Genomic DNA, 259,043 nt, shown 5'->3' with positions numbered 1-259,043 from the left:
GTGAAAGAGGGGAGCGAGACTAGGGGGAGGGGGATTGGCAGATTGGCGGGGCATAGAGGGGAGTGCTAGAGACAGCGATCGGCGGAGTGCAAATGCCCTCTTGATAGCGCTTTTCATTGGGTAGGTATCTCCCCCACACTCTTGGTTTTTGTCGTCTCCCCCCTCCCCTCTCTCCCCATGTAGGGGACGTCTCCAGGCGAAGTCACGATTCCTTCTCAGTTCGGAGTGAACTGTGACTAGAGCCGTGACGCAGCTGAAAGACATTACTCACTTTTTGCAGTCACGACTTGGGAATCCGTGCTGGTTCTAAGCAAAATTACCCCGCCACCATTGAATTATTTAATAGGGCCCAGTTCGGGGCGGGTTGTTGGGGGGTGGTAGGGATTCGTGCCAAGAGGTTGGGGACGGGGATATAGGATTTTTTTTTCCGACGGCTGTTTTGCCCCCTTCCTAGTGACAGATTAGGATGTTACAGTAATGTGTTCCACGTGTTATGAGTACTTTTAAACCGCCCCCCCCAAACACATACACGTCCATATCCTTTTCCTCTCCCTTTTTTCCCCCCAAAAGTGGCTGGATTTGCAAACAGGACCACACAAGCTGAGGTGTTTGAGGAAATGGAACGACATGGGGAGGAGTGACCCCAGGAGAATGACATAGAAGGGAGTTTGAGGATTGTACTAGGAGTCTTGGAAATAGCTTTAGTTTGGGATAAAGCTTCAAGACTAAATGTACTTTGAAGTATTATTCTTATTCTTATGAAGGAGTAGGAGGATGCTAATATAATGGGGGGAGGTCTGGGCATAGGGGAAAGGCTGCTTCAGAGCTAAAAATAAACAATAATTTGGCCCCTCCTAACTACTGCACACCCTTTGCCCTCCGCTCCCCTGGGAACGGGGCCCAGCCCCTTGAATACAGTGGTTATTGCTAGGTGGGAACAGCGAATGATAGGCAGCTCTTCCCATTTAACCTTGTGCTCCAGCTCCTCTGGATATTTCATCTTTCCTGCTTGCATTTGTGTGTTGTGTGCTTAAATTTTAAATTATAAATGATTCTCCACCACCGCCTCTCAACACACATTCATTGCAGGTCTACGAGACAGACCTCTCTCTTTTCCCAGCGTCTGCACACCCTTTTTCAGGACAGCTTAAGAATATTTTTTTTCTTACCATCCCTCTTCCCTCTCCCTGTGAGTTAATCAGAATGAATGTCTTTGTGTGTGATGCTCAGTCTCTCCTCTATTTCTTTCACTCTGCCTTCCTCCCACTTCACCTATCTATAGATGTTCACCAAATGTGTCTGTGGCTATTTGTAATGTAGCCGGTTCGCATTGATTCCCCTAACATTGGAGAGTGCATGGTGTGCCTAATAACATCTGGGAACTTATAGACTAGTTCTCTCGCATCCCTTCTCAAAGGCATAGCACAGCTCCGAGGTTACTGCCAAGCACTGGCCTCTATGACTTAGCTTCTAATTCAGTCATTCCACCAACTCATCTGAAGAGGCGATGACTAGGACGCAAAAGGAAGGGAAATAATAATAATATAAACCACACCCGAAGGCGCACCCAAGAACCGCTGAATATGGGAACACTTTGAAATGTGTGTGTTGGGGAGGGGGGAGACGAGGTGGGAGGAAAAGAGGCTCTGGATAAAGCAAACTACAGCCTCTTATTTTGCAAGTCACTACAGTCAGGTACAAATCTTTCAAATACAGGGGCGGGAAGAAGCAAGGGACTCCGAATGGAGACCCAGGCTGTCATCATAGCTTTACGCATTGAACTGAGACTCAGGCTCAGGCTTTGGTTCCTGGAGAGCAAGGTCCCTGTTCATCCTTGAATATAACACCTCTTCCTCCAAACCCCTCTTTTTTTTTCCCTTCCCACTTTCCCTCCCATCTCCCTTTCCCTAAGGCTCTTACCAGAGTCACGACTAACCCCTTTTGAATACCATTAACCCCCTCCCCTCTTTATCCCTCTCTCTCTTTCAGGAAGGGCTTAACTAGAACGCGAGTCAACTCCGCCTCTAGGAGCCCTATGCTGATCTGGCCGGAGTTTTCAGCACTGATCCCCCAGTGGACAGCTCCCACTCTTGGAGTCTACTGTAAGCTCCGAGTTGTAGAAGATGGGGTTTGCTAGAGGAGCGGGGAAGTTTTTCAGAGTGTATGTGTATTTACCCTTTTCTTGTATATGCCCTCCCTCCTTTCATGCAACCTGAATCTACAGTGGGCTTTTGTACTAGAGATGTGGGACATCAGATTGAGTCTGACCAATCTTGAAAGGGAGAAAGAGAGAGAGAGAGAGAGAGAGAGAGAGAGACAGAGAGACAGAGAGAGAGAGAGAGAGAGAGACAGAGAGAGAGACAGAGACAGAGACAGACAGACAGACAGACAGACAGACAGAGAGAGAGAGAGAGAGAGAGAGGAGAGAGAGAGAGAGAGACTCAACAGCGCCGACACAGAGAGTTGCAGGAGCTATTGCAAAGATTTATCATCAGGGTGATCCCCAGTTCTTCAAGAATTCCCTATTTCTTTCGGTCCCTTGTATGCACCAAATTTATTATGCACACAAGTATATCCCTTACTCCCATCCCACCCCCCTTTAAAAAGAAAAAAAAGGCAGCCAAAAATAAGGCTGAAACATGCATAAAGTAAATAAATATCAGCTCTTACTCACTGTCTGCAGCATGCATATGACATAACACTACTTACCCAAACGGGAACTCCTTGAGAGAAAGAAACATAGGGGAAAGGAAGGGGAAAATGGAGAGAGACAAGGAGAAAGGGGGAAAGAGAGAGGAAAAATCCAACAATTAATTTCCAGACAGAGTTTTTTTTTAAAGAATGTTGTGATGTCCAGGTTTTCTTCCACCCGCGCTGGCTTTTTATGCCAGTACAGCCCTCGGTCTATTTCTGGAACACGATCAAACCCTGATGCTATTTTTAGCAAGCACTGAAAAAAAATCTACACACAAAGGCATTTCGCTGGAACGTTAAGTCCAAAACATTAAATGTGTATTAAGTCTCCCCCCGACACACTTATTTCTGCAGCACTATCTACAGTTGCATCATTGCAGAGAAATTTCTTATAAAGAAAATCACCCAGTGTTTTCTATATTATCAGCCTGCATTAATCCCCATTCACACTTCCATCCCCGTCTCTGCCTGTTGCCATTCTTCCCCTAGTCTCCCTAGCTGTCCGTCTTGGGGAGGCTGCTCTCTGTCTTGAACAACATGCCTCCATTGACCAGATTAACTGTGTGCCTGGGGGGGGGTGTCCCCAGAGCTTCTTCTTCAGAGGGGCTTCCGAGATCTGTGCTGAGAGAGAGAGAGAGAGAGAGAGAGAGAGAGAGAGAGAGAGAGAGAGAGAGAGAGAGAAAATCCTGCCCACCCTACACACTCATGCTTTGTAAAAATCGCTTTGTGTTTGGAGCACAGCGGCTCTCGAAAATGTATGTTTTTAAGAGTGTATGTATGTGTGTTTTGCGTTCTAGTAATTCACTACTGGGGTACTGGAGAAAATAGACTCATTAAGGCGCTGCATAGAAGCCGCCTTGAGTCTCCTTTGCAAAGGCTGCGTCAGTTATCAGCTATTGACGTCACGTGCAGATTCTCCTCTTTAGAGGGTCCAATTCAGCAGAGAGGATGCATCTGCCCAGAAAGCTTTGTGCTCTGCAGAATACATTAAGCGAGGCGGGAGAGAGCGGCAGCAAACCCCAGGATTAGGGCTGGACAACTGCCTAGAAACAGGCAGCCCTTTTTGCAATATATGGTCTGCAGTGCGGGGAGGGGCGTCTAATTGAGCAGCCCCCTCCCCAAAAGCACTCAAGCACTCAATGCAAAACTGCTTGGCAAAGACATTAGTAGAGTTTCTTTCTTCCACCTTGTATTTAGCAACTGTAGCAAAGACAGATATTGATAAAACTCGAATTAATTCTGTATATTTGTCAGGCAAATAGCCCCGTCTCCTAGAGTGACGCAAATAACAGATTCTATGGCTCTCTCGCTCTCCCTCTCTCCCCCTCCCTCACCTCCCTCTCTTTCTATTTCCTTCGCCCACGCACCCTGCTTGGTCTCCCACGGAATCAAGCCTGCTACAGCTTCCCAGAGAGCAACAATCCGGGTTCTAGACAGACAGACAGACAGACAGACCCCCTAGAGCCATATAACAAATAAACCTGCAATCAAACACAACACAACACAACACACACAAGTGGATGGGCAGGATTGCACCAAAGCTTTCCATCTCTAAGCCAAATCAGTCATCCCAAAGGACAATGTCCATTCTGGAACTCTAAGTCTCTAATTTCACTGGACACAAATACCAGTGGGGAACTGAAGAGATTTGTGTGTGCAGGGGTGTGTGTGTGTGTGTGTGTGTGTGTGTGTGTGTGTGTGTGTGTGTGAAGAATCTGATCCAAAGACCCATCTTTTACTTTGGAGGGCCCAGGAGGATGGAAGGGTGAGGTGTGGTGTGCTTTTTTCTCACATTATTGTCTTACAGTAAAATACACTTCTATAAATATTGGAGGGGGAAGTTATTATTGAGCAAACAACTTTTGTTGATAGGTATAGGGAGGGGAGAAAGCCAATAAAGATATAATCTATAGTTTCTGGTGCAATTATCAGCACTTTTCAAGGCAAGTGAACTGTTCTCCCTCTCCCTTTTTCTTTCTCAAAGGCCAGGGAATATTTCTTTTCCTCCTTAAAATAGCCCCCCTGAAAGGCAAGCTCATTGGATTACTGCTATTTTTAAATCAATCTGAATGGAGGTTCTTGTATGTTGATGGTGATAAAGCTTGGGTCTAATTTTTTTAAATTTAATAATAAAAGAATCATGGGGTTTCCATCGTGAAACATAGCACACACCTCAAGACAAAAAATTTATTGATTAATGGAGGTGGAAATAGTCTTTCCAGACAGGAAGATTAAGATGAAATCACATATACAAACACTATGCAAGGGAAGTGCAAGCTAACATATGCTCACACCCACCCACCCAACACCCCCCCCCCAAACTTCCATCTGGTCTCAGAAGGTACACAATTCTGGAACAAACAGAAGCCAATATTATTTTCAATTGGTTCTGTTTCTTTACCTTTATCAGTTCAGTTTTGTTACAGACTTATTTCTCAAGCAATGATTTTCCTTGATGCCAATAAACTGCATTCAGTGCAGTCATGATAGAGTTTGGGGAGCCCAGCAGATTCCAGATCCCCAAAACTCTATGCTCCTTGGAACTCTCTGACCCACTCTGTTCCCTAGTCTTCCCCACCCCACCCCAATCTAGTTCCTCCTTGGCTTTGAGAAAGATAGATACTTGTTTTTTAAAGTTCTCTTCTCTGCTCCCAATTTGGCCAGTATTTTCACCATGTTTTTGAGGTCAGAAAGTGGGACATTCACACTGATGTTATGATAAAGTGGCCTGTCCGCAGTTCTCTTTCTTTTTAGTCCCATCTGTGTGTGTGTGTGTGTGTGTGTGTGTGTGTGTGTGTGTGTGTGTGTGTGTGCTACAGTGGAAAGTCTTTCAATTGGGAGAAATATCAATGATAGCAAGGTGGACACTAGTACTTCCATTGAGGATGGATTTCACATGGAGTCAGCAGATGTGCTGGACAGACTGAAAAACATATCACATTCACAGAGTTTCAATGAAGTCTTCTTGGATTAATGAAAATATCAGGCAAAGCATGAACTTAAAGGCACAGTGTATGTATGTGAATTGTTTGTAATAGATGGGGGTTCATGTATATGCATGTAAATATAATCTATACCCAGGCATCCTCATACAGGAAACAGAATAATGAATATGAATAATTATTTTTCTAGACAATGAAATACCCTATATGATCAAGTCAACCAACTAGATTGTACCATATTCAAATAGCAAGGCAAATTTACTCAGGGTCCTGTTGGGGTCTGAGGTCCCCTAATCTGTAAATATTCTTGGGCAGCTAGGTAATGCAATAGATAGAGCGCTGGGCCTGGAGTCAGGAAGACTCAACTTCCTGAGTTCAAATCTGGCCTCAGACACTTATTAACCATGTGACCCTGGGCAAGTCCCTTAACCCTGTTTGCCTCAGTTTCCTCTTCTGTCAAATGAGCTGGAGAAGGAAATGGCAAACCCCTCCAGTATCTTTGCTAAGAAAACCCCAAATGGCGTCACAGAGTTGGACACGGCTGAACAACAATCTGTAACACTGAGCAAGTCCAAAGTCATTCTTTGATCGTAACTGAAAATTCTGGTCCACGGGAGAGCTTTGAGAGAAATGTGCTGAGATTCACTATCTAGGGTTTCAGCAGAATCCAAAGTAGATGACAAATGAACCTTGAGGCCTAGTTTTTCTTATCTCCAGGAGCCCCTTCCTCTCTTTTTTCCTGTCTGGCTTAAACTAATGGATGAGACCAAATAGAAGGGACACAGACCTCAGGTTTCAGGAACCAATTTGTAGTTTTCTTCTTGGCAGAATGGGAATTCTCTTTATGACTGTCATTCCAACTTCAGCACTTCACCCTCTACCCAGATTTCAATCCAGTGAGCCAGATAATCTTGGTCCTTTCCAAGCCATTCCACCACCTCCTGCTTAAGGCTGACATACCCAGCCCAGCCTTTATTGCCCCAGGGCTGAGCCAAGAGAATTAATAGCCCTGGAAGGTATCCAGGATGGAAACCATTTTGTGAGCTACCAGCCCTTCCTTAGGCCTGGTAGAGACTTCCCTTGAACCTGAAGAGGATTTGTTTCCCCTAATGTTCCCCAGGGGGCTTGATGGGATAGGTTATTGTCCCTCATTGTTTGGAAAGACCTGAACCTCCCTTCCATGTAGGAGACTGTGAAGTCAAGAGATGTTTTGTCTGGCTCTCCTCCCTCTCCCCTAAATGAAAGGGAAGCTCTTTTGCCTGCAGGTAAGGTACTATACCTGAAGGAGAAGGGAGACCACCCCTGAGTTTTGTTTGTTTGTTTAACTGGTGGAAGTGTCCCTGGGACGCCTAGGTTCAGGGAGTATGGCAGTCAGTTCACTTCTGGCTTTGCTTCAGGCTACTTGGGGTCACTTCCTTTTTGGCTATGACCTAGCCTGATTCTGCTTCAGGTTATTTGCCATTGGCAACAAGGCTTAACCTAATTCTATAAAATCCCTTGTCCCTAAGACCACCAGACGAACTCTACGTTCCACATCAGGTCACTGGGTTCAGGAGTGTGGCTTCATCAGGGACATTATTGTCCTTCCAAACTGACCCAAGCTGCAAGGCTGACCTAAGTCCTCATGTCTCTTTCCATCTAATGGTAATAAAGGACCAGGCTAGACCTCCCAGAGCCACTGAGTATGAGAAAATATCTTTCTCCTTTCTTTTCTGGTGGGATCTTGGATAGACCAGGCTGAACCTAGACTCTGGAGATTTGGATGGAACAAGACCAGCTTTGGAATGTGGTGAGTTGAGTGTTACTTCTACTTTGTTGCATCACTTGTGTTTTTCACTGGTTAATGAATAAGCAATATTGAGTCAACATCAGGGCAACTGAGCTAAACCTCTGGTGCAGCTATCTATGGTGCTAAAAATGCTCTTTCATGTTGACCATCTTCTAGAATTTCCAATGGGTATCTCTAGGACCACTAAGATTTTAGACACAGTGCCATTTACACATTGGTAAGATGTGGCCTACATTGCAACCCAAAGTTTAAGAAGCACTGAAGGGGCTGAGAGTGGAAAAAGTTTAAGAATTTCTGGCCTAGAGTACCTCAAACAGAAACAGGACAAAGATCTCCTTTCCCCTACTGAATACAACTTTTCCCCCCCTCACTAATATTAAAGTATAGTCAGTTTTAGGAGAGCTGGATGAGATACTTGTTAGAACAAGGTCCAGGACCTTTGGAAATGTGGATGTGATATTTTTTCAGATCATTCAGGTGCAAAATAGAAGTACTTGAAACTCTTCTTCTCTATTTTATTTCTAACCTTTGTCCACCTTCAGGCAACTGCAAATCAACTGATGATCTCTGAAAGGGAATACGGAGGTGCACCTATTCCCAAGAATAATCACTGAGGTGCTATCTCAAAATGCCTCCAGAGCTAAGGACCAAGCTATTGTCCGTATCCTGTTCCCCTTTCAAGGTCTCAGTGAATAACTGGGAGTTGTCTCCTGAAAAATCAGATAACTTGAAGCTTCCTGCTCTGTCTGATGCCCTACCAAGGAATTTTGGATTAAAGAGTCATGAAAAAACCATCATGGTGCTTGTAGGCTAGTAATTATCCAATAGGAATAGTGTTTAATTTAGGTTAGAAGACAGGAGTTAAAATCTTGCCTCTGCCACATACCATGTCATCTTAGGCAAGTCATCTAACTTTTCTGGACCTCAGTTTCCTTGTCTGCAAAATGAGGCTAGACCAGATGATCTTTAAAGGTACCTTCCACCCTTACTCTATCATCTATGATTCTATGAAATGGTTTCAAGCCAAGCTAGGGAAGCTAGAGCAAGCCATGAGATTGGGACATGGGGTGGGAAGAAGGGGTGGGGTTAGAATCCCTGTTGATTTTATCAAGTATTGAGTTTATCAAGGGAATGATCGTGAAGACAAGCACAATGCATGAAGGATTCACAACTTGAATAGAAAGGAGTAAACAGGTGTCCTTACCATTTGAGGGCTTCTCAGAAGTCAGCTGGAGAAGAAAAGCAATGATGGGGTGGTTAACATGACATGTACAACTCTCACTTGCTGACTGAAACTTTCAGTGAAAAATTTGAGCACTGGGTTGCAAAGTTTGAGGGGCTCTTGTGAGGCTGATCTTATCCTTAGCAGTGAGTTTCTAGTTCAGAATGAAAGCTGCTTTTGGGCAAGAAGCCACAGACCCATGAAGGGAGGATCAGCAACTGTTTGATGGGCCAGACAGGGAAAGCATTTATTTTATTCCTCGTCTGATAATACAGGTTAAGTATCATGGAGAGACAGCAGAATGAATATGTATATTCTGGGCTGGTCAATAGTTTTTACATTTATCTGTAAGTCCTATGCACAAGACTCTCAGCTGGCAGTTATTTGCATGACTAAGTTAAAGTTTTAAACTGGATATAATTATGAGAATAATGTTTAAGCTCACATGACTAAAAATTTGGCACATTTAAGCAATTCTAACTTCACTTTGGAAATTAAAAAAAAGGATTAATGAAGAAAGGAAGAATAACAGAGGACAGAAAATATCTGGGTAAGATAGAAATTCAAAGTCAAACTCACTGTAGTGGCTGACTTTGGGAATGGGGCAAAGAACAAGATGACATCAGTAGCATCTTACTGGACTAGACCTAAAGGTCTGATCTAGTTAAATGGAGCTCCAGGAATCTTAGATCATGCTCTCTGGCCTAATGAATTCTCTCGGTCTTAGCCCAGTGCCTGGCATATAGTAGGTGCTATGTAAATGCTTATTTTCTTCCCCCTTCCTGGAGTCATTCTTTATGTTGACATAGGGCCAGACCAGACCAGACCAGACTAGACCTTCCCAAGTTGCTGAGCAGGAGAAAGATGCTACTGGGAACTTTGAGATAATAGCTTCCAATCAGCCTGGAGTTCCCAGGTCTCAGCAATACTCTCTCTGTTCCCACCCCTACCCCAGGAATTTTGGGGCAAAGAGGCACTTGCTTGGGTAAACCCTCCTCATTTCTGGGCTTCAAGAAAGAAAGAGTTTTGTGCAGCAAATGTTTCAAAAGTCTAGAGCAAAGCTATCATAATTTGGCATAAATGAAAATTGTACATTTAACTGAAAGAAGAGATGTTTTGAAAAATCTAGATCACAAATTGTATTGTGATCCCACCCTCACAATATGAGAGTGTCCCAACTTCTGATGATTTTTCTATTTTCCTTTTCCCCAGCCCTAATCAGTAGCAAGTGAGCTCACTCACTCTCTCTGACTGGTATTAAGTGATTTTTGGGTTTCCCATCTGGTTGGGGGGGGTACATCACAAACCAGAAGCCTTAGGTCACTAAGTGAGAGAGATCTCTTTGTCTAACAAGCTGTCATCTCTCTCTTGGACAAAGGAGGGGTATTGGCAATTTTGCCTAGGTCTCCCAGCCCAATGTACAGCTGTCTAATAAGCTTTAAGGATGGGCTGAGTTCCAGATGGCAGGTAAGACAGTTTATTCATTTGGGTTTAACTCAAGCTAGTACTTCCCACACAGATACCAAGACTCAATCTGAAAGCTGGATAGCCTACGGAAGCCACTAACTGGTGCCAATGGAGGTGGAATGTGGGACAGGCATGAGAGGAAGGGAAAAGATTGAAATGAGGGTGAGCTGCGGCATTACAGAGAGTGCGAGTCAAAGGATAAACTTTTCCTGGGGGTGGGAGGGCTGGTTTGAAAACTCATCTGGTCTCCTCTTGGTCCTTGGTGTTCCTATAACAGGCAAGAATGAAAGGGACAAGGGGTCAGCAATCCACACAACTGGGGTACACACATTTTGTCATTCATAGCTCCTTGGAAACTGTGGCTTTAATTACTCCCCTCCAGAAATCAGGGAGTTGATCACAGGTCTTTCTAGTATCACTCCACAAACATTTGGGCTGGGTAAGAAATAGGTTTAATGGTAGGCAGTCCTTCCTGGTGGGTGGCCAAGTACCAAGTCACACCAAAATGATAGGTCTGAGATGGCTGCCTATTCAGAAGTCAGACTTTTGGAAAAGCAGGTTCCTCAGAACTAATATTTAGGTTTTTGCCTGGACCTGTAACTTCATGAGTGTTAGGAACTACCAGGGAGGAGAACCCCTTCAACAATGAAAAGCAACACATGCTTTGCAATTTATAGTCTTAAGAGAGTTGCTTAGAGTATTGAAAAGATAAATGAATTGTGCCGTCACATAGCCAGTGTGGGCCAAGGCAGAGTTTGAACCCAAACCTTCCTGACTTTGAGGCTGCCTCTCATCCATCAGTATACTCTCTGGAGCTAACCTGTTAATCTAGAAATAACAGCTTCACTTAGGAGCAGCTAAGAAAAGGGACTCAGCTCATGGACAATTGTTCTACTGGAGCCATTCTTTGGAGAGGCATTTAATGGGACAGCATGTTGTATCAGATACACAGCTGGTCTCAGAGTCAAGAAGACCTTGGACTCAAGACTCAGCTCTATCACATACTGGATTTGGGACTTGGGATTTAACCTCTCAATGCCTCAAGTAACTATCTAAGACTATAGAAGGTACAGGTGACCCTCAGTATTAGTAGAGTTTCCTTACCATTAGTGCCAATGAAATCACAGGTCCAACAAAAGATGTCTACCCAACAAAGGGAAAAAGGAAAATAAGCAGTGGTTAAAAGTAGGAAGTGGAGGCTAAGCTAGCTGAGTTTTACTCTAGCTTCTAAAACTCCTCCACTGGACACCTTTAGGCAAACAGGCAAGGTTGGTATGATAATGAACCAAAGAAGGAATGTACCATATTACTTACCCGTGTCTTGTAGCTGTCCATTGGGCTAATTAACAAGGGCTTTGACATTCTCCCTTGCTTAAATAGTTACCCTGTGGAGTAGAATAAACTAATGTCTTGGAAGGATCGTCTGGCTTGATTCACCACTAGAATATCCACTGGGGTGAGTCCATCATGCGCAAAGGAAATACTTGCATATTCTCTGATTCGTACTAGTTATGGGCAAATTGAACCAAACACCCTCTTCTCCTTATCTATAGGGTAACCCTAAAAACAAGGAAGCTCCCAGTTTTGGAGGCTCTGTATAGGAGGTAACAGGAAATACCCTCAACTAGCCTACGCCTCATTTCAAACCACCAAAGCAGAGCATGAAGCATGGATAATTTTTCTCTCTCTAGAATTCAAGCTGGGAGTTGTATTAATCAGCTCTGTCACTAAACTCCAATGAAGACTCCTAGCTAGTCACTCAACCATTCTGATTTGCTACCTGTAAAATGGGTTCTGACCTCCTTCACAGGGTAAAATAAGAAAACACTTGTGAAAGACAGTAAAGGTAAGCTCTGTGAGAGCAGGGGCTGTTTTTACTTTTGCCTACGTATCCCCACCACCTAGTGGGTGCTTAATAAGTGTTTTCTAAATCACTGAAAGTTGAAGAAAAAGAGAGAAGCTCTATGCCCATATAATGTGGCAATTTTTCTCTTATTTATTACTTCTCGTGGACATCACATCTGTCCCAAACTGGCATATGGATGGTTCTTTGCCCTTTGGTCAATCATTGCTGAATTCCAAAGAGAAAATAAGACCCCAAGTCCTCTGCTATACTAGGTAGGAAAATCCCCTGGGCTTCAATGAAGCCAGCCCCACTCCATGGCCAATCCTTCTTTCCCCCCCAGGTTGTCCTGGAGGTCTTCACAGGGGATTGCGGGAGGTTTCTTCTCTCTGAAGATGCTAGCCATAAGGGGAAGTGATGGCAACTGTGCCTGAGCTGAAGAGAAGCTGGGGCATTAAGAGCTTGCCCACATCTCACTAGCTCCATTTACACTGGCCCCTGAAGAGAAACCAACATTAACAACAAAAAGGGTCAGAATTCTGATAAGCAATAGGATGAGGCCATGTCACTCAGTGCGTAGAGGTCTGTCCTATGTATCAGAAGGATCCAAGCTCTAGATATGTCTTTGACACCTATTTATTGGCTGTAATCATGGAAAGACACTTCAACGAAGTCACTTCACTTCTCAATATCATGGGCATCTTTTGAATTTTGAGTTATATGGGTAGGAGCTTCATCAACCAGATTTCTCTACTTTGATAAAACTACAGGTCTGGACTTGACACTAAATGAAATTATCCTTGAGGTCTACTCAATTCCATTAATAAGTCTTCTTTGCAACTGTTGTAAGAGAAACAATATGCAAAAAGGATCTTCCAACCAAAGTCCTGAGCAAAGGGGTGAAACTCACAGCAAAACTCCAGAGTACATGCAGCCTGAACCAGATTAAAATGTAATTGGGGAATGTTTAACAAAATAAGTAAAAATACAATACAACAAAGATAATGTTAATTTGTGGTTTTCAAAATCAATGTTTGACCTGCAGGGATCATTTCTATTTGAGTCTGACACTGCTAGTCCCAAGGGTGGAGGGCAGAAGACCAGATTGATGGGAAATGTAGGGACCATCTTCTGCAGGAAAAACTAATTTGGAATTTCTATCAAAAGCCAGTAGAGGGAGCCCCAGAGCAAAATTGCTTTTCCTTAGCCCTCGCTCACTGCCTTTTCCTCCCCAATGGCTATATCTATATAGAAGTCATAGCCACGAAAGACTTTTGTATGATGGTTTAAGCCAAGCATGCCTTTAGCTCCTGCTTTCCAGGGAACATGGGCTGGATCCTTCCTGGGCAGAACTGGGGTCCCTTGAGGATGTCCAACCCTGAGGGTCTTCACTTTCCAATTTGATTTTTTTTTTATTAAAGGGACCATCCCTTGACTCACTTCTTAAAGAGGCCCATTCACCGAATGAGTGTTGCCTCACTCAAAGTGAGAAACTGGAAAGACTCTAACTTAAAAGGGCCAAGGTCTCCCTCTGCATCCTGGATGGTGCCCAGTTGTCATGATCAATATCTGGCAACTGGATCCAGATGGCTCTGGAGGAGAAAGTAAGGCTGGTGACTTTGAACAGCCCTCCATCACTCAAATCAAGGTCAAATACAAGTCATGTCATCATCTCCCTGATGTCACGGTCTTCTTCAAGAATGAAGGACAAACCACCTACCCATAACTTGTAGGAATGATCTGCAAGAGACCAAGGTGGGAGTGTCTGGCTCTTTCTCCTCTATAGTGGGCAGGGTCTATCTTACTGCGGACCTGGCCTTTAGATTTTACACTTAGAAAGCCACAAAGGCTGAAATTCAGCTCTAAGGTGGGCCAGTCTTAGGCCCCATCCAAAGAGGCTAACATTTCTCACCTAAAGGACTTTGGTCCAAGGCCATTTCAGACTCCCAAGGATAATGTCTGGAGGATACCACTGGGGAGCATGCCTCTAAGCAGCAGGGTAAAAGAAACCAGTCATCCCTGCTTTCAGGAGCCTTTAAAAACACATTTCTGGAAAAACAAGATGACAGACGAGGAATTCCTCTCAGAGACAGAGCTAAAATGGCCACCTGTGAGATTCTGGGAAGATGGCAGAGTAGATCAGAAAACTTTTGGCTCTCCAACTTTCCTCCACCAAAAAAGACAGCACATCGCCTCAGGAGGAAGGTAGAACAGCAGACATAAACAAAAGTCAGGGTAAAGCAATTCTCCTAAGAATCCAGATTTAGTCAAAGGGCCACACTTGAGGACCTAGGGGGCCACATATGGCCTCGAGGCTGCAGGTCCTAAGACAACTTGAGAAGACCTGAAGGAAAGACCCAACCTCTGAATGACGTGCAAACACCTCTAGGCTGATTCTGATGAATCAACAGCCTTGGGGGCAGCTGGGGTTGGGAAGTGGCCTTAGTCTTATAAACTTTCATCTCACAGATAGTGTTGGGGTCTGACCGCTAAGCAGGAGAGGACTGACGGACTTTCCACTGTTGAGGGACCAACCAGGTGTCCTGGGCTGGGCTACTGCTGTGGGGGAGAAGAAGCTAGCACACACCTGGTGAGTGCAGTAAACAGATGGGTGGGGACCTTGCTGGTTGTGGGCACTTGCAGGGGAGCAGAGCCCCTGGTTTCAGTTCCAAGGCATAGAGGACAGCTGTAGTTTGCAGCCACTTGAGTGAGCACAGGGAGCAAGATCATTTGCCAGACAGCATGGCTTAGGAATGGAAAGGAGAGTCCAAGGTTGAGCCCTGGGACAGACCTCAGAAAATAACAGTAAGAAGGACCTGAGGCTTCTGGCATCATTCCCCGTACCCCCGGACTAGAACTTGATTACACTAATAGTTGCTAAAAACAAAATAAAACAAAAATAAATAAATAAATAAAACAAATGAGCAAAGGAGAAAGAACGCAAGCATAGACAGCTACCATGAGGATAGAGAAGATCTGGGTTCATATTCAGAAGAAGATAATAGAGCTGAAAAAGCCACTTCTTTTTCAATGAGAAACAGCAAATAGTCCCAAGCACAAAAAGAATTCTTGGAAAAACTTAAAAAGGACTTTAAAAATCAAATAAGAGAGATCTAGAAAGCATTAGAAAAAAAATAAGAGAAAATCAAGAAAATTATGAGAAGAAAGTCAACCAACTTGAAATAGAGAATTAAAAACTTAAGAAGGAAAATAATTCCTTGAAAACTAGAATTGGGCAAAGGGAAGCTAAAGATGTTTTAAAATGCCAAGAACTAATAAGACAAAATCAAAAGGATGAAAAAAAGGAGAAAATGTGAAATATCTCATCAGAAAAAATAATGGAGCTGGAGAACAAATTGAGGAGAAATAATATAAAAATAGTTAGATTACCTGAAAATTATGATAAAAAAAAGAATATTGATATAATATTACAAGAAATGATCAAGGAAAATTGCCCTGAAGTTCTAGAACAAGAAGGCAAAGCAGAAATGGAAAAAAAAAATCCACTGATCACCACCAGAAAGAGATCCCAAGAAGAAAACTTACAGGAATATCATAGCCAAGTTTCAAAGCTACCTGGTTAAGGAAAAAATATTGGAAGCAACAAGAAAAAACAATTTAAATATCATGGAACTACAATAAGGATTACACAAGACCTAGCAACTACTAGGTTGAAGGACCATAGGTCCTTCTATACTATATTTCAGAGTGCAAAAGAGCTGGGGGTTACAACCAAGGTTAACTCACCAGCAAAGTTAAGTATAATCCTAAATGGAAAAAAGTGGACATTTAACTAATTGAAAGACTTTCAGATATTTGTGACAAAAACAGGTAGGTTAAGAAATAGGAGAGCAATAGGAGTGAGGAGCAATAGGGTAAATAGGGTGAGAAGGATAGTGAGGAAAAATGGGAAAGAGGAAAACACACAACAATTAATTATAGCTTAGAATGTGAATGGGATGAATTTACCCATAAAACAGAGGTAGATAGCAGCCTAAAAATTTGAATTCAACAACATGTTGCTTTCAGGAAACACGATAAAAATGAGAGATACACATAAAAATAAAATAAAGGGCAGGAGCAGAATTTGTTATATGAAAAAAAAAGCAGAGGTAGTAAGCATGATCTCAGACAAAGTTAAAGCTAAAATAGATTTAATCAAAAGAGAAAAATAGGGAAACTACATTGTGTCAGCAATATTATTCAATATTGTTTTAGACCATTTAAAATAGCTAAACAAAGGTAAAAAATACCTGAGAGTTGCCTGCCAAAACAGACACAGGAATTCTATAAACATAAAAATAAAACACTTTTTATACAAATAAAGTCAGACCTAAATAATTGAAGTAATATTTATTGTTCATGGGCAGGTAAAGCTAATATACTAGAAAATGACAATTTTACCTAACAAATCCATTTATTTAATGCCACCTCAATTAAATTACTAAAAAATTATGTTACTGACTAGGCATAGACCCAAATCTCACACTATACACCAAAATAAAGTCAAAATGGGTTCATGACTTAGATACAAAGGCTGATACCTTAAGTAAACTGGGAGAACAAGGAATAGTTTACCTATCAGATCTATGGAGAACAGAAGAATTCATGACCAAACAGGAGATAGAAAACATTATGAAAAGCAAAATGGATAATTTTGATTACATTAAATTGAAAAGTTTTTGTACACACAAAGCCAATGCAACTAAGATTAGAAGGAAGGTAGAAAATTGGGAAAGAATTTTTACAACCAGTCTCTCTGATAAAGGCCTCATTTCTAAAATATATAGAGAATTAAGACAAATTTATAAGAACACAAGCCATTCCCCAATTGATAAATGGTCAAAGGATATGAACAGACAGTTCTCAGATGAAGACATTAAAGCCATCTATAGTCACGTGAAAAAATGCTCTAAATCACTATTGATTAGAGAAATGCAAATCAAAACAACTCTGAGGTACCACATCACACCTATCAGATTAGCCAACATGACAAAACAGGAAAATAATATATGTTGGAGAAGATGTGGAAAAATTGGAACATTAATACATTGTTGAAATGATCCGACCATTTTGGAGAACAATTTGGAACTATGCCCAAAGGGCTACAAAAATGTGCATACCCTTTGATCCAGCAATAGCACTTCTAGGGCTATATCCCAAAGAGATCAAACAAATGGGGAAAGGACCCACATGTATAAAAATATTCATAGCAGCTCTTTTTGTGGTGGAAAGAATTGGAAATTGAGAGGATGCTCATCAATTGGGGAATGGTTGAGCAAGTCGTGGTATATGAATGTAATGGAATACTATTGTGCTATAAGAAATGATGAACAGGCTGACTTCAGAAAAACCTGGAAAGACTTATGTGGTCTGATGCTGAGTGAAGTGAGCAGAACCAAGAGGACTTTGTACACAATAACAGCCACATTATGCAATGACTAATATTGTTAAACTGAACCCTTCTCAGCATTACAAGGATCTAAGACATCTCCAGAGGCCTCGGGATGGAAAAAGCTGTCCACATCCAAAGAAAGAACTATGAAAATTGAATCACTATCACCTATTTTTACCTTCTGTTGAGTTTTGTTTCATCTTTTTGATGGTTCCTCCTATTGGTTTTAATTTTTACTTACAACTTCACTAATGTGAAAATATGTTTAATAGGAATGTAAATGTAAAGCTTATATCAGACTGTGCGCCATCTTGGGGAGGGTGGGGGTGAGGAAGGGGGAGAAAAATTTTCAACTCAAAAGCATATGGAAGTGATTGTTGATAAATCAAAATAAATTAATAAAATTTAAAAAAAGAAAAAAAATTATGTTACTGAGTTAGAAAAAATAATAACAAAATTCATTTGGAAGAACAAAAGGTCAGGAACTTCAAAGAAAACAGGGTAAAAAAAAATATAAAGGAAGCAGATTCAGCAGTATCAGACCATAAACTATATTATAAGTTGAGAGTATTATTAAAGTGTAAAATCGATAATTTTGATTACTTTAAATTAAAATTTTCTTGTATAAATAAAACCTATGCAACCATGAACAGAAGGGATGCAGAAAATTGAGGGAAAACTTCTATAGACAATCTCTCAGACAGGATGTGATTGGGTTGGAGTATTACTGTGGTGCAGGAAATAACAAGCTGGCTGATTTAGAAAAACATGGAAAGACTTGGACTTATGAAGGAAAATGCTATCCACCAAGACGTATATGAACTGTTGCTGAGTGAAGTGAGCAGAATCAGGAGAGCACTGTACACATCGCACAACACTGCAATGATCAGCTATGACAGACCTAGCTCTTCTCAGCAATACAATGATCCAAGACAATTCCAAAAGACTTGTGATGGAAAATGCTAACCACCTCCAGAGAAAGAACTCTGGAGTCTGAATGCAGATGGAAACATACTATTTTCACTTTTTTTGTTTTTTTCCCTTTCTTGTGGTTTCCCCCTTTTGCTATGATTCTTCTTTCTCAACATGACTAATTAGGAAATATGTTTAACATGATTTTATACTTATAACCTATATCAGATTGCTTACTGTCTTGGGGGCGGGAGGGGGGGGAAGGAAGAAAAGAGAAAAGTTTGGAATTCAAAATCTCATGAAAATGAATGTTTAAAGTTATCTTTACATGTAATTGGAAAAAAGTAAAATACTATTGAGTGGGGGAAAAAAGAAAATGCTATCCACCTTCAGAGCAACAGATGACAGGTGGAAATAAACATAGTATGTTCTTACATATATGTGTATGTTTATAAATATCTGTGTATATGTATGTATATCTGAGCTTAACTGTAGCCTTTTTTAGGGTGGGGTAGGAGGAGGGAGGGAAAGAAGCAAAAAGTGCACAGCAGAGAACAAAAGAAAAGCTCCAAGGAAGCAAAGAAAATCTGGGCAGCTTTAAAAACAATGTGTAGTATTAAATACATAGGGTAGGCTTTCTTGAAATGGAAATTTATTATTTTATATTGAATCTTTTCTTATGTTCTGCTGTGTACATGGCAATTTTTTTCTTCTCTCATTTTATATTTAAGTTTCAAATTAAAAAAAAATTTACCAAAAAAATGGCCCCTTTTAGGCAGACAAATCAAGAACCAATGGGATCAGGGTCACATTGTCCTCCTGGGGCACCCCTCCATGCCTTTTCTTTTTGATCTAATAGCTCAGTGTGAGGGCCACTCTTAACCAATCAATCAAGGTGCAGCTCCTCCTCCATTAAAAAAAAAAACTAACCTCCATCCTTTCCCCAACCCGGTTCACATCTGATATTGTAACAATGATATGTCATACCCTGGGAGCCTTAGGAGCCAGGATCAGAGAAACACCTTTTCAATTGTTTTCACATTTTGTATCTGTGCTCACAATCTGATTGTCATCATCATCATCATCATCATCATCATCCCTGGCCGTCTCCATGCTACCTACCATGCTCCTGTGCTCTAGCACATTACTCTGACCCTGGACTTGTGACTGGTGAACATTGACCATAAGTAGTTTGGACAAAGAGCCACCATGCTACTCCCTGGTCATCTTTGTGCCATGTACCCAACATGTACCCTCCCTGCTCATGACTTTCCTCTTTCCTACGTTAGCTCTGAGGACCATAATCAAATCAACACTACCAAAATAATCCTTCCTGGCCATCACTCCCCTCTGTGTTTTCTTCCTTTATTAGAATATAAGATCCTTGAGAGCAAAAGTGTCTTTCTTGCCTGTATTTGTGTTTCCAGCTCTTAATATAGTGCCTGGTACACAGTAAAGACTTAATACTTTCTCATTCTCTTTCATCTATGCCATTTTCTAGATAATGAATAATTATCATCTATGTTTAAAGTACAGGCTGGTCTCCTGCCTGGAAGAGATGGCAAAGAGCTATCTCTTCATTCTCCAAATTATCAGGGATGATAAAGTCTTCCCTTAAAGATGGAAGGGCTTCAGCAAGAAAACCAAGAAGAAATAAGATCTGAATTGGAAGAGTAAGGTCCTTACATGTATCAGGAATTTGGAGAGTAGAAAAAAAAGTGACCTAGAGGAGAAGGAAAGGAAGATCAGCAACAGTTGTAAAACTCAGAATAGGTAGCTGGGAACCTCTGAGGATGGACCAGAAGCTTAAACTCCAAGGCACTCTGATGATATCGATCCACAGGTGCTCTTAAGGTAGAGCTCATCTAGTATGGGTCAGGGGGAGGAAAGACAAGTTGGTGACTCCTTGCTGAGGGGGTAGATATTTGTCAACCTGATAACAACAGAAAGATTTACTGTCTTCCTGGGGCAAGTAATCAAAACCTTCCTAAAACCTGTCAAACCAGGTGATTATTGACAACTTCTGATCTTGGTCACTCATGTGGGTAAAAATGATACTATAAAAAGAATATGGAAAGTACCACTAAAGATTATGAAATATTGGGCAAGAATTTGAAGGCTGGTAGTGGTGGTTGTAGTTGGCTGTTAATGTTGATGGTGGTGGTGGCGGTGGTGGTGGTGTGTGTGGGGGTGGGTGTGATTACTTCTACGCACTGAAGGCAAGGATCTCTTGCTTGAGGATGGGCTTTGGTGTTCTGGACAATGGCTGAAAAGATTGGAAGGACAAGCTCCTGATTGGGAATGGAGTGCGTTTTAAAAGGGCCAGATTTGCCTATATGGGGGAAAGGGGAGATTGGATTTTGATGGGAGTGGATTTGCCTGATCAATACGATGAGCGTGTAGAAAGTGAGCTTTATTTGGAACCATAGATGGTCTATACTCTTCTACATTAGAGAATGTGGAAGTGCTGGTTTGCTTTGGTTGGAACCCTCCCCCCTTACACACACACACACATACACACAAGATATCTCCTAGGGGGCAGGGTTTTAGTAACTGAGGCTACCTTCAAGATGACTTGATTGAACCAAACTCTTAAGAGGACAGATATTTGCTTAAGATCCAACTTCTTCATCAAGATTTTGGGGTTTCTTTTCCCTTCTGCACAGAGGGTGAGAAAGGGGATTTCTCTTCCTCCACACCTCAGTAACAGTTAATGACTTCCTTGCTGTAGGAGGGCAGATACACTCACCTGGAGTTCATAGACAAGATCGTTCCTGAACCTCTGCTTTATAGTTTGAAGAAGGGTATTTTCTAAGCGACGTGAACCCAGAATCTAGCCTTCTAACCAGAAAAGGTTGATTTCTCAGGCAGCACCGGCCTTGAAAGTTGTCTTGGAAGTAACCCCCAGTCTTGCGAATTGAGAAATCTGGTTTTCTAGTCGGAGGAATCTCCTGAGCAGTGTGCCTCTTAGAGAGAGGGGAGGAAAGTTCACAGGGGCCTGGAGGCTGCAGAAGCGGCCAAGCTTCCCTTATTCCCTAAAATCAGGACAGCAGGAAGCAAAGTACTCCGCCTTTTTGTTGTGGTTCTTGGCGGTGTTGAGCCGCATCCGACTCTTTGTGACCCCATTTGGGGTTTTCTTGGCAAAGATGCTGGAGTGGTTGATCATTTCCTTCTCCAGAGGACTAGGGTTCAAAGACTCTTGTCCTCACTACCTCTGGGACCTTAGGTCTGCCTCAGTTTTCTCATTTGTAAAGACAAGAGGGTTAGAGTAGCTGACTTCTGACATCTCTTCTAATTCTAAAGCCAGGGAGTTTAAGGAGCAACTCATCCAATCACTTAATTTTACAAAGGGGCAGACTGAGGTCCAGCGAGGTTTAGCGACACAGCCAGAGGTCACACAGTTAAGTAATAGGTAGCATGGCCAAGACTCACCCCTAGGTCTTTTGACTCCCAACCTTTTTCTTGCAGTGTGGAGATCTCTGATAGCTGGCAGAGGGCATTCTGCCGTGTGACTGTGTTTGCTTCTCTAGGAAGTGCACTTTTGGTGGGAGTGTTTTTTCAGAGGCCACGCAAATTTGGGCAGTGGGACTCCCGCCGCTCCCTTGTTAAAGAGTAGCCAGTTACCCTGCATCCAGAACAGCTGGTGTTTCTTTTGGGTCCATTTTAATCACAGCTCCACTAGGGAAAAGTAATCTGTCTTTCAGGCAAACAAAATAGGCATTAAGGAGTGAGCAGGCCCCCTTCTACCTCTCACTGTTGGCATCTAAAGGGTAACTGACTGGCACACACACTCACACAATGAATTTTTATACCACTGGGAGAATAGCTTTTGATACATATGAAAGAGCTGGGCTAGATGGCTGGAATTTGGGTTTGTAGCTCAAGGCCAGATTTCTCTGTGCCCTGGGAGGACAGGGTGCACTATGGGGACCTTCTTCATGTGAGATCCATTCACAGTTACCTTTCATCCCTGGATGTGAGGAGAGAGAATGGACTTTCTCAGTGACTTCCCCTTCATCCCTCGTTTCTACTAACTTGGCTAAGCTCTATTCATCGTGTAACAGTCAATAAGTTGATGTCATCACCTTTAACAAAAGGATGTAGTGGTGGAAAGGCTGATGGATCTGAAATCAGAGGAACTCAGTTTGAATTCCAGGTGTACCTTGGTGTACCTGGATGACACTGGCCAATCACTTTCTGGGACTCACTTTCATAGGATCATAAATTCAGGGCTGGAAGAAACCTTAGGAGTTGTCATGTTTGATGCCCTCATTTTACAGATAAGGAGACTAAAGCACAGAAAGTTTAAGTAATTTGCCTAGGGTCACATAATGAGTAAGTACCTGAGGCAGGATTTGAACCCAAGATTTCCTGACTCCAAGTTCAGTGCCCTATTTACTATGTCACGCTGCCCTATTTACTATGTCATGCTGCCTCTCATCTATAAGACAAAGTGATTGGAATATATGACATCTATAATCCCTTTTAACTCTCAATAGATGACCCCACATATGGCAGAAAGGGCTGAATCCAAAGTCATGAGGACATCTCTGGGTAAGCATGTGCACAATCCTTATTCTTTGGTACCTCCTTTCTGGATGCAAAAGTGGATGTAAGTACCTATGAAGAGAGGGAAGAATATATAAAGAAAACCCAAAGTCTGGGGAGAAGGTTTTCCCCCCAAAGTTCTAAAGACCCCTTGTGTGGCCCGGGTCCACTTTAGCTACTCCTGGCCCCTGTTGTGCCTTTCTAGAAGGAAGCAATAAGGTAAGTTTAGGAAGGCAAATTTAAAGAGAGAAAATGAGGAGGTTTTCGCCTGATTTATAGATATGTTGTGCAACAGAACAGGATTTTAGAGACCCTAGATGCCAATAGCATGTCAGAAAGGCAAGAGAATCATTTTCAAGCCTCAGGACCTCTCTTCCTACTTCAGGGTATACTGGAAAGAACATTGATTCTAGAAATAGAAGACCTGACTCTGACCGTGGATTACTATCTGGGTGACCTTGGGCAAGTCACTTGAACATCTGTGGCCTCCTTGGCCATATATAAAGTGAGGAGTTGGAGTATTGGGCCTCTGACGTACCTTCCAGCTCTCTCTCTATGATGTTATCATCCTAAATGGCCTTTCTTTAGATACAGGCACTGAAATAAATGATCTAATTCAGAGAATATTCTGATATTATTGTCTGGTATTTCAACAATTTAAGAAAATACATAGGTTGAGCTTGGTTCAAAATGCTTCACTCTTTTAAAAAGAAATAAAATGGTTCTTCTGATTTTTAATTTTTCCAAAATTAATAAAGATAGAGATTGGATTTATGATTTCATTAGTACAGGGAATTCCCTAGATCAGGTGTTCCTAACTTGGGGTCCATTAATTTGGTTTTTAAAAAAAAAAATTTGAGAACTGTATTTCAACATATTTGCTTCTTTGTAATCCTGTGTGTTTTATTTAATGTGTTTAAAAACATGCCTCTGATTTATAGGGATTTATACCACAAAGTAGGTGAAGTACCCCTGCTCTAGATAAAGAAACTCAACCTACCAATACAGGTTGTCATTGGTAGATGCAGCTTTCAGTTATACCTTATAGGTGGCACCATAGTGCATACAGCACTGGGCCTGAAGTCATGAAGACTCAACTTCCTAAGTTCAAATCTGGCTTCACACATTTACTAGCTGTGGGATCCCAGCCAAGTCCCTTAACCCCATTTGCCTCAATTTCCTCATCTGTAAAATGAGCTGGAGAAGGAAATGGCAAACCACTCTAATATCTTTGCCAAGAAAACTCCAAGTGGGGTCATGGAGAGTTGGACGTGACTAAAGAACAATAATAGTCTTAAAGTCTCTTTGACTCATAGTTTCAGAAGTTGCCTGAGGGTAAGTGACTTGTATAGGGTCACATAGTCAGTATGTGTCAGAGAAAGGACTTGAACTCAGGTCATCTCAGTTCTGAGAACAGCAATGTATCCACTACACTTTGATGTCTACTTTCTAAAATGACTATTTGGGTAAAATCTGGAGCTCAGGAAGTCAGTAGTACTCTCTGCCCTGATTTTGGATTGATGGTTCAATTAAGTCCCTGGGAGGAATGGACTTATCCCTTGGCCAATGCTTAATCCTCTCCATCTGTTCATATGGTCTTCCTGTCTGGATTCTCCCAGAGGTAAAAACTGCAAGGAAATGATTCTTGTTGACCTCAAACTTCTTCTGAGGAGGAATAAGCTCTTGAGTGGCATCCAAAGAAGTGGAATATGGGGGATGGAGATTCTGCTCAAAAACAAGAGCTGACAAATCTCCCCATGGTTAAGATCTCCATCAATGGTGAGGTTCCTGAACTATTTGGGTCTCCCAAGAAGGTGAGAAATCATATTGTCATGGGTCTGAACTGAAACACAAACAGGATGATAGCTGCCAGAGGATCCTAAAAGCCGGCTGCTCAAAGACTTTGGCAAGCCCTATCAGTATTGCAGCACTAGAGAGTGATGCCATGTCACTTACATAGGGTCTTTCATCCAAAGATCCCGGGACTACGTCCATCACAGGAGTTGGGTCTATCAATCTTGCTCTAGTATCTCTAGAATTGCATCAAGTGCTCATGGGCAATGATAGCACTTATTGAATTATCCCTTCCCTTCTAAGCATTAGACCAATAATCAGGCCAGTCTGTAGACTGGTAAAACCAAGACCTAGAATAAGATAAAAGAGGGCAGCTAGGTGGCGCCATAGTGCTTAGAGTCCTGGGCTTGGAGTCAGGAAGACTTATCTTTCTGAATTCAAATCTGGCCTCAACCACTTACTGACCCTGAGCCAGTCACTTAACCCTGTTTGCCTCAGTTTCCTTATATGTAAAATGAGCTGAAGAAGGAAATGACAAACGACTCTAATATCTCTGCCAAGAAAACCCCAAATGGGGTCACCAAGAGTCAGATATGACTGAATAACAACAGAAGGTAGAAGAGACTAATGATAAACAACTCATTTCCCAATTTTAATGAGGGCCACACATATAAAAATATTTTCAGTGGCTCTTTTTGTGGTGGTAAAATAACTGGAAGCCAAGGGGTGCCCATTAATTGGGGAATAATTGAACAGAATATGGCATATGAATGGGATGGAATACTATTGCACCCTAAAAATGATGAAAAAGATGTTGCAGGGAAACATTTGCTGCGGGGAAGATTTGTATGTCATGACGCAGAGGGAAGTGAGAAGAACCAGGAAAATTATTTACAAGATGCCGACATTATAAAAATAAATAACTCCAAAAGGATTAATAATTCTGATCAATGAACCAGGATTTCAGGGGACCAATGATAAAACACACTCCCTACCTCTTGACTAAGAGGTGATAGACTCAAGGTGTACATTGAGACACATATTTTTTGGATATGGCCAATGTGGGAATCTGTTTTGTTTGACTATGTATATTTGTCACAACGGTTGTGGTTTTTTTTCTTTCTTCTTCATTTGAGAGAAGAGGTAGAAAACAGTTTTTTGTTAATTAAAAAAAAATCAATCTAAAAACATTCAACTAGGATCATCAGGGGTCATGGGGCCAGTGTCCAAAATTCTCTGTTCCCTGTATCCCAAGTGTCATTTGGAGGAGATAGCTTGATTTATTTGTCCATAACGAACCACATGAAGTTGCTTGTCATGCTCTGGAGATTCACAAGCGCACCTGAGCATAACCATACTACTGGATGCGGAAGTCCCTAACACCTCTTGGACAGCAGCCATCATGGCCTGCTGTCTTGAAGCCTTTGGACCACAGTACCCGAAGACTCAGTTGGGCTGTGAGCAGTTGAGTTTCCCAGATATGCCCACTATAGGGGTCGCTCCCCAAGCCTCAGCTGGCTATTTCAGAAGCAAGGTTAAAGACCGGGTCCTCCAGCCTCCTCTCTTCCTGGCCTAGAAGGCATTTATTCCGGTCAAGGGCAAACCCAGGCAGTCAATTCCTTAGAAGATACGACACAGTGAAAAGAGAGCAGGATTTTAAGATGGAGGGACCTAGGTTTACATCTTGGTTCTGCTACTTTTTACCTGTGTAATGTGTAAGTCACTTTCCTTCATTCGTCATCTGTGAAATGAGGGGTGTGGACTTGAAGGTCCCCTCTAGTCCTGAATCCTCTGATCTTTGTGGCTGAGCAAAGCAAAGTACTCAGCCTCTTTCCTGATGGGAGGAGAATCAAATCAATTCAAGAAGCATTTATTAAGTGCCTACTATGTACAAGGGGCTATACCACTGTCCTTAGAATAGCAACCCTTCTGGGCCCAGAGAAGAGGGAACTAAGACATGCAACTAAGAAGGGACTGGAAAAACAGTATAACTACCCTTCAATGTGGCTCTTCCTCTCTTGGCAAGATTCTGAAATCCAATAAATCCAGTGGCATTGGGAAAAACGTTCTCATGTTAGACAGTGAATGGGGTGTTTTCAGCATAGTGCGAAGGGACTACACACGGACCGCCAAAGTTCAGTCTCACTCAGCCAGAAACTGTGTCTCCCCTTTTGGTTAAGAAAGATCCTTGGGAAGCAGTGACAGGGGAGAGAGCAGGGATTCATACATCTGGATGTGTCCTGAGCATGGCAGGTGCTCAATAAATATTGATTGACTGGTCTTTCAGAATAATTACAGAGCTACCATTATTGCGGACCATCACAGCCCATGTGTCTATTTTGTAAAAATGGAGGGCCAGTGAGCTTTCCTCTGTTTCCTGGGTGCCAAGCCATTTCTCAAATGAGTATTCCCAATGGGTTCCAAAGTGGACTGGGATGGATCAGCCCAAATCCATCCTTACTACTGATGAAAAAAATCCTTAAACTATACATACTACCAACGGTAGGACGATGCCTCTTCTACATGGGACAGAAACTTAGAACCGGAAAAGACCTCAGAGGTCATTCTAGTCCAACTCTTTAATTGTAGAGATGAGAAAACTATCCATACATATCCTAAAAGAGTGCTAGGGTTTCCCCCACCATTTTGATTCAATTCTATTTCCTCTCACATCTCTCTTGTGGCCCCTCATCTTTCCTCAAAGACACCAGAAAGAAACAAAAGGGAAAAAACAAGGTTCATCCTGAAAAATAAATTCACTAAGAGAAAAAAGGAGCAGAGAAAGGTGAGGGAAAAGAGATGAAGGGAATGAAAGGTTTTCCCCATCTTTTTTCTTGGGGCAAGCTAAGGATTTAAAGCCATTTTAATCCATGACTTTTGCCATCCATATCATCAACTAAATTCAATGCTCATAGTGCCACCTCCAGGACACTCTCATTCTGGATCTCGAGGGCTACTGGGCAGCTTTAAGTGTGGTAGAAAGGAGAATTTTTGTCTGGTTCTTTATATGATCCTAATGTTGGTACCAAGATGGTAACCCCCATTTGCCCACTGTTTGAAAGACGGCAAAAGTGAAACTGAGAGAATGTAATGGTGTTGGAGCACATAGCTAAGCACGTTGCTGGTCAGGTACACACCGTACCTTGGACTCTATATCTTTCAGGTCTGGGCTCCGTCCTTTGGATTTAATCGGTCCTGAAGAATGGGGCAAAGGTACCCCTTTCCTCTCTTTCTACTCTCTTCCTCTTGCCCTCATCACATCTGTGACATCATCACCAAGGAACAGGTTGGACCATTATTCATCTAGTAGGACTTGAAAGAGAAGAGAGAATGCAAAGGAACAAGATTTGGGGGAGTTGGGAGGAAGGAAGCATTTATTAAGCCCCTACTATGTGACAGGCACTGTGCTAAGTGTTTCACAGATATCTCATCGGGTCCTCACAACAATCTTGGAAGGTATCAGCTTTTATTAATTACCCCCATTTTACAGTTGAGGAAACTGAGGTAAGCAGAGGCCTAAGTGACTTGGCCAGGGTCATGCTACTGCTAAGTGTTTGAGGTTGGATTTGAACTCAGGTCTTTCTGACTCCAGGCCCATCGTTGTATTCCCTGCGCCACCTAGTTGTCTTGGAGTTTGGAGGGTCAGCCCTCTTCCCTGCTTCCATATAAAGATAAATATAGCTGCTTGAGGGAAAAAAACAGCTGTTGACTCCTCAGGCCAGGGTTTTCACTCTGTAAATGTTGGGAGAGCCAGGACCAAGCCCTGGCGATATCCTGCTGTTGGTGGATTCCGTGAGCCAACTGCCTCGTATCCTGGCAGCTAGGGAACGCCACAGTGCACAGAGAGCTGGGCCTAGAGTCAGGAAGACCTGAGTTCAAATCCAGCTTCAGACACTCACTAGCTGTGTCTCCCTGGGCAAGTCACTTACACCTCTGCTTGCCTTAGTATCCTCAACTATAACATTGGGATAATAACAGTACCTAACTCTCAGGATTGTTGTGAGAATCAAATGAGATACCATTTGTAAAGTGCTCAGTGCCTGGCACACGGCAGGTACTAAATAAAGATTTATTTTCCCTAATGCCCCACCCCAACCTCCTATGAAATAAAAAGGGATTCTAGGCTGCCCTACCACAAAGAGACTGAAGAGTATGGCTCTACCACAGGTAATAAGAGTTTGTAAGACTGTAGACTGAGAACTGGCAGAGACCTTGGCAGGCACCTCATCTAAGTCTTCAGTTAAGCTGGCCAAGATGACACAGTACATGTCAAAGCCGTGATTCAAACCCAGATCCTCTGACTCTACTCCTCGAGTTCTACTGTACCACAGATGCATGCTGGGAGCCCAGCTGAACCTTCCATCACTTTCCTCATGAGTGGGACGATTAGCGATCCCTTGTTTTTGTCATGGGACAATCAAAGGGGAAGGAGGCTCGAAGCCCTGAATTGTGTGAGTAAAACCAAGGCAAAGTTAGGCTTGTTGCATGACTAAGGTACCTTCGTTCTGCCCCTAAATTACATGTTATTAGTGCCTGCCATCTATAGCCTTGAAGGAAGACTTGTGTGTGTGTGTGTGTGTCTGTCAGCCCATGTACAGAATCACAGAATGTTAAGAGCTCGATTAAATCTCAGAGATCACCTGGCCCAGCCCCCTCATTTTAGCAGTGAGACTGAGGCATTTTAGTATGTTGAGATTGAGGAATACTGCACAAAGAGCCCATGTCCTCCACAGGCAGCCCAGAAAGCCAGGAAGGTTTCCCACCTCTTCCACTGCACCTCCCACGGTGAACTTATGGCAAGACACGGGCAAGAATCATGTAGGATGCACAGGGGTGGATGGGTTGAGCCACCAGAAGGAACATATGTATGGATGAGGTCAGATCTCTTGGAGTATGAGGATGTGTATGTACACATGTGTGGGATGTGCGTATGTGTGGGTGCTTGCACACATGCCTGTACCCACAGTACCTATTTCTGTGTTTGCATGTCAAATGACAATGAATAAAGGACAGCCCCTGCCATGAGCCTGTAGCAAGGTTTGAGTCCAGTATATGAGGATTCCCAACTTTACTGATGACACCTTCAAAACCAGGTTGAAAAGGATAACAGAGTATACATCTAATTCTCAGCCCTCCCCAAAGTCACAGGAACCTAGTGAGTTTGTTTCTTGGGGGGGGGCAGAGCAGAAGAGGGGAGATAGCTAATGGTAGGTGAGGGTTTGGGTTTTTTTTTTGCTACACCTTTTTGGCTAGAGGGGTTTGCAGGAAACATCAGAATCCAGAAAAATGCAAAGGAGAGAAGGGTCTAGGTAATCATATGGCTCAGATAATCCCCTTATTCTCCTGGTGCCCCTAGTGGAGAACAGAAGCAATTTCCCCTTGGGAGGGGCTGCAGGAATGATGTCATTGCTTTCCAAAGACCCTCAGACTGGTCAAGAGCCTGGAAAAATAGACAGCAAACATGGCAAGAGGCCTGAACAGTCTGAGTCTCTCTTCCCCTTGAGTGAGCCCCCTCATAGAGAGATGATGTCAGACTAGCTCCCTGATTTAACCCCCTGCTGAATAGAGAGATATTGGGAGTCCTCTGCACCAAACCAGGCTTCACACCAGGGAGGCTCACTTCTCAAACTGAGGCCTACCAGTGGAGTGCTCTCCTGGTGGGCCTGAGATAAATGAACTTGGCTTATCAAAGGCAAAGTTCTGGGCCTGCTAGTCTAATCTTCTTGTCCAGCCTTGTGGCCTCCGCCAGTCCTCGGGCCCTCACCCAGGGCCTTCACTTACCTCTCTCATCCTCTGGCTGCTACCTGCTCCTTAGCACTGCTCCATCCCCAAGCTATGCTGAAACTGACCCTGATGTGGCCATAAAAGAGGGTAAAAGAGGCTCCGTGGTTCAGCATCCCCACTGCTTTCCCCCCTTCATCTCATACCCCAACAATCCGGTCTGAAGTCCCCAAAACCTAGAAACCAGTAGGGATCTTGGCTACCAACATCTATCTCCATCCAAAAGAAGCTTCCCTGCTCCCTACTCACCCCCCTGCCCCATTGCAAGCAGACACTCAAATTGTGCCCTCAAATGACTGTTATGCTGTTGGATTACTTCATTTCTCAAGCAGAAACCATGCTTTCCCCCCACCCCCAGATGTAGTTGCTCCTTGGAGTGGTAGTGATTCAGCTTTCCTAGAAGACATTGCAGGGGAGAACCCTGCAGCAAAGCCCGCTGCCCTGTTTCCCTAGATCAAAAAAAAAAAAATCCTCCTCTCAGACACATGGAATTCCCACTGACTTTAGGTCTAAGATAACATTGGGAGCTGGATCCTTCCCACGCATGTTAAAGCTCCCGATGAAAGATTCAAACACTTTAGTTCCTCCCACTCCCTTGTGAGTCTGCTGGATAATTTGAACTCAAGTCTCTGGGGTTAAATGAATGGAAGTTCAAGCTTCCCCTCTTCCCCCCCACCCCTAAATCCCTTTGTGACAAAGTACAACTCCCTTCCCTCCCAACAATAACCTCCCTGGCAGATTTACCAAGCTTGGAAAAACTGTTGAAAGTCTGTTACAACTAATCTTCTCAGGAGAAACACTTGTTGATAACTACCTCTCAATGTGAAGCTGCAGTCAAGATTAGCAGAAGAGACAGGAGATATTTATTCCTAGATCGGTTCTGCTTCCAAGCCCACCCTCACTTTATATTCAACTCTTAGTCTCTGTCTTCTCCCCACTGCCCGCTCCCCCACCCCAGCTTCCCTTCCTTTATCCATATGTCTATTTTAGCTCCAACCTAAAGATGCCAGTGATCAAACTCTAGAGATGCCCAAATTAGAAAGGACTTTGGCACCGAGCCAGCACTCCCTCCCCTTTCCCCTGCCGTCCTTGCAATTTAACCCCCACACCCTTCAGAGAGAGCATCTCTTGTCTTAATGCTGCAAAGTTCGCCAGTCACAAATGCAAGCTGTTTTCCTGTTTAAAAACAGCCATAAGAAATCATGCATAAAGATTTCCCTCTACAGGTGGTTGTAGACTGTAGCAGTTTCTCATTCTGGTGATGGCAGTGGGCTCAATTTTATTTTATCGTTAATTGGTGGGCATTATTTTGGTTACACCCACTAAGGCCCCAGTATTTCCCCCAAATGGTGGGGAAATTATCTGCAAGAAATGCCATGTTTAGGCTCTCTCCCCCAACTAGCCCCTTTACTCTCTTCTCCCCCTCCCAACTTTCCCCACTTTGCTCAGATGCTGCTGACTTTAAGCCTTTTTGGAATTAAATTTTAATGTGCAAGATAATTACAAGTCTGCTGTTATTTGCTGAGTGAGAGCTAATCCAAAATATGGGCAAAGTAAAAAGTGGCCACACTAAAGATTCCCTCTCCTAAGGAGGTAAACTAGTAGGGAGAAAAGGGAACAGGAGCATCTCCTTCCCAGTTTAAGCCACGAGTATGTCTTGTAATTGACATCCCCACTGCAAAAATCAAATACACAGGACACCCAGAACAACCTGTTCCAACAATTTGTAAAATGCACTTGTTTGATGAGAAACACAGTGATCATGGCTAGCCACATAAGTCTACCCCTCCAAACATTTATCAACTGACACCATAAACTTTGCAAAAGCCAAACACAACAGACAGTTCACACTGGAACCTACCTTTGGCAAAAGGCTCCTCACTTTTTTTTTTTGCAAATGTTTTCCCATCCGCAATCCTTACACAGATTTCTAGGGAAATTTGGAAAGACTGGTGAGGGGATGGGAGAGGTGAGTGAAGCGTTTTAAATGCACCACGCAAAACGCTCTGGATTTCACGTAATGTGTCTGCACTCTTCCCGGGAGCAAGGCAAAACAGTTCGTTGTTCAGTGCCAGACTTGGAGGGAGAGAGAGAGAGAGAGAGAGAGAGAGAGAGAGAGAGAGAGAGAGAGAGAAGGAGGGGGAGGGGAAGAGGGAGGGGAAGACAGAGGGAGAGGAGGGGGAGAAGAGATGGAGAAAGAAAGAAAAAGAGGGGAGGGGAGAGGGAGTGAGAGAGAGAGAGAAAGGGAGAGTATGTGTGTGTGAGAGAGGAGGCAGCCCCCTCCCACGCACCCACCCCCACACATCCAGCACCTCCTGAGTAACTGATCAGAACCCAAGAACTCATCACCCACGTTTGAAAACCCCGTTTGGGGACCAAATTGCAATGCACGCATCTCTGGGTCTATTTATAGACAGACCCTAATGATATGCATTGCATTCAGAACGTAAACGTGTGCCTATGTGCGTGTGTGCATAGATTACATACGGTTGCTTTGACAGGTATGATTTTTTTTTTGAACTGCAGTGCGTCTATTATATCTGTTTGGATTCCTCTTGCCCACTTTTTTTTGCCTTTGCATGACATGCATCAATATTCTTGGGGTTCAGGTGGGGAAGGCAGTGGGGGGTCTCTGCCTGCAACACACTCGATTCCCCCCTCCCCTGCAAAGCTGGGATATTTGCAGAGTTGGGGCTGTTTGAAAAGCCTCCAAGCTCTGGCTCTGTGTAGCACACTCGGTTCCAGCAGTTTGTGCTATTGACCTGCATTGACGTCAGTGCGTCATTAGGTCTCCCTTAGAAACACTGACTTTCAAAAATAGTATCAAATTAATTCAGTTGGAGCCTGGTGAAGAAAGGCTACTAGCTAGAATCAGCCATAACCTCCAGAATTTTCAGCCCTAGATCTGTTCTTTTTCTAGGAGCCAAATAGAAATCAGATTGTATGGAAAATACCATTGATGGGATAAAAAAAAAAAAAGACAAAATTAGATCGCAAAACCCAGAACTGCTTCTCTCCCCCCACTCTCCTTCCCCCTTTTCTGATCTAAAAATAACCCCCTGCTTGAGCTGACTGCGGAATCTTTTGTATTCTAGCTTTCTGTTTTTAGCTGTGTGGTCCATGGAATGGTGGTGAACAAGGGACCACATAGAAGAAACTGATCTATCGATAAAAGGCAAAGGATTCATATTAATGAAATAGGAGCACCCTGTTGCTATGGGGGAAGGGAGGTGAAAGAAGAGAAGGGGGCAGGTGAGGTTTATTTTTGCATCCACCATTCATACTCTCCCATTAATTTTTTTCTCAATTCAGTTTTTTAAAGTCATAATTCTCCAACCCACGTGTCTCACGTGTCTTCTGGCCAGCCCGTGCAGCCCCCATTCATACAAACACAATGCACCAGGGCGTTCATAATTTACAGAGACAGTGCATTCATAAACACAAGGGCTGGAATGCTCCTTTCTGCATGTTTATTTGGCAGAAAGGTCACAGCAGCCCACCAAAATGCGATTAAATTTAGTGGGCAGGGGGGCAAGGGGGGGCGAATTAAATCTATAATCTGCTTATTTGTTCCTTGCTGGGCTGGTGTTCCAGTGAGAATCCTCCACTTTCTTCACATACACAGTGTAGTATATACCATTCTGTTTGGCTTTCATTCATTCATTCATGAACACATGCATTCATTCATCAAACATTTCTACATTTCTTAAGCACCTACTATGTGCAACAAACTGGGTTTAGTTGTAAGAGAGTTTGCATTTGGACTAGCTCAAACTACAATCACTGCCCTACACCCACATATACACACAGAATATGAAGGAAATACATATATGTACATTTGATATCTCCCCTATGAATTCATGATACATCAGTATTAGGACTGACCTACAGGAAATTGTTCTGGATGGGTCAAATTTAAGGATCTCAGAGAAACCTTCCAACTCTGACATGCTGTAATTCTGTGAACTGGGAGGGGAGAGGGAAGAAGGGAGAGACTGGGAGAATGGGGTGGGGAGGATTCAGGGTAAAGATCTTATCTCCAAAGGAGACAGGTTAATTTTTGGAGAGCCGTCCCTCTCCTGTGACTAGCCTCTTCTTCCCCCCCAACACTGTCCACTCACCCCAAGTGTGCAGCAGCCTCGCCCCTGGAGGAGTTTCTGAGATGAGAGAAGAGATTAGTGTCTGTAACCCTTTCAGCCTTTGGCCTGGGCTGGGACTGAAAATGAGAAGGCTCATTTGGGTTGTTTTGTGCTAGGATAGGGCTTTGAGGCCATCTTCCCTGGACAAGGGAGGTGGGGAAAGCCGGAGAAAGGGAACAGAGGGCCAGGCATTGATGCATTTTAAGTGGTAGCATCTGATTTTAGATCAAATGAACATTCCCCTCCCCCTCCCTCCTGAAGCAAGGATTTCCACTCCCACATGCCCAATGGGCTCTGAATCTCAGCACTTTCTAACAGAAAAAACCCCTTTACCTTTCATCTCTGGAAATCTAGCTAGAAGAGAGATGGGGGACCTGAAAAGATTTTTCCTAACATGAAAGTTGGGAGTCATGAACAGAATATATTTGTTTCTACATCCCCTGGGGTGGAGGAGGCCGAGGTTGGGGAAATCTCCAGTCGGACCCATTAGGATATTATCATCCATAGCCTCAAGGGGTGGGGGCGGGGGCTGAGGAACAAACAGATGGGCTGGGCACGAGGGCAGGACACTAATGCTGGAGTTTACTTGGGGCTAGTCCCCGATAACTGGAGGAGAGCCCAGGCAGACGACCACATGTTTTCCCACTCTCTCCACCCTCCTCTTCCCTTTTTGAGTGTCCAGGCAAGAGGTGACAGTTGCCAAAATCTTATGCCACCACAGAGGCAGCAAGAAGGCAGATGTTTTGGGGAGATGACCATGCTACCCGAGTCTGTTCACCCCCCATTTAGAACAGATGCTTCCTCAACCCCAGCCCCCAGAAACCTACAGCCAATCATCTAGCCAGCCACCTGCCCATGACTACAAATACATCCACCTTTCATCACAAATGCATTCATTCACAGAAACCTACAAGCCATTCAAACACCTGCAGACAGCTACACCCATTCATGTTTCAGCCTACAACCGTAGGCAGACATACATTCCCCTGCAAAAGTCTGCCGAGTGTACCAAATGGGAACATCTCTTGGAAAGACTGTACTTTACACACACATATACATACACACATGCACACACACTCCCACTCGAAAAGACGCTCCCCCTGTCTGTCCTACCGGTTTCCCTTGGGGCTTTATCTCAGAGCTGTGACGGAACCCCTGAGAGGAAGAGAGGTACCTGGGCCATCTTTGGCTGTCCTATCCCTCCTCAGGCAGTATTTTGCCAGGTGTCCTGCTTGGGATCAAATCAGGAAAGAGCCTCCCAGCCCTGTCATCATTCCAGATGCCTAGGTGGGGTTTTTTGGGGGATGTTGTTTTAATGGCCTGGTTCTCCCGGACCTGGCAGCATCGGGAAGAAGAAAGGGCCATAAAAAGAGGCTACAGCCCCCGCCCAAGACATCACAGATGTTTTTCTTGGCCCTGGCAGATCCTGTCCATTTGGGGAGAGCTTAGGGGAGGTCAGAATGCAAAATGGAGTGAGCTGCTGGGGGCTGAGCTGGAAATAATTCTTACCTCCAGCAATGGTAAGGACACCCAAGCTAATTGAACTTAACAGAATGTCAAAGATCCCAGAGAAAAAAGCCTCAGAGAGATGAATTAGAGGTTTCTCGTCCAGCAAAGGCTAACTTCAGGGATTCCTGTCCCACCCCTCAGCGAAAGGAAGAACAAGAGATTTTATAAACTAACTCACAAGTCAGTTGCCTTTTTTCATTGGACTGGAGTTCCCTTTACCCCACTGGGGACGCTTTCTAGAAGAGATCAGGTTTTTTCTGGCTAGCTCAAATGGGCCAAGATAGGATCAATCCATAGGTGAAAGTGGCAAAGAAGCCAGCTGAGGTTTGATGCCAGAAAGAATTCCTTAACATGAAAGCATCTCAAGGTAGAACGGGATACTTAGGGAGGTGAGGGGCTCTCCCTCATTGGAAGTCTTTAAGGAAAGGCCACATCACTATTTGATGGACTGTCATAGTAGGAACTTTCTTTCAGATGTGGGTTGGACCAAATGACCGCTAAGGTCCCTTCCAAAACTGACATATTTTGATATTTTGATACAATCCAAAATAGACACAACAGAAAAAAAAAAACGGTCAGGAACTGCTTTCTCTCCTCTCCCTCTATCTCTCACCTCATAAAGTGACAACAGACTGAAGAGCAGGATTTGAGACGACCGGACACTTCCACACACACAGCTAACTCTAGATTCTTAAACTTTCTCCATCTGTAGATTGCATTAGCAGGGCAGAAGACCTCACAGACTACTTGTTCCTAATTGCCTCCACAAAAAAAAAAGGCTTCAACAGAAACTAAGACACTAATGAGGTGGTCTCATTTTTTAAAAATGCCGAGTAAATTATAAACTCCGGCCAATGAACAGATTTATTAAGCCCCTGGGGCAGCTAGGTGGCTCAGTGGATAGAGCACTGGACCTGGAGTCAGGAAGCTCTGAGTTCAAATCTGGCCTCAGACACTTACTAGCAGTGTGACCCTGAGCAAGTCATTTAACCCTATTTGCCTCAGCTTCCTCATCTGTAAAATGAGCTGAAGACAGAAATGGTAAACCAATTTAGTACCTTTGCCAAGAAAACTCCAAATGGGATTACAAAGGGTTAGACATGAGTGAACAACTGAATGGAAGATTAAGCATCTACTATGTGCTGGGCACTGTGCTCAGTCTTGGAGAACCAAAGCCAGATGTCACACAGTCCCTGCCTTCAAGGAGCCTACATTCTATGGGAGAGCTGACATTCTATGTAAGAAAATAAAGACACAGTTAGGTTGCAGATATAAATTCCACACGTGACTGGCCTGTGAAACATCCAGAGGCTGCTACAATGCACTTTGAGCATTCCTAATCTGCTGGGAAAAGGGGGTTTATCAAGCCTTGGTCAGGAGGAGTAGACAAGAACACAGGCCAAGATGACGTCTCCATCTCTTTCAGACAGGAAGAGGGAAAAACAGCATCAGAGACCCAACTGCACAGCCTGCCATGGCTTCCTCCAAAGAAGATCCAAGGAACAATATTTCTAGAATGAACAAAGAATTAGGCTTTCTTTCCCTTGTAAGGATTAAGCAGCCTTGCTCACCCACTAATCAAAGACATTCAAAAACCCTTGATGGAGACATCTCCTATCGGAGTTAGGGCCCAAAGCCCCTCTTCCTGCCACAGGGATTATAAACATCCAGTACGAGTCTTTTCTCCCCCAGCAGCATGAATCAGCACCAGTCCACAGGCCCAGACTCCTCAATCCTGCTCCTTCCAGACAAAGATAAGAGCCCTATAAAAATGCACCAGACTTCACTGGTTGGGAGAAAGGGCGCCCACGATGTCAAATTCCACTGCAGGCCCAGTGGGCCTATTTCAATCATTCTGCCTGACTGCCTGTCCTTATCTGTCTCCCCTCCAAAATGCTGGCTTGCTTTACTGTCTCCTTGTGGCCTTCCTGTTTCCTTGTACTGGGCTTTGATATTTCCCAAATCTCTTGGAGACTTCTTGACTGCATCAGGAAAGGCCTCTTCTAGGCTTGGTTCTGGCCTGGCTGTCGTGCTGTTTCTGTATTTGAGCCTCTCCTTTTGGGGAATAAAGTGAGGCACCCTTGCTACCCATATGTGGGGCTCCTGCTGACCATAAGGTCTCAGTAATGGCTCTTCAAACAATCCGGAAGGTCTTGGAGGGCATCCCTGGTGACAACCTGAGATCCTATCCTTATTCCTAAACATACTCAGCAGTCACCCGGCCTTTTCCAGACATCATGCAGTTGCTCTGGAAAGCAACAGACACAAGGCCTGTCTCCAAGCTGGCCAGGATAACACCAAGAAAAGTCATTGAAAACCATCCAAAGTCAAAGGCAAAGTCACCTGGTAGCCAGTCCAGGCTCTTTCCAACAATTGCACGGACTCTGATGACTGGAGGAGACAGTGAGGCCCATGCCTTTGCATAGCCCTGCCTCAGTTAAATCCAGGTCACCACCCTCCTGATGTCATTGGTTCTCTTCGAGATGGAAGGACGAATGACAAGGCTTCCTCTCCATCAGCTTTGTGCTTATTTGTCGTTTGTCTGTTGCATTGGCGGCTTTTTGCTTAATGAGGTAAGAAAGGCCATGAGGTTGTGTAACCTGTCAGCTAGCAGCTAGCTCCTATGCAACAGAGCTTGGCTCAGAGGAGATGTGAGAAGAGGAGAGACAGTGGATAGATTGGAGGGCCTTTCCTCATGAGTGACCTAGAGGCTTTGGAGACTAGCAGGGGCTGTTTGGGGTTCTGAGGCTCCTTCAGCAAGCAAGCACCTTGGCCTCCTTCAATGCAAGAAAATGGCAGTTCCTTAAGCAAGGACTTTTCATTTTTGATGTTGCTGTTCCCAACGTGTAACCCAGCACCTAGCAGGTAAGGAAATACTTGCTATCCTCTAGTTCTGGGGTAGGGAACCTTCTTGAGTCCAAGTTTTGCAGAACAAATCCTAAATGTGGATTCAGTCAAAGGGCCATACTTGAGGACCTAGAGGGCCACGTGTATCCTGGAGGCCCAAGGTTCCCCACCCCTGCTCTAGTTAGCAGACCTGAGTTCTACTCCCAGTCATAAGCTGCAAGTTTTTGGGTAAGTCACTTCACCTAAGCCTCAGTTTCCTCTCTTGTAAAATCAGAGTGTTGGGCTAGAAAGGCAGAGGCTAAAGTCTCTTCCAGCTTGAAATCCTATAATCCTCACATCTTGGTGGCTGTGGCTGGGTGCTTCTCCCCAAGGTCGATGACACACCAATGACCTTTTCTGGAGTTACCTCACTTCCAAGGTGCTTTGGCTGTCCCACTTGCCCCAAATCAGGACGGTCCATCTTCCCAATCACTGCAAACAAAGCTGTGGCACTGTCAATCCCAATTCTCCCGTCAGCAACAAAGATGACACGAAACGCTCATAGCACCTGGCATCTTGGGGAAAAAAGAGAATGGGTCATTTAGGGACAAACCAACCTGGCTTATGAGATGCAAATTTTCCTCCCGTTTCTAGGGACATTCAATTTGGTTCACTCTTTACTCTTCTTTCTTGGCTGTTCACTGGCTCTTCCCAAGCCTCTGTCGGGTTTCTCCAGGGGGTCCTGGATCTGTCACGGAGACATTAGGAGCTCAGGGAAGAGAGATTCTCGTTAAAGGTAGGGTGAAGAAGTAAAGGACTCGTGCATTCCAACAGCTGGGCACTAAATCTTCCATACAGTTTAGCACTGGAAGGGACTTGAGAGTCCAGCCTAGTCCCTCCCCCAGCCCTTTATTACTGATGAGGAAACTGAGGCCTAAAGTATGTGACTTCCCACATACCAGACTTAACCAATGTTCAGTATTTGAACCCAGGTCTCTGACTTGGAATTCCAGGTGCCAGGTGGGATCTGGGATTAGGGTTAGGAGAGTCCTTCAGTGTCCTAGGTAGAATTGGCATTAAAGTTTCTAGACTTTTCAAAGTTGGAAAAGGACAGAAGAGACCATCTCATTAAATTTCATCCTTTTATAAGGTAAGGACACAATGCACAGAGGTTGTGACTGGCTGAAAGTCCTACAAAGTAGCAGGGCCAAGGCTTGCACCCAGAAGCCCTTTCACCAAATTCAGCATTCTCTGGACATTGTATCGCCCCCTCCTTCCTCATAAAGGGCCTTGATAGAAAGGTGGAAAAATGTGTGAGTAGTGAGGGAGTCAATCCTAGGCAGTTCTCTCATGGGGCCTCTTGGCCCTCTGCTCACATCTTCTGACCAGAGGGTCCCTCTGTGGGGAAACCACACAATCCCTGCCTGGGATGTCAATTTAAATCCTCACTTGACATGGTTTCAGAGGAGTGCAGAGTGGGAAGAGGCCTCAGAGACCATCTAGCCCAATCCCACTCCCATTTTGCAGATGGGGAAACTGAGACTCAGACTAGAAGGGATTTGCCCAGGGATATCCCAGGTATTAAGATGCCAAATCCACCCTTCGGGGCATTCCCCCCCTCCCCCCAGCTTTCTTCTTCCTTCTCTTGGGAAGGGCCCTTTGTGCTCACCTTTCCCTGCCCTGGAAAGCAAGAGTCTCAGTGCTGGATTTGAACACACCTGACACTTCCTGTTACAGAAGCTGCAGTCTTTGGGTTCCTGACCCGGGGGCCCCATTCTTCCAATTCACATCCTCAGAACCCCCACCTAATGGGTGAAGCCTGCCCCTCTAAGGGCCTCAGTTTCCTCATCTGTAAAACAACTAGATGGCCTTTGGTCCCTTCCAATTCTACATTTATCATCCTAATTCTCGCCCCATGGGGAAACTTTGCCATTCATCCCAGTCTTCTAACTACTATGGGGCCACCTCCCTCTTCTTCCATGCTACCCTGTAACTCCTCTGCCCCCATCCTTGGGCAGCTGAGAATTCAGGAGCTTTCTTTAGGTCCAGAGTTGGATGGGGCCTCACTGCACTGCATCCTAGCTGTAAATACTGAGGGGCGCCGGCTACAGCCCGGGGTGGGGTGTGTGTGTGTGGGGGGGACTGGGCTAGGAATGGGAGTGGGGGAGGGGGAGAGATTACAGACAGAAAGTGGGAGGGCTGCATCAGAAAAGTGGGGCAATTGCTGAGTGGAGGGCTTCAGGGAGGAGGAGGGGGCTGCAAGGAGGAGAGGAGGCTGCAGGGAGGAGGGGGGATCAGAAAGGGGATGGAAGAGGATATAGAAGAGAAGAGGTGGAGGAGGCTGCCGAAGGGAGGGGGCTGTAGATAAGAGGGAAAGGGGTTAGTAAGAAGTAAGGGAGGTGGGTTTTAGAAAGGAAGGAGGATGCGGGCAAGAGAGATCGGGATGAAGAGAGAAGGGAGGGGGATGTAAGAGTGAAGGGAAAGGAAAAGAAAGGTTTCAGAGAAGAGGGAGGGGAGATCAAAAAGGAGGGAGGGAATGGGAGAGAGAGGGCTGGGGCTGCAGAGGGGAGGGAGAAGATTTCAGGGGGGTGCTGAGGGGAGCGAGAGGTTTGCAGGGGGGAGGGGGAAGCTTCCTAGGACAAGGAAAGAGTTGCAGAGAGGAGGGGGAAGGTTGCAGAGGAGCGGGGTGCAGAGGGGAGGGAGGGGTTTGCAGATCGGAGGTTTGCTCAGCTCTGTGCGCCCCCCCCCGCCCTGGCCCCCCCGTGTGGAGCCTCAGTCGTGCACAATCCTCTCCTCCCCTCCCTCTCTGCTCCCTCGCTGGGCTCTCTCCGTGCCCTTCCCTTTCTCTGCCTCCCACGCGTGGAAGCCAGGCTGCCTGGCCCTAGCGTCCCCAGCCGAGCTCAGCAGTCACGCGGCCGGCATGCGGCCCAGCACCAGGGGCACGTGAGGGGGCGGGCCCCCCGCCCAGGATCCCCCTCTCGCGGCTGCTTGCGTAGGAGCCTGTTCCCCCCACCCCCTCTCTGAGCTGCTGCATCGGCTCCCTTCTCCCCCCCCCCGCCCCAACTCTCCAGCCCGGGGGACTGCGTGGGGGCTGTTGGACTGAGCTGAGCGGGCGGGGTTCAGGGGCTGGAGGCTTGCACTGCGGTGGGGGGGAGATACACTCCTTGGGGCACCCACACCCCAAATCCTTACCCTAGCCTTGGTTCCCCCCCCCAAAACTCACCCGCATTCTTCTGAATACATGCAGGTATCTGAATCCCGCCCTACCTCCTGGGATGCAGACAAGGCAGGGAGGTGCCTGAAGCTGGTGCTCCCCAACTCCTACCCCCAACGGGGTCGTGTTTTGCCAGGGGCGCCTCTTCTCCCCCCCCCATTAATTTCTGTTGTCTGGGGTAGGGCAAGATCCTCACCCAGGCTTCCTAATTAAGGTTGCCCCCCCCATCCATCTCTCTAGATTAGTGCCTGGCTCTCCCATACCTTCTCCTGTTGGAAATTAGGATTTCCCTCAGTCTCCAGCTCCTTCCTTCCCCCTCTAGATTAGTCCTCACTTCTTTTTCCTCTCTATACACTCCTTCTCCCCCCAACCTTGACCTCTGCCAGTCCATGCCCTAGGGACCAACTCGCTGTAAATCGCTGAGATTAAGGACCCCCGCCCAGCCCTTTTCTTTGCACCAGTTTTTGCAATGAGCAGAAAAGTCTAGTTACTGGAGCAGGGAAAGAAAGATTGTAGACATCTCCCCCAGCTCATCCACACCATCTTGGAACCGACCTGTGGAAAAACAAACAGGAAACACCTCACGAGAGAGGAGAGAGAATCCAAGCCTCATCTCAACCCCATCCCCCAGGCAGTCACCCGGCCAGTGGCCACACCCAGCAGTAAATATTGTGATTCCCCCAGTTCTATTAGCCGGGGGGGGGGGGGAAGGGGCGGGAATCGAAGTTGCTGTCCTTGGTAACTGGACTGAAAAGAGCCTGGTCTGGGGCTTGGCTCCCCTGAGGATGCTGTTCCAGTGACACATGGTTTGAGATAAGGTGGTGTGTGTGTGTGTGTGTGTGTGTGTGCTGGACAGGAAAGGGGACAGGAGAAGAATAATATTTTGAAAAGCCAAAGGACCCAGAAATCAGCATTTGCCTGGAAATTATTCGCTGGGCTGCAGTGGGCAGGTGCCCTTCTTAGTATCAAACTAAGGTGGGGGGAGTCATTTAGGAATGGGCCCTCCTAGGATCAGGCTGAAGGGTGGCCCGGTATTTGTGGTTGTTTTTCAGTCTCGTCTGACTCTTCGTGACCCCGTTTGGGGTTTTCTTGAAATGAGCAACTGAGGTAAATAGGGTTGAGTGACTTGCCCAGTATCACACAGCTGGTAAGTGTCTAAGGCCAGATTTGAACTCAGGGGCATGGAACTCTGTCCACTGTGCCGCCTAGCTGTCCTGTAAGCCAGCTGTTTATCCTGTACACATGTACACCCCTCTAATTCCAACTCAGCTCAATTCAAGAAGTAAGCTTTGTGTTAGGTGCTGAGCATATAAAGGCACGAAGAAAATGACTTGCCTGTAACTGATGAGTGAGTGGGTGGTCAGGACACCATGGACAAAATTTCCAAGAGAGGGTCATTCAGTATAGAAGGAGAAGACAGAGATGGGGAAGATCTCAGCTACTGTCTCTCCTGAAACCATAGCCTGGAGATCAGAACATTTGCCAGTGGTCTCGTTGGTGATGTGAAGGTAGGTTGAAGGAACTAGGGAATGAGGAAGGAACTGGAGAGGATTTAGACAGACCTAGTAGCTGTTGTTAGGTTTTTGAAACGGCTGCTACTTGGAAGAAGGATTGGTGTGTGCTTCTTGGCCCTCACTAGGAAGAGCTTAGGGCAACAGGTGAACTTTGGAGAGGCAAATCTAGGCTTGATATAAAGAACAATTTTCTCCATCGTTAAAGCTGTCTAAAAATGGAATACGTTTCCTCAGGAGGTGGTAAGATCAAGAAAAGCCTAGATTAATGAATAAAGCATTTATTAAACTTAGGATGAGCAAAGCACTGTGTGCTGAGTGCTGGGGATACAAATAGAGATGATGGCCCCAACTCTCTCGAAGCTCACATTCTAATGCGGGAGACAACACATGTAGGAGGTTTGGGCTGCACATCAGTTGGAGAGGCCCCATGGTCCTAGGGTGCAGCAGCAAAGTAGCTAGTCATGCCTGTCCTTCAATGCCCTTTCCACTAATAAAATGATGTCAGTTTTTGCTGTTGACTCATTTGACAGGGCCAAGGATGTTGGTGACAGGACTTTCTTTGCTGGGTCTTCAGTAGCTGTGGCTGCGACCGTTGCAGGAGCAATGGCCAACGGTATCTATTGTTACAAAGATGATGGCTGTGGACTCTGGGGTGGAAGCATGGCTATTTACATGACTCTGGGATGGAAAGTCCTAGGCCAGGGGTGGAGAACCTGTGTCCTCCAGGCTGCATGTGGCCTTCTCGTTCCTCAGGTGCAGCCTTTTAACTGAGTCCAAGTTTGACAGAACAAATCTTTTTGTTAAGAGGATTTGTTCTGTGAAGTTTGGATTCAGTCAAAGGGCTGCACTTGAGGACCTAGAGGGCCACATGTGGCCTGGAGGCCGCAGGTTCCCCACATCTGTCCTAGGCTGTCCCGTCAGGGTTTGAAGGGGGATGGTGGTTGAGGTGGTAGCGGTGGTCCAGAATGCCTCCTGTCTCTCCCTCAAAGTGACTTGCTTTACGTGAGTCAGTTTGCCTACCCTGAGGAGCTATTGGTTGGAAGGTAGTGGAGATGGCTGGCCCTTTCTCTACCAGAGCAACTTCACCTGGATGACGACCACTTGTTAGGTATGTCCACACTCAGTGTCTCTACATCCTGTCCTCTTACTTCCTAATCCTTTGCAATTTGGCTTCTGACCTCATCACTCAACTGAAGCTATTCCCCCAAGGTTACTTTTTTCACTCATGTAAGTCATATGTGACTCTCCACGATCCCATTTGGGATTTTCTTGGCAAAGACACTGGAGTGTTTGCCATTTTACAGATGAGGAAACTGAGGCAAACAGTTAAGTGACTTGTCCAGGGTCACATAGCTAATAAGTGTCTGAAGCTAAATTTGAACTCATGAAGATGAGTCTTCCTGACTCCAGGCCCAGCAGTCTATGCACTATAGTGCCACCTGGCTGCTTCCTAATTTACTAGTGATCTCTTAATTGCTAAATCCAATGGCTTTTCCCCAGTCCTAATGTTTCTTGACCACTCCGCTTCATTTGATACTGTTGACAAGTCTATCCTTTTTGGGTTTTCATGACAATGTTTTCTTCTTGAATTCCTATGACTGCTCCTTCTCAATCTCCTTTGCTGGATCATCCTTCATGTCATATCCACTAATTGTGGGTATTCCCCATGGTTCCATCTTGGGCCTTCTCTTCTTTCTCTACCTCATCAGCTCCCATGAGTGCAATTATCATCTATGCAAATGACTCCAAGATGTATACAGGGTGTCTCTCTCCTAAGCTTCAGCCCCACATCATCACTGCCTACTGCCCAATGGATGTCTTAAGCATCTCAAACTCAGCATGTCTGAAACAGAGCTTGTTTTCTTTTCCCCAAACCCACCCCTCATCGTAAGTTCCCTATTTCTGTTGAGGGTACCACCATCATTCCAGTCATCCAAGTTTACAACCTCAAAGTCATCCTTAACCCTTCCCTCTTTCTTTCCTCCCATATCCAAACAATTGTCTAGTCTTGTCCATTTACTTTCCCTTTATCTCTTGTGTCCATCTTCCCCTCTCTAGTCTACAACTATTTGAATTCAGATCCTCATCATCTCTCATCTAGATTAATGCAGTAAACTCCTAATTGGCTGAGGTCTCCAGGTCTCCAGGTCATTTTCAGGATAACAGTCAAAGTGATACTCCTAAAGCACAGACCTGACTATTTCACCCTCTGCTCAAGGCACTTCGATGACTTCCTATTGCCTTCAGGATCAAGTTTGGCACACAGAGCCCTTCACAACCTGGCTTCATCGTATCTCTTTGATCCAGTGACTCTGGCCTCCCTGGCAGTTCCATGAACAAGACCCTCCCTCCCATTCTTTCTATGCCTGGAATGCTCTCCCTCCTGTCCTCTGAATACTGACCCCCCCCCCCCCCCGCTTCCTTTAAGTCCCAACTACAGGAAGCCTTCCCAATCCCTCTATTAATTATTTCCTGTTTATTCTGTATATAGCTTGCTTGGTATATATATGTGTTTGCATGTTGTCTTGCCCATTAGATTGTAAGCTCCTTGAGGGCAGGGACTGTCTTTTACCTTTTTTTGGTATTCCCAGAATTTAGCACTTAGTAGGCACTCAATAAACATTGATCATTCCTTGTTTTAATTAAGTACTGCTTTATAGTATAGTTCTAGATCTAGTAATGTTTGGTCTCCTTTCATTATTTCTTAATGAATTCTTTATCTTTTGTTCTTCAGTTGAATTTTATTTTTTTCTAGGCCTATGAAATATTGTTTGATTGGAATGACACTGAATAAGTAAACAGTGGGCACTTGGTAAATGCTTGCTGATTAATTGGTGTTGTAGAGTGGATTTTCCTTCAGGTACAGGTTGGATTAGGGGACCTCTGAGGTGCCTTTCAGCTCTGAGGTTCTGTGAAGAGAGAGGAGCAGCAGGCATGAGCTCAGAGCTGGGAGTCACTACTCTTACCTTCAGTTACAGCTGTGCCAATGATAAAGTGTGACTCTGGGGAGGGCCGTTAAGTCAGCCTTGCAAAGAGGCTTGAGAGAATGTGGTAGCCCATGTATGTTTCACAGGCCTGCTAGGGTTTTTTCCCCCAAACTCTCCACATGCTTACCAGTCTTTTAAAATGGATGAATCAGGAACAGCTAGGTGGCGCAATGGATGGAGCACCGGGCCCTGGATTTGGGAGGACCTGAGTTCAAATCCTGCCTCAGACACATAACACTTACTAGCTGTGTGACCCTGGGAGAGTCATTTAACCCCATTACCTAACCAAAAAATAAAATAAAATAAAACAAAATGGATGCATCTGTTGGCTTCAGAAGTCCAGTCCAAGTCCTATTAACTCCATGAGGTTTTTAGGAGAATGGAAAGGCACTAGATCAGAGGTGCAGATAGGTGGTACAGTGGTTAGGGCGCAGGGCCTGGAGTCAGGATGACCTGAGTTTAAATCTGACCTTAGACACTTATTAAGCTGTGTGACCCTGGGCAAGTCCCTTAACCCCATTTGTCTCGGTTTCCTCACCTGTAAAATGAGGTAGAGAAGGAAATGGCAAACCACTCCAGTATCTCTGCCAAGAAAACCCCAGATGGGGTCAGGAAGAGCTGGACATAACTGAAACAATGGATCGACAACAAAAGTAGGTGCTTAATCAAACCTTGTTGACTGTCTGAATGACTCTTCTGTGGACAGGTGTGTTAGGAACACAGAACTGGGAAGGACCTTCAGTCTCATCTAGCTGAACCCCTTCATTTTGTAGAAAGGGAACTAAGTCCTAGAAAAGGAAAACTGCTGGCCCTTGAGGGGAGAGCCAGGATAAGAACCTAGCTTCCCAAGAGTCCCAGGCCTTTGTACTTTTTTAAATGATAATACATTGGAGTGCAGGGGCCAACTTCATACTTCTTTGGCACCCATCCCTACTAAAGGCCTCAATTCTTTTTCATGGTGACTGTGGGTTCTCAAAGGCTACATTAGTGGAGGGCAAACACATCAGATCCTACTGAGATGGAGGGTCTTTGACTACAAGTCTGGTGATGGACCAACATTTGAGGACCAAGTGATGAAGTTTTTGGCCCCACTGATTCTCAAAGACTGTCTATTGAGTCATAGAATAGCAAGAATTTGATAAGCATTTATAAAACACCTATTAAGTGTCAAGCATTATGCTATGTGCTGGTATTAAAAAAGAACCAGGAAACAACCCTCGTGCTCAAAGGGTCATTTTATCAGTGACTGAATAAAGGCAGGGAATGGTTGAATATTACCCACATTTGGAGATAATACAAAGCTGATACAGGTAGTTAGTACAGTCAAGTCCTGATTAGTACAAAAAGAAATCCCTTGTGTGTGGTTGTATGTATTTGAATTCAGACTATTTGAAGTTATCATTAGGTAAAATATGGTGGTCAATCTCAGCCCAATGGGAGTATGCAATATGAATTCAAACAATGCCACCACTTCAGGGGGATTCATTAATTGCACTAATGAGAAGCTTTTTTGGGGAAAGGGACTACAAAAACCTAATGAATAAATAAGTTAAAAGGAAGCATGGCATAGTAGTTAGAGAGCTGTCTTTGAATCCATGAAGACTTGGATTCAAATCCTGCCTCTCGTACACAGTGGCTGTATGACCACGGCCAAGTCACTTAATCTTTTCATGCTCTAGATGACTCTCTAAGGCTCTTTAGTTGCAGAGAACATGCTGATCTGCATTGATAGAGGGACTTTCCTCGTTTAGGAATTCCTTATACTAATGTAATCCCTAGTCAGTTCCCCATTCTTGTTCCTTAATAAAAAGCTTAAGGTGAAATCTCCATCCCTGGAGACTTTTAAGAATAGATTTGGTGGTTGGCTATCTTGGAGGATTTGGGTTGTTGTGGGGGTAAGCCTGGCCTGCATGACCTCTGGGTACCCTGAGATAGAATTGGAGCCTGCTTTCATGGCTCAGAAGCCATTTTAGTGGGATGTCTCCCAGCAGTCATAAGGAGGTATGTGACTAAGCCCTCGAAGGATGTCAATGGGACGGTGAATAGGGGAATTTGTCACTCCTTCCAGATCACCTGCTTGTCCTGTTGTGGATAGATTGGCCTAGGATTAGAGCTGGAAAGGGACTTAGAGGTCATCTAGTCCAAAGCCCTTATTTTACAGGTGAGGAAACTGAGGCCCAGTGAGAGGAATTGATTTGGCCAAGGTCACATGAAGGCCAGAGCCAAGATTTAAAACCAGGCTCTCTACCTCAAAAGCAAGAGCTCTTTACATCAAAGCAGAAAATGTGGGGCAATTCACAACATAACCAATGGCTGAGGTGGAGGCTGGGTTCAAGAATTCAATGAAAATATCTGTTTTTGAACATAAACTTCAACTATTTTCTTGAGAGGCATTATGGCGTGGTGGTTAGAGAGCAAGTCTCAGTTAAGAAGACCCAGAGTGAACCCTTCCCCCTGAAGTCTGCCCATTAGGCAGCTTCACAGGACTCTGAATTGTGGAGGAAGTAGTAAAGGGGGATCCCAGGCCTGGGCCAAAACAATAACAAATTGTTGTCTTATTTAAGTAATTTATTCTTATTCGCATTTTCGTGTGTATGGGTGTGTCTCCCCTCTTAGATTCCAAACTCTTTGAGGACAGGTCTCTTTTCCTCCATCTCTGTAGCTTCCATACTACATTTTGAATGAGCTGAAAAGTCATTGGTTGATTGATTGGTAAACTTAAGGGGGCTGTGATCACACAACTGATATACAACAGGCCCTACTGCCTAGAGTCATATTACATCCCCATCTCTGGCTTACCTAGTCCCCTGGGGTCTGCAATGCAAGAGACAATAGTGGAAGAAGTCTTGCTAAGGTGTGTGATCTTAAGAAAGTCACTTGACTTCCAAAGCCTTCACGCTCCTCATTTGTCAAATCAGGAAGCTGGACCAGAAAGACTAACATTACATGATTTTAAGTATTTTGCCAGTGATTTACCTCCCTCTTTAGTCTTCTACTGTCCTCCAGCTGCACTTGACTTGATCTGTGCCAGTCTAAAGTTTCTCTGCAAAGTCTTGTAGAATGCAACTGTGGATTTTAAGTCAGAAGATTTGGGTTTGAATTCTAGGTCTGTTACCCCCTGTGTGAACTTAAAGAAGTTATTTATCTCTCTGAGACTCATTTGTCTTATTTATATCTAATTTGTGACCCAGAACCCTGGCAGTGGGTTTACAAGTATAACATTCCTTTTGGGTCATTCACCTCAATCTGAGCTGGCACAGGCAGGTTTGTTCTCTCAAGGAGAGTTGCTACTACTGGTTTGGCTGTTCTTCTACCTTGTAACTCATGAGCCCCTACTAGTATACTTCCTCTTAACAATCAGCCAGTAGACTCAGTTCTTTAACAAGAATAACAATTACAAAGCATCCCCCCCCCAAACTGGGGTGTTCTCCCCACAAATATGCACAGAATCTATAGGTGAGAATCCGTTAAGTTTGAGTGAACTGAAACTTAAATTTCAATGGTAATAATTAGGGAGTGGACCTTGCTAAAGTAGCTCACCATGCTGGAATCACAGAACCTCAATGTCCTTTCCTTCTCCAGAGGGTCCTCACCAAAGATATGGTATTGGTGATGGACAAGTCATCCTTTCTGCTGCTCAGCTAACTGGCTCCTCACAGGGCTTGAGCCTGACGGGTCACTCTGCTGTTAGGTTGGACCGAGCAGATCTCTTGGCTACTGCACTAGATCCTCACTGGGCTCCCAGAGCAGCTTAGCTGCTGCTAGACTAGGTTCCCCAAGTTGCTTAAATGCTGAGCTCTTTTAGGATATAAAATCTCTGCTGAACAGATCAATCTGCTGGATTCTTTGAGCTGACTTTCCACAGGGCAGCTGCAATCTTTCATTACCTTTAGCCCCTGACTTGGCTGGGTGGGATCACTCTGTCTTTATGTTCCAGTCATCACTTCAGCTACTGTAGTCTTTCAGCCTGGACAATGTCCTCTTAATTGGGGATTGGCATGAAAGGCTTCCCATAAGAAGTAGCCAAACCTTGAAGCAAGCTAAGGATTCTAAGAGATGGAGGTGTGTATGCATTCAGGTAAATTCATGCAAATTTAAGGCCAGTTAAATTGCAATAGAATGTAGATTTCATGAAAGGAAATAATATACAAAAATTCTGGAAAGGCAGGCTGGAGCCAGATTTCCTCGATGATGAGGCTTACCTCCACCAAGGAAAATCTACAGGCCTTTAGGTGTTTAATGCTGACTGCTCACCCTCTGGTGAGTCCTGTCTCTTCTAGGGACCTATATGGTAACCTAGATTTATCATGCCACCCCTCTTCTTAGCCACAAAGGAGAAAGAACTAGAGGCTTGCCTCTCTAGCTTCTAGTTGACAGGTGTAGTGGAGGACAAATTCTAGGTTTGCTCTTTTATGCCATGACTCTTCTTTGCTTTTTCTCAGACCCAGCCATTTGGTTCTAAAAGTCAGGGTTGTCCCAGGAATCATCCTCCTTTTTTCTGAAGGCTTGGTCCAGAATCACCTTTGCTGCTTCTCCAATATCTTTACCTTTAGGGGTATGATCAGCAGGCTTCTGCCTTTGCCCACAGGGACCTGCGTTTGCTATTTGTAGCCACTTCTCCTATTAACAACTCTCAACGTTCATTTTTATCTCTTGCCCAGATCTGTGTCTGCTCCCTGAGAAGGTCAAGTCTAATGGTCTGGCTCTGATCTATAGTCAAGCAATCTTCCTCAATGTGGTGTGAGGCCTTTGTGAAAGATGTCTTCCTATGCAGGGTGCTCACGGCTCCTATGACACCATATTTGAAATTTGAACATATCTTCTTGACAAGGATGAACAAGCACTCTTGCCACTGGGCCCACCAGGCCTGTGGGATACCCAGCATCATCATTAAGGAGGATAAATGCTTTCTTTTGGATAGCATCCATCCATCCACCCATCCATCCATCCACCCATCCATCCATCCACCCATCCACCCATCCACCCATCCATCCATCCATCCATCCATCCATCCATCCATCCATCCGTCCACACATCCATCCATCCACTCATCTATCCATCCACCCATCCATCCATCCATCCATCCACCCACCCATCCATCTATCCATCCATCCATCTATCCATCCATCCACCCATCCATCCATCCATCCATCCATCCATCCATCCACCCACCCATCCATCCATCCATCCGTCCATTCAGTATTTATTAATGACCTGTTGGCCCAATGCAATGGTTAAGAGTATGTCTGGCAGTCAGGAATAACTGGATTCAAGCCATATATCATCAGACACACACCAGTTATGTGGCCCTGAGCAAGTTGCTTAACCCCTTAGGACCTTGGACATCTCCCCAAGACTCTCAAGTTGTAAAACAGGTGCAAATCTTCATTGACAGACAAATTCCTTACACTGATGAATTCACAGGTCAAGTGGTGGGGGGGAGGGAAGTGTGCTAGATGCAATAAGCTGGCACCTCTGTCTCCCCACTGCCCATGCCATGCCACGCCCTCAGCTGAATTTGACCCTGCCACTGAATTCCTAGTCTGTGCTCTGCAGGGAGGCCCTGAATGGCTGGCTCCCTCCTAGGGCTTTCTGCATGAAGCCCAGCCCAGCCCAGCATTGATGCATGATTGCAGGAGCCCCTGCACCACCACATCCTCATGAAGAAGTTGGGAAACCTCATCATTGCAAAGCACAAAATGAAAAGCAAAACAAAAATACCAAAAAACAAAACACACAACAATTCCATGGTGTGGTGAAAATTCTAGGTTCTGAGAATGCCAGTATAGACTTGGGCTGAACACCAGAACGTGAGGCTCCAAAAGCATTTTTTTTTCTCTCTGTTCCCTTCTCCTGATCTAATTTACTTCTGAGGCTCTTAGAGAACATGAGAGGGTGTGATCAAACCATTAAGGGCCCCTCACCCATTGCTTTATCCCTCTAGAATGGTAAACATTGTCAGGTTATTGCCAATGCATGGAGGGAGTGGGTTTTTTTTTTGAGGGAAACCCCATCTTCTGCTCCCCTTTAGTGGAAAGGCAAAGAGCTGGTGAGAAGTGTACAAGTAGACTCAATTCTTGCACCCCAGCTCCCCACATTTGTCTCAAACTGCTTGGTTTGTGGTTAAGTTTCATCAGGGAAATTCCTTTGACTCCGGTGGAGGAAGGAAGATCTCAGACAAAAGAGTTGGGAGGGGGTGGGGATATACTTGTGAGGATCTGGCAAAAATAGGGAACTAAATTCATCTATCTATAGCCTTCCTGGAGACAAACAACTCCCCCCTCCCACCTCAGCCCCTCCACCTTGCCTCCCCCACGCCCTGGAAATAGAGAGGGAGAAGGAGACTGAGGGAAGAGGGAAAGAGAGATGAGGAAAGAGGGAGAGAGAGGGACTCAGCTCAGTTCAGGCAGCAGAGGGTTAATCCCTCTGGGGAGCCCAAGGACGTCAGAGCAGGTTCTCATCTGTGGCAGGAGAGCTCAACTTGGTTGAGAGCTTTTATCCCTTGTTATTTTTCCTGATGTCTTTGTTTTTTTTTCTTGTGTTTGGATTTCAGAATCTGGCTTTTCTTTTTAATGTTTAAAATATTTAGAGGAGGGAAAGGCAATTCATTCCCATGGAAAGGACATGGTGGGGTATTGAGGGAAATCTTACAACCCTGATTCAGCTTAGGTCTGGGAAGCAGGGACACCTGGGTTCAAATCCTGGGTCTAGTATATAACTCCTGGGAGACCTTGAGTTGGTCACTCTCCTCCTCTGGACCTCAGTTTCCTCATCTATAAAATGATGGGATTGGACCAAGTGATCTCCAAGGTCCTAGAGGTCCTCCTTCATCTGATATTGACTGGTCCCGAAAGGGTTTTCATCCAGGAGAAACCAAAGTCAGTCTGCTGCTAATGGAGCCAATCACCTCAAGGTGGGCCCTTCCGTGGTGTGCTGTCCCATGAAAGCTCTTGGTTAGAGCCAATCTCAGATTCCACTCCCCCTTTCTGCTGGATGACTCACCCAGGTCACTCCCAGCAAACAATGGCTGCAGAAGAGAAAGATTGGGGGAGATGTGGGTTGCAGGGAAAGGGGAAGATCTGAATGTGAAGGGGAAGAGGACCAAACTGGCCAGGGTTGTTGGGTGAGAGGTGGGGGCCAGCTGGTCAGACTGCCTCCTGTCTTTTTCCCAGGCCATCCAATTTCCACGCTGCTGCCAGATTGCTGTTCCTAAAGCACAGGTCTACCCATGCCCCTCTCCTGCCTAGGAAGCTTCCATCGTCTCTAGGACAAATGACAAAATTCTCTGGTATTTCAATACCTTTATATTTTGTTTCTCGTCAGTCCCTCCAAATTGATTCACACACTCTATAGTGGCCATGTTGGTGCTGGAAAGAATAGCAGAGAACTGTGTGCCCTGAGGCAACACCCAGACAGCACTTCAGGGGCACCTTGAGCCACGTGGACTATATAGGAAGGGTAGGGTCCAACAGAGGCCACAGTTGCTACAAAATGGCTACTTCTGGATGGTCACTGCGCTTGCATGTCAAGTCAATAAGCACTAGTTAAGCACTTCCCGTGTGCCAGGCATCATGCTAATTAAAAAAAAAGGCAAAATGAAGTCACTCTCCTCAAATGAGGGAAGCAACATAAGAAAGCTATGTACACAGAAGGTATATGCAGGATGAACTGGATGTAATCTCAGAGGGAAGGCATTAGCACCTGGGCTCTGAGGCTGGGAAAGGCTTCTTATAGAAGGTAACATGGCAACTGAGTCAGGAGGGAAGTTGAGGCTTTCTGTGTCTTAAAATTTGGGTTAAATCAAAGCCTTCCTTATCTGATGCAGCGTCTTCTCCTGGCCCATAGCTCGAAGGTTGTCTTAGCCCTGAATACCAGTAGATGTATGTAAGAAGCGTGAGGCCCATGGCTGCTGAATTCAAGGGAGAAAGTTGGCCGCTCACGCGGTGTACCTGGAGCAAGCCTTCAGAGCTGCTGGGCAGAGATTTCCTGTGTCCACGCAGGGCCAGAAGAACACGAGCCTAGTGGGTGATGGACTACTTCATACAGTCTGCAGGCTGATTCAAGTGGCAGCCAAGGGCTTCATTAACAAGCATTTATTAAGCACTTACTGAGGCTGAGCACTAGCGATATGGAGAAGGGCAAAGACACATTTCCTGCTCTCAGGAAGCTCACAGTCTGAAAGGGGAGATAGTCTGAAATTACTAGGTACATACAAGATAGATACAGTGTAAATAGGAGGTCATCTCAGAGGGAATAGACTAGGAGTGGATGGAACCTGGAAAGGCCTCTTGCAAAAGGTGGGATGTAAGCTGAGTCCTGAAAGAAGCCAAGGAGGCCAGGAGGACCAGGTGAGGAGGGCAAACATTCCAGGCATGAAGAGTGGTCTGTGCATAAGCACTGAATCAAGGGATGGAGTGAGGTGGTGTCAGGAACAGCAAGAATGCCAATGTCACTGGCCAAAGTATTGTAAACAGTATAGCTTGGTGCATGGTTTCCTAGACAAGGTTACTTCCAATCAGGATTGAGACTTTGAGAGCAGGCTGCTCAAGGAGGTGTTCAACTTGGTCTAGGATTAGGCCATGGCATACTCGAGGAGACCCACAGCCAGGGCATTATAATTACGTGCTGCTGAACATGCTGGGGACATTGAGGCTCGAGCAGAAGGCTCGGTGGAGTCGGTGCATAACCCAGCATTTTAACACATCCGTAATGACGCCAGGAATGACATGAAGGCTTTACTCTTACGTATGTGTTGACCTCCAAGCAAGAGTTTGGTTGGCTCTTTCGCCTGTGCTTCACAGTCTAGGAGGACAGAGAAGATCCAGAGACTTAGAAGTGATGCACCATTCACCTGAAAGACCCAACTGAAAGGTCTATCACCTTAGCTACGGCCCCAGCTCAGAAGAACAGAGTGGGGCAAAGAATAGCACAGTGTTGGAGTCGACTCTCAGGAACGTCAGGCGGGAAAGAACAGCTAGCTTCAACATGTTGGGATCCCAGGAGAACTCGTAGTGAGCTACCCTTGTGGCGGTGGAGTGGAGTGGAAAGAAAGTCGGATTTTGAGACAGAGGACCTACGTTCAAATCCCAACACTTTTTTTTAACCACCTGTGTGACCTTACAAAGGGCACCTCTCCTCAACTTCCTCATCTGTAAAATGAAGGCTTTTGACTAAATGATCTTGAAGTTCTTTTCAGGATCTAGTTTCTAGATTTTAAGTTTCTAGATCTGTGGTTCTATGATCCCATGAAGTCCCTCCACCTCTCTAGGCTTCCGTTTCCTCATCTGCCAAATGAAGTTGATAGAACAGATGACTTACAAGGTCCTTTCCAGCTCTAAATTTTAAGTCTATGATCTTCAGTGGTCAAGAGAGAGAGAAGTCTACCAGCGCACAAACCAGCTCCCTTCCTAGCAAAATGGCGCATAGCAACCACTTGATGCTTCCTTGTCTAATGGCCTGAACCCTTCCTCTGTAGACATTGAATTTCTCAATGAAATGAAGGGTGCCCTCCTCCTAAGCAGGGACATACTTTTATCACAGGCTACCCTTCCTCTAAGAGAGGAATTGCTTAGGAAGTTCTCACCAGAAATAGAGGGTTTGGCAACTGGCCTGCAAGTATCTTCTTTTCCAGGTACCTCACTGGGCACCTGGGCAGTTTAAGGCAGCTCATATCAAATCATCATCATCATCATCATCCTCACCATCAACATTGTCATTATCGTCTTCATCATCATAGTAATAGTAGTAATTTTAATAGCTAACATTTTTATAGTGCTTTCAGATTCACAGAGCATCTTATATAGTTTATTATATATACATATATGTGTGTGTGTGTGTGTATATATGTATATGTATATGTATGTATATATATATAAGCTCAGAATTAGGATTGAGGTAATATGTAATAACTGTTCCCAAAATGTCTGCTACAATGAAAAAGGTCAGTCTTTGCCCTCAAGAAGCTCACATTCTAATGGGGGAGATAACATGTAAATGATAAGGTAACACAAGATAATTCAGAACATATGAAGGCCTTCTGAGAGGGGGAAACATTAGTATCTGGAGAGGCCTGGGAAGGCCTCCTACACAAGATTGGCTTTGAGATCAGTCTTTTTTTTCTTTTTAGGCAATTGGGGTTAAGTGACTTGCCCAGGGTCACACAGCTACTAAGGAGATCAATCTTGAAGTAAACCAAGGTATCTAAAAGGTGACAGCAAGGGAGCAGAGCATTCCAGGTATGGGAGGCTGCTAGAGCAACAGCATGGAAAGGAAAGAGGGAGTGTCCCAGTAACTGCAGATAGACAAGTGTAGGAGGGGCAGTAAGGTATAAGAAGACTGAATTAGGTAGGTGGGAAAGCTTTAAATGCCAAATAGAGGGGCTAATATTTGATCTTGGGCATAATAGGGAGTCTCTGGAGTGACGTGGTTGGACTTAGCTGTGGTATAGAAAAATCACCTTGGCAGTGAAGTGGCGGGGAGATTGGAGCTGGGAGAGACTCTAGACAGGGACACCACTTAGGAGGCTGTAGCAATTGTCCACAGAAGTGATGGGATGGAAAGATAGTTCTAACTGGGGTGAGTACTCCAGAGGAGGTGCTTCAAACAGAAGAAACTGGAATTCAATTTAATCTAATTCAACAAGTATTTCTAAAGCACTTGCTATGTGCCACATGCTACTTGGTGTTGGGGATAGAAAGGCCAAAATGAAGGCAATCTCCTCCTTTAAGGCTTTGTTATTCTACCAGGAAAGAAAAGGAAACTTCAATCAGTCAAATACTTTATTATGTCTTTCACTCACTATTCAAAAAAGATTTTTAAAAAAGAGGTATTTGTGCAAAAGCTTTAGGAAGGAAGATGCTATCCACCTCCAGAGAAAAAACTGATAAATAAAAGTATGTATAGTATGGTATGCACACACATATGTACACACACATATACATAAAATATATGTATATATACACACATACATATATACACATATATACATATGTACACATATACATAGACATATTTGTGTCTAGTGGTAACCTTCTCTAGGATAAGGTGGGGAGGGAGAGAGAAAAAAAACTGTAAAGCAGAGAAGAAAAGAAAACTTAGAAGGAAGCACAGAAAAGCAGTATAGCTTTGAAACAATGTGTAATACTTGTTACATAGTTTTTTAAAAAAAGTGAACACTGTAAAATGGAAATTCAGGGCTTCACATTGGATCCTCTTTTTATATTGTGCCATGTACATGGAAATGTTCTTTTTTCTTTGTCTTTATGTATTTAAGTTGAAAATAAATTTAAAAATTTTTAAAAGAGTTGTTTGTATATCTAGTGAAGTGAAGGTCTTGGGCAGGAAACTGGAAAATTTGGGGGCATAGATGATATTCCACATTTCCTTTTTAAATTAATTATTATTTTCTAACATATTGACACACTTATTTTTGATGCAGCAGACATTCCCAGATAAACAACCAAATACCTCTTAACATATGAAATACTTTCACTGAAAACAGTTGATTGATTGTTAACAGAAAGAAGGGATGCTTCCTTCCTTCACTTTGAGAGAACCAGTGGAAATGCTTGGGCTTTGGAACCAAAGGATTCGGCTTCAAGTCCCTACTTTTCCATCTATATGACTTGAGGTGACTCATTTAGCTTCTCTGGCCTCAGTTCCCTCTGCTGTAAAATAAGGAAGTTGGACTAGATGACCTTCAAGACTCTACCTTTCCAGTTCAGTTAATAGGAAAATATTGACCATTGTGTTTGGCCTATTTTACTATTTCTTGATGTTGACTCTCCTTGTACTGTTGTAGTAGTGGTGAATGTCATTGTTTCAGCTCCGTTTTCCTTGTCTCTACATCACTTTATACAAGTCTCCCCACATTTCTCTGAATTCTTATTTGTCACTCCTTATGGCACCATCAATGCCATTCCATTAAATGTGCTATGATTTGTTCAGCCATTCTCTAGTTGTTGGACACATCTTTGTGGTTCTTTGTTGACACAAATAATGATGTGGTGAGCATTTTTGTACACGTGCATCTTTTCTTGCTGTTAATAGCCTCCTTGGGACAGATTGCATTTGTTAAGAGCTTAGGATGTCCTAGGCACTGTACTTAGCATTGAAGTTACAAATATAAAGACAGTGCAAGTTCCTGACCTTAGGAAGCTTAATTCTAATAGAGAAATACAATCGACACAGAGGAATAGTGGCTAGGGAATTTGGTCTCAGAAGCCAAAGGGATAATGAATTGATATACAGCCCCGTCAACTGACGTAACCTTTCTAGAAGCAATGTTACTATTGATGTGATGACTGTGGCCAGAGGAAGAAGTAGAAAGTAAGGGGGAGAAGAGAAAAGGAATGAGAAAACGGACCAGGCGGACAACTGAATGGAATGTAAAGGTGAAACATGCATGGTATGGGGTCTGGCTTCAGCTAGGTAGAGCAGACTAATGGAGCTAGTTTGCGCTCACTCATTCACTAATCAAGACAGCTGGCTCTTAGGGGAGGAGTCCCAAAGACAAATGGATTAACTTTTTCAGGCACTGGGGGCATGGATTCTGGAGTTTTGGGGTGCAGAGTTCCAGACATGGCATGGAGAGTGCTGATCTAGATGGGGAGAAGTAGAGCAGTCATGGCAGAAAGATGGTAAGATGGCCTGGGTGGATGACTAGATTGGGACGTGGTAATTATAGTTAATACTTATGTAGTACTTTAAACTCTGCAAAGCACAAGGCATTAGAGATACCCAGTGTGAAATCATGGAAATGAAAGATGGGGTATCATGTTTGAGGTACTGCATGAAGGCCAGTGTAGCTGGATTGTAGAGGTGGGAGGGATAAAGCATTAAGAAGACCAGAAGGGTTGGAAGGGGTGAGCTTATAAAGAATTTTAGACGCCAAATAGAGGAGCTTGTGTTTAATTCTGGAAATAACAGGTAGCTGATGTTGAGTCATGTCTGACTCTTTGTGACCCCATTTGGAGTTTTCTTTGCAAAGATACTGGTATAGTTTACCAATTCCTTCTCCAGCTAATTTTACAGATGAGGAAACTGAGACAAACAGGGTTGAGTGATTTGCCCAGGGTCACACAGCTAGTGTTTGAGGCAGGATTTGAACTCAGGAAGATGAGTCTTCCTGGCTCCAGGCCCAGAGCTCTATGCGCTATGGCACCACCTAGCATCCCAGGGAGCTAGTAGAGCTCCATATTGAGCCAGGGTTGGCAGGGTCAAACATCGGCTTTAGAAAAATCACTTTGGTAGCTGAGTCGATGGTGGATTTTGAGTGAGAAGAGACTGGAAGCAGTAAAGGCCATTGCAACAGTCTAAGAGAGAAGTGATAAGAGCCTAAGCCTGAGCTTGTGCTATGTCCAAATGAATGGAGAGATGCTGCGAAGGAAGAAACAGCCAGATTTGGCAATAGATTGGAATGGGGGAGGTGAGTGAATAAGAAGATGAGGACGACAATGAGGTCACGAGCCCCCAGTGGGAACTTTGGAAGACGATTGAGTTGGAGGGACAGAGAAGGGAGCACAAGTTCTATTTGGGACATGCTGAGTTTGAGTAATTAAGAATGAGAACCTGAAATATTAAGCTAGGAAGGGAAATCCCATTGTTAGGTACCATGGAGACTTGGTGTAATGAGACTGGGGTGAAAAGGTCATCAGAAGAGCCCATATTTCTAACAGCAGTTGACTGTAAAAAGATTTCTTCACTACAACATTATTAAGTGGTTTGGTGAATCAGGTGGCCCTGTCCATTTTACTGTTGAGAGAGCTGAGGCTCAGTGATGGACAAGAAGGGGCACAATGATTCACCGAAGGTCACAGTTTCCCTAAGTGTAAAATGGGGATCATAATAGCAACTACTTTACAAGGTTGTGGTGAGGATACTATGAAATGAAATACTCTTTGTAAAGTGTTTAACATAGTGCCTGGCACATAGTAGGTGTTTAATACATGCTTATTCCCTCCCTCCCCCGTAAGCTATGGCGAGTGTATGTCCTGCCTAGGCAAGCCTGTGCCTGAGATGTGACTACCTTTCTTCCGCGTCTTCTTTCCTTTGGTACAGTGCCCTGTAAGAACTCTTACCGTGTGGAGGTCTTTGGTCACAGTGTCAAGTCAAATGAACAAGCGATTAGCATGGGGCAGACATAATACTAAATGCTGGGATACAAATAAAAGTAAAAATAAAGACAGTTTCTGCTCTCAAGGGAAATGATATTCCAATGGGGAAGTCAATGCATAAAAGGGATGTGAAAAGTGAGGCATGGCAGCTGGGGGGGGAGGGGGGAAGGGTGAAGAAGGTAATGGTGTTGAGGTGGAAGCAATGCCATAAGGGCTGTGGACTTCTCCAAGGAGATCAGTGATTGATGGGTGGGGGGAAAGACCTTAATCATGAAGTTCAACCATAGAGAGGAGAGAGGATTGGCATCAGAAGAGGAGCTGGTGAATTGGAGAGAGGCCACTGGAAAGATTCAGCTAGGCTGATTGATGAGATGGTGCCAATGGAGGTGAAATGTAACATGGCTAATTGGCAGTTTTCAACAGTTTATGTCCCGACAAGCTCTGAATATTGGTCTCCTTGCTGGTGGTGTTAATAGTCACGAGTGAGTTACCAAATTCTGTTCTGGTCATTCTGCAATGTGTGCTGTGGCTCCCTTGCTAGATGGTGCAGTGGAAAGAGCACTGTTTGGGAAGAACTGAGTTCAATCTGGCCTTGAGTAATTACTAGCTGTGTGACTCAGGAAAGTTACTTAACCTCTACCTGCCTCAGTGTTTTCCTCTGTAAAATGGGGATTTACTAGGGTGGCTGTCAAGACAAAATGAGATAACACTTGTAAAGTGCTTTGCAGACCTTAAACTATCACATAAATGCTAGCTATTGTTGTTATGTTATTATATAGTTATAAGCTATATATATTATTATATGGCTTAATTTGAGTAGGAATAAATCATAGGTCCTATGCCCAATTTCCTTTTTTTGGTATTGAGTATCTTTTTATTTCCCCATTTTTGGGGAAACCCTAGACTACAGCCCCAAATGGAAATGTTCCCAGAATGAGTTTAAGAGCCAACGAATATGAGAATGGGAAGCCCAGTCCATTGAAGAGAGATCTCACTCTCCTAGCAATGAATTTGGTGATTCACAACCACACAGCCAGGTTACGAAGCAGGAAGGGGTGGGTATCCTGAGACCCTGTGAGCCCCAATAGCAGTTGCTTCTAGCCCATATGTTAAACCAGTCTTTCTATGTTACTCTGAATCTGCCAGATTCTCCCTATCTTATGACACAATGATATTCTGTTACATTCATAAACCACAGCTTGTTCAGCCATTCCCCTGCTGATGAGTCTCTTTTGTTTCCAGTTCTTTGCTACCACAAAATGAGCTGCTATAAATATTTTTAGACATATGGTCCCCTTTTCTCTGTCCTTGACCTCCTTGGGGTATATGCCTAATATATATGGGTCGAAGTATATTTACGGCTTAGTGAATTTTTGTGTATGGAGCCAATTCTTTTCCAGAATGGTTGAACCAATTCCACACTTCCACTAATGTTTGGATGGTCTCCTAACAGCAGAAGATTGGATAAATTTTTGACTTGCCTTATATCTAGATAATTTCATTTTTCAGAAAGTTGAGAAAGCTATAAGGAGAGCAACTGTTCTAGTCTTAATTTTGATTAACAAGGAAAAGCTGAGTCTGAACCATAGGGCTGCTAAAGGAGCCAAATGAGGAAGGGGTATAGCTTGTCAGGGACCCCCGTAAAGAATAGCCATTCACTGGTGGCTGGAGTTATTTCCTTTAATGCTGTTACCAACTGCCTTTGGTTTTTATAGAATCATAGATTAAGAGGCAGAGAGAGGTTAAGTGATTTTTGCATCAGAGGCTAGATTTGAACCCTAGTCTTTCTGAATGGTCTAGTGTTCTGTGCTGCTTCATCTGTGCTGATGGCTTCCCTCTCTCCCTGTCCTAAGTTTGACTGATGCCCTAACCTCTGTTTTACATTTTTTGAGTCGCTTCCTGGATTTGGTGATGCCAATTTAATTCAACAAATAGCACCCACTGTATGCAAAGTCCTGTGATAAGTACTGGGTGTACAAAGTTGAAAAATAATACAGTTTCTACCCTCAGGGAGCTTAAAATCTAAACTAGGGGTAGTGGTGGTGATGATAAGGACATGCACAAATGTGGTACATGGTAAACTGTGATTGGGGCAAATGAGAGATGGAGAGAGAGAGAGAGAGAGAGAGAGAGAGAGAGAGAGAGAGAGAGAGAGAGAGAGAGAGAGAGAGAAAGAGACAGAGAAAGACAGAGACAGAGAGACAGAGACAGAGACAGAGACAAAGACAGAGAGACAGAGAGAGAGAGAGAGGGAGACAGAGAGAGAGAGAGAGAGAGAGAGAGAGAGAGAGGGAGACAGAGAGAGAGAGAGAGGGAGACAGAGAGAGAGAGAGAGAGGGAGACAGAGAGAGAGAGAGAGAGAGAGAGAGAGAGAGAGAGAGAGAGAGAGAGAGACAGAGACAGAGAGAGAGAGAAGGAGAGGAGAGAGACAGAGACAGACAGAGAGAAAGACAGAGAGAGAGATAGAGAGAGAGAAGGGGAGAGAGAGAGAGAGAAAGAGAGAGAGAGAGAGAGAGAGAGACACCCAGAAAGGGAAAGTGATTTGTCTAAGGTCACACAACTAACAAGTAGCAAATTTGGATTAGCATCAAAATTTTATGGCCAGTCCAATATTCTTTCTACTGCACCACTCTTCCTTGGTTTGGTCCTCCTAGATTTCCATTATGTGGCTAAAGGTTTAGGGTGGTAGCTGGTATGTGCGTGTAGACCTGGGCACAGGTGAGCTTCTCTTCTGGAACCAGAGACCCATCTGTAGACTGTTCTGGGTTAGCAACAGGCTAATTCACTGAGCTTTTCTTATAGGACAATTAAAGAGAGTAAATGAGTTCTTAAAGTGAAAGCAGAGAAGGAAAAATTCTTGAGGAAAGGAGATGTGTGAGAAGGCCTGAAGTAGAGGGGGAGCAGGTCTGTGATCTTAGTAGAGAAGTGCACCTGGTCTCTCCACCTCAAGCCTCTGTTGGTTCTACGTGTCCTCCACTCAGCTCCCAGTATGACTTTTCTAAAGTATAGGTATGACCATGGCACCCTACCTACTCAAGGATCTCCAGTAGCTCCCTATCATCTCCAGGGCCTGACATAAATTCCTCTGTTTGCCATATAAAGCCCTTCACAACTTGGTGCCTTCCTACCTTTCTAGCCTTCTTCTCCCTTCCTCCCTTCCTCTCATGCTATGATCTAATTGGGGTCTATGGGGTGTTCCAGGAGGGTTAGCACCTCAGGGGTGAGGGCTTGCTAAGTCCTTTTTAGGCCTACTTATCCACCTTTGGTGTCCATCTTTACCAGACTATCACCAGTGGCTCCAAGAAGCTGTAGCATGAGCAGCAGCCACACCTAGTAAAACCATCTTAGCCGATGGGCTAAACCAGGTTGAAGGGAACCAATGGGTGAGTTCAAAGATGTGAAGACTTCCCCAGTGGAATGGGCAGATGAGAACAATTTGTTCCAACAGCCCCAAAGGTGGCTGAAGCAGGTACTGTGGAGTGCTTAGAGCTTAGTCAGACGGAAGATGCCAAGGTCATCCACTGCATCCCAGGCCATCACTGGTCATCTCGACTTCTGTCTTGCCATTGGACTTTGATGACTTGGGAAAAGAGCGTGAGGTTGGTGACTTTGTGCAACTCTGCCTCACTTAAATCCAAGTCATGCACCAGCCAAGACATCACTCCATGATGTCATCGGTCCCCTTCGAGAATGAAGGACTAACAACATGATCTAATTACACCAGCCTAATTAGAGTTCCTTGGATAACCCATTTTCCTTCTCTAGGCCTTCAAACAGGTTGTCCCGCCTGCCTGGAATGTTCTGCACTCTCCCACCTCCCTCTCAGTTTCCCTGGCCCCCCGACAAGACTGAGCTCAAATTCTACCTTCTGCAGGAGGGCCTTCCTGGTCCCCAGGCTCAAATACTATCTCCTTCCAGATGACCTTCATCACTTATGTCTATATCTTGCATGTACCTAGATATTTGCACATGGTATCTCTTTTTAGAATGTGAGTTCCTTGAAGGTAGAGGCTGTTTTGGCCTTCCTTTGTACTGGTGCCTAGCCCAATGCCTGGTACACAGAAGGTACTTAATAAATGCTTGTCTGCAGTGCCAGGGAGCCAAAAAAAGTGGGTGGGTCTACAACAGGGGGAAGTTTCCAGACTTTACTGACTGGTCCATAGTCCCTAGGCAGCTTGGTGGGGTGGAAGGAATGCTAGACTGGAGTCATGAAGACATAGGTTCAAATACTACCTGAGATACTCAATAGCAGTGTGCTCACAGTTTAGCCCACCTGAGCCTCAGTTTCCTTTTTGGTAAATTGCAGATAATAAGATATCTGCTCAGCAAACTTTAAAGGACTCTGTGTGTCAGATACGATTATTATTTCTCGTATTCATCCCCTGACCATCACCAGGATTTGGGAATTCCAAGGCCCTGGGTAACATATTGTTAGTGTGGTAAACAGAAGGGTTTTTTTCCCCTTTGGTCCTACTCAAACCCAAGGGGTGGTCATTAAGGGAAGGTAGATTTGCTTCTGCCTGCTCTACCCTGGGAGAGGAAGATTTGCAGATGAGAGGGCTAGGGAGCTGCAGGTTCCAGGGTGAGAAGCCCGTTGAAATCATGGTGCTGTTACCATAGCAACCACAAGCGGAGGCTTCTCCTTGGCCTCCAGGCTTTAGAATGAATTCTGAAATACAAGTCCTGAGGAGAAGGGCTTGGGAGGGTGGGCTCGGCAAGGGATCACCCGCAGATGAGTCTGCCCTTCAGGAAGGAGTCCCAGGCTGGCATATTGCAAGAGAGAGCGTGAAATTCACTCTGAGTCTTCCTCATTTCTGACTCAAAAAAAAATTGCCTTTTGTTTTCATAGAGAAGTGATTTCTGAATATATCCCTTTCACTCTTTCCCTAGTGACAAAGAAAAGCAGTTAAGTCAAACCAACCAAATGAGCCTGCCAGTGTATGCAGCCTTCATAGCACCAGAGATTTAGGGATGGAAAAAGTCTCAGAGCTTATCTAACAACTGCCTCGTTTTCTCCTTTGCTGTTCAGTTATTTCTACCATATCTTACTCTCTGTAATCCCACTTGGTGTTTTCTTGGCAGAGATACTGGAGTGGTTTGCCATTTCTTTCCCCAGCTCATTTTACAGATGAGAAAACTGAGGCAAACATGATGAAGTAACTTGTCCAGGGTCACACAGTTAGGTGTCTGAGGCTGGATTCAAACTCAGGGAGATGAGTCTTCTTGACTCCAGACCCAGGGCCCTATGCACTATGGTGCCATCTAGCTGCCTGACTTATTTTACAGGTGAGGAAACTGAGGCCCAGGGAATAAATAGGATAGCTAGGATTTGAACTCAGATCCTCTTAGTCCTAAACCAATGTTCTTCCCACTTTTCTATCTCCCTCCAAAAAAAAATGGGAGATATGTTTTTTCCACTTCTCATTCAGTGTCAGCACTATTCGTAATAATGTCCCAGTGAGGCTTGTTTTTCTAATTCTTTCCATTGAAGTGGTCTTAGTCACTGGTTCTGCCTTCTTTGCTCAGCATCAGTCCAAACAGGTCTTCCCATGTTTCTCTGAGTTCTTAATCCACTTCATTTCTTAGGGAGTAATGCTCTTCCATTCCATTCCTATGCCACAGCTGGTTTGGTCATTCCCTAATTAAATAGGTGCCAACTTTGTTTTTCAATTTGTTTTCTTCTAGCCCACAGCCAGCCCCAGTGCCTGCTGACTCACTTTCCAGTCTTTGACTGATGAAGGGGAGTCAGCCAACAGTGGGAGAGTGGAAGTAGGAGACAGATGGGAGGGAGTCCTTGAAGATGGGACTGTTTCTTTTTTTTATTTTAATTTTTAAAATTTGTATCCTCAGGCCTCAGCATAATGCCCAGCCCAGAGTGAAGCAGAGCCAAGCAGAGCCTAGATGCATCCTTACTGAAGGAAGTTCAGAAGGTGACCCAGACAAGCAGATGTGGGCAGGGTTGGAACAGCTATGCAAATGAGAAATTCACTTAGAAAACAAGCCATGTAGAATGGAGATTCCCAGTCTCATGTGTGGTCTTCTTTTTCTGTTCAGGTTTATACAGGGAAATGTTCACATTTGTTAAAGATTGCCAAGTTCATAGCAGTCGGTCGGCCAACATTTCTGAAGTGCCTACTATGTGCCAGGTTCTGTGCTAAGCACTTTTGACATTATCTCATTTGATCCTCATAACAGCCCTGTGAAGCGGGTGCTATTATCGTGCCCATTTTATAGTTGAGGAAACTGAGGCAAACAACAGAGATTAAGTGACTTGCCCAGAGTCAGATGGCTGGGAAGTGCTGGATCTGAAATTAGGTCTTCCTGACTCTGGACCCAGCAGTCTGTCTATTATACCAACTGCGAATGACAATGCTTGACCTCAAGGAGCTTGCAGTGAGAAGGGAGAGACAACATGCAAACAATTATGTACCAACGAGATACAGACAGGATAAGTTAGAAGCAGTCAGCAGAGGGAAGGCACTGAGATCAAAGATGACTGAGGGGGGGTTTCCGCCTTTGGCTGAGACCTGAGGGACGCTGTTGCTACTTTGTCCTTCATTCTCAAAAGAGGACCAATGACATCAGGAGGGTGACGTCTTGACTTGCGAGTGAATTGGATTGAAGTGAGGCAGAGCCGTGCAAGGTCATCAGCCTCTCTCTTTCCTAGGGAGTCATTGGGGTCCAGTGGCAAGACGTAAGTCAAGATGACTGGCAGTGACTCGGGATGCAGTGGGAGACCTTGGCCTTTTTAAGCGAAGGTCTTTTCCAGGTCCCAGTTTGTCTGAGGCAACGCCCATTCGGTGATTAAAGACTGGTAAGAATGGAGGCCAAAGATAGCCTGGTTTGCTTTCACAAAAGGATCAGTCTGGAAGGAGAAGACCCTCAGAGTTTCTGGCCCGAACAGAAACAATTGCTACTTATACTCACCCTGAGCCATCAAAGCCCAAACTATGAGCAAGTGAGGCTTGGGCTGGGACCCATTATTGGCCAACCAGTGAAAGCCAAAGTGATTTGGGTTTAAAGGCATAGCCTAGTAGCTCCGTGTGAGTCACAATGGGCTTTCTCAAAGCCTGGTTTTGCAGAGCAATATTTTAATAAGTCATAAATGAAAACTACATGAGACAAAAGAATTGTCTCAGATTTTGGAAAAAAAAAATGATAGCATAAATAAGTAGGGAAGAAAAAAATCCAGGCCCCAAATCCCCATATCCCTGTGAAGTACAAGCATTCAAAAGTTATATTCCTTTGGAGAGAGCACCCACATGTAAGGGGGTAGGATTCCTCATGTGGGCAGAGGGAGAAGAGGAGGAGAAAAAAGAAAAAGGAGGAAGAGGAGGAAGAGAAAAAGAAAATAATAGCGCCATTGCTCAACGTGAACTGACCAGTTGGAGGAGATACAAATACAAGAAAAAGAAAGTCAATTCCTGCCCTCGAGGGGCTTATATTCTAATGGGGGAAGATGTCATGTTAAAAGGGAACTGAGAAGCGGACAGGTGAGGGGGATAGGTGGGTGGCTGAATGAAGGTTTTATAGTTCCCCAAAATGGAGGCTCTGGGAAAAACTCACCAATGGGAGAGAGGCCCCCCTTCCCTGGCTCCACCCTCTCTTTGAGGTTTGTTACGTATTACTACCTTTCACACACTCTTTAGCCCAGTTAAACTGATCAACTTGCTATTCCCCAACCAGGACATTGCGTGCGTCCCCTCCACACCTAGAACGCCCTCCTTCTTTGTTTCTTAGACACCTCCCCTCCATTCAAGATTCAGCTTAAATGAAGCCTCCTTAGAAGCAGCCTTTCCTGCTTCCCCCGTTATCTGGGATCCCTCCCCAAAGACTTCTGGTATATGTTGACTTCTCTGTGTCTGTGTTGTTTCTCCCCAGGATTTGTAAGCAGCTAGTTAGGTTGCGTAGTGAAGATTTGGAGTAAAAAAGACCTAGAGTTAAATCCTGCCTCAGACACTTTCTAGCTGTGTGACCTTAGACAAGTCACTCAGCCTCCTCATCTGTGAAATGGGGATAATAAAGCACCTACTTCCCAGGGTTGATAGGAGGATCAAATGAAATTACACATGGAAAGTGCTCTGCAAACCTTAACTTACTCTGGAAATGTTAACTTTTATTAAGCTCCTAGAGGGCAGGGACTGTGTGATTTTTTTTGTTTTAGTTTTTGTCTCCTTAGCACCCAGCACAATCTAGACGGTAAAGGTTATGCTGGAGGCCTACAGCCAAAGCCTGGTGAATTGCATTGGATTCCCCGTGGTTACACAAACAATTGGTATTGAAGCCAGGACTAGAACCCAGGATTTTTGACCCTAACTCCCCATCCCATGCTCTTTCCATTGGACCACACTGCCTCCCCTGTCCTAGTAGAAAGAGAATAGGATTTTGAATCAGAGGACTTCATTTGCAGTCCTAATTTCAATATTAATTATCTGTGTGGTCTTGGGCAGATTCCTTCACCTTTCTGGGTCTCAGTTTCCTTGTCTATAAAGTGTGGGAGGTTGGTCTAGAATATGATCTCCACGGTCCCTTCCAGATTTGAATCTTCTAACTGAAAGAAAATGGGTGAGGCTGTGATCCTGCTTCTCTGTTTGTGCTTACCTGCTGCCCCCTACCTGGCCTAGCCACTGAGGCAGATGAATGTCCTAGGTGATGTCATCTTAGGATAACAGACCAAGGGAAGAAGATGGAATTGCCCAACTCTTACATTTCTTCTCTTTTACCAGTGAGACTGTCTGGGCTTCAATTTCCCCATCTTTAAAGATCTCCAAAGGCTCTACTATGGCTAAATCCTATGAAGCCATGACAAATGAAGCTGCGTTTTGGGGGTCCTTTGGGCTCCCAGACCTCCAGCTTAGCAGCCTCTCCCCTCTCACTCTGACACATCCACGTTGCAAGACATTCTGGGAGCACTGGCGCCACTTGGGCCCCCCACCTGCTTCCCAGGTTGGTGTCTGCTTCGGTGCTGGTGGACTCGAGTCCTCGCCCATCCTGGAGCTGGCCTTCTGTTCCCAGATTTCCTTATAGACAGTCGTCTTAGCTCCCCCTTGTGGCTGTGAGGCCACATGGCTCCTTTTTTTTTTTTTTATAACCTTCCCCTCCTCGTGATGACTGCATCCACCGTGGTGGGTGTGGGCCCTGGGAAGATGCTGGGTCCCTAAAACAGCTTCAGAGCTGGGCTTTTAAGTGGGAGGTGGGAAGGCTGCCCTTGGTTCACTTCTTTCAGAGAAATCACTCTGCCATCATGCTTCCCCACCTCAACTCATTGACAAAGCTGATCAAAGGATTCAATTCAGTGCACGTTTATTAAGTGCCTGTTATATGTCAAGCACTATTTTAGGTACAGGGGATACAAAGATACACAAGCCTCTATTCCACAGCCCATAAAATACCAAGTTTTCTGGCAAGAGGGCACATACAGCAACTAATATATTATGCAGCATTGGCAGTTGGGGTTAGGGAAACCACACGTTAACATTTCCTTCTTATCCAAAGGGGCCCCAGAGAACCAGAGATTGTTATTTTTTTAAATTTTTTTATCAGAGATTATTATTCAATGAACTATCAACAAATCTTATTTACTGAATGCCTACTATGTGCTAACAGAGTCCTAAGTTCTGGATAGGGAGGACCTAGAGATGTAGAAATCAGAATCACAGAATCTCTGAAACACAAAGGACCACAGAGGCCACTTAATTGAAATAATACCCAGTTGGTACTCTCTACAATGTCTCTGAGTTCAGATCTTTGTGTGTAGACCTTTAGGAGTGGGGCTAAGGCTGGAGGCAAGGCTTTCTCTCTGGAGGCAGCATATCCAGTGTTGGACAGCTCCAATCATTAGGAAGTCATGAAGCCCAAGCTTGCCCCTTTGTGCTTTGCACTCGTATTTCTTTTTAGTTATTCCCCCTGGGGCCAAAGAGAACAAAGCTAATACCTTTGCCACTTCAAATACTGGACGACATTTCTGGAGGTCCCCGTAGTTCTTTAAGATCTTTAGGCTAAACAAGGTCCCTGCCTTAGTAGGGCTTAGAGTCTAGGTAAGGAGACAGACTGAATTTGTAAATAAACTCAAACCTTTTGAGTGAGATTTCCCTTTCAAGTCCTCAACTTGAAAGGCCAGATGTTTATTGTGGCAATGGCACCATTTCTTCAGCTGGTCTTAAAATTGGGAGGACTTGGGCTCAGTCACCCCTGATATATACTGGCTACGGATTTTGTTGTTTTTCAGTCATTTTCATTCATGTCTGACTCTTCATGACCCCATTTGGGGTTTTCTTGGCTAAGATACTGGAGTAGTTTGCCATTTCCTTCTCCAGCTCATTTTTATAGATGAGGAAACTGAGGCAAACAGGGTTAAGTGACTTGCCCAGGGTCACACAGCTAGTAAATGTCAAATCATTGACATGATTTGAGATGAAATGAGATCAAATTTGAACTCAGAAAGATGAGTCTTCCTAACTCTAGAGCTGCATGCTATCCACTGTGCCATCTTAGTTGCCTATGTATCCTAGGAAACTAAGACTTTAAATTGCAATCTGAATTAAAGTACCTAGGTGACATAGGGGACAGAGTGCTAGATTTGGAGTTAGGAAGATCTGAGTTCAAATCCTGTCTAAGCCACTGAGACCAGTCTTTATAAGCATGAGCAGAAAGCCACTGATAGAATTTCTTAGGTATAAGAGATTAGGGAGCCTGGTGGTGATGTATAACCTTGGAGAAACTTGAGCACAAGTGTAGACAGATGTTCTGGAACTGGTTGCAGTTCATTTACCACATGGTGAAGAACACTGTCTTTAATGGACTGTAGTTGTGGAGTCAGAAGCACGGGCACATGTTTGTCTTCGTTTTTGGGTCTGGATCCTTCCTGTGACCTCTGCCAAGCCAACAGTGCTGTAAGGAGAAAGGTCTTGTGCTTCCTCCTCCTGAAGCCAATACGTGGCCCCATGAATATAGGGCTTGTTTCTTTTCTTTTGTATTTGTTTTCATTTTAGGTGGAGGAAATTGTGTTTTGAAAGGACAGGAGAGAGGTCCACAGTCCAATAGTTGAGACTTCACCATGTTTTGCATTCAGCCCAATAAGCTTGGGCTCCTGGCCCAGTGATAGCTAAGTCAAGGTCTAATATGGCTGAGGTGGAGCATTTGAACCTGAACCAACATTATGCAGAAACTGTGTTAAGTCTGAGCTTATTCTCCCCACAGATCTAGATGGTGTAGGAGAGAGTGTGTCCCCCAGATGGTGGGGAAGGGAGTATTTGTATTTCTATTTTTGCTGTATCTTTAAAGTAAATATCTCTTTGTAAAAGTTAGTTGGCCAGTGGTGAACAGTGTGTGTGTGTGTGTGTGTGTGTGTGTGTGTGTGTGTGTGTGTGTGTGTGTGGAGGGGTGGAAAGGCTGAAGTGGGGCTCGAGCCAGGGGCATTAGGGAAGAAACAACCCAGTTCCTCAAGAGTATCCCATGACCCCTTCCTTGGCTAGCCTTCCTTGGAGAGAATGAGGATAGAGTACTCACTACTCACTCCCTCTGTGATCCTAGGCCAACTACTTAACTTCTCTGGGATTCATCACCCTCATTTGCAAAATGAGGCATGGAGGTGGACTTTATGGCTTCTTAAGTCCCTCCTAGCTCTAAATCTGTGATCTTGGGGTTACTAGGTTGGGTTTTCAAGGATGAGAAGATTGTTCTCCCTTCTTCCAAATTCCATAAAGTGCAGGTTTGCACATATGCTACAGGGAGAATGCTCAGCTGCCCTCAGGGGAGACAGAGTTCTGCACGTGCTCTACCTCCAGGAACATGCCCTCCTTGGTCTGACATATACTCTGGGTGACCCTGGGCAATTCACTTACGTTCTTAGCAGGCAGGGTCATACAGTGGAGAGAACACTGGAGTCAGAGGATGTGGGCTCAAATCTGGCCTGTTTACTATCTTTGTGACCTGAAGCAAGTCACAGAAACTCCCTGGGCCTCAGTTTCCTCACCTGTAAAAATGAGTGTGTGTGGAGTAGATGGTCTTTGAGGCTCCCTCAGACTCTTGATCTATGATTGTATAATTTTGAGCCTTAAATGCCAAGTCTTTTTCAGTTGCAGGGAGAAAGGCCTCTTTCTCAAGAGGATGGGTGATGTAGGGAACCCAAGGAGCAAGAGGGATTTGTGAGGCAGGGTGAGGGCAAGGGATGGGGGGGTAGGTTGGGAAGTCCAGGGGCAACCTTCCCTTTGACCTGTCAGTTTCCCTATTTGTCATTTGCCAGCTTCCTTCCCCCAATGCACCTTGTTTCTTCATCTTTGCTCCTCAAGGACACTGGTGGTTCTTGTCAGAACAGAGGCATCAACACCTGGGCTGCCCGGGCTCAGCCCACGAATGCTCATCCTTAGGTCCAGATGCCACCTGCAGGATTTGAAAAGCAATGGGCCTCTCCCTGCAAAATGTGCCAGGGCCTGTTCTACCCGGCGCCACCCACACCATTCTGATGATGTCTGCTGTCTCAAACCATCCCCTCTCTATGTACAGGGGCTCAAGTATCAGGGATACAAAAGAGGCCCACCCACAAAACCCCAGGCCCTTCACAATAGGGTAGAGCTCAGCAATCTTGCCGATGCCTTGGTTTGGATTTTTTTTGAGGGGGGCCTCTACTACCAGAACTGGGTCTCAGCCTTCTTTCAGAGTCCAGGGACATCTTCCTGGGTACTTTCAGGTTGTATAAGGAAGGGTGTTTGGCATCAATGTTTTTTGAGTAGTTGACAATTAAAGGCCTTGGTCTTCTGAAAACCAATACCACTATAAAAGTTCTCGTTTATGACTTAAGGCAGGAAAAAAAAAACCCAGCTCATATTGAAATTGTGCTTAGCATAGCCCTTTCCTCCCTGCAAAGCCATGATGTAGGTGGTGCATGTGTAATTACCGCCATTTTGCAGAGGACACCAAGGCTCAGAGAGGAGGGGTCTTGCCCAGACACTTGGTATCAGAGCAGAGATGCGAATCGCCCTCTCTCTTTGCACTACACCACACTGTCTCTGGCCAAACTCAGAGAGAGGACTATTAGGGCTGTCTATTCAAAACACAGGGTTCCCCAGGAAGAGTCAGCATTTGGAATTCAGGGTCTAAGGTCACAGAATTACTAAGTAGCTGAGAGAAGATTTGTACTCAGGTTTTCCCGACTGCAGATCCAGTGTTCTCTCCACTGACTTTAGCAGCTAGCTGCGGAAGAGGGGGTTCCACTTGTTCTCTTTGGGATGACAGAGAGGATTTAGGAGCAATGGGTTTGGAAGTCACAGAGGCACATTTAAGCTTGTCAGGGAAAAATTCCTAACAGAGCGCTCCCCTTAAAAATCTGACTCCAGCCACTTTCTACACTCATTGCCCATTATTCTCCTTCCCTCATCAGTCAGTCAATCAACAAACATTTCTTAAGCACCTATTATGTGCCAGGTACTGCACTATCCACGGGTACACCTGCTATATTCTGGCCAGGGTAGAGGGAGAATAATCTGAGGGAAGGTGTTAAAAGAGGTAGAAGGACTGAGAGAGGGCTATTGCTGAAGGCAGGATTTGAGCTGAGTCGAGGTAAACTGAGAAGTGGAGGGAAAGTCTCCTCACCAGGGGCAGCCAGCACAAACTCGTGACAACAGGAGATGGAGCATCGCGTCAGAAGGACTGCAAGAAGCCCTGTGTAGCTGGGCCAGTGTCTGAAGGGGAGGAAATCTGAGAAGAGCACCAGAGTTCAAGACGGGAGGGTAGATGTTGTGTACAATTTTACATCCAGGCTGAGGTTATATTTGGTCCTGGAGGCAAGAGTTCCCTCAGAAGGGGGGCTGACTTTGATAGTGGAGTAAGGATGGATGGAATGGGGGGGAGACTTGAGACAGGGAAAGCAGTTAGAAGGCTCTGTTGCATGACCAACCATGATTCCAGATGAAATATGCCACCCACCTTCTCACAGAGAGGTAATGGGCTCAAGAGAGCAGATGGAGACATTTCTTTCAGATGTGGCCAGTGAAGGAATATGTACATATTTGTAACATACTTTAAAAAGTTTCTTTCTTTTCTCAATGTGGGAAGGGGAGGAAGGTAGGAGGGAAAGAAGGCAGATTTTCATTGACTGAAAAAATACAATTTAATTTTTAAAAAGGCTAAAGCAGTAGTCTAGGTGAGAGGTGGAGAACCTTAACTCGGGCCATGTAGAGGAGGGAGTGTATACTCAGCTCCTCAAAATCTACACTCACTCTGACACTCCCCAATAATCTACAAAGACCTCATGTGTGAGCCTACTGCAGGGAATGCCCCTTGACCAAGGACAGGCCAAGTGGAATCCAGACTCAACACGAGACAGGCTGCAGGAACTCCAGAAAGAAGGTTGCCTGCTAAGTAGTGGGATTGTTGCCTAGGAGAGGGAGAACCCAAGGACATGACCTCATGCATACCTTAAGTAAGAGGGAGCTCTAGACTTCCAGCTGACTGGGGTCTGGTAGAAGTCTTCCCAGAACCTCAGGGTTTATTGGGATCTTCATCCTCAAGGGAGAATCCAACGAGTGCTAACCTTTCCTGAGGTGTCACCAAAGGCCCTGCTGGTCAGTGCCCAATACACAATGGCATATGGGGAACAGTGAAGAGAGAGAACTGAGACAGGAAGGGCTTTCTTTTGTGACTTAATATGACCCTTTGGTGTGAATGTTAACTACGTGTAAAAACCCTCCATACCTGCTGATTGGGAGCTGAGGAAAGGAAAGGGGAATCTTTACCAGCTAACTATGTCATGACGATGAGTCTGTCGACTATGGAACTGCATCACTGTCTGATCTGGCCCTCACTTTCTGGTTGTGGACAAGAAGGAAAGAGACGTTTTAGGTCTTGTGGGTCCAGTTCAGAGTTAAAGCAGGGGCTGGTACATACCCAATTAATCTGGGGTTAAGGAAAAGAAACAAAACAAAACACCACCACCAAGGGACACGGCCTGTATTTTGCTCATAAACAGCTTTTATTTTTGTTCTCAGTATGTGCCCTTGTAGATTTCACATGGTCCGGAGGCTCTGGTCCTCTCCGGACCAAAGGGAAAAGCTTGATTTAGATTTGAACAGGTCTAGGCAGCTCACCTGGAGTAGCATTAAGTCAGAAGGCCTCAGAGAGAGGGAGTGTACACTTGTACCCTTTTCCAAGATGGGTAATACAGTGAACAAAAAAATCAGTAAAACAGAGACTCAGGTCTGCAAATATACACATATGCATACATATATACATAGTTGTAGATATACATCTCTATGTATATATGTACATACATATGTGTATATTTACACACATACGTATAAACACCTCCTATGTAAGATTTCAACTTATTGGCTTCCCTGTGTTTTGTGATCAAAATACAAATGGTTTAGATGTTGTACATCGCTGATTTTCCTTGTCTCAGTCCCTCCCTCCCACCCCACCCCCCAACATAAATAACATTACAAAAGGCTGGATGTTCCTAAGGTTTTTTTTTTCTTTTCAAGATTTTGTTTTTTAAATCACTTCCGCCCCCCTGGCCCCCCCCCGCAAACTACCTCTGGGCTTGTAACACAGCAGCATGAATTGGACAAGACTGGGTAAAAGCATGAATTTCCAATGGATGGACAGCTGGACATGGCTTCTTATTATCTGGTATAGGGATGGGTTTTTGCATTTCCACCAACAGATGCTACATTGGGAAGCAGATAATTGTCAGGACTGTCCTACCGCCCTCCATAAGGGGGAAGCTGGTTGGACCACTGAGAAAACCCAAAAGGTGTTTAGGGATGTGACATCTCCGGAAGTTTCTCAGCTCGGTTATTTACAGAGTTTTCTTTAGCTACATTTTCTGTTTGGAACAACCGTTTCCAAAGATTCTTCTTTCTGAGAGGAAGGCAGGGAGGCGAGGGGGTGGGAGTGGGGAAAGGAATCAAAAGACCAAACCAAACCCCCTGTCTTGATCCCCCAGCTTATCATCACACACCTCAGTAAGAGTAGATGCTGGACAATGATTGGTTTCTTTCTTTAAAAAAAGAAGAGCATGAAGAAGAGAGAGAGAGAGAGAGAGAGAGAGAGAGAGAGAGAGAGAGAGAGAGAGAGAGAGAGAGAGAGAGAGAGAGAGAGAGAGAGAGAGAGAGAGAGGAGGAGGAGAGGAAAGAGGAAGATTAAGGAGAACGTCGCTCTTTTTTCATAAGTAAATGACACTGGATGGTCCGGATTCGATTCTTGGCGGGTGCAAATTCAGGCTGCAGTTTTAGTGTTGACTCATACCACATCATGGCCTTTTCAAACTCCTCCTGTGGGGGACAGATGACCAAATGTGAGAAATAAAAACATCCCACCCCCTGCCACGTCTCAAAGGTCCACGTGGCTAGTGGCAGCAATCCCCCTTCAGTGTCCTGTCAGGGTAATTGAAATGTACTCAACCTCTGAGGTTTGGGAGGAAAGAGGCAGTTTCTACTGCCAGGATATCACATCACCTCAGAAATGATGGCCCCTGCTCCCACACCAGACAGGAAAAGTGTGGCAGATGCCATCATTGGAGGAAGTGAAGCTGGAGACACTACTTTTCAATTACAGAACCTCCAAGGAATGGTGGGGTCACAGTCCTAGGCATTGGCCTTGTGTGGCCTGGAATCCTAGCCATCAAGTGTTAGCGCCCACTGTGCCTTGCATTCTCAGCTGCAAAGCAAATTGGAAGCCTGTGGGTTCTTAGATGAGCTGTTTCATTGGGAATCTTAATTATGCTTGTGAATTTAGAAAATGCTGGTTTTTCTTCTAAGCTATGTTTGAAATTTTAAGCGCTCCTCTGCCCATCCACCTTCTACAACCCAGCAACACGCTTTTTGCTCCCTGCTTCAATCCTGGCAGCTTAGAGGAAGGGCAAGGACCGTGACCTCTCACTAGTCCTGGGAATGATACATTGGAGCTGGAAGGGACCTCTCAGGTGACCTAGCTGCACCCCTTCACTTGACCAAGAGGGACAGAAGGAAGCGAAGCAATCTTTGGATCCAAAGAGATGGGCTGCTGGAGATGGGTTAGGCAAGTTCCCTACTCACCATGGCCACGTAGACGTTGGCGAGGGTAAAATGGTTCACTACAAAGTGAGGCGCAATCTCCACGGCCATGGTGGCAACCACGATGGCATCCTGCCAAAGCCTGGCATTATGCAAGATGTTGGCCAAGCTGATCAGGGGCACATCCTGGGCAGAGAGAGGAAAGAAGTGAGGAATGGGAGGATGACAGGGTTACCACTTTCAACCTGAGCTAGTCCTTGACGATGTCGGTGTTGGAGGTGTCTCCAGGTACCACAAGCTGCACATATCTCCAAGTCCAATGTGCTACTCTGAAGGACACGTAGAGAAAAAGGCAGAAGAGGGCTACTGATCACAGACAGTGAATTGGCTTATTTCCTTCATCATGGTAGGCATTGTTTGTCTGGCTACGGTGATATCATCGAGTGAAGAATAAAGAGAACCTTGCTCTCATCCACTTTATCTTAACCAATGGAAGCGGGTCCACTTCAGGACCAGCTCTGGGGTATGTACGTTGGGTGATGATAGGTCTTTATGGGCTGGGGAAAGGAGGAAAACCAGAGTGGCTTCCTAGAGTGGAGGGGCGAAAGGCCACCCACCACTGAGTATTCACCAGCTGTCTGGCTACTCGGAATGTATCAAAAGTTAATAGCTCATTTTTCACGGAGGAGCTCTTGTCAATTTCCTGAGGTGCAGGGAAGGCAGAAGAGAGGCTAAAGGTCTAAAGGAGGTCTAAATGCTAAGTTCATAGGGGTCAGAGGCCATCTAGTCCAGTCCCCTGAGGTACGAGGAAGGTAAATGACTTGCCCAAAGTAGTGTCAGGAAGAAAGGAAGAAAGGTGAGATTTGAACCTGGCTCTTCTGATTCCAAAGCCATTATTACTCTATTCCCCTGCATTGGCGGAGGGAATTTTACACATAGGGAGTTCCTCCTATAGGTGAAATCACAGGCCTGGAAAGTAGAAACACCATCTTCCCCTCTCCCCACCAAAACAAGAGAAATTCCAAACAAAGTGAAAAACCAACACACACACACACACACACACACACACACACACACACACACACACGCACATATATGCACACACTGGGTGACCTTAAGAACCGGGAGATGGAAAGTTGCCCAAATTGGCTTGGCCCTTTTCAGAATATTCTGTACTCACTTTCATATGGTGTGGGGCATAATGGAGAGCCTGCCTCAGACAATCGATGGCCTTCTTCCCCTGTCCTTTCACTCGCCAGTACAGGGCTGCCATGCTGGAGAGGACCCAGGAGGTCTGGTTCTGAAAGGGAATGGTTGGCAGAAGGTGACTCCTGGAAAACACACTTCATTGACAAAGTACACCCAAGCTCTCCATTTTATAGGGAGCACAATATGCGTGGGGTCTTATTAGGAGGATCCAGGACACAGATCCTTATCTTCCTGCAGTGATAAGCGTGCCGGGGTCCGGTGAGAACCTGGAACCTTCCAGTCTCTTCTCGATTGGTGAGATTAAAGATTTCAAAAAGAAAACAAGAGATTTTAAAGTGCGTCTTTCCTACCTGCCTAACACAAAATATCCATGCAGGATCCTTGGGTAAGGACGGTCTCCTAACCTCCTCAAAGTATGAACTATCCCTAGGCCAGGGGTTCTTCATCTTTTGTGTGTGTCATGGATGCTTTTGGTGAAGTCTATGGACCTCTCCTCAGAATAATGTTTTTAAATGCATAATATGAAATATGTACAATTACAAACAGCTAAGTAAGTTGAAACAGTTGTCAATATATATATATATATATTTATTTATTTATTTTAAAACCCCCCAACAAGTTCACAGATTCTGGGTTAAGAACCACAGCCCTCCCATAGCAAGTGCCCATTCAGGGAAAAAGAAAAAACTGCTCAGGGAGGAGTCACAATCCAAGGTCTCAGAGACGCAAGAGAGAATAAATTTTTAAATTCTGAGTTGAGTTAATTGGTGCCACCCTTTCGGCCCAGAGATCCTTTAGTGGCTGTTTTCCGGTGGGGGGGCGTCAGCAGCCATGGGATATGCTCCCAGCTTCCTGGCTGGGTAACCTACCTTTTCCAAAACTTTGGCAATCCGAGTGCCAATTTGTTCAAATGACTGTTGGGGGTACTTGTCTTTGCCAAGATTCTGTAGCACCTGGAATGGGCAGAGAGAGAGAGAGATGGTGGGTTAGAGGAATGAAAATGGGAAAGGGAAGCAAAAGCCCCGTGACTTTGGCAGGGAGAAACACTGTGGTACAGCTCAGAGGTTGGGGTCCAAGGGATTTGGATTCAAATCTTGGCTCTGCTACTTAGTAGCTGTGTGACCAATGAAATGGCCCAGTTGTGGGAGCCCCATTAGAATGTGAGCTCCTTGGGAGCCAGGACTTACTTTTTTATTTGTGCCCTCAGGACTTAGCACAGGGCTTGTCATACCATAAATACTTATATCATTCACTCATTCATTCATTCATTCATTCACTCAGACCAATTCTCCCATGGTCTTACTTGTTAAAGTGTCCTGGGTAAGACTAGATTACCATGGCTCCATTTGACCAAAAATGCCCAAAGAGAGCTCACCACCACCGCCATTTTTTCAAAACCTCCTTGGCCAATGGACAGGTTAGGTCTTACCCACCTTGGTCTCCCCGCCCTCTTGCCCAGCCATGTAAAGGAGTCTATGTTCACAGAGACAGGCTGGGCCTGAAATAGGGCAGGTATTAGACAAGAGGACATAATTTTATAAGCTGGCCCTCGCCCCCCTGCATTCTCAGGCGGGGAAGGCTGAAGGCTCTCTGGACCCTTCGTCCAAGCCCGTCATCCCCCCCAGTGCCAAGCTGCTCACCTCTTTTAGCTGGCTCTCGCCCGTGTAGTGCAGGCTAGCTCGGTTGGCCACTCCATGCAGGTGGTCCAAGGTGTGCATGCTGGCGGGGAGGTTGCTATTGCAGAGGGGCTCCATGGCTGGCTCCTGCAGCTGCGTAGCAAAGTCTATGTGCTCTGTGATGCTAAAATGTGGAAAACCAAAGCAGGTGAGCCTTACAGGGAAGGTGGCATGCACCATCAGTCAGTCAGTCAGTCAATCAATCAACAAGCGTTGATTAAACCCCCACTGTGTACCAGGTTCTGTGCTAAAACTGGGGACACCAAGTCCAAAAGGAGCTGACATTCTACTGGGGCTGGCCTGGCGGACAACACATACAAAGGAATGTGTGAGACACAAACAGAGTAGCTGAGAGGTCCTTAGGGGAAAAGCACCAGCAGCCCGGGAACTGGGAAAGGCTCCACGTGTTTCGAGGGAAGCGAGGGGTTCACCAAGAATAGGTCAGGAGGAAAACTGAAGCAGCTGGGGAGTTCTCAGCTTTGGTGATGACTCGCAATTTTATTTTCATGCTGTATGAGGTGCTGGAGTCTTCCATGAGTTCCGTTTCCTTCCACTCCTTCCCTCCATACAGGGGAGTTGGTGAATGGAAGATCATTACAAGGGGATGCCTTCTCCCTCAGTCACAACCCAGAGTCTGCCTCAAAGGACCTAGGCACCAAGAGGTAAGGAAGGAATCCTTTTGCCCTCAGGTCACATAACCAGAAGGGGTGGCCGGGTGCTGCCATAGTGTATAGAATGCAGAGCCTGAAGTCAGGAAGACTCATCTTCCCGAGTTCAAATCTGGACTCAGACACTTACTCTCTGTGTGACCCTGGGCAAGTCACTTAACATTGTTTGCCTCAGTTTCCTCATCTATAAATGAGCCAGAAAAGGAAATGGCAAACCACTTCAGTATCTCTGCCAAGAAAACTTCAAATGTATTTCCTCCTCACCTTCCCCTTCTAGATTCCCTTGTTTCCTTCAAGACTTCCTAGTTTCCCGACCTGCTGGTGCCCTCCCCCAAGACTCCCTTGTATCCATACTGTGTGTATCTTATACATGACTATTTATGTATATGTGTCCATTGTTGAATGCAAGCTGCTTGAGGGCAGGCAATGGTTTTTTGTTTTCCTTTGTAATCCCAGTACTTAGCACGGCAGCTGGCACACAGTAGGTGCTTAATGAATGCTTGTCTAGTGGTATTCCCCATGCGTAGCAGAGTGGTTGCACACAGTCAGATTAATGAAGAGACACATTCCTAGCTTTAGGAACAGTGTACTAAGCGCTAATACAATGAAGTCCATTTTGTAGATCAGTGAGCATGAGTTTTTGGAACAGTATTTGCTGTTCAAGTCAGCAAAAAATGCCTAGCTCTGTGCTTCCTACAAGGCAGGATCTGACCTTCAGTGAGATTCAAGGAAGTGTTTCTATTACTTCAGGTCAGTCTGGGAGGGATTACGAGAGAAAGGGCTTAGCATCACACGCTGGAGACCAAAGTAGATTTCTGGGGCAGCATCTTGGCTGGGTTCATCTGTGCCTGGGTATCCCTGGGCCAGTAATCGCAGAAGCAGCAGATCTTCTGGTGACCCCCAGTGAGGACAGCCATCCCTGAGGCCAACTGGATAGAAGAGCCGAATGTGACAGTGGTCACAGTGTGACACTTACTCAATGTTTTTGGCCGAGACAGCGAGCCAGGTGCTAGCCACAGTGGTGAGTTCCACCCGACGGAGCTTTACACATTCGTCAGGGCTTGGCCACCCCAGGCTTTCGTAATCATGCTTTTTCCCTGGGAGGAGACAGATGAGAAAAGTCAATACCTCTGTGGAGGAGCAAGACCACAGAGTGGGTTGGGCCTTGGGAATGGTTTCAGGCCCAGCTGGCAGGCTGTAGAGGAAAAGGCTCTTCTGAATCCCTACCATCTGGAACCTCTAACCAAATCTTGGGTAAAGAGCCAGGAGTAAAGGTTGTCCAATGACTCCAGCCTCTGACTCAAGCAGGTTAGATGAGAAATCCCTGCTCTCGATTTAAGGGTGATCTGAGTGAGGGAAAGGAGAAATCTGTTGATGTCATGCACCCTCACCAAAACCATCACTTATTCAATTATACGTACACATATATCTATATATGATTTCCTACGTACAATGCACAAAGTGCTGGGGGAGACAACAAAGATAAATAAGGTATGTTCCCTACTTTCCATGAGTTTATAATCTAGTGGGCAGGGGTGACATATCCAGAGAAAAACACGACATAAATTAGAATATAAGTGCACACCACAGGAAGAGTCTGCAGTGCTATGTAGCCTATAGCACTGGAAGGGTGAGCTTGTCCAATACTTTTGTTTTACAGATACAGAAACTGAGGCCCAGAGAGTTTTAGTGACTTGCCCAGGATCACAGGGGTATAATGAGGCAGAACAAGGATTTGAACCCAGGGCCCAGGGCTCTAAATCCAACCTTCCTTCTCCAACTAAGGGATATGGGTATGCGTGTTTGGGTGGGGAATGAATCATATTTAAAGCAACTCTAACTCTGCCTACAGGAAGGTATTTCTCTACAGGAATACAGCAGAGTGGGAGGTAACGAAGCTTTCAAATGAAGAGTATTAATACCTCTCACTGGTACCATTTTGGGAGGCCAGGGTATTTTTCCATGGGTCATGGTCTGAACAAATCAAAGAATCAGGCCTTTCCTGAAAGGAATTCCAATGCAAAACACAAGAATGTAAAGGAATTCAAATGAGATTGGTGGAAAGCAAGTCTTTGGCTTAGTGGGGTATTTGCTTACTACAAACACTTATGAATATCCCCATGTTGCTATAGTGGACATTGGGGAGTGGGGACTAATTGGGAGCGTGTGCGGGTCACATATAGATTGAGACTTCAATAATTTTCATAAAGCCCAAGTGTGACCAGCCTCTCATACCCCTCTCTTCCCTGCCATTCTCTCAGCTTAAGACCCTCTGGTGGCTCCCTTTTGCCTCAGCATAAAATTCAACCTCCACAGCTTGGCTCTTAAGGCCCTCCACAATCAGCCTCTAGCCCACCTTTCTAGGCTTCACATATGTTACTGTTCTGTTCACTACGCCGTGCTCATTGGCAGTGTGGAGAGAGGGAAGGGGAAAGGGGAAGAATTGATGACGTTTCAGGAGCTGTAGATCTATGTGCCTGGAAAGATGGTGGCATCCTGCACCAACAGAAGGGAATTCAGAAGAGGGGTGGGTCATGGGGAAAGACACTGAATCGTGTTTGGATGCGTTGAATCTGGGATGCTTGTGTGAATAGCCACAAGTTAGTGGGAAGGAAGACGGTGCCGGGTCCTAGAAATGGAGCAGGTGAGCCCAATTCCTACCTGTAATGCTTACTTCCCATGTGACCTTGGATAAACCTTAAACTGCTCTAGGTCTCAGTTTCCTTGTCTGTAAAATGAGAGGTTTGGATTCGACGGACTTTGGTCCCTTCCATCTCTGTGTCTATAATCCCATGATGCGTGACTGGTGTCCAGTGAGATAAGATCTGGATATGTAGATTGGGGAGCCATCTGCACAAAGATGAGAATCTCATCCATGGGAACTGAGGAGAGGGCCTTGGTCAGACCCATGGGGTATAGTCATGGATGGTGATTCAGCAAAGGCGTGTTCAGACAGGGAGGAGAACTAAGAGAGAATGAGATCCCAACAACCCAGACAGGAGAGACCATCCAGGATGAGTGAGGGGTCATTAGCATCAAACAACTCCGAGCAATCAAGGAGGAGGAAGGCTGAGGAAAGGCCATCGGGATTCAGCCAACATTGCTCAGAATGTTTTAAAGTAATTGAATGACCGTACTTTCGCAGGAAGCAAATAGCATCCATGTTGACATTCTCGCTGTAAATAAGCCCAGAAGATATAACAAAGGTACAGCTTTATTGAAAGGACTTCTTCTAGATGAAAGAGTTGGAGGAAATGGTTTCATCCTGTGCTAGAAGGTTACAAGAAATATCATTTCATGGGGCACTTGGTCTTTTCTCCTTGGAGGGCTCATAATATGAGCATATGAATGCAGACTCCTTGAGGGCAGACCTGTTTTTGCCTTTCTTTGAATCCCCAGACTTAACATAGTGTTCCCGACATAGTAAGCACTTAATAAATGCTTGCTGATTGGGTGATAAGCAAATGGATTGTCACAAAGAAAATGTCAGCTTATGTACCAACATTTGCCACAAAGGATGACAAAGTTGAGAAATTTTTATGAAGACTTCAAGAAAATTCTCCTAATGATCAAAATTTACTGATATTTGGTGACTTCTATGCTCAAGATGAATGTGGGGAAGACAGCAATAAATACACTGAAAAATCTGGTTCAGGATTTAGAAATTAAGGAGAAAGGATTCAAAAGCCTCATGCCTTCATGTTATGAGCATATTCTTTTTTATGTTAATGTGTGGCTTTTTAGAAATTTCAAAAATTACATATTTTATTTTTTCCCCCAATTACATGTGAAGACAATTTTAACATCATTTAAAACATTTTTTAAGTTACATATTTTCTTCCTCCTCCTCTTACTTCCTCCCTCCTTGAGACGGTAAGCAATTTGATACAGGTTATATAGAAGATATCCTTTAATAGGAGAATTTGAAGATAATGAACCTGACAGGCACTGGATGGTATCACAAAAAATGAAAACTGAGCATCAATAAACAGGAAACCACAAATTATTAATGGAGACGTCATTGAAAAATCCATTGTCTTTGTGCAATCAGAGCGTTAACTACATAGGACAATGGTTAGCATGCTGTGGGCTGAGAAGGGGGGTTGGGCCTGGGGAGTTTTTATAAGAGGGTTTGCAAATCAACATGCAAAAACATAAAGATACAAAGACATCATCTTCTACAAGACATACATCTTGTACACACACACGCACACACACATACACATACACATACACTTATATAACTATTTTTCAAATCAGAGGCAATATGATATAGTGGATAGAGAGCTGGGGGGGTGGGAAGGGGAAGGCAAAGATCTTGATCAAGCAACAAGGGGAACAGGAATAATCCAGAATATCTCTTGGAAATGGCCACAGACGATCCTGTAAAAGGATGGCTCTCAGTGCTGAGGTATCAAGTCTGATTTCATAGATTTTTAGGGAATCAGCGTTAGAAGGAACTCCCAAGTCATACCTGAGCAAGAATCCTCTTTACAACATACCAGAAAGGTGGTCATCTTGCTCTAGACTGAAGACCTCTGGAGCAGGGGATGAGATTGGAGATCCATTACCTTTGGAGGTGATATCTTCCATGACCACATAGCTCTAATTTTTAGGAAGTTTCTCTTTATATCAAGTTTAAACCTGTTTCTCTGAAACTCCTGCATATTATTCCTTATTCTGCTTTGTGAGGGCAAGCAGAACGAAGCTAATCCTTTTCTCCCATGAAAACTCACATTTAGCAGGGCCCCTTGAAGTCATCCCTTCTCCAAACTAAGCATTCACTTCCTTTGACTTATCTTCACGTGGTATGATATTGGGGACCTTCCACATTCTGGTCTTTGTCCTCTGCTCCATTTCCAGCTTATAGATGTGTTTCCTTCCAATGTGGTACCGCCCAGAATTTAACACCACACTCTAAATATGTTCTGACTAGGGCAAAATGCAGCATGCCTGTCACCTGGCTCATTCTGGACATTATGCCTAAGATGGCATCAGTTCTTCTAGCTCCTATGCAACATTAAGGAAAAGATATGGCATGGAATTTCAACAACTACAACCTGAACTAGTGAACTGTCCAAGGATGTTTCAATCGGTGACACCAAAATATGAGAAATAGATAGAGAAAGGGAAGCCAACAAGGATTATGACCATTTTTAATAGAAGTTTAATTGATGTAAATCAATTGCTTTAATGAGGAAACCTAGAGCTTAGAAATCACCTTGGCCAGCAAACATTTGATTTTCTTCCCAAGCAGAGAGAGATGGCAACCAAATGCAAAAATAGTTTAGAATATAACCTCCTTTACAAAGAGGATGACAGAAGATTGTGAACTGTACTGGCTTGCAAAACAGGGGAAAACAACAGAAGGAAAAATATACTTAAAGAAAGCTTGGGGAAAGGCACAACCAAGTAAAGCCAACCCCAAGGCATTTAAGGATGGAACTGAAAGGACAACAAAAAGAGAAAAAATAGAGAAGATCTGCAGAAATTGTTATATTAAACTCCTTTTGTCACCAGGGACAGTGGAGTCAGCATCTTTCAGATTCTATCATCACAGTCCTGAATATTTTGAGGAAGTAGAAATGAAAACATCATATGATTATATCAATAGATGCAGAAAAAAGCTTTTGATAAAATTCAACACTAATTTCTATTAAAATACTTGAAAGTATTGGTATAAACGGATTTTTCCTTAAATTGATGCCCATCAATTGGAAAAAGGTCTGAACAAGTTGTGGTATATGATTGCGATGGAATGCTACCGTACTATAAGAAATGAAGAGCTCAGTGATTTTAGAAAAACATAGAAAGACTTGCAGGAAATAATGAAAAGTGAAATGAGCAGAACCAAGAGAACATTGTATATAGTAATAGCAACATTGTTTTAAGAATGACTGGAAGTGAACAAGTTATTTTGTCTATTATAAATACCCAAATTAAATATAAAGGGCATATCTAACTTTGATAGACTTAGCCCTTCTCAGCAATGCATGGATCTAAGACATCGCCAAAAGTCTCATGATGCTATATACATCTAAAGAAAGAACTATGGAGTTTGAATGCAGACCGAAGCACACTATTTGCTCTTTTTTTTCCCTTCTGTTTTGTTTTGTTTCCTCTTTCTTGTGGTTCCTTCTATTGGTTCTAATTCTTCCTTACAACATGACTAAGGTGAAAATATGTTTAATAGGAATGTCTATGTATAGCCTACATCAGATTGTGCACCACCTTGGGGAGGGAGGGGGAGGAAAATTTAAAATGCAAAAACTTAAGGAAGTGATTGTTGATAAATCAAAATAAATTAATAAAAAAAAAAGAACTGACACAAGGGGAAAAAAAAGGAAGCTGTCTTTTTCACAATTGAGAAATCCAGCGGACAATAGTAATCTCACCAACCAATTTATAATTTTAAATTAAATTTGAAAATAGATATAGAGAAGATGGAAGTAAGGATGCACAACAGAAAATTAATGTGAAGCATGACATAACATTGAAAGAAAAATGATGAGGCTCAGTATCAATCAAATAATAAACATGTATTAAGTACCTAAAAAAAAAAAGGAAGAGCAAGTTGTGCACAGTGGATTTGCAGTTTCATGTACAATCATTTTTTTTTATCGTGGTATGTTTGGAAATGCTTATTTTATTCCATAAATTAAAATTTTTTAAAAAGTTGATCTTTTGAATACAAGTGTAAGACATTCATTCCTACTGAATTTTCTTATTAGATTCATTGTTGTTGCCTACTAACATCCTTTGGATGCTGATTCTGTTGCTCAGGGTGTCAGCTATTTCTACCTACGTCCTATCATTTGTAAATTTGATAAACACGTCATTTATACCTTTATCCAAGTCATTTCTAAAACTCTTACTTATTAATCAGCACAGGGCCAACGACAGAATCGCGCTACACTCTCCCTCCTTTAAGTTGACTTCAAGTCATTAATGACGACTGTGTGGGGTCTAACCGTTCTACCAATTTGGGATCCATTTAACTAGATAACCATCTCTCTCCTATCTCCCACATTTTCCACAAGGATAACAATGGACTTTTTTGCTAAATGCTTTACTACAATCTTGTTATGCTACAGATATAACATTCCCCTGATCTACCAGTTTAAAACCCTATTAAAAAAGGAAAACTAGGCTCATCTGGCATGACCTCTTCTTGGTAAAGCCCTGCTGATTTCCTTGGGATCACTGCTTCCTTTTTGAGATGTTAACCAACTACATCTTTAAAGCACAACCTAGAATTTTGCCAGGAATCAAAGGCAGGCTCACTAGCTTAGTTTCTAGATTCCGTTATCTTCCCTTTTTTTTTTAAATAAAAACTGAAACATTTGCTCCTGTCCAGTACTATGCCATTTCTCTCATTCTCTGTATTCTTCAAAAGATCACTGATGGTGGCTCAGAAATTCTGTCTGCCAGCTATTTTAGGACTCTGTGATGTAGTTCCTCTTGACCTTGTGATCTGAACTCAAGAGGTGCGTGCTTACTATCTTCTCTTCTCATCCTTGGGCAAGAACCCACTGTTTCTATATTTCATCCTTAGTTGGGAAATACACTTTCCATTTTCAGACTCCATATGTGTGACCAGTTAATCACTTCCCAGATTTTCACCTCTCTTCCCAAAGCCTTTGTCTTCCATGGGTGGCAATGATGAGGTCATTACCTATATCCCTTCAGGTCTTTAGTGTCTGACACAAGAATTCATCCTCTTTAATTATGCTTTCTAGATTCCTTCTAGAGGCATTGTCTGTTATGTACTGTAGAATAACAGGCCTTTCTATGGTTAATATCAGCCTGATTATCACTCAATTGCCTTAGTACTCCCCAGCACCGAGGTCACCAATACGACTATTTTTTTCCCCTAACCCTTAAGAATGATCTTCCTCCTGACTGGAAAAATATTCACTGGATTTTAGGGTGGGTGGCTATCTGTAAGCTATATGCTCTTTGCTGTTCTCTTCACTTTTTGGGCTGTTTTAACATTCCCACTTTTGCTGGAAAACAAAATTCTCATTGGTAACCTATTTACGTAAGGCTATTGAAATCTACAGTCAAAAATTTAAAATCCCGTGCACTGGGATGTTTAACAGGATGTTAGACATTCAGCGATGAAAATCGTCAGGTTTTGTACGTTGCTTTTGTAAGTTATAAGGGGAAGGAAAATAAATATAAAGTCTATTATGTTCATATTATTATTCTCAGCTTTGTGAATTCTGTACATTTGGAAAATGAGTTTTCCACGTTCTTCATCCAACTCCCTGATTAAAATGTTAAAGAAGATACAGAGCCTCGTGGCATACGACTGGACACCTCCCTCCTTGAGGACACTGATGGGTAAGCTTGCCCTGCCAACTGCGAATCCACCACTACCATTAATATCACATATTTTCAAGGGTGTCAGGAAATGCTTTGTAAAATGCCTTACTGAAATCAAGGCATACTGCTAATGGCATTGGTATGTATAGCATTTAAAAAGTCCTAAACTGAAAGATAAAAATGAAAATAGAGTTAGTTTGGCATGACATGTTAAAAAAGTTTTGATGCCTTTATTATTGTACACCATACACCTAACCCGATATTTTTCCAGTGAAGAAAACTCTGTCAGTAGAGACAGCAGTCCATAACCACAGTTCCCTACCTCTCTAGCCCCTCCCTACCTCTATATGAAAAGAAGGCGAATACATTTCATTGTTTGTCCACGATAAAGATTAGAAACGACTTGTTTTAGTGAACCCATTGTAGATGTTAATGGGCACCATTCCCCTCCTCCAAGTACTCAAAGCCATTTGTTCAGTAATCTTTTCTAAATCTAATCGCTTCTTTGAAGAGATCAATGCCAAGATTACCAATCTGTAGTTTCTAAAATCTACCTTTCTCTCTTTCCATTAATTATGATTTTTCAACCAATGGTGATTCCACAGTCATACTTACAAATATATTTTTGAATACACTAAGATATATTCATTTGAGCCAAGAGACTTGAACTCATTTAACCTAGCTTGATCTATTTCTTCATCTCTGCTTTCAAATTCATCTTAACAATAAGTCTTTTGTAGTCTGAATATCTTTTTCCTCAGTAGAGAAAGTGGAAGTAAATTTGGAGTTGATGTTAAACCATCTTCCCCAAAGGGTGGAGCTGCCTTTCTCTTGTCCTCTGTCTTAGTACAAACACAGCTCTATGGCATTCCCAAGTCACTCTGTCCCCTCCTTCCTTTTTTGTTGTCTTTGGCATTTTGGCAAATCCCAGCTCATTCTTGGGGCTTTAGCCTTCCTTTCCAATACTATTGGTACAAGTACACATCATCTTTTTTTATATTTGGTCTCAGATGTCACTCCTTTATACTTGGTATAGTGGAAAATGACTTATGCTGGCTATTAGGAGACCTGGGTTCTAGTCTCCTGTTACTAATTAGTTCCACGACCTTAAGCAGTTCACCTAATCTCTCTGGGCATCAATTTTCTTATTTGTAAAAAAGGAAAGGTTGAACTGCCCACACACACACACACACACACACACACACACACACACACACACACACACACACACACCCCTTCTAGGTATAAAATTCTTTGATCATATCACCATCTTTCCATTTTTGGACTTATTTTTTCTTAATCTAAGCTCATCACTTACCTATACATTCATATTGTCATTATCATATACCTAAAACAATATTTTTTTTTCTCCCCTGACAAACAGAATATTTCTAAGCAAAACTCAAACAAAATATAATGGAGCTATTTGATGGTGCTAAATCTAATTTAGTTAAGGTGCCTTTTGAAAGACAAAGATAATCTTTCTTAAGGCAACTCTGTTGTAGGACCACTGGCTTAAAGATGAGTGGGACCTCCCCCTCCCCATTGCCTTAATTCTAGTGCCTTCCCTCTTACCCTGTTTGTACATAGATGTTTGCATGTTGTCTCCGTCATTAGACTGTAAGCTCCCTGAGGACAGGGAGTCTGCCTTTCTTGATATTCCCAGCAATGATCACATTGCCTAGCACATAGTAGGTATTTAATAAATGTTTACTGACTAATTGAAATATTTGAAAAAGCAGAGAATACAAGAAAAGGCATTATTTCAGGTTGTAGGAACAATACAAACATAATCTGGAGGAATGGGAAAAAACTCAGCACTCAAAGGGAAAAGAAAGTCAACTTTCTTTGGTGGATGCTAAATGTGGTCAAACAATACAATAATAAAAATGCATGTAGATACAGAACTGAGTTTATTTTTTTAGAAACCTAGTTGTCTAGTCAGTTACAGAAAATGAAGTAAACTTTGTTCCGATAGCCTGAAATCTTTCAAGTCCTACCTTGTGCTGTGATGGCTGATTTGGACAATAAAGATGATGGAGGAGACCCAAGTCCTAGAGAATGTAGGTGTTTTTACCTTGTGGGCCAGGGGCAGGTATCTTGGGGCCACTAATTTCCAGAGTCTTTTGAAAATGATGCTCATTTTCTGCCTGAATCTGTTCCTCGTTGTTTTTCACAGGAGGCTCCTGGGTGTCTGAGCTTTCTACTTTGGGTTTCTTTAAACGTTTGACCTGGAATGTGATCTGAGAAGGAAAAGCATAAGCAAAAGTGAGATCGAGGGGTCAGGGTCCTATGGATGGTGGACACCTGACCTTAGAATAACTCCACTGAAAGCAGGATGCTCAGGCTGCAAAGCAAGGCCCGTGAAATCTGAATAACCATCTACTGTTTACTTTACTAAGAACACTAAATAGAAAATATTCAATCAAATGGGCAAAGGCTCTCAAAATCTCTCAAAATCAAAAAAATCCCTCAATAGGCTATCTCAGCAACAGCCCGAACAGAACAAAGATGAAGATGTCTAGGTATCTATAATCTTCATTAAAGTTAACCCAAGTCTGAATTTCATTTATTTATTTTAAATAGAAAAACTGTCCTCTGATCCCTCCTGATGGGATGGAGGTGCCCTTGGATTTCTTTCTTTCTTTCTTTTTTTTTTTTTTCAGGCAATTGGGTTTAAGTGACTTGCCCAGGGTCACACAGCTAGTGTCAAGTGTTTGGTCTGAGGGTGGATTTGAACTCAGGTCCTCCTGACTTCAGGGCGGGCGCTCTATCCACTGCGCCACCTAGCTGCCCCTGCCCTTGGATTTCTAAAGACAGTATCAGCAGAGTCCTGTGACCTCTAACAAGACTATGCCCAAGAGAATGGAGAAAGGCTCAGAAGGTGTTATCAAGAACCCAGCTGTCCCTGATCTTGGGACACAGAACCATCCCTGCCCTGCCTGGCCATTTGATGTACTCTGCTTAAGAACTCAGGCAGCTTTCAGCACAGTCACATGTGCTAGATCTTCCCAGGGACGCATGACCCTGTGAACCCAAGTAGCTACAAGGGGAAAGCCATCTAGGGAACCAGTCTCGGGAGGCATGCTGCTCCGATTTCTCTTTGCTCTTTTTTTTCTTTTTTCCAGTGCCTACAGACAGTCTCAAAGTGAGAGGTTAATTCCCTCCTTTAAGGCTACTGGGAATAGCTGTCTCCCTGCTCCTACAGCTCAGATGTTCTGCCTCCCTGATGGAGATAACACATTTTCCTGACCTCACGTGTTTCATTTTTACTTTTCATTGAAAGCTAAATGGATTGTATACGGTGTACTATGAGACACCAAGTGATTCCTGCAGAGAGAGCATGCCATCTTCTATTTTAAACACAAGAAGCTCCAAACTCTACATACCATCACCCCCAAATGAGCCCTGGTTTCAGGTGTTAGGCCCCCAACTTGGCTGCTTCTTACCCATTCTGTCTCATCGTCATCATCATCTGCACAGTCGCCAAAGCAGGAAGAGCTTGCTACTCCGTCTTGAAGGCCTTTCTTCAGTACCCGTATCCCCTGCAAGTCCATTCGTCGGCCTTTGACCTCTAGTGCCCCTTCAAAGGCTTCAAGAGGCCATGCATTTTCAAATTCATCCACCAAAGCCAACATCTCTTCTGACATCTGGGCATCACTCAGACTCTCCAACCCATCAGAGCCATTGCTTTCTGCAACCACTGTACCTGAAACCCAAGGACCAGCAGGTTGTTACCCAAAAGGCCATGATGCCGGTGACATATCTCTGTAACATACACCCCCTGGCTGGTGGCTGGAGAAGATGTGGGCCGCCCCAGAGCTTCTGATTCTGCTGGGGTCCCGATGGATTGCTCATGAACACTGGGTTACATTATTCTGGTGCAATGTGCTGCAGTCAGCAATTCTGATGAGTCCAGGCTAGGGGGTTAGAGTCCTATACAGACTAGTCCAAGGTCATGAGTTAGGCTGTTTGGCTTTGCTCTGTCCTACAGACACAGTCCAAAACACTAACCTTGGTCAGCCATTTTGCAAACACATGATGTTAGTTAGAAGGGAATATGGGGGGTGGGGAGAAGGGAGAGAAAGAGGGAGGAGGGGAAGATGAAAAAGGAGGGGAGAGAGAGAGAGAGAGAGAGAGAGAGAGAGAGAGAGAGAGAGAGAGAGAGGAGAGAGAGAGAGAGAGGAGAGAGAGAGAGAGAGAGGGAGAGAGAGAGAGAGAGAGAGAGAGAGAGGAGAGAGAGAGAGAGAGAGAGAGAGAGAGAGAGAGAGAGAGAGAGGAGAATGTATCACTTCATAGGCATCCTAACAAAATGGGGGAAAACAACTTTAAACCTTACTGATGGTAGATTAGAGGCATCCTACTCTGTTCCAAGTGTGAGCAGATCAATTAGTAGGTAAGCTGTGTGAACAATGTTATTTATGAAGCATGGCTTAGTTCCTCCTCCAGCTCCATCTTGCTTTTGGCAGGTGACAATGGCCAACCAGGTCTTTGTAAAGCCCTTCCAGGTTTAACTTTTCATATGTTGACAGGTTGTGTTCCACTAAATGGCGAGTTCCTGGAGGGCTGGGTCTGTTTAATAGTCCTTTGCACACCTGTGACACTTAGTATAGTGCCTTCCACAGAGCAGAGGCTCAAAACTTTGCTATTTTATTTATTTTAAATAGAAAAACTGTCTTCTGATCCCTGCTAGTAGGATGGAGGTGCCCCTGGGTTTCCAAAGGCAATGCCAGCAGAGGTCCAGCCCTGGCAAGCTCCCCTCATAACAACAGCTACAGCAATAGTCCATGGAGGTAGGGGAGGTGTCGTGGATGAAGGCCAGGCTCCGAGCCAGGAACACCTGGGTTCCAGCACTGCCTCTAACACTGCCTTTGCTGTCCGATGCAAGCTACTTAACCTCTTGGTGCTATCAGCAACTCTCTGTGGCTATGATCAGTAGAGAATGGGCCAACCTGCATTAATGAAGGGAGTCTCCTCATCTGGGAGTCCTGACCAGATTCCCTCTGTCTTTAATGATAACAGCTGGCATTCATATGGCACAGAAAGTCTTACAAAACGCCTTACACATGTTTTCCCATTTGATCCTCACGACCCTGTGAGGCAGGTGCTGTTATTATCCCTGTTTTACTGAGGAGGAAACCAAGGCTCAGGAGGCTTATATGAATTCCCCAAAGTCACAGATCATGGTGAGATTTAAACCCGGGTCCTCCTAACCCCAAACCTAGCCCTCTCCAGTATGCCATGAGACACAGGTTCTACCAAGCTGGAGGGGCTTCTGGTATAAACCTGGTGAGGGAAAGAATAAACATTTATTAAGTGCCTACCACGTGCCAGGCTTTCTAAGTGCTTTAGACACATCTCAGACTGGAGGCAGCTAGGCAGTGCAGTGGATAGAGCTCCAGCCTTGGAGTTAGGAGGACCTGAGTTCAAATCTAGTTTCAGACACTTGACACTTACTAGCTGTGTGACCCTGGGCAAGTCACTTAACCCCGACTGCCTCACCAAAAAAAAAAAAAGGCAAAAAAAAATCTTAAAAAAAAAAAGAAATATCTCAGACTAGTAACAAATTGTATATTTTCTTTAAGGAACAAAAGGCTAGCCATGGGGTGGTGAATATTTTTAAGCATGGCAGTTCATGAAGGAAGGATTGTGATGTATGTTTGTTGGAGGGGTACCACCGGAAAGAAAGCAAGCCCCACTACTGCACTGACTTGCTGCTGGCCTGGGTTTGTGTCAGGGAGTGATGGTGCCAGGGCTCTGGGAGTCAGGATAACTGAAACCTTGCTCGTGACTTCCAGCATTAAGGCTGACGAGCCGGAAGTCTTAAGAACACAAATACGTCATTTCCATTTAGTTTCCCAGAGAGGTGGGAGTGGGCCTAGGGCTCAGGCCCTGCAGCAACTACCATGTTCTGTGCCTGGAGATGTTCCTGCCTGGCCCTGGGCTCAATGCCAGAGCAGAGCTGGGGGGTCACTACCCTGGGAGGCTGGCACAGTGGCTTGCTTTTCCTCATAAAAATTACTACCTGGATAGCACTGATACAACTTTGCTGCAAAGTATCTCATTGAATTAGTTCTAGGAGGTTAAAGCTGTAGTGTGACCCTGCTGACACTGGGGGTTTCTCATAGTTAAGGAAGAGAATGATCTTTTAGGGGCTGAAAGTTATACAGCTAAAGCATGTGGTTGAAAACTGTGGTTCTGCCCATCTTTACTCAGCTTGAATAATCCCACCCCTGTCCCAGATTTGGGGAAGAGGGGGTCATTTGGGCTCCAAAATAGTAGGGGATTTCTGGAACAGATAGCTGCTAGGAAGGGGCCTTTTGCCTGTGCCTTCTCTCTCCCTCCCTTTGCCCAGATCTGGAGAGGCAGTGTGGGACACAGGGAAGAGCCCCAGCTTCAGCATCAAGAGACATGGGATGGATCCCAGCTCTGCTGTGGGACGGCAGCCCGTGCTCAATCTCTCTAAGCCTCAAAGGATTTTCATCTGATTTAAAAAGGGGATGACATTTGCACTACTGAGTAAAGGCTGATCTGACTGAGTGGTAGGGAGAGCATGGGCAAGGAATGAGTCTCCTGGGCATCTCAAAGCACCCAAGCAATACTGGGAGGGGGAGAGGAAACAGCAGGCTTACTTGCCTTGTTTTTACCGGGCTAGCTAATGGACGCCCGTGCCTTCTTTCCTTTTGACACTCTTTCCGTCCCTCCAGGCACCACACTCATCTGAACAGATGCTGTTGGCTACAGCTCTGCCCCAGTCTGTTCTGGCACAGGATGCTGAGACTGGGTCCTTCATTTGCCATAGGGGGTTTCTAGAAACCACTGCCAGCAACAGTTTCTAAATGAAGAAACTTTACAAATTATGTTTATTTTCAAAATGGGGTCAGAGGAGGATAAAATCCACCAGTAAGTATTTGAACCATGTGGTTTCTAGTGACACTGTGCTAATGTTTTTGAGAGGCAGAATATAGCATTGGACTTGGAGTCAGAAAGATGTGGGTTCAAATCCTGCCACAGACACTTACCAGCTGTGGGACCCTGGGCCTCAGAGACAAGATTTGAACCCAGGTCCTTTGACTCCAGAGACAGATGACTATTTTACAGATTAGAAGAGGAGTTGGCAAAGAAACAAGAGAAGGACTTGTCAGAGAAATGAAAGATGCACCAGAGTGTAGTTTCACAGAAACCAAATGAGGTTACTTTCCAGGAGGGGGGTTGTCAACATTATGTATTTTTTTTTTTTAGGCAATTGGGGTTAAGTGACTTGCCCAGGGTCACACAGCTAGTAAGTGTCAAGTGTTTGGTCTGAGGCCGGATTTGAACTCAGGTCCTACTGACTTCAGGGTCGGTGCTGTATCCACTGTGCCACCTAGCTGCCCCCAACATTATATTTTCCCAAAAGGTTGGGGAAGATGAGGAATGATAAAAGACCGATGGATTTGGCAAGGAGGTGATTCTGGGAGAATCCTTGCAATGTGGCTTCTACTGAAATCGTTCTCTCAAAGGTTACCAAGGACAACCTACTTGGCAGATGGCAAGGAGAAGCAGTGGATGAAGCCCACACATTGAGGGAGTTTGGCTGCAGAAAGGAGAGAGGGTGGATGATAGCTAAGGAGGAACTAGGAATCGAGTGAAAGGATTTTTTTTTTTTAAGACTGAGAACAAAACACGTTGGAAGTTAGAGGGAAGGGCTCAAGGGATCATAGGTCTGGAGCTGATGGCTTACAGAGGCCATCTTGTCCAACCACCTTATCTTATACACGAGGAAATCAAGGCCCAGGGAAGTTGAGTGATTTGTCCAAGGTCACTCAGGTAGTAAGTAGGAGAACCAGGAATGAGTGGAAGGTGCAGCAGGGTGGGGAGTGAGAATGCAGTCTCTGAGAGGATGGGAAAGAATGAAGGCCAGCATAGAGGTGGAGCAGGCAGCTTCAGAGAGAAACCCTTCCTTCCCCTACTGGAGGGAAGGATGAGAGGCGGATAACTAGGCTGAGGCACATGTAAAACCTCACATCAGATAATCAGAATCTTTTCCATAAAGGAGAATCCTATCACATATCGAGGGATGTCCAGGTTAAATTTGGAATATCCAATATAAGATTCTCATTGTAAGTCCCTCAGCTGCTGCATAACATGGATTCAAAAATCAATTCCTTCCTTTTCCTCCTGGTTTATTTAAGCGACTGATCATGACTGCTAAAAGGTAATTAACGCTGCCACGCATCCACCCCTAATCTTTGAGGATGACATCATGAAAAGAAAATAGCACAGTGTCTCAAACTGCATTTTGATGCCACTGTCAGGGCAAGAAATTCAGGCCTGGAACAAAGACTGATGGTTTTGACTCCTGGATGACAGAACCAGGACACAAGATGATCTCAACAGGCCCCAAACTAGGGATCAAATCTAATATGGGAAATTTAATCAATCGACAAACATTTGTTAAGTGCCTATGTGCCAGAGGCTGCAATAAGCACTGAAAAAAGGTAAAGCGCTGTTCCTGGGTTAAAAAAAATCAGCGTTTACTGACTGATCGGTTGACAGCTCTACCTCATTCTGCCACGGTCAGACCCCATCAGGTACCTTGGGGTCAGTTCTTGGCATCACGTTTTAGGAAAGACACAGATAAATTGGAATGGGCACAGAGGAGAGCCAATAGGAGAGCAAAGGGCCTTGAGCCTATATAATACAAGGGCTAGCTGAAGGAACTGAGGACATTTAGATTGGAGAAAAGGTAATTTAGTTAGAAGAGAGGGCATGGGGTAGCTAGATAGGATAGAGCACTGGCCCTGGAGTCAGGAGGACCTGAGTTCGAATTCAGCCTCAGACACTTACTAGCTGTGTGACCATGGGCAAGTCACTTAACCCAGACTGCTTCCTGCCCCCCAAAAAGAGAGGGGACAGATGTCTTCAATAACTGAAGGGCTGTTATATGAGGGAGGGACTAGGCTTACTCTGTCCCCAGAGGGTGGGTCTAGACCAATGGAAAGTTCCAGAGGGGTGGATTTGGGTTCAAAAATGGAGTGTTTCTGAGAAGGTCAATGAGCTTCCTGTTAGGGAAGGTCTTGTAAATGGAAGCCAAATGACCACTTGTCAGGGAGGCTCTAAGCAAAGGCCGTGTTCCAGGTAGGAGCTGAATGACATGACCATTCCAGAGCACTGAGGTTCTGATTCTGTGAAATCAATGGGAATTAAAAAGTATGGACAGCTTGCTTAGCACAATCCTAGACAGAAGATAAAAAGGAAGGAGGGAACAGGTATTCAATTAAACAAACCTTTCCTAGAGGCAGCTGGTGGTGCAGTAGATAGAGCTGCTGGGCTTGGGGTCTGGAAGAGGTGGGTTTAAATCCTGTCTCAGACATTTCTTAGCTGTGTGACTCTGGGCAAGTCACTTAACCTTTCTGCCTCAGTTTCCCTATCTGTAAAAGAAAGATAAAAATAGCACCTACCTTCCAGGATTGTTGTGAGGATGAAATGAGGTGTTCATAAAGCACCTTGCAAACTTTGGAAGCCTACAAAAATGCCAGCTAGTGTTACCATTACCTGCAACTCTTAGAGGCCAGCTTTAATATGATAAAGAAACAGGTACATGTCACAGGATATAAAGCATGGGTTGGCAAAATACTAGCCTTGGGTCTGTTTTTTTAAGGCCCTGAGCTGTTACAGTTTTTAGTATGATAAAACTTAATTTAAAAATGTAAAAACTATTCTTGGCTCTGGTTGGGCTATATAAAACCAGGTCAAAGCTGCTGTAGTTTGCTGACCCCTGGCATAGACAAAAATTCCATTTGAATTAAGAATGAACTCTAATGATAATGAAAATATTAATATTATTAATAATAATAATGGAGAGATGGAGAGTAAGGTTGGTCAGAGAAGGTTCTTCTGAGGGAGTAAGTGGTAGCCTGGCTTTTGAAAGAAGAGCAGAAGATGGAGAGGTAGAGGAGAGGAGGAGGGTATTTCACGTGGGCATCTGCTCCAGTGCCAGGGGCACAATAGAGGAAAAGTGAGAATTTTGTGGAGGTGGATTTGTCTGTGGGGTTCAGAAGGGATTGGCTGAGAAACCAGGTAGGGGGTGGATGTGTTAACTGTCTACATGCATATGTGCATGTGTGTGTATACATACCTGTACAAATATGCACTTATGTAACATACACACATGTTAAAAATCCAGATTCTAAGATCCTTGTGGGGAGGACGTGGGGGTCTTCTATTTTTTAATTCCCTCCCCTTCCCCACTGCCCCACCCCAAGTGCCTAGTACAAGATGCTGGCATATAATATGATAAGCGTTGACTCATAGGGAGGGGGAGAGATGGCAGGGCACTTTAGAAATATGAAATGACAATCTATCTGCACTTTACAATAATCATACTATGTGCTTATTAATCGCTTTTATGATTACAAAGTACTTTCTCCACACTCACACTGACTGAGGAAGCCAGCATAAGTATTATTATCTCTGACAGAGAAGGAACATGATATAGTAGACAGACAGATTGCCTGGAGGCACAGCCCGGAAGACCTGGGTTCAAGCCCTGCCTTTGAGACATCCTAGCTGCGGATCCTTGGGCAAATCTCTTAATTTCTCAGTGCTTTAGGCAACTGGAAAGCGCCAACCTGCATTGGCAGAGGGAGTTACTTCATCCAGACATTCACTGGGCTGATGCTTCTCAAAGTGTGGTCTGTGGACCCCTGCACATCCCTAAGATCCTTTAGGGGGTCCTCAAGGTCAAAACTATTTTAATAATGATACTGCTAGTATCTGCTTATGAAAATATTCTCATTTCCAACTGCATATCTGTGTGAGGCTGGATTTTCTTCATATACCTCAGCCAAAACAATATATTGTAATGGATTGAATGCAAAAGTAGATATGAGAATCCAGCTGTCTTCTATAAAGCCAGACATTAAAGAGATCTGAAAAACGATACCACTCTCACTAATTTTTTTTGGAAAATAGTTATTTTTTCATGAAAAAATATTATATATGTTAACACCCAGTGGTTTTATTATTTTTAAATGAATTAAAGCATATTTTAAAAATTTATCAGTTTTAATTTCTATTATGCTAAATGTAGGCAGATATAGCCTGCATAGACAAAGTTCTTTGTGGGGGGGAGGAACTTCAATAATTTTTAAGAGCATAAAGGGGTCCTGAGTCCAAAAAATGTGAGAGCCATTGATATAGCTCAATGAAATGCCAGATGCAATCCTAACCTCCATCCCTTGGTAGTTGAAGGAGGCTGTATCATATCACCACTAGGTGGTGTAAAGGACATCACTAATGGAGAAGTGGCTTGGAAAAGGAGGCTGTCTGGTGGGTATGGAAGTCGAAGGACAACAGTGGACATCCTTGTGTTGTAATGATAGCCATAGTAAAAAAACATTGGAAGGCCTTTGGCTCACTGGGGAGAACCTCTCTGTGAAGAGTTTACACAGACAAGAATCACACAGGATGAGAAAGAGTAGGCTTGTGTGTTGGCATGGAGGGATCCATGAGCCATGAATTACCAGTAGAGACACTGCCCATGTCCACCTCATAAATCCATCACAGTATCCAAATTTTAGAAATGAAGAGAAAGATAAAAAAAAATCAGAAAGATTAAAGGTCTTGCCTAAGGTCACACAGCAAACAAATACCAATGCTGAGAATCAAACCCAGGACTTTTGCCTCCAGGTTCAGTGTTCTTTCAATTAAACCACATTCTGTAAAATAAACATGCATTTATTAAGCACCTACCGTGTGCCAGATACAATGTTAAGCATTTTATAATCATTATGAGGTAGGTGCTATTATTATCTCCATTTTACAGTTGAGAAAGCTGAGGCAGAGAGAGGTTATAAGTGATTTGCCCAGAGTCACACAGCTAATACATGTCTGGGGCAAGATTTGAATTCAAGTAGTTCTGCTTCAGTGTTCTATCCACCTGAAAAGTCAGGCACAAACAAAATTTTCATTAGGCTGCATCATATTTTTAGAGTACCAAGGAAGTTTTGAATTCTTTTTTAAAGTGAAGAATTATTTCCCACAGGGAATAAATCATGCCCTAATTCATCTGGTTTGAGAAGTCAGGTTTTCATACAGGAAGTCTTCTTAAAGTGAGGCATACCTCTTGCAGTGAAATCAGCACAAGCCTCTGGTTTAAGTAGGTGCTTTATAAATGGAAGATTCTCTGGAAAGGGTCACAGACCCTCCAAAAGAAGGCTGCTGGAGCTAAAGGGCAGGCAGGAAGAGCTACAGATGTGGGCACTGATGAATGCTTAACGAGGAAATTTAAGCACCGTATGCAAATTTCAGACTATAGATCAAAAAGGGGTGTGTGTGTGTGTGTGTGTGTGTGTGTGTGTGTGTGTGTGTGTGTGAGAGAGAGAGAGAGAGAGAGAGAGAGAGAGAGAGAGAGAGAGAGAGAGAGAGAGAAAGAGAGAGAGAGCATGAGAGTGAGGGGGGGAGTGTGGGGAAAGCTGGAAACAAATTTGTCATATGGCCAAAAGCAAAATCGACTGGCAGCCTAGTTGTTTTTTTTTTTAAGAATTTCATCTTTGCCAATGGATGCACCTTCATTTTTGCACCTGTCTGTATCACTGACCCCTCGAGTTTTGTGCTCCCTTCAAACTGGTCCTGTTGTGCAGGCCTCTGCCCCATGCCTGGAAGGCTCCCCCTCTCACCTCGGCCGTTCAGAACCCTTAGCTCTCCTTTTGGCCAAGACTCAGCACAAGAGCTGCTTTCTTCAGGAGGCCTTCCCTGATTGCCACGGTTGTTGGGGATTGAAGTCTGCCCGCCTCCTCCTCCTCCCCCTGACATTACTTGGTCTTTTGTTTATGGGATCATATTTTAGATTTTGAGGTACAAGGAGACTTGGAGATCTTTGAGTCCATCCCCCCTCAATATAGAGACAGAGGAAACTGAAGCCCAGAAAGGTAGTGGTCTGCCCAAGATCATTATAGGAAGAGGTTTCAGGGGGGCAAAAAAAAGAAAGAACAAAAAAAGGGAAGAGGCTTCAGAGCTGGGGTTCAAACCTATCCGTGTCTGTGTTGTGTCCCCTGCAGAAGGATGGAAGCCTCTCCAAAGTTGAGATGGCTTTGATTTTGGTCTCTGTGTCTCCAATTCAAACACAATGTCAGGCCGGTACTGGAGGCTTAATAAAAGCTTGTTGAATTGAATTGCTGAGTTCACCTAACTTTTTATGTGACCTCAGGTAAGAGAAGAAGCAATCAAGAAGAGAACTGGTGACTTAGAAAGACAAACAGGCATTTTTTGTTCTCTTAGAAGCTGCAAGCAGACAGTTGGAATTCATGTACTTGGAGTTAAAGCTTATTGTATCAGAAAGCCTAGAAAGGCTTTTGATGCTAAGCAGCTCTTAAGCCCTCAAACACCAGAACCACAGCTCACGAACATGCTTCATAAAAGTTGGAAAGGCAGAGGGACAGGGGTTGGGGGGGAAGGTGTTTGTGAAGAGAGGAAGTAAGAGCTAGGATTAGCTTACCATTCATAACAATTAAAGATTAGTGAGAAAAGTGCCTAATGACACCTAGATACTTGTATTTAGGAAATTGCTTCATAATCTTCTTTAACTTATTATTCTGAAGCGCTTAAAGCATAGCTGCTTTTATTAAGTTTTATTTTTTACTAGCAAGAGCATAAGGGGCAGAAATGCATGTTATTCTATTTGCCTCTTTTAATCACACATAGGTAAAGTCTAGCTGTTAAGCCACTGGGCTGCAAACAAGGCACCACCATCCACTGGATGGCAACTTACCCTCATTGCCGGCCCACTACCTAGGAGGAAACAGACAGCTTTGTGAGTGCTCAAGTTGCAACTCAACTGATCAAGTGATGGCAAAGATCCCAGCTGAGCCTGGACACCTGGTCCTAGTGGGGGACCTTGGGAAGAGCCCCAGCCTGTTTGGGAACCACACCACTTGGTCTATTCAGGTCAAAGCCATTCGTTTCATGACTTCACTCTCCAGATGAGGCATCTTCAATGAGCCATGATAAAAAAAGATCTTTTAAAACCTGGTTCAGGAGGAATGTATTCTGAAGCATAGGGCAGTCCAACAAGAGAGACAGTGGGAAGCAAAGATTAGAAGTAGGAGGAAGAGTATTTTTATATGTAGCTTGCTTTCTGTCTTGTCTTCAGCGGCCCCCTCCTGATTCGCACTGCAAGGTGAGAGACTTCCATTGAGAAACCAGGACTCAGAGCTTGGGAACTGACTTTTTCCTACAAGCCCTGTTTGAAATGTGAAGTTCAACTTACTTTGAAGTCTAAGGGGATCTGAGTCTCTCCCTGAATTCTCAATGGAGATCCTGGGGTCTTCCTCTCTTCCTTTCCCGGAAGGGTCATCTTCAGTAGCTCCTAGGGCCTCGGGATTGTCAAAATATTTCTCTCTGCCATGGAGGCTTTCCTGGTTACTTTCATGACAATGACCTCGAGGACAAGAGACAGACACATTAGAAATGACCCTGTGGAGGTGGGCCAAAGAGAATGCTGCCAAACACCATGAGGCAGGACCATCGAAAGGACAATGTCCCATCTTTCATCTATGAGCAAACATAAACACGTTAAGCGGATGGAGATCCAGACCAGATTTTAGTATGGCCCAAGTTTCTGCAAAGTTGTTTTGAACAGTTGTCAGATGGTTGTGTGAAATCAAGGATTCGTGGAAAATCTTCTTCCACAAAATTTTGAGCCCCCAGATCTAATTTTTTCTTCTATTTATAGTGAAATTCTAGATTTTCTTAAAGCTGAAAGGTTTTAATAAATTATTTTCCCCCACTATATATCTTTCTCTATTACAGATGAAAACTCCAAAAATTAGCATTGAAGCTACAGAAAGTATGATGGATTACGACAGATAAAGAGACTATTCTGTCCTAGAATGAAGTATAAGCAATAGAACCCCAGGAAGCATGGAATGACGGATTTGGGGATGCGGTATGGGTTAAGTTACTGTAGAGAGGCTGAACAACTTCACATGTATAATCAATATCATATTGCTTGACTTCTCAAGGGGTGGGGAGGGAAAGAATTTGGAACTCAAATGTAAAAAAATGTTAAGAAATTTTACATGTAATTGGGAAATACTTAATGAAATAAATAAAAATATACATTTAAAAATCAATATTACTGTGAGAAATCCAGGTATGTGTACTTTTAGTAAGAAAACAGGACCTTTTAAGAATACATATGGAATAGTCAAGAGTCACATAATCTGGACAGTGAGCATTCTGCATAAAAAACAAATGTTTTAGGTATAACCCTAACACTCCACATTGACCTACTTTGCTGTTTTTTTTGTGACTCAATTTCCGTCCTCCCCCTTCCTCCCCCCCCCCCAGCCATATATTAGAAATGAAGGCTTCTTGAGGACAGGGGCTGTTTATGCCCTTCTTTGTGACACATTATTTGTGATACAGATTAAATACTTCCTTGGTAAATGCATGCTGCCTGACTTACTATTAAGGATGATGGAGAGTAAGTGTGATATGATGGATAAAGGTATATTTTGGGGTAAGGAAGATCTGGGTTCAAATCCAGACACATACTAGCCAAGGGTAGCTGGGCAAGTGTTTCACCTCTCCTTCTCCTAGACAAACTGCTGACTTTCTACATGACAGAAGAAGTGCTGATCTGCCTCAGTGGAGGGCATTTCCACATGGGGAGTTCCCTGTACTGAAAAAAGTCACAGGTTGGGACCAAAACCAAATATTGAGGCTGACTGCTAGTTCCCATGTTGGGAAGTTGGGATAGTGATGTCAAGGAGTCATATTTGAAATACTAGGGGCTGGGGCAGGTAGGTGGCATAGTGGATAGAGCACCGGCCCTGAAGTCAGGAGGACTTGAGTTCAAATCTGGCCTCACCCAAACACTTGACACTTACTAGCTGTGTGACCCTGGGCAAGTCACTAACCCTAAATGCCTAAAAAAAATATGAAATACTAGGGGCCATTTCTTTTTTTTTTAAATTTTTTTTTTTTTTGCTTTTAGGCAATTGGGGTTAAGTGACTTGTCCAGGGTCACACAGCTAGTAAGTGTCAAGTGTTTGGTCTGAGGCCGGATTTGAACTCAGGTCCTCCTGACTTCAGGGCTGGTGCTCTATCCACTGCGCCACCTAGCTGCCCCGGGGCCATTTCTTAAGATGACCAAATGGACATCATTCTGCCCTAGTCATGGTAGCCATTCACTGGTATAGCAATATGAGAAAAGGTTAAGAAAAAAATCAGAACAAATGATTCAGAGTGGCAAAGAACCGATCGGCTTCTTGTTGCCACTTTGGTATGTGTGGTTCAATGAATGAATGATCTTTCTGCCTAGTGTGAAAGGGTTCTAAAGTTGACCTGTTCAATTGCACAGGGGAGATGTGTATTTCCAACTCTGAAGTCATAGCCCAGTGAATGGGTTAGATGAGATACTCTTTGGGGTCCGTGATAGCTTCAGATCTATGATCCTTGGGATGAGAAGGACCTCAGATGCCATTTAATCCAGTCCCCATGTTTTACAAATGATGAAACTGAAGCCCAGAGAAGGGTTTTTCCTGTGGTCACAGAGGTCCTGAGTGACAGAGGTCTTGACTGAGTGACTGATTCTGCTCCAGATCTGGTGCTCTTTCCATCACACCATGCCTCCCTCTGAAGGATTTAACTGTCTTAGAAAGTTAACAGATCCAAGACCTAGGGGATTTGAATCTAATGTTATGAGAACAAGAGGTTACTGTCCAAGAAGCCTGGGGCATGCAGGGGGAAGGATATCTCCCTATAGCTTAATTCAATGGCCATGACCAAAGATGCAAAAAGAATATGGGGGGCAGCTAAATGGCGCAGTGGATAGAGCTATGGCCTTGGAGTTAGGAGGACTTGAATTCAAATCTGGCCTCAGACATTTGGCCTGTGTGACCCTGGGCAAGTCACTTAATCCTGACTGCCTCACCAAAAAGAAAAAAAAAAGAATATGGTATAAAGTCCATTCACTTTGATGGGGATTTTGTGTCAGTTGCTTAGGTTAAGTCTTCCCAGCCACATATACTGACATGACAAGATGACTAAGCAGGGTATGGGAAGATGAATCCAATAAAACCAGACCCACCAGAGACAGCATTGAGATAAGCTCCCCATTCATCTCCTCCCATTATTACACCTCAGCCACTGACCCAAGATTATACAGATGACAAAGTTCAATGGAAATAGGCTGGGAATGGGGGAGATAGGCTTCCCAGGACAGGTTTTTGTTTATTTCTTGTTGAAAATGCTTCATAGAATTCTTATAATGAAGTAGTGGCTCTGAGTGGTGATGGTGAACCTGGTTAGAACTTCCAGCAGAAACTGAGGAGCTATAGAAGAGACACTCTTTGATACTCTTCTTGTATTGTGGGTTTAGAATTTTCCCAGGTCCTTCAGCGCCTTGCTTCCTGGTGGGAGGATCTCTTGACAACATGAACCTGGGATCCGGGAATCCTTAATCTCCAGTCTCAGGCATTTAATTTTTCCAGCATTATTTAATATGTCACTACAGATCTGGGCTGGTGTTGTGTATGTGTATGTATGTATGTATGTATGTGTGTGTGTGTGTGTGTGTGTGTGTGTGTGTGTGTGTGTGTGTGTGTAGTTAACTAATGAACCCCTCTCCATCCCCCCCCCCATTTCCACATGTATCCTGGCTCACAACTAAAAAGACAAAAAGACTTTTAGGCCTTCTAGTACCAGGAACTAAGAATTACCCTTGCCGTATCTGCATCTCATGCCTTTGACTTACTCCTATTGTACTTGAAATTGGAGCCAACACTTTCTATGACTGATGTATAGAACACACTTTCCCATGTTTTGTGGGAGGTTTATAAACTAGGTTTATGGGGTGGTAGTAATGTTTTGAAACTGCTTTTCAGCTCTTGCTATGAGACCCCCATTTGGGGTCTCGACCCACAGTTTAAGAAGTGCTGAAGGGGTAGCGAGTGAAAAAAAAAGTTTAAGAAGCCCTGTCCTAGAGGAGGTATCACTGTCATCATCATTATTGCTGTCAACATCACCTTCCAAATACCTTTGAGCACCTACTACGCGCAAAGGCACAAGCTCCAGAGTTTTATGACAATCTTGGCCCTCAAAAGATTTTACAATCTGGTTGTTGAGTCAGGAGTGGTCAAGGACTGAGCGATACTGTATCTCCCGCTAGAACTAAAGCTCTTTGAAAGCAAAAACGACTTTTCATTTTTGGTTCTGTATCCCTGAACCTAGAACATAGTAGCTGAAGAGCAAGAAATGAATGGTCATTTTATGAAGTGTCTACTAGTACCAGGTACTGTGCTAATGAAGACAAAATTGAAACAGTTTTTGCTTTCAAGGAATTCACATTCTATGGGAGGGAGACAAATAAGCATATACTTACACATATACAAGAAAGTACTAAATAAATACAAAGTAATTTGAAAGACTGAATTAAGGATACAAGGTGGCATACAAGTGAGAGTCAGCACAGTGTAGTGGCTAGAGGTGGCTGCGTAGGCTAGAAGACCTGGCTCTAAGTCCTTCCTCCGACAAAGACTAGCTGTGAAACCAGGGGCAAAGCATTTCCTCTCCTAGTGCCCTAGACAGCTCTCTAATAATAGCTAGCAATTATCTACTGCTTTAAAGTTTGCAAGGCGCTTTATAAATATTAACTCATTTAATCCTTGCAACAATCCTGGGAGGTAGGTGCTATGATTATCCCTATTTTATAGATGATGAAACTGAGGCAGAGGTTAAGTGACTTGTCCAGGGTCATACAGCTAGTGTCTGATGGTAGATTTGACCTCAGCTCTACTGCTCTATCCACTGTACCAGCTAACTGCCTCTAAGAATTTACGTTTTGCAAATGTCGTTGATTTATGTCAGTGGAAGAGGTTTCCACAACTGGAGTTTACCCATGGTTCATGTCGGTATGAAGAATAAAATATATGATACGTGCTCATTTGCAAAGTGCTTAGCACGGTATTTGGCAAATAATAGGTGCTTAACAAATGCTTATTTCTCCCCCCCCCCCACACTCCTTTCCCTAATGGTTACAGTCTACCTCAAATGCTACAGAAGTTTACAAAACTATAGGTCCACAATAACTACTAAGTCTGGAAGAGGAAAAGGAGATTAGAAGGACTGTCTACCTCTAAATCTATGACCTGATGACATCACTCTAGGCTGTGGAAAGTTTCACATGAAGCTAGGTTTGGAGGGCTGAAGAGGAGGAGGAGGTAGATTAGTGAAAAAGAGGAAATTCTAGGCAGAATGGTGGGAACACTTAGGGTGTGTTCGACAGATGAGGTGATAAGCTTAAGACCAAGGATGTGTGCAGGGGAATGCTGCCTATTGATGGTAATATCTCGTGTGCAGATTCTCCTGGCCCAGTCATTGACATGCTCCCACTATGTCCCCCAATGTCTGGTGTGAGAGGGTGAGTACTTAAGAGCATGTGACCATAAGCAATTGACTTAACCTTTGAGCATCAGTTTTCTCATCTGTAAATTGAGGTATAAGAATATTTGTACCACCTGCCAATAGGGAAAGTAGTGAGAAAAGCAATTCATAGACAGCGAAGTACTATTTTACTATTATTAAACATCTGAGAGGCAGTGTGGATTAGTGGATAGAACTGGACTTAGAGCCACATCTGATATCTATTGGCTCTGCCACCTTGAGCAACTCTCAAAGACTAAGTTGTAGCCAGAAGGTATCAACCAGAATTGGTGGAGGGAGCTTTTTCATCTAGGAGTTCCATGGCCCAATGAAATCACAGGTTTAGTACCTCTCCATTATTAAGGGCATACTTTGTGCCAGGCACTGAGTTAAGCCCTAGGGATACCAAAAGAATATTAACAAGAGACAGTTCTTGTAAGCTAAAGGAGCTCACATTCTAATAACACATATAGAAAGATGGTGATCAGGGAAGTGGGTTCGGGGGGAGGTGGGTGAGTTAAAGCCTAGGTGGTTAGACTATGAAGCTAAAGTACACTCCAGTGTCTAGGGTCAGCCAGTAGATACCATGGGCTAAGTGAGTTAGTGTGTGTATGTATACGTCTATGTCCATACACACACACACATGTATATGCATATGCACGTGTGTGTGTGTGTGCGCATGGATACACACCAATAAACAGAATTGGGTTCTAGGGTAGCACATCCAAAGATGAGTGGATTAATGTCCCCTGGAATTTGGGGGTTTTATTCTAGAATACCTAGCTATGGAGGGCCAGGTTTCAAGTCTAGCCTGGAAGAGCTAGTCGGCATTCTATCTGACCTTTATGCACCTTCTGAAACTGTTAACCAGCCCCTGCTCCTGGCTGTTCTCTCCACCCTTGGGTTCCATGACAATGATCTCTCTTGGTTCTCCCATCTGTGGTTTCTCAGTTTCCTTTTTCTGACCAAGTAGTATCCTTCACAGCTATCCCTGGGCCCTACTTTCTTCTTTCTCTAGTGCTCTCACTTGGTGATCTTGACAAACTCCTTGGGGTTCAATCATCCCTTCTATGAAGATGTCTTCCAAATCTATACATTTAGTCCATATCTTTCTCCAGAACTTTCATTTTATGTTACCAAACAACTTGCTGGACATCTCCACTTGGGTGTCCAACAATCATCCTGAACTCACCATAGTATCCCCCCTCCCCAAACTCCTCCCTTCTCCAGACTTCCCTACTTCTGTCGAGGGTGCTGTCCTTCTTCTAGTCACCCATGCTTAGAACTTCAGAGCCATCCTTGATTCTCCTCGACCCTTCCTTCCTCTTCTGTGTTCCATTACTTGTCGCTTGTCAACTGGACCTCACCAAATCACTTGCATTCCTCTCCTTTCCAATCACATAAACGACCATCCTAGCTCAGGCCTTCGTCATCTTTAACCATGACTATCAAAATAGCCTCTTCATTGGTGTGCTGCTTCCACTCTCTTATCTCTCCAGCCATCCTCCTCATAGCTAACGAATGAATATGCCTAGAACACAGATGTGACCACATCACCCTCAACCTCAAAAATCTGCGTTGGCTCCCTATTGCCTCTGGAATAAAATTATACAAACTCCTCAACATGCTGTTGAAAGCCCTCCATGATTAAGCTTCCATTTGGCTTTCCAGATTTATTTCATACTACATCCCTGCACACTCTTATATTCCAGCCAATTGGTCTAGTAAGCTGCTCCCTATTCCCTGAATTCAACATTCCATCTCTGTGCCCTTCACACCTCCATGCCCTCTTCACCTTTGCCTCTAAGAATCTCTAGCTTCCTTTATGGCTCAGCTCAGGTTAAATCTCCTAGAAGAAGCCTATCCACTATCCTCAAATTATCTTGTGTGAATGTACATCTCTCTAACAGAGGGTAAGGTTCTTGAAGACAGGGTGTGTTTCACTTCTTTGTATTTCCAGCAGCTAGCACAGTGCTTTGTCTATACATCATATGTTGAATACCTGTGGTTTCCTGGGGGTGGGAACTCCCTGCTTATGCCACAGTCTTAGAGAATTCCTGAGGCTCTGAGTTGATTGCCCATGTCACATGCCTAATAAGCTTCAGAGCTGGTAAGTGAACCCAGGTCTTCCTTAATCCCCACCCAAAACTCTTATCCATTACAAACCCCTGACTGGCATGCATACAGCAGGTGATCAATGTTTGTGAAACTGAATTATAGGAGGAACTGATCAGATACGCATTTAAAAAATTACTTGCATTTCTGAATAGAGAATTGAATTAGGAGTAAATAGTCTCAGCTCTGCCACTGACATCTTTGCAAGACCTTCGGTAAGTTACTTAACACCTTTCTGGACAGCATGTTTGTCATCCATAAAATGGGGAGGTGGTGGTAGGCTAAAAGAGCCTTGAGCTTTCTTCCAGCCCTGAATCTAAGAGCCCACAAATTCCTCAGGAAGAATTTTATACTCCTCAAAGACAGCTCTTAATCAGGAGAAAATAAAATGAGGCTATTAAAAACGGAGAGAAAATAATAACAAGAATAATGATAATGAAAGGCATTGCGCCCTGAGGGAGTCTTAGCTATCTTCTAGCTCCAAGAATTTTCTCATGAAACTCTTACACTCTGACATGGGTTCAATGAGACCAAAGAGCCCCAGCCCCAGAGGCAAATCACCAACTTTCAGCATGAGCCCTTGGTGAAAGTCTTGCTGCTTCTAATGGTTGACTCTTTCTACCAGCCTTTGCTTCACATCTCTTCCTTGCCCTCCCCTTCTCTCCTCACAATGAAAATTTAATTGGTTTCATCTTTTAAAATCTCTGCAGTATGTGCAGCACTTCATGGGTAATTTATAAGCTATGATGCGCATAGGACCCCAAAGCTAAAATTAGCTGTCCTGCCTGACATCAGACCCAGGAGCTTTTTGATGCAGACCTGCTGCATTCTAAGAATGCTGCCCTTCAGTGGAGGTGGCCTTCCCCCTCCACCCCAACCCAGCCCTCCCTGCACCTGCCAGAAGGTGGGTAGAACAATTGGCTGGAATGGAATATGGAGGTAAAGGGTGGGGCACAAGCAGGCAAGGAGGCTGGCCACCCAATTCAACTTTAAAATAAATCATTGTAGAGAGCTAAGAAACAGGCAGTCCTATAATGGGAAAAAAAACCAACTCAATAACCTTTAAAGGGGAAAAATTTACATGCCCTTAAGATCAGAACAGTTAATATTAACTTTCTTGCACTGACAGCTAAAAAGAGCCTGGGAAAGAGGTCTGGTGTGCTTTGGATAAGCAGAGTGCTAAATATAGAAAGCCAAATTACCTAATTCTTTAATTACTCCTTCTCCTTCATTGTCTGGTGGAGAGATGAAGCAGTGAAGAGGGCACCCAAGTTCCAGGCACTTGTGGTCTCCAGTCAGCCCTGGCCTTGAGGTCAGAAATAAAGGTGCCACTCTGGGTGACCAGACAAGCTCCCCAGGGATAGGGATATGAGGCAAGGGAAGGGAGAAGAACTGGCCAGGACACTTGGAAAGCTAACCAGTCATCTTAGAGGCAGGTGACTTGTCATTCGCAAGCTCAACTGTGAGGGAAATCTCCAGTTTGGGCTCCCCTTCTGCCCAGGACTTCTGGAATAACTACATTGTCCTAATGAAATGCCTTAGGGAAAAAAAATCATACTCAAACAATTGATACTCTAACGCCGTTAGGCTGCAAATAGAAATGCTTGATTACGTATCTTGCACCCTATCTGGTAGTTTAGTTTTCCTTGGGAGTAAGATGATACATTGCAACATCAGTGCTTTGTCTCCAAATTATGCACTTTGAACTCTGGTTCTGCCATTATCTTGCTGTGTGTTCATGGGGACATCACTTAAGTGCCTCTTCCATAAATCAGGCATCCCACCAAACAGGCTTTGGGAAGTTAAAATAATATTTTGGATCCCAGATGTTGAGCTGGAAGATCAACCTCAAGGATCATACAGTCCAATTCTCTCATTTTTTTTTATAGACAGGGAAACTAAGGCCCAGAAGTTAGGTGACGTATCCAAGGTCAGGCAACTACCAAGTAGACTGGGCTTGAGCTCCAGTCCCTGGATTTGAATCCAGGGCTTTTTTCTAAATCACCATGCTGCCTCAAAGACACAACATATCCCGTGGCTGAAGAGGCAGTGTGGCTCAGTGGGAAGAAAACTAGCTCTCAGTCAGTAGAATGGGGCTCCAAGTCCTCCTATGTGTGACTTTGGGTAAGTGCGAGCTTCCCTGGGTTTGTTTCCTTATCTGTAAAATAAAGGGCTTGGACTTATGAGGACCCTTCCTTAAGCTCTGGATCTACGAAGCTCATCACTAAACAGGAATTTTTCACATTACTGTGCATCACTGTTTGTAAGATAACCTCAGAAAAGTTCATGCTGGTAGGACCGTTAGGGAAACATCCTCTCAAGCCAAGTCTGTGCATAGACGTGGGGAAGGATATCTTCCATAGCCCTGATCCAAGTGTGTTAAATTTGTGAAAGAGACTGGCTTTCTTCTGAAGCTTTTTGGTAGAGGAAAGGATTCCATCAGTTGGATCACAGAATACGGGAGTTGGAAGGTGGACCATCTAGTCCCATTTACCCATTTTGGAGAGGCAGACACCAAAAGCCACAGAGTGAATGTGACGTGGTCCACGGTTATGCAGCTCTTAAGTGCCAGAGCCAGGATTCAGGTCCAGGTCTTCGGAGACTTTTACTTCCAAGTCCTGTGTTCTTTCCAGCACATTATGCTTGGTGCTTTGGAATTCTTTGGGGCTGATGTAGTTAGGAAAAGGTCACGTTAAGACTGAGATGCCTTAAAAAGGTCACATTCAAACTGAGAGGCCTTAATTTTTCAATAAAAAAAGTCTGAGGACCCAATTATTAGTATGGTACAGTGGAAACATCACTGACTCCAGTATCAGGGGAGCTGGGGTTAAATCCTAACACTGACACATACTACCTGTGTTACTTTGGCCAAGTCACTTAGACCTCCATGGACCTGAGTTTCTTCATTTATAAGGGGCCAGACTAGATACTCTCTAATATGATTAATGAATCACATATCTATCCTCTTGCTGTGTCTTCTTGGTAAATTGAGAACCATTAAAAAATAGCCACTTTACCATACCATCTATAGCTCACTCAACACCACTAAGGTGGTCAGTGGGTTGAATGGGACACATGACCAACTTTTTTTTCCTCAACATAGGGACCACGTCCAGATAGCAACCCAGCAACACATTCTTCTCCCCCACACCCACCCAGCATAGTGGTCAGCTGATGTGCCAGAAGAAGGGAGATGGTTTTTCTAGTCTCCTATAGCATTTATTGGTGTATAGGTGGTAATAAGTTCGTCTCTATGCTTCTGTGGGGGGAGGGAGAAACAATTCATGGGATTATGAGGCAGGATCTTAGAGATCACTCAGCTCAACCTCTTCATCTTCAAGATGATGAAATGGGCCTTAAGGAGATTAAATGACTGGCCTGAGGTTACTCAGTAGGTAATAGTACTAAAAGCTGGGACTAAAGTTTTGATTCCAAATCTAGTGTTCTTCCCCTACACTAATTGGCATCAAATGGCACCAAAACAACTTGACATTTCAGAAAGTTGGTTATGCTGGAAATTAGCCTTGTGATATGCTTTCCGGCTACTCCTGGACTTCTCCAGGATTCCTTTTTGGGGGGCTGGGGAGAAGGAAAAGAGGATGACAATGACCAAATGGATCAAACTGGGCAGGGGACATCCACTGGTCTTCAAGAAGAACATATGCTTCTCAAGAGTCAGGACTCATTGGTTTGTTTGTTTGTTTTTTGGTCTTTGTGCCTGGCATGTAGCAGGTACTTAGATGCTTTTTCATTCATTCACTTACCAATGGCAACAAACAGAATACCTGGTGAGGTACTATATGTCTATACTATCTCTCTGCCACTCTGGATGGCAAATGTGATCCTTCCTGCAATTATAGATGGTTCATCTCATCCACCTTATCCCAGAGTAAGGTCCCAAGACAGAATGAGTTAAATTCTTTTGCCATGAAAATTGGGGCTTGAAGATAGGTTTGACAGTGTTGAAGGCAAGATGCCAAGAACTCTGGATTTATAGGGGGAAGGTCTGGGTATGAATCCTAGGTCTGTTACTTGCTACCTTTGAGACTTGTCTCTAGGCTTCAGTCTCACCTGCAAAATGGCAGGGTTGGACTATAAGATAATTAAGGCCCTTTCAAGCCCAAATCTAAAACCTAGTTTAAAGGTGGTCCCCCTGACAAGGTAAAATTATAAAGGGGTCAGCTTCTTATATCCCTGACTTTGGAGGCTCATATTCAGTCCTACAGCCTCCTTTCAATTACCTCTTAGAGAAGATGTCTTAGAGTAGGTGTTCTGGTACATTCAATTAAATACAAAGCTCGGTGGGGAAAAATACTGATAGTCTTCCTCCATACATAGTCATGTGTGCCTTTTTATAGTATTTCCCCCTCCCTCCTACCTCCCCTTAATTGCACTGTACTCAGATCATGCAGTTCTAAAATCAATCCTTTTTCTAAACAAGAAGGTAACCTAGTAACACTTGATGTTAACATTCTTTCTCTGTTTTTATTATCTGAAACTTTATAGCAGTGCTCCATTGCATACACCCTACCAGTAAAGGTGTCAAGTATCCACAAGCTTTTCAGCTTGGATTTTAGAATAAATCACAGACTCTCTCTGTCTGTCTCTCCCCTCCTCCCCTCCCCCCTCATATGTCTCCCTCTCCCCTTTCTTCTCCCTCCCACTCAATGCTCACAATTGTTCCAGGTTTCTTTAGAGAACTTACATTAAAAAGCTACTGGGGAACTTCGGCTATGATAAGCAAGTGTGGTTTTTTTTGATCCACCGGGTTAGCAAGTACCCAATTCCATGAAAGCTTCCTCTGGAGCAATTCAATACTACAAAAGGAGACTATTGCAGAAGGTGAGGAGGTAGAGTTCCCAAGGATGAAAGAAATCTAAGTGGGGATCAGCCACATGACAACATCGAGCTCTGTTCAGTAGCTTCCTATATTACTGCAGCACTGGAGCCCAGCGGCCTACAACTGGTTAAACAGTAAACACTACAAGTGCAATCCTGGATCAGCTGCCAGCTCACTGGGTGACTTTGGGCAGGCCAATCTCCCTCTCTGCGCTTGGTATCTTTATCTGTAGTATTAAACTACAGACCTAACACAGAGGATTCTTGGAGAACATACCACTCATGAGATCACGGGTGATAATAAGAACTGCTAATTTATATAGTGCTTAAAATCTGCCAAAGCCTCTGGGGAGGGATATCTTTAGAAATGAAGATGATATAAAAATGAGATCAATAAAAATTTCTTTTTAAGTTTGCAAGTTGCTTTACATATATGATCCCCACAAAACCCCTGAAAGGTAAGTACTCTGGGTTTTGTCTTCCATCCCCATTTCCCAATAACAGGCTGTGAGGTTAGGGTACTTGCCCAGGATCACACAGCCAGTATGTATCTGAGGTGGGGTTTGGACCCAGCTCTCCCGGCCTCTCAGCCCTAAACTCTAGCCACTAGCTTATCTTACCTCTCTACTACATGACAACAAACAGAACTACTGGCTTTTGGATGAAATCTCTACTGGTGAAGATCGCTAAGGTCCTCAAGTTCAGTGAAAAGGACAGCTTCTTTTGGTCTTGTGTTGGTCCAACAATTATTGCCATAGAACCTCTGTGGGAGGCTTTTAAGTAGTGGTTGTGTACTGGCTGACCTTAAAAGCATCATGTTGGGGAGAAAATAGACCATGATCAGGATTCAGCACTTGGCTCTCACACTCTTAGTGGTGTAAATGAGTCAAGAGAGAGGCTTAAACTTCCATGGTCTAAAATCTGCATTGGATTTTCTGCCTCTTGCTATATCTTCTGTGCAATATCATCCTTTTGCTCACATTTCTCTGGCGTGGTAATGCCTATGAAACACATACCCCATAACAACCAAGAAGCCTGTGGTACAAGTACCATTATTTGCATTTTACAGATGATGAAATTGAAGCTCAGAGATACTAAACAGGAGAACCAGAACTGGAACCCAGCCCGTCTGACTCAAAATACAGTTCTCTTTCCCTTTCCACACAAGATATGAAGGGCCCACTGTGCCTGGCCATCATCCACCCTCCTCCCCATAGTTGCACTGCCTTCTGAAAAGTAGCGAGAGGCAGCAGACAGAATGCAGTACTTAAATCCAGGAAGACCTGGGTTTGAATCCTGCCTCAGACTTACACATTAGCTGCTTGGCCATAGGCAAGCTTATTACCTTCAGTTTTCTCATCTGTAAAACAGGAGTAACAGCTGTTGTGCTCACCTCACAGAACTGTTTTGAGGACCAAATGACATAATGCATGTCATGTGCTTTGCAAACCCCAATGCACTACATAAATGCCAATTATCATTGTCTTTATATTCATTGCATCTTGTCTGGAGGACAGTAGGCACTTAACGCTAGCTCAATGATTATTATTCTGTGTTATTCTTTTGCTCAATTTCTGCAATAATGGATTGAAGGTGAAACAGATGCGTAGCTAGGTCCTGTGGCAATTTAATTGACCTCTTGCTGGTTACACTGCCCTGCCTGTGACTAAAACAGAGGGACAGAGAAACAGGCCCCAGGCTGCAATCCTGGCTCGAAGGCTAGTAACTTCCGTGACCTTGGACAAGGCAACCTCCCCAGGCCTCAGATTTTTTCACCTGAAATACGAGAAGGCTGGACTAGAAGCCTCTGAGGGCACTTCCAGTTCTAAATCTAAGATGCTCTGGATAGGTCCAACTGGGAGAGGCCATGGTGGTTAAGTAGGTGGTAGGGTTAAAACCTAATGGAGAGCAGGCCAAGGAATTGCTCTGGTGATGGGAACAAAACTGCTGCCTGCTGCTGAGTCTGCATGCAGATCAGGCTATGAAATAGGCAAATTTAAAAGTTAAACAGAAGCTGAGACTTTAAAGATCTTCTTTTCTCTACAGGAACAATATGTGCTGGTAAAAATAAAGGAAACAACTTGCTATTTGCAGATAGCTGTAGAGATTTCTGAAATCAGGCTGACTTCAGCACCTAGGACAGCTCACCCAGGACAAGAACTTCAGCAAACGGTACTGCTGTCATTACCCACCAAGGTCAGTTTTCTGTGGCATGGTCAAGGGAAAAGGGCAATGGTTTGGAATGCTCATCAGAATCACTGAGAACTATGCAGGCAAAAGGATGCAAATATTTGTCAAGAAAATCTCTAAGACTAATGCTGTGGGGGTTGACAGGAGGAGTGTAGCTGCAATCCTCAAACTGAATTCTACACATTTAAACACAAGGGGATTCTTTCTTCCCTTTCTTTAGGATCACAGAACTATAAGGGATTTGGGAAGATGACTTAGTCCAGAGGTTTTTAACCTTGAATCTGTGAATTTATTAAAAAATTTTTTTTTGATGATTGCATTTCAATATAATTACTTTCCTTTATATTGTAATTCTATGCATGTAAAATTTTTTTTTCTGAGAAGAGTTCATAGGCTTTACTGGGCCAAAATACATACAAAAGGTGAAGAACCTCTGACCAAATCCAAACTCCTCGTAGTATAGATGAAACCTCAAGTGGTAAAATGACTTGTCCAAAGTTACAAAGATGACAAATGTTAAAGGTAGGATTTGAACCCAGGAATAATGGATGATGTTGAGGTCAGAGGGTCTGGGTTTGAATAGTACCACCACCAAACAATCTTTTCTGATCTTGGAAAAGTCAGTGTTAAGCAGCCTCACTTAACCTAAACGTAGCAAGTGGCCTTGTTCTCTCTACCCTATACTTTTCTGCACTGGACTACACAGCTTGGAGTGGGGGGGGGGCGGTATCTAATATTGAGAAGTAACTAATAACCAGGTTTTTTTCCCCTTTTTTAAAAATTTTATTTTTTTTAGGCAAACAGGGTTAAATTATTTGCTCAGGGTCACATAGCTTGTAAGTGTCAAGTGGTTGGTCTGAGGCCGGATTTGAAGTCAGGTCCTCCTGACTTCAGGGCCGGTGCTCTACCCACTGCGCCACCTAGCTGCCCCTTTCCTTCCTGTTTTGCAAATGATAAATGTTTTCCATGGTAGCACAGTTTAACTAAGCAAGTTCTCCTAGTGCCTGGCATGCTAGCTGAATATTGCTTGGTCTTTATTTTGACATTTAATAGTCCTAGGCCTCAGTTTCCTCATCTGTAAAAGAAGGAGACTGGTTGGCTTTTGAGAGTCCTTTTATTTCTAAGCCTATGGTTCCAGCAATCCCATATTCACTTTTGTTCCTACTATACTACCTTCTCCACTCATACCCTTCCTGGGGTTAGCACGAGAACAGAAAAATGACAAAAGAAAGGATACTTTGGGATAAAACTCAGAGCACTCAGGGATGACTAAGTTAAATGTGAGTCATCCTACATCATGTAGTACTCTGAGCAGTATGATTTCAATATAACCCGCCAGTGGTTGGCTGCATGTTTTCCATTGACTTTGTAATGGGCAGATAATAGGTGTCCATCTGTAAGCATGCTTGAAGTCTACCTCGAGTCTATAAGGTTACCCGGAGGAGTGCAGACACATACGTGATTCACCCATTTCATCCTTCCAGTCAGAGTATTTTATGCTCTGTCATTATAAAGACCATCCAAAGAATGGCTCAGCACAATTACATAAACAGATTAAAAAAAAAAAAGGATTAGCTGCCCCCAGTTCCTATGGCTTACTTGTCCTTTTACCTTATTATGCAGAGATGGCGGCATGTTGACATTGAGGGAAGGATGTTGGAGGTGAGCATCTAGAGCTGAGGACTACCCGGTTAACTCTATGCTGACCTTCTAGGGATTACTAGGGGCACAGAGAGGGGGTCAGAGGCCATGGGCTTGTCACTCAGCTGCTGTTTTGTTCAGATACTGTGATCTCGCTAATGAGTATTTCCTCCATTGATGCAGATAAAAAGATCAACACATTTTATCCTATGTAACTTATCCTTGTCCTCTCATACTTCACCTACTATGCTTGGGGGGGGGAGGGAGCAGAAGGGAGGGTCTTTCTCTAGGTCTCTTCTTCCTGTAGTATGTGAATTTATGGATCGCTTGAGAAAGCTCATATTTAGAGCCCCAAGAATCAAATTAATGTTTATAGATGGCTTTTGTCTGGCAAGGATTTCATGTTTCATGCTCCAAGAGTGAAATTAACATTTATAGATGGTCTAAAAACTGTTGGCAGCTTCAGTCTCCTTTCCTATCACTCTGTCACCATCACTGTGGACGAGGGCACTATATTGAACTAAGGGTCTTTTTGTTTTTTTCCTTGTTTCGTGAGTTCCTGTTACTAAAGAACCCATCATCTAATGTCCAGTCAAATGTTAGAAAGCCAGAAGCATTTCTCCACACTTTGGTAGGCTGATGTTGGGACCACGTCAAAGCCTTTGCAGTACTGTAGTTTTGGGCCTACTGGAGCTTAGACTCCATTAGCATAATCTCTAAAAAGCCAGGCACCTTCACCCTACAATAAGGCATCAGAGTTGGACTTGTGGAAGTATCTGGGGAATGTGGGGTCTTTAGTCCTTTGACCTGGCTAGGCTGGTGATACAAATATTTTGGCAGGGACAATCAAGCCTGCATCAATTTGGCCCATCACCCTGGGTGTGTAAAGTGAATTCCAATAAGCTCCTATGGAGAGCTTTTCCAAATGAGGATGCAAGAATGTCTTAACTGAGTTCAAATTTAGTGACGCTCCACAGGACTTAAAGCTTGGTTCATTTTCATAGTGAACACACAAAACAAGTGCCTCTCAAAAGTCTTTTTTTCTTTTGTAGGAATGGGTAGTTTATAGCACTTAAAATCCCATGGCTCCGCCACTGATGTCCTTCCAATAAAGGATCTTTTAGAAAATAGGTGAACGGATCAATGCAAACTCCTTTTCTCCAATTAAAAAAGTGTTTTAAGGGTATGGAGCTAAGACAACCACTTTGATCACATCTATTAAGAACTACACCTAATTACCAAATCTGTGGGATTCTTTTAACAGGCAAAAAGTATGCCATAGTATGTGTGGTTTATCAACCTAGTTACATCCTCTTCTTGTGCATTTCCTCTCCTGACTTCCTTGAAGTCACCAAGATTGGGCTTCACTAAGAGTTCCCTGGAAGCATGTGGTTCAGGTACCATCTTTAATCATGCTCCTATGTTCTCCAACATCATCACACATACTCCAACTCTCGCCAATTGTGGTTTTTAGACAGAAGAGAGAAAGGGTGAAAGAGAATTGGTCAACCCCTGTATTCCCAATATACTCTCTTTCCTTGGCTCTTGGCAGAGACAGGGTTTCGGTGCTGCAAGAGAAGGCTTGCTCAGCACTGGCTGCCTGATCTGATGCCCTCCTCTCTGATTCTCTTTCCTTAAATGCGATTGGCTCATTATTTTTTCATGTTCGTGACTCTGGCTTTTCGTGACCTGCTGGTGCCAGATAAGCAGGGACTGGCAGTTAATGAAATTTAAACAGCTTTGAAGAAAACCATTAAAGGGACAATTTGGACGGCAAAATTCAGGATTGGTTCTAAAAAGCACTTAATGAGAAGATGAGACAAAGACTGTATGGAGTTAACATATTTGTAGCCCCTTTGAAAGGGATCTTGAGTTTTTCCTGTAGTGCCATGAGCACAAATGAACTGGCACAAGAGGCTAGAGAAAGGAATTAGGCTGAATTTTTTTGGTTCAAAGCTAAAAGCAGGATATGAAAGAAAATGATGGTAGCAACTATGAACAATGGGGAAAAACCCTTGGCAAAGTGTGTACATACATACCTACAACAAACACAGTCTCCTTCCAAATGTCATTAAGCCAGCTGGACAGAATTTTTGGATGAATATCTGTCTTTCAATTAGGCTCAACTGCTGCTGGTACATTAAGTAATGGAAATAAATATGGATGAATCAATGCTACGCATTTATCGAATGGACTTCAAAGCTAGTGTTTTGATGAACTTATTAAAAACCATTCATTTCAACTGGGTTCTCAAGGTACACAGTTGCTTTTTTGTATTAAAAAAAAATTAATTAAAAAAAATGCCAAACATTTCTACTTGTGTAGGATAAAGGTAGATTTTTAAGGTCCTAAAAGCACTGTGCCATCCCACTAAAAATGCTCTTTTCCTCATCTGGAAGAATGTCTATGGAACCTGTAAGAGTTACCAAGGCCAACTTCTTGCTCCCTTCAGGCAACATGCCATCTCTGTACAAACCTGCAACGCATCCTCCCCTTCACAGAACCCCTAGTGTTCTTCAAAACTTAGCTCCAGCATCACCTGCTACAGGAAACCTTTCCTGAACCCTACAGGTGATAGTACGTCCCTGGCCCCTCACTGGCTTGTAGTTATTGGCTGTCTCTGTGTTGTGCGTATGTGCACAAGCATGTACACATTCTACCCTGACATGAATATAAGCTGTTTGAGGGTAGGGACTTTTGGAAATTTTTGTATTTCCAGTACTTGTCACATAGCAGATGCTTAATAAATGCTGAGTGATTTGAAGCTTATCCTGATCCCCCCCAATTACTAGTACCCCTTCCCTCTCTCCCAGGAAATTACTTTGTGTGAATTTCCCTACGTTTTGTGTTGCCGTTTCTGTGTATATGCTGATAAGGTCCTTGTGGGCATTTTTGTCTTTGTATTCACAGCATCCAGTACAGTGCCTAGGTCATGACAGGCCCTTAATAAGTGCATGTTAAATGTCCTTATATTATGTAAAAGTAAGGCTCCCCCCACCCAAGCAATACTGTTCTTACAGAATGACCAATGAGAAACTGAAGATTAAAGAAAAGTGCTATACCTTTACTATGTTTTTCTTGCCTTAAAATAACAGAAGATGGACATAATATATATCATTCCTCCATCTCTGCTCCTACCTTGAGGATGAAGCATCCCTTCAGGGATCAAAATAACTGCTGCAATACCTAAAGGGGGTCTAGCAATAATAAACATCACCTTCAGCCCTCCTTCCCCCTCCCTTCTTCTCTCATCAATAGCTACAATGACAGTTTGTCCTTTATGATATGGATACAGAAACCACGGTGAGCTCCTGGTGCTGTCTGGGAATGGGGCCCAAAAACACAGAGAAAGACGGCTAAATTTAACTCTCCAGCCCTGTCAGCAGATAGAAGACTCTAAAATGCGACTGGAGATGCCTTTCACTGGGTGCCCTGGTGCTACATATACAGTGGGAAGGTAAGCAGTCCTGCAGCCTGAATTTCAATGAAGGCCTTGAAGTTAACTTGGGTTTCCTTTGCAGAATATGTGTCTATGCATTAGGAACTTCCCCCAAATTATGGATGGGCAAATGAACAAGTACAGATACCTTGAAAGGACTGCACCTTCCTAACTCCTTATCCTCCAGGTGATGGGTGGCCATTTTTAACGGGTGAGGGCTGGAGGGCTGAGTCACCTGATACTAACCTCAAGTTTCAAGGTTCTTTCTCTGTCTTTGACGGACGAGATGTTGATCCCAGTTCCCCCTGGAGTACTGACTCCAAAACAAGGCCAACGTGAGCCAGGTGACACAGGTCCAAGTTAAAGAGAACCAAGTTACTGAAGCTGTTTAGGTTAAATGTTGCTGCTCATGTCCTTCATTTCTGGTGGATCTGCAAAATCCTTCTGATGGGTGATTCTGGCTTAAAAGGCTTCCATGGGACTGGAGTCAGAAAGACCTGAATTCAAATTGCACCTCAGATACCGACGTGATACTGGGCAAGTCACTTAACTGTCCTCAGCCTCAGTTTCCTTACCTGTAAAGTGAGGCCTCTAAGATCACTTCCAGCTCTACCTCTATGATCTTGGGATCCTTTGGGGCCTACTTGCATTAACATGCTCTATTAACGGTGTTTGCTATAGGGCAGCAAAGTGAAGTTGATATTTGTTGAAACTACTGAATCAAAGTAACTTGGGTTACAGTAACAGAAAGATGGCACGTGAATTTTACTTTAGGAACTGGAGGGTCTATTTCTAAAGGCAAGTAGAGTTTTTAAAAAATCAGCACTGTGTTAAAAAATATTCAAGCAGTTTCAGAGATTACTGCCAGTTCTAATGAAACGTTAAACATAGGTCTGACTTTGTTTTAGGACTCAAAGTTATGAGTAAGGAAACCGTGTCTAAGATATCATGGTTGATACTTTTACTGACCTTGTTTATCACTACCTGTCAGCTCTAACCAACAATAAGAAATAACATCCACCTGAATCTTTAGTTTCTTTTCAAAATGTTAGTTTCAAACTGATATTTACCAAGAAGGCTAAGCAATAATCATTTTTTGCAAAACCCATAATTTTGCTTAGCTGCAGGCAGCCTTAGGTGAAAACAAAAGGCAATACTTAGCTGAAGGATCAACGTTAATAGGCATATGAAGAAATGGTACATAGTGTACTGAGTATTAGACAGTGAGAGGATGGAATGGCTGCTGAATTTAAGAGCGCTCTGTGCAACTGTATCACTCCACAGAAAGAGGTCAGCTTGAGGATTCAGAGCAGGAATTAGCACAGGACCATAGGATCAAAGGCCTAAGAGCTGGAGGCCACCTAGTCTAGGCTCTCGTTTTAGAGAAGAGGAAACTGAGTTAGCTTAACCTCTGCTGAGCAACTTGCCCAAGGTCACAGAGGAAAGGAGCAAGGCTGGAATCTGAAGCCAGAGTCGGGATGCTTTTCCTTTGCAGATCACCTGGTCAGATCTCCATTCTAAATGAAGAGAGGTCTGATGACCTGCCCGGGTTCACAAAGGAAGGCAGTGCGATGCGATCAGCCAGGTGGGGCTGGAATGCGGTTGCCCTCTGAATTTCTCATTCTCGTACCACAAACACATGCTGACAAGCAGAAAAGGGTACAAAGGTCAGCAGTGAAGGCTCTCCCTGCACCAACACTGGACCCTTGCTACTCCTCTTGATCATCAATACAGACTTGTTTTATGAACGTGTACAGAAGAATAGCAAGATGTGCTGTTTTTTTACAATGGAGACTGAGGAAGGACATCGTCTTGCGATTTCAAATTTTGTGGGGGTAGAGTGACAAGTAGGCAGAATTAGGATTAACCACTCCAGGAGCCCAGCCAGGGAATCCCTGCAGAAAATAAGTGTGATGATAAGCCCAGGGTGTGAAAGCAGGCTCTGGTGTGCAGCCAACAGCACTTTAAGTATTTCGAGATTTAACGAGGGGATTTTCCATTATTAAAACACTACCAAGGCCTCTGCTGTTAAAGATTCATTCTAGAGAAGTTGGGGGCTTTGTAATAAAATACAGCCAACTACTGATGCTAGCCTTGAAAATTCTAGAAAAACCTTCTCTGAAGTCAGGAGTACCCGAGTTCAAATCTGGCCTCAGACAAAACACTTGACATTTACTAGCTGTGTGATCCTGGGCAAGTCACTTAACCCCAATTGCCTAAAAAGAAAAAAAAAAAGAAAAACCTTATCTGCTTGAGATACAAGCATGCCAGAAACTCCAATGACGAACACACGGTCAAAGGTGAGATGACACTGGGCTTGGGTCATTGGACTGAAGTTGTTTTTCTAGAAGTGTGGACTGGTTTGCTCTGAATTGCAAAAGGCAGCAAGGACTTGAGGGGTGCCGCACAACACAGCCAGAAGCACGACCTCACATCCAAATAACACACGAGGTTCTTTGGCTGCTGGAAACCTGAACTAAGAGATGGGTCTTCTTTTTCCCTTGTAAGGCTTCAGGAGGATGGCAAGGAGCAGATGATGAAATGAAGGACACTTTTCATTAGAGAAAGGAAGTACTTACACATCATCCTTCATAAAGGACTCTAGTTTTGTTCTTTTAACCCTGGAACTATTGTAGTTAATCTAAGATGAGACATGACTGAATTAAAAGTAAAGCAGCAACACTTTCGGAAAACTGGACTTTGGAAAGATATTGCACTTATTCCTCCAACAGGACTGACTTACTGAGAAATGTGTTTAAACTACAGAGCAGGTCACCAAGTCATGGGGAAGGCTCCGTGAAGACAGGCATGGCAGTGGCTGTGCCTGTGATCCTCCACGGCCTTGAGAGGTTATTCCACTGGCAACCTGTGCATCTAAACTTAGCTATCCTTCAAGATGGTGCTTAAGAGAGCAATGTTATCTAATGGGGAGAGAGCTGCCTTGGAACCAGGAAGGTCTGCATTCAGCTCTCACTTCTGACATACTGGCTGTGTGACCTCAGGCAAGTCGTTTCACCTCAATGCTCTGGGCTGGAGGGGGGCCACAGCATGCCCAAGCTTGGCCTGAACCAGATGAAAATGTAGCTCCTGACTTTAATGTGCTGATGTATTAGTTTAAAAAAAAAGAGAGAAAAGAAACACACAAATTTGTGATTTTCTAAGTCAATATGTGGCCTACAGGGATCCTTAAGTGCAGTTAAGTGGCCCCATTTTGATTTGGGCAGGTTTTTTTTTTTTTTTTGCAGTGAGGCAATCTGGGTTAAGTGACTTGCTCAGGGTCACACAGCTAGTAAGTGTTACGTGTCTGAGGCTGGATTTGAACTCAGGTCCTTGACTCCAGTGCAGGTGCTCTATCTACTACACCATCTACCTGGGCCCTTCCCACCCCCTCATCTTGATTTGAATTTGACACCAGTGCTCTGGACCATAAGCTGCAGAGAAGGTACCAACTTGCATTTGTAGAGAGACTTTCCTTGTCTGGAAGTTTCTTATCCCAAGGAACCCACAGGTCAATCCTCTCTCTATGTCTCTCCTTAGCAGTTATGTAAAGGTTCTGGTATCTCTGGATGGATTTTAAAAATCTTAGACAGGTGCCAACAAAATCAATTTCTTAAAATAAAAGATCTCTGTTAAATAACCTTATGGAAAAGTAAACTTGCTCGAAAGGAAGAGGCAGGCTCGAAGCCAGTTTCTGAAATGCAAAACAGCATTTGTGGAAGTTCAGTGTCTTTTTTTTGGGGGGGGGACTAGCGGATGTGATTCCTCTGGTGTAGGGACTCCCAGGGAGAAAACTCCCTCTGTCCACACAGCTGGGTGTTAGCTGCTCTGTAACTGGAGGTCTTAAGAACTGCCTGCAGCACTAGATCATTACAAGCCTCATCCAGTCACCCAGTCAAGAAGGTGGAGGCAAGACCGGAACTGGGGTCTCCACCGTCCCCATTCTGGCTCTCTATCCATAACTCCACGCTGCCCCTTTAGAGTGGCAATGTCTTCAAGGAGAAGAAAAAGGAGAATCACCGAGAAGAAAGGAAATGTGTCTGCAGAGACCGTTCAATTCTTCTGAAAACCAGAGGTGGCTGAGTTAATATTTTGTTCCTAAGAAGCTAAAAGACAGGACAGCCCAGGAGGTAGACCTTATATTAAGCCAAGACATCACAAGGCCAGCTGCTAGGTCCTCAGCATAAAGCCCAATGGTGTGAAGAAAAGCTTGGAGGTGGTCAAGGTTACATTCCAAATTTTGGGGATTGAGTTTCTTAAACTATGCTTTTGATGGGGCCCCTTGAGTCACTTCAGTGTTTGCATGTACACTAGATGGCCACAGAGGTACTTTCCACCTCTCCTCTTGACCTATGAACCCTGTGGTTTCACTCTAACCCATCATGTGGAACGTACTGAGGGAAGACCTATGTTAAACAAATGTTTCTCTCCTCTTGCCACATCTTCACAATGAGGATGAACACCCTCTGAGTATTGCTTCATGACATTTTTATGACAATGATTTAGAAATACCTTGTCCAAGTTAGAAGAGGAATTCCTAATGAGAGCTCCACACTGGCTTGTGTGACTCTGCCTAAATGACCTCCCGGAATCTCAGTTTCTTCACCTACAAAATGGGGCTTTCTCTCACTCTGCTGTACTTGATATGAGTTGTTTGTGAAGGAAATAACTGAGAAAGCACTTTGAGCTCTTGGCCCAAAAAAGCTGCCACAGAAATCCAGGCTATGGTAGGTACTGGGTACAAGCACGTTCTAGGAGTTTGGTCCCTAATTAGACCGCCTGAGTTGTGTTTCAGCGACTGGCTGAAGGACCTTCATTGTGTCGTCTTGTTCTAGTGCACTGATGAAATGCTCTGGTGATTTTCTTGTAAAGTGATACTGGCTGGAGCAACAACATATAGGCCTCTGCCTTGCAGACCCCCTCCGGTTTGGTACAGTCGGAGTTGGGGGCACTGAGATAGAAACTCAATGCACCAAACCCCCAGAGCTAGCAGAAAAGGGAGGTGGGCATGCTGGTGGCATGCTAATAGTCATGAAATCATTTTTAAAGGAAGCACTAGGATTAATTTTTTAAAAGGCAAACATCTACCTTTATTATGAAGAATCTGGCAAACAAAAACCTTTGATTGTAGGTAGTGTGTGTTAGGCAGTCCACAAGGGGGCACTAGAAGCCAGGAAATTTGTTTTTTTCCCCAAAATTTGGATCATTTGCACAAATGCTTTAAGCTGCAAGCGCTTTTGGAGATACAGAAACAAGGGCGAAGAACACACAGACTAAAATAATAGGACAGAAGGCAATGAAACAAGTTATAGAAAGAGAAAAGATTTATGTAAACAATAAATTTGAATATGGAAACACTGCGCTATGAGAATACATTTTGATGAAATGCAGACAGGGTAAACAAATCACCTGTATACTAGATTGGAAAAAAGCACATGCACATGACTGGAACATATTTGTACAATTCAGCAATGAAAGTTCGGATGGATACATTAGACTGAAACCCACACATTGTGTAGTGGCATCAGAACATCCAATATCCTGGCACCGTAAGCTCTACAGTAGGTCAGTTGAGGACAAAGTACAACATTCACCCACTAAGAGAACAGCTCTGGCGCATGAGAAACAAAGGGCCATGTGGCTCAGTGGGCGAGAAGCCTGGGCCTCAGGAGCTGCAGTGTCTAATGCTAGGCTTCTGCGTGGCAAACCTGTGAATCAAGAGGCAAACCCTTCCCTTAAGCCAGCACAAATTCACCGACACAGCTAAGGTCAAAAGATGAGAAGGGGGAGGTGGAGAATCCACATAAGGCATATCTGCTTGCTGTGTAAATGCTTACCAAAACATGCCACTTCATAAGACTATGGCAACTTAAAAGGAGAAATGAGTATGGCCTTTGAACCACAGGCAAGACAGGTTTGATTAACTCAAGAAGAAAAGTTTAGGTCCCTTTCATCGCTAATGCTCTATGGAGAGGTAGGAATTAGGGGCTAGCTGGTAAGCCATCCAGGGTTGCCCAGATTGACTGACATTAGTAAACTTCCCAAAAGTTAAATTAAAAGTTACATTTTTCAAAACGGAAACATAAAACACTCAACTGAATGACTGTGTTGTGTGACTATTGTCGTGGCAGAACTACAGGGCGACTCTTTTAAACAATGCCTGGTAACAGAACTCCTTTAAACCTGTCCTGCATTTTCTAAGGTAACAAAAACTGTAAAGTGCTTAGAAAATGAAGCAACAACATGCAAATGCTGCAAACACGATGGAATACCATGGAACGCCACAGACAGCTTTTGCCATGGTTGGGTCAAGCTGAAGGATCTAATGAAAATGTCAAATCATGCTGGATAATGTGCCATGAGGAAAATATCTGTATCGATATTATTACTGACTTGTGTATGACTGCTTTTGTCACCTCTAGATCTCTATCCAGGCCCTTAGCTCAGTTCTTGCTGACTCTCAATCCTCATACTTACTTCTAACCCTCCAACGACCCACTATTTCACTGGTGTGGGTAAGGCCCTTCACTGATGCGGATGACAATCCCTCTACACCTTAGATGGTCTTCATGAGTTGCTGTGGCCCAAAACATTCACCTGGTGGTCACTCTCCTAGTGATGAGCCTCCAGACTTGGCTAGGCTGGTCCTTGTAGGAGAGAAACCTAGACTATTCATAGACCCTTGCTTAATACTTCCAGCCTGGTGAACCTTTCCTGGGCTGTACCCAATTAGCAGAGCCTTATGGTAGAGCAAAATTTTCATGCTTACATTGTCATTTCTAGATCATTAGAAAAGTAGGTTACTAGTTTTTTTCCTTGATTTTTTTTTTGGGTAACAAGTTGTCTATCTTCCCTCCCTCCCAGAATTTTAAAGTAAGACATCTTGGGCCCTGAAATGCAGCTTTTAAGAGCAGATGCCTTAGTTCATTTAAAAAAAGGGGAGGGAGGGGTCAACAAGTAGGAAATGTGCTAATATTTTTGTTGATTTGTTTTAAGGGTTCATATATCCTATCCATTACCTAATTTGGGAAACAAATAAAAGGTACCACATTCCACTGAAATTTTCTGGTCTAAGTTTGTGAATGACACCAGCTCGTTTCCACATACATGTGTGATGAAACTGCAACAGAAAGACTTCATCAAATGAACACAACCAATACGCCTTTCCCAATCACCAAACTGAAATGCTTATCAAAGACAAAGGGAATAAAGCCTCACTTCTGCCAAAACAAAACAATCCAAAATGGCTCTTTCACATTATTCTTCCTAGGATCCTTGAATTTAAAGCAGTGATTGGGCTATAAAAACTATTTACACAAGAGAGATTTATCTGGTCTCTGATTAAGGCTGAGCGAGAGATGAAAACAAACATAATTAGACTGTATAGTGTAAACACACAATGGAGCCGGACAACGGCACTGCTCTCCAAAAATGTTGAACCTGTAAAATAGTTTCAGGAAAAGTCATAAAAGAAAATAATTTTGCATTGATTTGGGCAGATTTATGTAAGTAATCTGAATCGCTGCTAATTCTTTCATGACATTTTGAGGTAATTTATTTGCATGCTGAATGAATTAATTGTAAAAGCTATTTATGGAGGCTAACTATATAGACAGGACAATATCCATTTCCCTGTGTACTGGCAAAATCTGTAAAAGTAATTGATGTGTGAAATCAATAAACTACACAAACATTTCAATTTCTACTGCCTCTCTATTAAAATGCTAAACTTACACTCTCTCAGATGGTATATGATATTTGTTTTAAAAAGAGCTCCAATAAGTGTATGTGGGTTATTATAAATATTTAAGACAACAGTTTGGAAGACTAACAGTGATCATTCAGAATTAATAAGTGGTCAGAAAAACAATTCAAAAATGGGTTTCCAGATTCATTTTATTTTTTGGGTCTTAAAATGCTAATTCGACTGCATGTAACATAAAAATAATCTTAGACCCAGCATATATACATACACTTAGTAGAAAAAACTTCTGCTTTTCTATGATGAAGGCGTGGCTGTGGACTCTGTGGTGAAATTTTTTTCCAGCTCTCCTCTAATGATGATCAGAGCTAAGAAGTTATGTGCGTGCGTATGTGTGCTGGTTTGGATCTGGAATTTCAGTGATGCAGGGAACCAGTGGTAAAGCAACTCCCTCCTTTCTAGTGCTGAGTACAGTGCTTGGCCCCCAGTAGGTGCTTAATAAATGTATGTCAGCTTGACTGATTCAGACTGGCATCTGTTGTGCAACTTTTAGAGTCCTGAGAGGGCTGCCTGGGCCCTGAGATTCAGGGTCACACAGGGAAGATGTGTCAGAAGCAGGAACTGACCTACATCTTGCTAACCCTGAGGTCAGCATCTGCAAGCAAACATGGCAAGTTACTAAATCTTCCAATTAGGCCAAAAAACAAACAACCCCCAAAGAAAAAGGAAACAGCCCAGCTAGGTAGCCAGAAGACAAATACAAACGCCTGATTTTCAGCATTAAATGACAGTGCTGAAATGCTCCCTTCCTGAATCTATCTTGTTAGTGAGGTTTTTCTCTATCACTTTGGATGGCTCAGCCTCTAAGGGAGCAGACACAAAGACCTGAGTGGACCAGGCACAGAAAGAACGGGCATTCATTCATATGTCAACTATAGGCACCTGGTGTCTTTAAGGCTATTTCACTCTCTTGCCTGTTCAAAGAGCAAGGTCAGTGGAGTGACTGAGAAAGGGCAAACATTCAGTCAAAGAGAAATCATGTTTCCCGTCAACAACGACAGTCATTCCCAACCCTTGAGAAGGCCAGGGTGGAGGGCCCTGAAATGCTGGTAGTGGCAGAGTCTGGCAGCTTTCCCAAGGGTACAGTGAAACAGGATGCCCAGGGCCTGTGTTCTAGTCTCAGCTCTGCCACTGACCAATGGTGTGACCCTTAAACTTTCTGGGCCTCAGTTTCTTTAAATGTGAAAGAGGGATGCTCATCCTTGCCCTATGTCCCAGGGCTGCTGCAAAGATAGATTTACAGCATAACATCTGTGAGTCTTGGGAAAACTGTAAAGAGCCAAATGAACACGTGGCATTATCATCATGATCACCGCAAGATTTTAGGCCTGCCAATACTGAGACTTCTCTTTGATGAGCTCAATAAAAGCCTGGCTTCAAAATTCACACAAAATTCACCAATGCACTTCATAAAAGGTCCAAGAAACTACCATCCTCATCAAGGGATTTGTTGCCACAATGCAAAAGTAGCATCATTTGGAAAGGGATGTGGTTTTTGGACAGTCCTCCTCCTCCTCTCGTCGCACTTACTACCGGGACTGCTCCAACCTAATGCTGATGTCGAGGGCTTGGGGACTGAATATAGACCTGAGTTGCAATCACTTCCTATGCAATGTTTCTTGTACTAGGCAAGTAGAGACTTCACAATATCCTTCAGGGAAAAGTATAAGACCAAAGTATTTCCTTTCTTGACATATGAGATGAGAACTATTAAGATAAAATTTCAAACAACTGAAATACTAAGGCAAAAGCATTCCAATCTCTTCTGAAGGGAGACAACTTTTAGAAAGAGGAGTCACTTGACACACCCATGGCAGGCCCTTCTTTCCAATCACAGAATGATGCCGGCAAGAGAAAACAAGCTGCCAGCTGGTACAGAAAGGAAGGGCCATTCCATAAGCAGCTCAGGGGGAGACAGTGAATGACTGTCCACAAGGCTGTTCTTAGGCATCTGAGAAATTTTAAGAGGCCAGGTTGTATCTTTTAGGATCCTAAAATATCCCACGTTTTGGCACCTTTAAATTCCTGAGTCTTCTGCTTTCTTTGGATGCTCAAAAAATACAGCAATATTTTAAAACTCAGATAGACAGTTCTCACTTAACACATTTGAGTCATGCAGATTTGACTCCCTGCAGGCCCTTCTGGCTCTGGCTCAGGCTCTGGCTCCAGCTGCAGCCAGGGGTCCTCCAAACCAGGCACAGAAGCATAGCAGGGCCACATGGAGCCCCAAGAGAGGAGGGAGAGGTCTGTGGAAAGGTCCGCTCAGCATTAAGCGAGAACCGGCTGCACTACTGGACTGCAGTCTATAAACAACCTGAGGAGTACTGCATAGTAGAAAAGCATGTGGATGGAAGTCAGAAGATTTGGGTTCTACTTCTGATTCTGCCACTAATTTAGGGTGAGATCATAGGCAAATCACTTAACTTTTCTGAGACTCAGTCTCCTTATATGTCAAATGAGAGCTGGCCAGGATGCTATCTAAGATGTCTTCCAGTTCTACAATTCTAGGATTTCTTTCCATAGCAGGGATTCTTCATGCTTCGAGTACCACCACCTTCCATGCATCCAAGTAATTACACAAAGTTCTTAGTCACTAATATGACATTCAGTTCGGCTTCTAACCAAGTCTCTTCACCAGCTGTCTATTTCTTTTGCACTCAGATACCCACATACATTTTCAAAATTTAAACTGTGAAAGGCCTCAAAAATAAACAAAGACCAACTGGGCTAGTGAATCTAAACAAGAAAAAAGTAGTGGTAAATCCATCATTGTAGGATCATATATCTGTCTCTAAAGTTGGCTACAAATAGCTCTGTGCTCACGAATCTGAGCCTGCTTCAAGCGTACAAGGAAACTGGCTGCTTGATGTTCTTAAGAGGGTCCCCTCAATCATGATTTTTACAGAATGAAGATTAAAGCAAGAAATGATTCTTTCTCAGTGTGGAAGCATAAAAGAGACTCTGATGAATGAACTCGCACTAGAGCTCTCCTCTTTATAGGCATGAGTTCAAGTTTGGCTGTCTAAGGCACGCTGGGCTTTCTCCCTGTCCTTATACACACACCTCCTGTTATTGGACAGAGGAAACACTCTCTCATCACAATTTAGGACTTGAAAAGATGAAATGGCAGCTCTTGGCCTCATCCTTTAAAGGGCAGCTTTTAGGGTTTGCTAAGCACTTCACTGTTCCAGGTGGAAGACCCGGGCTCAAGCCTCACCCTCTAGTTTTGCTGCATGGTGAGAAACTCTAAGTAGCAAACTCTCCATAATTGTCATAATTATGGTCATCATGAAGAGCAGGGAACTCTCAGGAGAAACCCCCCCCAGCCTGTCCATCCCAGCAAGGCTGGCAGGCAGGCCAGCCGGCCTCAGCTCGCCTCCCGGCCAGTGCTTGGCAGCTGCTTACCACTGCACGCAGATGGGGGGGTGGCATACAGAAACGGGTAAAACTGCATGCAGCGGACCAGTTTCAAGCTGCCCTCACACTCCAGGCACCTGGTCGTCACATTCAGCGCCTGCCGAAAGGCTTGAATCGCCCCACTGATGTTCTTCAGAGCAAGGTAGGCATTTCCTAGGCTCAGAAAGGTCAGGGGCTGAAAAGAAAGAAAAAAACCCAAAGTAAGTAAGGTAGGGAGTTCCTTTTTCCTTTGAGTCCTAAAACATCTGCTGGGCCTCTTTCCCCTGGAGTACACAGGTGTCCCAAGAAAGTTTGGAATCAGTGGCCATTTCACTGGCACTACCTGTTGCTAAATGCAGGATGGCAGGGGATACCTTACTGCTGAGGAGCAGCCAACAATCTTCATTTGTGAGCCATTCACCTTTAAAAAAAAATCCATACCTAATGTTGTTGTGATTAAGTGGGTAAATCACCTTTTAAAGGATGGCTTCAGAGAATGTTTCTATTTAGTCCTCATAATACACAGCCCCACACAAGGCATTATGCACAAACTATTTCAAGAGATTCTTCTTTTTCCTCCTAGCTTTGCCTGTGGAATGAGAGGCTGGGGGACAGGAAGGGAGGAAAAATGAGGTAGAAGGCCATATAAAATCCACTGGGTGCTCCCATTACTGTATACAAGATTATGGCATGATTAAAAACTTCCTCATTTGAAAGAAGCACAATTAAATTTTAACCTGTTTCATTACTTCATTGCCCTTTGCTCACTCTCCTCTTCCTCCAACAGTAATTCAGTTAATTGGGACAGAAGTGTAATGTGAAAATAGAATTTGTGCCATCATCGATCCAGTTTTATGGCAATAAATCGACATTTAACACACTGGTATTAACTCACAGGAAACGTCTCAGTGTAACAAAGCAAAGGACAGCAAAACTCTCCCAACTTTAGCTCATGCTGTGAGCACTGTTCTCTTTGGATCACAGTTTAAGTATTATTTAGTGGCTTAAATCCCAACCCACAATTAAGCATGACACTTGGATTTCCAAAGTATCTTCAGAGTTGCATAAAGATACTAAGTGCTGCAATTAACACTTAGCCAGAATAATGACCATGCTAATGGGCTGGGGCAGCCAATTACTTCATTAAATGGGAATTAGCATTCACGGATTGCCTTTGCCTTATTATGTTAAGATGCTATTCCATTTGGAGAAAAAAATATTGCCTCCCAACTCCTCTGGAGAGTCCCAGTGACGTGACCTTCCAAAAGTATTCATTCATGCACAATGGAGGCGCTCAAGGGGCTGCTCCAAGCACTGGTGGTCAGTTTCTGACCTAGAAATGAGGCTGCACACTTCCCTTCACTTCAATGACTTGAGATAGTTTTCATTTTCAAAACAGCCTTCTCAATGATTATTCACCCTGTCTCATTTGCCATATTGTTTTGATTACTCAATTTACTGGCAAACTCTACAGGACAAGAGGCAAAAATATTGGTCCCAAGAGGCTATGTGGGAACTCAGTCTGGTTAGCAGAGGCAGCAGCTACATTCTGTGTGTTCAATGTTTTACACCCCACACTTTTCCCTGACATTTCCCTAGGTTAACACCCCACAGAACTGTCAAAGCAAACACAATAAAGTTTCGTTATTAAACTTCACCTACATCTCTAATCATTGTTCGCAGCAACTCTTCTCCCCTACTCCTCCTAAAAGAAAATCCTCTCCTTCAGTCACTGTAGATGGAATCCAAAACTCCTAGGACTGACACAATGCTAGACTACTGGAGGGCACGATGAATTCAGGTTGAAGGAGACCTTCTTTATTTACTGTGAAGTAAATGGAACTTCTGGAGGCCCTTTGGATTCACAAGAGTTCTGGAGAAAGAAGAGCACTATGAACCCTGGGAAGAATCCAGAATCCAGAATGATGACTTAGCTCTCCTGGACCCAAGGGCAGAGGACAGACTAATCAGACATTAGCTGAGTCAGGCTTCAGTCAAATGAGAGAAATGCAATGTCAACAGAAAGCCACAATGGTATCTTTGGGATCCATAAAAGAAAAAAAAAAAGACCCTGTTTTTCCAAGGGAATCTAAGGAACTAAGCAGAAAGATGACCTCGGTCTAGGCTGGAAGTCAGGTGAGTTAGCAAAAGTGGCCAGCAAACTCCAAAGTCCGGGCCAAAGAAGAGCCCAGTGCCTAGAAATAGGGGAAAGCCTGGAAGAGACAGATGAATGCTTAAATCTGCACCAAGCCAAGTTAACAAGCGTAAGGCTGTGCAGTAATCTACCTCATCTGTGAAGTGCTTAGATCCTGAAATTCCCTTGCACAGCAGTAAAAATGGTCTGCACCCTTGAACCGACTTGACATGCACTATAGTAGAGTAGGGAGAGGGCCCCAGTGAAGAAGAGACTGGACAGACAGCGAATCTCACGGGTAAAATCTCTAGAGGAGAATACATTGATTCTCCTTCTGTCACATTCCTCTTCCTCCTAACCCCCAGGGAGGGTAAAATCAACTTAGACAATTGACTCAAGAAGCAGCCTCAAAAATCCACTAGAGGGGGGAAGTGGCTCTCTTTACTACATCTTCTCTCGCTTGTTCCTTCTTAATTTCTTTGGGCAATTTGATTTGCAGCAGGAAGTAGGAGTCCAGAATTTTTTAAAATTTGCAATTGAGCAAACTTGTACATTACAGAAGGGGAAAAAACTCTTCCTGTACTAACTGACTTCTCCTTAACAAAAAAAAAAATTGGAATCCAAGGATGTGGAGCTGGGAGAAGCCTTCGAGATGTTTCAGTCCAAACAGACCCATTTTAGAGATGAAGACTGAGGCCTGAAGCCAAGAAGTGACCTGCCTACAAAGGCAGTATGGAAATGCCAGCCCTCTAACTTCAAATGGACTGTTCTTTAAACCATGCCATGATGTCTCTTGCCATCTTTTATGCATCTTTGAGGGCATCACTCCTACACATTGAGACCTTAGCTACTTTATCAGTTTAAGTGCACACTCACTTGTCAAATACAAGAAATGGTTTAACATTTCAGGGGCTGCAGGTTGGAGAATAAGGGCCACAAATGATTAAAGACTTCTTCATCTTTTCCTGGGCAGCTAGGTGGCACAGGTGATAGAATGCTGGGCTTGGGGTCAGGAAGACCTGAGTTCAAATCCTGCCTCAGACATTTATTGGGGGACTCTGGGCAAGTCACTTAACCCTGCTTGCCTCAGCTTCCTCATCCGTAGAGGAGCTGGAGAAGGAAATGGCAAACCACTCCAGCATCTTGGCCAAAAAAACTCCCCCAAACCAAAAAACCAAAACCCAAATGGGGTCATGAAGAGTGAGACACAAATGAAATGACTCACCAATGACAACATCTTTTCTTTTTGGCCAAGCTTGGCTCCAAACCAAGCTTGAAAACGAGTCCTGGTATTAAGCAGAATGACACAGTGTCTCATGTGGAAAGGAGCCCCAGCTGATGCAGACTGCAGCTCTGAGAGGTGGCAGTACTCTGTTGTGTTACCCTCACTTAAGCCTATCTTTAAAAAACTGCACCGACATAATCTCCATTCATTTTATAAAGGAAACAAATGACCATGCACGAATGCACACAAACATGTTTTGTCTGATCCATGTAGCTTCTGCAAATCAGAGGCACCGCCCAGGAAAATGCACCAGTGGGTTAAGTCAGTAAACATGCTGTGAAGTTCCCAAGAAACAGAAAGCCTCACCTCAGAGCTATTGATTGCCAAAGCCTGGAGGAGCAGCTTGCTAGCTTCATGGTGAAGGCCATAGTGCATCAAGAGGTTAGCTAGGTTCACAAGAGGAATGTCTTGGTGCTGAGGGGGAGCCGAATCCAAAGCTCTCTGCAAGCAGGCGATGGCAAACGTGCTGTTCCCAGGGCTCGCCAGTAGAGTCCAGCTTCATTGAACATGAACCACAGAGGCTCATTTGGCTAAGGAAAAAACCAAACACAGGGCCCAGAGATTCCTGTCAGTGGAGGCACACTCGCCATGGTCCAGACTGGATTTTATTAAGTTCAACTTTTGGCTTTTGGTTGGCATTCCCAAGGCTCTGAGTTTCAGGTTCCCAAGTAAAAAGGTAATCTTTACTCACCTTATTGATGGCGTGAAATAAGAGAGTTCCTATTTCTTCCTCTGTGATAGTATAGTTATTAATACGGGAAAGCAAAATCTGAAAAGCACAAAGCTGACACTTAAAACAACAAGGAATAAACTTTAAAAGGTCTTTTGGAGATAAAAATGAAGCATACTGCCATATTGACAGAGGACCATTGACTGAGAGCACGAAGGGACAGACCTCAGGCCAGCTAGTCCAACTTGGTCATCTTGGGAATGAATAAACTGAGATCCAGAGTGATTACATGTAGTGTCATGCATGGGGTTTGAAGCCAATCCCTCTGATTCCAGAGTCAGCATTCTTTCTACTATACCACGCTGCCTGCCTCTCGAAGGCAGGGTCTTTTGAAACAGGTGTCTCAGAAACAGGTGAGAGGCAGCAGGACATAATGGAAAGGCCACTGAACCAGAAATCCAGAGACATGAGTTCAAGTTCCACTTCAGACACATACCAGACGGCTGAACATGGGCTGTCATTTAACTTCTCTGGGCCTCAGTTTACTCACCTATAAAATGGCGATAATACTTGAACCACTTTCCTTGAATTGTGAAGAAAGTGTTTTGTAAATCTTAAAAGTACTATATACATACGAGTTATCAATGTTGGACTGGTGGAATGGTAAGGAACCCTGGATTTAGAATCTAAGGGGCCAACTTCAAGTCATGGCTCTCTCTACTCCCTTGGTGACCATGAGCTCCAAAGGCCCCTCTGTCTCTACATCCAATGCTCTCGCTGTAACATGAATATACTAGTAGGAGCACGCCACTGACACGTAAGCATGGATGCCAACGGCAATATGTTGATTAAAAAATGACTGTTTTTAGGGGCTCTTCTGATAAGAAATTATCAAACTGTAGAGCAATATGAATGGAAAGAAGAAAAACAACAAAACAACTGAAAATGAATATTAAGCATGGCCCCAGAGAAAAGATATGAGAAGATACTCCTCCCTCCCCACCTTCTTTACACAATTGTGGGACTATGGGTGTGAAATGCTACTGATGGCAACAGACTTTTTGATGTGTTTGCCAGTATTGCCGGAATCTTTCCTCTTCCTTAAAAAAAATTTTTGGGAGGGGCAGCTAGGTGGTGCAGTGGATAAAACTCCAGCCTTGGAGTCAGGAGGACCTGAGTTCAGATCCGGCCTCAGACACTTGACACTTACTAGCTGTGTGACCCTGGGCAAGTCACTTAACCCTGACTGCTTCACCAAAACAGAAAAAAAAATTTTGGGGGGGGTGAGTAATGGCTCCATGGGAAGGTGAGGGAGAAAGGATAAATTGAGAAATGTAGGTGATGTAAAAACAAAACTTTATCAGTAAAACTTATCAAAAAAAGAAATCATTAAGCTGATTGTGCATCTCTGTTTTTGCTGGACTCACAAAATTTTACTGCTGGAAGGGATTCAATGGTTATCTAGTCCTATCCTATAATAAATCCAATCTTTCCTGGTTCTCCAGGCCTTGCTTGATAGACCCCCAGTGAGGGAGAGCCCAATGGCTCCTGAGGCTGCCATTCCTTTGTTAGACCACTTTCACTGGGCGGTATGTCCTGATAGCAAGACAAAGTCCATTTTTTGTTATTTCTACCCTCACTCTTCCTGGTTTTGCCCTCTGAAGAATAAGTCAAATCCTCTTTCACATGAATGTCCTTCAAATACTTCAATACAAAGACAACTCTAACGTTCCCTGAGTCTTATCTTCTCCAGGCTAAATGTCCCCAGTTCCTTGACCTAATCCCCACGTAACACAGAGTAAGCTTCTTCATGGTCCTGGCTGTCTTCCTATGGATACTCTTCAGATGAACCGACCTCCTTCCTACAGTGGTTGGGATCGAACACGACACTCCAGGGCAGAGCATGAAGGGACTATTACCCCCTTATTCCCGGAAGCTAATGAAGTATGAATTCCCCACCTTACCTTTATATTCTTTTTCTTTGCAGCCTTTTCTTTTAATGCAGCATAAAATAGCATCAACTTTTTGGGGCCACATCACATCAATGACTCATACTGAGTTTGCAACAATTCCAGGACTTTTTCCGACAACTGCTATCTAACCAAATTTCCCAAACTGTGAACTTGCAAAGTTGATTTTTTGAATGTGAGTCTAAGACTTGATTTCATCTTTGATGCATTTCAATGCTCTAGACTGTGGTAATCTTTTTGGATCCTGACTCTGCTAGCTTTTCCAGGTATGTGTTATCTGCAACACCGAAAGGTATCCTATCTATGCCTTTATCCACAGATGGCCTGGAAGTCAAGAAATGATTGAGATATTTTATATAAAACTGCATTCAATACTTGATATGATAAAAATGGGGCCCTTTCTGGATATGAATCGGAGCCCTACAGTCTCACAGTCATACTTCTCATTAACATGCATCTGTGATCAATCCCACTTCCTAGCTATCATTTCTTTGTTCTGCATCACCCTGAGTACTCATATCCTTAGTTTGCATTACATCAATTTTCCACTGCTTCTCTGCTGCTATGTAACTAGTATTAAGTTGTTTTTATGTGGGTGACTGGGCCGCACCATACTGCTATCTAGCTAGCCTTGGCCACTGCCTCATTTCCACCCCTTGGCACCCAGCAGAGTCCTGTGTGCGCAGGACTCTCTCTACACACACCAGCATTAATATTTTTTACACCATACGCTACCCATATGCTACTTTTCTTACTTCAGGTAAACCCACAGACATTAATTATATCATTTAGAGAAACCTGTCCTTCCATCATTTCCCAACCATTTCCCCAGACCTGGGACCTGATGGTTCAAAAGGCTGGGGAAACAGAGACAGACATCTTGGTCCTGATGTTGGGGTCAAAGGGAAGGAGCTTGGGAACCAAGCTACAGCTTCAGGAACAGCCCTTGGGCCCATGGGCATTTGTGGAATCTGGGTATTTTCTCTTCTTTCCTTGAGTCCCAGGGTTTTGACCCCCTGCTTCAGCATTTGGTCCTAGCCATCGCTCTGCTGAAGAAGACGGTAAAGAAAGGCCAGTCAGAACAAAAGCGGCTATTGTCAGATGAAGCCTGCCTTACCTGTCGTGCGTAGTCATCTGGCATCTTGAATTTCAGATCCAGATGACTGTCTAGTTCTTTGAATTCAAGGTACGGAGTCCGGCTGCTCCGGAGGCCAATGGCAGAGGAGCAGTCTGGGGAATGGGCCTCTCCTCCCAAAAGGCCCATATCCAGCTCTGTGTGAGTTCTGCCACAAGAAAAAGGAACAAGGTTTAGATCTCTAGAAGAACAAATGTTTCTCTTCTTAAGTGTAGGTTGGCAATCTCAATGAAATCGCCTGCTTGTGGTCAGGTTACTAACCATGCAGAATCAAGAGCTTTGCTCAGTCTCTCATCACTTGCCTGAGTCCTCGGTTTTCTGGAGGTAAGAAATATGTTGGCAGTTCATCACCAGGAGGGACTGCGGGGTAACTTTCTGCACAGTCTGTTCTTTTGGGCCACAGAATATGCTGCTTGTCCTAATAAAGGAAGTTTCCCATCAGTTCATTCTAATAAACTCTCTCGTTAACCTCCTCAAGTGAACTGATAAAGTAACAAAAATAGACTAAGAGAAAAGACTACTTTTTGTAGAACAATATCGATGCCAGCGTGTCACACTCTTAGCTCAGTTCTGAGCTGATAGGCATCGTCTGAGCAAAGGCACTGTCAATCAAATGGGTAAAGGGCACCAAGCACTTGGCAGATTTCAAAGCGTTCCATAAATACATGACGGCTAGCCTCATTACTATTTCCTATGCCATGAAAGGTCCATGGGGAGCAAGGGGAGGGGAGGAATGAACACACAGATTTTCTGACCGAATCATTTTTATGTTTCCGTGTCTATGGTAATAGAACAAATTCAAGTTCTACAACCCTCGCCACAAACTTTTAGAAGCTTGAAGGATGCAGAGCTAAGCAATGGGCGCCAAGGTCACTGGCATGGTGACCAATGATGCTCAGGGCTCTTTGTGTAGGACTTATCCACTCACTCTTTTATGATACTTTCTCCTTAGCCGTGGTAATACCGCTCCCTTTGGCTCTTCCTTCCATCTGACCCCTGCTGGTCTTTGCTTGTTCATTTTCCTCTTTCTGTTCCCATGTGTGGACGTCCCCTAAGGTTCTGCCTTCAGCCCCTGTACACAATTGCTCTAATTGCATCCACTGCCATGGCTTCAGTGGAAGCATCTGTACCTCTGTGCACCCAGTTCCCAGGGCTGACGATGGACCAGCAAAGAAACCTTCTGAACTCCAGGTCCACTGTTCTAAGTCTGCCAGATGTCTCTGCCTGGATGTCCTGCTGATAACTCAAACTCAACGTGTCCAAATGGAAATGTTTATCTCTTTGCCCCAAACACACATGCTCCACCCCCATTTTCCTGCGTCTGTTGATGATAATATCCTCCTCTTGGTCACTGAGACTAAGGCAGGACACAACACTTGGACTGCTGTAAATAGCCCCATAAATGGTCTCTCTGACTCTAGACTCTCCCTTTTCCAAACCATACTTTACACATCTGCCAGTTCTGACAATATCAGCCTCCTTCCCAAAGATCTTCTGTGGCTCTACAGAACCTTGTTGGCCCAGTACTTGAGTAATTTGGCTTCAATCAACCTCAGTAACCTTAGCCCACATTGCCCTCCTTTAAAAACTCTACATGCAGGCCAAAGTGGACCACTGATTCCTGCCATCATCCTGCAGTTCCCTCTGCCTCTCCTTTCTTCTGTCTCTGGTCTCCCTATTTTGCCCAGACTGGAAGCACAAGTGCCACTAATAGGCCCAGTACCACTCTGAATAGCCAAGAACTTTGGCCTGCTCCATTTCCAACTTGGGTTCCTTGGCCTTTCCTTAAGCAACCTGGATGGTAGTCCCATCACCTCCCTCCCACTATTCCTGGGGGCTCATAATACATATTAATGTTGTACTTACTGTGGACACCCAATCGGCTTAGCCTGCTACAGCTTAGAAGTCCTGAGCTCGAGATCTGCCATCCTCAGCTTCCCCTAAAGTGTGGCACCAGCCCCAACTGTTGGGTTCCTTTTCCATGTTCCATATGTTTGCACAGGCTGCCTTCCTAAAACACCCCTTGCTCCTCCCCAGTGCCAGGAACACATTCCCCTTAATATCTCTGACTTAAAAACCTTTCTCTTGCTAGGCTCTCTACTGTTGGTGTACCTGTGAATTGGTCCAACCATTCTGGAAAGCAACTTGAAATTATGTTCCACAAAGTGACTGAAACAGACATACCCTTTGAACTCAAAGATATCATCACTGCTAGGCATATCTCCCAAGGAGGTAGAAGACAGAAAGGTCCCATATGTGCCAAAATATTAACTACAGCACATTTTGGAACAGCAAAGAACTTAAAATAAAATAGAGATCCATCAGCTAGGGACTGTAGTACACAAATGTCAAAGAATCCTGCACTGTTAAAAACAACAAATATGAAGAATTGATAGAAGCAATGGAAAAAGTAGGCAGAACCAGGAAAACCTGGTAAATGACGATTAAAAAGAATTCTGGATAATCATGACCAAGATGAGCCAAGAAAGGTAAGAAAATGTCCTGTCTCCCCTCTCTGCAGAGGTGGGGGATTCTGGGCGAGGTCTGTCATTGAGACTATCAGACAGGAATGCGTCTTGACTTGGTTAGGCCAAATGGCTTCCCCTCCCCAAACCCAACCACAACCAAACCGCAAGACTCTGCCTCCCCTGGGAAGGGGAGCGGGAAGGGATATGTTCACAGCCAAAGGTGATGCAAAAACCATCAATGACACTAAGAGAAAAAATGAGAAAGAAATACACCTCTTTTGCAACAGGTGGGAGGGAGATCACTGCACAGAATAGTGCACCTATATTGTCAGACATGGTTGATATGTTAGTTGATTTTGTTAAGCTGGGTTTTTTTTTTTATCTCTTTTAATCTTTGTTATAAGAGATGGCTCATCGTGTACATGGGGGAAGAATATATTTAGAAACGGGAAATCTGATATAAAAATCAAAAGGCATCAATTTTAAAAAATCCTCTTCCTTCCAGAACCAGAAGTACAAACTCTTCTATAAAAAGTAAGTGGTTCATCTCTCCTTCATCATATTTCTCCTATCACTTTCTCTGGGCCTCTGCTTTGCCATATTGGGTAAATACGGCATCATGGTTATTTATACATTAGACTTATTTCACCTGTCCTCCACCAAGACTCTAATCCAAAGTGATTGCGGGTTTTTTTTAAATTTTATTTGGCTAGCAGAAGACTCTGAAGGTGTGTGTTTTATTGAATTGTATTGGATGTCGGTAGTTAAATAATGCTGCTTTCAGAAAAGAGGTTTGCTCTGTACTTACCTTATATGCATCTGATTCCATGCCCCAAACCCAGAGAACAGAATGGGGCACAGGGGAAGACTTAGAGGAATGGCTGAGATCACTCTGATTTTCACGAAGATCTAAATTCACAGACATCATACTGGAAGTTGATGAATCTTCGCCAAACTGGAGAATAAAAATAAGAGGTGAAATCAAAACAAAAGAAGGGTTATGAAAAGACAGCAACACTAACTTACTGTTTGGAGAGCTATGAATTGGTCCAAACCTTCTGGAAAACAATGTGGAATTATGTTAAGAAAGTGACTAAAATGTCCGTACCTTTTGACTCAAGAGATTCTACTACAACACAAATACTTAAAGAAAAGTCCTCCATATACTCAAGTATCTACAGCACGCTTTACAGCAGCAGCAAAGGTCTGGAAATAAACTAGATACCCACTGATTGAGGAATGACCGGACTAAAGAGGCTATAAAAATGGATCACATACAGCAACAGAATAAATGTAATAAAATACTACTGTGCTAGAAGAAACAATGCATATGAAAAATGTAGAAAAGCACAGGAGATTTATATGAGCTGATGAAAAATGAAGTGAGCTGGGAAAACAATATATACAACGACTGCTATGTAAAAGGAAAAAACAAACAAAATAATTGAAATGGAATAGTGTGAAGCTGCAAGATCAAATTTTGCCCCAAAGATGAACTATGAGAAGGCATCTTCCAGAAGGATCTGGAACCTGGTACATAATAGTTTTCCAATGTATTAGTTGGTTTTATTGAGCCGTTTCCCCACTCCTGCCTTTTTCATTTTTATATTAAGGGATGTCTCTATGGCAAGGTGAAATAAAAAATAAAGATATCAATAAAAATGTATTTAAAAAATCCACACAGGCATATGCATCTTTACATAGGCGGAGAGATTTTCACAGGCCATGACTAAGGTTTAAAAATGACCACTGAAGTGGGTAAATATGAAAATTCTGTAAGAAATCAGATTCCACAAATATGGTTCTTAGATATATCTATCTAAAAGGGAATGAATGGTGCATACTGCTTCCTTTGGGATATTCCTTAGGAATGATGCACAGAAAACAAGTATGGATAAATCCTAATTATAGTCAGTTTCCAATCGGCCTTGCCAAAGGGTAAGAGAAAAACAGGGTACAGCTGTCCTTCTCTTCTGCTTCTTTTCTATGACTAAGCTTCATCACATTCAGTCTCTGGCTAAATAGGAGACTTGGTCAATTACGGAAACACGGGTGGATGATGGCTTGCCAAGAATATCAGACTGAGGTTAGACAAGGTTGTTTTTATGATCTCTTCCCTATCTTGAGAGCCCAGGATTTAATTCCCCAATTTCACCTTCGTTTTCACGCCTTGGCGAAGCTGGGATCTCATCAGTGTGTCTGCTCTATAGGTACAAACTGCAACCTAGCCACACCTTCTCATCCTGTGTGACTCTTATCCCTATACTCCCAGAAATAGTCAACACGGAGTCCCCTAAACGCTAAGCTCCTTCCCAGACTGTTAAGAGTGACACTATGTGGATGCCATCAGAGCACCAGGGCTCTTCCTCAGGTATCTCCCCCTCTCTCTCTCTTTAAGACAAACACACCTCCTCTTCCAGTGTCACATCCTTCTGGGCAATGTAATGCTGTCCACTGTGAGCTTTTCTTTAGCTGTCCAGGAGACCCTTTGCTTTAATGCTTTCTGCCCCATTCTGCACTGACAGCCCAGACTGATGGGCAAATATCAAAGGATACATGCCATGTAGACTATCTACCTGAACTTTAATTCTTCAAAGACTGCTGTTATTCACAGCCATAAACCCTCACTAGAAGAATACTCCTTCAAAAGATGAGCTTTTGTTTCATGGAGAAGCTGGGGATCATTAAAAGCAATCTAAAATGTCCTCAAGGCAATACAGCCTCCTCTCCTTCACCAGTGCCTAAAAGGACCCAACTCACTGTCATGGGCAGCATGTAGGACTGTTGCACGGTTTGCTATCCAATTGGATACTGTAGTCTAAACAACAGGCATTCTTCATCCACTTGGTTTTTCTGTGTGCATAGCTAAGCTAAACTTTTTTGAATGATTATGGATCTCACTTAGGAGGCCATGAAATATTTCAGAGTCTAATACAGTCAGCACAATTTTATTCACAAACAAGAATATCCAGAGGGCCTCACTGTCTACAAGGGATCCTTGTTCCATTCAGCCTCTATGATGGCCATCCTCCATGAAAGTGGCAAACACTTATGTTTCCCTTTCTTAATATTAATACCCAGGGGATCAAAGTGATCTCTTTTTTACTTTCTGACATTTCTGAGACATGACGCTGGAGGAGAGCCTCTGAGACAATGTCCTGATCTTCTGAATGAAATGCTTTTTTATAGTCAATAACAGGTGGGATTGCTCACCTTTCAATCAATGGGTGATGATACAGGTGTGATCTGATAGAGACTGACTTGTCAAAGACTACCTATACTCTTCTCACACTTTCACCAAGCACACTGTCCATGTCTATGGAGATGGGATTGTTGGTATGCAAGTATCTTCGCCCTATCCTCCCTCATCTTTTTTCATAATAATAAGACTTAAGATATTTTCCAAACCTTTGAATTCTCTTTTCATTCATGCTCACAATTAGAGCTTCCAGTGCAGAACCCCTGGGTACACTCGGTCTAGCCCAACTACTCCTTTCGTTTTTTCCTCCTAAGTGCAATTTCCACTTGCTTATGTAACACACACACTGTGAAGTTAAGAGTCTAAATATCGCAGATCCACTGCCAGTGAAGGAAAAAAGAATTCACTATAGAAATCTTTGCAGATCTTTTCCATTCTTCTTGTTCTTTTTAATTCTAGCCTTAAAAGCGTGTTCAGGATGATTTCCTAATTGTGTCTCTCACCAAGTTTTCTGAAAACTTGCTTCTCCCTCCACTGCTTTTCACTGTTATCTGAGCTGATGATCATCACTGATCTTCTGCCCACCCCAAGATTTCATGAACTTCACGTTTGAGATCAGTATTGCCCTTCATCATCTCTTTATTGTGGTGACAGATTTGTATCAATTAAACATTCTTAGGAAATGGTGATAATCTTTACCAATGTCAATTTATCCATTTCCCAATTTTCTATTTCAATAACTTGTTTAAATAGGTCAGATTAGACAGAGTTGCCTCAACTGTGCTGCCTGTCTTTTTCTCATATTCTTTAATTAGCCACTGAGTCTGATCTCTAATGTCAATGGCCTGACAGCACAAAGACCGCCAAACTTAGAAATGACTCCCAACCAGTGTTTTCCTGTCTATTAAAATAAATTCAATTTAATTTCTGGTGCTTGTCATGTCTAGCTTCTCTCGACTTGCTTTTTGGAGAGAGCATTCAACATACATATGCTTGATGCTTTGGTATATGATCTACAAGCCCTTTACCATGATTGTTCCTTACTCTTGAATCACATCTAAAAAATACACATATATATTTTTCCTCTACCTTGCCACTTAAGAAAGAAACCACTTTAACATTGAAGACATTGAGTTTTAAAGTACGTGCTGGTTTAATTTGCAGTCTAATTGACTTCTTCATGAAATTTCTCAAAATCCTTGCGCTCTGTAACAGACGTTAGACCAGAAGCTACACTGATTTTCATAGTGGTCTTTTTCTAGTGCTTAGCACTACCACTATAACATGAGGTGACTGAATGCCACTGGGAATTAGTTCTGCCGCTGGACACACCACAAAACAAACTCCACCAACTCTTTTATTTGCCTCCCTAAGAAGAAACTGTGAACCATACTTCTATGTAGTTGCAATTTCCTTCTGTCTGCAATATTATTTCACTAGATTCTGTTTCTCCAATTAATTAGGTTGTAAATTCCACGAGGCAGGGAATTTCTCATACTTCTCGATATATCTTAAATGGCAAAGACAATGCCTTGCACACAGATGTTGAATAAATGTTGACTGATGTTGGTAATGATTTTGTTGGCTTTTGGGGCTGCAATAACAAAACAAATGATTTTGATGGCTGATGAATTCAGAGAACAGGCTTAATGCCAACTACTTACCTTTCCAAGTTTGTAACGGACAGTGCTTAATTTGCTAGCTTGAGAGGGGAAGATGGGGGCTTTAATCAAAAAAAAACACCCAAACCCAAAAACCAAAAAACATCTCAGTCTTGACTCCCACCCAGTGCTCACAAGAAAGGACACAAGGATGAAATGAAGAATGAAGTTGATCATAAGAAAGCATTTCTGTAGTGAATTTTCAGGCAGCAAAGAGGTAATATGGGTCACTGTGGTCCAACAATATTTAGCTTCAGAAGTCATAACAAATAACCAAAATCTGCTGAAGATTTTACTAAAATTGCTAAACTTCAGAGATAAACAAATTCCAACTGAGCTATGAGGAAAGCGTGAAAGGGGAAGCGCTCTCAAATGCAGCAAGCTTGGAAGTAGTGAAGAGACTGAGAAGGAACACACCTGAACAGAGTCTACATTTTCAAAGATATCTCCACGGTGGTAGCGGACAGGTTGGTCCCACTGGCAATGTAAGCTATGCTGCTGGTTGCCCAGACGACATATCTGATGATTCCCTGGTAGGGGAAAGTAAGGCCATAAATGAAAAAAAAAATCAACAAAAGAGAAAATGCTCTTAGTTGAAGACTGTTAACTGTTCTGAGCCTCAGTTTCCTCACTTGAAAAATGAGAGGCTTGCACTAGATGATCTGACAGCCCTTTTCTTTACAAACTTCTCCACTTGAAAGATCTTGCAAGGCAAAATGACCACTCTGAAATGCTTAAATTCAAACCACAGGTGTCCCAAGGATATTTAGGTACAAATTATAATAATGAGAGTTAACATCTCTGTGACACTTTGGGGTCTGCAAAGCAGTGTCTCATTTGATCCTCACAACAATCCTACAAATTAGGTGCATTTATTATTGTCCCCATTTTACCGATGAGGAAAGTGAGTTTGAGAGAGGTTAAATGGTCACACAATTAGTAAGAATCTCAGGTTGAATTTGAACTCAGTTTCCTAACCAGCTGTTTTGGATCAAGCACAGAATGCCCTTGAATCCTCTTCCTTTTGTCCAACTGCCTATAATCTGGGTGTCAAAGGAAAAAAAAGTTATTGGCAATATTATGTGAATGGATACATGTAATCTGCAGTAACCAGGATAGTTTGCAGTTCAAAGTACTTCTGAAGGGAAAGGAAAATGAAGGGTAGTTAAGGGACTTCCCCACAACCTCTACATTTTTATTTTGTGCTTTCTATGTGACAGGCACTGTGCCTGGCCCAGAGGATTCAAAGTGAAAAATGAAACGGACACTGCTCTTATGGAGGGTGGAGTCTAACGAGGGAGACAAAGCATGTATATATAAGGCTAAGACACAAAAGAGACACAAGATCATTGGGGGTGGTGGGAGATGGGGGGGGGAGATGTGTAGAACAGCCCTAGGAACTGGGGAGAATCAAGAAGGGGCTCAGGTAGGAAGTACCCCTTGAGGGGAGCTTTAAAGGAAATCACGGATGCTAAGTGGTGGGAATGGGGAGGGGAATGTATCCTAGGCTTTGGGGAGAATCTGTTTAAAAAAAAATGGAGACAGATGGCGAGAGCAACATGTGAGCAAGAACAAGAAAGCCAGCATGGCTGGGCCAGAATATGCAAAAAAGACTGATATCTAAGAGGGTCGGAAAGCTGGCTGGTGCTAGCTTGTGAAGGGCCTTAAAGAGAAGAGTGAGCAATCCGACCCTGGAGGAAACAGGGAGTGGAGTAACATTGCCAGATCCGTGCTTCTGGATAATCACGTGGACAGCCTGGCGGAAGACAGAGAGGAGTGGGGGGAGCTCTGAGGCAAGGAGAGCAACAGGGATTCGAAGGTACTGAGCAATCAGATTTGTGACCTTCGGTTTCATTAGAACCTCAGGGGACAGAGAGCCCTTGGGTCAGCTTAGGCTGAATGTGATTCCCCTCTGGCCTGGAGGAGGTCTGCTCGACACAGTCTAGCCCGTGCCTGCACCGCAGTGAGGGCCATGTCCCAGGTGATCTTAGGTCAATGATACTCAAGTTTTGTTGGAGGAGTGCTCCTCTGGCTTTGTACATGGCTACGGGATACTCTTCCGAGGGAAAAGGTGTCCCAGCATCAGCTTCTAGCAAACAAAGGTTTTCACTTCGACATGACTCAAGATAGGAAGAGTTAAGTGAGCTCCGTTTCTTGACAGCCTCACTGGGAGGCATGTGGCAGCAAGCGTGAAGGAGCTGGAGTGACCGCATCTAATCCAGGCTCACCTAACTGGGCTTCTTTGGCTATCTGGGTCTCATGGATGATGTTCCTTAAGATCTGTTCCTCCTGAATCAGCTTGTGCTTCTCTAGGATTTCCTGCTGCCTCAGGTAGTGGTCATGCTGCTTCTGGTACTCTTTGAGCTCATTCAGGGTGCGCTGCAGAGATCTTTAAAAGTTTTTACACCGGGGAAAAGTTACAGAGCTTTAGAAAATGGTTCCCCCCTCAGTGCTCCACCCGCCCCCCCCCCAAATAGATGCGAATAGTTCTCAGTTCTCAGAAAAATTCATTGGCTTTTTAAAATTGTGATTTTAAATGTAACCTCTACATTGAAATGACCATAATGGAAAACTAAAACGCTGGCTGTTCTTCGGCCGAATGGGTAGTAGCAGCAGTAGCAGCGGCAACACAGGATGAAGACTGAGCTGCTCAGACACACACAATACCTATTTACATGATACATGATAATACAGACCTGTAGATCACAAGCCCCAGCAGCAATCTCTGTCCACAAAACCTGTGTTGGCTGTACGTCCATTCGCTGCCATTGCTCTTTCTTATTCTATGATGCAATAATCTAATTATTACCTAATGCTTGAGGGATCAGAGATCTGAGGGGAAGGAGGACAGGCTCCACAGGGAATGCTGTAACTTGTCTAGATGTAAGGAACAGTCTGCAAGAGCTGCTTTGGCCCAAAAAGGTATCACTTTGCAAGGACCCCCAGCGATGAGACCATCTGAAGGCAGTAGCTAGGCTGGCATTTGCAGAGAAGATAGTTAGCCTGTCCCCAAAGCCTGTCCATCATTAGGTAGGATTGGTTCCGACTTAAGCCTCATGGGCATGGGTACCTCTGTGCCACCCTGAGGCATGGAAGCAGGCAGGCAGGGGAGGGCTGGATCATAATATACGAGACCATAAAACACACAAATGCCCTCACTTGTCCTTATTTATCATTCTCTGTGTATTCCCTCCTCTCGACAGCCCCACGTGACAGGAAGGACAGGTATTCTTATCTCCATGTTATAAACGAAGAAAGAGATGGGGAAGTTCTATGTCTTGATCAAGGTCACACGGACAGCTGACAGCAGAGAGGGCTTTCCAACCCCAGTGCCTAGATCTCACGCCAATACTCCGTCCAGTTCATCATCCTGACCAAAACATTGGCCTCTAAGAGACTGTAACATTGTTAGTTTTCTGCCTAAGCTTCTGCTGTCTCAATTTACATGTTACACGTCCCATAAACTTTGCTTTTAATTTAAGAACGAACTTTGTGAAGAGGTTCACTCTTGCGAAAAAGAAAGGAAGCTCTGACCAGGAATGTGATACCAGATGCTACTGAAGGCCAGCTCTTTGCCCATACAGTTGAATTTAGTCACCTCTTCAGCCCTTTTCTCCAATCTACTTTCTGCAGAGGCCTCCCCAGGGTTTAATGGAAATCACATTCTTTACTATTCCTAATAACAAAATTTGACTGAAAAGCATCAAGGTCAGTCTACACTGACTATGTTGTTCTTTATTATATGTACATAGCCCAAGCAAGGAAGGGAAAAACACAAAATGCTACTATAACACCATTTGTTACAACAGAAGCTGAGATATATTGTAGGTCAAGCTATGTCTCCCCAAACAACTTCATACAAGAGATATAACATAATTACATCTCTTGAATTATGTTAAACCATCTGGAGTCTTTGGGGGAAAGGAAAAAAAGAAAAAGATTATTTTTTTTAAACTCACTTCCAAATGACATCAACACAGACTGGTCTTATTACTCCCGTATAGTTCTGATTTACTGTTTCACAGTGTTTGTAACATCCCAGAGTAAAGTCTGTTGCTCCAAGTTACCTATGTTGAGCCTCCAATTTCTGCTCAAGTTTCTGCTGACAGAGGACAGCATGCTTCCTCTTTATAGCTTGTTCGAACCCAGGTTTGGCCTGCAAAGCATGATCGTAACAGAGCACAGAGTGGTTGTATTCCCCAAGCATCTGAAGAGCAAGAGAAAAATATACATAGAGGAAAAAAAACACAAGAGAGAAAACCTAGGTTAGAGATGTCCAACAGACCCAAACTTCAAATGATTAATAAAACGTCGATACTTTAGTTTGTGAAGACCACTGTGCTGATGAGTAATTAAGTTTCCTCAACTTGATGAAAAGATAGTTCATTTGGTAGGTCAGCTGGAAGGTGATACTATCCTAGGAGATGTGACCTTAATCTTACCAATATTTTTTTTGGGGGGGGAATGGGGTTAAAAGATGGAATTTAATCCACTTAATTAAAACAACCATTATACATTAATATGCTGAGCATTAAAAAAGAACAAAATCTTTGTTCCTTTATCTACCGTGTGTGTGTGTGGGGAGGGGATAGTTAAGTGGAAAAGAATTAGGGAGAGAAAGAGATGACATGGTACTAGAAAAAAAAGAAAAGGCCTGCTTTTTTTTTTCATGAATTAAAAAGTTGTATTTACTGCATAAATATTTCCCAAAGTGTAATAACTGGTAAAGAAGTCACTCTCGTCCAGTGCGGCATGCACCACGATAGCAGCATCCGCGGAGAAGTGGGCCCTGTGCAAAACGTTCGCCAGGTTCACCAACGCAACGTCTTTATTGTGCCTGAAAGAGAAGAGACAGACGGGATGAGGCAAATACATCCCACGACTTTATTCTGATGACGGACGTGGCGAACAACCCAAGCAGCCAATCACACAAGTGAAAATGACCACCCCATTTTCTATAGGCAAAGGCACTTTAAGAGTGTAAGTGAACCAGCCAAAGCCACCAGCAGAGTCTGCAATGCTAATGACGATGCTGGCTCAAGCTGATGCGGTACTTTGTAATTCAAAATGCTCCATCTCTGTGAGGAACACAATACGTATGTCACTGGGCATCCCCCCCCCAACCTCACACATTGTAAAGCTGCGCTTCACAGAGACTCAATGACTCAGTCCTACAGCCAAAGGGTAGCGTCAGGACTCAAATCTCCACCATGTTCCCAGATGTGCCCTATTAAAGCTCAAAAGAGTCATTCGACAGCATTTAGGTTGGCAGTACAGAGCGCAACAGACCAGGTCTGGATTGCTACCTTGGTTGGGTTATTTCCAACAAATAGCAGTGTCCTTCAATAGAAAAATCCTACTGTGTTTTAATAGAGGGAAAAACAACAACAACTTTCCCCCCTCTGAACTCAAAACAACTCTACTCTTGGTAAGGAGAGCAGGGCTACTTCAGATTTGGATATTCATATGATCCTGTCATCTTTTTTTCCTGGTGTGCTTATGATAATAATTGCAAAAACTCAAGCCAGATTTTGAACTTCTGCTGTCAATGATGTGAAAGTACAGGCTTCTTCCTGATACTGTTTATTTCCCAGGCTAGAGAAGGAACACAGAGAATGAACTTGTTCAGGGGGGGTGGGGGTCATTTTTATAGGTTACATAGACAGGTTAATAAAGGGAGGGTTATAATCCTTTAAAACGATCTCTGAGATTCAGACTTTGACTTCACCTGCAATGGCTTTAGTTTCCTAGGTTAGAAGCTCCTCAAAGCAAGGACAAAAGCTTATTCATCTCTGCATCTCCCCCAGAACCTGGTGCTTTGCATTTAGCAAGGATTTAAGTTTGCTGAATGGAATGGTCCAAAATTCAGAATCACCCACCATGAGGTGTAGTCACATTCTATGGTTTAAAAAAAAAAGTGCTATGGATTACCTGCTTGAGGAGAAATTAAACTTGATAGCCTGATCATGATTTCCCCAGGATGGCTGCCAGGACCCCTGGATGGACAAAGCTTAGTCTAAGGAGAAAGATTCTGTACTGTGGACATCTTTCCTTTGGAAATCAAAAGGGGATGTTCGCATATCATTTTGAACTTTCCATCTTGTGCTTCTGCTCAATCAAATACTCTGGAGGGATCCTTCCTTGTGGTTTATTCTATATTCTTTCTTTACTGGTCTTGATTAATGGGGAGGCAGAAGAGAGGTAAATTACCTGGAAGAAAAGTGGAGGGCTCGCATAGCACATTCCACTACCTGATAGGGCACGTTCTTTATTCGCCAGTAAAATGAGGCCAGGTTATAGAGTACCCAGGAAGAAGAGTTCTAGAAAGTAAATAAATGAAAGTAAAATTAAGTAAGACACATAGCAAGACACATTTTTCAGCTTACAATCCTCTAAAGTGGTGCCCTCAACACACAGGGACTTAGGAAGTTTCATGGCAGGCAAATTAGCCCAAGCAGACAATAGAAAGCCTAATTAAACACTATACAACATAAAAATACAGTAGACAGCATATGGACTGGATCTGTCAAGAAATATTGCTGACTGCTAAAAGGGTGGGTAAACATTATGGACTCAAACAAGCGAAACTTATGATTTCTACTGAACCTGAATTAAGATGTGAGTCTCAGCGTTTCAACAATGGTGTGTAATCTATGCCCAAATGTACTGGAATGTACTGTCACCAATGGAACGGAAGCTTCCTGAGGGCAATTTGTCTTTGTATCCCCAATGCTTAGCAAAGTGCCTAGCACAGATTCAGGGGCTTAAGAAAGGCGTATTGATTTTAATTTTCAGTTAAAGAAACAATTTCAGCAGAGGTATGTTTAGAGTCTAATTCAAACCTCTTGGCTCTCTTAAAATATATCTTTGACGCTTAGTGAGAGATAGCATTTTAGTGGAACTAAGCTGGTTCACAAAAGCTCATCAAAAGCCAGCTGGCTTTTCCCATTTTAGAACACCAACCATTTGAGATTCGAAACACTGAAGGAGGCAAGTCTAATGGATTTATTGTCCTAATAAATCTACATACAGAGAGACCTAGCATACCTTCGGGACATGCATGGTTCTGGTTTGGTAAAGAATAAAGATTTTTGGTCAAGAGAAATTCTATCTATATGGCTGACATTTATACAATTTTGTCCCTAGCTTCCTTATCAGTGGCCTTAAGGAGTTTTCCTCCAAATCAGTAAAACTGTGGGTTCACAGAACACATCTGATTTGCATCCAGTTCTTACCGCACAAAATAGGAGAAAAGTAATAAACCTACGGCCAGCTTAGTATTGGAAAGCCCCACACATATGCTCATAATGTTCGTCTCTCTCTCTCTCTTTCTCCCTCCTCAACCTCTTCCTCCTCTCCCTCTCCCTCTCTGAATTATTACATCGGTTTAGGTAGGCAAAAAACCTATTTTGAGCCTGGAAAGATAATCTTTTAAAAAATTCTAAAAATGTGTCATTTTGCTGTCAGATTTTCCAACAGGTTTTTCCAAAATGTGCTAATGTTGATATGCCTGATGAGAATGGGTATCACTTGTCTAAAGAAATGGAACCAGTTTCATTTTACATTAAAAGTTTCTCAGGCACTTGACAACTGATTTGCTTTGGACTCAGACTAGTTCTTTCAGTCTTGGGCTTGTATGTTTAGGCTAATTTGCAAGGCTAACATAAATAGTCCACTCAGTTATATACATGCAATCATCTCAGAAATATTTTCAATTCTGGGCCAATTCTCCCTCATTATCCATCACATACATTCCTGGGCTCCTGCCAGCACCTGGTGCGTCTTCATGGAATGCAAACTAATTTTAACATTAGCTAAAGAAAAACAAAAGTAGGAAGTTGAATCTGTTACAAAAGCAATCATATAATGCATTTCAAAGTCAAATAAAATTTCTCTTGGCCCCTCTGTATTAGTGGATTTCATCAAATATCCATGTTTTCCTGAATGCTACACAAAAATAACTGAGGCCTAGCTTACTTTTTTCTTTAGAAGTAGTTCTCATGCACAAAAACCAGGAGGAATTTCTATTTATAGAGTTTGTTCTAATTCAGGATATTCATGTTACTACTTCCCATGTGCAGGAATATAAAAAAATGAAAATTCTTTTGTCTTCCCAATTGAAGATCTAAACAATAAGTCATATCACTGAGTGCAAATTCTTTTGTTTTATGGGCACCAATTGAAGCGATTCAAATAAAACTTTCTTCTCTACCTTCCAATGCCATCTATGCCAAAGTAAACCTGTGCCATCAAAACTTTTTTTACCTTGGTCTTACATTAATCAAATGCTCAGTATCTACACAGGCAACGTTAACAATAATCCTCATACAAACAGAAGTGAAGTAAATATTTCCCAGAAGAGCAATACCGCTAGTTGAAAGGTAATCGTGCAGAGGGTGGGTTGTTTGGGGTCTAAAGTAATTAGGTGGTATTCCCACCTTCATTAGCCCTTCGTGGATGCGATGACCTATGTCTTCTATACTCCTTCCTAATCGTCTGGATAAGTAAGTGAAGATTGGATCCTCTTTAGGCAACAGAGGTGCAGAAAGATTAACGCGTTCTTGTACACCCTGTAAAAGAGGAAGGGAAATGATTACAACATACATAGAAAAAAAGGAAGCAATATAAAAGCTACAACTGGTTAAAAATTCTAGCATATACGGTGGAGGTTATTTTTGAAAACAGGAAAGTTATACAAAATTGTTTTGGAAGTGGAAAAAATGAAATCTGAAATCTGATGTGTATTTTTGGCCTTGTTAAATGAGAATTGTATAGAAAAACTCTTGTCAATTTCCACTTACTCGTAAATGCTGAAAAGCATGGATGCTGTACGGAAGCTCTAGAATTTTTGTACAATCTGGTTTCTTAAGATCTGGAGGAACAGGAGACTCTGTGTCTATGTAGTCTTCAGGGCTGGAATAAAACAGCGCATATCAAACACTTTGGGAAGCCCTCATTAAATGCACACCAAAGGACTGATGCCAGCTGACCTTTCCCCTGAGTCGAGTTACAGCCTTAGAACATGTCAACCTTCTAATCAGTACGTCACCATTCCTGCCTTTCTAACAACACAGCTGTTCTTAGGATCAAAGACTGAGAGGCTAAAATAAAGGTGATGAGCTAAGGATGGCAAAAAATAATATCTGAAGTAAGGAACACCAGCCATAGTCTTTCCAAATGTTTAGTGGCTAAATTTAACTTATCCTTTCTACATGAGCAATACTGAATGAAAAATCCCACAAGATTTGATGGCCATAGCTACAGTTTAGCTTTGGAGAAAGGCTGATTTTATTTTACGATAAACTTCACTGATACGTTTCGTTTTAATATCACAGTCACTTGTGCATATCCACTGTATTCATTGCCCACCCTCAAGCCAACACAGTGCCTGCCTCTGATGGTGAAGTGTCCTTGCATTCCTACTGTTCCTCATTTCCCCATCAAAAGAAGAGAGGTGTGTCCTCTGAGACCAAGAATGACCGCTACATAGCACTCTTTCTCTCTCACTCATATTGGCCCCTGTCCTGACTAAACCTCTGGAAACCAGCACTTACCCCAGTACCTCAAGTGCGGAAGGCATTCACTAATACTTGTTGAGGATAATAAAGACAACAGAAATAGTGGTACTTATAAGCTACAGATGGATTTCATGTAAAGTACCTGCATAGTTTGCATGCCTAGTTTGATGTTCATAAATTAAATTCTGACTAGCCCCAAAGGTAAAAGCAAAATTGATGACTTGAACCTGGTCAAAGAAGATACCTAGTCATCCAAAAAAAATCTTCCCTGTTAACTAAAAGAAGATCAGGGGGTCTTAATTTGGGATCTGTGAATTAAAAAAAAAATTTGATAACCATTTTCATAATTGGTTCCATTTGTAAACTTACATATTATATTTTAAGCATTTAAAAACATTATTCTGTAAAGGGGTCCATGGGCTTCACCAGATTGTCTGTTAAAGGGGTCCAAGACAGAAAAATGGTTAAGAGCTCTTACTATAGATGGATAGCTCTGACTTAGGAGAAGCTGTCACTTTAGCTATGAGCAAATCATTATACTGCTTGAGGATAAAAATGAGTGAAGCCATGGGAATGGGGAAAATGGGAGACTACCTAACATTATGGTATGTGTGTAAGAAACTGGTCTAGCACAATTAGAGTATCACTGTAATCTGTGATTTAATGTGTTATTTTTAAGTTTTCCAAATTTCAGTGAGAGCAAATCGCTGAATTTAAATAAGGTTATGATCATTTCTAATGCAATTGTTACTTTCAGTGAAGGAATGTTTATCTCCTAACATTTGCCCTCCAAGCCAGAGGGGTAACTCATTACCTGACATCTTTGCTCTCCAAGGCGATATATGTGCCATCATACAGGTCCAGGTCCCCAAGGGGCACCTTGGCTTTTATGCAGTCTGGATCTTCTTTATTATGCCTTTGCTCCAGGCCTGTATCTCTGTCCTCATTCTCTTCTATGTGAATTTTTTGAGCTACTAATTGCTTCTGTTGAAGTGAAATGAAAACAGAAATGGAATGTATTCAGTTTGCACACCACCAGCACAGTACAATGGACCAAAATAAGAAGGAGGCAACATTTTCACTTACCACATTTGCTTGGTGAATGCTACTGTTTCTGAACCCACTTAACTACAATGATTTCCTCACGCAGGTATATGCCATGTTTAGTCCTATTCTTTGATTGCCAAATCAATAATAAATTCTAAAAAACGATGGGGGAGGGCAGCGATAATTATACCAAATGTGCACGTACAGCTATACGGCCTGTGCACATGAGCGCACATGTGTACACACACACACCCACACACACCCACCAGCTCTATGATAGATTCCTAAGTGGCATGACATTCCTGAATACCCTGTGCTCAAAGATGAGACAGATATACCAGATGAAATAAAGCTTGATTCAAGGCAAAAAAAAAAATTAAGAAATTCATAACTATAAATAAAGCAGTACTCATATACTTTAAAAATGAATATCACCTCATACTTTATAAGGGATGATGGCAATGGGTGATTAGCTATGGAAAGAAGAGCTTTATTTCTGAGAAAGGTCAAGAATGTTTACTCTTTGTGCACAGAAATTCTGAAAAAGCTGAAAAGTCCTAAAACAGAAACTTTTTTTCCTAAGAAATGAAAAAGTATTTGTGGTTTTGTATACAACCAATATATAGGATGACAATACAGTTAAGTCAAAGCTTCCTTTCCCCCTTCCCCTCACCCTGGTGTCATATTTCTGCACTTAAAATCAGGCATATCATAAAAATCAGCAAGATAATGTGTAGGATAAGGAATGATGGTCTGTGCCTCTAAAGATCCAAGTTCCAGATCTTGGGCCACTGCCCTACCTCTTTGAGTTTGGGATAAGATTATCTCTTGCTAGCCCCAAAATGCTCCAATACCACACCAGTCTCCATCACGGATTTGCTGTTTCTTTTTAAGTTTTTTTTTTTTTTGCTATACCTTCTTGTCCCTCCCTTAGAGCTTGGAGCCAAATCCATTTCCTAACTTTCCTCTGTCAAGGGCACCGTCCTCCTCCCAGGCTGGAAAGCCTGGAGTCATCCTTAACTCTTCCTCCCACTCACCCCATGGATTCAATCTTCTTGCTGCTACCTCCACAACACCTTGAACATACATCCCCTTTCTCCTAGGATAGATCCTCAACATCTCTCACCCGGACTACTGCAATAGCCTTTTAAATGGTCACCTGCCTCCAGTCTCTGCCCTCTCTAATCTATCCTTCATTTAGTTTTCCAAAGTCATTTTCCTAAAGCATAGATCTGATTTCACCTCCCCCTCTCCCACTTCTCCCCTCCCCAACTCAATATTACCTCTAAGATGATATATAAAGCCCTGCATTTAAAACCCTTCACAAGCTGGCTCTTCCCATTTCAGAGTAACTTCCATCTACTCTGCAGAGATCTTGAATGTACCTAGTTATTCACATTAAATATTAAAGTGGAAATGCCTTGGAGGAAAGGACACTGTGTTTGCCTTCCTTTATAATCCCAGCACTTATCAGAGTGTTTGGCAAACAGTAAGCACTTAAATATGCCTGTTGACTGACCCTGACCTTCTAAATTTGGATGTTTACCAGGAAACTTATTTAAAATAACCTGATGTTGTACTGTTACTATGAAATAAAATTAAAAAAATAGTTTCAGAAAGTTAAGCCCAAAGTTAGCTAAAAAAAGAGATATCAATAGATCTTAAAAAGCAAATGACAGATTTTTGCCAGAAGCAATAAATTTCACATTTTCAGGGTGCAAAGTATTTTCTGAAAGAATGGCTTTTACCTCAAAACAGACTTTCATAATTGACAAGGCCTTAATTGGTATTTTAGAATTTAAAATGAGTGATCTCTTACACTTCAACAATACCTTTCTTCCAAAGAGATCTTTATAAGCATTTTCTCACTAAACTGAATGAGACCCTGGTAAGGTACAAAGGTTGCAAACACATGGACATTCCTAACATCAATGAAGAAACTCAAGTGTGCAGGCAATAAATGACCACTTCAAAGTTATAGTGAGTCACTGAGTGAGTCAGGGGCAAAACCTAGGTTTCCTAACCCTGGGTTATTACAACATGCTGTCTTTTTACTATTTCCCAGATTGGGCTTTGTATTATTCTCCCCTTTCCCTCCTACCTTTCCACCTTTGTTTATAGTAGGGTCTTAACCTGGGGTTCACGAACTGAAAAAAAAAGAAATTGTTGGGGTTTTTTTGAGAACTGTATTTCAATGCACTTGGTTTCCTTTGTAATCCTATGCACTTTATTTTATGCATTAAAAAAACCAAACATTATTCTGAGCAGAAGCCCTAGGCTCAAGGAAGTGGTCTAAGATTTGAATACAGTTTATCAATATTTCTTCTGAAAACAAGATGCAACCTTTATAAGGGACAGGTTCTAGCCTAACTATCTGCTCCATCCATGCTCACCTCCAGTTCTCTGAGGTAGTTAACTGTTGTTTCTTGTCTCATTAATATGACCAAGTCATGGGGATGCTTCAGGTTCATTGGTGAATCCACCTACCAAAAAGAAAGGAAGAAAAGAGGTTCAGAATTCTGAGAAATTTGTACAAAATCTCTTAATATTAAACAATTTGTACTCAACCAATATTCGTGCTTAGAGCTGTCTCACTGGTAACAATTCAATGGATGCCCATTCTTAATTCTATTAGAGGGATATTTAGTACATTTTTTTTTTTTACCAGTGGGAATGGCAAGCAATACAGCAGAATAGCTGAGTCAAACATGATTCTACTGTGGAAATGACCAGGAGTGATTGCAGTATAGAGCAGCAGAGTACAAATTCAGGCAGATTTCGACCACAGTGGAAAACTTTTGAATGTGAGTCTGGCAACAGACTGTGTATGCTTCTTGAGGATTTACTTAGGACAGAAGGCCTCATCACCAGTGATGAATTCTTTAGCCAAAGCATCACATGGAATAAACCAAGTACAACAATACAGAGGACCTCTTCTTTGTGTGGGCTTCGGCACTGACAGAAGCTGCTAAGCATCACACCATTCTGAGACTATCTAGAAACATTACCTTAGATATTGCTATTCTAAATGTAAAATCCTCTTCTAGTAATCAATAAGTGAATATGCTAGTGGAGGAACTGAATTAGGTTAATAGTGACAATAGCTATCAATGAAACCATAAGACAAAGAAGTTGAAGTGAAAGGGAAGAATGACTTTCAGATTCTCCCTGGAGATGCAAATAAAGCATTTGGTAGAGTTGATTTTACAGTTTGTGCAAAGGCAACAAAAAAATTTCATGGAACATTTAGTCACTTTCCTTTGCCATGAACTGAGCACAAGGAAAAAGAACATCATAAAAATAATTACAAGTTATGGACCAAGACCTGTTGCAGCAGATGAGGAGACAGAACATTTCTAAGACCTCGAAAAGATCCTTCAAATTAAATCAGCACATACATAAACACATACATAAACCATGGTAATGTCAGTGCAAAGATGGGAATTGGACAAGATGGTTAAAAATATGGTGGAAATTACAGCATAGCATGAAGAAACAAAAATGGCCAAAGGCTTAATGCTACAAATATTTTCTTCAGAGATGTTAAGAGGCACTGGATATGATGAGCACAGTAAATTTCATTTTTTGTTATGTTAATAGGCAATAGACTGGTTACAGATGTGAGTTAACATCCAAATTAACTTTGTGTGTACAGTCAGACAACAAACTTGTTAAAGAAAAGATTAAAATCATTACTATGTTAAAAGAATAAAAATGAGAAGACGTGCTGTCCAATTGAAACAGTTCTAACCAGTCTTAAACTATTGATGCTAACATATAGGAAATGGATTAAGAAACAGACATTGATAGACTATCCCATTTCCTAATTTTCAATCATATAAATAAATTATCACAAAAAGGCCAAAACAGCCTAGAAAAATCTACCTCATTCGGAAAACACATGATCTTCTTGCCAAGTAGAGAGATATACCAGTCAAGGACACCACCAGTTAAAAATGTAAACTCATCTGTTAAATTTTATGAGAATGGGGGTGGAAGAGGAGTAATATTGGCTTTCAGAACAGTGAGAAGCCATGGAGAGAAAAACGGGTTTATAGAAAATTTAATGAGAAACACAATTGGCCTAGATCATTTAAGGGTTAAACCAGGAGAAAAACAGGCAAAACAAGTGGAAGAAATCTGTTAGATTAGTGTAAAATCACAGCCTTTGATTGAAGGCAAGAGGAAATACAAACAGTGCCGGGGGGGGGGGGGGGAGAGGAGGAACGGGACGGGACAGGAAGCTGGATGGGACCAAGTTCCACAAAGACAGTCTGAGCTGGAGGTGACAGGCTTCTGTAGGCTTTAAAGGACAGATTCTCAAAATAGCTGAAAAGGGGGAATAATATTACATGCTTAGAAAAAAACCTGATATTATTACTGAAAAAAAAACAACCGACAAAAGATTTCAATAACTACTGACTTTCCAAGCTCTAGAAAAATCTGGGAGAAAATGTAAGGATAATTTCCATGTGTAATGAGGTTGTCCTTGAAGAAGACATGAGAAAGGTAGGCTTTCATATGCAACATTCTACCATAGATCACATATCTTTAGAGTCACATAAGTGGCTAAAAGTTATAGGGCATACAAAATCTCCCTGTGCTTAATTAAAGGTTCTCTTCCAATAAAGTGCCTGTCTGCCTTGGGGTGCCAAGAAGATGGATGCTGCAGTCCAGGAACTGGATAAGGAAGTCTCTAAGGTCCTTTCAATGCCAGACTGCTATGATTCTCTGAAAATAAAAGAAACCTCAACAAACCACTACAGCTTTTGAAGGTGATTCGTTTAAACCATGAATCAAGGACAAAAGAGAATAACTGATCTTGAGACTTACTGTTTTATTTCATATCCCCTTGTCTAAAATTAGGGGTGATAGGAGTTTTAAGATAAATCTGAGAGTGGCTATAGAATAAACAGTCAGGAGAAAATTCCATTACTTAGTTCTGTAAGAGATACATGGCAAAACCAAAGCAAAGTTTTCAAATTCTGTGCTAAGTTCATTCACTGAATGTCCAAGTGTGTCTAAGTGTTCTAAGTGTCTAGCCGTCTAAGTGTGCTAGCATGTCACCGAGGTGGGGAGTGCATGCTGCAGCTGGTGCCCTGTGAAGCTGTGCACTGTTTGGACTCTGCTTTTCTCTCCTTACTCAGATATTAAAAACCCAAGTTGGCACAAGAACGGTATGCCAAAGTGGCTCTCAGTCCAGGGCACTTGTAACTGTGACCTAGCCTTTATGAAATTCTAATTCTTGAGAAAACCTTATGACCTCCAGGAAAATCAGCCTAAGTTGTACATGTTACTTAGAGGCCCCAGCCAGCTGCTCTATTGTCTTTTTTCCAAAAAGCCTGTCACAGTCTCAGGGTTAGGCCTTGTTCGTTGCCATAGGAACTTTCCCCAGCTCATTCTACTACCATGAGGATCTCCCACAGAGAACATGTGCCATTGCCAACGAACTCTCACTCTTACTTCCAAACTACACTTCCTGGTCTAACTGCATTTGGAAAACAATGTGGAATTATTCAAGAAAAGTTACTAAACTGTTCACACTCTTCGATCTAGTGATTTCACTATGGACTATTTTATACCCCAAATAGGTCAATGACAGAAATAAAGGTATTATATGTACCAAAATGACAGGTAGGTGGCGCAGTGGATAGAGGACGGCTGAAGTCAGGAAGACTCATTTTTCTGAGTTCAAATCTGGCTGTCAGATACTTCCTAGCTTTGGGACCCTGAGTAAATCACAACAGTTTGCCCCCTTTCCTCATCTTGTAAAATGAGCTAGAGAAGGAAATGGCAAAACCACTACAGTATCTTTGCCAAGAAAACCCTAACTGGTGTCACGAAGAGTCAGATGTGACCGAAAAACGACTGAACATGCTGTTATTTTGGTACACTATTATTACATATTTGGCACATATGTGCCAAAATATTCATAGCAGCACTATTTGCTAGAGTAAACAGTTGGAAAGAAATCATGTGCTCAGTGACTGCTGAATGCCGGGGCAAACTGTGTCATATTAACACAATAAAAGATTGTCATCATTATAACTAATGATGACAACAAAGAATTCAGAGAAACACTGGATAACCTGATGCAGAGAAAGAAAGCGGAACTAAAAGAACATTACCTACAATGATGACAACAATATCAATGAAGACAACACTGAAAGAAAACAGAAATTTGGTCGAGTACAATGGCCAACACTGATTCCATTTAGGATTAAAACATCCTTTCTGTTAAAAAAATGATAAACTGTAAATGCAGAAATTTATATATGGTATAACTTGCAATCATTATAGGCTGCTTTACCTAACCTTTAAATAAAGGAAGGTATTATGTCTACTGAAAAGGATTGTTACAAAATAAAATTTATCAATAAAAATGAATAGCTGATATCACAAAAAAAGAAAAAAAAATCATTTCCTCAAAGACTATGGCCTTCACTTTTTAAGGTGTCAAATTTTCTCCTGTCCCCACAAGTAGAAATTCACATGGCAATTGAGCTCAAAGTTTAAAATGCACCTTAAATTAAATTCTGAATTCTATGGGTATACTTGCTAAGCTTTTTTATTCTTTCCCACATTTATTAAACAACACCTCAAGGCTTGGGGTAAAAAAGCCAGGTTTGTATTGAAAGACATGATGCTGCAGCTGCTTCCACATCACTCCCAGGCCTTCTCTACTCTAATGTGGGTAAGGCAGGAAAAACTATTGTGTCTAAGCAGCTTGGAAAGTTGCTCACTATGTTACTGCCTCCATCGCACTGCCATGTATTTCACAACCCAGAAGGCAAAAAAGCAAGTTCAAGTTTCGTTTAAAAAAAAAGTCACATGTGCAGAACTATGAGAAAGCCTAAGATGGGTTCACTGTGCACAGAACAGATTATACTTTCTCAGTATTCCTTAATGAAGCAGGGAAAAGAACACCAACCCAAAACGATGCTAAAACTCAACTTCAGACTAGAGGTGTACAGCTCAGGTTTGGGAGTCTGCAAGCCAACAATGGCCTGAAGGCACGTGTTTGCTCAGGTACCAGTGGGATAAGGTACAAATCACTGATGGGCAACAGTAGCAGGCACTGCCAGAGGTATATTTACAAAGTACTTGATGAGCAGGGGGCATTTAAAGCAAATTATAGCAGTTCTAACTGCTAGTGGTAATCAGCGTGTGCCTTTTAAACTCTTCAATACCTTGATTGCATTTTCACTGCCAAAGTAGGCTTCCTGCTACATCTACCAGCAAGCACACAGTGTGCTTCTGAAATCTGCTACCTGTTCTCAGAGCTGATTCTTAGAGGCAAGCTAACTAATTCTGGAAGAGTTATTAGAGAAGCAACAGGACTCCTGTATTTGATGGAGCCAACAGTTGCTACAAAGGTATTTGGTGCTTGGCAGCTGTCAAATTGGCAGGTGTAAATTCTCCAGAATGCTTTCTCTAAAGTATGCAAGTTGCAAAGGCAGCTGAGCTGGCACAGTTCCCTTAAAGGCTCTGGGGAACCCCAAGTTCCACCAGATTTGATCAGGAACCCAGAACTCTGGGATTGTGTTCACATAAAGCAACAGCTAACATAATCACAGCTGGGGCCTCAGGACTGAACCTTGGTTTGAAAAGAACAGCCTCAGGGTTATCAGATGGCAGGCTCAGAGGTGCCAAGTCCCCGAGAAGAACTGGCCTGATAAAAGATATATTGTGACATTATTTCCTGACAATGAAACACTACCAGGAGAAAAAAGTTCCCTCACTGGTGAGGAAAAAGCCAATAGTATTCCTTTTTCTAAAAACTGCTCCCTAGAACGGTCCTGTTCATGGAGATAAAACACCCAGGTACATTATCATGAGGTCATGTGGCAAACGATACAAGCAGGGGGCTGATAACCTTTCAGAAGGAGGGCCGTGTCAAGTTTAGAAACAGGGGCACTTTGAATTGAAAAAACCTTAGAGATCACTGAGTGCAATCGATCCATTTTACAAAGAGAAAAATCACTCCAGGTCTCCCAGCTGGTACAAACATCTATCTTTCGACTCTAAAACCAGTGCTCTTGCTGCCACAGCACACCGCTGCGAGTGGGCGTCTGAGTGGCACAGAGATGTTGCAGACGTTGCAAAGGTCCTTGGGTCCATGAAGGTCTTTCACACATTCCACCAATCAGAAATTCAGTTGGGCCAATAAGATCTTGTAAAACACAAAATACCACCAAAAGGTTATGACTGGCAGTCATATATTTAGTATGAAATTATACATGTTAAGAGGAAGCCAGGCTCTGGGAAGAAGGATCGTGATGAGGCTTTGGACATGGAAGGGGAACAATTAGGAGGTCTGAGAGGAACATAGAAAAAGGTAAGTGAGAAGATCAGATGAAACTTGTTTACTTTGCCATTTTAAGACCCAGCAGTTAACATCAATGGGAATAAACTCAAATACTATACTATAATATCTAGGCTAACAGAATTTTAATTATTAATTATTGTTTATATAGTTACCAAAGGACAGGAATAATGCCTTTATTCAGGGCTAGACTTGGGTTAGACTCCTGTACTCCTGATTCCTAGATTTTCTCTAAAAAGGTACAGAAAACCTCTTAACTCTGTAAACTCACTCTAAATCTCTGAACTTAACACTTTGGGACTGTCCTCCAACCCTGTGGCTTTACCTTTTGTTTGGCAAGTTCCTCCCAGAATTTCCATTAAAGAGGATGCCTAGGCAACCAATTCCTTTCCAGAAATGCACTCTCCTGCAGGCTTGACTGTCCCAGACTTCCTCTATAATGCCCCTCATACTGGGGACTTTTATCTCTCTCCACTCCTTCCACCTTTTCACCTTCCTTTTAAAATAAAAAAAAATATACACACACACACATTATATGTATAATATATATATTATTTTCCTCCAATTACATGTTAGAACAAATTTTTTTAACATTTGGGTTTTTAAGTTTTGAGTTCCAAATTCTATCTCTGCCTCCCTCTCCCCCTACCCCCAAGACAGTAAGCAATCTGATAAATGTGCAATTGTGTAAAGCATTTCCATACTTGTCATATTGTACAAGAAGACTTGAACAAAAGAAAAAGAATGAAAGAAAGAAAATGGAAAATAGCATATTTCAATCTGCATTCAGACAATACCAGTCCTTTCTCTGGCGGGTAGTATGCTACATCATGAGACCTTTGGGATCGTCTTAGACCATTGTATTGCTGAGAAGAGCCGAGTCATTCACAGTACTGCATCATACGATACGGTTGTTAATGTGGGCAACGTTCTCCTGGTTCTGTTCACTTCACTTTGCATCAGTCCATGTAAGTTCAGGTTTTTCTGAAATCAAACTGCTTGTCATTTCTCACAGCAAAATAATACGCTCTCACAATCACAGCCTGTTTAGCCATTCCCCAGGAGCTTCCTTTTTATGTGCTGTCTTCTCCTATATCTAGTGAGCCCCCTGAGGGCAGAGTCTGTATTTTGGTTTGCAATTGTATTGCCGGTGCTCAGCACAGTGCCCCACACAGAGCAAGCACTTAATAAATGCTTGCTGACTGGAGTTCACTCTGTGACCCTAGGCAAACCAATTAACTTATCTGAAACAGTTCCTTCTCCTGTAAAATGAGGACAAATCTAAAATAAATCCAAATTTAATGTGTTTTCCATCAAACCAAAATTCATTATATACCAACAATGTGATATAGCTGCCAAAAAAGCTAATCTGTTCACAGGCTGCTCTGGTCAGGACACTTTGAATACTGTGTTCAGTTCTGTGCACTGTCTTTTCAAAGGACCATTCACAAGAAGAAAACAAGTCTAGAGGAAAGGTGGGATCTACCACACAAAAAACTGATTGAGGGAATAAGGAATACGTAACCTGAAGAACTGGGGATGATCAATGTCTTAGAGAGGAATGACACACATTCTGCATGGCCTGGGAGTGCACAACTAGAAAAAACAACAGCTGCAGGGAGGAAGATTTCAGCTCAATGTAAGGAAAATCTTAATAATGAGAGCTGTTCAAAAACATAAGGAATAGGTTGCCTCGGTAGGGAGTGGGTACCTTTCCCTATCCTCATCCCCACCCCCGCCTTATCACTAGAATCACTCTTGGTATGACAGAATGCAAAAGCTACATGACCACTTATTTTTAAAGTTGAAGAAGGAATCCTGTACAGTTATAGACTGGTCTAGAACAATGAGATTCTGTCTGATCTTGTAATCATTCTTATGTACTCAAAGGCTTTACCAAAAAAGAGAAGACCACAGATTCCAGAAAAGGAACTCCTTCCTTTTATTATGAAAGTTTTACTAAAATAATAAACTTCACTGAATACTCACTTTTTAAAGTTGTAAACTTTTCTAACACTGAATCTTAGGGTTGGTTCTATCAACCAAAAATGAGCTACCCACATTTTACAATCTATCCTATTTTTCGGGGGTTGGGGGAGGCTTTGTTTGTATCCCCAACACTTAGTGTAGTGCCTGGCACATAGCAGGAACAAAAATATTTATTGAACACAGCTGAGTACCAGGATCTAAGCAACACCAACTGTCAAAGTAGATGTCAACAAGCCAGGGAGGAACTTACGTCTTCTCTCAAAGTGAATACTGTTTCTCACATGATTCTAGAAGTTTGTTAATCTGGTTTCCAAATCTATAGATTATCCATTTACTTATTGAATACCTATGGGCAAAGTTGTCTGTGGGCCACAGAGGGGAGTGTCAGTGCTAGACTGGTACTTCAATACTACCAAGTATTAAAAGAGCCAATGGAATATCTCTAGTCCATTGGGTAGATGGTCTACATGGTATTTATGGAAAGACACTGGTGAAAATTACAATTGATGAGCTATGCTAGGCACAATCAGAAGTAGTAAGCAGACCTATTAAATCACAGACCCACTTGGATTCTCAATGAACTGAGCTATTCTTTGCTTCTGGAACTTGATATTTCTCCCACATTGGCACAAATCTTATCCCAAGACTCCCTTTTCTTTTCTAAGAATTCCTATCTTGCTTCAGGGATAAGCTCCTATGCTACCTCTTCTGGCAAGTTCCTTGAATTGATCCTCTCAGTTACTAATATTCTCTCCCTTCCTCAAATCAGTTATTTGAATTTACCTGCATACGTACAGTTGTATCCTCACAAAAGACTCTAACCTCCTTAAGGGCAGGGAGGATTCATTCTTATTTTTCTATACTTAGCACCTAGGACAGCTCTTTCATATGGTATATGCTCCGCCTTCTTGGCATAACTTGGTTCTTGCCATTTGATATCCTCTTTCTGAATATTCTCTGCTCTTGAAATCTTCATTACAGCATTGTCTCCCATTTTCCTACCCACCTCACCAATTTTTCTCAACTTTCTTCACTGTATCTTCATCGAGGTCAAGCCCATGAACCATCGGTGTTCCCCCAAACTCAGTCCTGGGCCCTCTTGTCTCTCCTATGATATCTTGCTTGTTGATCTCATCAACTCCCATGGGTTCAATTATTATCTCTTTATAGTTCATTCGAATATCTATTATTAGATATTTATTTATTTAAATATTTATTTAGACCTATTTAGCCCTAATCTCTCTCTTGACATCCAGTCTCACATTATTGTCTATCAAATATTCTGAACTAGATGTCTGTGGACATCTCCACTTCAACCCGTCCAAAACCGAAACCATCCTCTTTCCTCCCAAGCTCTCCTCTATTACTGTTGAGGGCACTACCATCCTCTCAGTCACTGAGGTTTGCTACCTCAGTGCCATCTTCGACTCCTCCTCCATGCTCACTCCTCATATCCAGTCTGTCACCAAGCCTTGTTAGTCCTACCTTTATAACATCTCTCATGAAAGTCCTCATTTTCCTACTCTCACAGCTACCACCCTGGTGCAGACCCTCATCATTCCAAATGCAGATGACTCTGATAGCCTTTATCTCCCTCCATCAGCTCTCTCTCCTGCTCCACTCAATCCTCTCTGCTGCCAAAGTGATCCTCCTAAAAAGCAGTTCTGACCACGTCATGTCCCTAGTCAATAAACGCCAGGATCAAACAGAAAGTCCTGATGTGCATTTCAAGCCCTTTCCAGTCTTCACACTCTCCTCCCTTCTATGCAACTCAACACTCCGCCACTGCAGTTTTCTTCCTGTTCATCTTACACTACCGCCTTCGGTGCCTTTTGACTGGCTATCCACAGGCCTTGAAGGCTTTCCTCCTCACTTAAGCACCCTGACTTCCTTCAAGATTCAGCTCACATCTCACTTCCTGCCAGTGGCCTTTCCCAGTCCCCTTACTGCTAATGTCTGACCCCTGAGATGACCTCCAATTCCCATTAGATATACTTTATATAGAAATAGTTCTTCACATGTTATCTCCCCTATTTGAATGTGAGCTTTAAAAAAATTTTTTTTGGGGGGTTCTTTTTGGTTAGGCAGTGGGGTCAAGTGACTTGCCCAGGGTCACACAGCTAGTAAGTGTCAAGTATCTGAGGCCAGGTTTGAATTCAGGTCTTCCTGACTCCAGGGCCAGTGCTCTATCCACTGTGCCAACTAGCTGCCTTCAAACGGGAGATAGTCTTAGGTCACTGGCTCTTAACCTTTTTTTTTTTTTTGGTGAGGCAATTGGGGTTACATGACTTGCCCAGAGTCACACCGCTAGTGAGTGTTATGTGTCTGAGGCCGGATTTGAACTCAGGTCCTCCTGATTCCAGGACCGGTGCTCTATCCACTGTGCCACCTAGTTGCTCCAAATGTGAGCTTCTTAAGGGAGGGGCCAAGTGTTGGGCTTTCTTTGTAGCCCCAGCACTTGGTACAAATCCTGGCACATAATAAGCATTCATAAATGCTTATCAACTGTTTTCCTCCTGTGCAGGCATATTTAGTTTAAAAAAATAAAATAATTTCTTTGTTTTTACATGCATTTACAATCTGTCCTTCTCACCACCACACCCAATTGAATGAAAAAGAAAACAAAAATAACCCTGAAAACAAAACTTTCATCATAAGTATGCAAAGAGCAGCAAAATACATTCCCACACTGGTCACACTCCAACTCTCCACTTCTCTCTGCATTTTGAGTTTATCACAATTCTGGCAGGACACAAGTGGTGAGTCTCTCATCTTCAGTGTTCTGGATCTGAGATGTGTCCCAGCATTCATCAGAGACAAAGTCCTTCTTTCTGTACAAATGGCACTGTTACTGTAGCAAACATCCTCCTGGTTCTGCTCCCTTCTCTTTGCACCACTTCAGAGGAAGCTGCTTGGCTTCCTCTGACACTAGCCATTTCCTCATTTGTATGACTAATTCTTTAATAATCTGTTAGACTGCCTTTGTTGACTAGGACCATCGGATCAGATGGAGAGCTACAAGGAACAAGATCATCCGGTCCAGGGGTGTGAAGCTCGAGTTGAAGCGGGGGCCACTAATCTGTACAGAAGGATCCAGAGGGCTGCGTTCAGACTTAGTCTGAAAATGGTTTTCAAAGGCGCAGCTAGGTGGCGCAGTGGATAGAGCACCGGCCCTGGAGTCAGGAGGACCTGAGTTTAAATCTGGCCTCAGACACGTAACACTCACTAGCTGTGTGACTCTAGCAAGTCACTTAACCCTAATTGCCTCAAAAAAAAAAAAGAAAAGAAAAGAAAACAGTTTTCATGTATTTTCGTTTATTGGCCTGGAAGCTGAGTGTTTGACACCTCTAATCTAGTCCAACTCCCTTATTTTTCAGAAAAGGAAACTGAGGTTGCAGGGACGTGAGCTATCCAAAGCCTAAGAAGCAGTGAGGGGAGGAGCCAAAATCTGCCCCAGGTACCTGGACTGCAAGTTCAGTTCTTTCCTACTACATTCCACTTGAAGACACTATTAAACCACATGCGCACAGTACCTGAAGAAAAAACAGAGATGAAAAGACTAATTTCTGATGGAGATAAGATATAAAAATCATAACAACAAAAGTAACATTTCTACAGTGCTTTAAGGCTTGCAAAGCAATTGATATAATATTGTTTCACTTGTTCCTTAAAACAACCCTGTGAGGTAGATGTTATTATTATCCTCATTTCAGAGAAGAAGAAAATGAGGCTGAGAAGGGTTAAGTAATCGATTTTCCTGGGGTCACACAGCTAGGAAATGTCTGAGGTGAGATTCAAATTGAGATGTTTCTGAGTCCCCTCTAAACCATGACACATCTACTAACAGGTAGTACTAACTACCAAAATAACTATAAGAATACAAGACTGTATTAAATGCATAAAGAAGTACAACATTTCGTGAGATTTCAGAGATAGGAGCAGTCTAGAGAGAGGAGAGAAGGCCATTTCAGAGCAGGACTTTGAAGGATGGGTACGATTTCAACAAGTGGAGATGGGGGTAGGAAGAAAGAAAAATTGAAAAACACTGTCAGGCTGGAGCTATCTATAGCCCAGCAACTGAACATAGGCTAATAGGTCTCAGGAAAACTGCTGTATTTCAATATAGAAACAACTAGGTCTAGTGGAACAGGCGCTCACCTAGAAGGCAAGGGCCTGAGTTAAAATCCCAACTCAAACTTAGTAGCTATAGGATCCTAGGAAAGTCACTTAAATTCTTTGAGTTATAGCATAGTATTTTCCTCAGTTATAAAATGGGGACAATACTATTTACATTGCTCACCTCAGGGCTGTTGAAGAAAGAAAACATGTTAAATCCGAAGGTACAATATAAATGTCATGATCTTGAGTCACCAATATAAAAAGTGACTTATGTTGCACATATCCTATTTAAGTCAGTGTGTGCACATATATACACATGCATACATGTGTAGATATATGTATATATGCGCATACACATATATGTGTATAATGCATGTGTATATATATTTTTGTATATATAAGTACAAGTTAAACATGCCTTCTTCCAAAATAGTCGCTATAAAATTTTGTCTCTTAAAAGAATTTAAACGTTTAACCCATCTGGAAATGCATGCCCCAATGGTTCTAGTGAGCTGACTAAGTTTTCGTGTAGTCATGTCAAAGAATCCCATATTGTTTGGGGGGAGCTAGCCTCAAGGGATCTTAGAGATAATCAGATCCAACTCCCTTGTTTTATAGGTTGAGGTACCTGGGTCCTACAGAGATTAAATAGTTTGCCCAAGGTTATGTAGCCCGTTGGTGCTGGACTCTTCTTTATAAATACAAAATACCACAGTAGAGAACACAGCACAATTTTATTTTTCTCTTTTACGTATTACATGTTAATGCAATTTTATATAAAACCAGTAAATATTTTACCCAGCCAGTTATCACTAATTAAGCAAGATATTTGTTCTTTAGAGAAGGACTTTCTTGGACCATTTACACCTCCTACTTGAAACCATATTTCTATGAACTCAGCAAATTCACATAGTAACAGCTGGAGATGTCACTACAAAAGGGTGATTACTGCAGAATCAGACAAAGGGCAAACATTAAAAACTCAAAATAATAATCAGGATAAAAGAATTTCAGAGCCACCTTAGCTAAAGACTTACTTCAATTGTATTCCAATGTATATTTTTAATATTTTCATAGAAATGTTTGCTGATGCCTTTTATTTTTACATAGCTTTGATTTCTTAATCACTCCTCCCAGCTCCTCTATTCAGTGATTACTTGTAACAATGGAAAAAGAGGTGAAAAAACAATTTAGTAAAACAGACACCACCCAGATCTGAAACTATCATACAATATTTCATACCTATAGTTTACTACCCCCACAAAGAAGGGAGGGTGGTGCATTTTCTGAATTCTTTACCTGGGTCAAACTTGGTCATTATAATTACACAAAGTACAATAATTTTTGGTTCTACTTACAGTGTTGTTTCCACATAAATGACTTCACTATTTCAATCCTCACTTAAAATTGATTCTTCATATTCAAAGTATTCTATTTACAATTTTAGGCCTAACTTCATGAATTACTTCAAAGTAATCCTAATAGAAATCTATTCCATCCCATGAAGTCTGAACCTGATATATGAAACCTTAAATGTTCTTGTGTCCACACTAATTTTTTCTTACATCACAGTATTTTTACCTCTGAGAATTCCTCTGGACAAAAATCCTACGCCAAAGCACCAATATGGCCCATTGGTGACCCCGGGCTCTCAGACGCTAGGCCAGTAGACGACAAGTTCTGATAGTTCCTAAAAGTCTTAACCCAATGATAAACTATGTGTCTGCTCCCCGAGAACCAGCATAGCCCAATATATACTGGGCTGTCACACCAGTTGGCCTCTAGGTAGTGAATTCTTTGGTTAAGGCAGCCTGGGAAACAAACACAAATCTGAAATGAGCATGAATCCTTTATAGCCAGTCCCTTTCTGCTTTTTTAGTGACGGTGGCAGTGGCTGAAAAGATGAGGAAGCAGTATATATGTAAACTGTCTAGAAATATTTAGCCATTAAGACTCCTAAAGGTGAGAACCTTGTCCAATGACCAAGGAGCTGACATACAACATATCAATATTGCTCTCACTGCAGCAGAAACCAGAACAGAAGGTAGTTGCTGTTAAATTCAAGGATGGCTTGCAGATACTCCTGAGAGAGGTAAGACTAAGAGGACTGGAACAACTGGTTTTGTCTTGCACCCAAAGACAAGAAAATTCATCAGAGATGAGATCACCTTGCCTCACCATGAACATACCGGCAGCTTATACACCAACATTTGCGGCAGAAGACAAAGAGACAGTGAAAGTCTACAAATAGCTTGACGAGATCCTCTAAAATCAAGTTATGTATGTAAATTCAATGGCGGGGGTGGGGGTAGGGGCCAGAATAAGGAAGCACAATTGAGAAAAGAATGTGTCAGAAAACTTGGTTAAGGATCAAGAAAGGAAAGAGGCCAACGGCTTGGAGAACTCAGGAACGTCTCCTGCCGTGTCACACATATTTTCTTCAAAAAGAGTTGGAATAGAAGGAGCATGGCAAACAGCAAACCTCCACCCACAGAAAGTGATTGACTGATGTAGGACTCATTACTGAATCAGCTATGAGCGTACAGATGGACCACTGACTTGTTAAGGCAAAGATAATTATAAACCTGAGAAGATAGTTATGCAATTATAACATCCAATCTGACCTATTCAAACAAACTACTGATAAAAAAAATGGAAAAAAATAATTGAAAAGATATTGACATAAATGATCAACATTTTCCTCTAGAAGCGTAATTGACATATAATGATGCTCACCACAATGAAAAGGTTTTACAGAGTCCAGAAAGCTTGATCATCTTGATAAGCAAAGGGGTGGGCAGATAAGAGCAATGCTGATTTAAAATATAAACCCGTTCATGAGCTTAAAACTCTTTTTTTCTGAAAACTATATTTCAGTAGAAGGGCTCTTTTAAGATCTTATGTATTTTATTTTACGCATTTCAAAACATTCTGAGAATGGCTTCACAAGCTTCACCAAAATGTCAGAGGAATCTCTGACACACAAAAAAGGTTAAGAAGCCCTGTGATAAAAAACACATTTGCAAAAACTTATAGAGGCAATAGGCATAGTGGCCAAGTGTTTGATAAAATCAAAGACCCCAACTACTATAGTAAAAACTTACTATTTGACAAAAAACAGTTGGAAAAACAGGAAAGCAGGCTGGGAGAAACTCTGGATATACTAACATTTATACTATATATCAAAATAATCTCTTAATGGATAAGATTTAAACATAAGGGATGCCATTATAAACAATTAGAAGAGCAAGAAAGAAATTACCTTTCATATTTGATGGGGAAAAAAAATTCATGACCAGACAAGATAAAGTGAAGATTAAAGATGACAAAAATGTACAATTATAATTACAGAAAATTTTAAATTTTGTAGAAACAAAATCAACGTGGCTAAAATTAAAAGGGAAATAAACAGTGGGGAAAATCTTTGCAGTATTTCTATAATCAGGTTTTCACTTCCAAGATGTAGAGAGAAATGATTCATATTTATAAGACTAAGAACCATTTACCAATTAATAAATGGTCCAAAGAGATGAACAGGCAGGAAAAAACTCAATACTCACATGAAAAAATTCCTCCAAATTACTAATATTTAGAACAAGGCAAATTAAAGCAACCATTAGGTTTGACTTCATACTTATCAGATTGGCAAAACTGACAAAAAAGGAAAATGAAAAATGGTGAAGGGGCTATGGGAAAACAGGAACATTAATACACTTTCAGTGGAGCTGTGAACTGGTCCATCCATTACGGAAGGCAATTTGGAATTGTGCCCCAAAAGTTACTAAATCGTACATATCCTTTGACTACTACAATTATACCTTAAAAAGATCAAAGAAAGAGGAAAAGGATTCAATGCATAAAGATATTAACAGTAGCTCTTTTTGTGGTAGCAAAAAACTGCATGTTAAAGAAGTGCCCATCAAATGGAAATTTTGAATAAATTATGGTATGTGAATCAATGGAATAGTATTGTGCTGTAAGAAAAGATGAAAAGAGGGCAAAGAGGTGGTATAGTACATAAATCATTGGCCCTGTAATCAAGAGGACCTGAGTTCAAACCTGGCCTCAGACACTTGCTAGCTGTATGACCTTGGGCAAGTCACTTAACCCCAACTGCCTCAAAAAAAAAAAAAGAAAAGAAAGAAAGAAAGAAAAGATGAAGGTAATGGTTTTAAAGAAACCTGGGAAGACTTGTATGAACTGATATAGGGTGAAATAAGCAAAACCAGGGAAACAATTTATACAATGACAACAATAATGTAAAGATAAACAACTCTGAAAGATTTAAGAATTTTGACCAATGCAATGACCAACCATGATTCCAAAGGACTGATGAAGCACACTACCTATCTCCTAACAAAGAGGTAATAGACTCATATTTTAGGACATGATCAATGTAGGAATTTGCTTTGCTTGACAATACATATCTGTTGCAAGGGTTTTGTATTTCTTTTTCTTTTTTGGGGGGAGAGAGAGAAGAGAGGGAGGTAAAACAGAGAAAACAGATTTTTGTTAATTGAAGACAAATTTTAAAAATATGGAGAAAATAATAGCATTTATATAGCACTTTAAGGTTTGCAAAGCACTTTACAGAACTATTGCATTGTGCTGGGAGGAAGTGCTACTGTTATCTCCACTTCATAGAAGAGGGAACTGAAGCAACTTGTGTTTAACTGACTTACCCAGGGACACACAGATAGGAAGTGGCTGAGGTTGGATTTGAACACAGGTTCATGACCAGAGCTCTATCTACTGTACCACCTAGCTGCCTCAAATCAGATAACATATGCAAAATGCTTTGTGAACTTTAAAGTGCCATGTGAATGCTAGCTATCATTATTGAGATGGTAAAAAATTATGATTATCCTTAGAAAAGTGTGGTAGAATGAAAAATGAATCTGCAGAGAGCCTGGTTTGAGATTCAATTAAATTAGATCAAGATCATTTAAAGATGAAAATGGAAAGAAAAAAAAAAGAAACAAGAGATCTCTATTACTATTTCTCTAACAAACTTTTCCCCCATCAATTAAAAATGGAGCCACCACATACAGATTCTAAAATCGTGGTCTAAAAATCTGGATTCTAAAATGAACCCTATGGGGAAATGGAAATAGCAACAAAGAAACTGACTACAGACAGAAGAGTTGACTTGAACCAAGTATTTACAATGGAAATCTTTGATGGAAGCAATACAAGCTTCAGGACATTGAGGGACAGATTCTCAAAGCAATTGAAAAACAGATGACAAATGGACAGTATCACTACTGAAACAGGCAAATGATAAGACATGAAGAACTACTGACTAAATGCCTACATTTTCATTTCCATAAAATTTTCCTGAGAGTAATCTATGCACATATTGAGGTGACCTGTGATTTAAAAAAAGATGACAAGAGAACTGGTAGGCTTTCAGAGATCAATCAAAAAGTATTTATTAAGCACCTGCTATGCGCCAGGAACAGTGCTAGGGACACAAGTACTACAAATGAAATGATTCCTACTCACGTGGAGCTTGCATTCTAATGAAGGTGACAACAAATACATATAATAAATATGCCCAGCACAAACATAAAGTGAATAAATATCAATGTATACAAAGCAGTTAACTTCAGGTAGTTAGACAAGCACTAGCAACTGAGGTGATTAGGAAAGACTCTAATGCAGAAGATGGTATGAGTGGCATCCAAAAGGAAGAGAGGGCCTCCATGGCAGAAGAAAGGAGGGGATGCAGCCCAGGTAGGTGGGATGGCCCATGCAAAGGAATGGTCAGGAGATGGAGTCACATGTGTGAGAAACAGAGAGAAAGCCAATTTGGCTACAGCAAGGAAGGGAGTACTGTCCAGGCTGCAATGAGGCTGGGACCCAGTTGTATAGTAGGGCTTTAAAAGCTAAATAGAAGGGCTTATATTTTATCCTAGAGACAATAGGAATGGATTGAGCAGGTGAGTCACATGGTCAATCTGTGCTTAAGGAAAATTACTTTGGCAGCAGTGAGTAGGATGGACTGGAATGGTGTAAGACCAGAGGCAGGAAGACCAATTAAAAGGCTGTTGCAATAATTTAGGTAAGAGGTGGATGAGGGTCTGAGCTAAGGGGGTGGTTGAATGAGTAGATGGAAGGGGTCAGTTAGATGTGAGGGATATAGTTAAGAAAGAAATGTCAAGATTTGACAACTGATTAGTGTGTAGGGTGAGGGAGAGTGAGGAGTCAAGGATAATTGTGGGGTTATAAACTTGGGAGACTAGAAAGTCAGTAGTCCCTTTGAAAGAAATAGGGAAATCTGGAAGAGTGCAGGGTTTGTGGGGACAGAGTTCAGTTTCGGATGTGCTGAAACCATCTCTGAAATGACTCAACTGACACAGTGGCAAAGAAAACAGATACAACTGTTTACTATGTGTCCACTATTTTACAATACTTAATTCTGTTGGACAAAATTCAACCTGACTCTTTTCCAATAGTATTTTTCTAGTATATGTTAAAAATATGAGTCCTTGATAGATGCAAGAGATAACTTTTCTACAACAACCTCCTAATTATTTGTATCAAGCAAGACATAAACTAGGTAAATGTATACCTAGAACAAAGTTTTTGCCATTTTTTTGTTTTTGGCTAGGCAATGGGGTTAAGTGACTTGCCCAGGGTCACACAGCTAGTAAGTGTTATGTGTCTGAGGCCAGATTTGAACTGAGGTCCCCCTGAGTCCAGGGCTGGTGCTCTATTCACTGCACCACCTAGCTGCCCCATGCCATTGTTACAATAATCAAAATAATTATGATAATAAGCAATTATAGAGTACCTACTATGTGCCAGGAACTGTGCTAAATGCTTTACAAATAATATCTCAGTTGAGCCTCATAAAACATCATCCCTATTTTACAGATGAGGAAACTGAGGTAAATAGAGGTTAAGTGAGGGCTGTGATTAGAGTTAGGAAGATCTGAGTTCAAATCTGGCCTTAGACTCTAGCTGTGTAGACAAGTCACTTAGCCTCTGCCTGCCTTAGTTTCCTCAACTGTAAAACAGGAATAACAACAGCACTTACCAAACAGAATTGTGAAGATTAAATGAGAGAATATTTGTAAAGCACTTAGCCATGGTGCCTGGCGCACAGCAGGTGCTTAATAAATGCTTGCTCGTTTCCTTCCTCTCTTCTTTCCTTTTTGATACCAATATTCTTCTGGTGATGCCATGTGACTACAAATCATGCACCCTCTCCCAATCTCCCAAGAATCTAAATGACAGGTTATCCAAATAGCCATGGAAAGATGGATGGTAGCCTATCCTGTATTACTTATGATGACTTGTGCATAAGGAATGACATAAAATACTATGTTTCCCAGAAAATGTATGACCACTAAAGGTGGTGGGCCAGTCACAGGTATCTAAATAATGTTCAAAGACAGAGACAGGAAAGGCCTTTGGCCATGTTGGATGGACTCCTCTATCCAGGTTTTATGGGGGGAGGGGGCGTTAAACAAGTCATATAACATGAGGTGTGGATTAGAGATATTTAATGCAAAGATCCCCCGCCCCCAATTGATGCTTTCCCTTAGCTGTACTGATTTTGATGGTGTAAAAGTTTTTCAATTTCATATAAAATGATCTATTTTATCCCCCCCCTTTTTAAAATCACTTCTACCTCTCCTTTAGTTAAGAATTCTCCCTTCAACCATAACCAAGAGTTACCAGAGTAAGGTGGTTCTATTTTTTTTTTCTTTGGTGGTGTGACCTTTTATGTTCAGGTCTTAAATCCTTTTTCAGTATATTGAAGTATATGGTGTAAGGTATTGGTCTGAACTTAATTTCTGCCAAAGTGCTTTTCAGATTTCTTAGCAGTTCTTGTTAAGAGAGAGTTCTTTTCCAAATAATTGGTATTCTTGGGTTTATCAAACATTAGGTTATTGAATTCATTTGTTTCTGATTCTTCCTTATCTATCTGTTCTATAAATCTACTTTTCTATTTTTAACTAGTACAGAATAGTTTTAAAGATTACATGATAATATAATTTGAGGTTGGGAAGTACTATTTCTACTTTTCATTATTTCCCTTGAAAGTATGGATCATTTGTCCCTCTACCGTATGAATTTTGTAATTATTTATATACTACCTTTAATCTGTTACACATTTCTCTTATGCAAGCAACTTTTTCCCCTCATTGTAAATGAATTGTAAAAATAAATACTTATATCCATGCATTTCTAGTCTAAGTTCCAACCTAATTATTTCTTACTTTACATTCTCATTTTCAGGATCAATGAAAAATATTAGTTAACATTAACTAAATTTTACAAGTACATTAATCAATACTCTTGTGAATTTGCTGCTTTGATAAGATTGGTCACCGTTTAGGTAAAATCAGCCAAAGACCAGACACGTAACATCCTGTGTCAAACAAACTCTCCACCTACGCTGGTAACTTTTAGTCTTAGAGAGCAGCCTGGGGGTTACTGAGAAGTTGGGGGGACCTGGTTGGTGTCACACTGTTAGTACATGTCTGAGGCAGGATTTGATCCTAGCCATTCTGACTCCAAGCCCCGCTCTCTACTCACTGTGCTATGTCACCTCTTAAATAAGTATATTTCCTAAATTGAGAAGTAAATTAACAACTTTTCAACAATAATATTTCTTATAAATTTGGGCTACATTTCTAATTGCAGTTATATGCTCCACTGGATTTAGACTTATCCTTTAAAATCATACAAAAATAGAACTATGTTATAAAAATGATGGATGACTCAATTTTACAAAGAAATTCTAGGTGGGTGAAGATTTGGTTAGGGCACTAGGAAAAAGCAAAGGCTGGATCAGCACTCGAGAGATGCTGCTTAACTTTGCTCTGTATCTTAAGCCACAGCAGACAATACTCAGCATCCAGTTTATCCTTCTGAAAATAAGCAAAATCAACATGGTTTCTTTAAGGAGAAAGTTTTTGACATGGAATTGAAAAATGATCCCGGGATTTGCTATTATTATTAAAGAGACGGAATTAAACTTTTGAAGAGAGGAAACCTTTCATAATAGTAGAAATATGATGCTAAAATCACTGTTCATAATTGAAATCCCATACCTTTATAGGATAAAATCAGCCTCACTATTTAGGGAATTCATTTGTCGACTAGTAATGGACGTCACCACTTTAAAGAGAAACAATGAGAAAGCACCTCACATTCATCAAAGAATGAGAAAGATCCTACATCATCACACACTATTGTCTTCCTTATTAAGTCCTAGCATAAGTGAAATGAGGACTAAGAAGAGGGAGCAATGGTAATTTTAAACTGAAAACAACCAATGAAAGACTGCCTTTCCATTTATTACCTACCAACAACACAGAGACCTTTTAATAACACATTGGATAGGGTTGGTAGAACTTAGAATCTTACTTGGAAAGGATGCTGTGTACTGGGATGACAAACGAATCTGCTTCATGCCAAATCAAACCAATCTTGCTCTCTTCTTTCCCTCTAAATATGCTGGTGGAAATGACTTGCAGTCATGACCTGTATTTGAACCAGCTACCCCTGGAACCTCAGGCAAACTCCCTGTGCCTGAGCCCCCAGCCAGGAAGCCCCTAATTGGGGTTCTAAGTACTGTGGAATGGAATTGTACCCATCAGGTTAGAGTCTAGCTGAAAGCTGTACCTACAGTAGAATGCCCAGTAAAATGTGTTAACTGGCTACAAAGGAAACTTCGGTATACTTCCCCCCCCTACTTTGACACTGTAACTACACACTGTTTTACTGACCTCCAGGTTAGCAAGAAGCCAAGTAGGATCATGGATTTGGAGCTGGAAGGGATCTTAAAGGCCTCATGTCCACCCAGTCCCTTGTTTTACAGATGAGGAAGCTGACATGTAGAAAAGTTAAGGGACTTGGCCAGGTACACACAACTGAAGCAGGACTTGGACTCAGCCTTTCCTGACCTGAAGTCCAGTGTCCTATCTACTATAGATGCGCCAAGCTGCCTCAAAAGGTAGCTTCCTGAAATGAAGAAGATACGATTCTTTTTCCTCCATCAGGTTTAATTTCAACAACAGGCAGGTAACAAACATTTATGAAATGACTACTAGGCACTGGAAGGAAGGATCTACAGAAAGAATCGAGTAGTGGGCTCAATGCTTGACAGGGCACGCTATTAACTGATGGCAAAACCAACCTGTTCCTGAAGCTCAAGGTAAGAAAGATATCTTTACTGGAGTTCAAGGTAAGAAAGATGCTTTCTTTTGACCTCCAGATGGGATGATTTCCCTGGACCTTTGGGTGAGAAATTATTTACAAACCAGACACTGAGAAAGTATCAGTCAAATTCAAGGACTATGAGAGGCATTCATCATCTTTCAGCTCAACATAAATATTTGAGGGAATGTGCCTAATAGTAGTTTTTAGGGCAACTTCCCTGTATATAGGGTTTGTGTAAAAGCTTCCAGGTCATCCCCCATGTCTGTATACTGTACATGTTCCATCTTGGAATTAAATAGAACTAAAGCCTAGGGGAGAGACTAGGGCTAGATATTACTTACCTACTTACTTACACACACACACACAAATCACATATACTTTCTGTGTATATATACATAATATGTATACATGCATGCATGTATATACACACATGTGTATATATGTATATACACACATATATTTGTGAGTCATCTGCAAAGAATGATGAGAGCTACTAAAAGAGAGTACAGCAGGAGAATAGAAGAGGGCATAGGGCAGAACCTTGGATGGATGGAGTTGAAGTAGTCTGGCTACCACAATAGTTTAGGTGAGAGGTGATGAAGGCTGAAACTCGGAAGGACAGCTGCCACACAGTGGAAAACATTCTACCTGAGTCAAGAATTATGCATTCAAGGAAAGACAAAAGACTACTGCAATAGCCCCGGATCTGGCCTCCCTGCTTTCAGTCTCTCTCTCTCTCTCCAATATTTCATCTCCCATACAGTGGCCAAAGGGATTTTCCTAAAGCACAGGTCTGGCCATGTCACTCCTCTACTCAATAAAGTCTGGTGGCTTCCCACGTGCTTTGAAGATCATACACAAACTCCGGCCTGAGTGGCATTTAAAGCAAGACTTCACAAATCACTCCTTTCTTCCCACTGCCTGAAGGCTGCTCCCCACATCCAACATTCCAGTTCCCTCCTCATCTCTGCCTCTTGGGACCTCTGGTTTCCTTCAAAATTCAACCCACACTATCTTCTATATGAAGCTTTTCCTGACCACTTTTCCCACATCCTACTCTGGATTCTTTTGGTACGTACTCTGTATATGCATATGATGGGGTTATCGAACCCTTAGTAGCTCCCATCATTCTTTGCAGATGACTCACAGATATATGTGTGTATATACACATACTGTGTATGCATATACACATACTGTGTATGCGTATACACAGAAGGTATAGGCTATTTATGTATGTATGTATGTATGTATGTATGTATGTATGTATGTATGTACGTATGTGTGTATGTGTAAGTAAGGAAGGAAAAGATCATGTCTTTGAATGCAATCCAGCCCCTGAACTTTCCCACACATTTCAACAGCTTAGGTCACTGAGGCATCTGGCCTCTCCCAGTCTACCTAGATACTCATTAATCCTTTTAACTGCCCTTTCACTGTGGCTTTCCAACCACTCCTTTCCATCATGTGCCCCTAGACCACCCCAGGCTATTTACCACTCCTTAATCCTATCCAGATCTTCTCAGTCTTTTCTTTTATGTAAGTATCAGTCCCATATTCATCAAATTCACAGACTCTTCAGGACCTCTGCCTGCTCCTATTGGTGATACAATAGCCAGATTTACTAGGACTCTTGCCTGCCACACTGGCGTTATAATAAAACTTGACTGAAAGAAGGCTTGAGTGGTTGAATTCTTTCGAGGCAGACCCTCCTGTACTCTTACATTTTGGGGTTGCCAAAACTCCAAACCGTAACACATATATGTATATGTCTTCCCATTAGAATGTAAGCTCCTTAGAGACAGGGACTATTTCATTTTGAATGAATTAGGACACATTTCCAAATTTCATATAAATAAAATTATAAAAGCAGATTATTTATTTGAAGAAAATGGACTGATAATGGTTATTCTGTTATCTATAAGAAGCCACCAAAAGGTGAGTAGTGTTTCTAACAGCTAGTGAATCATCACTGTAACTTCTCAACTTCTTTGTAAATCATTGGCAAAAAAAGTTCCTAAAAAGGCAACACACAAACCAGATTATGGTACTTTGTACACCGACATGTTGTTTCCACTTAAGAATATAAACTCCTCAGGGGCAGGGTCTGTTTTTCTAATTCCAAAGCTTAGTACAAAGTAAGTACTTAAGAAATGCTGGCAGCTTGACTGAGATAAAACCAACATAGTGAAACAGACAGTAAAATGTAATTTATTGTTATTATTATTATTATTGTGGTAAACACCTTGAGGGGGGAGAGGTTATCTTAACAAATTGCATTGCAAATAGCTGAAGGAATTGTTAACTGCACAGTATTACATATCAGATTTTCCCAGTCAAAACCAAACCACTTGCAGACAGACCCAAAGTTACCCACTAAGCTTACAAGCCACTAAAGTCCTACAGATAAAGGATTTGGTTTACTTACTAAATCTAAATCACTGAGCTCCTATTTTAATAACTCTGCTGAATGGTAGGAGGCCTTTCTCAACACTCTTCCAAGTTCTATTACCTGTCTTCTCTGTTGAGGTTTAGAGGTTTGAGGGTGCTGGGACCCAATTTGACCCAAGCCTTCTTTCAGCCAAAGACAGGGTTTATTAAAGATCTACCATGCTGGCCAGACTCTTAAGGAATTTAAGCATTTGCATAGCTAATGCAAGTGGTCCAGATTTTAAGAATCTGAACACTGGCTAGACTTTAAGAATCTCAGCATCTTAATGGAGGCAAGATGGACCTTACATACAGAAAGACTGTAGGAGGGATCTAGGAGTGGCCAAGTAGTTTGGGGTGACTGGAGGAGGGGTCTGGGAGAAGGGGTATCTTGACCAGGAGTGGCCAGTAGGCTGGGGTGACTGAAGGAGGGATCTAGGGAGGATCTTGATGGGAGTCACTGGGAGATAGAATGGGGTCTAGATAGGATCAAGGGTGGGAAGAGGCTGGGGGCTATTGGGAGGTAATAGACAATGGGGGCCTGGGCTAGGTTAAGAGTAACAGAGAACTGGGAGATTGGGCATAGGCTAGGTGATAAGGAAAGGCTAGTTGACAGGATTACAGCCTTGGGTGAACACTAGAGACTTCCTTGATCAAGCAGGAGAGTTTAAGGAGAATCCTTAGACAAGTGGGACCCAAATTCTTTTTGGGGTGGGGGGCAAAGGTCTCAGCTTGGGCCTATACCCTATCATTTCTACTCCCAATTACTTTGTAGATATTTTGGTATTCACTTATATAATTGGAGTTTAGATTTAGGGCTAGAAGAGATCTTGTCATTATTGCTGTTATTCAGCTGAATCTAACTCTCCATGACCCTATTTGGGGTTTTCTTGGCAGAGATACTACAGTGGTTTGCCATTTCCTTCTCCAACTCATTTTACAGATGAGGAACTGAGGCAAACAGGGTTAAGTGACTTGCCCAGGGTCACGCAGCTAGTTAAGCATCAGAGGTGGGATTTGAACTCAGGGAGACTCTAGGGCCAGCACTCTATCTACTATACCACCTAGCAGCCTATACTGCAACAAAGTAGGTGCTTAATAAATCTTTACTAACTCTCTGTCTCTCTGTCTGTCTGTCTCTCTCACCCCCCCCCCCTTAATTTTGCAGTTTTGAACTTCAATAGACTAAAACTTTACTAAGACTTTTGGGACAGCATGTATATATGTATATATAGACTATCCTAAAACATTCCAAAGGGTCAAATAAGAAATAATGATCACGATGGAAAAACATTCATGCTAGAAGATACAAAAAAAAAAAAAGGAAATTCTGAGGAGTTGGTAGGAGTAGCTGCAGAAAAAGGCTTTTCTTTATAGTGGTGGGAGAATACAAGTGGAAAACAGTTATCAGATCTTCCTGAATTTGAATGTCCCAGTGACTATACAAAAGGAATGTGCTACAGCAGGCATACCTGAGGCAAAGAACCAGGCAATACAAATGACTCCTCTTAATCTATATGGAAGTTGCAACTTAGGTTGTCTTCCAAAAGTTCATTTGTCAGTCCACTGTTTGGAACTGAAATTCATTTCTCCAGAACAAGTTATCAGTGACATAAATGGCTGCTAGAGTCCTAGAATATCCCTACAAGGTTGTTTATATGTTTACAAAGTTAAACAGAAAACCAGGCAAGTTAAAAAGAAATTAAAGCCCAAACTCAAGGATTGAAGTTCTGCTCATATGTTCAGGTATAGCCTCAAATTATATGATCACAGATGTAGAGCTGGAAGGGGCCCTAGAGGTCAGCAGGTCATTTTCACAAATAAGAGAACTGAGGCAGAGAGAGAGGTTAAGCATCTAAGGCAGGAAATGGAATGGGGTCTTCCTGAATCCAAACCTAATGCTATGTACTTTGCCACCTAGCTGACTGTCAACATCATAAATTAGCTAACAGGGAAATGCCTGTATTTGCTGTGCTAAGATAAAAACTGACAACCAAACAACTCTCTTCTGGGAGGAAAACTGATTACCTCATTGAATGCCTTCATCATTTGAGATTATAGCAGACTGTCCGGTTTAAATCAATGCTTCTGGCAATTCACATATTTAATTGATGAGTACTTTAAAAATATATCATAAAAAATGGCAACCTACTGTACTTTTAAGACACACTTCAAAATATCATGATGATGATTTCAAATGTTACTATTCACCTGATTTCCTAAGGACAGAGAATACAAGGAGTTACTTTAGGCCTTTCTGTAATATTTAGGCTACTTATTTTTAAAGCAAATTCACATTTCTGCTGTCTGGTGTTTCCAAAAACAAGCAGCTAGAGGCAGATTTGACTACTCAAAGTATGAATATATTTCATGTGATAAGGATCTGTGAAAAACAGAAAACAGGAGTTCATTGATTTTTTTTTCTTAAAAACTTAAAAGTTCTAGTTTACAATGCAAAAGATTCAGTTTTACAGCTCCTTCACTGAAACTCCTCATTGATCTCACTTCTAACAATCACCTGAGGATAATCCCATTGTGTTAATGCTGCTTATCCCAGGCAATCCAAAAATACAATAAAAACTATAAATGTACAAAGACATAAACTCTACTGTGTAACAACTTCCTGAGGCTATTAAGATATTACCAGAACAGTGAAGCTTCACATCCTGTAGTGGAAAGATTTGGATATGAAGATGGTCGAACTGGGTTTGAACGGCAGTTCTGCCAGTATATTAGCCTGTGACTTTGAGCAAGTCACTTGGCCTGGATGGACTTCCACTTCTCTTTAAAATGATGAGACTGAACTAGATCCCCAAGTTCCTTTCTAGCTCCAAAATTCCATGGTCTTTAACATCAAATTGGATCAGGAATTTAAAAAGTATTATATCGTCTTCCTATGGAGGGGAGCACACAAAGGTGACACAGTCAGAAAGTGACAGTGGAGCCAGGGGCCTGGAATAAGCCTTCCTCAGAGGCGGTTTTAATAAATGTTTATGGAACCTGACTGGCATGCTTCAGGAAGCCAAGAATGTGGCCCAACCAAATACTGTCAATCTAATAATCTGGCTACTGCCAGAGACAAATGATGCCTTGAGGGCAGGACCTATTTTATTATGTTCTTTGTTCGGCTAGTACACAACAGGCACTTAACAAATATTGCTTGAATTTAGCTGAACTGATAGAATGGTCAATGGGAGCAAGGGCCAGCAGGTGCCTGGACTGGACAGAGCATCAGGGTCATGGCCAGGTCATAGCTACAACTCCTTGCATCCACAGACTTTTTCTCAGTTGAAGCTTATTTGCTGTTACATTGTAAACCCGGGGAACCTTATTTGTATCGGTATAAAATGTTGTGCCTACAGGAACGCAACAGTGTAAATGTAAAGCAGGACTCCTTACACCCAAAAGGATTCCGACTGGGCCCCTTCAAAGTCCTGTTGGGCCCAGAGTTTGCTTTCTCCACTAGACACTTGCCTGGTCCCCACATTTCAGGGATTATCTGGAACAGATTGGAGAAAGCCCTCCAGGTTGGTCACTGTGGGCAAGGAAAGAGGAAATACTCTTCTGTTCATTGACAAAAAAGACACATACTGCAAACCCTAGTAAAATGAGGGCAGGTCCTCTCTTTCCTATCCCCAAGGGTCAGTGGGTATGTTTTGCATCTTTCTGATGGACTCAGGACAATATCATGAGAAAAACTCAACGTCACTGGGTATAAATAACCGTGGCCAAGAACAATATAGCGGGAGAGCCAATGGAAGGAAGCCAATGGAAGGTTCCCCAAATTGCAGTAAATGTGACAATTCTCGGTCTCATTTCAGAAGGGCCTCAGGGAAAACCAAGACCAGGAAACAAGAACAGGGTGGAGCACACAACTGTGATTGGCTCTCACATTAAATTTCAAGCACTACTAAAAGTGATTTGTAAAGGCTGCTTCCTAATGTCTTTGAGAGTTGGTTTGTTTGGTTTTTTTTTAAAGTTTTTTTTAACTATTAAAGATGGGAACTTTTCCTATTTGAGTTGAGAAGACAAGTGTGACCAAACAATCTTCACTTAAATGAAAAGCACATCATTTCACCAGCTAGACTGTGAAAAGCAGATGATTCTAAATGTAAAACCATTGATTCACTCATTCAGATAAAATCTGACATCATATGGCCCCAACTGACTGAACGTTCAAAAGCCAGGATTTATCACATGTTATCCAATGCGCAGAATAGTGATTATAAAACCTAATTGGTATAAAAATCATTACAATGGGGCAGCTGCTTAGCACTTCTTAGATACTTCATTATTCCATTTTATGTGACCAGTGGCTTAAAATAAAAATCTGATAGTAGAATACTAAGTAGGAGTATGACACAGTATACCAGCAACAATAACATATTCTGTCTCTAGGTACGCATATTTTTAATTTGTTGAATGACTTATGAATCAAGAAAATAGAGTGTTGCAGAATGGATAGACTTGAGAGACTATGAGTAAGGTGGGGGAAGGGACAGGAATAGGCACTGGACGAGAGACTTCCCTGGTAAACAGAACTCCAGGTGAGGAAACTCCCTATACCAAAGAAGGTGGCACAAGACCCTTCTGTGCAAACAGTCCTAGAGAGACTCTTCTGTGGCAACTGCTAGAGAGCTCTATGGGACCCTGAGAAGTTGCGACTTGGTCATGGGTCACTCAGCCAGTAGTAGTAGAGATGGGATGTCTATCCATCACATACACCATGGTGATTCTCGTGCCTAGCACACAACAGGGGCATAATAAATGCTTGTTAATGGACTGATTTGTATCCGCGGTGCCTGGCATCTAACAAGGCATGAAGAAATGCTTAGGGGCCAGGCACTGCGCTCCTGGGATTGAATGAATGGGCGCCAGAAAAGAAATCCCGGCTTTGTGCACTATACCACGCTGCCTGCCGCTCGGAGGGCTGGATCTGGGCCGGGTGGGGGGGGGTCCTGGGTTTTAATTCTGTCTCTGCCCATCCCAGCCAAGCAACCTCGGGACTCTCTCCCCTCCAGGCAGGGCTGGCTCGCCGGCCGAGGCGGTGCCGCTCGGGGCAGCCATCGCCGCCGGCTTTCTAGGGAAGGTGGCTGAGGAAGGCCCGGCGCCCGGGGCCTGGGGAGCCCCCGAGCCCGCCCACCGCTCATTTTACAGAGGAGGAAACTGAGGCCCGGCCCACGCGGCGCGGCGGGCTCGCCTGGGGCTGGGGGGCGCACACGCGTGTCGGGGGCTCGCGGTCCCACGCGGGCGGAGGAGGGGGGGAGGGAGGGGGCTCTGCGGCGAGCCCGGGCCCAAGGGCGTCGGGGCCGGAGCCCGGGATCCCCCCGAGAGGGGCCGCAGCCGCCACCGCTACCTGCTGCTGGATCTTGCCGTCCTCCGTCACGATCCAGTGGGTGGTGGCCGAGGCGCCGCGAGCCGCGACGCCCAGGAAGACGGAGAGGCCGAAGAGCCAGCGGGGCCCCGGGGTAGGCCAGAGCCCCGAGCGGCCGCGGACCCCCGCCGCCGCCGCCGCCGCCGCCGCCGCCGCCATTTTCCCCCCCCAGCTCGGACGCTCGCGCCGGAAGCGGAAGTACTGCCCCGCGGCCCGCCATCTTGGTAAGGGAGGTGGTGGCGAAGGCGGGGCCTGCGGGGCGGTGCTGGGGGCGGGCGCTGGGGGTGGGATTTCCGTCCCGCTTCCGACGGGAGATCCCGGGTCCTTGTGGACCCTGCCTTGGACCTCCCCCTACACCCCCCCTCCGCCCCTCTACCCTCGGAGGTGTCGGGGAAACCGTCAGCCCTTCCTCTTCTAGAGAGCTGCTGAGCTGCACGGGGAGAAGTGGAAGAAACTGCCTTCCCTGAGGACGGAGGAGGACCTGCGCACCTGACTGCTGTAACTCTCATTCCCTCAGCCCCACAGGACTGCATTTATGCATGCATGCGTTCATTCATTCATTCATTTACTCAATCTTCATGCATTCATTCTTCATTCCTTCATTCTTCATGCTCATTCATTCATTCATCCATGTACTCATTCACTCATTAATTCTTCATTCACTCATTTATTCATCCATGCACTCGTTCATTCACTCATTAATTCTTCATTCACCCAATTCCTCATTCACACATTCATCCATTCATTCTTCACTCATTCATTTTTTATTCATTTATTCCATATGACAAGCTGCCCTCGTGGATACACACCAGCTAAACAACAAGCATTTATTTATTAAGAGCCTGCTCGGAAGAGTGCAAGGTTCTTAATTTCAGGGGATCTGTGAACTTGGGTGGGAAAAAAAGATCCAAGCATTAAGCACTTTGTGTGTACCTGGCAGGCAGGAGAGGCTGCATGGGGTATAGTAGAGCTGGTGATCTTAATCCAGCTGTCTAGATTTCAGGGGGTCTGAGAACTTGGGCAGGGAAAACATAACTAAATTCAAATCCTGCCTCAGACACTTAATAGTTGTGTGAACCTGGACAAATCCTCAGCCTCAGTTTCCTCATCTGTAAAATGAGGGGATTGGGACTGATGGCCTGTAATGCTCCTGCCAGCTATGAACCTCTATAATTAGAACTGCTCATACCTAGACAACAGAATAACACTTTTTTGCCCCATTGTACTTAACATCCAGCTTTCTTTCACCCTTGTCCCACCTCAGCTTCACTTCCCAATCATAATCATAGCCTTTGCCTTGTATAGCTCCTACAACAATGTGTAAAATAGTTGACGTTGGAAAGTTATCAAAATGACTAATGTTTCAAACCTGGTACAACTGTTAGTTGCACAAATGTATTTGTGGTAAGTCAGTCAATAAGCATTAATTAAGTGCCTTAGTAAATAAGCATTCATTTACTATAAACAATCTATTTATATTTTGAGACCATTCTGTGCCAGGCACCGTGCTAAGCACTGGGGATACAAAGAAAGGCAAAGGACAGTCCCAGTCCCTGAGGAGCTTACAATCTAATGGAAGAGACAACAGGTAAAGAAATAGGTACAAAATGCTACATACAGAATAAATACATGATTGACAAAGGGAAAGGCACTAGAATTAAGGGGGATTGGGAAAGACTTCTATAGATAGTGGGATTTTAGCTAGAACTTGAAGGAAGCCAGGAGGCAGAGATGAGGAAGACCATTCCAGGCATAAGGGATAGCCAGCGAAAATGCCCAGAGAATAAGAAAAATGAATTTGTTTCGGTACAATGTTAGGTATCTTTCGAAATACCAGTATCGTCACAAATCATTTTTGCAGCCAGATACTTGAGCGATTATCACTTGTGAGTTAGAGCTTCACTGAGCAGCAATGTCCAGAGCTGTTATTGTTCAGATACACTCTCCTCTGGTCGGACCAGAAGTTGATTTTGTTCAGTTCTAGCTGCCACATTTTAGGAATGGAATGTATAAGTGATGGAGCAGCCAGGATGGTGAGGACAAGGATGATGACAATATTCAAGATAATGCTGTATGGGGACTGGCTGAAGGAGCTGGGGTTGTTTAGATTGGATAAGATTTAGGGTACACAAAAGTTGTTTTCAGGGCTTTGAAAGGCTGCCACATGGAAGAAAGATCAAACTTCTTTGGCTTGGTCCAAAATGGCCCAAGTAGCAACAGGTGGAAGTCATTAATGGCAGCTTTAGGACTGAAGTTAAAGAAAAGCTTTTTTTTTAAAATTTGATGTTATTTTTCCCCAGTAACATATAAAAAGTTTTAACATTTTTTCAAATTCTGAGTTCCAAATTCTCTCCCTTTCTCCTCCCCTCTCATGGAGAAGGCAGTTTGATTTGATATAGGTTATACATGTGCTGCCATGCAAAACACATTTCCATTGTAAATCATACTATGAAAAAAAAAGACAAAAATAAAGAAAAAGTATCTTTGATCTGCATTCAGGCTCCATCAGTTTTCTCTGGAGATGGATAGCACCTTTCATCAAAAGTCTTTCAGAATTGTCTTGGATCATTGGATTGCTAAGCTAATAATAATAGCAAAGCTATTCACAGTACATCACCATACAGCCTTGCTGTTACTGGGTACAAGATTCTCCTGGGTCTGCTCATTTCACTTTGCATCCGTTCATCTAAGTGCAGGAAAAGCTTCTTTTGATCTAGTGCTATGGTAAAGTTACTGGAGTTCTTCAGATATGATACTAGATAACCCAACCCCTTGCCTGGTGTGTTGTAAGAAGGACTCCCTCTGTCAATCATGTATTTATTCTGTATGTAGCATTTTGTACCTATTTCTTTACCTGTTGTCTCTTCCATTAGATTGTAAGCTCCTCAGGGACTGGGACTGTCCTTTGCCTTTCTTTGTATCCCCAGTGCTTAGCACGGTGCCTGGCACAGAATGGTCTCAAAATATAAATAGATTGTTTATAGTAAATGAATGCTTATTTACTAAGGCACTTAATTAATGCTTATTGACTGACTTACCACAAATACATTTGTGCAACTAACAGTTGTACCAGGTTTGAAACATTAGTCATTTTGATAACTTTCCAACGTCAACTATTTTACACATTGTTGTAGGAGCTATACAAGGCAAAGGCTATGATTATGATTGGGAAGTGAACTAGATGACCTCTGGTATCCCTTTTAGCTTTGATTCTGACTCAGATTCAAATAGTAAAGTTTATTAATTGCGTGACCCTGGGTAAAATCATTTAGCTTGTCCTTATCTCTGAAATAGAAGCCTGGACCTGACAGCCTGCAAGGTACCTTCTAATCCCAAATATTTGATATAAAACTAGGGGTTAGATAATAGGAAAATAAGGCTTCAGAACTACAAACCAGGGCCAGCTTTACCTAAGGCCTAAGGAAGCGGTGAGGAACCTGTGGCCTTCAGGCCACACGTGGCCCTCTGGGGCCTCAAATGTGGCCCTTTGACTGGATCCAAACTTCATGGGCGATGTGTTCTGTGAGGTTTGGATTCAGTCAAAGGGCCACACTTGAAACCCTAGAGGGCCACATGTGGCCTTGAGGCTACAGGTTCCTCACCCCTGGCCTAAGAGGTCAACAGCCTGAGTGAAAAACCTCTTTAAGAGAAACAGAGCCTAGGGGCAGCCAGGTGGCGCAGAGGATAAAGCTCTGGCCTTGGAGTCAGGAGGACTGAGTTCAAATCCAGTCTCAGACACATGACACTTACTAGTAGTGTGACCCTGGGAAAGTCACTGAACACTGACTGCCTCACCAAAAAAAAAAAAAAAATTCCCTAGGGGCAGTTAGGTGGTGCAGTGGATAAAGCATGGCCCTGAAGTCAGGAGGACCCGAGTTCGAATCTGGCTTCATACCAAACACTTGACACTTACTAGCTGTGTGACCCTAGGTAAGTCACTTAACCCCAATTGCCTTAAAAAAGAGGGACAGAGCCCCCTTGTCTATTAGACTAATGAACAACAGCTTTCCTGATGGAAGGTTCTACAATAGTGGAGTGCTAGAACTCCAATGTGAGCCTAAAGGTAGAAAAGTACTTCATCAGGGAGGGGAAAAGGAGAGACCAATGGAACTGAAAACAAATTTGTCTTCATGTCTTTCCTCCCTTTTGAGCCAGATCTGTGATTTCACTTGTTTAGCAAGGATCCATGAACATTAAACAAAGCAAAAAACAAAACAAAAAAATCTTGACAAATGTATTTCAGTATAATTGGTTTTCTTTGTAATCTTACATATTTATGAAACAAACAAAAAAAATCCTGGTTGGGGGAACTCTCGGTAAGGAAACTCCCTCAACCAATGTAGATCAATATCTGCTCTGCAACTTAAGAGAGCTACCTGGGGGCCAGTCAGAACTATGTGACTTGCCCAAGGTCATACCGAGATGGGCCCTGAGCCCAAATATTCTAGACTTGGAAGCCAGATATTTACTACACTGTGCTTAAAATAGGTCAGGCAGTCTGAGACAAAGAAGTGCCATGATCAGAAAGGGGTCTATCTAGCTCAGCAGTCTACTTACAGTTTCATCAAGAAATGGTTTGTGGAAAAGCATGGTAGCTATCTTCAAAGACAGGACTAATTTCTGTTTAATGATCCTTTATGGACTTTACGGATCTACGAATTTATGCTTACCTTTCTTGAAACTTTAAATATTTTTGGCTTGAACTTGGGCAAATGACTTCCATATTTACTAATCACTGTATAGTTTACTTTTAAACTACTTCCTTGAAACTATGATGGTATTGGTATTGGAACCTTGGTACTGGGAGGCGTGGGACTTCCATAATGTTTGACTATCTGTATTCAAATGGATGTGTTCCCATTGATGTGGAAGTTCTGGCCATGCCTGCCTGCCTGGTGGGACTCTTGTCCATACCGACCTTTTGATTCAAGGCTAAGGCCCTGCCTCACTTTCTCCTGGGTTGTGAGGATGTCATTGCTGCACTGTTGATATATGACCACTCTATTGGTCTTTGTTGAGGATATCCTTCTCTTTGTGCTCTTCCTAATTTAATAAGCCTCCTTTCACATCTCAACCTAGAGAATATTCCTTTTTTTTTGCTTTGGTTCATACAAAAGCTACTCCAGCCACACCTCTTTAGTTAGGTATTCTACTCTGTGCCTTCTCTAGCACCATATCCCTGCGGTGCTACAACCAGAATTGTATGACTTACTCCAAGGTTTGTCTGACTTTGTTTCCAACGTCCTTTTTGGAAGCTTCGTTTCAAACTCTCCCAAATTATTTCACAGAATTAAAAGCAACCTCAGCAAATGAGAATACAAGCCTCAGTGCAGAAACCTACCAAGGAGGGGACAGCATCTGGCTGCACAACTGATGATGCCCAAATGCACATCCACTGTGCACTGATTGAGCTTTAAGAAGTAGCTGACTGTATCTTCATGTTTCCTGAACCTTTATTCCTAAGAAGGGCCATAATTAATTAAATTCAACAAATACCAATTAAGGCACTGGGCTATGTGCTACAGTTACATAGCCCAAAATTACATAGTTCCTGCCAATAAGGAGCTTATGTATTCTATGGTAGGAATATAATATTCACAAGAAAATAAAGGTAATTTGAGGCAGCATGGCTCATTAATTGGGGAGATCAGGGAAGGCTAGGTTGACCCCTAAATTGAGTCTTGAAGGAAGACTGGGATTCTCAGCCAGGGAAATGAGAATATAATAAATACATCCAATTGCTTGAAGCCCTTTCTCTGTCATGGCCAGGTCTGGGAACAATGTAATCAAATCTGGTTTATTTAAATAAAACTTTCCTAAAGGAAGGTTTCCTTCCATCCACTTTGTAGTTATCTCCTATGTGCTTTTTTATGTACATGCCTTCTACCCCATTAGAATGTAAGCTCCTAGAGGGCAAGGGCTGCTTTTTCTTTTTCTTTGTATCTCCAGTGCTTTCAACAGTGGGTACGTTCTATACCAACTTCCTCCTTTGTCATGTGACTGCATATTAGCAACACTCCTCCCTTACCTCTCCTCATATATCACTAAACCAATGACCCAGGATGCCTGTAATTTTTTACTTCTGTTTTTAAGCCTACAAATACATCGGCATAAGATCACACACGACTGACCAATGTCAGGAACTGGCCCTAACCAGAAAAGCTCTGGCTAGAGCAAAGGAAAACGGGATGGATGCTTTTTGCTGTTGCACTCCCTGCACAGAGAACTACCTGACATATAAGAGGTGCTTCCTATTTGCTGAATACAGATGTTCCCAATTTGCTTAAAGGCAAACTCATCACTTTTGCTCTCAAAATGACTGGACTGACTTCCCTGAACTTTCCATCTGCTGAAATCCTTTTATTCCTTCAGGCCTACTGAATTACCTTAGCTTGACATCTGCTTTCCAAGCTACAACCTTCCTTCCGAGTCCTTTCTTGGCCTATTCCCTTTCCAACCAGCCATACTACATCATGCTTCCCCAAACAGCATGCGATTTTCCATTTCCATGTTTTACTATTCCTGGTGTGTAGTCTTAGATATCTGGAACGCCCCCCCCCCCATTGCTGCTGTAGAAATACAGATGTTAAATCCACAAAGCCCTTCCACATCTTTATCCTCCACTCATTTCCCATGGCTGCATTCTTTAGAATATCTACATCATGACCCTGGGAGACCTCATCATCCTGAAAGATTATCTCAGCCTCGACACTCACATCTTATCAGTACCCTCTCCCTTGGGGTGTCTCTGATTAGAGTGTAGAGTGCCTCCTAAAACCTTCATTTAAGGAGGGTGCCCAGGCTAGTCATCTCTTCATTTCCCACTTGGCAGTCACTGCATCATTAGCCCCCACCTTGTGTGTTAGTTTCCCCCTCAAGGGCAGGGATTTTGTATTTGCAGCCCCCAACACGTAGCACAGCGCCTGGTACACAGTAGGTATTGAATAAATGTTGTACAACTCCAGGCAAAAGTGAATTCTTTTCCTTTCACTCTTACTTTGTATTGTAGTTATTTCTGTGTGCCTTGCCTCCTTTCTTAGGTTATAACTGTAAGTGCCCAGATTTCAGGCTGGGTAGAATCTTGGAGTGATCCCTTTTTTTTTCAAATCCCAAATTTTACAGATCAGAAAATTACCTAGAGAGGTTGTATCAATTATAAGGAGCAGGTCCAGGTCCTCAAATGGATTTCAAATACAATACTCTTTCCACTGTACCACAAAAAGAACTGAAACTCCACCTCAAGGGGCAAAACAATTTACCCAAAGTCACATAGGTTAAAAATGGGAAAAAAAAATTCCATGGAAACATTAAGGCCAATCCCAATTCTGCCAGACTCTATTCAGTGTTAACATTTCTGACCCCACAGTAAACCTTCTCAGGTGTACACTGTGTGTACAGATAACCCTAGGTTATCTTTCAAAGGAACCTCGGTCAGATAGGTCTGACCAAGATGGCAAAGCTTAGAAAGCAAGACTCCAAGGCCCACCGCCCAGCCTCTAGGGCTCTCTGAACAACCTAGGCTGGAGAGCTTTGTCTAAAGCTCTTTGTAAACAAGGATGGGTTGCAGCTTGTTTAGCTAGATTCTCAAGAACAGAAACCATGCCCAAGATATTTTTGAGAGGCTGGATTCTATACTTTGTAATTCAGTACTCAACAGTTCCAAGGGTCCTTTTTATAGGCCATCATTTTAAAAAGTGAGCATTTAAATGCTTCTTTTATTTTCTTCTGCATTCCCCCCACCCCAATCATCTTGGCAGCACTTGTAAAAACAAGGCAAAACAAGCTATACATATAATTAAGTCACAGCAAAGCACAGATAATGGAGATCAGAGATTGATAGCAGATATCTGCCTTTAGAACCAAGGTCCACTCCACAGCTGCCTCTTTTGGGCTACCGATGGCCTCCTTGTTTAAGAGTGACTCTTGGTCTGAATGACTGAGGAATTTAGACATGGGCCTCTTGTACCTTCCCAAGTTATTTTTCCACTGATCATTTGAGGAAAATAAAAATGATCACTGGTAAAGACTCAATATAACTATATTTAGTTACCCAAAGCAAATTTCCAAACTGTACTGGGAAGAGGGAATGTGAAAATGACATAAATCACAACACAGAGACACAAACAAAATTACAAAATGAATTTATTCCAAAAGCATAGGGGAACATTTACATTTGAACAAGGTGATAAACAGGTGTCTTTAAAAAGGGGAAAATAATCACGCGTGTGAAGTTCTCATTCTCAATTTTGGAGCAAAAATAACCCTCCTATAGTATATACTATTGCCTCTGGAAGGACTAATGGGTAAGGAAATAGTGGTGGTGGTGTAGGAGAACAGAAAGGAAGACACTCAACATCAAACTTCAGTGAGCAAAAATCACTTATGCTCAGTTCTAAGGATCTAAACATGTACTGCAAATGAATAGAGGAAAATAAGAATAAAAATGTCCAAATTTACAAAGATGTAGTCCCAATACAGTTTCTATATTCAAAATGGCCTTTAGGCCACTTGCTGGTCTGAAATCCAAGGGCCAGACTAGCTGGTCACATCTTTCTCAATGGTATCTTTCTATTCCTATGTGTGTCCAGATTCCAAGTGAGCTTAGGTTCAATTCCGAAGCTCATGGAATGTGTGAATATTATTGCCATCACTCCAAACTGATCAATTACCTCAGCTCACTTGTTATCATTATTCTAGCCTTTAAAAAAGATTTTTTTCCCCATGAGAATGTGCAGTAGTACCAACTAGGGGGCTTTATTTTCCCCCAATGCAGTGATAACTACTAAAGCATGACAATGAACATTAATGAAGACACCTGCACTGGAGCCACAAACTATTCCCCACAAAGACATGAAAATACCTAGAAAACACCATCCAGGCATTTGATTTGGGGGTGAAAACTAGGGAAGGGGAAGACTAACTGCCAAACCCAAAAATATGAAAAGGCCTATGCTATTAAAAAATATCTATGACATTTGAAACTCCTCAAACTCACTTCCGGTGATGTCATCTAAGATTTGCTTCATCCTCTGTTCTGTAAATCACTCTGTATTTAATTTGAATTTTGATTAACCTGAGAAGTTAAAAATTCCAAAAGTGGCAAAGCAAAACTAAGAGAGCATCTTTTCCTTATTATCCACTCTTGAAATAATTTTTCCAGGGAAGCTCTGGTCAACAGAATCCTAGGTTACACCATCCACACTGTGAAGGACGCTCTCAAGTCAGATTTAGTATTTGGTTATATTTTTCCAAAACAGTTCTCCAAAATATGGTTTTTGTATATGTAGCCTTTATGTGTTTTCATTTTAAAATAATAATGTTAAGTTCAAGCTGACTCACAACCCCTCACTGCTGGGGGAAAAGTTGACCAACTTACTCCAAAGAGGACAATCACTGCATCACAGACTACCCCATTCCTGGAGTGTTTCTACTTTTTATTGATTTGTTTTGTATAGTAAAGTTCCACAGCGCATATATATATATATATATATATATATATATATATATATATATATATATATATGTATATATATGTGCACACACATATTTTTATACTGAACATTAAAACTCCATATTCCAAACAAGTTTGCATCACAACACATGGAGAAGAGTTACATAAGCAGTGTCAAAGCATCTTACTTTGCCCCATTAACGTTGTTCCCAGAGATTAACTAAATCGTCTGCCTTTGAGAAAAAGCTGGTAAATATTTTCTGTTTACGACAAAGAAATCAGTAGGGCTGCATCAGTGCATGGCAGCTCAGTTAAAAGTAAAAAGAATGTGAACATTGACTATTACACTCTTCTCCATATATTGGGTGGGAGAAGGATGGAGGGGAGAGGAAAACCTGTAACATAACTGATGTGAGCCTTCATGAATGATCCTATCAGTTATTAAAGCAGACTCTACATTATATTACATGTTTTAGCCACAAACAGCTCTCTGGTTAATATATAAACTGTCAAGATGTTTTAAGAGAAACCACATACACTATGGTCCTCCAAGTCTGAATAAACCCTGAAGACACTGCAAAAAATGTTAAGTTTGCTGACAAAGCATCCAAAAATACAGCTGTGATTTTTCCTTGGACACGTCTGTATTCCATTAGAAAAGCAGATCAGACATACAAAGGTATAAAGAACATCGAAGTCTTTACCTGAAGACAGCAGTCTTTAAAGGGCTATTCCCAGCAACCCAATGAGTGGTAGTTTAAGAGTGCTTTAAGCTTGTGACAGCGCTGAAGAATGTGATGTATTCAGTAGAGTCTTCCCCGACTACGATTTCCTCGTCCTCCCCAACCTCGGCCACCTCTACTTCCCCTGAAGCCCCCTCTCTGCTCTACGAAAAATCGAACAATGAGTTAGCTCTCGTTCAGGAACAGCAAACAGGGAAGAAACATTGGTTCTGAGTGCAGAACTGGAAGGTCGGTCCTACAGGAATAGTGTATTCCTCGTGTAAAATAGGTGCAGCATGCACTCTCATGAATAAGACTGACTTATTTTTATTACTATATCATAATAAAGTTGTAATACACACTGTGTCACCTTATTTGTGCACATTTAGTTGGCCTAACATCAACAGGTAATCAGAAATTGAAATACGTTTGGTACTATAAAATTACTTCTATATTGAATGGGCATCAAAAAACCATTAACTTTTCAAAAAAGATACAGTGGCACATAGGTAACAGTTTCATGACATCAAATTAATAATAGGATTCAATATGCACAAAGACCTCCAAGGTAAGAGCAAGAAAAACAGGTGGAAAAAATAAGGGTATACTAAGATATTTATCTATTCATGTATACTTTATTAACAACTGCTTTGAGTGGAACAAGTGGGCTAAAAATATTAGGAAAATGTTCAAACCTCAATGAAGCACAAATCTGCAACCTGATATCACTGCAAAATTCTTAAATGTAAAGTGCTTTAAAGAAAGTCTCACATTTCTTGTATTTCAGAGAGGTAGTGGTGTACTGGATAATGGGTTGATCTTTGAGTCGGAAAGAACTGGGTTCGAGTCCTTTCTCATACTGTATCTGGTTATGAGACCAAGGGAAAGTTATGTAAACTCCCAGTGTTCCTGGTAACTCTCAAAATACAAAGAAATGCTGGTCCAGATTTGTGTTGGTAAGAATTTCCACATAGGGAGTTCCCCATCCTGATGAAATAATAGTATCTCCTATCCCCTCCCAATCATGAAATTCAAAAACTATAAAGTTAACCCATAGTGAAACTAAGGTAATGTTAGGCCAGGGAGGCCACAAACCAAATACTTAGCCACCTGATTCTTCAAGAAATACCTTGAGGGGAAAATGAAAAGGATCCTGCTCTGAAGAAATAAGCTTTCTTTATCTGCTACTCTATATCAAATCGGTTCATATAAATCCCACTTAAAAGCAAAAATGCTCACTCCCTAAGAATCCTAAGGAATGGATGTTAATACCTAAACGCTTCTCTCCCCAAGTGAAAAGGAATATACTACCTTGCATCCTGCCAGTTTCTGCATACAGTATATGAAGGTAGATTCGCTCAGTGCCTAAGTTACTCCTTGATTTTACAGTTGGCACCTTTGGTAACTGCACTTTTATGTGGCAAGTGTCACCAAAACAGTATAATGAAGCAGTAACACCCTGAACTATATTTTAGCATATCTAAGACTATCCCAATGGGCAGGAAGTTGCCTGTTACAACCAGGGAGTCATCGAGGCACTGAGGGAATCTGGGTCAGGATATCTAAAGATGACACAACGTTAAGTGCTATGTTCTTGGCCTAATTCCACGTGCTACTTGCACCCAAACGCCAACGCTCACCATAATTAAAGTTGCCCAGATTGCTGCTGTATTTTCCACTAGGAGGATTATATATTTGTCTAGCATCCCGTTTTGGTCCTGCTGCAGCTTTTTTGGGTGGTGAACCTGAAGTTGTATCTTCATTTGTCCTCTTTTGACTAGAAAGAAATGATTAAAAAAAGAAAAGAAAAAGAAAAAGAAACTTAAGAAAAGCTCCACTCTTTTGTCCCATAATCCACTGATACCACTTCATATAGACTCAAGAAGGAAGTCGCTGAAGCCAGCATCACAAATGACAGACCCAGTAGAGGACAGGACCTAAAGCTTCCATTGGAATCTTCTAGCCAGCCTGTGTTTAATTACACATATCACAACAATACTACCATTTGCCCCTAGGGAATAGCATCAGCAGCTGCCTTTGCCTGCACATAAGATACTGTTGTGCAGGAAAAAGGTGATGAAATGCCTTGCAAAGGATATAGATACAATATTAGTAATATTAAGGGACAGAGAAGAAATGAGAATAAGCATTTAAAGAATGTGCTAAGTGCTTCATAAATCTGATCTCATTTGATCCTCACAATAAGCTTAGAAGGTAGGTCCCATTACAGAGGCAAACAGAGGTTAAGTGACTTGCTCAGGGTTACAGTTAGTAGGTGTTTGGATTTGAACTCAGGTCTTCCTGATTCGAGGTCTAATGCTCTATTCATCATGCCATTTAGCTGCCTCTAATACTGCTGCACAATGTTCCTTCAAGGGTATTTACTGATCTGCAAAATAAGTTAAATTATTTCATAATGTAAGAGACTAGTCAGGAACACCTACTTAATGCCAAAGAAATACAATCTGAACGCTAGAATTTAATTGGGTATTTTAGACTCACTTCTAAGAATCTTAAGCATTGGGGCAGCCAACCGCTGAAGTGGATAGAGCTCTGGCCCTAGAGTCAGGAGGACCTGAGTTCAAATCCAGCCTCCGACACCTGACACTTAGCAGCTGTGTGACCCTGGGCAAGTCATTTAACCTGACTGCCTCACCAAAATGCAAAAAACAAAAACAAAAAAGAATCGTAAGCATCTTATTTTGACAGGTCGAAAAAGAGAACAGCTTAACTCCAAAGACTTTCCTTACCCCATCTCAGCCTTCTGTACAGGTTTCCAAGACAATGTCACTGTGCTCTTATAAGAAGGAGGAATGTGAAAGAGATCCTGAAAAGATAAAATGGATGGATAGCGCAAGTCAATTCCCAAAATCAAAATAAACCCTCCAAGGAATGCAGAGAAATCAGAAACCAGAACTTCCCCATGTTTCTTGAATGGCAACAAATGAAGAAACCAAGGTGGCTCAGACAGAGGCACACAAGCAGTGAGTATTAAAGCCCAAGAGTTAAACACAGATTTTGCTCTTCATTATCTCTTTAAAAAGGAGAATTCTAGACAAGGTTGTTAAACCCTGAAATTTTGGCAAACAAATGACTTAAATACGTCCTCAAAATGAAAGCGTTCAAGAGAAAAGTCACGTAAGCAGGCAAGCTAGAAGGGTCTTTAAAAGCCATCTGGTCCAAATCCCCTCATTTTACAAAGACAGGTTCAGAGGGTGACTTTCCCATGGTCAGAAGAAGGAAACGTCTGAGGCAGGATTTGAACCTACGTCTTCCTGCCTACAAGCCCAACATTTTAATCACCAGACCACACTGTCTTTCAGCAACTCAGTAACTGGACAGTTTTCTTTATAAATTGTGCCTAACAACTGCATGGAGCTTGTGTCTAAAGTCTCAAGCAACGGTGTCTAGCCTGTCACTTCAGGCTTCAGAGCAATATGCAGCCCCTAGACTTTCACATAAAGCAGTCTATGATCATACACTGCTCTATGCAACAGGACAGTTACAAAGGTGCTTAAGCAGGTGCAAGACCAATGAAAACACACTGGAGGGGAGGGAGGATAAGGAGAATCCTGCTGGGGACCTAATACTTTGAGGCATTGAAGTTAATTATTTAAACAGTTTTACTGAAGCTTTTTTTCTTTTTGGTCCCCCTCCTTTCTGAATATACCCTTTTCCATTACACTGTGAGCCCCACGAGGGTAGAGACTATCTTTTGCCTCCTTTATGTCCCTAGCACTTAACAAATTACCTGACACATAATAAGCACTGAATAAATGTTTACTAATTGATTTTCTCCCTCCTCCAGGGGCCTTCATTGTAACAAAGGTTTTTAAAAAACAACATTCCAAAACTGGGCAGCAGAAAACTCTATCAACACAATGACTATGGCTTACAATGTACTCAATAGAAGGAGAGGCATTTCGCCATCTCTCCAGGAAGCAACTGCCTGGGAGACTAAGGGGTCCCTATATGTTGGAGATGGGTATCAGGTCTAACGATTCCAGGGATGGTACTAGGTCATACTGCCTCTTACTGATGCGCACAATATTGTTTTTAATAAAGCATTTAATCAAATAAATTAAGAGACATTAGGTCCCCAGATTTGCCCCAATTTTACACCACAATTTTTGCTGACAAAAAGAACAACTAGGTGTTAAAGCCTTTCTTTTTGGTGAACATCTAAAAACAATGGCTTATTTAAGTTAACTGCTACTGGAAGCATATTAGGTGCTAATCTGAAGAAAAAAACTCAAAATCTAACAAATTAAGTGTATATACTAACCAACAAAAAATGGATATTACTTATACCAGTCACGTAATATGATAAAATACAACTGACATAAAAACATTACTTTCAACTAATAACTTAAAAAGATGTACTTTGTAATTATTATTAGCTCTTTCCTCATTTTCTGGTATTGTGGAATGCAATCATATAGGGTTCTTTTCCACTGAACCAGAAATATGAGTGTTGAAGGAGAAGGGGGAGAAAGGAGTGCTGCCTGGACAGGAGAGCTGTTCCTTGTAAAGAAAATAAAGCCAGGGGTCAGTGGATAACTGGAGTCTTTAACCCATTCTGAAGAACTCATTGGGAAAGAAAAGTCCATTGTGGTTCAGAGAAACAAAGCCAGTCAACAGATGATAACTGAGGCCTACTCCACAGAAAGGCATGAAGGAAACTATGAGTTATGTTTCTGTGGGGGGGAAATGGGTGAGTACAGAACAAGCATCTTGACTTCTCTAGTTAGTTAATAAGATTGGTGAAATATGGTGACAAAGTTCAGAAATGGAAAACTCAGGTTTCAGGCCTCTCTCTGCCACTTATTACTTGACCAAGGTCAAGCCTCTGAATTGGCACTGACTTTCCATTTTCTTATCTCTAAAATGGGAACAATAATGCCTGCACCAAGTAACTGATTTAAAAGATTTGATTACTGTGACTTCATGTAAATGACATTTTTGGTTTCATGTAAAATGAGATTCTAAAATGAGTACATTATTTTTACATCACTTAGGTACACTACGGATTCTGTGAAGAAAGTGTTTTGTATACTGTAGACACTATATACATTATGTTTTTATGTACCTGGGCTTTTTTTCCATTATTCAAAATGACATCTAACCTTGGCAGTTATCAACAAAAATCTGGACAATAGATGCTCTCTACCTTAACACTCAACAGGAAGAAGGGATTGAGAAAAAGGGGAAGAATTACCTTGATTAAAACATTGATGTTGTTCGTTATTTTCAAAGCAACAACTTTAATTTTGTTCTGTAAAAGGAAAACAATGTAAGTAACAGTGCTAACAGCTGCCTTTATGTATTTTTAGTTCAGAAACAAAACACTAATAATCGTATCCATCTTTCAAAACAATTGTTACAATGAGGGAATTCCCTAGTTTAAATCTACAGAGGTTTACTCATATTCCTTGGCACTCACTGAATAACCATACAGTCAGTTCTGCCTCACTGAACTTTCATGGTGGCATCAGAGATTGAGATCCTTCTTGTTGCCTTGACTGACTTGATCAATAAGGCCTGATTTACAATTTAGATCTAAAGAAAAGTGGAACAAGGTCACAGGCTCTTAAGAACTGGCAAAAATCAATGTATGATATTACTAAAAAACAAAAATACCCTCCCCCCCAAAAACCTTTTGCCCTATTTCTCTGGTAGTGAAGTAGAACTGTGGCAAAAGTGTAGAACACAGGTGGCTACGACTACAATACAACTGGAGAGTCTGGTTGAACAGACTAGTCTGGTGTGGATTAACAGTCTAATCTCTTCCACACAAAATTCAAACATTAAGGATCTACCATATGCATAGCAAACAAAACCAAGGCCCCAAACAGTCCCTGCTGTCAAGGGCTTTCGTGGAAGGAGTGTGAATGACTCTGAAAGGGGAGAGGTCCTGCAGTGGGCAGCAGCACGGGAACTGTTCCTGCTAGGCCCATTTTTAATAATACTTATTCAAACAGTCTCTCACCCATCTACTGAAAAAGGACTATGAAAGAGAATAATCTATATTATTTTACATAAGCAACTTTACCTTACATGTGATTATCAATTTTTTTTTTGGTGAGGCTATTGGGGTTAAGTGATGATTATCAATTTTAAGGGAGATAGAAACTTAAATGTGTAATGTAGAAATTAATTTTCAAAATGATCACAAAAACTATACTTTATCACACACAGCATTTATATACCTTGCTATTATTCTTCCCAATTAATATTCAGGTTGAACAACATCAGAATAATAATGTAATTAGTGTCAGTATTAATAGTTACATAACAAAAATCAACCAACCTAGCATTTCAACAAAACATCCTGCTCATTAGAAGTGTCAAAGAGAATATCCGGCAGGAATGGCAGAAATAATTACTATACAACCTTCTACTATGCCATTCAGGAACTAAGACACTCATTTTTAATTTCAAGAGATTCCAACAATCTTCCAGCACCATTTCTTGGACTAAGGCAAAATGACAGTAGGGTTTACCAAGTTCTTTTTATTGGCCCAAATAAATTCTATTTGAAAAAATGTCAATAAAGAATGAACTATCTCCACACATTCAGCTGCTGATCAAAGCTACAGTTTAACACAGGGCTGTGCAGTTACAGTAGCAGCTTCCTTCACAGGAAAGTGCCTGGCATTCTTACCTCTTCTGTTTTTAAGGCTTCACCTGTTTTTCCCTGAAGAGCCAAACGAAGTTGTCTGATATAAACCTGTAAACCTCGGGCAAAGTACTGCAGCCTAATACAAAGAGGAGGGTGTTAATTTCATGGCACCTGAGAACATTTACTAATCAACTTTTAAATTAACTACCAAACAAAGACTGTATATCATTTAAAACCAAGGAAATCAGAACAAATTAATTTCTATCCATTTGAGTAGTGTGACTGATATACAACCAAAAACTTTAGCTTAGTGCTGGGTCCTAAAAATAAGTTTCCTTCCCTTGTTACACAGGTATAAGTAGTCCAGTGCATGGGAGATGTCAAATTTGAAGGCCAGAGGCCTGAAGTAGGGCCCAAACCAGATTAAAATGTAAATGGAAAATAACTAACAAAATGAAATTTTAAAATCCAATACAACACAGATAGTTTTGTGGTTTTTCTAAGTCAATGTGTGCCTGCAGGCATCCGTTCTATTTGAGTTTGACACCTGTGCACTGATTTCCCAAATGCTGCCTGTTCAAAAGGATTCAACTGTAGTTTGGAGGCCATACTGCTGTGAAGCAATGAGAGGAATTCATTCATTTTCATTCAGTTAATCCTTGGCTTTCAGAGACAAATATAAGTATCTTTAGGAAGAAATTTTAATAAAGTCTGCTGAAGCAGAAATGCTAAGTCAATGAATCAGACTCTCAAAAGTCAGAAGGAACCCCAAAGACCATTTAGTTCAATCAGAGACTTGTGATCTCATTGGAATAGGGAGCTCCCATTTCTACCAATGCAGATCAATACTTTTTCTGCAACTTTTTGGCTTAGAGAGTTGTTTGCGGGCTTGAGATTAAGCGAATTGCCCAGTTACACAGCCAATATGTGTCAAAGGCAGCACTTGAACTCAGGCCCTTCCTGCGTTCAGAGAGCATTCTTTGATAAATTCCCATGCCTCTAAATGCCCTTCTTAATACATGGTACCCAGAAATGAAAATATTCCAGATGTCACCAGACTAGGGCAGAGGGCAGCAGAGCTGTTATTCTCCTAGTTCCTGGCCCTCAGATTTTGTTTAATGCAAAGTTCAACTGCATTTGATTTCTGGCCTGCCTTATCCCCCATCACTAATGTTGTATAACTTGCAGTCCCCCCAAAACTCCCTGTCTTTCCCAGATAGCCTGCTGACCTCTGATCTTACTACTGCCTAGGCCACATCTCCCCATCTTGTCCCTGAGAGTAAAAGTGAGTTCCTGTCATGTCTTTTACTGGTATCTAGGTAAGCTAGCCTGACCACATTTCCCATTCACACATTCATCACATGGCCTTGTTGGCCCTGGGCATATAGGCTATTCTGCTCTGCCCTGCTCTGGGAAGTCCTGTTGGTTGTGCGGTCCGACCAGCCTCTTTTAGCTGCTCACTATACCTAGAATAGGCTGGCATGCTCATTGGACTACGCTTGGTGACTCCATTTGCTTTTTTCCTATCTGAAAACCAGAACAGCTGTTACTTAAGCCTTGGCATGAAGAACAGGAATCTGCTCTTCTCAGAGATTAAGTAAAAGATAATTCCCCTGCTGCCCAAGGGCTGGATCCCGTCCGTCAGCCATTTGTCACCTGATTTTGAAGTCCTTCAGTTTTTCTGCATTCAGCTTAGCTGTCAAGAAATCTGGAAGCTTTCGGCCCAGCTGGTGAAAACTATACAACAAACACTCTACATAGCTGAACTGCAACTTGGGCTCTTCATTGCCAGCATTCTCCCCATTTTCTGCTTCTTCTGGAGGGAGCGGCATGTATTCCTGATAGACAAAAGTGAGGAAAGGGACATTTTCACATGGCATCATCTGCTCTTTTTACACCTTTAATAGGAAATACATGAATGAGAAACTGGGAATGTCTATAAGCACTGTTGGTGGAAAAAAAACAAAACAAAACACAAACAGAATCCAAAACCCCATTTGCTAAGATTCTTTCAATATACAGGTCAGCAGCCAATCTCCTTGCAGACTGACAAATGGCCACCCAAAGCTTCAAATAGTTTCTATTCTAAAAAAAACTCCTTACTTTTCAGGTATGGTCATTCATAGCTACAAAACTTCTTAATTCATAACTCTGGGGTCTGTTCAATTATGTGGCTCTCAGGCCAGGTCTGCAACTGTCATTAAACAAAGGGATCACATGATTCTCCTGTGAAAAGATAAGACTCCAAAAAATGTCTCTTACGCTTAGAGGATAGATCTTTTATAGGAGATTTATGGGAAAACTCAGATAAGAATAGCCCTACCTGAGAAAACACTGATGGGGTACAATCCACACCAGTGGAGAGAGGATCCTCCATGATTAAAGTTACTGTTTTATTGAGGTATCAAAGCAGAAGGGTTGAAGGAGAATTAAGAATTTATTTTCTGGCTGCTAACTATACTAGGTTGTACTGCCACAGATGCCCAACCTGGCACTATCCCAGTAAGGCCAGGTAGTCCTGGGGGCTCAAACTACCAATTTTAAGACCATGCAACATTCCCAGAAGGATCAAAACTACTTCTTGAAGCTAAACAACAGATCTCATGATGCTACTTTCAATAAAGAAGAACGAGGAAGTGATACCATTTTGTATGCCAGTTATAGAAAAGCATGGCAATGATAGCCAAGACTATTTTAAAAAATCACCTAGAAAAACATTTTCAAACCTGCAAATAAAAACTGACACTATTGAAAACTGCAATAAATGGATTCAGGAATAAAGGATTAGCAACTAGGAAATCATTTGGTTAAAGGCCATTTTAGTAGCTAAGAGAATATTCAGTTTGAAAACTGATACTAAAACATCAATTTCAGTTGCGTATTAGCAAAGGAAAAAAGAGTTCTTACCAACAATTTATCAAACAGTTTCTTTAAATTTGTTTCTAATTTTTCCATGTCACCACAAAATGAACTCATCTCGGCAAGTAGTTTCAAAACCTAAAACAAACATTTCATTGTTAGATAAGAATCTAAATAATTGCTTATATCCATATTCACTAATTGTTCAAATAATATCATAAACAATATTAATTATCAATACAACTCATGAAACTTGCTTTTGCACCTCTGAATTTAAACAGATAGCAAGGTATAAATGTCATAATTTTTTGGTTAGTTCTTCTACTGTTCACCAGGACAGTTTACTTTACTTTTTCTCTTATATGATGAATCTTTTAATGTGAATTTTGTTCTGCTTCTCTTATCTTTTGCATTGCACTATTTCATAAATGTCTTTGTAGATTATTGTATATACCTCACACCTACTGACCTTAATTACATTATAGCATTCTATTGTATTTATATACTATAATTTATCCAACAATTCCCTATTGTTAAGACATTTAGTACCCTGAAATTGTTGCCCTACCTTTTAAAAACTGTTTTGATTGATTTCACTTTAAATCCTTTCTCTCCCTCTAGAGAGCTATCCCTTTATCACAACAAATTTTATTTATTTACTTTTCCTTAAGAAAAGGAGGAATAAGAGGATGGGTGTAGAGAAACTACCATCATCTGGTTATTGTGCCATTTATATCCCTTTCCTTTTTAATTTCTCTTTACATAAAGAAGTGACAGTGGGTATAGGCTTTTCTTAAATTGATGTGTAAAGCATCAACAGATTTTAAAATGACAATGTCAACCTATCTAGAAATAGTCACGACCAGTCTAAGGACAAAAGTGAAACTATAAAGACAGAAATAAAGGGAAATCTAAAGAATTGGGAGAAGATTAAATAATCATGAATGAGTCAGGTTATTATAATATAAATGACAATACTCTCAGTCAACAAGCATTTATCACCTACTATGTTCAGAACTGCTTTACATATTTAATACAATACAAACCAAAAAAGTTAGGCCCACTTAAGGCTTTAAGCTTAAGCAAATGTCTTTACAATTAAGAGCAAGCAATAGAACTTACAGATGTGTCTAACTGGACAGATGTTCGTTATTATTATCAATACAACTTTGTTCTTTTAACTTGCCTCTAATCACTATTCTCAGGGTTTTATGTATGCTTTCTCTACACCCATTCATTGGACCAGTACCCTTGGGCCACACTGCAGCCAAACTGTGCGTGTAAAAACTAAGACACGCTAGTTGTTCAATCCTGAAGAACCACGCAGCAGTTGCAGTAAGTAATACTTTCAACACCTGAAAAGTTTTCATCAGCAAGAGCATCTCCCTCCCCCTAATTGCTTAGTAGGTGGCTTCACAAGTTGTAGTTGCCACCAAATTCATTAGCTAGCAGCTAACCTTCTGGTCCCTGATTAATAAATGCCTGTTGCCTGACGGATTGGTTGGTGAAAAGGTTTTCTGAACTTTGCCACACTGGCTGGCAGGCCCTCAGAAGAGAGCAGCTTTTCCAGCTACCCTAGGCAGTCTCCTCTGGTACAGACTTAAAGAACTCCGGGTCCCTTCCACAACACAAGTCATCGAGGACTTGACTGAAACAGTACTCATGGCATTATTATGACAGCACAACAGTACTTGCAATTGAAAAATTACTTGTAGCAAATTCCTAACAGAAAAATGTTTTTCTGTCTTTGTAGCTAAGATAGAGTCAACACATGAGCTGTAAACACAGATAATGTTATCTATTATTAAATGCCTAATAAAAACATTGAAAAATGAGTTAACAAATTTTAAGCCTAAAACTCTGGAATATTAACTGGACCTGGGGTTTAAATGGTATAGGCAATTCCCAGGAGAACAAATGCAAGTGTGCATCTCAGTCTCAGAGGACTGCTTAGAGCACTGAGAGGTTAAGAAATGTGCCCCGGTCACACAGCCAGTAGGTGTCAAATATAAGACTAGAACTCAGATTTTCCTGGTTCTGAGGCCAGCTTTCTACTCATTGCATCATACTACTTCCCTTAATAATCCACAATGGTGAATTATTTGTTATTGTGGTTACCGTAACAAAACCTGGAGTGATTTATTAAGCACTGTACATTATTATGGAATCACCTCAAATATAAGCAGTGCTTTTCCATTATTAGATGCTAATTGCATGATAACATTGTGTGAAGGTTCTCTATGCACCTAATTACAGTACTTTATGATCCAGGAAACTTCTGATTAACTAAGATGTTTAAATCATTCTGATAAATATCAAGAACTATGTTCTTATATAAATGTAATTATAATGTTAAATTTAAAGCCACTAATAAAATTAGAATATATTTCGTTAGTAAGGAGAGAAATTTAATTTACCTCTAGCTGTATATCAAGGCCTTCCACTGGAGTAGTCAAGGAGCTGAGGTTTGGCAAAACATGTTCACAGAAATAAGTCACGAACCTTGTGGAATGAACATTTTTCTGTAAAAAATGAAAGATAATTTTAGTCATTCAGTACCAGCACAATTCTGATTTAAACCACAGTCAAATTCACTAGGAAAGGAGTAGAAACATAACAGAACATATACTTGTTTGATAATAATAATTATAATATGCAGCAGCATGTATATAGTGCCTACCTATAATGCACCAGGAATGGTTCTAAGAGCTTTACAAATATTATCTCATCTCATCCTCACAACAATCCTGGAACGCAGATGCTATCATTATCCACATATTACATTTGAGAAAACTGAAGTAAACAGAGATCAAGTGACTTGTCCAAAACCAAGGTCATGTGGCAAGAAATTTCTGAGGTTGAATCTGAACTCGGGTGCTCTTGACTCTAGACTTAGAATTCTAATTTAGACTGTGCCACCTAGCAGCCTCAACCCTTCATTCATGTTTTTCAATTACACAAACACTTCCTTTCCTAGAGCATCTCCTGTATGCACATGGAGCCACATATGAAGCACAGGGAGGAAGACAAGTTTAGACATGATATGGTTCCCATTCTCATTCAGGGTGAATTAGGGGATGGTCCACAGAGACGTATTAGAATGCAAAATGACCAACAGTTAAAAGTGTGGCTTGATCTGGGGTGAGGAGATGGCCTGAACGAAACTGAAGTATGAATCCAACTTTTCCAGCTACATCCTCTATACATCAAGCCCTAAGTTAAAGTGCTACTTGTTACATCAACCAACTGTTTGATCTGGTCCTTTTACTGATCAGCCCTTTCTTAAGCAAGCCCTTGTGACAGGCACCATTTTCCAGGCTGACTCTCCTGGAGATGACCTTCTTAACAGCCTCTACTTGAATATCTTCTCTACCGACAAGGCCATTTATTTTATTCATTTTCTGGAAACTCTTCACTTTGGGCAGAGCTGTGCTTTTGCTCAGCTGAGCTCTATCTACCCAGACTTTCTGATGTTCCAAGGGGAGTTCACCTTGTGCTGCATCTTGCTTTCAAATATAGGCTTTAAAGTTAAATATTTCCTATGTGTTGCAGCTCCAGGAAAACAGGAGTTATATAACAAAGCAGAGGAGAAAGGGAGACTTTTGAGGTTAGCCCTTTAAGTCTGAGAGGAAAGTTCAACATGGTTCAGGCTCACTATGGTTCATACTCCATAGCAGGATACAGGGCAGAAGCCATAGGATCACAGATTTCAAACTGGAATGGAACATCTAAGTCCTTTAAAGAGCTGCTCCCCCTTGTTTTACAGAAAGGTATCTGATGCACAGGCAAGAAGGCGGAAGTCTCAAAAAGAGATCACAAAATCACAGAATCTCAGACCTGGAAGGGACAGCAGGGACCATCTCGATTATAGTCTAGTCTACAGCTGAATTAAGAATCTCCTCTATTACATGGGGTCTCCAAAGAAAGAAAAGCCATTACCAGCCAAGGAAGCCCACTCCACTTTTGGATGGCCTCAACTGTAACAAGTTTCCTTTGCATCAAATCAAGTCTAAAGTCATCTCTTTCCAACTTTTTATCTGCTGTTTCCAGTTCTGTCCTCTGGTGCCAAGGACTAGCCTGATCCCCACCTCCTTAAATATTTGTAGAGAACTATCATGTACCTACCCCTTAATACTTCTCCAGACTAAACACGTCCAATTCTTTTACTCAATCTTTATAAAGCACAATCTCAAAAGAACGCAGCCTTTTCTTTGCCTTCCTTGAGACCCTGGCCAGCTTAGCAATGTCCTTCCTGAAACAGGGCACCCAAAACTGAACTCCAAACCCAGATGGGGCCTGACTAGAGCAAAGAAGAGCAGGACTACTCACTGCCTCTTTATTCTTAGTGCAGTTTCATCTTTCTGATTACAGCATAAGACTGTATTCACTTTCCTGGCCACCATATTACAATGGGGACTATTTAATAAAGAACTTGCCAGGTGTACTACAATCCACGGATCTTTTAGATTCCATGGAGATTCCCCCTCCCCCCAATAATACTTTATACATTTCCAATGCAATTCAACAAATTGCTTTGCCTCTCCAATACTGTACATGTGAAGTTAATTTCTGAACCCAAGTGTAAGACTCTTCCTTTCACTCTACTGAATTCCATCTTATTAAAATTTGGCCCCAGGGCCTATCCATATCTTTTTGGTTCATGACCAGCTCTGTGTCATCTGCAGAGCAGATGAGTATACCAATGCTATCTCCAGTTCAGCCAACTGACCTCGTCCCGTGTCATGTACAACAGTCCACCTGTGCTTTTTGGAAGGCTGGAGTGCACTCTCTTCTCACCTCTGCCTTTTAGTGTCTCCAGTTTCCTTCAACGTTTGGTTAAGCCCAAGGCTTTAAAATTGCTTTACCTTTTCTTAATTCCTACTGCTACCTTTCAGATTCAACCATTAAGCACATTACCGTAAGCCTCTTCCAATCCCTCTCAGTAACAGTGCCCTCAGCTCTGCTGATTGCCTCCTATTTCTCCTTTGTGGATATGCTTGTTTTCATGTGGTCTCCTTCATTATTAGTCTATCAGCTTCCTGAGAGCAGAGATTGGCTTTTGTTTTTGTTTTTCTTTTTGGCTAGGCAATGGGGTTAAGTGACTTGCCCAGGGTCACACAGCTAGTACCTGTCAAGTATCTGAGGCTGGATTTGAACTCAAGTCCTCAATCCTGACTCCAGGGCTGGTACTCTATCCACTGCACCACCTAGCTGTCCCATTGTTTTTCTTTATATCCCCAGTGCCAGCCACATGGTGGGTGCTAAAGAGTTGCTGAAATGAACTTAAACTCTCTAGTTTCCAAAAAATACAATCTTCTGGAAATGGATGAGTTCTCAAGAGATCATTCAGTACAACCTCTTTGTGCAACATAAACTTCCTCTTCAACATTGATCTGGGCATGAAGGCTCCTAATGACAGAGGACTTCCGTCTTTCCCGAAGCCCAGTGCATGGCTTAGATTAGGAAATCTCCCTGAATAACCGAGTTAAAATGTGCTTCCCTACATTGTCTGACTATTGGTCCTCCTTTTGCAACCCAGGCCCCAACTGGAATAAGCCCAATTCTCCTTCTACATGTACTTCTAACATCTCTATGTGTGACTGCAGTTATTTAAGAGAAAAAATAAAAAAGGACTTACAGAGAAGAGTGGGACTGCCTGCCTTGTGCACTGTAAAAGTCTGTCCACACAGTCTGGATCGGCTGGGTTGAAAGTCTGCTCCAAATCAGCTTGTTCAGCCACTAACTCCACGAGCTGTTGTCTTCCGCTGACTGTCTGTAAGCTTTTTAACCCAGAAAGGATCTTCATGAAGAGAACAAATTCTTCACCTGTCACATCTTCAAGGACCTTTAAGAAAGAAACAAATCCAGATTATAGCATATATAATACACAGCTGCTAAATTAGCTACCACTATCACTTGCTACTGAAACTGTACTGAGGTCATTTCAGTAGGCGCGTACAACAGCACAGTGAAGAAAGGTCAGCACAGAGCCAGACCCCCAGTGTAGGCTCATCAAGCCAGGGAAGCCACTGCTCCATTTGGTCCAGCTCCCTCTACTGAAGAGAAGCAATACTCTGGTTTATGGAACGGAAAATAAAAGGAGTGCTCTGATAGGTACCAAGCAAGACACAAATGAGCGTATTCTGAGGAAATCCAGGGAGCTCAGCAAAGCCAAAGTGAAGTCATTCCCTGGAGCCAACACCTGAAAAGTCATGTTCTCCAAATGTATGTGGACAGACAGAGAGGCTCACATGCTTTCAAATGCATTTTCTTTGCCAGCATCGCTTAATTTGCTCTTCAATGTGAAAAGGGAAGGTTCTGTTGGGGAGGGTACAGCAGGAAATGACTGTGCTATAAAAAATGAAAGGGATCCTTTGAAGCAAAAAGGAATGTTCACAATGCGCCTTTAAGAATAATATTCTTAAGTATTTCATTAGAGTATCGTTCAATCAAAAAATCATCACCCAAGTGAGACATTAACTCACTAAATAAGAAAGGACATCGACACTCCTGCTGAAGACTGAAAATATCACTATCCACTTCAAAGAACACAGTCCGTACATGTTCACAGGTTGGATTAATAAGGGATTGGCACTTACCTTCTTAGACTCAGTTAATATGAGTTCTTCTACTTCCTTCGTTAACACTTCATCTGGCAAAGTTTTAAGTTTTGTGGAAAGGAATTTGATTGCGCGTTCTCGGACAATGTCTTCTCCTTGAAGAATCTGGCTGAACAAGCCTCCCAATGTCCCTGAAAATGCACAAAAAAAGATAAACCAAAGCAATGCCAACAATACCATACTGTCTGAGATAAACCAGAGCAAAACAAAATGTACTTCCAAGCATCCCCAGAGAATCAGAAAGTGTTTGCTCCCAAATCAACCAGGTGCCAACAAACTACCCCCAATGCCAAGAGCTGCCAGTAAAGCCTAGTTCAAAATGAGCTCTCAGACCAAATAAGAGATAGAAAACATTATGAAATGCAAAATGGATGATTTTGATTACATTAAATTGAAAAGTTTTTGCACAAAGTCAATGCAACCAAGATTAGAAGGGAAGCAGAAAGCTGAGAATCAATTTTTACAGCCAGTGTCTAAAGGCCTCATTTCAAAATATATAAAGAAATGAGTGAAATTTATAAGAATATAAGTCATTCCACAATTGACAAATGGTCAAAGAATATGAACAGATAGTTTTCAGATGAAGAAATTAAAGCTATCTACAGTCATATGAAAAAATGCTGGAAATCACTACTGATTAGAGAAATGCAAACCAAAACAACTCTGAGGCACCACCTCACACCTATCAGTTTGGCTAATATGACCCAAAAAAAAAGGAAAGAAAAGAAAGAAAATGATAAATGTTGGGATGTGAGAAAATTGGAACACTAACACGTTGTTGGTGGAATTGTGGACTGATTCAACCATTCTGGAGAGCAATTTGGAACTATGCCCAAAGGGCTATAAAACTGCATACCCTTTGACCCAGCAATACCAGTTCTAGGGCTGTATCCCAAAGAGATCATACAAATGGGAAAAGGACCCACATGTACAAAAATATTTACAGCAGCTCTTTTTTGGTGGCAAAGAATTAGAAATTGAGGGGATGCCCATCAATTGGGGAATGGCTGAGCAAGTTGCGGCATATGAATGTAATGGAATACTATTGTGCTATAAAAAATGATGAACAGGCTGACTTCAGAAAAACCTGGAAAGACTTCTATGAAATGATACTGAGTGAAGTAAGTAGAACTAGAACACTGTAAGTAGTTGTATGATGACTAACTTTGATAGACTTAGCTCTTCTCAGCAATGCAAAGATCTAAGACAACTCCAAAAGATTCATCATGGAAAGTGCCATCCACATCCAGAAAAAGAACCATGGAGTCTAAAGGCAGATCACAGCACACTATGTGCTCTCTTTTTTTGTTTTTGTTCTGTTTCTTCTTTCTTGTGATTCCTCCCATTGGTTCTAATTCTTCTTTACAACACGACTAATGTGAAAATATGTTTAATATGAATGTACATGTAGAGCTCATATCAGGTTTCATGCAGTCTTGGGGAGGGGGAAAAAAGTTAAAACTCAAAATCTTATGGAAGTGAATGCTGAAAACTAAAAATAAATAAATTTTTTAAAAACTGAGCTCTGGAATGGGAAAGATGAACATGTGAAACAAGTGAAAATGCAGTTAAGTAATGTATGACTTTTCAGGTACTCCCTATACTACATACAAAACCATCTTTTTCCTAAAGATGGTTTATATGTTATATGTGTTTCTTAAAAGTGGATAAAGAAAATTTAATGACAAACTGCTAATAAAGTTTAAGGAAAATTCTGAATTCTTACCATCTCTGCAATCACTTCTGATGGCCTTATCAGGATATAAAAATCAACCATACAACTAAATAGTTTTAAAAATAAATAAATAACAGGTAGAATTTCCATAAAATTGGAGATAAAATCTTGTTTTGGAGAATAATACTAAGTTCTAGATTATCTTCTTAATCCTCATAGGGACCATACTTTTTTTTTTTTAAGGACCATACATTAAATACATGTTCCTCTCTATTAAAAAAGAAGGTAATTCTCAACTTAGAATTTGGGTCTATTACCTTTAGCATCCATCTTAAATATACTCAGCAGGGCATTATTCACCAGGTTAAATTCCGCAGAATCATCTAGAGAAAAAGTGGCACAAAGTAAAAAAAAAAAAAACCAAAGATAAAACCCGGGGGGGGGGACCTCAAACTGCAAGCCTGTTTCATTTCTGATTTCCATGAAATCCAATCTTTTCTAGGAAAGTATGAGTTTAATTATTGTCCTAGGCAGATATCTCTCAGATCTCTGTATGTATCCAATCCTTGTCTCCCTCTTGAGCTACAGTACTCCATCACAAACTGTCAACTGGATATCCCAAATGCATCTCAAACTTAACATGTTCAAAACCTCTCCCAAACCCACTCCTTCCCACCTCCGAACTTCCCCATTATGCTCTCCTAGTCACCCAGGATTGAAAACTCAGAGTCAGTGGCTCTTCTCTGTCCGTCACCCCACATATCCAGAGGTGCCAAATCTTTTCCATTCTCCTTCTAAAACTTATCTCCTCTCGGTTACGTTCTCTCTACTCACAAGATCACCATGCTTATCCAGGTCCTCATTCTTCCTCTCTGGCTATTACATTTGGTCTTTCCTTCCTCTCAAATCTCTTGCCTCCCCCAACTCCTCTCCTTACAGCTGCTGAAGTGATATTGCTTAAATGCAGATCTTACTTATGCTAGTCTCTTATGCAATAAACTATAATGGCTAGCACCACCCCTATGATCAAACAGAAAATCTTCTTTTTGGCTTTTAAAGCTTTTTACAGACTGGTGCCAACCTATCTGGCCAGCCTTATTTTTTTATATATATATATATATATATATATATATGACTTGCTGCCCAAACGTAAGACGGCCAACTGATTTAGGGACAGGCAGGTTTAGACTAACTATGATAACTCCCAGGTCACTCCAACTGGTCTTCTTGTTCCTCATCTCCAATACTCCATCTTGTGTCTTTGCCTTTGAACAGGCTGCTCCCAACCCTGGAATCTACTCCCTCTTACTCCCCAACTCCTTAAAGCTCAGCTCCAACTATCACATGATATGTGATGCCTTTCCTGACCCCCCAACCACTTGTGTCTCCCGGCCCCGCCCCACCTTTTCCTTTCTATTTATTTTATATGTATTTACACATGTGCATGCTGTCTTCCTCAATAGAAGGCAAGTTTCCTTGAGGGTAGGGACTGTTTCATTTCTTGTTTTTGTCTCTCTAGTGCTCAGCATAGTTCCCGGCACATAGTTGGGACTTACTAAATGCTTGTCAAGATAAGAGCTATGGGAACAAATGCAGAGCATCCATACTCTTAACTTAAGACTTTGTACGGTTCAAGTTTTGCTAAATAAACATGAGAAACTATAGGCAACCCTCTCTCATTTGCTAGTAAGCAATGCCATAATTAGGCATCCCTAAAGAACAAAGTTATCAGTTGGCTGGGATTTTTAAAGGAACAAAGGCAATCAGAAGCTAGGTCGGGCCACTAACTACTTATCAAACCAAGCCCACCTTGGGAATGAACACAGAGTGCTAACTTTGGTAGAGCTCTCAGTAGTGGAGTGCTAATAAATGTTTAATGACTGGTTCTCCAAGGGGAAAAAACATACACATGAAACACTTTTAGGACTAATCTGATTAATATTTTCTCTATTACTTTCTTAAGTCTAAACAACAACAAACCCCACAATAACAAATCAAACCCTGATTTGTAGCCTTTGCTGGTTTCCAAAGTGTAAATGCTCACACTGAAAACTTACATCTCTTTTGAGTTGGTTCAAGCTGGCCCTAGCCCAGCCCTGACTATTATCCACACAGACCTTGCCTTTCAGAGGGCAGACATATAAAGGTAAAAAGGGAACATCCCACCTGTCTGCAAAAGCTGAGTCAGAATGTCCGCCACTCGAGGAAGGTTCTCTCCAGTAGCAAACTGGGGCAGTTCTTTAATCGCTTGTCTTCTGATCTTTTGTTAGTGGAAGAAAAAAGTAACACAAATTCATCATTTTAAAATTCAATCTTACGCAAAAAGAAATCACTCATCCAGCTATATGTGGTACAACACAGCAGGCAAACAATCTGAACTATAGAGAAAAATAATTCCATTGTTACAAGCTTCAGCGGCAGAACACATTGAGCGCTCCTAGCAGTTTCTAAAATCTTCTGTTGGTATTTGGTCACTGAAAGGCTTCCAAGAGGAAGGCTTTCCAAAGAGGAAAGTGAGAGGTACTAAACAGAACAAATGGTGAATTGCAGACTGCAGGATCTAAGATGACAATGGCTGCTGCCAATGCTGCTTGGTAAACTGACTCCTTGGTAGTTCCTGCATTAACTACTATTCAGTAATCCCAGGGGTTGGAAGGTTGTATGAATCAATAATTCCAAATTATTCATCAAAAAGCCAAAAGCCAAACAAAAACACTCAAATCCAAACTCCTATTAGGTCAGGATCTACCCTGTACATACTGTTGATGACTCATTAGTTTCATCTGGAGTCTGAGTAGCTTATCATTTCCTTAAGAATCTGTGCTAGGAGAGGTATGTAACTTGTTCTAAGAATTACAAGTTCATAAAAAACACTCCTTTACCTTGCCTATTTAGGATTATTAGGTATTTACTCCAAGAATCTTTGGTTGAATCAGCGTGGACACTTCAGACTGAAAAACTGAGACACTTCTTAAAGCAGTCTTTATGAAGTTATGTGGCTGAAAAAAACAACTCACTTGGCAGTCAGCCTTCTGGTAAGAAACTTCATACTTCAATGAGGTGAACTGAGCTGGCCCTCTCAAAAAAGTTAGGCTCGATGGGCTTGCACTCAAAGCCTTTTCAATCTGATAGGCAGGACCTACCTGAAGTCCAATGGTAAAGCTTTCCAGAATCGAAGGTCACATACACGTCCCAATGAGGATGGCAGGAGAGGCAAATGTTGACAATTTGTTTCTCTTATAAATTATTGCCTTGGGAGGGGTTATTGGACTTAAAATCTGACAAGCATAATGACCTCTTCCCTAAAGTCCTCATCTGATACCTCCTTCTAATGTGGAGGATTTTCAGAAAGTTGTCAATGGAGCAAGCTCTGTCAGCCCCAACTAAGGAGGAAAGACTTTAAGGTTTGGTGGACTATGTGCCTGTCACCTCAAGATGAGGTCAGCTAAGTTTGGGTGGACTCACCAGGATGGCCATAGGATGCTGAACTTATCAGCCATATCAACTCTCAAAGATTAAGTCACAGAAAGACTGCACAGTAGTAGAAGGAAAAGCCAGACTCATCAAACAGACACACAACATGTGACAATTCTTATGGCAAAACATGCTGCTACCTAATTTCAAGTCAACACACTAGTTTCACAACAACTACCAGAAATACAACGCTCACAACAGCCTACATCCTGCTATGTGTTGTGTATATATCTATCAGAGCAGCAGCTTGCTGTTACAGGCCAAGGACTGACTAGGCAGTCGGAGGATCTTGGTCCACATTTCAGGTTTGCATCTCACTAATCATGTGCTCAAGAGCAAATCCTTTAACATCTCTGAACCCTAATTTACTCATTTGTAAAAAAGGGGGGATAATATATTGTGCCACCTACCTCATGGGGCTGCTTTAGGGAAAGTGCTTTGAAAAACTTAAAAAGCACTACAGGAATGTGAGTTATTTCTGTTATTACCCCAGAAAATGAACTGAAGAGCTAACTACCTTTTATAAGTGTAATAAAGCCTGCTAGTTAAAGTGTTAAGATACAAGTCTGATTTCCCTGTAGACTTCTGAAGCTCAATATACCCATTAAAGTGACCAACCACAGAAAACCTGGAGAATTTTAAGAAAATGCCATCTTTCGGCCTCCTAAAAAGTTTCTAATAAAATACTTACTGACACATCTTCATCTTCACAGAGATCTAGCTGGGCATTAATAGCAGAATCAGCCAATTCGGGGAAATGCTTGAAGAATTTCGGAATAAATTGTGCTGCTAATCTTTTTTCCTTGGTGCCTCCTTTCACACCATCTAAGATCACCTGATAGGCATCTTTGTGCTGAAAAAAAAAAATACAGAAAAGTGACATTGCTGATTAGGAGATGGGTGAGTATAAGACTGTATCAAGACTGAGCCTTTATTGTACAGGAATTTCACAGCATGAAGGACTAGGACTATTCCATTAATTTTTTCTTTAAATGAGCACAATCCACAGGAATTCCCAATTTAGGGACTAGGCACCCTCAAATGAAGTTGAAAAAAATCAAATTAATTTATTAACTAGGAGTAGAAATATTCTCAACTGTTTTGAGTGACTATTATCCCTAATTTGGCTTCATGGTCCAAATATATCCAACTATCTCAAGGCGTGTCATGAAATTCACACCTGCAAATGCACAAAAATCAAAATGGATATGAATGAGGTCATTCTGAAATCAAGCAACTTCAAGGACGTCTGGAAGATTTACCACCGCTGTGAGCAAGTTTTTCCATTCTCCAAGCCTGGTGTCCCATCATCCATCTGAATCATCTAAGCAGGAGAAAGACTGACCACTAGTTGGGGGCACTCTATTTTTCCTAAGCATCTAAACTGACTACTTACTTACACAGCTTGGATGAGATTGGGATCAACGATTCCATTCCTTCCAAAGAGAAGCTGAGTGTACCAAGTCTTACCAAGTCCCCTGCCACTGTCATCTGGCCTCCTTATACAATCTAAGTTCCCCGGATCCTTCCTGCCACCGCATCCTTTGAAATTCTTTCATCTGCCCTACAGCTGATCTTCCTTTTATATATTGTCTCCCCTAGTTAGTCTGTGTGCTCTTTGAGAGCAGAGTCTATTTCAATTGCGTCCCAAGTGCTTGACATATATTAAGCTGTTGATAAATGCTTTTTCACAGATTCATTCATTCCAGAAGATGGAAACATCACCAAGAATCAAATTCTTACATGATATAGTCAGTGAAATAATGTATCAAAACTAATGATACCCCACAAAAAAGAGCCCAAATTTCATTTCCCTTTAATTTTCCTCCTAGAAACATTTTAAACCCCCAGTATTTTAGCTAAGGAAGAGACTGCACAGTCTAACCCATACTTGAACTAGAATGCTTTCTGTACTATACTTGACATGTAGTCAGTCAGCCTCTACTTACAGATCTCTAATGTAGGGAACCTACTATTTCCACATGTTGCTCATTCTATTTTTGGATAGCTCTCAATTTTTTAAAGTTCTCTCAATTTTTTATTCTGTAACTACTTGAAGTTTATTTTGGTAAAACCTGAGATGACTTATCTGTATTAAATTGTTAAGTCTGAATTCACCCAAATGTTCTAGAGCCTGAAAGACATTTCTGGATCCTGACCTGGTAATCAAATATGAGGTGTCATTACTGGCTTTGTGTTGTCTAGCAGCACTTCTTAAACTGTGGGGTCTTGACCCACAATTTAAGAAGCCCTGAAGCGGTCCTGAGCGGGAAGAGTTTAAGAAGCCCTAGTCTAAGGTGCCATTTGAAGTAGCATAGCATAATGGGAAAAGGGCTGTATTTGATGTCAGACAAGCTAGGTTCAAGACTTGATTCTAACTCGCTACCTTTGTGGCCTCAGGCAAGTCACTTAACTACTCTCAATGATTCAGGTTCTTCATCTGCAAAATGAGAACAAGATAGCTTTGGTCTACAGCAGAACAAGATTTTAAATAACAAATATATATCTGCAAATTTGATACGCGTACCATCTAGATCTTTATTAACATTAAACAGTATAGGACTAAGCACAAATCTGTGGGGAATGCCACTGGACATTTTCCAAGTTGATCCACAACAATTAATGACTACACTTTGCTCTGGGCATTCAATTAATTTCAAACTCAGGAAATTGTACTACCAGCTAGTCCAAACTGCTCCATCTTTCCTGAAAGAATGGCATGTGAGATCTTGTCAAATGTTTTGCTAAACTCTAGGCAAATTCTCTCTATAGCATTGCCAAGACCTACTAGTCAGGTAACTATGCCAAAAAAGGAAATGAAGGTAGTCTGGTATGAAGTGTTCTTGATAAAGCTTTGCTGGCTCTTTGTGAACACACTTCTCTTTCTAGATATTCATTAATTATCCCTTAGATAATATGCCCTGGAATGTCTGCCAAATTGAAAGTGAAGCTGATTAGCTTAGAGTTTGAAGGCTCTATTCTCTTTCTTGAAAACTGGGACCTCTGATCTTCTTTGATCCTATGATACTTCCACAATTCTCTATCATTTTTCAAAGATCAATGACTATGGCTTGTCAATCTTATCTGCCAGTTTTTTCAGGATCCTAGGACAGGATGCAGTTCACCTGAGCTTGGCGACCTGAACTCCAGCCATTTTTATTCTGCATTTTCCAGTTCCACCATCATACTTCTTGGCAGTGAAAAGAGAAGGAAAGAAGTGTAGACCAACTCTAGCTATGTCTTCTTCCCACTGTTTCATCCTCCCCGCCCAAGAAGTAATCCTCTCTGTCTTTGAGTTTCCTTTTTTGACCAATTTATTTGAAAACTCCTTTCTCTACCTACAGCTTTTCTTGCCAACATCAGATCTCTCTAAGTTTTCCACCCAGAAAAGGAAATGCCAATTTTTTTTGGTGAACTATCAAACTGTATAACAATCATTTTTGCTACTAGGTTCTTCCCTAGGTCTAACCTAAATACTTTGCACAGAAATTTTATTTAAAACATGAAATTTTGAAATTAATAGCCCAACTGGAATCAGAGAAAGCAAATATAAACTTCAGCTATAGCCTTTTAACCCAATTAAAATCCTAGATACTAACAAAATGAAGTAGTATATAGCAAGAGATTTGAGATCTGTCTCAGACTATTTGCAGGCTATCACCGGAAGGTAAGAGTTCTACAGATAATTTCAACTGTGGCATTTGAACAGCAAGGCTAGAGAGATTAAATCATTGTGACATCTAATAGTGTTTTACTTCTTTATAAAAAGACTAGAATAAAAGTTCTATTACATTTGCATTTATAAGAGTCAATTATAAACAGAAAATAATTCAAAAGATGTCACAATGGGTTTTCTATAGCAGACACCGCAGTTGTGTTCTTAAAAACCAGGATACAAGTCAGCCTTCTTCTCTGTACAATTCTCAGGTAAACTTGTGTGTATTGCTGATGTTGGTATAAATGTATTTCATCTAGCTTCTTGAAGAACCGACCCAACAAAAAATGCTGTTCCTGTACTTCTCTTTCATCTACACATCTCAAAGATCTTTACAGGCATGACTTTTCAAAATACCTCCAAGAGGTATATATTATCTGTGCTTGACAAAGCAGGAAGCACACTCAAAGGGATGCTTTCTGGAGAGCTTCAAAGGGAGTCGGTGGCAAAGCGACTATAACTGCAGGAACATGCTCACAACTAGAGCATGGCACAGCCCTCTGTCTTTTCTTCTTCCAGTTCAATGGGTACATTTCAGATATTCAAATAAATGAAGTGCCTCCTTCACAAACTGTAAATCAGTTTTAACATTTGAAAAATGAACTAGATTTATGCCCTTTCCCTTGCAAATCAACTGAACAAATGAGGGAAGCCCAAAGAAAATCCCTAGGGTATCAGAGTAAATGCCTTATCCACAACCTGATTCAAGCCTCTTAACCTACCACAAAAGAAAGAACATTCCCAGACCTCCCGTGATGAAGCCACACTGTTCCAGTGATCAGTCAGAGTAGTGATTTCCCAAAACACAACCAAATTTTAAAAGGAGCTCATGAAGCATCAGATGTTAGGATGAACGGACTACATTTAGGGTCTAAAATGCTGGAGGAAGGAGCCTAATTCCACCCAATGAATTACTTGGGCAATGCACAAAAAAGCAAACAGTGCTGCTGTGTTATCACTTTCTTCTTTATAGTGAAGGAAAAATTCAACGTGCAATTCACACAAAACTAGTTTATTTTTTATAAACCACTTAGGAGTTGCATGCATTAGAGTAAGCTATGAGTTTTTCTGACTCAATTTTCCAAAAAAACAAAAAAAAGTTACAAAAAGGTGACTAATGAATTATAATCACTGCATTTCCAAACTCTTCCTACACTCCAGAGCAAGTGAAAAAAAATTAAGAGGAAAAATTAGGGTTGGATTGACTACAGATGTAACAAACCCCATGGTCCAATCAGAATTTTGCTAACAGAAAAACTTAAGATAGCTAGAAGGATGTTCTGACTAGAAAATTGAGATTTTAGATAGATTCTTCTAATTCTGAGGGGGGGAAGCTTCTTCCTTTAAAAAATATTACGAACATAGTACAACAAACTACAATAGGATCTTATATTTAAAAAGCCTTAAAAGGAAAAAAAAACCTAATAAACTAATCACAACTTACATAATACTTCCTGTCTAGCTCCCTTTATTTCTCTGTATTTATTCACATCTACGTTGATATGTGGTTCTATTGCGGCTGAGCTTGGACTTGTGATTTTATTGGTAAAGACAACCCCTGGGTGAAGAAATCCCCTGAACCACTGAAGGTTCACACTTTTTTCACAACTTTTAGTGTGAGAAAGTCTTCAGGGATATGAGATCACCACTTCAAAACTGGTTTAATGATTTTAATTGCTTTTGAAGAGAATTTTCATACATATACATATATATGTTTACAATTTGTTATTCTTTAAGCCTTTCATTATGTGTCGACTGGTGACTAGACACTGTCCTTTGAATTCTATATCAATTACTTGTAGAAAATGAACGTTAAATTTTAATAATGGACCTTTTTTATTTTGGTTATCTTTTTGTTGAGTAGAGTTTTTCTTTTAAATAGCCATTTCTGTTACTTTCCCACTAAAAAGAATTTAGTTGGTAAATAAGAACTGACCATCCCTTCAACAATAAAATAAATTATTTCATTTTCTTTTAACTTAAATATTTAATGTACAGGTCCAGGGGGGAATTTATTGCAGTATATGCTGTAAGATACCTAAACTTATTTCTCATCTTACTACTCTCCACTGTTACCATTCTTATCCACTGAATAATGATTTCATTCCCTTCTCTTAAACATCCATTAGTTTCTCAAATGGTAACCTTTTTTACATATCTGGTAACGTTTTGAGGATCTCTATTCAGTTCTACTATTTTCCCAGTTCTTTCCTGATATAAAATGAGCTTTATAATTACCTCTTTATAATGTTTTTAAAACTATGACTAAGAAAATGTTTGCCCTTCATTATCTTCCTCCAACCTACCCAACATCCGCAATAATCTTCTCTTTTTGTTCTTTTAATTACAAAATTTTTGTTCCACCACACACAAAAATGTCTAGAATTTTTAAAAAAGGGGGGGATCCAGCAGGGACTGAGGGGTCTTTGGAATGGCACCCATACACCAGAGGCCACTTTTTATAATTGAGACAGCTAACCCAGATGGGTCATTCTCAGTGGACACTTCTTCTTTCCCTCTTGAGAAAGGCCCTTGGTCAGCTCCCAGCTCTGGAATCCCCAGAAGGACTGACCACTCCGCCTACTTTTCTGCTCTAAAATTGAGTTCCCTTGGACAGAGGGTCACGTACTTAGAAGTGGGAAAGCTACCTTGGGTGGGTGTATCACACAAAGTATGAATTCTTTGTGGAGGGGACTCCCAGGGATACCCTCCCACCACCTGCCCCTAATAGTGCTCTCCAGATTCAAGAGACTGAGGAAGAAAGGTGACTTGATATACTTTCAATGAAATTCCTATCATTAAAGGCCTGGGAACAAGGATGCAGAAAAGACTGCATGGAATAGGTTGCACGTTTGTTGTCTTTAAAAAATTGGTCCGGAATTCAGGGGCATGGGGAGGGTGGGTTTGATTTCAGGAACAGAGAAAATGCACAAAGACACAAATAGAAAAACAGGGCCTATGTAATGGGGAAGGAACAATCCAGTTTGCCTGGAGCAAAGATTACATCAAGAGAAGTGACAGAAAGGTAAGACTGGAAAGAAGGAGATGTCCATTTGAGAAAGGTTTTGAAAGCCAGGCTGAGACTCTACTTGGTAGATGTGAGAGTATGAAGTAGAGAAGGGACATCACCAGAAACATACATTAGTGGGCTAGACTAAGGAGAGAGTAGAAGGCCAAAAATATTTCATTTCTGGAGGCTAACACAAGAGTACAAGCAGAGATTAACGAAGGTCTGTACCCGTGCTAGGAAAAGAATAGAGATATTGTAAAAGGGGAATAAATAGAAATTAATAACTGACTGGCTTAAGCGGATGACAGAAAAGGAAGGGTGAATAACCCTGAGACTTCAAACAAAGGAAACGTGGTTTTACCAAATGCAGAAAATGCAAAGTCAGAACAAGAAACTTAGTTTTGGATATATCATAGAATTCAGTGCTAGAATGGACTTTAGAAATCAGTGAGGGCAATCTCCTCAATTTATATATGAGGAAAATAAGGCCTAAAGAGGTCAAGCACCTTGCCTAAGGTCACATGGGTGACCTTGGTATGTTCAACCATGCTTCATGCTGACTCTGGGCTGCCAAGAAGGACCCCAGGGCGATGTATCCTGTGCACTCTGGAAAGATGAAGAAAGATTAGCACTGAAGATACAGACTTGAGAATTATCTGGGTGGAAATGACAGGTGAAGCCACAGGGGAAACAAGGTGTTAAAGAAGAGAGCATAGAGAAAGAATATAGGGCCCCTGGGCCAAATCTTAGAAAACATACCCTTCAGGGGCCAAAAGGAGTGAAATAACTAGACAGAAAGCTGTCAGAACCAGGAGTCTGATATCTTGAAGCTATGGGAAAAGACAGTTAAGGAGTGGTCATTCATGGCAAATGTTGCAGATGTCAAGGTGGATGAGAAGAGACAAAAAGACCATTCTGCTTGTCAGTAAGAAAGTCACTGACGACTTTTGAAGGAAGTCTCAGTAATGAGGACTGAAGCCAGTTTGTAAAAGTCTAAAGAGACTAGGAGGCAAAAAAGTGAGGCAATGATTATTAGAAGACTACGTTTTCAATAAGTTTGTTGGTAAAGAGGAGAGGATAGATAGGTGAGCAGAAGGGTAAGGGGAACCTAGTCAATTCCGTAGGCAGATAAGGAAGAATGGAATAGAGAGGGATAAACTGAAGATAATCAAGAAAGGATGAAGGCTGAAGCAAGGTGCTAGAGGATGGATATAATCAAAAGCAGTTATTTTTCTTTTAAGAAATAGGAAAAGGATGACTGGCACTTCCTCCATTACACTGGCTTTGCCCCCTTCCTCCTTTGGTCAAAAAACTTCCCACAATTTCGGGGTAATAAACTGAAACTCCATGATCACTTCTTATGTGTGTATACTGTCTCCCCATTACTTCCAGAGAAGTTAACAGGAGAAAATTTTGTCTCATGGTGAAATCTTGGTAGCATGGTATCTATTTTCTTAAAACTCAGTTACTTAAACTTAAGGAAAATCACTTCATTGTGACTAGGTCTTTCAATAACCTGAAATTGTTACTTTATATTTGGGGCACCAGGGTGGTAATGAGGATACTGAATGACTGTGCTGAGAGCTATATTAAACACTTCATGTAAAATAGTCTGTAGTTGTACAGGTAAAGATGCTACAAGAACAATCCTCAATAATTAATTCATTAAAAAGTAATTCTAGGTTAGTTTCTTTCTACCTCACACACACTTTTGGCTCTCCTTCCCCGGGGTGGTCCGTATGCAAGGAAAAATAAATTTTTTTTCAGCTGAAGCAAAACAATCCAGAGGGTAACCCCCTGTCCCCAACACACAGCATTTCATCATCGTATCTGCAAGCTTCTCCCCTTCATCAATACAAACAATCCAGGGCTGAGTTCTCAGGATCATAGTAGAATTGGAGCTGGAAACGGCCTTAGAGGCCATCACGTCTAACACCCTCACTTTACAGATGAGGAAACTGAAGCTGAGAGAAGTTACCCAGGGTCACACAGCTGGTAATTGTTTAAGGGAGGATTTGAACTTGTCTTCCTGACCAGCACTCAATGCACCCTGCCCTCTACGAACTGCTTTTCCTTTTATTCAAAGACAGGAATTTGGCACCTTAGAAATTTTGTCTCACGTCTAGCAGTGTGCTATAAACAAGTAAGTGCTCAACAGACAGTTATCATTACACTTTTCTGTTTCTGCCTTTTTTTGTATCCCTGGAGCTCAGCACAGCAAATTTGTTGTTCAGTCGTGTTTGTGACCCCATTTGGGGTTTTCTTGGCAGAGATACTGGAGTGGTTTGCCATTTCCTTCTCCAACTCATTTTACAGATGAAGAAACTGAGGCAAATAGGGCTAAGTGACTTGCCCAGGGTCACACAGCTAATAAGTGAGGCCAAATTTGAACTCCTGACTTAAGGCCCAGAACTCTATCCATTGCACTACCTAGCTTGGCAAATTGGAAGAGCTTAATAAATGTTTGCTGATGGATTATAAATAAAATTAATTTGGAAAAGTAAAATGAAGTTTTAAACTCACACCAGAAATGGGCACATTTTCATCTCAGGCTTTACTAAAATAAGCCCCAAATATTTAAGGAAAAAAAATTCCCCATTTTTGGAAAAGCACTTCCACCTTGAATTACCAAGCAAGTCCTGAGATCGCAAAACCCGAGTCAGGTCGTTTCCAGCCTAAACTACAACCTGGGAGATAATGAGCAGGAGCACTCCTAGACGCCTTCAACAGTCTCAGTGACGGAGATACAATACGGTTGGTTTCAAAAAGAATGCTTGGAAAGCGGCATTCATTCCATGTACGCTTCCGCTTCTCTCCGTTTTACCGCCAGGCTTTAGGTTGCTACGCCGCCCTTGCCTCGGGTGACAAACCATCGCCCCCTCCCTAACGCGCTCCATCTGTTTCACTTCTAACTCGGGGACTTCCGAACTGCCCGAGAGATCTGTGCTCGAGACCCCGACTCAGCAAAGGGAGCAAACCCGCAAACTACCTGTTGTCTCACGCACTTCTGCCCTGGAAACGCCTGCGGTTTCAAAATTGCTACCAGCTTTTTACAATACTCTTTCCTCCGGGGCTGACGGACGCAGAGCGGCCTTAAGTCCCGGCATGGAGCACGGAGCACGGTGCCCGGCCCCGGGCCCTGGCCGCGTCCTCTCGCACGCCTCCGAAACCGGTTCACGGCTGTTTACCCACGGGCGGCCGGCGCCTGACGGGGCTACGGGCGCCCGGGGCACGGCCGGACACGCAGGAAGCGCAGACTCGGGGGGGGGGGGCCCGCGGGCGCGCTTTCTGCCGAGTGTTTACGTGGGCGGCCGAGAACAAAACCGAAAAGGGTCCCGCCCGCGGCCCGGCGGCACCGACCCCGGCCCCGGCCGTGGAAGACCCGCGAGCCAGGAAGGGAGGGGCCCGGGCCCGGCGCTCCGGGACAGACGTCGGGGCGGGCGGCCGATCCATCCGCGCCAGGCTCGGGAGAGGAGAGGGCCTCGGGAGGCATTTCCGGCTTTTACAGGGAGGGAAACCAAGGCACCGGGATGTGCCTCGGCCCCGGGAGGGGAGCTCCCTGTTACACAGGGGAAACTGAGGCCTAGCCCGCGCATGACAAGACGGGGACACCGAGGCCAGGGAAAGGAAGTCAGGGCTGGGGTACAATGGGGAGGCGAGGCCCAGGGGGCTTAACTGACTTTCCCCAGACGGGGAAACCGAGGCTCCGAGAAGTTAGGTGCTCTGCCAAGCACCGGAAGGGTTTTACAGATGGGGAAACCAAGGCCCTGCGAGACAAGACCCGCGCAGAGTCGCAGGGGGGAGAGGAGGCAGAGACGGGGCTCAGACCCAAGAAGCCGCTGCCGCCGCGGCCTGCTCCCGCCAAGGCCCGCCCGGGCACGCTCACCTGCCCCACTTGCTCCGTGGCGTCGGCGAGAATGCCGTAGTTACGGTAGAGCTCCTCCACCGTGGGCATGATGGCTGGGTGCGCGCCGGGCTCGGGCGCAGCTCCCGCCGCCGCCGCTCGCTCCCGCCGCCGCCGCTCCTGGCGCCGCCGTCGTCGTCGTCGCCACCGCAGCTGCACACAGACCCGCCTGGCGTGCCCCGCCCCGCGCCCTCTGCCCGACGTGATGACGTAGCGTCCTAGGGCCGGACGGCCGACGCCACCGCGAGCGGCCGCCGCTCCGAGCGCCTCCGCCTTGGCGCGCTCATTGCGCCCCGTAGCGACCGGAGGAGTGAGATGCAGCCGCACAGCCGCGTGTGACACTGGGCTGGGAGAGAGTCCTTTGGGCCGACCGGGACATCGGGAAGGTGATGCCACGCCTTGCGAGTGAATTGGATTTAAGTGAGGCAGGGCTGTGCAAAGTTACCAGCTTCACTTTCTCCTCTGGAGCCATCTGGGTGCAGTGGCCAGATATAGATCAAGATAACTGGGGATGGCCCCTGCTGGAGGTACAAAGATGAAAATGAAGTGGTCCTCAGCCCAAGGAGCTTTCCTTTTATCAAGGGAGATGGCACGCACATAAATAAATGAATATAAAAATCAAAACCAGCTAAAAGTGAGGTTGGGGGAGGTAAATAAAATTAGGGGGCGCAGGAAAGGCCTTACTTGGTGGTGTCTGAGCACTGTTTTTTTCTTTTTTTTGGCTAGGCAATGAGGTTAAGTGGCTTGCCCAGGGTCACACAGCTGGTAAGTGTTATGTGTCTGAGGCCGGATTTGAACTTGGGTCCTCCTGAATTCAGAGCTAGTGCTCTATCCACTGTGCCACCTAGCTGCCCCCCTCCCCAGCACTGTTTTAAAGTTAAAAGGAATTCTTAGGGACAGAGGTAGGTTGAGAGTGCATTCCAGGAACGAGGGGCCAGTCAATGCAAAGGCTCAGAGGTGGGAAACATAATATCGTGTGTGAGGAAAAGCAAAAAATGCCAATTTGATGGAGTCATCCAATGCAGGAATAAAGTATAATAAGATCAGAAATAGAATGGAGCCAGATTGGGAAGGATTTTAAGGCTAAACATAGGCACTTGTGACTGATCATAGTAGATGCATAGTAGGAACTTGCTGCATGTTAGTTGACCGTCTAACAATAATCATTTCTCTCCAGGCCTCCACTTCCCCACCTATGGAAATTAGGAGGCAAGGCTAGATAATTTAGGAGTCCATCTAACTGTAAATTCTAACATCCTATGAACTGACAAATGATCATTTTGCTTAATAATCAAATAACTAAGGACAATTCGATTCACATTGAACTGTACAAAGACCCGATGAGTTAGGTAGAATTATCACTCCCATTTTACAGGTGAGGACAGCAAGGCTTAGGTTACATAATTTGTGTCAGGTCACACAACCATGGCTAAGTGCAGAGGGAGAATCTGAAGGCCTGTCTTCCTGATTTCAGGTCAGTCACTCTTTCTTCCTCTCCACACTAAGTAAGTCTTCGGGGTGTATGGTGTTAAGGACCAAACAGAATCGCGTTAACAGCAGACAGTCAAAGACCATTCACCTTTCCCACCACCTCATTAAAGTGAGTTCTTAGAAGTACTGGAAAGCAATTCATACAGACGATGGATCTTATCTGAAGGTGGGTCAGTGTTGTATTTCACTAAGAACCCTGAATATGTGTGAAAGCCCTTGGACCACTTCCTCCGCTCTAAAGTAGCAGGCACGTGTGTAGAAGCTTGGCGTGAGCTTGCTTCTGGACCTGTGTGATGGCAGTGCCCTAACAGTCTTCCCTGCCTACTTTTGTTTGACCACGTGAGGCCTGGTCTTCCGGTCACGAGTTACTGTGGAGTGATGAAGGGTCTTCTTGCTGGCTGAGAAACAGGAAGAACTGATAATGAGGGAGAGGCTGAGCTAGAATGGAGTATGCATGCCAAAGTTTTGAGTGGCCCATTTTGTCCTTTTTCTCTGTGTCTTTTTCTGAGTGAGGAGGGCTGCTCAGAGCTGCTGGATAGAGGTAGGGGAAGCCTTTCTCCCACCTGGCCTCCACACGTCCCTGAACCTCCGTGCCTCTCCTGTTTTGTTTCTTCTTTCCTGATATTAGCTGAAATGAATATTCTGAGATGGGAGTGCCCAGGCAACTGTGGAGACTGGAAGATCCATCAAAGCCATTCTAAGGTCCTGCTGATACCTGAGTCCACAATCCCAGAGGCTGTAGTGCTTATTAAGGAGACAGATGTATAAACTTAGAATCGTGTGGTCCAATGGTGAAGCAGTGAGTTGATGGAGGGGTCCACGCTTAGGAGCACCTTGAAGAGGCAGATCCTGTTCATACCAGAGAGCAGGAAGGAGGGAGTCCAGAGGGAGTGTTACGCTTCTCCTCTTCCTTACCCCCACTGATCCTATCACCAGCCCCCCTCAGCTATACCCAAGGATGGTCACACCCGTGGTCTTGCCGTCATCCACAAATGTGCCCCTTCCATGTTAAAGAATTCTGAAATCCCCTTAGCTTATCTATTGGCTTTTCACCTTTCGTCTGCCTTCCCTTCCATAAAGCCACTCTTTACACCATGACCTCCAGCCTTTTGACCCCCTCAAGACTGTCTCCCCTGAACTAGCTACCCTCTCCTCCCCATCTTGACTTCTTGGTGAACCACTCACCTCTACACTGTCCTCTTCCCTTGAATCTCTTAGCCCCTTTATCATATCCCCCATTACACCCAACCGAGCCTCCACCTTGGATTACTCCCACCACTCCTTCCCTTTGCTCCTTCACACATAATACCGAACAAAGGTGGAGAAAAATCCTATAACCATTCTGACTTGGTCCATCGCAAATTTATGTTATATAAGCTCAACTGGGCCCTCACTACCACTAGACAATCCTACCACATCTCCCTTATCAACTCACTCTTCCACTCTCCACGGCAGCTCTTCCAAATCTTTTCCTCCCATAAAACTTCCTATGACTCTCCCTGCCCCCACTCTCTCAGCTGAGAATCTTGCCTCGTATTTTTGGAAAAAATTGAGGCCATTGGTTATGAACTCCCCCTTCTCCCCTCTTCCTCATCTCTTGTCATTCAGGCACCTTCTGTCACTTTCTCCTCCTTCACCCCTGCCTCACATGGCCTTACTCCCTACCAAGGGGCAACGCCTCTACTTGTTCAGGTGATCTCATTCCATCTCATCTCCTCCAACAGATTGCCCCCTTGTCATCCCTACTCAATTTCTCCTTCTCTGCTGGCTCATTTTCTTTTATTGTTGTCGTTGTCGTCCGTTTTCAAAGAGGAGCAAAATAACATCACTGCACCAGACTCAAGTTTTAGTGTGTCCGACCGTGGCTGATGAGACCAATACGAGCTCGGAATGTTCCACCACAGGTCAGACACAAATAGTCCGTGTGAGCCTTTGGGGTGGGTTCTCTAAGTTTGTGTATCTTTTTCTATTGTCTCATTTTCTACTGTTTATAAACATAGCTATGTCACCCTTATGCTGAAAAAACAAACCAGCCAACCCAAAAAGCACTCACTTGACCTTTCTGTCCTCAATGACTGTTGTCCTATATCTCTTTTGCCCTTTGTAGCAAAGGCAATCTACAGTGATGTTCACTCCTTGGTCACTGCCCCGTTCTTCTTCTGACTGCCTGTACTACTCTATCACGACCCAGCAGCCTTCTTACCGTGGAAGATCCTGCTGCACCTGCAGCTTCCTCCTTTAATTGGTGAGTTCCTTCTGGAACCACCATTTTGAGAAAGTGCCCAAGCCAGCCATATACCTTTTCCCAGCTCTGCTCCTGACTCTCCCAACTTTTTCACCATACCCAGGGAGAGGAAGGGGAGGTTGGATTATAGAGCCTCTGAGCTCCCTTCCAGCCAAGAACTCACTGATCTGACCCCTTCCAGCTGCAGAGCAGCTGCCAATCTACCTTGTCCCTCTCTGGAGGCTTTCCACATTGACCCAGTGTTGGGTCCGTGCAAATGATGATTGTGTTCAACCTGATTATGTGTACACATGTTCAATCACATGCTCCCTACAGATGGCAAATAGACATTGCACGCGTCTTTACTCTAACATGGTGACTTTGGTAAAACAACAGAGAAAACAACAGAGACTCTTCAGTTTTCAGATGGGGAGAAGACAGACAGATAAACTGAGAGATTGGGGAAAATGACAAGGCTATGGAAGAACTGGGAAAGATCTGAAAGGTGATGAAGGGTAGAGAAAAGTGAAGGTCCAGAAAGGCATGGTGATGAAATTTCGGTTCTTTTAATTCTCTTAACCTCCTCCTGAACCCCAAAAAGACTTGCAGGGTACTAAAGATTCTAGAGAAGAGGAGTGATGGGTTGGCCTTGGGCTTAAGGCCTAAAAGTCAGGAAGGTCTTCCCTAAAGAAAGTTTGCTTGCTTTTGGCAAGCCACAGGAAAGAGTGAAGCCAGGTCTATAGGTTCTCTCTCCTTCTTACAATGTTTTCTTTGTTCTTTCTATGCAAGAGTTAGACAGGCTGTCTTTTTTTAAAATTTTATTAATTTATTTTGATTTATCGACAATCACTTCCATATGCTTTTGAGTTGAAAGTTTTTCTCCCCCTCCCTCCCCCCTCCCCTCCCCAAGATGGTGCACAATCTGATATAGGCTTTACATTTACATTCCTATTAAACATATTTTCACATTAGTGAAGTTGTAAGTAAAAATTAAAACCAATAGGAGGAACCATCAGAAAGATGAAACAAAACTCAACAGAAGGTAAAAATAAGTGATAGCAATTCGACTTCTATAATTCTTTCTTTGGATGTGGACAGCATTTTCCATCCGGAGGCCTCTGGAGATGTCTTAGATCCTTGTAATGCTGAGAAGGGTTCAGTTTAACAATATTAGTCATTGCATAACGTTAGACAGACTGTCTTGAGGAAGTAGGACATGTCTTGGAGAGTTAATAGGAGAGAAGGTAGAGGGCTTTATTGTTAATTGTTCTCTACCCCTAAATCAGTCCAATTCCACAAGTATTTGTCTATTATTTGCAAAGCACTGCGTACTTGGTATACAAAGATATTAAAAACAAAAAACAAACCTGTCCCTGTCCTCAAAGGTCTTACATTCTATTAGCCAGATTGATTTAACAATTATAATAACAGCTGATATTTATATAGCCTTTAAGGTTTACAGGGCACTTTCCTCCAGTTGTCTCACTTATTCTCACCACAGCCCTGAGAGGCTGGTGCTATAGTATTAGCTCCATTTTACAGATGAGGAAACTGGAGCTAAGAGAGGTGAAGGGGTTTGCCCCTTATGGGTCTTCCTGTCTCCAGCGCTCTTCCTCTATCCATTACGACAACTGGTCACCTCCAGACAATATTGTTATATAACCTACCATATAAGTTGAGAAGATAAAGAACTTCAACAGGAAAGGTTTCCTAAGGAGGTAGTTTCTGAGTTAAAGCTTGAAGGATGCGTAGGCTCCTGAGAAATGGAAACAAGTGGGAAGTTGGCAGAACATTTGGAGTATGCTAGACTGGTTGTGGAAAGGGGGCAATGAATATAGGGAGATGGGAGACGGTAGCTAAAATGCTGAGTTTGGGGAATGGCAAGACAGCCAGCTTGGCTGGAAGGGCAAATTCATGAAGTAGAGTGACATGAAATAAATCTGAAGATATAGATTGGGAGTCAGACTGTGAAAGGCTTTGAATGACAATTTGAATGGTCTATTTTGATTTGGTGACAATAGGGAGCCACTAAAGATTCTAGAGCAGAGGAGTGACCTTGTTAGACTTGAGCTTAAGGAAGATTATTTTGACAGCTTTTTGGATGATAGATTGGAGAGAGAGGGTGGAAGCCAGGAGTCTGATTAGGAGTCAATTACAACAGTCCAAGTGAGAGGTGAGAAGGGTCTAAAGTAGAGTGGTGACTGAGTGGAGAGAAGGGGATGCTGTGAGATAGGCTGTAGAATCAGAAATGGCCAAACTTGTATTATAGGGAAAATATTTCCATTGAGTTTATGTGGTAGGTATTGCTGCTGAATAATACTATAACAATGCAGGGATTCCAGAGGTTAAAACCTAGGTTTTATTGTGCTTAAGAACAAGTTCAGAGCTCAGAAACATACTTATGAACCTTGATTAGGGTTCTAACAAAATATATAGTTCCCATTATGTCAGAGAGACAGAGAAATGATTTTTTTGTCAAACGGCAATCTTGTATATCCTCTTAGGACGTAAAGTTAAATGGTTGGTTGTTTCCTTCCTGCTCAAGGATGACCAGAATAACATCACTATGTTGGGGTCAAGGTACAGTGTGTCCACTGTGGCTGATTAGACCAATATGAACTTGGAAGGCTCTGCCACAGACTGGGCACAAATAGTCCACATGAACATTTGGAGTGGAGACTTCTCTAACTCTGTACAACTTATATATTTTTTTGAGCCACTGCAATTCTGCTTTGCTCATAGCGCACAGTGCCTTCTCTGATATGGTCATGCCGTGCCGGGCAGTCCTGTTTTCCATGTCTCACAATCTATTCCAGAGTTCTTCAGAGAGATCTTGAGAGTGTCCTTGTATCACTTCTTCTGGCCTTTGTGTGAGCTCTTGCCTTGTGTGAGTTCTCTGTAAAACAGTCTTTTAGGCAAACATACATTTGGCCTTCAAATGATATGGCCAGCCCATTGGAGTTGTGTTCTCCATGGTAGAGTTTGAATGTCTGGCAGTTCAGCTCAAGAAAGGACCTCTGTATCCAGTACTTTATCTTTCCAGGTGATCTTCAGAATCTTCCTAAGACGATTCAAATAGAAGTGATCCAGTTTCCTGGCCTGGCACTGGTATGCTGTCCGGGCTTCTCAGGTGTATAGCAATGAGGTCAGCACAACAACTCTGTAGCCTTCAGTGGGTAGGCAGCCTAATGCCTCTTTTCTCCCGAACTTTCCTTAGGAGCCTTCCAGCCACTAAGCTAGCCCTGGCAATGGCAATGCGAGCATCAACCTCATCATCTATGTGTGCATCCCTGGAAAGTATACTGCCAAGCTGAGCGAACTTATCCACAGTGTTCAAAATTTCTCCTTTTGCTATAACCAGTGGTTCCACTTATGGATGGTGTGGTGCTGGCTGGTGGAGAACCTCTGGTTTCTCAATGTTAATCGTCAGGCCAAAATAAGCAGAAGGCGCAGAGAATCAATTCATCCTCTTGCATCTCAGCTTCAGAGGCTGCATTGAGTGCACAGTCAGGTAACAACTCTCCCTTCATGTTCGTCTTGGCTTGCAGCCTTTTTCAATTTAAATAAGTTACCATCAGCACAGTAGCTAACCTTGATGCTTTTTTATCTCCATTGAAGGCATCTGACATCACTGGAAGCATCATGCTAAAAAGCACGGGAGCAAGCACAGTGGCCGACTTCACTCTGTTGGTGACTGGGAAAGTGCAAGAACATTGTCTGTTATCCAGAACCTGTGTGAGCATGCTGTCGTGGGCCTGGTGTACAACACTGAGGAAGTTCTCTGGACGACCACATTTTCCCATGATTTTCTGAGAGCCCTCAAGACTAATGGTATCAAAGGCCTTGGTCAGATCAATGAATGTTGTGTGCAGACCTCTGTTCTGCTCCTGGCATTTCTCCTGGAGTTGTCAGCAGCAAACACCATATCAACCATTCCTTGGCCCTTTCTGAAGCCATGCTGGCTCTCAGGTAGATGACCATCTTCCAGGTGAAGGATCAGCCTATTAAGGAGGACTCTGGCAAGAATCTTGCTGGCAATGACTAAGAGAGAGACCGGCCCTGTGATTGTCATGGGACAATCTATTTTTCTTTCCTTTATAGAGATGCACACTTGAAGCATCTTTGAACTCCTCGGGGATAACCTCCTCTTGCCGTTTAACCCCTATGTGAGCAGGGGACCCTCTGCCTTATAAATCTCAGCTGAAATAGAGTCAACATCAGGTGCTTTGCTGCATGACAGGAGCCTAATTGCAATCAGTTGGAAGTTTGGCTAGGAGGGATTGACTTCAACCTGAGGCGTATGATCAATGCAGCTAGGTGGCCCGGTGGACAGAGTGCCAGGCCTGGAAGACCTGAGTTCAAAACTGGCCTCCAACACTTACTAGCTGTTTGACCCCAGGTAAGTCACTTAACCCTGTTTGCCTCAGTTCCTTCATCTGTACAGTGAATTAAAGAAAAAAAAAAAAGTCAAGCCCCTCCTGTACCTTTGCCAAGAAAATCCTAAATGCAGTCACAAAGAGTTGGAGACAACTGAACGACAACAAAATTGGAAGATTTAGAGTTTACTATGGTGTAGTTAGGAAGGGAGACCTACATACCATATGATTGGAGCCACAAATCATACAAATTCAATTAGTCTGGGAAGCTGACTCTTTTCCTTTTTATCCCAGGAATGTAACATCCCATGGGACGCGTTTCAGCCAGCTAACCAGCCTCCTAACCAGGAGAAATGGCCTGAGACCCAGATCATAAAAACTAACAAAAGGAAATCAAAATTTTCTTATGCCACTCTTAATTGGTTAAATATGGAGGGTGAGACAGGCTGAAGAGTGTTCAATGACTGATGGTATAAAGCAGGACGACTGGGAGAAACAGAAAAGTTAGGAAAGGGATGGATATAGGGGAAAATATTGAGTTTTGTTTCAAACATTGTTGAGTTTGAAATGCCTATGGGAAAATCCAGGTAGGGATTTCCAGCCCAAAGTTGGTGATGGGTAATTGTAGCTCAGGAGACTAGGTCTGGGGCTGTAGATCTGGGAGTCAACTCTAAAGGGACAATTGGCTTCATGGCAGCAGTGGATTACCAAGGGACAAGGTGAAGAGAGAAGCGAGTGAGCACAAATACACACACATGCTTCATTCCCAGGCTATATTCCAACTTCTCTCTCTGTCTCTCTGTCTCTAGCTCCAGATCTTAGCCTGCCTGTGTGCATGGTTTACTGCTCTTGGTAAGCCACCTTACTACAAGGATTCTTCTCTGTCTGCTTTGGAATAGAACTTTTGGAATACAAGTAGACATTTGTCTACTTTTCTCTACATCTTGCAAAGCAGCTGGCCCTTCATGACGCTTAAAAATTCTTACCACTGTGCTAAATGCTCAAGGAGAATTAAGTTTAGATCATTCAAGGTCCCAGTCTTCAAGAAGCTCACAGAAAAATAGGGGAATGCTATATCATTTGTATATAATTGTAATGCACAAGATTACATGCCAAATTCGATAGAGAAGTTAAAAAATACTACATGATGTCAGAGTGGGAAGGTTACTGACAGGGGTGTGCTGGCAAATGTTTAACAGCTGAATTACTGAAAAATAAAATTGTGTGCAAGACAAACCTTTAAGTTGAGTGTGGATTATTAACATTTTTCTCCTTCCCTTTGTAAGTCTAGAAGTGAACAGAACAATAAATTAGACCCTGGTTTGTAATATTTGTGAGTTTCTGAGAGCAAATACCCTCCCTGCAGGCTGGTTAGAGCTGACTGCATTATGCGTCTGGGAACCCCATGTCTGCCACCCGGGGAAACAAAGAGGAGGAACGGAAATGAATGTCTACATTCTGCTCATTCGCAGTTTGTGGTTATTGGTCACTTTTAAACTTGCGATAGATACCGGGGTTTTTGCTTGAGCAGTACCTGTCCCACCGCTTTGCTCATGACTCCACCCCCAAGTCCAGTTACCCATGTGTCGTAATCAAATACTTCTTTCCAATGCTGGGAATTTCCTGTCTTTTATCTTCTATTTGTAAGCATTAAATAAAACAAACACACAGCTTAGCATTTCTGTTGGCCAATAGCGTTTTATGGCAGGCCAATAAAGTCTAAATTGAAAGTAACAGAAAAAAGGACAAATAAGCTTGTGGGCCAAGCTGACCTGAAAATAGACAGGTGGCTTTGCCAGAAGGTGAATGGGAGTCCCAGGAGCCCTTCTCATGTCCCCAGGAGCCCTAGCCGAATCCTCCCTGCCCGCCCCGGCAGGTTAGGAGAGTTTTCCCAAAAAGAGTATTGCGAGATTCTGGAGAGTTGGTGGACTCTGGGGACAAAGGGCTGAGACTGGATGTTATTTCCTCATTGCCTGAGTACGAAGCAGCCTGGAGGAACTGGAGGGGCTTTGTCAGGCTTGGCTAGTTAATCACTTTGCTCAGTTGAATTAACTCGAGGCATTCCTAATGATAATCCTTGTTGAATATTCTCCCGCTGTGGTAACCTAAATCTCCTTTAGTTAACAGCTGGATGGTCTGGGAGGGTCTCATTTTGTTCTGATATCGAACCCAAACTGGCCGGAGACTGGCCCGAGGCGGGCCCAGCACAGACCGCCTGACCCTCCAGGCTCTCACTGTCTTGGGGCTGGCTGCGGACCCCTGGTGTTGCTCTTCCCACGGGTGCCTGGTCACGTCACTGAATCAGTAAAGCCCTCAGAGCGGATCTTTAGCAGCTGCTCCTGGTAATGGCTGCGAGGTACTTCTGTGCTGGCTATCGCTGCCTCTTCCGTCGTGCTCACTTTGCCTTCTTATTTCTGCTTGATCTGGGCTCCGCATTCTCCTGCCCACAAGCCCCTTCGCAAGGTCAGGGGCAATGGCACTTTGGATAGTCACGTCTGACGCCCCCTTCGCAGTATTCTTTGCTGTATTTTCAGTGCTTTTCTAAAGTTAGCTGGCTTTTCCCTTTTCAAGGGTCTCACTCTAGGAAACATCCATCCATCCATCTATGCTTCCTCTGTCACTGGACGCTTCTACCACCTCCATTGGATTGGATCTGGTTACAGATTTAAATTGTTGAGGTTTCATAAATCCAAACTGAATTTGCCAGTACTGTCTGGCTGGGGGTTCAAACCACGCATTTAGCAATAACAATAATTAGCATTAGCATAAGGATTGCCTAGCACTTCACAAATTCTGTCTCACTCTCACAACATCCTTGTTATAACATGTCATTATCGGCTCCGTTTTACAGACAAGGAAGCTGAGGTAGACTAACAGAAGGCAAGTGACTTGCCCAAGGTCACACAGCTACTAAGAATGTTAGGTGGGATCTGAACTCAAGCCTTGCAGACTCCAGGCCCAATGTTCTATCTACCCTGATACCTAGCTGCCTATTATAGTACATTAGACAGGGTGAGACTAATATTTGAGGCCAGATTCCTTTTGAGATTAGAGTAGATAAGTCCCAGAATGAAAGCAAGAGTAATTTTATTTTCACTTTTAAACTGTTGGTGACCTGTTTTATGCACAGGAGGTTTTATGTATTTTTTTGAATTTTTCATTTTCTTTCTTTTTTCTTTTTTTTTTTTTGATGAGGCAATTGGGGTTGAGTGACTTGCCCAGGGTCACACAGCTGGTAAGTGTTATGTGTCTAAGATCAGATTTGAACTCAGGTCCTCCTGGCTCCAGGGCCGGTGCTCTATCCACTGCACCACTAGCTGCCACCACCCCATTTTATTTATTTTTGAAACAGTGTCTCCCTACCTCATCCAGGCTACAAGTGCTGTGGCCATTCACAGGCTCTATCCCAGTACTAACTGTCACGGAAGCTTGTTTTTCTAACCCGGGCCAGAGGAGGAAACTGAGGCCGGATGAGGTTAAGTAATTTGCCCATGCTCACACAGCTAGGAAGCGTCCGAGGTGGATTTGAACCCTGGTCCTTTGGCTTCCAACTGTCTTCACTCCCTGACACACCCTCCCCATTGTAGCTGGAATGTCATTTTATGGCCTTTCCTAAGAGATAGTTTTAAGGAAACCTCTGAAATCTGTTTGACCGAGATAGACAGTTGGGCTCTGAACAGGGCCAGATAAACCAAAATGATGAGAGCTTTAAAGGATAGTGTGCATCTTCTACTGAAAAATTGCTTTGTCATCTTCCATCCCACTATCTGACATGCCCTGCCTTTCACAGTGTACAAGAGGTGGCAATGGAAGATTTTCCTGGGGAGAGATGACTGAAAATATGAACACGGGAATGAATAAATAATACCTCCTATTTATATAGAGTTTTGAGGTTTGTAAAATCTTCAACAATAGGCCCATTTTACATATGACAAAACTGAGGTTCAGAGATAGGTGCTGTGCTCATAAGGTCACAGCTAGTAACTGACCCCAGACAGAACTGAAAGTCAGGTCTCTCCTCACTATAGGTCCAGAGACTTTTCTTCTACTCAAGGCTGTGTCTGCAAAAGCTGTTCTTACCCACGGTATAAATTTCATAGTAATGAAACAACTCTGAGCATGATGGGAGATGCCAGGGAGGGCTTGCTATCCAGTGACAGGTGCAATTTTAATCCTTCAATCCCCACTCCCAAGGTTAAAACCCAAGGAATGATGACTATCTCTAAAAAGAAACAGGCTGTGTTGGAGTCCCAGGGTGTGCTGGTGTTTGGGTTGGGTTAGCTTGGAGGACGGGGTGTAAGAACACTATTCAGAATCAAGGAATATTAGGGAAGAAACTTAGAGATCATCGAATCCACCCCCTTCATTTCATAAATGAAGAAATTGAGGCAGAAATTGAGAGACATTAAGTAACTTGCTATAGGAGTCCATAGAAGTATTTCGGAGAAAGTTATACTATCTCTCTCTCTCTCTCTCTCTCTCTCACCCTCTCACCCCTAGATTTCTATCTATCTATCTATCTTAGGTTTAAAGCTGGAAAGGGCTTTAAGAAGCAATTTATTCTAGTTTCTCCCCCCCCCCATCTCTCTCTGTGTCTTTCTGTCTTGCTCACTATCTGTGTCTCTCAGTCTCTCTCTTTGATAGTTTTTTTAATTCTTATTTTATCTTTTCCCTCAAAACCTATCCCTTATAAGAAAACAAACAAAAAGGAAGATGAAAAGAAGCAGTTGAGCAAAACTAACCAACGAATCAGCTGATTCTGGCAGTATATGCAAAATAAAGTCTCCTACCTCTCCGATGAAGGAAAGGGTATTCATTGTCTTCTCTGTGGGGACAAGATTAGTGGTTATAATGACAAATGCTCTTCTTATTGTTGCTGTTCCTTCCATTTACAATGTTGTCATCAGTGTGAATATAATTTTCCTGATTCTGCTTACTTCACTCCACATCAGTTTATATAAGCCCTCCTAGGTTTCTCTGACTTCATGTTCATCACTTCTTATGGGGCAGTCACGCTGCACTGTTTGACATATCACCACTTCGCCAAGCAGTGGACGTCTATCCAGCTCTCCACTACCACAAAGAGCTGCTATCAATATTTCGGTGAATGTGGGACCTGTCTTTCAGTCTTTTACCTCCTTAGGGTACATACTTAGTCATGGGATTCTGGATCAAAGTGTGTTAGACATTTCAATAATTTTTAAAGCATATTCCCAAATTGGTTTACAGAGCAGTCAGACCAATTTGCAGCTCACGAACAGTGGATCAGCGTGCCTGATTTTCCACTTGGCTGCTTTTGTCTCTTGCCAGTTTGCTGGATTTAGGATAAAAACTCAGAACGATTTTGATTTGCATTTCTCTCATTATTAGTGAGTTAGGACAATCTTTCATATGATTGTTAACATTTACAATTCTTTTGAGAACCGTCTATTTACATGCTTTAACCACTTATTGGAGAATGTCTAAGTCATATATTTTTCTCATTTCCCTGTGTATCTTTTATATTAGACTCTTATCAGAGATACTTAATATAAGGTTCTCTTCTCCCTCCCTCATTTGGCACCTTCTTTTCTCATTCTAATTACATTGATTTTGCAAAAGTTTTTCAATTTCATGTAATTGAAATGATTCATTTTATCTTTTATGACCTCTATCCTTTACTTGGTTAGTAATTCTCCCCCTAGCCTTAGCTATGAAGGCTTCTGCCAATTTGCTCATTTTTGAAAGGGGAAAGTTGAGGCTTAGGGAAGTTAAGTACCTTGCCTAAATTCATATAGTTAGGATGCGATAGATCTGGAATCTGAGATCAGGTCTTCTGTTTGAAGTCCACACTATCAGCATTGATGTTACAGAAGAGCACTGGACCTTAGACACCAATCTAGTCCATCCAGTTCAGTGCTCCCATTTAATTTTTTTATTATATCTAAAAAGTATTATTGATGATTTTAAAACTCATCCCACTACTGCTTCCCAGTATATTCTTGCTCACTGAATCCTGTGTTTATAGCAAAGAGTTAAGCCAAAAGACTGGTGCAGTGAATGTATTTGCCAGCTTATGGACCATTTTCTATCCCACCACTTTACTGAGAGGAAGGAAGTGTTTTGTCTGTTCTCCAGGACCAAGAATGGTCATCATATTTAATTCCAGTGTCAATAGCATAGTGAATAATGTGCCGACTTGGCCTCAGAAAAACTTGAATTCAAATCTTTTATCTCCTTGGGGTTTAGGTTCAATGGTGAGTTCATCGAGGTCACAGGTTATAGACAATTCCGTACAACTCCCTCATTTTACAGAGGAGAAGAATTGAGGTTTAGAAAAGAAGAATGACTTGTCCCTGGTCACACAACTAGTGTGCAAGGTAGAGTGCAAGTTTAGGTTTCTTGATTCTGGGTCAGGCTCTAAATGCTATAATGTCAGCCCCATTTATCATATGTGAAAAGTCGGTTTTCAAGGAAGAATGGGATTTGTCCAGTTAGGTAAGGAACCAAGGTAGGAGTAGAACCCAGGCCTCCAAACTCTAGATCTAGCCCTCTCTCTTCTGTATTTAAAGGGATTCAGCCTTCCCTGTGTTAGGATTCACAGTAGAGCTAGAAGGGACCATAGAGGAAAGTGAAGCTCATGGCAGCTAAGTGGTTTGCCCAAAGTCTCACTAGTGTTAAGTAGCAGCACCAGGATTTGAACCCATGTCCTTATGATCCAAATTCATTGGTATTGCTTCATTTAAGGTTTTCATTGAGCCAGGAAGTGATGAATAATAGGGTTTGAGTGGTGTCCACAGCCTGGAATGGAGAGATCACACACAAATCTTTTCTTTTGGGTAGGTACAAGGATCCTTGTTTCTTGGGAAGATCTGCTTTCTCTGGGAAATGGGGAGGAAGTAAGGGTGGTGGAAGGAAGCAGGGTAGAGAATAAACAAGGAGACATACAAGATGAGACCTGATGTGCATCTTTGCCTTAGGGCCTCTATTTTTCCCTTCCCCACAATGATGTTGGAGGTTTATAGGTCTCCCCAGTGCGGCACTGCCCTCACTATTCATCATCCTGTGCCTCTTGGAGGAACTGAAAGGACACTGAAGAGAGGGACAGCTTGGGTGGTTTGGATTGAAAGAGTTAGACTAAATGAGAGTGAGGTGGGTGGACTTAGAGGATCATAGGTTTTAGAGTTGCAAGGAAATGGAGATTATCTAGTCCCATTGCCCTCATTGTACCAAGGAAGAAACTGAGGCTCAGAGAGGTTGAATGACTTGTCCTAGGTCACCGAGGTCTGGAACTTGAATTCAGGTCTTCTGACTCCAAGTTGAGTGTTTTTTTCCATCTGTGATTTTATTTCTCAGGGCTAGAGTTGAAACTAGCAATTCTGGTGCTAGGGAAAGCAAAACAAAATGTATCTGGGAACAATCAGTATGAACAATGCCTTCACATCAACTTTTTAAGACAAATCCAATTGTGTGGGAGTTGTTTGAGGGAGAGAGACTTAGTGAAAAGAATGCAGATCACCATGAGAGATCACTGTTGAAGAAACTATAGTTTAGGGAGGGAGCAGGTCAACATTGGGTTGGGCTGGGAAGCAACTCACATGGGGTGCAGTTGTGGCAGGAGATAATCCTGGCATTGATACTGGGCTGTTGGTTGAGATGGGGAATGGAGGGGACAAGCACACCAAGTGATAGCTTCCTATTTCTATTAATTATTTCCCTTAAATTGGTGCTATGATCATTTTTTTTAATTCTTGCTGAAATAAAAGTGTTACCATAATCTTCTAAACTATTGCACCCTGGTTCAAAGCACCAGTAGCTCCACCCTAGGTATGATTCTGATCAAAGTCCCTTCCAGGTATAAAATTTTGATTGTATGATGTAGCTGGTCTTTTTTTTCTCTTCCTGACATCTTAAGGCACTGATGCTAATGAAAATAGCTCCTATTTGTTTAATGCTTTACAATTTAGAAAGGGCTTTCTTTACCTAGCAAAGACTGTATTTGAGAGGGGACAACAGCCAGGAATTTGGGCCTTTATCCCTCCCTTTTTTGGGTCTTTCTAGAAGTAGTCCCAGCTTCATTGAATGACTTGTCCCAGCTTCCAAGAGAAAGGTAGGGGAATGGAAAGACAAGGAACAAGAGGACAGGGCATTTCTCGCTGAATTCCAGGACTCATTGGGAAATGTTGACTTGAGTCAGGGGTAAACACATTAGACACTGAGGTAGAGAGTGGGCAAGTGGGCCGGATTCCCCCTAAACTGGTGCGAAGCACAAAAAAACCCAACCCTTGTCTGAATAACTCAAACAGGAGGTTTTCCTGTAGGTGGCACCCTGATAGATCTTTGGTACAAAGGGTAGAGATTGCGAGATATAAGTGCACAAAATCAGATTTGAAAAGAATGGAGGTGTACTCTGGTTTGCAGGTGTGTTGAGATTTAACGAAAGAAGCTGGGACACTGGTAATTCCAGAGAGCTGTTACCTGAAGAAAGGTGATGAGCACCATCTGCTGGAGAGTGGCAGAATTACAGAAGTCAGCAAAGGAGCTGTGATGGTCCCAGAGGTTGCCTTACAACCGACCAATCAGTCGATCAACATTGATTAAGCACCTACTGCATTCCAGGCACTGTGCTAAGTGCTAGGGATGCAAAAAGAGACAAAAGAAGTCTTTGTCGTCTAGGAACTTAACAGTCTAATGGGAGACAATGTGCAAACAAATATGTACAAAGCAAACTATATACAGGATAAATCGTTGTTCATCCTTTCTTTTCTTTAAGAATTGGTGCTTTTTTGGCTAGGCAGTGGGATTAAGTGACTTGCCAAGGGTCACACAGCTGGTAAGTGTCAAATGTTCGAGGCCAGATTTGAACTCAGGTCCTCCTAACTCCAGGGCCAGTGCTCTATCCACTGCGCCAACTAGCTGCCCCTGTTTGTGCTTTATTTTCAAAGAAGACCACTAACATCACAGGTGGTGTCTTGACTTGTGAGTGAAATAGATTTAAGTGAGGCAGATTTGCACAAAGTTGTCAGCCTCACTCTTTCTTCCTGAGTCATCGAAGTGGAAAGATAAAAGTCAGGACGACTGGCCATGGCCCAGGATGCAGCAAATGACCTTGGTATCTTCAATGTCTGACCAAACTCTAAGCACTCATGGCCTTCATGTCCACTGGAACAAATTGTTCTCATCCACCCATTCCACTGGGGGAGGTCTTTATGTCCCCCTAACTCACTAATGGCTTTGAGGCCTGTCAGTTCCTGGTTTATTTAATTTGGATCATGAGGACAGGGGTTCAAATCTTGGTGCTGCTACTTAACACTAGTGAGACTTTGGGCAAGTTACTTAGCTGCCATGAGCTTCACTTTCCTCTATGGTCCCTTCTAGCTCTACTATGAATCCTACACGGGAAAGGCTGAATCCCTTTAAATATAGAAGAGAGAGGGCTAGATCTAGAGTTTGGAGGCCTGGGTTCTATTCCTACCTTGGTTCCTTTCCTCAACCTGGTTTAGCCTGTCTACCAATGTGGATTTACCAGGGAGCGGCTGCTGCAGCTTCTTGGAGCCATAAATAAGAGATAGATGACAGGTGGACATCAAAGGTTGATAAGCAGCCCTGAAAAGGCCTTTGCAAGACCTCAAACTGGGGATTCTAGTCCTTCCTTAACACCTCATGCACTCCTACAGGATAAATAAGAAATAATTCATAGAACAAAGGCACTAAAATTAAGGGGTTGGGAAAGGCTTCCTGTAAAATATAGGATCTTAGTTTTAATTTAAAGAAAGTCAGAGGGTAGAGTTGAGAAGGGAGAACATGGAAGACAAGCATGGGAGATGGCCACAAAAAAATGCTAGAGCAGAGAGATGGAGTGTCTTATAGAAGGCAAAGCTGTTGTGAGCAGTAATTGAGGCCTGTATGGTGAGATTTGCCAGGGAAAAAGAGCAAGATGGTATAGACAAAAGGACCCTGGAGGGGAGAACTGATGTGGAAGAGCAAAGTCCAGATTCCTCCCATATTGGAGCCTTAACTAAATCAAGTCAAGTTAACAAACACTTATGAAGTGCCTACTGCATAAGTCATGGAGACTGTCTGGGTCTCTAGGAAGAGATATGCTGGATTCTCATTCCTTGGAGATCTTTAAGCAGAGACTAGATAACAGCTTATCATAAGATCATAAATTTAGAACTAGAAGAATTTCAGAGTGCAACTCCCTCATTTTACAGACAAGACTCAGAGAGATAAAGGGGCTTGCTGAGGACCATGCTTGTATGAATGTCTGAAGAAGTCTTCCATTCCAGGTCTTCTTGAATGTTTTTGCTTGCTAGTATGTTACTGCAGGAATTCCTTTGATGTACTGCTTGGGCTCCATGGCCATTGAGGTCTCTTCCAACTCTCAAATTTTGTGATTCTGTGATTCTGGGTTGCCCTCTGGGTAAAGACTGAGTCTTGGATGTGAATGTTTTCTGCACTGGCTATTATTTCTACCTTTGAACCCCGTTGATGGGCTCAATTGAGTGTTTTCTTCATTTTCTGCTATTTCTTTCTTTACAACATCTCTTATAGTTGTCCCCTTCTCTCTATTCATACACCTACCCCCTTAGTTCAGATCTTCACTTAGATTATTGCAACAGACTCCTAATTGGTTTCCCTGACTCATCTCCTCCCACTCTAGCTCATCCTACACACTGCTGCCAAAATAATTTTTCTTAAAAACAGATATAACCATGTGACTCTCATGCTCAAACTTTGATGGCCCTCTATTGCCTCTAAGATAAAAGATAAACTCCTCTGATTAGCTTTTAAAGCCATACCAATATCTCCAACCTATGTTTCCAGCCTCATTGGTCATGATATCTTATCCTCTTATACACACTGCCCTTCTCTCTTTTCTTCGTATGTGATATTTCATCCTTGTCTTTATGGCTTTGCATTGGCCATCTCTCATGCTTGGAATGCACTCCTTTCTTTCTTTTTTCAAATATTTATTTATTTATTTTTAGTTTCCAACATTCACTTTTATAAGATTTTGAGTTCCAGATTTTTCCCCCTCCTTCCCCTCTCTGCTCCCCAGGATGGCATGCAATGTGATATAGGCTATATGTGTACAGTCATATTAAATACATTTCCACATTAGTCATGTTGTGAAAGAAGAATTAGAACAAAAGGAAAAACCACGAGAAAGGAAAACAACAACAAAAAAGAGGAAATAATATGCTTCAATCTGCATTCAGACTCTGCAGTTCTTTCTGTGGATATGGACAGCATTTTCCATCATGAGTCTTTTGGAATTGTCTTACATTATTGTATTGCTGAGAAGAGCTAAGTCTATCAGAGTTGGTCATCACACAATGTTAATGTATTCTTTCTTTTCTTTTAAGATACAGCTCAAGCACCATCTTCTCAGTGAAGCTTATTCTGATCTATCTTTGTAATTAACTTTGTGTGTATTTGTATTTATTCTTGTGTGTATTTGAATTTATTTGTATTTACACCATACACACACACACACACACATATATATATATATTTTACATATACTTCTTGTCTTTCCCAGTGGAATATAGGCTTCTTGCAAGATGGGATTATTTCATCCTTTGTACCTATTTCCCCAGCCCAGGCCAGGGATTGGCATGTAATAGGTACTCAGTCAATGCACTGCTGTATATTTTGAACCTAGTTATTTGCTGACTGTCCTTGGGGAAGTTCCAGATGGTCATGTTCCCAGGCTCAGTCTGGGTGAAGGCAATAGGCCAAGGATGTGAGAGATCCTCAAAATGTATTTGGATCATATATGTTAGGAGGTAATCTCTGAGGGCAGGGGAGTTTTACACCGTTGTCTTTGTCTCCCCAGGCACTAGCATGGTACTTTGCACACAGCAGGTGCTTAATACATGCTGTTGGATTGGATTGATTCAAGGGTGCATTCACAACTGTGTGAAGTAGTTGGCTTCATGGCTTCACCCATACATTACTGCTTCCAGGCATGGAAAAATCTGCATAAAATGATGCAGAGTGAAGTTAGCAGAATGAAGAAAACAATATATACAACAACTACAGCAATGGCAAAGGAGAAAATAACCACACACAAACAGAAGTGAATGTGGCATAATTATGAAGAACAAGTGTAACGGTTAAAATAAGGTAAACTGAGTCACAAAGTTCCAAGAATGATCAATTTATTAGTAAAGTGTGAATATACCAGTAAATAGGATCTCAACTTCCTCAGTAAGCTAAGACCCCGAATGAGGGGAACAGTTTTCTTTCATAGGTTTTGGGGAGTTCAGAGCAGTGAACAGAATAGAGTAGGTGACCTCATGGGGTTGAGGACAAAATGATTGATTAATTGGAATTTGGGGATCAAGGAGCTAGCAACAACCCCCTCCTTCCCTCCTGTGACTTAAGAAATGTTCATTGTTTGATTCCGCCTATAAGGTGAAAAGGTAGAGGAGCAGACTTCTTTGGATAGCAAATCAGACATCCTTGAAGCTTGGTGGTGCAGATACTAGAACAGGCTTCCTGGTATCCACCCACATCCCCCAAGAATGACAGAATTCCTGGAGGCAAGAATAGAACAATGATTAGCAAGAGAACTGCGTTTAACTCATTGCAGGCTAGCTGAATTTCTGAACTAAGTTCAGAGACAAAGAACCATGACTTAAGCAGTTATAGGACAAAATTAATTAACTGTAAATAGGATCCATAAAAAGCACAGAATCGAGCTTGATCATTTCACTAGAATGGTTTGAAAGAAGAAATATACAAGGAAATATGCACATCTTAGAAATATTGCAAATTGCATGTATTTTCAGGCTTTTTTAAATGTATTGATCAGTTATGGTGATTTCCTCTCTCTCTTTCTTTCTTTCTTTCTTTCTTTCTTTCTTTCTTTCTTTCTTTCTTTCTTTCTTTCTTTCTTTCTTTCTTTCTCTCTCTCTCTCTCTCTCTCTCTCTCTCTCTCTCTTCTCTCTCTCTCTCTCTCTCTCTCTCTCTCTCTCTCTCTCTCTCTCTCTCTCTCTCTCTCTCTCTCTCTCTCTCTCTCTCTCTCTCTCTCTCTCTCTCTCTCTCTCTCTCTCTCTCTCTCTCTCTCTCTCTCTCTCTCTCTCTCTCTCTCTCTCTCTTTCATCTTAAACATTATTTGTTAAAGGGGTGGCCCTCTGCTGGAGTGAGGGGGAGAAGAGAAGACACTGGGAGAAACTATGATGATGGGAAAAATAAATGACATCAATACAACTTATTTTTGAAAAAAAGAAAAATATTTTCATTATATAAGATGTGGAATCTATGAAACAGTTATATTTTTTAGACATTATAAGGAACTGCTGTCCTTATCCAGCAGGTGGAGATAAAGACCTATCATTTCTCTTTGTGACCAAAAAATCTCCAAATCAAAACAAAATCCCCAAACCCAAACCTGCAACAAAAACCCCAACCAAAAAGTACTCCCTCCTCCCCACATCCTATTCCTTTCAAATAGTTTGGGGGTAGGTGTGATGGGATTCAATGAGCTTCAAATGAAACCACTGGGAGCTTCTCAAATAAATCCTTTCCTCTGGGTATGTGTTTGTGGCAGGGAATTTACGGAGACTTGGTTAGAAAGCATTGTCAGAAACATCGTGGAACAGCGGAACATGCCCTAGATTTGGGGTGAGAAGATCTGGTTTCAAATTCTTTTTCTACTTGTTACTTATCCATGTGACTTTCAGCAAATTTCTTAACACCTCTCCAAGCCTTTTAGATACAAGCTATATTTGAAGCTGTAAAGAACGTTAACAGCTGGGATGATGAGGAGAGACATCTTGGAACAGGTGATCCCTCTTAGAAAGAAGTTCAAGATTTGGAGAGGTGCAAGTAGTATGTTCCATGCCTGTGGGACAGCTTTTGAAAATGCATGGAAAAAGTAGATGACATGTAGTCTGCTTTGGTCTGAACTCAGGACTCATGAAGGAGAATATGAAATAAGGCTGGGCAGATAGATGGGACTTAGATTGGGGAGCTTCAAACACTAATATGAGGTAGAATGAATGTAAATAACAATCGTTTCTGTTTTGGCCAGAAACCCTGAAGGTCTTCCCCTCTCAGATCTATTTTTTAAAGGGGCCATTCTTTGTCTCAGTCACTGAAAGGGCATTGCCTCATTCAAACTGAGACCTGTTGAAGATTTTAGCTTGAAAAGGCCAAGGTGTCCCACTTTATCCTGGACCGTCTCCAGTTGTCCTGATCTATATCTGGCCACTGGACCCAGATGGCTCCAGAGGTGAAAGTGAGGCTGGTGACTTTGCACAGCCCTCCGTCACTTAAATCCAATTCACTTACAAGTCATGTCATCACCTCCCTGATGTCATGGTCCTCTTTGACAATGAAGGACAAACAGCAAGCAATCTTTAGAATTTCTATCTTGAGAATTTTAACTTTCTGGACTGCTTATGTGAATCCTTTATTCTGTTCTCAAAAAAATTGTGCCTAGATTTCTTTTCCTCCATCACAGATTCTGTGATGCAATGTTCACTCTCCTCCAACCTTTTTGTTACTCCCACCCTAGCAACTAGTTACTTTTTACTGGAAAGAATCTAGGCCAGAAATTCTTCTCATTGGTTTCTCCATCTTTTCAAGGATGGACCTCTGCTAATCATTTTCATAGATTTATCAAAAAAGAGCTTCTCTCGAAAGATATGATTGGCTTCAATGAGGATTTCAGAGTCTAAGGCCAGGTATATGTAAACCAAGTAACACATGTAAGGGAGGAGATTTCACCCACAGGTCCTCCAATTAAGGTAATATCAGAGAAGGCCCAGAATCTAATCAGTATAAGAAAGAGAATTTCATTCCCCACCTCAGCTGGCAGAGTCAAAGAAGCAATCAATTTATCAACAAGCCCAGAATGTCATCACAAAGGTTCTAAGGAATTTTCCTGCAGCCCGGGGCGATATGTGAATAAATTCTTAATCAACTCCAGAGGATTACAGGGTTTTGGCCTCTGCGTTAAGAGCAGCAGATACTCCACGATAAACATAGCATCATGTGATTGGTTGAAAGAATCAGATGTTCTATGTATAAAAATAGCAAGAATGTTTGTAAGTCCCTAATAGAAGTTTTAGTTTGGAGTTTGTTGGAGTTGGAGTCATAAGTGTAGGGAAAAGCCACTGTGAGGGAATCACCCTTTGAGGGAAAAGGAGACTCTCTTTCCTTCCCATTTTCCACTGATCATGGCACCAGAGAGACTTGATCAGTAGAAGATAATGTATCCAGTTACTTATACTTAGATGGATATAGAGAGACCGTCACCCAGGAGAAGAGGCAGCTTCAGAGATTTTGACCTCTAGTGGCAAAGAGAAGGGCCAGCTATAGACTCAAGAAAGGAGAAGATCTCATGAGGCCAATTAAACCACACACCCACCAGAAAACTGAATCACTGAGGAGCTTTTGTGATGATTCTACAAAGAGAGAAAAGACTTCTAGTACTAGGAACTATATTACTTTTTGTCACATGTAGAGTCTACACATATGTGTCATTACCATTGTACTCTAATTTTTAACTCACTCTTCCCATGGATGTAGTGGATAATTGTGGGTAACTGTGTCCTAGGCCTTTTTGGGGAATATTTTATACCAATAGTTCTTTTTTATAGTATCTTAGTAAATGCCTTTGCTAAAAGCTAATCAATCTACTGACTGATTGTTAATGGTAAGCACACTTGTGGGGGCCTGTGAGGGATTGTGTTAGAAGTACAGTAGCAAAGGGTTGCCCCTACATCTTTTGGGGATCAAAACTGGGAATATGAGAGCGAGGTGGGAGAGTATTCCAGGGGGGTTATGACATGATATTGAGACAAACAGACATAGCAGCGCAAGATTTGAAGAGGTCAGGTACAAAGATAGTAAACATGGGCAATTCTCTCCTGACCCTATGCCAATGGTTCCCAACCTGGGGTCTGTAGACTCTCTTGGAATCTGTGCTATTACAAGAAGACATGCACCCCAAACATCATAATTTTGTTATTGTGTATTTTCTTAATCTCCAGATACTATTAGTTCAACTACCGGCATGAGGGAATTTGGAAAATTTGGTGTTAAATATACTTGAGAAGGTTGAGAATCATTGTGCTATGTTCTCTTGTATGTTTCTTTCTTTCATTTTTAGGTCCTTAGCTTTTAAACATTTTCCCTAGGAATGTTTCCCTTCTTCCTTATCTTCTAAGGGTTGACAACTTTATTTTCAAAAATTCCATCCTACAACACACATTCCCCAATATGCCTGGAGCTTAGCAATGTAGTGATTAATGAATATTACTGACTACTTTTCCATATCTAGATGATGGCTGACACCAAAGGGCCCTGGGAATTCACAGAGACCAATTTACCCATCTAGGTCAGAAAGTCATAGTGACTAATTTGAAGTTCAGTTCTTTATGATCAATTAAAAAGCATTTATTAAACACCTACTATTTGCCAGGTATCGTGCTAGGTTTTGGGGATACATAGAGAGAAATGGAACAATCCCTGACCTCAAAGAGCTTATATTCTATCTATAAGAACATGCAAAATATATTCAAAATAAACACAAGGTAATTTTGAGGGGGAAATGAACTTGTAGCTAGGCAGTGGGGCTAGGAAAGGCTTCAGGTAGAAGGTACCTATTGAGCTGAGCTTTGAAGGAAATAAGGGATTGTAAAGAGTTAGTATATTCCAGCCATGGAGGAATAGTCAGTGCAAAGGCCTGGAGGTGATAGATGAAATGTTCTGTGTGAGAAACAGCAAAAAGGCCAGTTTGGCTGGCAAGTAAAATATGAAAGGTGAGTAATAGACAATAAAGCTGGAAAGGTAAATGGGAACCAGGTTATGATGGCTTAAGGGCTACGTAAAGGAGTTTGTATTTGATCTTAGAGATAATAGGGAACCACTGGAGTTTATTCAGTAGGTGAAGGATATGGTCAGACCTGTGGTTTAGGAAAATTCCTTTGCTGGTCTTATGAATATTAGTTAGTTTGGAGAGGCAAGTGACTCAGTAAATGCCATTGTTAAAAGCTAATCGAGTTTATTGCCTGATTGTTAATAGTAAGCACACTAGTGGGGGCTAATGA

At 42.5% G+C, this 259,043-nt stretch overlaps 2 protein-coding genes and 1 long non-coding RNA gene across 4 annotated transcripts; all 3 read right to left on the bottom strand.

Moving 5' to 3' along the window:
- Window positions 1–9,942: 9,942 nt before the first annotated feature.
- LOC144455343 (uncharacterized) lies at window positions 9,943–32,515 on the bottom strand. The gene is made up of 3 exons (XR_013484058.1): window positions 32,249–32,515; window positions 26,311–26,440; window positions 9,943–10,382 (listed from the first exon to the last, which is right to left on the bottom strand). It is a non-coding gene; the product is annotated as an uncharacterized LOC144455343 (long non-coding RNA).
- A 43,688-nt stretch (window positions 32,516–76,203) lies between these two features.
- TTC17 (tetratricopeptide repeat domain 17) lies at window positions 76,204–192,011 on the bottom strand. Its single transcript, XM_021009706.2, is given in 26 exon segments — window positions 76,204–76,961; window positions 77,724–77,867; window positions 78,862–78,981; window positions 79,760–79,843; window positions 80,531–80,690; window positions 82,211–82,331; window positions 91,640–91,805; window positions 93,012–93,271; window positions 103,814–103,984; window positions 134,361–134,547; window positions 138,077–138,246; window positions 138,249–138,300; window positions 138,462–138,539; window positions 141,528–141,693; window positions 141,848–141,963; window positions 144,822–144,968; window positions 149,291–149,403; window positions 151,102–151,262; window positions 152,941–153,080; window positions 153,566–153,710; window positions 155,084–155,193; window positions 157,312–157,443; window positions 157,675–157,786; window positions 159,206–159,375; window positions 161,832–161,921; window positions 191,835–192,011. Coding segments are annotated over 26 exon segments (3,624 nt in total). The 3' UTR covers window positions 76,204–76,829.
- Window positions 192,012–199,976: 7,965 nt separating this feature from the next.
- API5 (apoptosis inhibitor 5) lies at window positions 199,977–234,073 on the bottom strand. Of its 2 annotated transcripts, none has more exons than XM_021009721.2 (14): window positions 233,887–234,073; window positions 223,967–224,128; window positions 221,968–222,061; window positions 220,119–220,184; window positions 218,106–218,257; window positions 217,145–217,351; window positions 213,924–214,028; window positions 211,555–211,644; window positions 210,304–210,485; window positions 208,690–208,783; window positions 207,244–207,300; window positions 204,776–204,852; window positions 203,666–203,802; window positions 199,977–202,189 (listed from the first exon to the last, which is right to left on the bottom strand). In XM_021009721.2, exons 1-14 carry the CDS (start codon window positions 233,953–233,955, stop codon window positions 202,107–202,109), a joined length of 1,575 nt encoding a protein of 524 aa, XP_020865380.1. In that variant the 5' UTR covers window positions 233,956–234,073; the 3' UTR covers window positions 199,977–202,106. The 2 variants fall into 2 exon arrangements, with proteins under 2 accessions (XP_020865380.1, XP_020865381.1); XM_021009722.2 differs by having other exon boundaries at window positions 199,977–202,184; window positions 233,887–234,072.
- Window positions 234,074–259,043: the final 24,970 nt, after the last annotated feature.

Source organism: Phascolarctos cinereus, unplaced genomic scaffold (assembly GCF_003287225.1).
Source record: "Phascolarctos cinereus isolate Bilbo 61053 unplaced genomic scaffold, phaCin_HiC Scaffold_9;HRSCAF=440, whole genome shotgun sequence".
In the NCBI taxonomy this organism is placed as follows: domain Eukaryota; kingdom Metazoa; phylum Chordata; class Mammalia; order Diprotodontia; family Phascolarctidae; genus Phascolarctos; species Phascolarctos cinereus.
The sequence above is the reverse complement of the archived record's forward strand: the minus strand, read 5'-3'. Positions and strand labels throughout refer to the sequence as shown.

What these genes read in the sequence shown, in the direction of transcription:
- API5 (XM_021009721.2), bottom strand. Translation starts at nt 233,955, where the DNA reads ATGCCCACGGTGGAGGAGCTCTACCGTAACTACGGCATTCTCGCCGAC. An exon ending in GCCTTGATATACAGCTAGAG is followed by an intron (nt 211,645 to 213,923) that starts GTAAATTAAATT and finishes TGTTTGTTTTAG; the next exon opens with GTTTTGAAACTACTTGCCGA. An exon ending in AACTGTTTGATAAATTGTTG is followed by an intron (nt 210,486 to 211,554) that starts GTAAGAACTCTT and finishes TTTGTCTATCAG; the next exon opens with GAATACATGCCGCTCCCTCC.